We start from the raw sequence: 222,662 nt of genomic DNA on the forward strand, positions 1-222,662 counted from the left end.
GCACTGACTGGGTCGACGGCATGCACGACATATACCCTGTGAAAGGTCCCTTTCCCCCACTCATTCTTGCGCACCATTTGTTCGTACCGCATCGTAAATGGCCTTTCGTGTGGCGCCAGATTTCTCCTCTTTCGTGAGTGAAAACTTTATCTACCATCGATACAGGGGACCTCCTACTCCTCACACCCGTAAAGCAGGACTGACTAGAAGGTGGGAGCCGGGGTCTCCGCGACTAAAGAAAGGCGAAAAGACATTGCTGCTCTCGGGCTTCAGCCGCCACTGCAGGCGGACAGCTTGCTGCTGGTCGACGGGGGCCTCGCTCCGCAGCAGGGCCTCCCAGGCTTCTCTACTACTGACACTTTCGTCCTGAGAAACGAGGGCATTGCCAAACTATATGAGAGTCCTCCTCTCTCTGCAGATTTTGCATTTGCCATCCTGTCTTTCCTCTACTGGTCTGAGGAATAGCCAGACAGGATTTATGTAATTGCCAGCTTGTACGCGTCGCCAGGCGATACCCTCCTTGCTGTGGAGAATTCGACCCAGTGATGGTAACGACCTTCTCTTATAGCTTACGATTTTCAATAATTTCAAGTTCTCACAAAGTTTGATTGCATAGCTCTCATGCGTCTAAAGTTCCTATTTCATCTTTGCGAGCGCAGGCGTTTCTCCGTGCTACGCTTGCTTTTCCACATATAGAGGAGTTTGTTGTCGGCGCGTCCTCCTCCTACAGGATTACAGCGGCTTTCTCGTTGTCGGTTAAATCATGCATGCTTAAACCTGCCGAAATTTTTGGGGGGGTAAGGCCGAAGGTAATTTTGTTACTGGGCGCGAGAATGGGAAAAGGAAGCGGTACTGGAGGTATTGTACATTAGCAACAAGAGCACTGACATGATAACAGGGATAGATGGAAGGTCATTGCTGAATTTCGGAGGAGGAGTAGCATCTCTGAGGAGGAGTAGTAGCTTATGTTCTGTGTGCAAGGTCCAAACGAACCTCGATCATCTGTTCTGAATTATCCGCAGTTAAGAAGCACCATTTAACGTGGTATTGAGCGCACATCCGTATCTCATGGGCCTGCCGTGACCTGCTTTGCCATTCAAGCATACGAGCCTAGAGATCGCGCTTTCCTCATGAAATCCCGACCAGTCTTCGAACCCCCGTCTACAATCCTTGGACCCTGACCATGCCTACCATGATGTGATGCTACTTTGTTGGTCGCCTAGCTGTGGCTTAGTGTTGATATCACGGAACAATACACACTCCTTTTTCATCGCCACAGCTGATAATACAATACAATACAATAATAAGTTTATTTCCAGGTTCAACTGGAGGGTTTCCCGGATAAAAGCTGCCTTCGCAGCTTGACAGTGTCCAGGAAACCCTTACAAGCAGCAGCAGACGAGTGGTGAAGGAAATCTCCAAATCTGTCATATATACAGTAGTCACATTCAAATAACAAAACACACACGGAAATTCACAAAGTGAGCACAAAGGAATCACATAACGAGATTTTGATGTAGACATTGCACAACAAGACAGCCTCAGGGAGAAACTTCCGATAAATGTTGAGCCCAGAAAAGAAAAGGAAAATACTGTTGTCTCAAGAACCCTTTTTTCAATAAAAAGAGCCCCCTGACAACTTGACAAGTAATTCATAGGTTCGCGACTCAGACAACAGAGTATTGACCACATAGCTCCACGTCGAAGCTCACCAGTTACGGTTGCACAACGACTTCGGCGTAAACAAACCAGCCTTTATTAACAGTCGTGCGAAACGGCCACTGGGAAAGTGACCACGCGGAACGAATGAAGAAATGCTCAACCCACGCAATCCTGCATCAACCGCGTGCCGCTACGCCGGTGACGGTTGAGAGGCGAATAGACTATGAGCGGGCAGCTTGGGCGTGTACTGGATGACACGATGCCCCATTGCTTCAGGCGGTCGCGCGTGGGCAGCGCAGTCTAACCGAAACGCCAAAGAGTTGCGTATATGGTATAGTAGAGAAAAGTCGCTATGAGGGCCCATTGAAGGTGACGCATTGGTGAACGCCGGTTTTCCGGTAAAACACGGGCCTCAACAATGATGGCAGGACATTTTGGATACCGCAATGGAACCTCTAATTCTTGCAGAGTTCATCCAACACTCCTATTGCAACCCTATCCTTCGAAACGAGTGCAGATTGGCTGGTTATGTTTAAAGCTTTAGCTAAACTATTGCCGCAGTGTTAATAAACAAGCACGTCGGGGATGTAATTACATGCACTCCTCCTGCGCTGTCAGGTTCTTAGTGTAACGTTTTACTGCAGCTTAAAGGTTTAGTAAGGTGGTGTTGGTCATCGCGTTCATAACCCGGTATATGTGTGTGCAAGCTATCAGAGGAAGAAAAGCGTGTTGGGTGACAACCGATCGGGGAAACAACCTCGGCCAGGGAGCGCTGCGCCGCTCTGTGCGCCAGCTCCCTCCGTGGAGACTCTGGAAAAGCCTCCGCGCAGCGCGGTCGCGTCGTCTGCTCCGCGCTGCATTCGAGCACTTGTTTTACGTGCGCGTGCGCTATTTGCTCTAACCTTGTTGGCGAGGTCTGGCCGCCGTCACTTTCCAAGAAAAGCAAAAACTGCAATGATTAAATCACGGCGTGCTTTCTCGTACAACTTGTGGCAGAAGCGGTGGAATATGACAGGCGGTTGTCGGCTTCTGTGATTCGGCTGTTATGGCAGCCTACCACACAACGTTATATCGAACCACTTTTTTCGAATTCATTCTGATGGCGCCGCAGCGGCTATAGCAAAACCGAGTCAACCTGTACCGCCTGTACCAATATGCGTGTCAATTGTATTCTCATACGCGATCCTGCTTCCCGAGCTCAAAAACTGCCCATTCGCTCGAGAATATAACTGAACTAGGGTTGCACGGAGTAACTATAGAACCAAGGTTTCCGTGGATAAGTGCCCCCTCCTGCAAAGAGTCGTCAGGGATGAGTAACGTAAGAATGGCATGTCTCGGCGTCTAGTCAATGACGGATCGAGGTCGTTAGGAACCCCACATCGTTAAGCCGCGTTCAGACTACGTGCGCATCCGTCGTAAGTATCGTATTTATCGCAGTGCGCATAGTGGCTGGAACTCCCGTTTACGTAGCTTGCGACCGCGCATGTTCACACTGGGCCGTTCGGTAAGATGCGTTCTTTACGACCGGCCAATCAGCGCTCTCAACATGGCGCCGGTTTACAAGCGGCTGATAGCGGAGGTCTGGGCTCTTCAAGGTCAAAATGAGATGTGGAAGAAAAGACTGGACACACAAATAAAATACGAAAAGAACAATGGGTATATTAACAATTAACAACTCGATTATAAATACGCTTCGTTTCACAAACGCACGTTCGCACACAGTTTTCAAACGTCCGCTCACCGTGCTCACGCACCGCTCACTCCTTCGCACATTTCTTCACGCGCCCGTTCTCATTGTCGACGTACCGCGCACTCTTGCTCGGTGTCCCGTGATCGCACTCTCTCGCACCAAACCAGGCGTACGGTCCGCCTGCATCCCTGCTTGCGATTTTACCAGTGCCCCGGAGCGATCTTGGAGACGGGCCGGGGCGGTGACTCAAAGACCGTACTACTGACTCCAAACAATCAGCCGGGGCGCGCAGCAGACACGGAAACGTCCGCGGAACCTCGTCTTCCCTCAGAAAATGCTGTTTTCCTTTTCTCTTTTACGGTGAGCTTCTTTCAAACTTCGACGAGTCCGCACCAGCTCAGTTCTGCGGCCCGACCGCAACGTCGCCCCGCATCGGCCTTTCGCTGCAGGCCAACTGTTTCCTCACTTGTCAACGGAGCCGATGGGCTGCGAGAATGCACGGGGATGAAGCGGGCATCCCCCGCCTCCATAACCTCACTTTTCTAAACTATAGGAAACATTTGCTTGTTGAGAGCTTGTTCGCGCATGAAAAAACGTATTGATAAACCATTTACTACTTTGACTCAGCTCACTGGCAATTTGCAGCATCGTTTTGCACTTCTCTGTGCGATTTCAGCTACTCGTAGTAGAGAGCCGGCCTCTGCCGAACTTTTTTTATGAGAGGCTGATAATTCCACAGCGAAGATTCCGCACTGCACATGATCAAGCTGCGGACAGACACAATCACCGACACAACACCAATAACACCGGCGAGCCGAGACACTGCAGCAGAGTAGGAGCGTTGGATGATGTCGCCTACTAGTGGTTTACGCGCGAAATCTGGGAGGACCGGAAGCCCCGTGACCGGAAAGGGAAAACCGAAACGGCTGTGCGCATTGGTCGCGCGTAACAGACGTATCTGTGCTAGTCGTAAAAGTCGCGGGTCCTCCGACATTTACGCCCACGCTGGCTGCGTATGTTGCGCATTTTACGCTCAATACGACAGCAGTCTGAACAGACACGTTACGTTTTTTGCGCTTACGCTTACGATCCTTACGAACGATACGTGCGTTGCGCACGTAGTCTGAACGCGGCTTTAAATGTAGATAGGCTGCAGCGCCCAGGTGGCGGAATCTCAAGAAAATAAAGACGAGCAGTGCGTACCCAGGGCGCAAGCCAGGCATGCGTTGCACACCTACTCCTAGTGCTCCGCTGTAACCCCGTGAAGATCGACAGTGGTGGCTCCGGACTTAGAAATGGCCGACCCCAGCAACCCTCTGCCTTCCGGTGACCTTCCACCTAATGCTACCTCGCGCCCACGAGCCATTGCGGCCAATCAACTTCGCCTGCCGTCGTTATGACGCAAGAACACTCAGGTGTGATTCGCCAAGGTGGAAGCCATCTTCCATCTTCACTGCGTCACCTCAGAGGCTTCTCGGTGCCAGCACCTCCTTTCGAACCTGTCTTCCGAGGTTGTTGATAATGTCACAGACGTCATCTCTGAGCAAGTGTGGGATACACCATACTATAGCGCATCAAGCAGAGCATTCTGGACCGCACCACGGCATTCGAGAGAGCGCGCCTTCAGCACCTGCTCACCGGCGAAGAATTTGGCGACCACCGCCCATACCAGCAGCTCCTCGGAGAAAGCAGTACGGTCGATTCCAACGGTGCGCTGTTGAAAGCGCTCTTCCTGCAACGCTTGCCGCAGTCCACCCACCTCATCTTGGCTGCTGCAGGGGACGTGTCTCTCGACCGCCTTGCACAGTTAGCTGATCGACTTCACGATGCGATCTCTTTGGTCGCCGCCCTCAATTCTACAACTGAGTCCTCCGCCATCTCCCGATTAGAGGCACGGATTGCGCAGCTCAACGCTTCGGTTGATGCCCTTCGGATGTCCTCCCAAGGCCAGCTCGGCTCCTCCCCCGGTCCTCGCTGCCATTATCTTTCCCCGTGTGGCACCCACTCGGGCGGTTTTCCGACCTCAACTATTGCTGGCATCACTGCACTTACCAGCACCGTGCCTGCCGGCGCACTTCTCCATGCAGTCGGTCAGGAAACGCGATGTGAGATGACTGACGGCGCCATGTGGTCTCGGCTTGTAACCCAGCCGCACTTTTTAGCCTTGGACTGCATTTCCAGCCCGCACTTCCTCGTCGGCACGGGCGCCGATGTTAGCGTACTGCCGGCATCCAAGACTGACCGCACGTACCCGTACGCTATTATCTCTGCAGACTTTCCAGAGGTCACGAAGTCCTGTAACCCCAACCAACCACCGAGACACAGTGCCGCCCATCACATTGTTACGCGTGGTCCACCCGTCGCCGCACGCCCGCGTCGCCTCTTCGGTGAGCGTCTGGCGATTACTAAACGCGAATTCGAGCACACGTTCTAACTGGGCATAATTAGGCCTTCGTTCAGCACTTGGGCCTCACCGCTACATCTGGTGTCCAAGAAGGAACCAGGAGACTGACGACCATGTGGAGACTACCGGGCGCTCAATGCTCACACGGTCCACGACAGCTTTTCGCTTCCATACGTCCAAGGTTTCACTGCCCACTTGGAAGGATGCAAGATCTTCAGCAGAGTGGACCTTGTCAAGCTTACCACCACATCCCCGTTGAGCCTAAAGATATGCGTAAGAAGGCCATCACAACACGTTTAGGCCTGTTTTAGTATGTGCGCAAGCCCTTTGGCCTTCGCAACGCAGCTTAGACATTTAAACAATTTATTGCCGAGGTGACACATGGACTTCCAGCTGTATTCGCCTATATCGATGACATCCTCGTCGTGAGTCCTACACCGAAGATCACGAGCGTCATCTCCCAGAACTCTTCCACAACCTCAACAATCTGGCCTAGTAGTCAACGCCCAGAATTGTATCTTCTGGTCTTCCGAGCTCGAGTTCCTGCGCCACCACATCTCGGCGTTCGGAATACGTCCATTGCCTTCCCCATCAAGGCCGTGAAAGGCTTTCGGGCTACACTGTGCAAGCTGCGGGAGACCTAGTCAATTTCTCATGACGCTTCATCCACACTGCGCGAGGTTGTGCAACCACTGGCTGACCTTCTTCGCCCATCAAAGAGCTCCTTCTCTGCGATTTTCTGGTCGCCGAAGGCTCAATCTGCTTTCACAGCTACCAAGCCAGCCGTCGCAGATTTGGTCCTTCTCATTCACCCGATCGATAGAGGACACGTATCATGGCCAACAAGTATCATGGTGGATGCTTCCAGTGTGACCACGGGCTCTGTTCTTCAGCGACAAATCTACTCCGAGTGACACCCACTGGGTTTCTTCTATCGGAAGCTCCAATCTGCTGAGTCCCGCTAGTGTTTTTGGCAGTGAGTTGTTCGCCATCTACTCCACCATACAACACTTTCGAGATTTCTTAGAGGGCCAGCAATGTTATGTTTTTACGGATCATAAGGACTTGGCATATGTGTTTCGTACGAACTTTTCCAAGTACGCAGCACGAAAACTCACCTGGCCTATATATCAGAGGTTACAACAGATATACGCCACATCAAAGGTCCCGACAACGAGGCAGCTGACGCTCTTTCATGCATTACCTCTGTTGGCGCTTCTCCATCTGCGGTCGACTGAGAACGTCTGGCACAGGCGCAGCTAACGACCCTGAGCTGCAAGCCTGGCGTGATCACCCCCGTTTCCTCCGCCTGCAGCTGGTGCCTCACTCGTTTGTGCCCGGATCGCTCTGTGCGACACGTCAGCGCATCTACCTCGCCCCTTCATTCGGCTGCCTTTCGTCAAGCGGTTTTTCCCTCACTTGACATCTGCCATCCCAGTATCCGAGCCATGCAGCGCCTCTTAACCCAGCGGTACGTCTGGCCGAGCATCAATACTGACGTTCGCCAGTGGGCCCGCTCGTGTCTTGCCTGCCAAAGAGCCGAAGTGATCCGATACACCAAGAGTTCCAACCAGTATTTCCTGCCACCTGGCTGTCGCTTCGACCACGTACACCCCCACTTGGTTGGACCGCTACCTCTCTCTCATGAGTGCCGGTACATTCTCATAATGGTTGACCACTTCACCCGTTGTCCTGAAGCTGTGCCCATTTCGGACATCACTGCGAAAACGGTTGCCAAAGCCTAAATTTGTTTCAACGTAGGTTTCCCGCTTCGGCTGCCCCAGCATTATTACAACAGGTCATGGCCGGCAATTCGCACCTTCTTTCTCTCACCAATTTGCTTGGCACTAAGCAACGCCGTACTACAGCTTAATACCCTTGCACGTGATGTGTGTGCGCTTCCGTGCTGTCACGCCTGGAGGCGACCACCAGCCACGAAGGCTGGGAAGATAGCGAGGCAACCACGCCGATCCAGAAAGGAACAAAAAAGTGCTTTATTCAGAGCACCCCCGGCTGAGCTTCTGCTTAGATGGCGCCACTGGTGAGTCAATAGGCGGCGACGACAATAATATCCTCCTCAGTCACAAGCGCCAGCGGTCCGGTGGTACTACGCCGCGGCCGCTACGGATAAGCACATCATCACCAGAACAGGAAAGTCCTGCTGTTACAGGTGGCGGATAAGGTACCACTGCTACTTGTGTTAGGCGGTAAGGCTCGAGAAGTGTGGGATCTGCTGCCCTCAGCACAAAGGGAACAAGATGTCCCAATTCTGCTACAGAATCGTTGATAACAACGGTTGAAGTCCTTCGCAGTCATTTTCTTGTAAGGGCTCTGAGTGCCACCTCCTCCGTTTACGGTCAGTGTGGACGAAGCTTTTCGTCCGGCTTTGGGACTCGAGTTCTCAGTTGCCTTCCCATAGGTGAGCCGGGATAAAGCCACTCAGAAATTCCCAGGGACGACCAGGGAGGTTTGTAGAAAGGAGTGGTTCCGCTGAATTCACTCGAGTAAGGGCGCCTTTTACAGCTGGTCACGAGAAAGGTAATATCTGCTGTTATACCAGGCCGCCATACAGATTACAAATTGATGGCCTGATGTCCTTCATTCAGGAGCGTCAAGGCTGCTGGCCTCATTGCTGAGGGGATCAGGAGGCGAGTGCCTTTGAGGAGAAGACTATCACAAACAGAAAGTTCATCTTTCACTGATTTATACTTTTACACGCGAAGAGGAACCTGGCTTTGGTCAGTCGTGCTGGCACAAAGAGGCGAGCGTGCTGTATTTTCCGTCACAACTTTCCGTCTCCACTCACACAATACTCCTAACAAAGAGCCGGTGAATTATTTGAATAAATAAATCAACTTTGGGCATTCCTGATATCCTGCATGTTCACAGGAAGCTTATCTGGATCGGAAGCCACGACTTCAGTTGAAAAAAGCTCCACGGTGTCTACTGGATACACTTTGGGAGAGATGCGAGACAATACATTCGCATTAGTCACCAATTTTCCGCGCCCATACATTATCTGAAACTGGTAAGGCATTGTCTTAAGCCTGAGTATTTGCGCATTTGCAACCCCGGAGGAAGCACATCAAGTTTCATTTTGCCAAACAATGACATGAGAGGAAAGTGATCCGTTTTACCTTTAAAAGGCAAGGGCCAAAGCGCGGCGTGTCCGGCGAAAGCGGAGAAAACCTCATGGCCTAATTATGTATCGTCCATAAACAGCTCAATTTCTCTAAAGAAAATGTGGAAACAGGTTCGAAAGTTCACCGGCGATTATACCCCATTTACTTTTCCAATGTTGACGACACCCGGAACACAAACAGCACTCGAAGAACTGGCGAATATTTTGGGCGAACATTTCTCTAAAGTTTCGAGCTCTTCAAACTATACAGACACATTTTAAAAACACAAGGCAATAATAGAGAAACAAAAACTTCCCTTTCGTGCAGGCGGAAATGAAGAATACAACAAGCCAATCACATTACAAGAACTAAATACAGTTTTATCGCGTGGTAAAAAAAGACAGCTCCAGGCCTAGACAACATACATTATGATGCTTGCGCACCTCTCTGAAGCTGCCGTAGAGGCCCTGTTGATATTTTTTAATAAAATTTGGGAAACTGGAATAATACTTGAGGAGTGGAAAAAAGCAGTAATAGTACCGTTTTTGAAGCCCGCAAAGCCCCCTACATGCCCTGGCAGTTACAGACCAATAGCCCTAACAAGCTGTATCGCAAAATCACATATCAGACTAACCTTTGTTCTTGAAACCCGTCAACATCTGGATACACGTCAGTGTGGTTTTAGAAAAGCGTGCTCAACAAGTGATCATTTTGTCCGCTTAGAAAACACAATCCGGGAGGCGTTCATCCACAGGCAACATTGTGTCGGGGTCTTTTTCGACCTGGAGAAGACCTATGATACCACGTGGAAGTTTGGTATCCTCCGTGACCTAGCAGACCTAGGTATATGCGGCAGGCTGCTGAACTGTTTGAGCGCCTTCATAGCTAAACGTACATTCAGAGTCCGTCTAGGCACAACGACATTCATCCAAGAAAATGGCGTACCCAAGGGATGCATCTTAAGTCCAACGCTTTTCATAATAAAAATGAATTCTCTAGCGAAAGTGATCCCCAAATCTATAATGTATTCCGTTTATGTAGATGACCTTCAAATAGCATGCACTTCCTCCAGCGTATCAGCCTGTGACCTCTAGCGCATCAGCCTGTGAACGACAAATACAGATGACCATAAACAAGCTCTCTGCTTGGACAGAAAAAAAATGGTTTTAAGTTCTCCCCGCAAAAAACAGTAGCCGTTCTGTTCTCACTAAAACTATAGGCTCGCAAATTGAACCTATATTGCGCCTGAACCAAACTACGCTCCCTGTTAAACAAGAACACAAATTTTTAGGCATCATTTTTTTATTAAAAGAAACTTACATTTTTACAACATATTGACACATGCCATTCATAGAAGACGAAGATTTGAACGGGCGATTCGGAGAAGACGACGAAGCGAAACGGTGCTCCGCTTTCGTGCTGACCTGAGTGGTTGTTGCTGTTCTTCGGTGCCAGAACGCCTTCTGTGTAACGTTACGTTACAAATCTGGTGGAGGAATTGCCGGGTATTGATCCAGTTCTGCATAATCAACCTGTCACTACGGAGCTTACCCCCGTACATCAACGCCTCGGCCGCCGCTTATGTGGAGAGCCCCCTGAATTCGGACCGCTTCCGGCCGCTACCAGGACGACGCACCATCAGACGGCCGTAGAACCTGCTGCAATGACATCTGAGAGCAGGCTTCCCACCCACATCATGTGTCATCAGCCGCGAACACCCCCTCTTTTCATGGAGACGTGTTCGAGGACGCCGAGGACTGGCTTGAGATCTACGAGCAAGTCGCTCGTTACAATGGGTGGACTGATGAGAGTAAGCTCCGCAACGTGTACTTCGCTCTTGAAGAGTCTGCACGGACATGGTTTGAAAACCATGAGGCTTCCTTCCCATCCTGGGCAGCCTTCTGTCGTGATTTGAAAGCCACTTTTCCTAGCGCCGACCGCCGGGAGCGAGCAGAAGCTGCGCTACACTCGCGCAGTCAGCGCCAGAACGAGAGCGTGCGTATGTTCTTTGAGGACATGACACGCCTTTTCAAGTGTACAGACCCACAAATGCCAGAAGATAAGAAGCTGAGTCACCTGATGCGGGGCGTTAAACAAGAACTTTTCGCGGGACTGGTGCGCAGTCCAACGCGCACTGTGACGAAGTTTCTCAGCGAGGCAGCGACCATGGAGACAACGCTGCAACACCGAGCCCGTCAGTATAACCGTGATGTGAACATCATTGGGTCCGACGCACCCCCTGTGCATGTCGGCAGCGACATGGACGCATTACGCAATCTCATCCGTTCTGTCGTGCGGGAGGAACTGAAAGCGCTCTGGATGCCTTGCAACACAACATCTTTTCCTTCACTGGCTGAAGTCGTCCGGGACGAGGTGCGTATGGCAGCTCAGAAAGTTGCTGACGTTCCCCAGCAGCGCGTTCCCCACCAGACGTTCGACGCGAAGCCCACCTACGCATCCGTCCTACGTAAGGCTCCCCCGCCGGACCATAGTATCAACGCCGCAGCTCCAGCAATGGAGCCGCAGGGTCCTCGCATGGAGGACCTCGCATGGAGCCGCATGGAGCCTCGCTACCCCCCCCCCCCCCCCCGCCAATCTACCAGCGACCCCGTAAAAGTCAAGTATGGCGGCCCCGGGACCGTCGGCCCCTGTGCTATCATTGTGGGGAAGCCAGTCACCTTTACCGGGCGTGCCCGTACCGCCGCGTCAACATGCGAGGTTTCCCCTCGGAGGACCTCTACCCTCGGAATGCCGAACGGCCTACTGAGATTGCAAGCGACCTTGCAGAGCGACAGTATCTCGTCACGTCCGGCTGCCAAGAGCGTCGGTCTACGTCCCCGACGAGCTACCGTTCGACAAGTCCCTACTCTTCCCGACGCCGCTCCTCTCCCAGCCCTAGCCGGGAAAACTAATACCAGTGGCCTTCGGAGGCAGGGTCGCTGATGTCGGGAAATGTGAAGATCCTCCGTCATCGTCAGGCCGACCCGACGAAATTTCGCTTGTGTCAGGTAGCGACAGCATCCGACATACTACCTCCGATTTATGTGTAACGATTGATGGAGTGGATGTCACCGCGTTACTCGACACTGGTGCCGATTATTCAGTAATGAGCCGTGGTCTCTCCCGAGAATTGAAGAAAATTTTGACGCATTGGTCCGGCCCGAAATTTCGCACCGCGGGAAGTCACTTGATTGAACCTGCTGGCAAGTGCACAGCGCGGGTCGGAATCCGTGGTTCTGTGTACGTCGGAGAATTTATCGTGCTTCCTGAGTGTTCGAAAGACTTAATCCTTGGTCTAGACTTCCTGCAGACCAACGGCGCTGTCATTGACCTGAAAGAAGCGCGTGTTTCCTTTTCAACGAAACGAGCCATCGCGCGCATTGAAAACGAAGATCCGGGTTTGAACGTTTTGCGTATAGTCGACGATGACGTGAAGGTTCCGGCACGTTCTAGTGTGTTGGTTCTTGTAAAGCATGACTTATTCCACGATTACGAGAGCATCGCGGATAGGCACCTTCCGCTACTACTCGAGAAGGAATTAGCCGTTGCTCGAGGAATCGTACAACTTCAGAACAGTTGTGCTACTGTCCTCCTGACAAATTTTGCTAAGGAGATGCGGCATCTCGCCAAGGACACAGCTGTTGCCGTCCTTTACGATGTTACTGCCTTGCCTCATTTATGCACCGCCGGAGCGAACCATAAAGAGGCCGCACCTTGTCATTGTCTGCAAACCGTTAAAATTAACCCCGACTTGAGGCCCGATCAGAGGAATCTTCTCTCGGCTCTTCTGATCGATTTCGCAGACTGCTTCGCCACAGACTCTAAGGTTGGTCGTACTCCTGTCGCCAAGCACCGCATCATCGCCGATGAGACCACATTACCGGTATGCCAGCGCCCGTACCGGGTTTCTCCTAAGGAACGTGACGCCATTAAAACGTAAGTGAATGAAATGCTTGCGGACGACGTGATCCAGCCTTCGACGAGCCCATGGGCGTCGCCAGTGGTCCTTGTCAAAAAGAAAGATGGCACTTTGAGATTCTGTGTCGATTACCGAAAGTACGTGACTAAAAAGGGCGTCTATCCGCTGTCCAGGATTGATGATGCCCTCGACCGACTACGCGACGCCAGGTACATTTCCTCATTAGACCTCAAAAGCGGATACTGGCAAATCGAGGTGGATCAGAGAGACCGAGAGAAGACTGCATTTGTGACGCCCGACGGCCTATACGAGTTTAAGGTGCTTCCGTTTGGTTTTTGCACCGGCCACGTTCCAACGTATAATGGACACGGTTTTATCAGGTCTGAAGTGGCAGTCGTGCTTGGTGTACTTAGATTATGTTATTTTCTCGCCTACTTTCGAGCAACACTTGGACCGGTTGCGCATTGTGCTTCAAGCACTCAAAGGCGCGCAACTAACGATCAAGCCTGAGAAATGTCACTTTGCTTTCAAGGAACTACGCTTTCTCGGCCATGTTGTCAGTGCACAGGGCGTTCTCCCGGATCCCGAGAAGACTACCGCAGTGTCAAAGTTTCCACGCCCCACTGACAAAAAAGCACTTCGACGATTTCTAGGTCTTTGTTCGTACTACCGACGCTTCGTCCAAGATTTTTCTAAGATAGCTGAACCACTGACAGCACTAACCAGAGAAGACATACCCTTCCTGTGGGGAGACGATCAAGAACACGCCTTCCAGGAGCTTAGAAGCCGCCTGCACAGACCCCCAATACTCGCCCATTTCGATGAAGACGCCGCAACCGACGTACATACTGATGCCAGCAACGTTGGCCTCGGCGCGGTACTCATTCAGTGGCAAGGCGGAGTAGAACGGGTTATCGCCTACGCGAGCCGAACACTCTCACGATCGGAAACGAACTATTCGACAACGGAGAAGGAGTGCCTTGCAGTAATCTGGGCCATCAGCAAGTTTCGACCATATTTGTATGGATGACCCTCCGTATTGTCAGCGACCATCATTCCTTGTGCTGGCTGGCAAGCGTTAAAGACCCGTCTGGACGCTTAGCTCGTTGGAGCCTCCGTCTTCAAGAGTATGACGTCACTGTTGTCTATAAATCGGGACATAAACACCAAGATGCGGATTGCTTGTCACACGCGCCATTGGACTTCACTGCAGTGGAAAACGTCGACGATTTTACCTTTATTGGGGCCATTACCCAATCCCATATGGCTGACCTTCAACGCAAGGACCCGGAGCTGGCGCCGCTCATCGATTATCTGGAAGGACGCGCTGGTAGAGTACCAATTGGTTTTCGTCGTGGCTTGCAGTCATACGCTTTACGAAGTGGAGTTTTCTACAAGCGCAATTTTGAAAGATCAAATGAGACATTTCTACTCGTAGTACCTACGCACCTACGACCTGACATCTTGAGCGCTTGTCACGACGAACCGTCCGCCGGCCACTTGGGATTTATCGTACGCTTGCGCTCCGGCTGTTATCATTACCGATCGCGGGGCAGCATTTACGGCCCGCCTGACTAAGGCTGTACTGAACCTTACACACACTAGCCATAGACGGGTCACGGCATACCATCCGCAAACTAATGGCTTGGTGGAACGGCTAAACAGAACTCTGGCCGACATGCTGTCCATGTACGTGGATATAGAGCACAAGACCTGGGATCAAATCCTCCCATATACCACGTTCGCATATAATACGGCACTTCAGGAGACGACACGGCTCACACCCTTCGAGCTTGTCTTCGGCCGTCGAGTGACCACTCCACTGGATACAATGCTACCCGTATACACCGACGACGAACATTAGCTTGACCTAGACATCGCTAGTTTTACCCAGCGTGCGGAAGAAGCGCGGCAGCTGGCAAGGCAGCGCATATACCTACAACAGCAACTAGACGCTGACCGTTACAACAAGGGACGGCGCTTCGCTGCCTACGAACCTGGAGACTATGTCTGGATTTGGACGCCCGTTCGTCATCGTGGGCTCCCTGAAAAATTACTGCGCCGGTACTTCGGCCCATACCGTGTCCTCCGCCGCCTCAGCGACGTTACTTACGAAGTTGAATCCGCGACCCAAGATCCCTCAAGCCGCAGACGACGCAAGTTCATTGATGTTGTACACGTCGTCCGGATGAAACCCTACCACGATCGCCCAGCTGACTATTCTTGAGACTGATGGTGCCCCGTTTTGTGTTGTGGTATCCCATACCAACCTAGCATACTATCTGTGAGCTCCTCGCATCAAGCAGCATTTGCAGCATCGAGGCGATGCTGCCAAGTAGGGGGGCAGTGACACATGCCATTCATAGAAGACGAAGATTTGAACGGGCGATTCGGAGAAGACGACGAAGCGAAACGGTGCTCCGCTTTCGTGCTGACCTGACTGGTTGTTGCTGTTCTTCGGTGCCAGAGCGCCTTCTGTGTAACGTTACCTTACAATATAAAAATAAACAACCTAAAAAAGAAAGCTGCCCAAGCACTTAATTAAAAATTCTCTAAAAAGAAAACGCTGGGGTTCTGACCGAGAATGCCTTCTGCAGATTTATCGCTCCCTAGCGTGCTTTAAATTAGACTATGGGTGCATAGTGTATGGCTCAGCAAAGTCATCATACTTAAAACGACTCGATCCTGTTCAAAACCTTGGTCTGCGATTATCCTCTGGAGCGTACAGAACATCCCCTGTACCCAGTCTCTATGTAGAATCAAATGAAACGTCTCTAAAGGATCGCAGAACTGCACTGATGAGCACATATGTCTTAAAAATCCATTCCCTTCCGAAACATCTCTGCTACTCCATTGTCACTAAATGCCCATCTAACACTTTATTCTACAATAAACCACACTTTATCGGGCCCTTGATATTAAGTTTCGAAGATAAATGTAAAGAGTTAGCAGTAATGGACTCTCTTCCTAATCTTGCATCCAGAAATGACCCCCTGCCGCCATGGCACAACCTACCTCTTGTATGCGATTTCTCACTAACACACTTGCGCAAAAAACAAACACCACATGAGCACATACTGCAAGAATTTTTAAATACGATGCCTACAGAGAATTTTATACAGATGACTACAAAACAGAAGCACAGGCAGGAATCGCAGTAGTTCAGGACAAAAATTAAAAAATGGTGTCTGCCACAGTGCGCCTCAATTTTCACGCCAGAGTGTTACGCTGTATCGGTTGCTGTAGAACCAATAATCAAAGAGAAAATCAAAAACAGCGTCATCTACACTGGCTCTTTGAGCCTCCTCACAGCCATAAAAGCCAAAAATGCCCAAGAACCCTTATTAGGAAACATCATTCATAACATAGTTAAAATAACATCTCAGAAACATAACATTCTGTTCTGCTGGATCCCAAGCCATGTTAGGATTGATGGCAAGGGCTGATACATGCGCTGCGGAAGCCCGATGTGGTGAAACAAAACAAGTAAGCTTGCCGCACAAGGATAGTTTGAAGTTAGCGCATAAAAAATTGAGACATAGTTGGCAGGCTGCATGGAAAGAACAGGTAAACAATAAATTACATTCCGTAAAGCCCTTTTTAGCAGAATGGAAGTCCAGTAGCCATCAAGAACGTTTTAAGGAAGTAATTTTATATCGCTTACGCATCGGACACACTCATCTGACTCACAAACCGCTCTGCGAAAGGTGTGATGGTGAACTCACAGTTAACCACATATTAATTAATTGCCTGCTGAGAACAAGGAAATCTAAGAAAAAATATTTTACAGTATTTTACAAAGGACATATCCCATTGCACACCATGCTTTTTATAGGTGAACAAGCACTTATTGATTTTGCCCATATTTTTAACTTCCTTAAAGACGGAAACATTTTAAACTAACTATAGCAATCGCTATACCATTATCACTATCAGTTTTTACCTCGTGTTTGGCGCAGCATAGTCTTGGTCGCTTTTGCACCATAAAACCCAACATAATTAACCACGCTCAGAGCAACATAACCGAGAGGGTGAATCGGAATGTTAAGAGTATGCTGGTCGCGACGACCGAACAGCACAGAGATTGGGACGCACGGCTGTCCGAACTGGCGTGAACAGGTCGGTGAATATGACACCCGCTTACTTGAATTTTTGAAAAGAGATCGCTTTTCCGCTAGAGAATGCCTTACTTGACGCGGCGGATCCCGCGCTCCCTCCGCTTACGCAGTACGCAGCAAAGCTCCGCGAGCGCCTTTGAGGCAGCCCAGCGCATCGTTTATAGATCCTTCCCAGCGTGCGGCTCGTGAAAACCTCGATGTCGCGCACATGGAGAAGGCGGATCAGTAAAACAAAGATCGTCGTCACGTCGTTTTCAACACGGGCGACTTGGTACTAAAAAGAACGCATCCGCTTAGTAACGCAGCGCGTGGTTTCGCCGCGTCGCTAGCGCACAAGTGGGTTGAACCGTTCGACGTTACGGCACGGACTATGACGCTCACCTACCAGCTGCGGTTGTTGACGAGCGGTGAAACCGCCAGTCCGGTGCACGTCGCAGACTTGAAGGCTTATCATCTTCGCAAGGACGATGACTGCGAAGCGGTGGAAGCTCAAGGCGATGCAGCGATCTCCTCGAAAGTAAGGCGTAAAGGTAGCACTCGGTTCTCAACCGACGCTATAACCTAAGACCAAGGTAGTGCACTACTTCGTCTAACATCTTTGCTTCTTTCAGAATGCATTCTGATAAGAATTTGCAGCAGCCAGAAGAACACCGTCGCAAGGGCGGGAAACCGCACCCGGCGCACGGTTCAAGGAGGGGCCACTCAAACGGCCCCGCGGTGGTAGTGGTTTGCGGTCCATCTCCATGGCCAGCGCGGCCATGCTGGCAGTTTTCAAAGAGGCTGGCTTCGGAGCCCGCTGCCCAGGCCTGGAGTACGGGTCTCAGGGAGCCAGGTGTGCCTGGGGCGGAGACGCCTGCAGAAAAAGGGTTCCGGAGAACCCGGCACGGCGCCTCGTGGAAAGGGATCGACATCGATGTGGAGGATCTTGAGGATAACAGCGCGGGACACAGGACGGGAGCACAAGATTAGAGGACGACACAACGAGCGCTGTTGTGTCGTCCTCTAATCTTGTGCTCCCGTCCTGTGTCCCGCGCTGTTATCCTCAAGATGCATAACCAACATGCCCAAGCTACTATTCTAGATGTGGAGGAGCAGCTCCGGGCCGTTCTCGGGCCTATCCACGGCCGATCCCAGCTGCGCTGTGACCCCGAGGAAGGGGCCGCTGCTGGAGAGGGATCAGCCGGAACAGTCTTGCCACGCCTGCTGCTTCTCTGTCGCCTGACGGACCAGTTGAGCGGACATCCCGCCAGAGATAGGCGACAAGCCTGCTTATTGAATGCAGACCCGGGTCGGACATGCCCCGGCTGTTGCCGGACCCCGGGTTGAACGTTGAGGGGGGATGTGGGGCCCTGCACTACGCACGAGGCAGCGCAGCGCGCCAGCCACATTTGAAGGGCGTGCCGCTTCCCGGCACTCCCTGTGCACTGCCCCACTGCCCCTTTTCCTCTCCCAACGACGGGGAAAACGGTCACTGCCCCGCCGGGGTGGTGCAGTGGTAAGACGCCCGACTACTGTGCCGAAGTACCCGGCTTAGAATCCAACCTCGGCGGCTGCGTTTCGATGGAGGCGAAACGAAGAGGCGTCCGTGTGCTGTGCGATGTCAGCGAACGTTAAAGATCCCCAGGTGGTCGAAATTGCTCCGTAGTCCTCCACTACGGCTCCTCTTTCTCTCTTTCCACTTTCACTCCCACCTTCCTCTCTTTCCTTCCGGCATGGTTGAGGTGTCCACAGAAAGCAAGTGAGACAGTTACCGCGCCTTTCCCTTCCTATAAACCATTCCCGCTCGGACCCCATAAAACGAGGCGCGCCCGCGCCTCGCGCCCTCTTCTGGTTTCTGCTGTCCGCTCCCTGGCTGCTCTCTAGGGATGGGTCGCTCCGGAGTGAGCCGGATCTTCGGAGCCGCTCCTTTCAAAGAGCGGGAGGCCATTTGGCTCCTCAAAGTTGGAGCCGGATCAGCCGGAGCCATCGGAGCAGTTGGAGCCAACGGATCTTTCGGAGAGCTGGTTGCTGGTTCTCTCGTTCAGTTAGTTCAGTGAACCTTTCCGTCACAGGCGGGTGCGACTTCCGCGCCATTTATTAGCGATGCGACAGAGCAACCTCCTGCCCTTTCTCGCAAGATTCGCAATAATGCCCTCGCCCTCGGCTGTCCTTTGAGCGGAGTGCACCGTTCTTTTGGAGAGCGAGTGAGGTGGTTTTTTTGCTTTTGTTCTTGGATGGAGATCTGCTAGATGGCTGGTAGGGCGGTTCTTTTGAAAAGCCGGTCTCTCTCGTTCAGTGAGCCTTAATTGTCTGTCGGAGCCGGGTGAGACCTTTAAAAAAGCAAAGCGAAAAAGCAACTGTATTGCCCTCCCTTGTCAGTGTCACAACCAACTCATTACCTTCTGATCTTCCCGCGGGTACCGCGGGCACACTGCGCTGGTGCCCGCACGTTATTTTTGTCTTGTAGTTTTGTCGTTTCGTTCCATGCCAACGAGTGGGGACCGGTACTCATACTCGTTCCACTGTGTAAAATGGTCTGCAGCAATTCCTTTGGCTCTGTATGCGTTTTATAGTGTGACACCCTATGCCAATGAAGGGGGGAGTAAAGCCTTAATTGGCAAAGAATGGCGCCGTTCATTGTCATGCTGCTGTTCGAACGATGTCTCACGACACTCATCGGTCGTGTCGTGCATTGTTCACTGGTGCAATAACACCATTTGAAGACGAAGTCTTTCGTGTCTCAAAGGAGAATCGAACGTGCAGTTTACTCTTTCGATGAAATAGCGCGTAGGACGAGGACGAAGATAGAAGGGGACACAGAGAGCACTGACTACAACTATTATACATCTGGTCGAAAGAGAAGGAAAAGACGTCAGTGGGAGGTAAGAAGAGGGAAATAATGACCATATGCCCGTCGCGCTCGTCGCACAGCCGTTCGCACCAAACACAAAGGAGCATCGCACCGGCATAAACACGACAGTTGCCTTTCTTCCATCCAATGCCTCCTTACTGTCGGCACGCGAACAAGGCGAGGCTCCGCGAAGCCAGCGTGCCGAAGCACAGTGAGAAGAGAGAGAGAGAGAAAATGCGAGCCAGCGTTAAAATGCTAAATGCCACCGCTTGCTGTGTCACGTGAGGGCCGAAATTCATTTTAATTTTTATTCCTGTTAATATTATATATATATATATATATATATATATATATATATATATATATATATATATATATATATATATATATATATATATATATATATAAGATCCAGCTCCTCCTGTGCGCCCCACTCACCTCTACAGATCTAAGTGAGCCAGTGAGCCAGTGATCCGCTCACTAAAGTGAGCCGTCTTGTCCATCTCTACTGTTCTCCCGACGACGACGCTCTGACCCCCCGGATCTGCCTGGATGGACCTGCTTGCCCTCTGTGAGATAAAGATGTTTGTTTCACGGCCCTCTAAGTGTGTGTCTTGTGTCTCCCTCTGGCAGAGGAATCGCCCACAGTTTGTTTCTGAACCCGTTCGAACCGGAATGGAAAGTATCTCCTGAGCCGAAACCGGACCTGAACGGGGTTAACCCGAACCTGAACCAAATCCGAAAAAATTCTGGTTCGACATCCTGCTTTGGGCACTTCATCTCGGGATCCTGGCCTGTTCCGCACTCGAAATGCACGCTTCCGAAGCCTGCCTGACAGTTGAAAAGCCGAACGCGAGATAGATACTAGTGACTGCGATTACACTGCCTGCTGATCTGCCGTGAATCCTCATTGTATGCTGCGTACCTCTCTTACTGCCGCGCACTTCGTAGTGGATCCTTTTACGCGGCAGCCAAGTACCCTTCGTAGCATTCTACACCTTTCATGTCTCACTGGACTATTCCTGCGATGTCATTTTCGAAGTATCAAGGGCCTCGTTACAACAGCCTCTACAGCCTGGCTCTGCTAGGGCCATAGGTGCTCCTTTGGCACGGCATCTATGCACCCTTCGTGGCAAGCTATTCATGTCACCTTTCACGAAACAACTATCGGGGTAGACCTTTTTGAAGTGCCACCAGGCCTCGAACGTTTTGCTCTGCGAAATTTTCTACGGCCGGACTAAGGGCGTGCTATATTTTGCTTCACCCTTCGCTGCGCGCACTTCGCTTGGGTTCCTCCTTTAAGACAACAGGTATATACACCTTTAGTAACAAGCGACACATGCAACCTGACAAGAGACAACGACCTGAGTATCTCGAGGTAAAGGTAGGCATGTTCGACTTGATAACAGGCCTAGAACATTTAGATCTGCAAAAGCCTCTACGGCCTGAATCTGCTAGTTATGCAGGTAGCTTCAGTCTGATTCGCTGCGTGCGCTTAACCTGCGTTCATTTCACGCGGACACATGCAACCTGACAAAAGACAACGACCCGAGTGTCTCGAGATACAGGAAGATCTGCGAAAGCTCTACGGACTGACACTGACAGTGCCGCAGGTCGTCGTCGCTGCGTGCGCTTATACCTTGCTCCTCTCACGCGCAAGCTACCCACCCTCCGTAGCAAGCGATACTGCTACCTGCGACAACCACTTGAGTGTCTTGAAATAAAGGTAGATATGCTCAAGTGTTAAAAGGCATTGAACACGATCTGGAATGCCTTTACAAACTGACTCTGATCGTGCCGACGTTCGCTTTTGTCTCTGCTGTGCACGTTTATCCTGCGCCAATTTCGAGCGGCAGCCACACTCCCCCCGTAGCAAGCGATACGCACGTGTTACCTGACAAGCGACAACGACCTGGGCGTCTTGAGGCAAACGCAGACACATTCGATGTACTGAGGAAGCTTGAACTTAATGATTTACGACTGCCTTTCAGGCGAGACTTTGATGAAGCTGAAAGCACGTGTAACCACAACTGTGCACGACTAACTTCTGCTCCTCTCACGCGGCGCGTGCGGAACCTTGCATGAGCGCTGAGGTGCCGGTTTCTCGCGTTAACGTAACGTCCCAGTTTTCAACTCGGCAGTGAAAGTGACCTGAGCTTTCTCTTGATTGCTGAAACATTTCTGTGTGGCTTTCTCAATGTTCTGCTGCTCTCTTGGAACCTCCACTATTGGTTTTTCTGGTGTGTCACTTGTTCTGGCTAAGCGTTCACAGGTTAAGCTACTGCAGCCTCCGTCTCATCGGCTTCAATTTTGAGCACCTTCTGCTCTTTCTCCTGACCGTGAAAGTCCCCTTCAGTTTGAGGCTCATATATGCCCTCTGCACCCCCGAGCCTTGCTTGCATTGCCCTATCCTGAAGACGCAAGCGGGTGAGGATTCGAACGGTGTCATTTCCAAATCTAAGGGCCTTTTCTCTAACGTGCATATCTGAGTGTTCAAAGAACACTTACGGGTAATGCTTCGGATGGTTTTGTGAGACGGCTGCCTCGGTTACAGTGAACTAGAATATTTTCCAGTGAAGCGAGCGGAGGGGGCAGCGCCTTGCTACGCGCGTCATCGAGTGTGTCTCCTGAAGCGGCGGCGCTGTTGTCGACCACTCTTGAAGGCGGCCGGCGACGACGGGTCAGAGCACGCCCGACGGCGCTTCAGTTGTGCGCTGGCTTTTCGTTCAGTGTGGTTACATTGCTCGAGTGTTTTGATGTGAGTGTATTAACAATGAGTGCAAAGCAGCGGTTCAACCACTGCTATGCCCCAGGGTGCAGCACGGGATACGCAAGAACAAAAAACGCGCGAAAGTTGTCGCTATTCAAGGTGCCTGCTGATCCTGAGCGCAGATCCACGTGGGAGAGCAACCTACATCGAGGCGACAAGCCGCTAACCGCAGACTGCGCGGTATGTGAGCTACGTATTGAGCCACGCTTCATCGTTAGGGATTATGTGCACCGCATAAATGGCGAGGAAGTGCGAATTCCACGCGGGACACCTATGCTTACCGCAGATGCAGTCCCCACAATTTTACCCAATCTGCCAGCTTACTTGAGCAAGCTCCCCACTCCCAAGAGGAATGAGAGAAAAAGGAGTCACACCGCGAAAAAAGGCACGAAGGCAGGTTACAGAGGTGATCGAAGATGAACCTGTCGAACCTGCGGCCAGCAACGAAGTATGCGCGGCCGCAACTGTCCCCGCGGTGAGGAGAATTGAAGTCCCAGGGAAGCGATGGACGCAGCATTAACTTCAAGACGCAGATGGAGTATGTTTTACATTATGTGCTCTCGACTCGCAGTCAGGTGAGGTGACCGTGGAAAAGGCCGTGTTCTTTATTGCAGACAGTGCTGGTGCCTTGCATACAAATACGTTCCTGGTGGGCAAGCAAGTAGCGGGAGCACCAGTGGCAACAATGCAAGATGCTGTAACCACAATGCAAGAAGCGCATGATTTTCATATCTGCAAAGGTGCAGCGTCAAGGGATGAAAACTCCCTGATGACCAGCCTAACAGCAAGCTTGCAAAATCAAATTGAGTACAAATCAAGAACAGCATATAGTACTCGCTGCCAAGGCAAGGCAACCAAAGATGGTGCTTCATGCGACGTCAGTTGCAAGTACTTAAGGAAAGCGCTTTTTAAGCTTCAGTCACGCCTGAAAAGGCGTCAAGGAACGAACAACCAAAATACTGGTTCGCGATGTCGCGGTCCCGTTTCCAAGAAGCTGCAAGCGTGTTCCCGAAAAAACAAACGGCTTTTATCAAAGCTAGACAAGCTCGCAGTGGATCTTCAGGAAATCAAAACTAAGTGCGCTGCAACAGCTGAGGAAATACTCCCTTACAAAAATGGGTTTTGAAACTCCATTGTCGGACTATTGACTGCCTTTTGAATTTATTGAATATCGATAGACTTTCGGCCCCAGTTGAGTTAATCTTCACACGGCCAACAAAATTTTCATTGTGTTCTACCCAATAGACTTTCTGTACTATTGTTTCTATATGCTTTTTGTGGTCAGTTTTCAACATTCACGAAGAAAATAGCGGATACTGTAGTGCTGACCCATGTTTTTAAGTGGTTTTAGGCGTCAATGTTGAGAACATGTAGCGATTTCGTTATGCTTCTTTGATCTCACTTGAAATTAACGATTGGCCAAATTCTGCAACGTAATATAAGAGCAGCGCCCAATTGCGTGCACGTTCATGTTTATTAAAGTGCATATGGGCAGTTTTTAACATTAACAGTGCACACCTAGCTCATGGTTCGCAACAAAGTAGCGAAAATATGGCCCTGAAAACTTTATGATGGCAAAGGCTTCCCTCACTATTAATGCAAACACATCACTGAATGCTACTCAAACCTCGGAATAGATCATATTTTGTATGTCACACAAGGTAACTGTAATGCTAGGACATACGTATATATTTTATATCAAAAATAAGTTCAGTGAGTCATCGCACTAACGAACACGATCCTAGATTTAACCTACTATGTAGGACAGGGCAGAGCTTCGATAAACCAGTTGCAAAGTTCAGTATATGCTTCAGTGTCTGACATTCTGCAGAAGCCTAGATGTTTTTGCCCATAGCTTATTGCCGCAAAATGAGGCGCAGTCTGCATTGGAATCCTCCACCGCTCTGCGTGTCTTTCGAAAGTTGTTTTTTTTTCTTTGCTTTTTTGAAGTGGCCACCAAGCTAAAATTAAGTCACTTTAAGTATTGGGGTGTTCTAATAATCACGGTTTGATCACACGGATACTAGTGAACAAGAATAACAAAAACATTCACTGTATTAAAAAAAAAAGGATAAAGCGCGTTTTCTTCCGGTGACTCTTTTTCAAAGACGCATTTGGCCGCCTGCTTCGGCCGGTCCCCTTCGTACGCACACTCCCCGTGCCCCGCGGACGGGCGCCAGCAAGACGCGAGGGTCGGGGTTGCTTCCTGTCGCTCGGAGGGGGCTCCCCGCGGTGTCTCTGCTCTGCCTTCTCGGCCGTTTCTCCTCACCGACAGACTTTCGAGGTGTGCGGATGTGTCCCTGCTCGCCTCCCGCGATATCGTCGCGCCTCGCTCCGTCGCGCCAGCTTCGCTGCCGCCGAGCACCTTCGCCTGCGCCCGCTACCGTCCGTAGCGGCAGGCGTACGTCCTCGCTCGTCGCGCGCTCCCCAGCGCCGGCGAGTTCCTTCTACTAGGAGGTCTTCCCAGCAGTCGGCCGCGTCAGCGGCCACCCGCTACCTCTCCTAGAGGCCTAGCTCGGCGGGCCGCTTCGGCGGCCGCGGCGCCCTACTCCTCGAAAAAGGATTTCCTCGGGGCCGCCGTCGTTTGCTGCGGCGGCGGCGGCCCCCTCCCTACTTCATGGACAGCAGCCTGCAGAACCGCCCGCGGCTTCCTGCAGCTCCTTGGATCTGGGACGCACCCTGGCTAACTCTCGCTGCACCCTCGTGGCGCGAGAACCCTGTCTCCCCCATCGCCACGGACCACGTGTTGCTGTGGATCCGGCGACCTACCCGCCGCGCTGCTGCTGCTGCAGCAGTTACCGGCGGCCTCCCCAGTTGCCGCCCGACTTCGTCGTCGCGGTGACTCCCTGCTGACATCTTTGTGATGCCGCAGTCCTCGCTGCGCTCGCGCTTACAGCCAAGCCAGCATGCTTGCCACGTGCAAGCCACCCGCCGTCCTCGCAGCACCACTTGTGTGCACCGAGGCGGCTCCACCTCGCCGCCATGGACCACGTGTTCTCGTGAATCCTGGCACCCCCTCCTGCTGCTACCTGGATACTCCGGGACAGCTCCCCGTGGGCTCCCTGCTCGCGGGCCTCGGCGCGCTGTCTACTGACGGTCACCTCAGCGCCACCCGCCGCGCTGCTGCCTTGGCAGCAGTCTATCGCGGTCCCCTCCTGCTGCGGCGGTTGCCCCAATCGCCGTGGCGTCCTGCTGTCACCAGCAGTCCTTCCTGTGCCTCGCAGAGGCGCAGTACCAGGCTTCGTCTGGAACAACCAGAAGCGCTGCTGCACCGGAGGCTGCGCATCGGACCACCGACCTGCCGATGCTCACCGGTCTATTTGCTTGGTGCGGGCCACGACGACAAGGCGATCTCCCCCCCCCCCCCCCCCCCACCCCTCTCAACATCCCACTTCCCCATCCCCCGGACACCAAGAGTGCCGCCGCGACATTAGGCCGGCATAACCCGTGTCCGGTTCCCCCCCACCCCCCGTGAATATCCCAAAGTTCCCAACCAACCACCGAGGCGGCCTTGGCATGGCCGGATTCGCGCCGTGGCCGCGGCTTCCCCTTTTCCCCGAAGTGAAACCGTTTTTCTGGGCCCCGTTTCTGCATGTGTTTTCTTTGCACGGCGACGCGGGTGTGCGTGAGTGCGGCGGTGGGTCAGTTGGCGCTTTCCCGCCACCGTGGTCGTATGTTGCACTGTGAGCGAAGCATCGTGTGGAGGTTCTTTGGTTTGCGATTGTCACGAAGTTGGTTTTGTTCACATCGGAGCGCGAAGTGAAGTGAGACCCGTACGCACTGAACTCTTCGGAGGAGTCCGTTGTTGGGATAGAGTTTCTGCGCGAAGAGAACGTGTTTAAGAAGTTGAACAGTCACAGGCGTTTTAAAGCGAAAAGCGGGGCGGACTGAGCGTCTGCGTTTCGGTGAGTGTTTTGCTTTTCCTTTTCGTGTTGATGCCAGTCTTGTACAGCATGTGCTACAAGATAATGAAGCACGTATGTACATATTTCCGGCAGGCAAGCCAGCCTCGTCGGAAAAAAAAAGGGGGGGGGGTAGGGGAGAAAGAGAGATAAAGAGAACGAGGTTTGTCACTACCGCGGACGCGACATTTTCTTTCTTTTAAATGGTGACCGTTCTTGACGGGTTGTTCGGCACAGTGTTGTACTATTTCGATACGATACCTGCGCCGTAGGGTAATGCTGGTGAGTTCTGGAGGCAGCGGCGATGCTAACTAAGCATTGAAAAAGAGTGCCAACTCATTTTAGACAAGAAATGCAATTTCTTGACTTATGACATGGGGCAGCGTACAGATCGCTTCGCTTTATTTTTTTGGTTAGTATATACCACACCTTAATTATGATTTCCATTGTTTATTTCAGTTTACGCATGCGAGGAGTTCTCGGATGTATCAGCATCTTACACAAAGAACTGCCTAGCGTCATACATTGCGCATGAATTGAAATAAAGCGAATAAACAATCCAGCTCATGGTATGGGTTCAGCAACGATGCAATCCTTATTTCGTTTCTTATTACCGCGCATTTTATTTTTGTTCCTTTTCCACCGCGGAACGACAGAAAATGATGTATGATCAACGGTTAGCCAGGGGCAGACACGAGCTGGTTTGCATTAATGCAAAAGTAATACAGCACATATCCTTGCTGCGATCAGTCAACACATTCTATGTTCTGCTCGACCAATCAACAATCTAGCCAGGTCAGAGTATACGTTATTAGGTGAGCATGTATAATCGGGCTTAAAATAACAAGATCTTTTTTGTTGTTATTTTAAGCCTCACTATACTTATCATTACCAAGCACTGATCTGACAGGATTGTTAATTGGTCGGGCAGAACATAGAATGTGGTGACTTATCGCAGCTAGGAGATGTACTGTACTACTTTTGCATTAATGAAAATCACCTCGTGTCTGCTCCTGGGAAACCGACGGTCGTGTACTATTTTCTATTGTTCAGGAGTGGAAAGGTAGCAGAAAATCAAAAAGCGTCACTTGCAGAGTTTCTGAAGCAGTTGAGCCTGAAATCAACAGAATTTCAGTGGTGCGAATTCGAAAAGCGCTCTTAATAAACACATGGGCCACTATTCCGAAAGAGCTCAACATGTGGTCAACACGGCACCTTCAAAGATGTCGATGATTATCAATAGAGTTTCAACAGCGTATGTTGACAGATGTGATCCGAATTTCTATAGACACCCAACATGCATTTTTGTAAGGGCTTTCTCGGAAAATAAGCTCCTTATCACCAAAGCAGCAGCTGGCTATAAGGCAGTGCTTCGAAGCATCCAAGAGAAAAAGCCCACGAGGCATGAAGTACGATAAGGAGTGGATGCTTGAATGCATATTGCTTAAAATGAGGAGCCCTAAACTGTACCGGTATATGAAGCGGCAGAACATCGTGACACTCCCAAGTGAAACAACGCTGCGTAAATATACTGCCCAGTACAGGAGCGGCTACGGATTTAACGAAAAAATGCTGAATGTGTTGAAAAAGAAGGTTGCCCACCTCGACGTGTTCCACCGACACGGTGGGATAATAATAGATGAAATGAAGCTAGCAGAACACATAACAGTGACAACAGGTGCGAAGATAGAAGGCTTTGCTGACCTTGGCCCATATACGCCCGAAAAAGAAAAAACATTGCCATGCAATCATGGTCTTGTTGTGTGTTTGTGCCACTCGTTGGCAGCTGGACTCAAGTTTTTGGTGTTTTCGGGAGTAACGAGAACGTGAAAGGTGACCTGCCGGCCAAAATTGTAATCGAGTCCACAGCTCTTCCAGAATTGGCTGGCCTCTTAGTGGACTACGTCACATGTGATGCAGCGGCCTGGAACCGGAAAGTGTGGCGCATGTTTAATATTCGAGCTTCCTTGAAATAAGTGGTCTGCAAGAAACCGCATCCTGTTGACAGCAGCCGTTTTTTATATATATTTATTTTTTCAGATTTCCCCCTTGTCAAAAATATTCGAAGCAGGCTTCTTGTCACAACTTTTGACACCCCCGATGGAACGGTATCAATGCAATTTGCTCGAAAAGCTTTCGAACTGGACAGAAATGCTGTAACAATTAAAGCAATGCCTGGCATAACTAGCGTGCACATCAGCCCCAACAACTTCGAAAAAATGCGGGCGAGTTATGCATTCCAATTGTTCGGGCATGGTCCTTTGCGAGCTTTTTTTCTTTACCGCACTCAGCTAGAGCAGAGCTGCGGTAAACTTGGAGCTACAGAAAAGTTTTTCATAAGAATGAAGTCCTTGATTGCTGTGATGATTGGCAGGTATACAGCTGAAGCCCTCAGGCCTGCTTCTGATGGTGTGAAGTTAATAAAGGAAATCCTAGGTTTCCTAGACACCTGGGAGCGCCACGCTGATAAAAAAAAAATTTCTGAGCGAATCTACCGCGGAAGGCCTAAGAGTCACGCTAACAAGTACTCTTGAGCTCCTTCAGTACTTGCACGATCAAGTTGGCTACAGCTACCTGTTGACATCACGACTGAGCCAGGACAAAGTGGAGAACGTCTTTGGATTAGTCAGGCTTTCATCTGGCTGCAACTACCACCGAACACCACAACAGTTTGTTATCACTGTTCACTGCCTTTCTTATTACAACTTGGCACACAGCGCTGCAGGTGGAAATGCAGAGAGCGACATATTAAGTTCTCTTCTTGACGCGGGGGACAAAGAGGAAACTGCAAAGCAGCAACTGATTGAGAAAGTGAAGGTTTGTACCGAAAAAGAGGTACCGTCGGCTTCATGTGGCAGTGCAGCTATGCAACATGACTATAACATCCAAAGAAGTGACTCAAGGTTGATCTATCACATATCTGGGTACGTGACGAAAAAGTGCGTGCTACCGACCAAATGTCCTGCATGTATCGATTGCCTCTTATTGCCAGCAGGGCAAGGGCGCCGCATGCATGCTGCAGAATTTGTTAAGCATATTGACGAAGGAGGCTTACTCTACCCCTCGGTTGAACTGTTCCGTTTCATCACCAGGCTGGAGGACACTTCTACTAATTGCTTTAGTGCGCGCAAAGTTCATTTTGAAAGTGTCATGGACATTTTACACATGATTCATTGTGCTGCTCCTTTAAATGAGGGATGCAATGCACATGCTGAGAGTATTACTCCTCGCATAATCAGCTTCATTTTTTTATCAAAGGACTCAACAAGTCAAACATGCTGTCGAAGCGAAAGGCAGCGCAGCACCTCAAGATAAGCAGATTAAATTAGCTGTATTTGTACACTGCTATTTTTTTTCTATTACGCAAGCTTGCCATAAGGCATATTATAAAAACCCGTGTAAATTATTTTCCGTAAGGAACCTGAGGAGGCTCCTGCTCTTATTGTTGTCGGTGAACCATTTAGAGAAGACCTCTTCCCTTTTTGCGGTTAGTCCCACTTCCTGCAGAATCTTTATCCTTGATGCCCTTGTCCCTGCACAAGTCCACAGCAGGTGGCGAACATCCACTTGTACACTGTTTGCTTCGTGCATTGGAGCTTTCAAGTTGACTTGAGTGAAAATTACAAATACCTGCATTAAAATCGCATGAAGCAGTTTTTCGACAGTGTTTTGCGTCAATCGCTTTTATGGTGTATACCATATCTGTTGACTGAAGTGCATTCTCGTATCAACATGGAATCATTAGTTTTACACGTCTAATATTCTGTGAATATGTGTCTTGGTTGATAAAGAAAACGGTATATATATATATATATATATATATATATATATATCAATTAAGGGAAAATGAGGGTGCTCGTTATTATACATGAAGAAAAGAAGTCGGCGAGGCCAAGGAAAGCGTTGGGAATGGTACTTTATGTATTTTTTTTAATGTTTACTTGGATAATCACAAAAATTAGTAATGTAATCTGTTCAGGGGAAAGATAGTTAAACACAAAGTAGAAGAAAAAACAACGTGCCGATGGTGGGAACCGAACCCACGATCTCCGAATATCGCGTCCGGTGCTCTTTCAACTGAGCTACATCGGCCGCTGTCCCCCCTGCTTCTTGCTTGGGTATTTATGTTGTCTGTATACGAACCTTGAGAGTGTTCACCAGCGCCACCCTCAACCATAGCGGCGGACGTGAAACGTCCTTTCTTACCGCCAGCGTCACGTAGAACGTGATCAAGAGCGAGGGCGAAAGCTGTGCTAGAACCCTCTTACGCTACCTATGGCTTCAAGACTGCCAGAACCGAGACCCCCGTAAGCTACAAGCAGATCAATTAAGGGAAAATGAGGGTGCTCGTTATTATACATGAAGGAAAGAAGCCAACAGTCGGCGAGGCCAAGGAAAGCGTTGGGGCCGGATGGTACTTTATGTATTTTTTTTAATGTTTACTTGGATAATCACAGAAATTAGTAATATAATCTGTTCGGTAATTCCTTCTCCCTCTCCTAACAGTGGCGTAATGTGGGGACTTATTCTCCATTCTCAATTCTACCTTGAAGAAGGACGGTCCACCGTTTGAAACTGTTGGAATAAAATAGATAATCGGGAAAGTTGTGTGACATCCTGTTTGAATTTAACTCTGGCCCATTATATAGTAACAAGCAAACCATGCCTATTTCCACTGCTATGGCTGCCAGCTTCAACACAACTGAACGATTGTCAATTCACTTGCCCAGAAGACCCATCCGCACAGCTATTATTGGTGACGAAATTCTCAAGCACCTATATCAACACTTCGACCCGGACCATCCTGACACACCTGGCTTCATTATCTTTAAAAGAGCAACATTCTCCGATGTTCCAGCCCTTCTGGAGTACCTTCCTACGACCACCCAGAAAGTGATTTTACATGTCGGACAAGCGGACATCGCGGCAGCCGGTGCTTCGGATGCCTTGTCATCTATGAGGGAGCTCGCGAGGAGGATAGGCCGTGAGCGGCCATTGATCAGGCTCTGCATGAGCCTCCCTCTCCCCCGTGCTCAGAACCGCCGACGCCACGGAGCCAACCGGCGGTTCGTCACCTGGTTCAATGGACAATTACACCGTTATGTGTTCCAGGTGCGTCGTCTGTGTCACCGACGACAGCTCGGAAGAGGTGTGGCATACTTGAACCACGCAATCGAGGAGCTGCCACCGTGGAGGGTCCTCGCGGCTTCGAGGGCGTGGCTATCTTGTGCGAACACGTGAAACGCACACTTGGCGCCTCGACCCCGACGACAGGGGGGAACTCCCGTCAACATCCGACGCCAAGGACTTCAGGTGGCTGCAGGACAGTAGTGAATTCAACTGGGATTCGCCCGCTGTCTCAGGAACCCGAAACACTCCCCGTGCCACCCCGCTGCCGATACATGACCATGGAAGGCCTGCAGCGAGGCAGCACGGCACGGCCACCGCAGCGATTGACTCGCTACCGCCACAGGTACGGCCCGCTCCCCAAATACGCATTCACGTTCATTCCTAAAAATCCGCAAGATTACAGAAAAACGCATCCGATACCGCGCTCACGTTAAAACACTAGCGCAGTACTGTGAATCGCAAACAATACCAAAGGGTTTGCGGCTACAGCTATCCCCGGCTATGACAACTCTGAACGACGATGAAGAGGCGGAGTGGAATCGCATTCTACATGACAGCTCACTGCGCCTTATGGACCTAATCATAAGACACAGCCATCGAAAAGCTCTCGAACTTGAACATATGGAAGAATGCTGCCGCCGCGAACAATCATTCACGCAAAATGAACTAATTGAGCTCCGCGAATTTGAAAATCGCAAAACAACAGAAATCAACAAAAAGAAAATAAAAAAACTCAGCCGGGATGGTGTGGTCTCTACGCCTAGCTATCCTCTAACACCGCCTGTGGCCAAGGATAAACCAGCCCCACCTGTGGCTGAAGATAAAGTAGCTCCTCGCCAGCCTTGCGGGTCTGCTGGAAACCAGTCTACCATGGCTACTGATAATGTAGTGAATGTGTCGAGTCTGCCGCTCTCACCTTCGGAACGAACGTTGCTCTCTAGGGGTCTAACATTCTGCCCTGCGACAGGAAAATTCAATGAATATCAGTTATTTCAAGATATAGATAACTTTGCAAGGAGTCTGCGTCTCCGTGAATACTTCAGTAACCACGAAACGAAGCGTGAAATTAACGTACCGGGGATATCTGATAAACCATGGACACCAAGGGAACACAGCGACAAACATTTAGATATGCACATCGCTGCTGTTCAAAAGGATATTCTGGCTGCGTATACAAAATCAAAACCTAATGCAGTCCGTAACAACCCGTCACCCGAAGAGCGCCAAGCCCTCGACGCTTTGAGTCAGCGGTCCGACATCATCATCAAACCTGCGGACAAAGGCGGCGCTATTGTTGTTATGGACAAGGCAGAATATTTAACAGAAGGTTTCCGACAATTGGAAGATAAACGTTTCTACACTAAATTGGATAGCGATCCCACAAGAGATTTTGAAACCAAAATCAAAAATCAATTAGAATCTCTTTTTCAAAAGCAAAAGATATCCCATCAAACCGGTTCCCGGGCGGTTCTACCCCCTCCCAAAAATTCACAAACCCAACCGTCCCGGCCGCCCAATTGTGTCAAGTAGCAGTACACTCACCGAAAATATTTCCGCACTCCTTGACTTCCTCTTTAAGGACATTATATCAACTATCCCTGCCTACATTAAGGACACAAATCATTTCCTCAGGGTCGTGTCCAACCTCTCAATTCCGACGGAAAGCTTTTTAGTCACAATGGACGTAACATCCCTGTACACGAATATCCCCCATTCAGACGGCATACGCGCGGCAGTGGATGCATACCTTAAGACGGACCCCTCGGTGAACCTGGATGAGGAAACCCTCTCCACTATTCTTAGCCTGGTGCTTAATCACAATAACTTCGAATTTGAGGGAAGACACTACCTTCAGGTTAACGATACGGCGATGGGAACTAAGGTGGCACCGGCCTATGCCAATATATTCCAGGCGGCCCTCGAGAAGCAATTCCTGAACACCCAGTCTCTGAAACCTCTCCTCTATAAACGTTTTCTTGACGATATTTTCCTCATTTGGCCCCACGACGAAGCCAGCCTGTTAACATTTATACAAAATTACAATTCTTTTCACCCATCCATATCGTTCACTCACAGCTTTTTTAAACCCTTAACTTCTTGGACGTTACAATACAGAGAAAAGGCAACGTGCTTAAGACTACCTTATAGGCACCGTGCAGAAACCCAGGGGGCAGCACTAGCGGCGAACAGGCAGCACCACGAGCGAGCGCCGGAACAGTTTGATAGGGAGACGCGCGGCCGGCGCGACCGCCTGGCCTGGGCAGGGCGCGCGCTTGAAAAAGGCGGCCTGCGCAGCGAAATGGTAGCAGTTTCAGCCAGCTCAAGTGACGTAGCGAAGCACAAACAATGCGAGAGCCACATGACACAAGACGCAGAGACAGGGACGAGCCCTGGCCGCCCGCTGGGCGTTTATTTCTAGGCTGGAAACACGCGAAACGGAAGACGACAGGAGAAGCGCGCGCAGTTGGAAAAGGCCGAGCAAAAAACTAATGGGGTGGGAGGGAGGGGGGGGGGGGGGGGGGGGCGCAAAAAACACGGTAAAAATGTAGAAAAATATAAAAAACATTTGTGGCGAACGCCCCTCCTCCCAAGTGTGGTACAGCTTCACAAAGGCCAGCTCGAACGCCTCAAGCTGAGGGAAAAAAAAAAAAAAAAAAAAACAAGAAAAGAAAAAAAAAAGCTGCGGGGAATCGAGCGGCCGAGAAGGATGGAACAAGTGTGGGAGAAGAATGGGAATGAATGAAGCTGTAGTCGAAGAAGTGAAAAAAGCCTAAAAAAAAAAAAGCGACAAGCCTGAAAACTCGAGAACGCGATTACCGGGGTCTGAAAACGCCGCAGGCACTTATATTATGCAGACGGATTTTGAAGAGCTTTAGCTGTTTTCTGGTGAGGCGGTTGCCATTTTTCTCGACGATAAAAGAAAGCATGGCAGGTGGCACGCGGTCGCTGATACAGGGACAAAACTATGAAAATGGAAACGCGCTTACAGCACGGCACAACAAGTGATCTACAGTTTCTAATACACATGCATGTCTTCCTCTCTGTCAAATGTCAGACTTGTAGCATGCTTAATTTTCTTTTTCGTTGAAAGAACGTCCTGCCTCATCCCGACTTTAATGCTAGTTTTCTTTCGGTTTTTTTTTTGTTTTTTTTTTAACGATCCTTAATGCTTCTTTAACGGTACTTTCAAGTTCTCTGCCACAAAATTAAGTTTTGACAGGGGAAGGTAACAGGTGGCAGCCAGCCGCTCGACAACTTGTTTGGAGCAGGATGGCATGTAATGAATGCGAGATCTGTTCAGAGCGTCCACGAATAAGTAAAAAAAAATAACATTAATTTCTTTTACTTATTTTTTACTATAGTCTCGATTGAGCAGTATCGCATGAGAAACAGCTTGTCATTCGAGGTTCAACAGCTCAGTAGACATCGAAATGTCATTAACACAACTAAATGAATAAAGCGTATGGAATGGCAGACAGGGGCTTTATGGATCACATCTAGAGAGGAGGGCGAAGCAGACAGCGAAGGATGGCAAGGAAACTAAATAACGTCAGGCTGGTGGACGGATAAAGGAAGCCGCCCAAGAGGAGAAGGAAAGTAGCGGCATAAGCGCGGAAGGAAAGGGTGTGAAAAAAAAAAAAAAAAGAAACTAGCTTAGAGGGAGGAAAAAAATAATGAAAGCAAGCAAGCAAGCAAAAAAAAAGTTGCCAAGGTAAATTCGCGAAATTAATGCGCAAGACACAGTAAATGCGCTATTAAAACGCTCCATTCATGTTGATTACTCTCTGCATTGTACTGGTGATTATGCAAGCTATCGTAGACAGGGAAATATAGACCACAGGACTGCTTAAATAAAAATTATGCAATGAACAAGTGCATCCATGAGCGCGGCCCACTGGGCGCGCACTGCGGTCCCAGTAGCGCTGATGCCTATGAGTTGCCCAATTTCTTTAAATATATATTTTTTTGCGGCTTGAGAAAGGATGCTAATGCAGGTGAAGGTATAGTGTGTCTTCTTTCAGAAAAACTGCTTCGCGGTAAATCTGGACGCGACAATACCCGGGCATGATTGCCAGCTCACTGCTCGTTGGAAGGCAGCGATTCACATTTAGTGTCGCTTCGCTTCGTAAAGCTTATTCGGTGATGCGAAAAATATTTTATAAGGCCAGTGAAAATGTGTGCGACAGCAGCAATCCAAGGACTGCAACCTAGCAATTCATTTGTGACCATAGAATGCCGCGAATCGAAAGAACGAACGGCGAATGCGCCCCACGCACAGCAGATCCGCCGCATCTCCGCAGCACGGCCGGGCGCACGTCTACCTACCAAACTGTTCTTCCCGCCGTGAGGGGCGCGCGCGTTGCACCGCGAGTTACTCCTGCACGGTGCCTATACCGGAAACCTACCGACCGCCAGCAGTACCTACATTTCAAAAGCAGCCACCCACACCACTGTAAAATCAGCATATCCTATTCACAGGCTCATAGATTCCGACGGATTTGCTCTGAGCTAGAGGACTTTGACCACCATGCGGAGCAACTAAAAACAAATCTTCTGCAAAAGGAATACCCCCCCCCCCCCCTTCATTGTTGATGATTCTATTGGGAAAGCTCGAGGCTTAGACAGAAATGAAATAATCAACTTTGAAAAATCACAGCAGAACGACAAGCCAACAAACCTCGTTCTTACACATTCCTCAAACATGCCACGGGTTAATAATATCCTTTCGAAACATTTCAATATAATCCAGCAAAGCAGTCACTTGTCTTCCATTTTCAAACAGCCACCGAGAGCAGTGTATCGGCGCTCTAGAAACCTAAAGGACATGTTAGTTAAATCTAAAACGACCGCCAATACTAACCCTAACCCCGGATGTAAACCGTGCGGAAAACCACGCTGTTTGCAATCATGTGCAGGCGACAAATATTGTAAAAGGCAACTTCTCTGATTTCACCTTTAAGATCAAAGAATAATTGAACTGCGACAGTGCCAATGTGGTACACATGCTAAGCTGCGGTGTGTGCGGCATGGAATACGTAGGACACAAACACCATTCAGGTTTCCTTTCAATAACCACAAGGCACACGTCCACACACTGCCAAATCTCCCTTTTTCTGAGCATCTGTGCCTTCCAAACCACACTTTCGAAAACATTCGGGTCATTCCACTTCAATCAGGCTTCCAAACAAGTCGACAAAGAGAATCGTACTTCATACACAAATTTCAGACTCTAACCCATGGAATTAATGAAACATTGGGCAACTTTGCCTTTCTGAAAAGCCTACATAACTGGCCTTTATCTCCCATTTGCCCGCTCCTAAGAATTTCCTCCTTCTGACGCAAACTATACTGTTCGTTATTTAGCTCCTTGGCCTCCCCCCTCTGGTCGGTTTTCTATCCCGCAACAAAGGTCTTCACTTAGGACACGCTCGCGGGAACGACTTGACGCGAATGCCCGGCTGCGGCATCGGGTTTCAGGTTTCGGGAGAGCGCGTCTGGCCGACGGCTCTGTCGTCGCCGCGGCGGCGCGGCGGCGCGCTGCCCTGGCTCCGATCGCTGCCGCGTCGCGGAGTGGAACAACTCCGTCAAGAACACATAAGGCCTCATTCTCACAGCCGGTTTTTCTCTCCTCCGTCGCCTCCGTCGCCTCGGCGCTCGCCCGAGAAGAGGAGTTAATGGTGCCAGTACTCCCCGAAATCGGGTGGCCGGCGCCGTGGGGTTTTGCTCCAAGGCGCCGCCGGTCCGGCGAGCGGCGGACTCCGCCCCACAAAAGACGGACCAGTGAGCGCGCTCGCTTTTCTCACGTGACTCAACGTCATGGCTTGCGTGTCGCGACCGAGCGAGCGCTGGCTAGGGTCCCTAGAAATATTGCCAGTCTGTCGTCCGCCGGCCGCGGCGGGGGCTGCCGCTGAATGATCGCCGCGGTGGCGCTGCGGTGAACCGGAGTGCGCCACTGCTGACGGAGCAGACGACGCGCGCGCCCGTGCGCTTCGAAATGCATTCGCTGCATGCTCATTGTCAGGTGCCTTGTGCATGCGATGCCGCTCTTTAGTCTTTGATTTCAGTTTAGTCGTAATATTGAATTCGCAGCCGTGTTGTTGGCATATCCACGGATGCGACTTTTTTTTTTTCGTGAGCGAAGTTTTGCGCGCATGCCCCTGAGCCGATGTAGAAACGAAGCTGCTTTTTATACCCTATTATCCTGCTGAAGCTACCGCCGTGCCGTAGTGTAATGAAGACTTCTGAGGATTTTGTGCAAACAATTGCGCTTGCATGGAGAACTATACTAGACGCACATTCTAGGCTCCAAGGACCATGTGTGCGAGCAACAGAGCGCTGTCGGCGGCGTTTTCATTCACGCTAGTTTCATCTTAACTTCTTCGGACGTTTAGCTAAGTTATAACACGTATGTAGAACTAGAAACTTTCGGATGCATGCACAATTAAAGCACGCAAGATGGAAACCCGAGCCCTTCAAATCGCACCGCGCTTCAGGCAACCTGCTGATAGGCATTCTTTGGTACTTAGAAAGCCTAGTAGCCACTCATCAGAATATGCCATCACTTTTGTTGACTTCCGTTTTGCAACCTCTAAAACATATTTTAACAGCCAGCTCTTAGTTGAGACGAAGGGCACTAACACTTCTTTCAAACTCTCTCCTTGAAGGTGTTCATTTTCATTTTTCATTTCACCGAGAGCTTTTACCAGCTTTGCCACCTTGTCCTTCGTACGACAAACTGCTCGAGGCATAGAAGTCTGTTTCTTAATTTTTTTTTTCTTCTTGACAGGGTGTTCTGCGTTAACTTTCGCAAGTATTTGCAGGCTGTATGCATGTTGCATCAGAAATAATGGTACAGTTCGTCGCAAATTAAGCAACGCCCATTGTAGGTGGGAAAGGTCTTGGTAATAGGCTTCAATCCGCTGCCAGGACACAAGCTGAGTTTCGCAATGTCCTGAATAAGATTAATTACCTCTTCTGTTGACTTTACAGCTATCTCATTGACTTTGTTTCCTCATTCATGGCAGCTTCACCACTGCGATGGAACAGAACTCGCCGATGGCAATTGCCTCCGGAGATTCGTCCTCGCTTGAGTGGCACTATGCGAATGTTCATTGTTCAACATCAGAAAGATCGACATTTGTCCCCAGTGGCGGTGGCATGCAGCTTTCTGCATTCCTGGAGCAGGCTCACGTCACACGATCCACCACCGCTGTATTCTTCAACTGGCTCCACTGATGCTTCAGGATCAGTGCACTTTTTTTTTCTCTGCAGGTCTCCCTGCTGACTGTTTTTGCTCGTACAAGTTGCGCTCCTTTCTCTTGAGAGGCAGGGGTTTCAACAAGTATTTTGGAGTGTCAGGAAACAGCGTTGAGATGGCATCCTTCGTGAGTTGTGTAACATCCCGTGAAATCTCAATTACTTTTACCTGTCTTAAAACTTCGCTCAATAAAGCAGGGTTTAAAGTGTCGCTCACAAACGTCGACAGTAGCTTATTCGTGTCACAGTAATGTGAGGGCAACCCCGATCCGGATCATCCGATATTTATATATACCGATATTTATATCAACGTCCAGGATTCCCTGTCTGCAACTCACAAAATAATGAGGAAGATATTCACCACTTGTGGGTTTGTCCGCCATTGAAGCCGACAATATCGGCATCTGACGGCAGTGGGCCTTTCACCGAGCAACCCATCTTCGTACATTGCTTGCACGGAAGGGCCTTATCATCGTTCTCTCTTGAATTTTATTAGAACACAGCCAGTCTATTTTCTTTCATTTATTACGCCTTTTAATTTTCGTTTTGCATATTCCTTTATGCGCTAGCTGAGACAATAAACGATGTTATTGCCTTTGCAGCCGCGCTTGATGTTGCGCTCCCACTCTTGCCTCTTCCCTGCGTCTTTCGATGTCCTGAGAGAGAACATTTCACCTTGCACGAGCGCTACCCGGTCTTGCACCCGGGCAAGAAACACGTGCTATCACGCTTACCCCGTTTTCTGGACATGACGCGATCACATATCCATAAAAAAGGCACACTTGCACACATGCTAGCTAATTTGCGCGCATTCCGGCCCCCGAGCGAAAAAAAGCGCACGTGGTGCACGAGCCTTGTCACGGCACCAGCGGATAAGCGCGCCGCAGATTCGCAGTACGGCACAACCGCCACAGCACCACGTACACAACGCGACCACGCTCCGAATGCGTACAGCGCCCCCTGCGCTTTCATCCGGGAAGCGGCCAACCGGTTCCATAGGGAACCCCGCTCGGACGGCAGACTAGCAAATACTTCTAGGGACTCTACGCTGGCGGAGCGGCCGCGCGGCCATCGCGGGCTCGCATGCAGACGGCGGTGCGCGAGCACAGAGAAAAAAAAAAAAAAAAAGCGGGGGTTGCCCTCCTATTTGGCGCCCCGCGAAGCGCGCGCTGACAAGAAGACAACAGCTGCCGTTTCTTTTTTCTTTTTTTTTTAATGCACCGGGTGTCGCAGCTAAACATGACCTCCTGCAAAACTTAACAATATTTCAGTTGTATGTTTGAATGAGTGTATCAAAAGAAATTTTGCAAGTTCTGGCGACTCATTCCTTTATTGATGACAGAGTTATTATAAATGTTCCTATAGATATCTTCGATTTCGCTGACTGCCATGAATAATAATATAGATGTGCGCATTCATGCTGAGCTTGGATACTGGCTTGATATATATCAGTACCTATTTGTTGTTCCGTAGTACGTGCGGTGTTTGTACTGAGGCTGACATAAAAAGGCGTTCCAACTCTGAACTGCTGCGAGAAGTCGCGACACTAAAAGCGGAATATAAGAGACGGGTAATATTTTTTTTTTATCTGAGATGCTGAGGTAACACTATTTTCAAGTAGCATAATTGGAATTTCACTCCCTTTCATTTTGGAGCTACGCAAACGGTACCTCGTTGCAAATAGTTAACCTGGTAGTTTTTCTCACCAACCGAAGTCAATCCAAACGCAGAACAGGTTCTCGACAAATTGAAATCATGCAAAGCATGCGGCTCACAAGTTAAGCTAAGAGCCATTATATAGACACAGCCAGAACCAAAAACAAGTACGGAGTGGCAAACAAGGTTCGAGGCAGTAAAGAAGAAGTCAAAACGACTGCCACACAGGTGAAGAAGGGAAAGGAAGAGGTAATGGGCGAGGTGAGGAAAGGAGCAGAGGACAAAACTGAACAAAGAAAAGAGAGAGAGAGAGAGAAAATGCAAACAGCGGGTAAATGGCGCGGCAAGAAAACTTCGTCAAGGGGAGGAGGTCTAAGAAAGCAAGTAAAGAAAAAGCATATCAGTGGGGAAAAGAAATGCAAGAAAAGGTCGCAATCTCCCCGCAAGACAGAGAACCCTTAAAAAAAAAAAGCTGTGACGAAGCTGCGTTTCAAGAGGAAGCCACCGCTTTTGAAGCCGCGCATTGCTTGCACTTGCAGGTGATAGCGAAATATTAAGCGCTACCTTAATATCACGAATGGTGATATCGACAGGAACGTTTCATTGCTGGTGAACAATGCTTATATTGATAGCATTCTTGAGTTGCGTGGAGTTGCGTACAGCTATTGAAGCACCAAAGCACAAGAGGCTAACAAAAAATGCCGATTTTATTTAATTTTGCAATATGCAGGACGTCACAGCTAACCTCGACTTCCGACAGATTTGCGTGAAATATTTCAGTCGGCGCCATTCTAACTTGATTTTTTAATACTTGTATCAAAACCATCTTGCCATGTTGTCGCGAACAATTCTTTTATTGATAGAATAGTTCATTAAGTTTTCTGTGATTGTGCTGATTGCGAAGAATAATTTTATTGGAGTGAGCATAACTTTCTGCGGTTTAATACATGCTTGCTATAATTATACTCATTTGTTTTGGCACAGTACGCGTGGTGTTTGTACCGTTACCAAAGCTGAGATAAAAAGATTGTGCTGATTGCGAAGAATAAATTTATTGGAGTGAGCATAACTTTCTGCGATTTAATACATGCTTGCTATAATTATACTCATTTGTTTTGGCACAGTACGCGTGGTGTTTGTACCGTTACCAAAGCTGAGATGAAAACACTTTCTAGCTCCAAACTGCTGCTAGAGCACGTGAGACAGCACGCTTCTTTTTTTTTTTTTTTTTCCCCGTACAGACGCAGAGTACACAACTTCCACCGCTGCAGGGAGGGCAGCCGCCCTTCGTATTTTTTTTTTTTCTTGCAGGAGAAAAAAAAAGCGCTCTGACGGAGAGTCACGTGGGAGCGGCGAAGCACCGCCCGAACAGGTTTGACGGCGTCCGGCGGCCCTTTCTGTTTGAACATCGCGCCGCTCCATCCGTCGTGCGGTGTCCCCCGCCGGTGCCGCCGCGACGGAGAGGAGCTGTGAGAATGAGGCCTAACTCTTATCCCAACGATTTTTTGAACACCTGCACCGCTGGGGAACGGGCCGTCCTGGTTTGCATGCTCGCGTTGTCTGTTTTTCACTTTTTTTTTTTAATGTTATTCTGAACCTTTGCTCAATTTCTGGCTTCCTTCGAGGGAAACTTGTTTTGCTTTTAGTGTCGTCTTCGTGGAAGCACGGCGCGTATGTAACATTCGTCGGCTCTCCGCTTTCTCTTTTTGCCCCTCTCCCCCCCCCCCTTTTTTTTTCTTTCTTTCTTTTTTTTCTTTTTTTTTGTTTCCTTCTCTCTCCATCTTTGTTGCATTACCAGCCAATAATCAACTGGAGCTTTTCGCCCTTTTTATCTATTCAGTAATGTTTGCTTCTTCAAAGACGGAGAGCGAGAATTCCTTCTCCCTCTCCTTCCTAAAAGTGGCGTAATGTGCGAACTTACTCTCCATTCTCCATTCTACCTTGAAGAAGGACGGTCCACCGTCCGAAACTGTTGGAATAAAATAGATAATCGGGAAAGTTGTGTGACATCCTGTTTATATATATATATATATATATATATATATATATATATATATATATATATATATATACATATATATATATGAAGGGGAAATGAGGGTGCTCGTTATAATACATGAAGGAAAGAAGCCAACAGTCGGCGAGGCCAAGGAAAGCATTGGGGATTATGTTTTATGTCTTCTTTTTTAATTATTTACTTGGATAATCACAGAAATGAGTAATGTAATTTGCTTAGGGGAAAGATAATTAAACACAAGTAGAAGAAAAACAACGTGCCGATGGTGGGGACCGAACCCACGACCAACACCGTTCGTGGGTTCGGTCCCCACCATCGGCACGTTGTTTTTTCTATATATATATATAGAAAAAACAACTATATATATATATATATATATATATATATCAACCCAAAAACCCAAATGAACTGAAATCTGTGTTCCTGTAATGTAGTGTCTTGTCATTTTTGCCACCTTTGTATGTTATGAATATTCTTTACTCATACGCAAGCTGTACCTAATTCACTTTTCATGAATACATACTTTTGTGAATGCCTTCTTCAAAATGAACTGTCAACCAAAACCAAAGTTTATGTCGCTGTATATGTGCTCCTTTTTATTACAAAATTGTTCTTTGCAGTTCATTTGCAGCGTTCAATGCTTCCTTGCCTGTTATTAGTACCCAATCTTCCTCTGACTTCGACTCTTGTATTTACTTTTTTTTTTTGAAGGAAATGCTTTCAGTGTACACATCTCTGTTATCAATTTATAAGTGTATAATTTGTTGTGTACAAGCCCTACATTTGTTTTGGAAAGCGAGGGAAATGCTTTCAGTGTACATACCTTTTATCTAAGTAATGTGTGCCGGGTTGTCGGCGTGTACTGTTGCTGCTTTGTAGGGGACGAGGACTTGTCACGCTGCTATCGCAGCTTTTGCCTCGCCTCCCCATCTTTGATGGAAATAAATGGAAATATATATATATATATATATATATATATATATATATATATATATATATATATATATATATATATATATTTTTTTTTTTAATCGCGTATACCCCGTGAGAAATGGTCCCACGAATAACTCTTACTTTGCGATATTTAGTGTCTCGAAATATGTCGGAACTGCGAAAGTTTGTAATACTTAAATAAAAAAAAAAACGTTTACAGTGCGCTCAATAGCCTTTGTCTGTTATTGCTTGCTATGGCGGGATCGACATTGTACACTCAATTCAGTAAACATCCGCGCATGTCAGATATCTTCAAATATTAAAGATAGATAGCAAGCGCGAAACAGAACTACGTTAAGAGCGCGGCTACATAACGAAGCTCGCTTTCCAGTCTCGTGTGCTGGCGTCGCAAGCTGCGAAGGCGAGCCGAGCGTTCAAGAGTGGTCGACCGCAGCGCCGCCACTGCAGGGGACACGGCAGCGTCAGGCTGAGAAGCGCGGTCGCGCCACTGGGAAATATTCTAGTTCACTGTACCTCGGTTTTTGGAGCCCCGCTCTTAACGCTCTCAACGCGGGCATTAGGCAAATCTGCTCTCATGAGTTACCTGCCTTTTGTAGGCGCACTCGCCTGTGAATTTCACAGGTTTGGCACGTCTAATTGGTGGATAACGTCTTTTGCAGTAGCCAATTAAATGGCGAAAGGTACTTGGTTTTCCTTTTCCCGCTCGCTCCCGCCGAGAGGATTGTAATGTCGCCATTAGACCGAGACGAAAAACAAGCTCTTGGCTTTACGGCAACCGGTCACAATGTGACCGCGTTCTTGACAACGGAAACACATAACCGGTTTTCTGTTTTTAAAAGCATTTCCCTTTATCTGCTCTTTGTGCTACCTGAGACACTTTGCTGTACAAGCGAGGTATTACACAACTCATTTCTCACGGAGCTCTCCGTTTCCAGATTTTCGCAAAATCTCGACTGACTTACCTTTCTCAAATGTAGATGGCCGGATGTGTGCTTTCACCGATTCTTTTCGCTGCGGAATATCTTTACTTTTGAGCTGCCGATTACTAGTGGAAATGTTTTCATTGCGCTCTATCTCGGCAATAACCCCAATCGTTCGAGCTGGCTCTCGCTTTCCCAGACAATTCAATACCCAACTCTTCACAAAGCAAAATCAACTATGATTTCCTTAATTTGCTCAGATCCATGACCACTTAGGTACGAAAACTTTCGTAAACAGTTTTGTAGCATAAAAACAGCTTCAGCGCGCCCGTTACACGAAACAACATCAGCTGGTTTTGTTAGCCCCGCCGCGGTGGTACAGTGGTAAGACACCAGACTACCGTGCCGGAGTTCACTGCTTCGATCCCGACCGCCGCCAGCTACATTTCGATAGAGGCGAAACGAAGAGGCGTACGTGTGCTGTGCGATGCCAGGTGGTCGAAATTATCCGTAGCCTTCCACTACGGCTCCTCGTTCTCTTTCCACTTTCATTCCAACCTTCCTCCCTCCCTCTGCGCCGCAGAACAAGTGGGACAGATTACTACGCATTTCCTTTCTTGTGAACCAATTATTACTATTATTATTATTATTTTGTTAAAATCCCTGAGTTATCAAACCTGGCAGACTCTCAAAGAAAGTCACGCGCTCACCATATTGTCGATGCAAGAACCAAGCATGGACGATCCGACAGCTGTCATCCAGTTGATGTGATTGGGATTGGAAGCCTAGGTTTCACCGCAGACTGGCCAGGAGTAGAGAGGTCGAGGGAGGGGAGGCAAAGAAAGACGTTTATGTACGACTACTTCTACATTCTGAAGTATTTATAAGACGACAGAGGAGAGTACATTTTGAGCAGTCCAATGGTTAGGACACACGCGAATATTTAAGGTGCCGCCCATTGCTGGTACTTGAGCCTCGTCGCTCAAGTTCCTGTGGCGAGGGCGAATTTCGATCATTGGTGGCGATGGCAATCTTGTGCTGGCGGTGGATATTCACCCCGGGAAATCCGAGAAGTCCGCCGTCAGCAAAGATCACTTTCCCATGGTACTTCCCGGAATGTCAAGCGCCTGTCTGGTGCAGTTTGGAAGCGGTGTCAATGCTGCCTCCCTTAGCTGTGTGGAGATGCATTTTTCTGCGCATCTCTGCTTCCTCCGACAAAAGGCACGAGTTATTTAATGTCACTGCTGCGTTATGAGTCGCTCCCTTCCGACCCGGCTATGTGGCGACGGCCTCCACTGATTGGGAATGAAGCAACCGCTGCCTCGGCGCCTCAATGACCGTCGCTCGCCGACACAAGCTCAATCCTATCCTGTGGTCAACAATTGGAGCCGCGTGAAACTTCACTGGAACGCCAGTCATAACGTACTACCTGCAAGTGTGCGGAGACCATAGCACACATTCTTAGTGAATGTCCAGCATACAGTGGTGAAAAGCAGTCTATTTCTTGCCCTGACCGTATTGGTCCATGCCCGCTTATGGAGATGAGCATTCAGGGACAGTCTGAAGTGATCGTAGGCGGGGAGGACCTGCTTGAGAACATCGGGCATGCACGATAGGTTTGACTTCGCCGAATATTTTTCTTTTTTGCTTATTGACTTCACTTTTTTATTTCTCCTTTAGAGCCACGGTGTTAGAAGTAGTTTTCTAACACCGTGTTTAGAGCGCAGCTACCGTGGATGGCGACCGTGGAACCAAGATCCGTGGATCCAAGATGGCGACCGTGGAACCGCCACGCATCTTGGAAGTAGTTCGGATTCTGCCACCAGGCTACGCCACTAATCCATGACTGAGGAATTGAGTACCCAGCCACCCAGCCCTCTCGACTTGCGCTGCCTGAAGGCTTTTCTTGTGTTGCTACGCGGACTTTCAAAAGTTTTTGCGGCTCCACATCAGTGTCCAGGCAGAGAAGGGGAGGACTTTTGTCCCCGTCCTGCGCAGCATGGGCTGCCCCATATAACTGCCCTCTACACCCCATCGCACCACTACTTCGAACAATAAGCGCCCCGAAAATGGTACACGAGCCTTCCCTCTCTTGCCTATACTTCGGCTCACAAGATGTTTGCAGCACAGGGAAAGGCAGAGGCACCCCAGCTGGTCCAACCATGCAGGATCACGCGTACAATAGGCAATTGTGCTCCTAAGCGCCTCTCGCCCCCCCCCCCCCCCCCCCCAAATTGGCGGGGGTGACAGTAGGAGCACAATTCTCTATTATAGTGCGCACGGGCGAGAGGCACTTAGGAGCACAATTGAAAGGGCTCCTCTGCCTTTCGCAGTGCTGCAGATATCTTGTGAGACGAAGTATATTTTCTGCTGTACAGCCACGAACCCGATTGCTCCTACCCGCCGAGCGTGAGGGGGTTGGACTGGACTGCAGTAGGCTAGCTTGACTGAACACAAATAAAACAGGGTGTCAACATGATTGCACAGTGCAGTCTTAGCACGAGTGAAAAGAAAAAGCGAATGGCATTATTTCTGCAGACTTCGTCAATGAACCTTAGTTGAAGTTGGCGCCTGTCTTGTGTTCTTTTGATCCTCGTCTTTAGGGCTGTGCAATCGAGTGATTATTAGCGAGCTTTAGAATACGGCGACCCTATCGGTAAGTGGGATAGAGTAATAGCGGAGCGTGCGCACTATAATAGAGAATTGTGCTCCTAGTGTTATCCGCGCTATTACCCTCTCCCCCTAAAGGGCCTGTCACACTAGCGCGACACGACACCGACGCAGACCCGACAACGACACCGACAGTCGGCCAACTCGTCGGCCGACCGTGTCTGCGGCCGACCAAGCTGTCACACTAGGCCGACGACGACACCAACACGACCGAAAACCAAATGTCTTCCCAGTGTGACAGGCTTTGAGGCCGGGGACACCGACAAAACCAGTCTGCCGACTGTCGGTGGCCGAGTCTTCGAGAGATCGGCCGCCGAGCAAAAACTTTCTCGAAACGCAAAACCGACTAGTACACCACGTCGACAGCGAATACCTTTCAGCACTAATATACGTAAAAAAGTAGAGTCAATGCATAATCCCTGACCGAAACGCGAGCGTGAGCCGCCAAAATACTCAAGGCCGCCGAATGCGTGTGGAATATCAACGGCAGCGTTTTCTTTTCGGGGCGAGTGAATTCGGGGCGCATAGATTTGTGGCGCTCGTCGGGACCGTGAGCAATCTTTCCGCTTTTCCGAACTGCACAGAATAGTGCAAAATGAACATAGCACGTGACAAAGAAATGATGAAAAGAAGCGATTATTTTCCTGAAGCCAGCAGAGATGCCGATCCTCCTGCGCACTTCGATCATTGTGTTTAACGTCTAGCCGCTGCGTCGCTACTTCGCAACCCAATTTCAACGCTATTTTACGCATCACGCAATAATTTTTTGTTGCATAATTCAATGTGTTTCAAGAATTGTGTGCGCAAAAAGCGCAGAACTTGCGTTTAAACTTTACAACAGAACCAACAGCAGTCGTGGTCCCGCGGCCGGCCCTGTGAAATCCGCCTAATCTGCCGAAAGTTTTACCTGCTACTGTGGCATGATTCAAACTATCTGCAGTTTACTCTCAGCAAGCTGGACAGTCAGTTAAGCGGTAAACGCTCCTGCTACCTTTGCAACTTTCACACTGCAAGACAGCGTATTAGCTAGAACCATATCCCAACCTCTGAAAGTGCCGGTTACGCCTAACTTTTGTGGTGCAGTGGTTAGCGCAGCTGGCTATCAAACAGGAGGTCGTGAGTTCGATCCCAAGGGTAGCGTTTTTTTTTTTTTTTTTTTAGCTTTGAATATACACTGTCTCTTATTCGCCGTGGACAGCTTTTGTTTTTCAAACACTGACGTCGTTCTGATCCGGCAACCAGAGCCGTAAATTACAGGGCACTATTCACTCTCGGCCCATAATCACGACTGTTGAGGCGCATGTTTTGGTATGGTCGAATATATGAAATGGAATTAAAATTAAGCGTTCCTTAAGTAGTTACGAGAATAAACCATGAAAAATAAAATAGGGAGTAGCTATACAAAAAGGAGAATTTCGCATTGTAAAAAAAAAAATAATAAAAGGATTAAGAAAATGAACGTATAATGACACGAGAAGAGAGTGAGAATGAGTGGGCCTGGTCGGTGGGGAGGTTTCCCACGTTGTCTGGCTAGTGTGACATAGGAGTTGGGCGACCGTCGGCCGACAGCCGTCTTGCGAGCGACGCGCCGCCGACACCGACTGTCGGCCGACTGTTTCCGTCGGCGCAGTGTGACATAGACGCAGACATCAGGAAGACGCGCTGTTGGCAGACCAAATCGGCGTCATGTCGTGCTAGTGTGACAGGCCCTTAAGCGGTAGGGGTACCATATTCTAAACCTCCCTATTGTTGATGCCATAGATATAGTAGGGATCGGAACACTCCTTGACTGGAGTGGAAGCTGCCAGCTCTTGCGGTCAACAAAAATTTGATTTATCAAACGTGATTACAAATATGATAATGTAGCTATAATTAGCTGAACTTCAGTCAACAGTCGCCCTTGTTTATTTTTTGTTCGTACTTGTCCAATCTTGGAAACTAGAGCTGGTAAGTTACAATGTGCAAATAAGTGAATGATTGCCTTTTTTTTTTCCTTTTGAGATGAATCGACATTTCGAAATAGATGTGAAATCCACCAAGAGGCTATGTATCGCGCAGGAGGCCGGCATGTATTCATGTTCTCTTCGTCACTGAGGAGGCGCATTCACACTAAACTATGTGGGAAATGGGGGAAGGGGAGAGGGGGTTGTAAAGGAAGGTTGCCAGAAGAAAGGACCTAACGGGGACAGTTTTGTATAGGCGATTATGGCGACCACTTCCCCACTCCCAATTGGGTGCTCCACAGAGTCCTCATTTTATTTATTCGATCCGCGCGTACGTACGCGCGCGCGCTTGTTTTGTGTGTGTGTGTGTGTGTGTGTGTGTGTGTGTGTGTGTGTGTGTGTGTGTGTGTGTGTGTGTGTGTGTGTGTGTGTGTGTGTGTGTGTGTGTGTGTGTGTGTGTGTGTGTGTGTGTGTGTGTGTGTGCGCGTGCGTGCGTGCGTGCGTGCGTGCGTGCGTGCGTGTGTGTGTGTGTGTGCGTGCGTGCGTGCGTGTGTGTGTGTGTGTGTGTGTGTGTGTGTGTGTGTGTGTGTGTGTGCGTGCGTGCGTGCGTGCGTGCGTGTGCAATTAAAGGAACAGAGTATTTTCAGGCAATTAGAATAAAATTTTAACAATCAATCTCCTAGAAACATTTTTCTCCTGCAGAATTTCACTCGACACTGAAATCTGATGTGAAAAGTAGCATGCTATGGAAGACGCTGACCTGTCCTGCTGCAGCTTCCCGTGATGATGCATGCGCTTTCTGAACCAATATATTGGGTGGACTACTGTTCATTATTAGCTTGGAGCCTGACTTTATTGTACTCAATTCACAGGGCACACACACGTATGCAACAAGTATACTTTAGTGTTGAGCGCGCCTTTCGGCTTCATGTGTTAGTAGTAAATAATTTCGTGATGTGGCACTTACTTGTACATTCACACATTTGCAACATAATAATCAGAGCCCAATTTTTACTCCATGCAAGAGCGCCCATGCTTACCAAATGTTTTCCTGCAAATGCCAAACCATTAGACGCATCGATCAGATCGCGTTCTGTCAGATTTGGCATGTGCTATAATTTGTGAATTTTTCCATACCAATGCAGTACAGCGGTTTTGCTTCATGTGGTCAAACGGAAGCACGTTCTTTTTAACATGATCGGACACCTTTCAGAGCACAGGAAGTCGAGTTGCTTCAAAACAAGGTTCAAATATAAAGTCAACAAATTGGGCGCTGAAGCGGCGGGTGAGTGGACGCCTGGGTGACACGGTATCTATACCTTACTCGAGATAAGGGCACCATTCTTTTGGAAACGCTCTGCCTGCCGACGGGCTTTTAGAGCGTTAGCTCTGTTGCTCACTTGCGCGAGTGGCGCGTTTTTCTAAGAATCGTAAACAGTGCCATCACCATAGCAACATTGCCGTCTTCGTTGTGCCCGGGCAAACTAGACCGAACGCTCCACGTCCCCGGCCACAGCGGCAAAGCGCAGTAGCGGGCGATGCTAGGCAGGTATAGCATTATAGCAAAAATGAACGCCGAACCAGCTTCCCTGCCGAATGCATCAACGGTTTACCGTAGACGCCGTAATGCTTCGAACAATCCGCGGTATATCCCCCTTCACGAAGCGGAATTAGCTAGGAAGGGGACGGGACATCATGCACGTATAAAATAAATAAAACGAGCGCAAATAAAAGCATGAAACGAGAAACCAATTCAGTGTTTTCTCTCATAAAAAAAAAATGTATAGGGCCACTGATCAAGTCAAAGTATTTGAAGAATATATAAACGAATGCTTTTTGTCTGGTTTCTCCATTGTGAACAACGAAGCTGTAGGGCTTCCGAAACGTTAGTACGTTTTCATGAAACTTTGACTTGGTCAGTGACCCTGTATATTTTTTTATGCCACCACCTGATCAGACTGCATTTCGTCGAACTCTTGATTACAGTGGTTTCTCTCATTTGAGCTAAAGCTCGATATTCGGCTCAGATCGAAGCGTTGAGCCTCATCGTTTCATTTTTTTTTTTAATTTTTAGTGAGGGGAATGACGGAAATGCAGTGGCAAAACCCGATTAAACATCACATTTTTGTATTGGAGAAGCTTCACATGGCTGTTTCCGACTTGCCCATTCACCGAAAAAAATCCCCGGCAGCTACTGCGGCACGTTACCTTTACTATCATCACCGGAACACAACATTCGGAAAAAAAAAAAGAAAAAAAAAGAAAGATGGCTGAAACGCTGGTGATTATCTTCGACCGCCCACTATATCATCTTTTCTCCTTTTCTTTGGAGCCTGCACTGCTTGCGCTATATAGGAACTTCAATGGGAAGGTTGAAGAGGCATGCTTGTGCATGTTCAGGTTTTCAAGTTTTACTTGGCAGACTGTCGAAACATTTTATCTGTACCAGTAAAGTGGCAGAGGGTACAAGTATTCGTGCAATTTCTCCTAGGGAGACGCTCTTTGAAATTATATTATATTAATTTATGCAGTGTTATAGTTCCGTGCCCTACTATTCATTTTATCGTAGAAAGGTGAAGATATTTTTTCTTCTTGCCACTGAAAAAAAAAAAAAATCTAAATTCCACACCCACACAATATATGCTAACACCGCGAACATCTGAAGATAGCTTTGTGTCGGAGCTAAGACGATGAATGACCAGCTCCGACAGCGTTCGTGTTCGAACTGCGTTTCTTTTTTTTTTTTCGCTGCTTGCCCTAAGACGCTTAGTGCCAAATTCTTCTTTGTCCAGCGCCGTGCCGTTGTTTGTGATAAAAGCGCGGCGCGAGGGGCGCTCCAAGACTACAAGCAACTACGACCCTACCAACCATTTTTTTTCCTCCCTCGGCTGCGGCGGCAAAGTCAAATTTATTCACACTTTTGTAACTTTTTTTTTTTCCTGTCCTGTCTAAGGTATGGAAAATAAACAAACAGCAATGCAGTTAGGCTGATACCAGTAAATAAACTACACTTTAGCAGCCGATGCATTCTTTATCATGTGTGCAGAGCGAAGCAGAATTTTAGTATTACTTTTACCGTTTCTATCTTTGTTCTGAACTCGTAGAATCTTCATATCATGCAATAAATTTGTGCGGTACGTAACCTCTTATCCTCATTTGATAATTTCCATAGCATCAAGTTTTATTTTTTCTTTGAGGGTTTGCATGATACCGACCCTCTAACGCGCAAGATTTCATTGCCTCACTTTCAGTGTAAGACTGACTCGATAATAAGAATGCAGAGATTTCGCGTTGTCTGGATGTATCTCTAGCTGCTAGGTTGAAATTATGACAGCGCTGTTCTTTGAATTGCTCATTCCGCTTAGTCGTTTCTGAGGAAGGAAAGAGGCCTCCTTTGTTCGTCGGTTTCCCCATGTTAGCGGCTATTCGCTTCTCGTGCGAGGCAGCCCCATAAGCAGAAAGATGCCTGCTTTTGCCAAACTAAAGCATATATCATGTGTGTTACTAAAAAAGCTAGAAACGAGTAACGAAAGCCACTAATTGTACTGGACAAGAAGCACATTTCGTTCGCCGGGGTACAGTGTCGATTGTAGCCGGGGCACACCTCAGCTGCACGCGCGAGAGCCTTAGCTGGCAACGTTTCGGCCCACAAACAGTATGGCACACTTAATTCGAGGCGATAAATAAATCTCAAAGCAAGCAAGTGTACATTTGTCAAGGGAACATTTTCAAGTAGCGCTACTGCGCATGCGCGAAGCACCTGCACCTCAGCTCGACCCGACCACTCGACCCGACTCGCCAGTGTTTACCTATAGTTTACCTCTCTCGCCCGATGGAAAGAAAAGGGCAGAGGGAAAACGTTGTAAATACCCCTCGTCGTAAATACCCGTCGTAAATACCCCTCGATTCAGAGTGTTTGTGGCGCCATCCTCGTAATTTTTCTGAACTGCGACATTTTAGTGCACATGAAATTTCATAGACGGCGCTACCTACTAAATTTACCATGCGTGGCTCTGTTATTCCACTATTATTCGCTTTTTGTACACTTTGTAGTTGATAATTGTTAGCGGTTGAATAAAGGAACGAAAGCCCGAACCTTTAAGTTATATTCGCCAGAAACAAACAAGCCATGGAGCATTTCAATCATGCTTAACATATTTCATGAAGAGCTCACGCGCTTCAAATGAACCAAGTGAACCACGAAAAAATTAGCTGAAATCACCCTGGCAGTGCACATTCCGCGAGAGTCGTAGAACAAAACCGATGCTTATCCTCTGACAGCGAGGTGTAAAGTTTTTTCACGCGAAATTTCAGCACAGATAAAAGCGTATTACTTGAGCAGTTTAGCATTTACTTTTAGCCATTTTACAAAAATCGCTAAGTTTGATCACAAATAACTTTTACACTAAATGAAGCAGACAGATAATATTTTCAGGAAAAAGCGAACTATGTAAAACCTCCAAGTGCGCAAAAAATCTCAGCAGCAGAATGCATATCTGGAAAGTTATTGTATGCATAATTATCTGTTTTATACACTTTTCACAGGTGAGTGGCTAATAAACTATGCGATACACAGTAATAAAAATGCTTAACTTTGTTCATTAACATCTAATCTCAAAACACCTCGAACGGTTTTTTTCTAGGTGCAAAAGATTTTGCACAATTTTGCTTTTCACGAGACAAGTAGAGCTTAAAAGCCGTTTCTTACTTTTCCTTTACAGCTTAAACATCGTTGCAGCTATTTATAAACCAAATGCACCATTAGAAAGGAGAGGAAATAAACTTTACAAATATATTAAAGTCACATTTATAAACTAAACGAGTGAGGCGCAGTGGGCGTATGAATGTCACCAAAAATGTCGTCTCTTCCCCGCTAGAGTGGGACTGCCACCTTAAAAGCCCAATCCTGACTTGAGCGGCGTCGCCATAGATGCAACCAGAGGGCAGCTATAGGGTGGCCTATTGAGCCACCCTATATACAGAGTTGGCATTGGCCAACCTGGTGCGCAAGATTCTGCTTGGCCTCCCGCAACCCGCCATGGTCATTCGGAACACAAATGTCTAGGACAGTCTGGTCAATGGCAGCGTAAGGACATCCTGACAGACGCCTTAAAGTTATCGCGTCCTACACCTAAAAGGCGATGGTTCAGTGTACCCAGGTAGCAGAGCGAAGCGCCACCGACTACCTGCCACGGCCGGCAGTTGGAAATGTGGGGAGTTGGAAATTCCTTCCCCACATTTTGGGGAGAGGGAGTGTGAGAAGCAACGGGTTGCTAACATAGGAATGCGCACCCGGAAGGTGGCGACATGGAAAGAGGAGGCAACTGTACGCCAAGAACGAAGGAATGGCACAACACGAAGGCGAGAATGAAAGGCAGCTGGAGAGAAAGTAGAGTGGTGGCGGAAGAAGGAAAGGCGGAGGCGTAAAGGGGAGGACAGCACGGCTGAGGGCAGATGGGGGTCCCGCTGTTTGCGTTTCCTGATGCGTAATGTGCCGTGGCGAATTATGAGCGCCCAGAAGAGAAAGTGCTCACGCCGCCCACACGCCGCTCGAGACGAGGTGCGGCGATTCCTTCCACTACTGCGACCTCTCGTAACTGATGGATAAACCCCGCCTTTCAAAACCAGACATTGGTCCAGCACCTAAAAAACATCTGCCATATTTCTTATCACAGCCTGCCATTTTAACAATCAAGAACTGGGAAAGGAGTATCAGCTGAAAGTTAACCTTAACCATATGTTGGAAACAAGAGAGTAGTGTTGCTTCTCAAATTCATTACCTCAGCATATGGCCAGGGTTTTTACAGAAAAACTGGCGCTGAATTATTTGGGAGGGATGTGTGCATGTTGACTAGGTGTTTCGGGGAAGCCGGCTACAAATAATGGGTCTTTGAGGGACATAAAAAAAGGCCAATGATATTACCTGTGAGCAAGTTGACTAATTTCTGATAATTTTTCGAACTACTATAGTTTAGGTGCTTGGTTAGAATCAGATTTGTAGATGGTTTTTAGTAATATCAAGAGCAGGTTTTAGAATTTCGAAAACATGACCGCCCTTGGTGCCATGGCTCAAAATATCTCGCACGGAGCGTAAGCTGTTAATATGCAGCACTATAGCATGGCAACACATCAACCTGCGCGGAAGCGTTGACACGCTCGGACCGGCACGCACATGCATACTGAGATTGAGCAACAAAGCACCGACGAAAAAGAACCCCAAGTGGCCCAAATCTCCGGAGCCTTCCACTGCGGCGCCCCTCAAGGTCAAACGCGCAAGTGTGATCGAGAGTAGAGCTCTAGCTCTTAAACCCGCAATCTAAGCGTTGCCCCAGTGCCCCATCACCTCTGTTCCATCTGTGATGCTGTGCTCGTCGTTGCATGTTGCTTCAGCGTACGAGGACCAGAGATGGTCAGTGGAACTTGCACCTATGCTTGACGGCACTGGGCGGATAGCTGAGAGAGCAGGTTTTCGAAACCACGCGCTTTTTTGTTTTCGAAAACAACACTACGACAGCCAAAGCGCGACCTCGGGTGGCTGCAGCTACGTCGTGAAGAAGGGTAGCTACGAGGAGGAGGGGGAGAAGAACGCTTAGTCACCCGCAGCTAATGCTTTCGCTCCACATTCGGTTCAGCAACGTTGAACCCTTGTCATTTTTCTTTGTTTTTTTTTTTTTGCCACGAGATAGCCAAAATTCGTTGAGCCATGTTCTGCGCTGACATGGCTATTGCTAACGGCATTAGCCGCAAATTTCTCTAATTGTAACTATGGACGCCTCAATGTGATAGTTCAAAAGCATATGAGAAATTAGTTCACTTGCGATGTCCACCAGCACCGATATTATATGGTGATGCAGAAGCAGTCTTCATACCTTCATACACACGACCTACCAATGTTGCATCATATCACACACACACGAGATCTTTCTCAAGTATCTCGAGACAAATCTCGTGTGTGTGCGCGTGTGAGAGAGATATATGATGCGACTTTGGTAGACAGTGTTGTTTTAACAAACTTATGACCACATTGCTACAATGGAGTATGCTGCAGAGCATTATGTAACATTGGCGGCACTGACGTAACATTCTGATGACATCTTTAGGCCCGTTCGATTTACCTCGCACTGCGTGAACTGGTTCCTGGCAGTTCAGAAAAATTGCTGCATTCATGTAGCACCTTTTCATCACTGCAGGCATAGCGCGACAAAACTACTTGACCTCGAGAACCGAAGTGAAGCCCGACAAGCTATGCACCTAATTTGCATTTGGTCTAACCATGCCAAATCGCCTGTGATTTTTTTCTACCTATTTCTCTCATGCTGCAACATTATTGGGCTCCTATTCGTGATAATTTCGGCAAACTCAGAACGATGATGAGGCAAAGCAGAGTGCTGATTTAACATTCAACCATGCCTTCGTGCCTTGGTCAGGGGCAGGAAACTTTCATAGAAGCCCATTGTCCCCAATTTAGAATGCTATAGCGTCAATTCATTTTGTAGCGGCTGGAATAAAGCCTGCTTATGCGTTGTAAAAAAAAACTTCCTCCCAAGGATATGCTAAGCGGGCACCACTTCCAGAGGGATTTCGGAGAACACAGGATGTACCCGAGAAATATACTTCATTACAGACTTGACAGAAGGAAATATTCCCCACCCCACATGAAACTAACCAGAGAAGAAGCAGTCACCCTCCGAAAAATCCAAACCAACAGCCACGTCCACGGCACTTTACTACACATGACCTCGCCCACTACCTATAAATATGAATGCGCATTTTGTAACGTACCAAACACCCTACAACATATGGTGTGGGTATGCAAGAGACCACATAGTACCATAACCACCAAGGACTTAACCGAAGAGCAGTGGGAGACTCGGCTGTCAAGCCCCAGCCTGGATGATCAGCGTAGTCTGGTCAACCGGACTAATGGCTCAGGTCCACGGCTTCCTGGACTGAGGAGGCTGCCCACCTAGGGTGATTATTTCACGCCTACTCTGAATATATGTCTGCCTCTCTCTCTCTCAAGCGCAATTCGAACCACCACCGGCAAAGAATACTTCCCCATACCGGCAGTTCAGACAACTCTGCCACCGCCGCATCTTACCCCGTCGCATGCGTGCACAGTGTCATTTCTTATTAAATATCAGTTGCCTTCATTCGCCAGGTGCGCTGAAGTACTTGAAATCGAAACTAGCCGGACCTACCTGTCTTCGTCGTCTTGGTGGTCTTTTGGCCTTTTCTCACCCGCTTCAGCAGCTGTAGCAGCGTTGCACGCGCAAGAAGAGAGTACGAGCTATCGACAAGTCAAAGTCTTCCTCTCGATAGGCATGGACCCCTTTCTGAACATAGAAGGTGGAAGCTTCTGCTCAAGCAGTCAAGCTGGAACGGGGGGCGGACGTCATCTCCCGTGGCCACTGCCGCTACACTCCATAAGTCTTCTGTTGGGCATCAAGAGGACAGGTGGCAGCAAGTCCTCGGATGACGACTCCGAGCTACCGGATCTGCTTAAGAAAGTTCCCACTGCAATATCACCGTGCTTCCCCGTGATCCCACTTGAGCAGGGGCAGGCTAGTAAGCTATAAAGACATTAATGAGCACTAATGGCTAAACAGGGTGGAATACCCACCAGAAGATAGGACACTAAGAGCCAAAAAAGCACCTGGAGGCACTTGCAAACAAGAACTTTTCCGAATCCAGCTATCCTTAGCCAGTGGTACCCGGAACAGTTCTCAGGCAGATATAAACCATGTTCGGATAGGGCAGATCTGGTACATACGATATAGACATGTCAAGAAATTCAAAATACAGATCAAGAGACAAAAACAGAAGGATCTTGGGAGACTACTGTTGAGCTCACACTGCTCACACCCCGAGACTCAGCTAGGTCTAATCCGACTGGCTGAACACACTGCACGGGTCCAAAAACTTCAGGCTAGGCATCAGAACTCCTGACGCCTATCCTGTATCTGTTGGATATTCAAATTTTGCCACATCTTTGAGCTGCGCCTCACTTCTGGTCCTGGGACTGCGCTGTGCGATTTACTCACTTGGAGGCTGTTTTTTACCTCCATCGCATCACATCACGAAGAGTAATATACCTTCTCGCTGGCTCGACCCTCCCTTTCTAAGTGGTCGCCAGACCTGACGACTTTCTGCGTCCAGTTCTCTATGCCAATTCGGCAGCCAAAGGAAGCAGCAAAATGAGGCACCGGCCATGTCGCACGATTGAGGTGATTGCCCGACCAGCCCGATTAAGGACGTGATTGGGAGGCTCCACCACCACAGTGTAAAAGTAGAGAGGTATCTCAAGTATGCTGATGGGAGAAGGGCCCAGAGTCGAAGCAGCGGACCCTTACAGACAGTGCTGGCCTTCGGAGTGGGTGACGAGTGCAGTCGCACAGGGCGCCAGCATGAAGGGAGCGCCGATCTGCACTGAGAGTTCAACCGCTCAGCGCGGCCCGCTCGCGGTCAAAAAATGTTCGGGGGCGTGGCCATGGCAACCTGTCGCCATAGAGAAAGAGATTCTGTCGCTAACTTAGAGGGCGCTGCGAAACGCGCCGACGCTGGCGCGGCGGCGCGGCACTTCGCACGTGGTTTTGCATATTTCAGTGTGCGGCTGCACTTCCGTGCTTTTTAAAACGTGTTCTTTGATTTTGCTTAAACACCGTCTGTTTGCCTACCGTCAGCAGAGTAGCCCACAACGGTGAGTGTTGCGGAAAGTGATGCGCAATGGGAAGAAAGTGCTTCGTGCCGAACTGTAATTCGGGCTACCGACTTCTGCGGAGCGTGTGGCGTTGTTCAAAGCTCCGTCCGACAATGTTCGTTTGGAGAAGTGGCGCCGTGCAATTCCGATTTCAGGGCTCTGATAAGCACAAACAATGCCAAAGCGTCATCAGCCGACATTGTAGATGATGTGAAGCAGAAACTAGATAGCCTTATCTGCATAGACGACTGGGAATGTGATGACATCATCAGGCAAACGAAAGGGACAGCGGAAACTGAAGTTGAAGACTGCATTGTCAGGATTCATAAGCAGAAAAATGAAAAAGATCACCAACCGTCCGACATGCAAATCAGCGTTCAGTTCAGAAACGAGCATTACTCCTGAGGCAGCACTGACAAATGCAAAGGACAGAGGAGGCCTTACGCTTCCAAATATGCACCTTTATAATTTACTGAAACAAACTGAACGTTTGTTTGCAGCATATGCAGACACCCAGACCGTGTACTGGGACACAATTGATGGTGTTCTTGACACCTACACCATTACTTTTCCATGTGATGAGCACAAGGAAGAAACAGTGGCTCAGTTGCTTCACTGTTATGTTAGCTGCGGATGAGGCAGCATTGCAGGCATGTTAACATGACCATGAAGAAGGAGGCTCAAGAAAAAAAGAAAATGGCTAAGCTTTGTTCCTCTTAGCCGCAATTTTTATTGATATGCTCCTATGTGCCAAAGTTCTTGCGACTTTTCTTGGGTACATTAGATAAAAAAAACTGCTGCTATCGCGCAGTGACGCTGTGTATATTTTGGACATTTCACCCAGTGACTGCATTTTTTGTTTGCACTGGGCATATGGTGTGTAATAAAGTTCTGTAAGTTCTCATTTCGTTTCTTTTAATTGTGGGAGTACATCACAGTTTAATCTTGTGAAGTGGTGCTTCCCTTGCATTTTTTCACTCCATTGTTCGTTTTGAAAACGTACTTTAGTGCCGAAAATTGGGCGAGTTGGTGTAGGTTCATAATGAAAAAAAAAAAAAAAAGAGAGAGAGCACCCGCCTCGCATTCGGGAGGTACCGGATTCGATCCCCGGTGCCGCCGGGTATCCACCGGTTTCCAATGGGTACAAGATTTCCCCCGGCCTGGTTGCCGGCTGTTCTGGGGTGAAATGCTTGGAAAAGGGGCCATGAATAAAAAATGTTGGTTCAAGAATAAAAAAGGGCCACATAACGGGCGTTCGCCGCGCAAGGCGTACTTATTGTTGTCCGATGGCGGAACGGATCTCTGTCACAACGGCGCAACTATTTGGGCCTATGACCCCTTTCCCAAGCATTTCACACCTAAGAGCCTAGCACCAGCAAAGCTTGTACCCTTTGAAAACCGGTGGGTACCCGGCGGCAACGGGGATCGAACCTGGTACCTCCTAAATGGGAGGCGGATGCTCTACCGTAAGGCCACCGCCTTTTTTTTTTTCATCAAGAAAGCGTTCTTGGCTGAACGCTGAGCCCTGCACACTTGAGTCCTTCAAAATACATTTAGCCTCCGGTAGAAACGAGCTTATTGAAAATTATGCCCGTTCTATGATAATTTGCATCGGAATAAAAATGCCGTTTAGGTTTTCGTGTTGGGTCCATGTTGTTGGGTCCATCCGACGCGCCCTTTCATCTCTGCGACACATTTCCCGCGTGAGAAAGTTTTTACCTAATACGCAGCCTCTTCACAACTTAAGTCGTAAAAAGCCGCTCTATACTAGTGCGCTGCGCCTTGAATATTGTCCCACTCAACGAAACGATGTTTGAACGGTCTTCATACAGAGTGAAGAAGCAACGATAAGCGTGAAGCAAAAAATTTCCTGTGCAATAATTTTCTACCATTTTGAGCGGAAGGAAGGGAACAAGAGGACCCCCATTTATATTTATTATGCATAAATGTATGATTAAATTGTTGGAAACAAGAATTGAGCGCGGAAGAGAAACTTGAATGGGATTCAAGTGCTGCTCGACCGTGTTCATATCATTAACTGCTTTACAAAGATAATTTCCAACAAAGTTTTAAGACTGGCACACTGCTGATTTTAATTTCAAGCAACGAATTTCCTTAGCGTTTTGAATTCAAACTACGCCAGCAAAGCGAAAATCAAGCTTGGGCACCTGAATCACAAGGCGCCAACACCGCTCAACTGGGCCCGCTGGCATCCGCGCCATCTGTCGGCTTGCAGCCGAACTGCAAGGCGCGCTCCGCCGCGGCCGAACATATCTGGACGCTCCCGCGGGCGCAGTGTCAACACCTCAGTATTCTTGCACCGTGTTCACAACTAAGAGGTATTAGCAGTATGCTCTTTGAAGTGAGGGAATCAACATGTTTGCTTGCAGAGACCGCAATAAGAGGGCCGTGAGGGGACAACGGGCCATCCCAAACCACCATGGGGATGCTTTGGGACATGGGATGGTTCCCGCCTTCTTTTGTGGCACACTGGAATGTTTGCACGGCACTCTCTCGTCATACAGGGGGAAGATAAAGAAACTTACTGTGCTGTCTGTCTGGCGCCAGTCTCAGCTGCGTTTTGTTTCTGTCACTGGGCAAGCTGCCTGAACCTTGCATGGATATATAAACTCGAGTGAAAAAAAGATGCTTGCAAGCAGATGCGTAGCTGGAGGGGGGAGGGGGGGAAGGTGATGGTACTTTAGCTCTCCTACCCGCTCTACCCTGAATCTTTAGTACTGTCCTGCACTGCCAAACAAAACAACCACTTGCACCGGCAATCATTCTGGATTTTGTCCACAACGTCGCTTTCGCGATGGTGTCAGCTTGATTGCTGGTAAAACGAATGGTGTGCAAGCTGCTGTCAGAAATATTTAGCCGCGCTATACACACATGGCGCCAGCCACTCTCTCAATCTAGTTATTTAGCCTCTCCTGGCCAACGCGAAATGCTCAACTGGTAGCCGAGTATAGTCCTCGCTAAGAAAGAAATGAATTGAGAAAAGGTAAGTATAAAGAAAAGATGAGTTTGATAGCCAAATGGGGCGAGGGGCTTGGCAGGACTTCGCACAGGGCACCAAATGAGGCAAGGCCGGCCCTGCTCACACTTTATAACTCTATCCTGCTCTGTGTCCTCAAGCAGTAAGAGATCGAGCGGGAGCTAATTGGACCCCTTTAGGCTCAGTGCTCGAACTTCACAGAGTGCTCGAACTTCAATGGTTTACTGCACATTGCAGGACACTGCGCAATAATTTAAGCTTACCTGAAGACACAACCTTGCGCCTTGAACATGTCCTGGGTCCTTGGTGTGACGGATCGTCTGCTGCACGAGCTACCAAGGTCTTACTAACTTTTCTGAAGGACACAGGGTTGATTAATACCCTTTAAAACTCATCTGTGTGTGATTATGTGCGTGTGAAAGTTAACTTTTCTTATGAACACAGGGTTGATCAATACCCTTTAAAACTCATCTGTGTGTGATTATGTGCGTGTGAAAGTGTGCGACACCAATTCTCTCTTTTTCTCATTTATTTCCCCTTCCCCTCCCACACTCTGTCACCCTCATCCCTCAACCTTCATCAGGAGTAGCATGCTAGGCTTACCACCAGGCAGACATCTCCTGTTACCATTAAAATATCTCTCTCTCTCTTTCACAGAGAGCTGTTCTGTTCTTTGCCCTCTGCCGGAACATATATATATATATATATATATATATATATAGTAACAATACCCTGCATAAAACTTCAAGCTGGACAGACACCCGAAAGCTTTATTAGGGGAGACTAGTTACCAGTCTTGAAAACCTTTTGTTCTTGTAACATACATACCCTTAAACCAATAAATATGAAGAAAGATGCAATTATGAAATGTGATGAGCTGATAGTAGAGTGTACACAGGGGCTGCTGCAACCCCCTGCACATTCCGGCATGGTGGCTGGGATAGGATGAGACTTTGCCATCACGGCTGCATTAAAAAATTGTAGGGAGACTGAATTACACATTATTTTTACAAAATCCATGCAAATGCACCTGCTGTCACCTAAATACAAGGTGATGCCCACAGAATTCAAGCCGACCATGCTACTTAGAGGGGCTCCCACAGTGGCTGCACAGTTCCAAAGATCAAGAATGAGCACAATTCCACTGCAGCCCCACCATGTGTATTTCTGGGTGTATTGCCTATAAAGGCCCCGTATACGTCTGGACAAGGGCATATATTTATGTATCAGTGTGCTAGGTGCTAACATTCTATACCATTTTAATATTACAAAAGCTTACAATTTCATTTTAAACTTCATATAACTGCTTACACGAACATTGCAAACATGCAATAGCAGCGAACAATAAGTGAAGGCAAATTTTTGTTTTAGAAAATAATTTCACATTTCAGCTTTTATTGACCTAAATTACCACCTGAACGTCACCACCTCTATGACTTTAGAACAACGAAAGAGATGTTTCTCCACACATGGGAAAACAAGCCCTTGCCATTCAAGGTACAATGTTTTCAAGCCTGTCACAAGACATGAAGGTTTCAATAACCCAACTAAAATGTACACAACTTTCCTTTATACACCTTGAAGACAATGGTGCAATTTTATGCCTGACCTCTGACACAAAATTTTACCAGTGCCTTCGCAACATAATATACACTGTGCATTTGTAACCACGATGCCTATGCACCCTATACAAAAGAAAAGATATTGAAACTGTGTAATTCTGAAACAGATTAAGAAGCAGAATACAAATCTATTTCAAAATTCGCAAACAAAAACTGCAATTCTCACTAACTCCTGAGCAAACGAGCTTTTAATCTGTACAAAATCCGCATCATTAGTAGTACTTGGAATGTGTGTTCTACAACAGAGGGTATAGGATGGCCACAAAGCCCTACATGCAGGATATGCAGCTGTGCTCGTCGCAAAGCAGACCCCATCCTTATATCATGGTTACAGTGAAACTTTTAACACCAATGGGAAAAGGTAGCTACAACAGCCAAAAAACCGTGCAAACTTGTCCCCATGCAAAGAATAAGGATTAAAACACCCTGCAAGTGCCTTATCACACATCATTCAAGAGATTACAAGCAGTTCTTTTGAAGTATGTGCCAGAGCTGCAAAATCACCACACAGATTGCTTACGCATTTTACCAGGATGTTAGAAAATTAAACACACTCATGCTGCCACTACAACAACTTCAGGCAGTCGAGGAAAACAAACAGCACCTCCCACAATTTCTGTCCTCATGGAGAACATACAGCAGCTTGAATGAAACTTTCAGTGCTCCTACAGACTTGAGAAATGCTGCCACCTTGTACTGCCCCACACCTGCCAGAACAAGTGTACACACCATGCCAACAACCTCACTGTTCCTCACGTCTACTGTACAACACCAATGTGGCAAGAACTTCTCCCAGCAAAGTGACTTGAACCAGCAGTGCTCGGAGGGTACTCACAGAGCTGGTAATTCCCAGATTATTATCACGGTTGGCAGTACAGCTGGCAACTCTATTCCTACCACTGCTGGTCACTTCATTTGGACTCTGGATGCTGATGTTTTGTAACACTCAGCAAGGCCAGCCACGTGCCGACCTTTCGCAGTAAAAAGAGACTATAACCACAAACTGGCTGGGGCAAATCATGTTACATGCCTTCAAGCCACCTTCATTCTCTGGATTAGCTGATGCTGATGGAGAACCCGGCCTAACCCCGACAACACTGACTGTACAACACGAGAAATGCAGTTCTGACAGACAGCAGTTTTTGCTAGCGCCAAGAAGCCAGGATTCATACAGCTTGGGCAGGCCCGCACCACCACATCAGGCAAGTCCAGTGCGTAAGACAATTATGTACACAAGGGCTGGCAGGTCCTAAGAGGAGGCTGTCAGCTGGGACGTGGTTGCAAAGCTTGATGCAGGTCTCCGGTGCTCATAGTTGACTAGCCGCCGGCCCACAAGGTACCTGTATGGCCACATTCACACACTGAGTCTCAGCAAGTAAGCTTTGCCACATGTCACAAGTGGCAACACAGATTATGTTTTAGTATGTTAGTACTGTAAAACCTCATTAAAACATACCCGTTTTAACAGTAGTTTCGTTTTAAAAGTAGTAAAGTCAAGTCCCCGACTCAGCGCCTATTCAATATAATGCATTTCCTATCCGCATAAACCGTACCAGCTTATCGCGGACGTATCAGCATGTACCATTTTCACTTTTCGTTGTTCAATTCACGGCGGTAATACCGCCTCACAAAAGACTGTTTGACTAGCGTTGTGACAAACCTCCATAAATGCGACCATGAATGCGACTGATGCAATAGCAAGCTACATAGCCAATGACAAATCGGAGCCAAGTTTACCAAATGCAGCTGTGATGATGTTGGTAATACAACTAGCGCCATCTTGCGGCGAGCGCACCAATTCAAGCCGTAAACTAACTGTGGCCTCCGAGCGCCGTACCGCCGAAGCCGATCACGAATGCATCCACATACTCCGTCCTCCCCCTAGCGGGCCCTATTTAGGACCAGTCCGAGTGAACACCCCTTCCTTCTCCGTGCCCCTTGCCCGCCTAGGCCTTGGTTCACTTTCTTTCGCACGTGTGACGAGGTGACTTTGAGCAGAGTGCGTCGCGAGTTCTCCATCCGTCTGAGTCATGCCGAAGCTTGGACAGAAACATCGGGTGCTTAGTATAAATGACAAGGTGGAGATTGTCCGTGCCATCAAGAGAGCGGCAAAAAAATCTATGCTGGCACGTGAGAGAGACTTGCCGCTAACTACTATGTGTGGCATTTGGAATGCCAGAGAAAAGCTACTCTGCAGTGCTGCCGTGACTACGAAGAGATGTCGAGTACGAGGATCAACATTTCCAGATGTGGAGGAGGCCCGGTCGAAAAACCTACCAGTTAGTGAACCTCCCCTCGTTGAGAAAGCCCTAGTTTTCGCCTAAGAGCGCAACCATGGCAACTTGGTGTGTAGCAATGGCTGGCTAGCCAGATTCAAAGCAAGGCACGGGATAAGCACGAATACCATAGCTGGAGAAGGCGCCGCGGCTGACACTGAAGGTGCAGAAGATTGGAGGAATGGTCAGCTTGGACAAATTTTGGAAGACTATGTGCCTGGCAACATATTTAACCTCGATGAGTCCGCGCTTTTCTTCAAGCTGCTGCCGAATAGATCGTTTGCATTCAGTGGGGAATCATGCACCAGCGGCAAGCATGCCAAGGACCACATTTCAGTTGCATTCACATGTAATATGTCTGGAAGCGAGAAGTTGCCCCTTCTCGTCATTGGCAAGTCAGCAAAGCCAAGGTGCTTTAAAGGCGCCCCACTGCCATCAAGAGTCCTTTGTAGGAATAACACCAAGGTATGGATGACTGGGAAGCTTTTTGAAGATTATGTGCATGCGCTTCATTGACCGCCGTTTTAAGGCGAAAGGAAGAAATGGTGTTGTTATCCTTGACAACGCATCTGCACACATTGCGGTGGATGGCCTCAAGGCGCTGAAGCTGGTGTTTTTGCTACCAAACACCACAGCGATTGCCCAGCCTTTGGACCAGGGCATCATTAGCGCTGTCAAGCAGCTGTACAGGAAGAACCTACTGCGCAGGATGCTGCTTGCACTGAAATGCAGCAAGGTGTACGCCATTGACCTGCTGGGTGCGATTCACCTGCTGGAAAACTCATGGCAGCAGGTCGAGTCTACTACCGTGCAGAACTGTTTTAGTCACACAGGTTTTCGCAAAGTGTGCGCGGGTGACGCTGATGACGCAAGCGATATCACCAGCGTCCCGGACCAAACGTGCGAGAACCTGCTGACCAAAGTACTTGAGAGGGAAGGTTCTTCAGAAGGCATTACCTTCTCTGAATTCAAGGACGTCGACAACAAAGTGGAAACTTCACCAGACATGTCGGATGAAGCCATCGTTGCCTCAGTGGTGGCGGAAGTGGCTCCAACTGACAGTGATGACGATCACGACACAGAGTGTGGAAGACCCGGGCCCAACAGTGCCAGAAGCTGCACGCGCTGTGAGCGTCATGCGGCTGTTCGCCGAAAAAAGAGGACTGGCTGAAAAGCTGGCTCGCGGCCTGAATGAGTTTGAAGCTGCTGTTGTCGCTGCTAGAGCACCGCGGCATCCAGACTAAGATTACCGACTTTTGCTGTCAAAAATAAAGGCTGCATTTTTTTTTTTTTTCCGCCTACTGCCCGTTTCCGCTTGTTTTTTGGCAGGTAAGTGGGTAATTTTAAGCTACTCCTGTTAAGCCATAGTATCGTTTAGTATGTACTTTTTCCGAGTTCCGGCCAACTCAACAAGGTTTTACTGTAGATGCACTATAGATACAGCATGCACACAGTTTTTAAATGTAGTGTATATATAAAGCCCTTCATTGCATCACAAAAACATTTCTCATAAGATCGGGTTAAACCCGATTTCTACCCAAAATACACCTTTTCACGTGCTTCATTTCAAACTGGCCTGGTTCCCAAGGAACACTTCCTTTCTTCTGGCAGAAAACAGAACAGGCTAACCTCACTTTATCTATGCAAAATCTGGAATGTCAAAGCTGCCTTCAATGTTGCTCAATGAGGAGAGCTATTAAAATAACAATGATTTTTCATCTCCCCATCATGAGTTAACATCTCAGGTTTCCACAAAACTCAGCACAGTCGGCTGTGGTCCAATTAGTGCCAGTCCTTCTAGGACAGCCAGATGAAGGGTCATTTGTTGCAGATGGTGAATGCATGCTCATATTTAGACATACCATAACCAGGTATAACCCTTTTTCGCTTAAGGGGGGACGCGGGCTTCGAAAGTCGAAAAGTCGTGAAAAATTCGGCTTTTCAAAATGTACATATCTCGGCTGTATATGTTATAAACTACCTTTTCTAAAATTATAAACACCTAATTCATCGTGGAACTGCTTTAAATTAAACATACAACTGGGCGCGGCAGCCCCAGAGTCGCGAGCGAACAGCAAAAGTACCCAAACTTCGCGCGCGCGCCATTTCTCTGCCACTGAACCGAGCGCCGCCATCTTGGTCTTGTTTTGTTTGTGAATGCTTGCCCTTTTCCATATTGCCTTCGCTGGCGGCGTCCGCGGCGTAGCAGAAGCATGGCTCGCTTGTGATTGGGGGCCTAGCAGGGATTGTTGACCTTCCCACGTCTCGAATTCGGGCTGTGATTGGACGAAGCGCGCTCCGTGAGAAGGCGGGGGATCGCGCGACTGCTACTGGGTGCTGGCTGGGTGCTGCGCACGCTGACGCTGTGGTCCCTCCGACTCTTGCAGTCTGCCGACTCTTCATCGTCTGCTTTCGCCCGCTGGCACGTGATGTTTTGTGCTCCTCTTTGTTTCCTAGCATTTCTCGTTCTGCCTTTTTTCTCGTCGTTCCTGTAAATATTTTGACTATTAACTCGCTCCTCTTAGCTTCGAAGTTATTGTTTTCGTGTGCATTTGCCTGCCTGGTGTCTGTTCCGCGTGTCTCGATGGCGCGGGACGCGCGCTTGAAAGCAAGCACGCGAAAAGCAGTCGGCAAAAAGAGACGCCCGTAGAATAAGAAGAGTGCCACATCGAGAATTACAGCTTCGGTGTTGCCGCAAGCTGCAGGGCCGTTGGCGGATGCGGCTGGATTGAACTCGTCGACCACAGTTTTGCCGATGGACGCGGCTGGACCGACATCGTCGATGTCAGCTTCGTTGGGGGACGCCGCGGCTGGACTGTGTCGATCGGCGTCAACTTCGGTGTTACCGCAAGTGTCTGCGGTGCCAGTGGATGCGCCTGGACTTAGCCCGTCAAAAATATCGACTTTTGATGCTCTGCGAGTCGCTTCGAATTCCGTGTCGTCGGAAGCGGCCCAGCCGGCTGAGCTAATTTTAACGACGACTTCGGCGTTTCCGCACGTCGCTTCAGCGCCGATGGACGCGGCTAAACCGAGCTCGCGTGCTCAGCATTTGGACACACTGTTTTTTACAGAGGCGGAGTGCGCGGGACGTGAAAAATATGCAGATAACGCCAAGACGTCATTGGCGAAGAAGTCCGCGACTTCCCACAAGTTCGAGCTGATGAACGTCACCACAGTAAGTGTAGACGACAATCGCGGCACTGAGTACATAATTGTTGATATGAGCATACTGAAGAAGCTGTTTGCATCCACAAGCTGCAGCAAGTGTGGGATGGCCAGTGTTCAACTCGCGAAATGCAGCGGAAGAGAGTATGGCTTAGCTGTGAAGTTAGTGCTCACATGTCCGAATTGCGATTTCGCCGAGCGGCACTTTTCGTCGCCACGAGTGCCCGGGAAATCTAGCATCACACCCTTTGAAGTAAATCTGCGGGCGATGAAAGGCATACAAAGTATAGGGAAGGGAGTGACTGCTCTAGTGGATTTTTATGCAACAATGAACCTCTCCCACCGAGGACTTCACCACAAAACTTTCAGGGGGCACATGAACACCATGGTGAAAGCTTGCCAGGCAGTTGCTATTGCTACAGAAGTAGCAAGTGTCAAAGTGATGAAGGACTTATACAAAGACTTCCTGAACCCAACAGGAAATGTAGACGTGATATTTGATGGCACATGGAAAACGCGTGGCCACAATTCAAATATTGCAGTTGGCTGCATTATAGAACTGTACACTGGCCTTGTACTGGACCATGTTGTGCTTTCAAGGTACTGTCGTGGGTGCCAAGGGGCACCTGATCCCATTGATGATGGTTACGGCGACTGGGCTGAGAACCACAAGTGTATGAAGAACATTGACTGCAATGCCGGACGGATGGAGACCGAAGCACATATGATTTTATTCAATAGGCCCTTAGAAAAAAATGGGTTGTGGTACACAACCATACTTTCGGATGGTGATAGCCACACATTTCATGCATTGACCCAGGAAGGCGTGCATGGATATATATCCATCGAAAAGAAGGACTGCCTCAATCATGTCCACAAGCGGATGGGGACGGCTCTTCGCAACTTGGTTGAGAAAAAAAAAGGCACAAGGGCAATCTCTTGGTGGAAAGGGCAACCTTACCCAAGAAAAGATAAAAAAGATCACTAATTACTATGGGTATGCCTTGCGGAGCCATAGCCACGACACCGCAGGCATGAGAAAGGCAGTGCAAGCCACGCTGTTGCACCTGACCTCAACAAATGAAGCCCCAGATCACAGTTGCTGTCCTCAAGGAGTTGATTCATGGTGTGCCTTCAATCGTGCTTTGGAAAACCAGGTGGAGCCTCCACCACACAAAAACCCTCTGCCAGGCCATGCTCGCACAGCGCTTGAGCCAGTTTTTGCCAGGCTGGGCGACGAGGCCCTTTTGAAGCGCTGCAAAGATGGCATGACACAGAATGCCATCGAGTGCCTGCACTCTGTCATCTGAAGCCAATGCTCTAAAAACACGCATGACTCTTTGCTGGCTGTTCAAAGGGCTGTTGCAGAAGCAGTTTCTCGCTTCAATCAAGGGATGGCAGCAACCAGCAGAGCTGTTGCAGCGCAGCTTGGTTATAGTCCTGGCAGGTGCCTCATTCGTAGGAGCCTTGAAAATGATAAACAGAGGCTGTGCAGGTCTGATAAGGGTCACACCGATAGTGAAAAGGTGAAGAAGAAGATGGCCAAGAGGCACAGGCCTGCAAAACCCAAGACTACTGCCCAGGAGCGTCTTGTTTTGTCAAGTGCCAATGCCATATATAGATTTCCACAGCCATTACATGAACAGATTTATGTAAATTTGGTGTCATTGTGTTCAGCAATAACTAGGCTACATGCTAAAGCATTAAATTTTTCCATGTGATTGGAAAACAAAAGTGGCACAGTGAGTAAAACTTTGAATGCAGTTTTCTCAGCTTTGTTTATTTGGTAAAAAGCCTTGCCTTACGGGACTTTTCATAATGTTTGCATGCACGGACTTTATTGAACATGGTATCATTTTTTTAGCAAAATCTCAGTTACATCCTAAAGCTTTCCGTTTTTGATAGTCTGATAGACTAGCAATTAGATCAGATGTAAACTAATTACTCCTACATTGTTTAGCAAAATCTCAGCTACATCCTAAAGCTTTCCGTTTTTGATAGTCTGATAGACTAGCAATTAGATCAGATGTAAACTAATTACTCCTACATTGTTTTTTTCTCCCAACTTTGTTATTCATTCATAACCTATGTAATGACTTTTTAAAAATTTCCTTAGCTTTAGGATGTGCAGTAGGCCCTTGGAAATGACAGCATATTTTTAAAACCAGTTTTTTTAATTAAAAAAATATTGTAATGGCCCGTAAAAAAAGACACTATGTGCAGTACATTATCTTGCCATATCTTCATGTTTAGATGAGGTGTTTCAAATCTAAATATATATTTGGAATCAGCATTCAAAGATATATCACCATGGAAATTTTCAGCAAGATAGGTTAAGAAATAAAAAAAAAGTTTTTAAGACCCTCATCCCCCCTTAAGTACATTTCTAGTACCTCGTGGCCACTAGTTGTGACGTAAAAACTCTGGACAAGCACCGAAAATAAGATTTACAAGTAGGAAGGCAGCACCAACAGCTGTGCTTCAGTATGCAGAAAGTGGAACACAGAAACGAATTAATTCGAATTCTGTTAATTGAAAAAATGAGATAATCCACACTAGGAGCACGGCCCCGGCCGACACAAATGTATGTCAATGATGTCAGAAGCTCATTGATAGCACGTTGGCGGGTTAACACAAGTCAATCAGACAAGGGGTCCCGTCCAGGTACGCCCCATGAAGAAAGTAACTGTTAAATTGAACTTTCCCTGCTTGCATTGCATGGAACAGTGGAGCCCGTGCACCTCAGGAATGCGTGATATGGAAGGCACAATGACTATCTGAAGTCCCCCAATGCTGAAATATGGCTTCGTAAACTTCCCGTACCAACATTTTCTACACCCTACACCTTCAGAACATTCCCACCATAAAGTCATTCCCATCCTTGAGTCTTGAGTTTCATTATGCCTCCAAAATTATCATGGAAGCGCAATGCAAGGAAGTCATGTCATCTCAAAAGAGTACTTACTTGTCATTCTTGATGTGCTCATACAGCCGACAGAACTGGCGCACCTGAAACACCATGAATGCCATGAAAGCACACAGTGCCAAAAGAGAAGGGTAGATACGTCGCAGGACCAGGTTCTGTGTCTCCGCACTGCTTCCTGCACAATAAAAGGCAGCCGTTTTTAAGGGCATGTAAATATCCAAAACTGGAAGTACAGTTAAACCTGGTTACAACGAAATTATAAAATGTCCATCACGGTGCACTAAAAAAGTTCGTTATTGCAGAACTTCATTGTCGCGAAAATTTGATGGGAAACGCATAAAGAATTGCCCAAGCAGTGGCAAATACTTTTAATGCCAAAAATCAGTAATCTTGGCTTGCTTGCATTTCATGGCGAGCAATGCTGTCACACGATGTTCACATTTAGTCAGAAAACTCATTGCGACGTCATCACGGGTAGCAACAAAACTCCTGATGACATCGAAAGCATACATCACCTCTGAGGTGGTTGCAGCAGCAAGCGCATCCTGCAGGTTAGCTTCGCCATCGGAAGAGTCCGCCTATTCCGGGTGGCTTTGATGATCTGCTCATCAATCAGATCTTCGTGAACTTGCACACAAGCGTCAGCGTCGATGTACTCGTCAAATTCGAGGTTAGGCGGCACGTTTCCCATTTTTTCCAGCATTATCCAGGTGGCTGTGATGATCGGAGCCGGTGACGCCTCTTCTTCGTCGTCGTCTGAAACTTCCAACGCTTCCCCAGCAAAATTTACTGGTCAAGCTTGGCAAATTCAGCGTGCCTAAAGCAGTTCGCTATAATTGAACGCCCTAGTTTGCTCCAGGCAGCAGACATCACTTGCAGCGCCATGTACATATTGTCACGTAGTGGTGACGAGGTCGACGACACAAATGAAAGGTCGATGATTGCAATAAAGAAACTCTTTATTTGGGCTGACTTGCGCCCGAAAAAGAACTAAGCAACTCGGCGGCGGCGATAGAAACAAACGTGCTCGTCGATCGTCGAACAAAGAATGCCCGTCACACTCGTCAACGCTCAATTTAACGGCTGCACAGAACAACCTAGATAACGTCGCAAACAGCTACCAGCACGGGCTGGAACATTGTTGAAAGACACACGAGTGGCCGGAATCTTCGAGATACATCTCGGAGCATCTTGCGCTACAACAAAACTGATAAAGGGTGTGACTCGCGACATCAAGCATTAACAAACAAAGATTACGGAACTGATACGCGAGCCAGAATCAGAGTGATAAGCCTGTATGCCGGCGGCTGTTAAAAAACAACAAATACAGTTTTGAAGGTTTCGCGGCATTACTCCCCCCATAAAAAAACATCGCCTCGATGTTCCAAACAAAGAAAGTTAAACATAAACACTGCAAAGTTTAAACACCACAGACTCCTTAACGCGCGTAATATGGCTTCAGTCGTACAACATGTACAATTTCTGGGCGTGCGCGTTGCCGTTGTGATGCTGACGTTCCGTCAGGAATGACTTCATAGTCCAGTGGTCCAACGCGGCGAATGATTTTGTACGGCCAAAAGTATCGACGCAACAACTTTTCACTTAATCCGCGACGGCGAATTGGTGTCTAAACCCACACTTGGTCTCCTGGATTGTACTCTGCGTGGCGTCGTCGCAAGTTGTATCGTCGGCTGCCGGTGCGCTGTTGGTCTTTAATACGCAGCCGTGTGAGTCGTCGGGCTTCCTCTGCACGCTGCAGGTAGGCGGCAACGTCAAGGTTGTCCTCGTTGGTTACGTGCGGCAGCATTGCGTCGAGCGTCGTCGTGGGCTCCCTGCCATACAAGCCTAAACAGGGTCGCTCTGGTCGTCTCCTGGACTGCTGTGTTATACGCGAAGATCACGTACGGCAAGATGGCGTCCCAGGTCTGGTGTTCAGCGTCGACGTACATATCGATCATGTCCGCGATCGTTTTGTTCAGGCGCTCCGTAAGGCCATTGGTCTGGGGATGGTACGAAGTTGTTCGTCGATGGCTTGTGTGACTGTATTCTAGGATGGCTTGCGTCAACTCTGCCGTAAACGCCGTTCCCCTGTCCGTGATGAGCACTTCTGGGGCGCCGTGTCACAAGAGAATTTGTTCGACAAAAAAATTTGGCGACTTCTGCCGCGGTACCATTGGGTAGTGCTTTTGCTTCGGCGTAACAGGTACGGTAGTCAGTGCCCACGATGATCCACTTGTTACCCATAGACGAAGATGGAAAGGGGCCAAGGAGATCCATCCCAATTTGTTGAAAGGGCATGATCGGGGGCGGAATCGGGTTTAGTAGTCCTGCTGGTCTAATCGGCGGCGTCGTGCGTCGTTGGCACTCACGACAAGTCTTTACGTAGTGGGCAACTTCAGCAGGCAGTCGCGGCCAGTAGTACTTCTCCTGGATTCGATGCAACGTGCACGCAAATCCGAGGTGGCCTGCTGTGGGCTCATCATGCAACGCCTGCAGAATTTCCTACCGGAGGTTTTTAGGCACTACAAGAAGCTGCGCGGTCTTGTTGGTTGCGAAGTTCTTCTTCACAAGGAGGCCATTGCTTAACGCGAACGATGATAAATGTCGCCTGAACACACCAGGAGGGGAAGTGGTCTTTCCTTCTAAGTAATCGACTAGCGCTTTCGGCTCAGGATCTGATTGCTGCTGTTCTGCGAAACTGCTGGCGCTTACCGGTCCCAAAAAGGCGTCGTCGTCATCGTCCTTCGGGGGAGCGTTGACGGGAGCGAGTGATAAGCAGTCTGCGTCGGAATGCTTCCAGATCGACTTATAGACTACAGTAAAGTCAAATTCTTGAAGTCGTAGGCTCCATCTGGCAAGGCGGCCGGAGGGATCTTTCAAATTCGCCAGCCAGCAGAGCGCGTGATGGTCGCTTACCCCATTGAATGGTCGGCCGTATAAATATGGACGAAACTTAGAAGTAGCCCAGATGATCGCAAGGCACTCCTTCTCGGTCGTCGAGTAATTGACTTCGGCTTTTGTGAGGGACTTGCTAGCGTAGGCGATTACCTTCTCCAGTCCGGCACTCTTCTGGACGAAAACAGCTCCTAGGCCCACACTGCTCTCGTCGGTGTGAATTTCGGTCTCGGCGTTTTCATCAAAGTGGCCAAGTACAGGAGGGCATTGCAGGCGGCGCTTAAGTTCGTCGAAGGCTTCTCCTTGCGGCGCTTCCCATTTAAAAGGTACGTCAACCTTTGTAAGCTGCGTCAACGGTTCGGCGATCCGCGAAAAGTTTCTGACAAATCGTCGATAATAAGCGCACACCCCAAGGAATCGGCGCACAGCTCTCTTGTCGGCAGGCGGTGGGAATTGTGCGATTGCAGCTGTTTTCTCTGGGTCTAGGCGAATTCCGTCCTTGCTAACGATGTGACCTATGAACCGGAGTTCTTCGTAGGCGAAGTGACATTTCTGTGCTTTTAGCGTTAGCCCCGATGACTTGATGGCTTCCAGCACTGTCTGTAGTCGTTTTAGGTGGTCTTCAAAGTTTGACGAGAAGACAACAACGTCGTCCAAATATACCAAACAAATTTGCCACTTCAAGCCTGCCAGGACTGTGTACATTACTCGTTGAAATGTAGCTGGTGTGGAGCAGAGGGCAAATGGCATCACCTTGAACTCAAAAAGACCGTCCAGTGTGATGAATGCGGTCTTCTCGCGATCTCTTTCATCGACCTCAATTTGCCAATATCCGTTCTTCAGGTCCATCGATGAAAAGTACCTTGCATTGCAGAGTCGGTCGAGAGTGTCGTCGATGCGGAGAAGCGGGTACACATCCTTCTTCGTTATGCTATTCAAGCGGCGGTAATCAACGCAGAAGCAAAGTGTGCCATCTTTCTTCTTCACCAAAATGACTGGTGCCGCCCAGAGGCTGTTTGATGGCTGGATTACATCATCACGCAGCATTTCCTCAACTTGATCGCGAATGGCCCGACGTTCTCGCGGCGATACACGATAAGGGCTTTGGCGCAGAGGTCGGGCGTGTTCATCCATTATTATGCGGTGCTTGGCCAGTGGTGTTTGTTGTAACTTCGATAACGATGAGAAGCACTCCCCGTAGCTTCGAAGCAGAATGAGAATCTGGTCTTTCCTGTTGTGGGTCCGAGTTGATGTCAAATGTGGGCTGACGGAATAGGCCGGTACGTCTTCTAGCGTTTGGTCGTGGAGGGCGAATACATCTTCGAGGTCCGCTAATTCGTCAAGAAAAGCGATCGTCGTGCCCTTGTTGAGATGCTGGTATTCTTCGGTGAAGTTTGTTACCAGAACCTGCGCTTGACCTCTCCGGAATTTCGCGATGCCTCTTGCGATGCCGACACCTCGTTCTAAGAGCAATTGGATATTTCCTTCGACGATGCCTTCAGCGGTTTAGATGTTTGCGCTACCTACGCAGACTGCGATGCTTGATCGAGGCGGGACGGTCAATTCTTCATCAAGGACGTTTAGAGGGATGTGTTACACCGACATCGTCGTAGCAGGAATGGCTTTGTCTGCAGAGAGCTTGATGAGCTTGGATCGCAGGTCGATGATAGCCCTATGTTCATTTAGGAAATCCATGCCTAAAATCACGTCGCGGGAGCACTGCTGCAAGACCACAAAGGTGGTGGGGTAAGTACGCCCATTTACGGTTATTCTTGCAGTACATCGTCCCGATGGAGTAATCAGGTTGCCACCTGCGGTGCGAATCAGCGGGTCATCCCAAGCGGTGGTAACTTTCCTGAGCCGAGAGGCCAACAGTCCACTAATGACTGAATAGTCAGCTCCGGTGTCTACTAGGGCAGTGACTCTGCGACCGTCGATATCAACTTCAAGGTCACTTGTTCGCGTCCTCGCATTGCACGTGGGCCTTTGTGTCCGATCTCGGCTCCGTCATTTCTTCAGGTCATGGCCGGGACATACCGTTGTTACTTCCCTGGGCGGCAGTGTCCGCTTGCACTCTGGTCGTGTTGTCGTCGATGACGTCGTGTGGAGCGGCGGTGAAATGGCTGCGTCGTCGTTAGTGGCGGAGGATGTTCGTCTTTTCGCCGTTGAGCAACCTCACCTCCAAAGGTTGCTGCCTTTAGTTTCCCCTACAGGGGCTTGCACGTAACCGCGGCCCAGCGACGCACATCGGGCACTGTACGGTGATGGAAAGCGTGACATGCCTTGGCGACGAGTGCTTTCCGCTGCGCAGGAAGTCATTGATTTCCTGTGGTTGCTCGCCAGGACAGGGTCGTGGAGCGTCGACAGCGAAACCACGGAGGTAGATCTGCCTGTACGGGCAGTGACGCAGGATGTGCCCTGCCTCACCCCAATGGAAACAGAGCGGTCGGTTGTTAGATGTCCTCCAGGCGTCGCACTTCCTGGGGCTTGAAGATCGTTGGTAGACTTGGCGGGCGGGGGCCAAGGGGCGGCTTTCGGAAGCAGGATGATAGCGACGAGGGCTTGGGAGGTCGCGTTGGGGTGCACGACGACATAATGCAGCTGCATAGTCCATCGCTGCTGATTCATGCACTGGAGCCGTCGGAGTCGTCGCTTTAGGAACGCCCAGCGCCTGCTGAACTTCTTCACGGACGACGTCCGCGAGCGTCGCCACCTGGGGTTGTTGCGATGATGGCAGCATTCGGCGGAGCTCCTCTCGCACGATCTCCCGGATGAGGTCCCGAAGGTTCTCTCCGCTTGCAGATGCGCTGGGGTAGTGGCATGAGTAGTCTGGTTGAAGTGGTCGCTCGTAGTGGCGCATCCGGGTGTCCAACGTCTTCTCGATGGTCGATGCTTCACTTTCAAATTCTTCCGCAGTTTTCGGCGGGTTCCGGACAAGCCCCGCAAAAAGCGACTCTTTAACTCCTCGCATTAGGAATTTCACTCTCTCACCTTCGGTCATGTTAGGGTCGGCGCGGCGAAACAGGCGTTTCATCTCCTCTGCGTAGACCAGGATGAGCTCGTTTGGTAGTTGAATTCTTGATTGGAGGGCCTGAGCTGTTTCTTTTCGGACAGAACTTGTAAAGGCCATCAAGAACTGTGCTTTGAATATCTCCCAATCCTTGAAAGAAGTCTCATGATTTTCAAACCAAATTCGGGCAACTCCTTGAAGAACAAAGTAGACCTGCCTGAGTTTCACAGCGTCGTTCCAGCCGTTGAAATCTGCCACACGGTCGAAAAGGTCCATCCAATCTCCCGCATCTTCATCCGGTCGTCCATGGAAGCAGGGGAGCTCACGGGGTTGGACGAAAACAACCGGTGCTGTAGGCTGGGCCATTGTCAGTGTCGATGCCTTCCGAGATCGAATGTGGTCAGGCAGCAGACAGTGTTCGGGTTGTAGGCCTTGGAGTCGGCGGCTGGCTCGGTGACCTGTAGGCTGGTTTTCCAGGGCGACAGGAATAAGGCTGAGGTCTTCGCTTGAAGGATCAAGGACAGCACCTCCACCAGATGTCACGTAATGGTGACGAGGTCGACGACACAAATGAAAGGTCGATGATTGCACTAAAGAAACTCTTTACAGTCGAACCCGGTTATATCGAACCCGGATATATCGAATTTTGGTTATATCGAACTCACAAAATATCCCCTTAAAAATTCCATGTAAAAGTAAAGGAAAGCCGCGTCATATATCGAACTATATTTCACCGGTCGTTCGATATATCGAAGTCCGCATCACGCACTGGAAAGTGTGCCTTCCCCAAAGACGATCGCATTACCCTTGGCCGTTTGCTGCGCGACGTTTTCAAGCCACGCGCAGAAGGAATGAGAGGAGACAGTTCGGCGACGGCTGGTCTGGGCAGCACCGCGCCCATTCCCCAAAGGCGCGCGCATCTGCAGTTGTCGTTTCCCGCGCGCCAACACATGACGTTTGCAAGCCATGTGTGTGGGTGTGCCCATTCTTTTGCTGAGCTATCTCTCTCCTTCAGCACGCGCAACGCATGCGCCAAGCCAGCACAGCCCGTTTTCAGACAGACGTCCGGACGCTTTCTCCAGCATGTGTTGCGAACCCTCTGCGTGCGGCGGCGGACGTGGCTACAACGCCTGCGGATGTTAAGAAGCGGCAGCTCTTTTTCTTTTTTCTTTTTTTTCGCGAGAGTCATCCTTTCTTATCGTTGTGCTGTACGCGCGGCGTAGCGTAAGATATGGTGGCTGCGGACGTTAAGTAGCGGCAGGTTTTTCTTTTTCTTTTTTTTTTTTGCGGGGATGTTTACTTTATTTTTTTTTATATCGTTTATCCTTGCATGTATGAATCAGCGAAAACACGCGGTCAACTGCTGCGATCATGACGCCCGACCCAAGCGGCCAAGCGCCCAAGCGCGTGATAAATCTAACCAGGCTTGCGCAATCAAGCCATCACGGGCATTCTGCCAAGTTCGCTCCCTGCCACCGCAGGAGCTATCAAAAGATAAACGCGCCCCGACGTTATCGCTGCGCAGCATCCTGGCACGCTGCCAATGAGCTGTGGATGAGACGACCGAAACAGACTGACGCGCCATCGACATGCAAGCGAAAATGCTCGCGATTTCTGCCGCCGCGGCGACACAGGAACCTTGTTTTGAGCTGCCGCGGTGGCTCAAGCAGCGAGAGGGACGCAGTTCCAACAAGTTTGAAAATTTTCGCTCTGTCGCTGCCGCTCGTCGCTCAGTCGCTTGCATGTGAGCGAGCTGGCCTTAACGCTTTTTTTTTTTTTTTCAAATTCTCGGGTGCGAAGTTGATGGTGGGATCATTATGCGAGTGGGCTGATTACGCGACAAATACGGTATCATTTTTTCGCATCGTAAGTGCTGTCACAAGCCGATTTCTGTATATCGAATTATCGATATATACCGTATTTACTCGCATAATGATCGCACTCGCGTAATGATCGCACCCCTGAATTTTGAGGTCAAAATTCCATTTTTTAAATTCCCCGCGTAATGATCGCACCCCGAACATGGAGCCGCCTGGTGGTTGATCTGCACTCATCCCGCAGCGAATGCATTCCGACAAGTTCCCAACCTAGTCTAGTAACGTTGGAGTTCCCATGATTCCATGCTTTGCGGCGTTCGCCATTTTGCAATTCGGCAGCCTCGTAGCGTGCTTTGTGTTTTTGTGCGAGTTTACGCCATTTCACCATGGGGCGGTATGCCAGTTACACCGCCGCGTTCAAGCTCAAGGCTGTCGACTATGCACTGGAGCATGGCAACCGCGCTGCTGGCAGGCATTTCGGCGTGGACGAAATGAGGATACACTATTGGAAGAAGCAGCGCGAGAAGCTGATGGCTACGAACAAGACACGGCGGGCTTTCCGTGGACCCAAAGCGGGCAAGTTCCCTCGTGTTGAGGAGGCGGTCCTAGAATATGTGAGGGACCTGCGCAAGGATGGTTGTGCAGTGTCATTAGAAATGATACAGACGCAGGCGCGCACAACTGCCAGGAAGCTGGGAATCGCCGCAAAGGATTTCCGCGCTAGCTCCGGTTGGACGACTCGCTTTATGCGACGGAATGGACTTTCCCTGAGGCGGCGGACGTAGTTGTGCCAGCGGCTCCCAGCCGCGTATGAAAGCAAAGTGATAGACTTCCATCACTTCGTCACTAGGCTTCGCGAAAAATGCGGTTACCTCATGTCGCAAATTGGAAACGCCGATCAAACTCCACTGACGTTCGACATGCCCCGGAATACAACTGTGAACGAGAAGGGTGCTCGGAGCGTCCTCGTGAAGACGTCTGGCGCAGAAAAACAGCGATGCACAGTGATGCTTGCTATGACGGCCGACGGGCGGAAGCTGCCACCATACGTGATCTTCAAACGGAAGACTATTCCGAAGGGAAACTTTCCCCGTGGCATCCATATACGTGCACAGATGAAAGGGTGGATGACTGCAGACCTGATGGTCGACTGGATCAAGACTGTTTGGGGAAGAAGACCAGGAGCATTTCTGCTTCCCTCGCTTCTGGTTTTGGACAGTTTTAGGGGTCACCTTGTGGACAGCGTGCGTGCCAAGCTGAAAGAGCTGCGCAGAGACATTGCAGTCATTCCTGGTGGCCTGACTTCGCTGCTGCAGCCTCTCGACGTGTCTTTGAACAAACCGTTCAAGGACAACGTTCAACGACTTTATGCTGAGTGGATGGCGATGGGCCAGCATGATTTGACGCCGAGCGGAAGGATTAGAAGGCCATCCGTGGAGATGCTGTGCTCGTGGATCACAGAAGCGTGGAGCAGTATCCCCGACGAGGTAGTGGCTAAGAGTTTTAAGAAGACAGGCATATCTAACGCTTTGGATGGAACGGAAGATGACTTCCTGTGGGATTGTGAAGATGCTCCCAGCGACGACACTGCCATTTCCGATGAGTCGTGCAGCAGTGAAAGCGAGGATGGCGAGGATTCAGACTTTGATTAGAGTACTGACGAAAAAAAATAAATGGGCATTGTGCACTCAATGTGATGCTTAATGTGCGTGTTTATTGCGAAGGTAAGCCTTACTCAGCTTTTATTTTTGGTTGTAATCGAGATATATGTTCTAAGACGTCTGACCTGCAACTTGTTTGCGTTTTCGGTGCTAAAAAATTTTTTGTAGAAAATTTACCCCGCGTAATGATCACACCCCGAAATTTGCGTCAGTATTTTAAAAAAAAAAAGTGCGATCATTATGCGAGTAAATACGGTAGAACTATTTCGCGATCCCCTTCGAGTTTGATATATCCAGGTTCGACTGTATTTGGGCTGACTTGCGCCCGCAAAAGAACTAAGCAACTCGGCGGCGGCGATAGAAACAAACGTGCTCTTCGATCGTCGAACAAAGAATGCCCGTCACACTCGTCAACGCTCAATTTAAAGGCTGCACAGAACAACCTAGATAACGTCGCAAACAGCTACCAGCACGGGCTGGAACATTGTTGAAAGACACACGAGTGGCCGAAATCTTCAAGATAGATCGGTGCATCTTGCGCTACAACGAAACTGATAAAGGGTGTGACTCGCGACATCGAGCATTAACAAACAAAGATTACGGAGCTGATACGCGATCCAGAATCAGAGTGATAAGCCTGTATGCCGGCGGCTGTTAAAAAACAACAAATACAGTTTTGAAGGTTTCGCGGCAATATCCACCCTCGCTTGCCGTCCGGTTTCACAGCTGAAGAGCAGCCGCTCAATTAACCTTGTGTGGTAAGCGCGCTTCAGGCTATGAATCACACCCTGGTCGAGAGGTTGCAATTCGGAGGAAAAAGCCTCAGCTCCATGTTAGCCAGCTTGACTTCGTTAGAGTGATGCGCTGAACAATTGTCCAGAAGCAAACAAACTTTCCGGCCCTGCCGCTTTATGTCACGGTCGAATGCCTCCACCCATTTGGTAAAAATAGTGCGGGCAATCCATGACTTTTTGTTTGAGACGAACTGCACAGGTAGGCTACGGCTTCCCTTGAAACAGCGCGGCTTGGCGTTTTTTCCGATAACTAACCCTTTCACTGTCGGCTGTTTCTGACTGGGACGCACCCCCAGTGTCGGCTTGGTTTCAGAGAACGAGCATATCAGGGAACGAGCATAAAGATTTATGAAGTCGAAAGAGAAAAAGATGGAAAGAGGCTAAAACACTCGTGTGCTGCTGCTGCTAACGGCAAGCTGTCCTCAAGCGAGGGCGCGTGGAGAGAGCGAATGCAGCAATCGAGTCATATGTCAGTCGTAGAGAGGTAACCGCGTGCGGCCCTGAACTTGCCACGCCGTAGCGGAAGCGCGACAAAAAATTAAAATAAAAACCTCCAAACCTGCCGCAGATGGCAGAACAAACTTTGAACCCATAACCGCACGCGAGGCGCCGAAGGATCGCTCGCTCGAGAGAGTAGTGTCACGGAGCGACTACGCCCCCTCCCACGAGCAAAGAACGGGCGGGCGCGCTCACACCATACTCTTCCATATATGTGTCATATCGGCACGGAGCGAGCATATCAGCTTGTAGAAAGATTCAACAGACGGCGGAGCAAGTCCAAGCGCGGTAGCTTTACGGTGAGGCGCGAAGATTTGAACGCAAGATAGAATACGTACGGGTACGTTATTGACACTGCGGGGAGGAAACGCGAATACGTACCGGTACGTTCGTGACAGTGAAAGGGCTAATGACGGACGCTTATCGGAGCCATCTATGTTCGTGCAAAGCAACACTGTGACATGCTTTTTACTGTGTTTGCCGCCGTGACAGCACTGCCCCTTGAAGTTTAGCATCCTGGCCGGCAACATCTCGTAGAACAGCCCGAGGCCTTGTAGACGTCTGCCGGCGCGTAGTCGCTTAAGGGGGGACCCGGGTCTTTGCAGCCGAAAATCAGTCAGAAAATCGGATGTTCAATCTTCTCGTTTTCGCGTTTGTGAGATCTTTCTGCAGCTATCTCCGAAGTTTCGTTGAAAAATATCGCCTAATTTGCGTGTTACAGCGTTCCAAAGACGAGAGTCTGCGCGTTTGGCCCTTTAAACTGAGGTCAAATCGCGCCGAATTTCGATCTCCCGCAGTTCGAGAAATACGCGATCTGCGGGCATAATCTTGGTGTTGTTCGAAAGATCGCGATTCAGGCCATTCCTATATCTCGGTTGGTGACCATGAGCGAGCCCACCGAAGCGGAAAACAAAGGAACAAAATTGCGTGAGACACGCCTGGCTATTGGACTCCGTTGCCGTTCCGTTGCCGGAAATTTTATTCTTTGAGGGCGAATTATATCGATGGTAAATGATGCATTGACATCAGAAGCTAGTCAGAACCCACTTTAATGAGTTACTGTTAGCTTTGATGCTTCAAAAATTTATCAACGCGTTTTTCCTCAATTTCTCAAAATCAAAATACTGAGGACGGTACATGTTTGGAGGTGCGATATCTCTGGTTCTGATATTGCTATAATTCCTTTTGCACCAGAAAAGTAAACTCATGTACAGTGCAAAAATATAAATGAATTTGTGGTATTTCAGGAAAGTTTTAAAAAATTTCATGTTTTCTGGAGTGTCAAGGTGGCTTTTTGGTCTCTGAACTTTGACAATCTGTAACTTTGGTTAAAATGGAACCAGGACATTCAATCTTATTTTTGCATTCTCTGTGTGTTCTAAATTGAATTGATAAATCAGTTTTTATTATAACTCCTGTAGTTTTACTGACAGCTCACCTCCAAACAAAGAACATAAAGTGCTCAATATCTTCAGAACTATATGGCTTACATAAAATTATTGTACATATTTGAAATCAGCACAAAAAGCTGCATAAATGGTGCAATTTTCATCAAAATCTACCAGTAAATAAAAATTGTCTTAGAAGGTTCCCTCCTTAAAATGCCAGCCACATTGCTCGGCTTTCAAGCAGTCGCTCCGTTAAAGTCTGACAGCATCAATTCGCTGCATAGCACTTTTCTGATGATGTTAGGTGGGCCTTGAAACGAATCAGCCTGCCAATGCTGACTTTAAAATCGTCAATGACGAGCAGGCACGCATAGTTCACGCCTTTCTGCTGGACGATGCTTTCGCTTAGGGGGAAGTTCCTGGCTCGTGCTTCAACGAACCATGTATACACTGCTTTGTCCAGTTCTTCATAGAGTGGCTGCGTAACTTTGTGCTTCGAGGATGTACCTGAAGCAAATGCCTTCTTTATATTTCCTTTGTTTCCAAGTATCGTGGATAGCGAACTTGCAGCAATTCCAAAGTTTTCGGTGATGGCTGCTTTCTTCCTTCCGCATTCTGCTTGGGTGATGATTTGCACTTTCTGCTCAAGTGACAGCATTTTGCACTTTTTCGCTTGCGTTGACATCGTGCCTGCCGATGAAAGCTGGTTGTCGTCGTAGACACAGGCAGCAAGTGACGAGATCACAAAACAAGGCTAAAATGGCGGAACTGGTGGAAATACAATCACGTGATTATGTGCTGCCTGTGGCTTTGGATTTGACTTGGAGTTCTGTCTAGCCAGTAAAACGTGTTCTGGTTTCGATTTTGGTCGGGAAAATTTCTTGAAATGGAAAAGCGCCGCAAAAATTATTCATTGTTCAGAAAAATTTAGACTATTAATTTCCAAGGAATACTGACGGAGAATAAAAAATTCTTCGTTGTCGTAGAAATTTCATTTTAGTGGTATTCGTTGTGGCAGGATTCAACTGTATGCAGTTTTCGCGGGCTGAGGGAGCGGTGCGACTGCGGCGGCAGCCTCCATCTCCGCCGCAGCTCGCACAACGTGTCGACAAGGGAGCGGGGAGAGGAAGTGGTGGAGGAGTCAGTTTGGGGAGAGTACGTGCATTCGCGATTTGTGCCGCCACTGAGCAAGGAGGCGCCTGCGTCTTCGGGCACGTTCCTGCTCACTCACCGCTCTACCATCTTTGCCCAAGCAAACCTGTCTCGCGTTGTTGGCGCTCTCCACTGTTCCTTCCACTGACACGCGGGAGATCGCGAGCAACCGTGTGGCAGTAATGAATGCACACTGATCGTAACTGCTCGCCACGCGTCTTTTTTCTTTGTTCTGTTATTTTCTGCTGCTTTTGAGCATTAAGTATGTATAGTGCCACATCCCAAAAGTGAAAGCAGCGAGACTGCTGCGTTTGCCAATATGCACCATCGGCGCTGAAACATGGCGCATATCCACTCTCTACGTTCGTTGCTATCGTGGACATTCCTCTCACGTCAGTTTGTATTTGATCGTCATGAAACTTACCAAATTTCATGTTATTCAGCACTAGCTTAGAGATAGTTGGCACAGCGAGTTCGTTACATCAAGGTCAACCACCATGACATGTTCGTTATATAGTCTTCAAATGCACGCACTTCAACAGGGGCGGCATTGGGGAATTGAAAAACTTCGTAATATCGAGGGAATTCGCTACATGGAGGTTCATTACATATAGGTTTAACTGTAGTTTACAAATAGAATTTACTGTTCATTTAATTCACACGACACTTTTGATGCCTGTACTGTTGAAACTTCCTAACAATAAGAAATTTCGAATTACTTATTCATCTAAAATAGTGGCACAACACTGACATTTCCAAAAGCTGATATATCCGATACCCTGCACTTGTCACCAGTTAACTTGCTCCCAAGAACCAACAGTTAGCATGCAACGTTAGATGACTACAATAAGAGAAGCAGCACGCACAGAAGCTGCCTGGCTTGTAGAAGATGGTGGAAAGGTGAAGTTGCGGCCTGCAAGCACTGCAGCAATTTTTTTGTGATGACTGCTTTGACACGTCTCATTTCTCGTCCGTCTGAAATTAGGTACAGCCTTGCGTGACAAGTGCATGAATGAATGAGCATGCAGAAATTGAAATTCACTCTAAGACATGTCATATCAAATTAAGTTCCCTCGTCACTGCAGACAATGTGAAAACTACGCTCCTCCTTTTGAAAAAAATTTCAGTAATCGAAAAGGTTGGTTGGTTGGTTTGTGGGGTTTAACGTCCCAAAGCAACTCAGGCTATGAGAGACGCCGTAGTGGAGGACTCCGGAAATTTCGACCACCTGGGGTTCTTTAACGTGCACTGACATCGCACAGCACACGAGCGCCTTGCTTTTCGCCTCCATCGAAAAGCTGCCGCCGAGGCCGGGATTCGATCCCGCGTCCTTGGGAACAGTAGTCGAGCGCCGTAACCAAAAGAACAACCAGGAAAGGGAGCTTGTGGAGGCCTATCACATTATAGTTAAATCTCTATGTAACGAGCCTTCATATAGCGAATTCCTCGATATTAAGAAGTTTTTCAATTCCCCAACGCCACCCCCATTGAAGTGCATGTATTTGAAAACTCCATGTAACGAACATGTCGCGGCGGTTGACCTTGATATAACGAACTCGCGGCGCCGACTGTCTCTTAGCTAGTACCGGGTTAGTGGAAATTTGGCAGAACCCCGCAAGCTTTAGGACGATAAAACACGAACTGAAGTGAAAGGAACCCCTACTACAGTAGAACCCCGTTGTTACGTTCCTCATTGCCGCATTTTCCCGGCTGTTACATCGCTTTCATCCGGTCCCGGCATTGCTCCCGTAGGATCCAATGTATTGGGATCCTTGTTGTTACGTTGTAGCTGTGAAAACGTTCCCGCATGATACGTCGCAACTGGCCACCGCGAACCCGCCTGAGGCAATGCGCGCCGACCACCATTTTAACTTTTGAAGAGTCTTGGCTAGGCTTGGCTATGGAACTAACTTCAAGAAGCCGCACGCAAGTTGGAGAGGTCGCCACTAGATGGCCATCTTCCTCGTGAATGTCAGCTGGTGGCGTGCATAGCCATCGCCCGATTCAAAGGGTTCAGCTTCATCCATCCATCCATCTGTCGAACCAGTCCAAGACAAAGCCGGTCGTGAACCAGTCGAACTTACCCTTGTCCTTTGCATCCGACGATCGTGATCTGACGTTCTTTGATGGCGTCGCGCAAGCAGAAGGCGCTTTCCCTCCAGGAAAAGCCGGACGCACTCAACGCTGTCGACAGGCAGCCAACGCGGAAAAGAATCGATATTGCCAAAGACCTTGGTCTGCCACCATCGACGCTTAACGGCATCGTCTCAAAGCGTGCAGAGATTGAAGACAATGCAGCGATTTTTGGCCCGAAAGCTAAGCAGGCTCTTGGGGCCAAGTATGGAAACCTCGACGAGGCTCTTCTGACCTGATTCAAGCAAGCTCGCGCTGCCGGCGTCAACTTTGATGGCAGCATTTTGCGCGAGAAGGCAGTGGACATCGCCGACAGACTGGGCATCACGGACTTAGCGGCGTCGAATGGCTGGATTGACCGCTTCCGGAAAAGGCACGGCATCGCGTACAAGACAGAAAGCAGTGAATCAGCAAGTGTGAACTTGGCCACAGTCGACGATTGGAAGGCCACACTATCTGCTGTACTAATTGAGGGCTATGCGCCTCGTGACATCTACAACACCGATGAAACGGCCTTATTTTTCGGGTGCAGCCGTCGAAGTCCCTAAGCCTGAAAGGAGAAGCGTGTCATGGAGGCAAAAACAGCAAAGAGCGATTGACGGTGCTCCTTTGCTGCAACATGGATGGTTCCGATAAGTTAAAGCCATTGCTAATCGGCAAATATCGAAACCCACGGTGTTTGAAGAACACTCGCCTGCTGCCATGTCACTACAGAAGTAACAGTCGTGCGTGGATGACGTGTTCATTGTTCGAAGAATTTCTTCGCTACTTCGACAACGAGATGGGATCCCAGTGCAGGAGTGTTCTCCTTTTTCTAGACAATTGTGCTCCCCATCCAAGAGACCCGCAGTTTCTTCGGAACGTCAAGCTGGTGTTCTTCCCACCGAACATTACAAGCCATCTGCAGCCGCTGGATGCCGGCGTCATAAAGAACCTGAAGTATTCCTACCGGAAGTGTGTTGTGAAGCGCTGTCTTGCGCGTATTGATTGTGGACAACAGCCTACTACCATTTTGGTGCTTGACGCTATGCACTATGTCGCTTCAGCGTGGGCTGCAGTGGCCGCATCAACTGCACAGCACTGCTTCGCGCAGTGTGGCTTTCGCACGGACGACGAAGGGGAATTTCCTGGCACAGACGCAGGGGAGTCGGAAGCAGCCTCTTGCGATCAAGAGCTCACTGAGGTGATGGATGCGCTGGGTGCCACGGGACTCACATACGACGACTACGTCGCAGTGGATGCTGCCGTCGTGACATCGGAGTGCCACAGTATCGGTGATATTGTCGCGAACTCAGTCACGAGTGAAGCCGCAGATTATGATGACGAGCTCGAGCCACGATTCCGAAGATTTGTCAGATTCAAGCTTTGGAGAAGCGGTCGCGGCTCTGGACCTCCTCCGTAGGTATGTCGCACCTCAAAGCGACGCGGACAGCAATGCCGCTTTCCAGGCTATTGAAAAGCGCCTGGTGTTTTATAGCGAGCGAAAGAAACGGCAGTCCATTATTCTTGATTTTTTTAAGTCCTAACGTTACTTTGCGGAAATAAATTGTTTGAAGTGAAAACTGCACCGTTCTCGTTCCTTTTCGGAGCCTTCCTCACTGTTGCGTTTTCCCGGCTGTTACGTTTTTTTTTTCTTGGACCGGTGAAAAACGTATGAACGGGGTTCTACTGTATAGCAACAAGCGGCCGCAGTTGATACAGCACTTTGCGTTTCAGCAGCGACACCGCATCTCCATGGCAGACACGCAGTCTCCACAGCTTTTGCTGTCGGAACATGGCACTACAATAGTTCATGCTTAAATGCGTCAAAAATAACAGAAAAAAGACGCGGTGCGAGCAGCGCGTGTCCATCGCTGCCGTGCGGCCTGCGCGTCGGTAGCGGCTGGGACCAGCGGAGCACGCTGGCGACGCGAGGGAAGAGTCGGTTTCCTTGGACAACAATGGTGGACGAGCGAGCGTGCGTGCGGCAGCGGCAGCACCAATGCACGCGCTCTCCCCCAGACTAATTCTTCCTCCTCCATCTCCTTTCCCCGCTCCCTCGAAAACGCGTCGCTCGAGCCGCAGAGGGGTGGAGGCTGCGCTGCAGTCGCATCGCGCTATCAGCACGATCGCGAAACATTTCATCGCTTCCATGACTCAATAATTCCGATTTACTGTAAACACTTTCAAGGTGGTTTCCCTAACATCAATTCTTATTCTGGTTTTCGTTCTACATCACCCTTTCTGGGTCTTCAAGCGAAAACGGCATATAATGAAAACCTGGATGTAACGAAAAATAACAGACATTTTACATTTTTGTTGTAACCAGGTCTAACTGTATATGGAAGGCAGTGACAAGTGCAACAGTGCAACAGTGCACAGTCACTTCTTCTCACAAATAAAGGAGTTAAGTTATTAAGCAACAGCGTGTGCATGCAGGTTGTAAGGAACACAAGTTATGTTTTCAGTACCGATGAATGTCAACCCGCTCACAGTACTGTGATGACTTGCCATGTATGTGTCTTCTAATGCATTTGATACGCATGAGTCATTTGATTCCTTGGCTAGCTGTTTCTTTGAGTAAACCACAGTTGTTAGTCCAGCGCTGTCCAGTGTACTTTTTTTTTTGTGCGTTCCTGTGTCTTCTGCTAGCCTGACATGTTAGAGTCGCACCAACTGACCCAGATAGTTGGCTTATGTTAAAGCAATAAACTACTTAAGTTCACGAATAAATTATTGCTGCTCCTCCACCCTATCTGACAATGCATAAAACTATGTAAAAAGCATACACCTGCAGAGGCACAACAGCAGTTTTACAATCCAAAATTCTAAGACAGGTGAATACAGCTGGTACAATCAAGCTGCCTAGCAAAGAGCATGGTTATGAAGAAACTGCTTGGATGCATTCTGCAGTAAAACTGATACCCTGAGATGCTATGTTTCACAATATTTGTGCATTAGCACTCCTGACTTCTCTAAGCGAAGGACTGTTCCCTTCAGAGGAAGCATTACAAACCAAAAGCAGGCACGAGGCTGGTCGCTAGCAGATAGGGCACAGTCAGAGCCAGACCCAGCACTACCACCACAGGCACCACCAGGTCGAGAACAATCAGTCGCAGGTTCAGTTGCCGCACTCCATCCTGGTACATCTGCACAAAGCCCCCATCTTACTTAGTTCACTAAACATGAACTCTTACTAGTAAAAACAAGGGTAATAAAAAATTTTAAGCAAAATTTCAGACATCCATTAAGGGGATGAAGGCACCATCATGAATCCAAACTGACAGTTCACACACGCTTCAGGCTATTCACCCAGCCCACTTATTGCAAGCAGCTACCGTTTTGGCAAGCAACAATTGGCGAGTTTCACCACCTAAAGAAGGTGCCTCGGATGGCTCCTTCTGGGGTTAGCCAGGGTAGCATATCTTAATTTTGGAATTTCGCGATGAACTCATGTTTGTCCATATATGGTGGCAAACTCGTGTAAGCCAAACAGTCTCATTTCTAAAGTGTGAAAAAACTAAATGCGAGACGAGAAATACACAGCTGTTCTTTGTCTCAGGAAACAATGGGCAAATCAGTGCATGCTTTGGCATTGGCAGAAGTGATGCCTGAAGTATATTACATGACAGCATATACAAGTTGTTTGTTCGAAAAGGTATCGCTGGCACCATAACCCAGAATTGAGAAAAATGTGTCGAAAATAATATGCACATGATTTCGTGTCAAAAGTGTGATGCAACTTCTTTGCGCTGAGTTCAGGGTGGTGTCATACCATTTTGCTTTCCATTTAGGAGCCATATTCTAATAAAGTTTGGTACTAGTTCGTGACAGGGATTCGAACCAACAGCATATGTAGTACCTCCAATTGCATGCCGTTCGTTGTAAGTGTAGATGTCCACCGAAAAATGAGACCAATACTGAGCCTTCCCTCCTCCAAAAACACCAAACAAACTCTGTGCCAAACTCCCAATGCCGAAAATTCGCCGAACGAAAAGGCGGTGGTAAAGGCACTATCGCGTCTACTCAAGGTGATGCTTAAACTTTTTTTTCTTTTTTTTTTTTTAAATTGGGGTGCTACGAGTTATTTCCTATTTTTTATTATGTACTTAGAAAAGCAGATTTCTGCACAGAACGAAACCAGTGAGCAAATTGTACTTAGCATGGTATTTGTGCCAGCCTGCTTTTATTGTTATACCCCTGTCAAGAGCGCAAGTTAAGTGCACTTATGGGAAGTGTATTTCGGGGACTTAGAGCGCTTCGAGTCACACTTTGGGATACACGGTGCTAAACGGGAAAACAGAGTGCACTCGCAGTAAAAACAAAAATGGCGACGGACAAACAGCATGTTTTTTAAAGATGCACATTGAAAAGAAATAATATTCTAAAAGATTGTTGTGCATTGAATTTAAATAAAAACAAACAACCTATTTTTTGTCACTCAAGGAAAATTATAACAGTGCACCAAAACAATAAATACGACCTGAATGAAGCTGGCGATGCCGCAGTGCTACATCTATAACCGCATGCCACATCACACACGTGCTGTTAGTTGCATACAGAAATTATTCTCGCTTCTTTATTGTGTTGTCTTGCTTAAAGCTAAAACTGAATTATTTTATTCACTAAAATGAACCTCCGAATCCTTTTTTTCCTGCATAACATTTTGTTTTGTACCAATGAAATCGCTGGCGACACGGCTATGCACTCTGCCAGCAAGTGCGTTCCAGGCAACATACTCCAATCGAAGTGTAGTTTTCTGCAAGAGCACTCCACTTACGGCGTTTAGATTGGTCAAAGCGCACTTATAGCGAGTGACACTCTCCGTAAGTGCACTTAATTTGCGCGCTTAACAGGAGTATTAAATTTGCTGTTACATAAAAATCAAAATGACTCCTAGCATGTCTAATTCATGCCTGTTTTCATGCTTTGTAGGTGTCATCAATGTAAAATTGCCTACTACAACATTGCAGATGCAGCAATTTTAAGGAAACGGAAAGGCTATATGTTAGGTTGCAGCAAAAAAAAAGAAAAGAAAAGTAATCGAGAAAGGAAGCAAGGCAGGAAAGAGGATGAGCTTCCTACATAAGAATACGCTTCCTGCTGCACATTTAGAGATGCCCAGCAGACTATGCCCAATTCACACTTTTTGAAAAATTGTGTCTTGAAAAGGTTTGAAAAGGTTGACCAATTGGTAGGTCACAACAACACACATGACTGAAGGTTTCGATAAAAGTATGCACAGTGAGCTAGTTTGGGAGCACAATGTCAAACAGCTGGGTAAAATTTTAGAATAAATTTATGGAACCTGCTTTTGCAGGCTCCACATGCCCAGGGAGCACGAGGGGAAAGGGGCTGTGAATATCAGTTCCTGTTTGCAATCATTACAGACAAGCCTACTGTACTGAATCACTCACCTCATCAATGACCCGCTTGAGCCACCAGTTGGGGCCCATGAGAGTTACAGCACAGATGATCTTTGTGTGCAGCACTCCAAGTGCCCAGTCCTGGTAGGAAAAACATCCATGCAGCATATTCATCATGTACTGCACACATGCATTTTCACATTTCCCCTAACAATGTGACATCGCAAAGGACCCCAACACCAATGACAAAACCACTGGTTATGCATGCACATTCCAAACCTTCCCAAGCACATATGCCAATGTGATGCAGCTAGTAGCTGACCGTCATTAATGCACACTCAATTCCGGATATATCGAACCCATATACTGTAAAACCTGCATATAATACGAGGTTTTTTTCCCGATTTTATCATGTCAGATTTCCGCCTTATATTATATGCGGATCAGAAAAAATGGCAACCTAAATTCACTGTTCAGGTCTCATTATTAATCAGCGCTATCAGCATCAGGCTTCCAGTGAGTGGAGGTGCTATCTAGCGATGGCGTCGGCCGGTTGTTAAGATGGTTTCGTTTTACCACGCTGACACCGCGATCATCACGACCACGATGCCCGTGACTCGCATGCGGCTAGAAGCAGGCCGAGCACACAGGTGTCTCACGGGCCTCTCTAGCCATGCTGCCATGCCCTATAGTCGAATGAATTGCGGACGCTTGACCAGTACTCCCAAGGAGCGCATTGGTAGCGTTTTCGAGAAATGCGGGATACCGAACGCGTTTAGAGGCACTGAAAGAGATTTTATACAGAAAGCTGTCTCTCGCAAGGGACTCCCGGCAGATGATACACGTATCAGACGACGATCGCGAAAACTCCGAATCTGAGAACACTTCCAAGAGCCCCCACCACGTGCCTGCACGCGGTGCTAACCAGGCTAGACGCGAACAGGAGCGAGCGTTTCTTGTGCACTGCCGTCCCACATCCGAGCTGGAAGCAAACTACTGATTTTAACACAGCTGGTAGACCGATTAGTAGGGCGAATGTGTGAGGTGCTCTGTTCATCACGGTACATGAAATTCTCCAATCACGCGATTTGTGGGACAAGCGTGAAATGTAGCGCATTTCTTCTGCTTCTGCTTACCTTCCTCGCTTGCATTATATGCGGATTAAACTTTTTTCCATTTTTTGCTATTCTGAAATACACCTCGTATTATATGTGGGTCTGTATTATACGTGGGTTTTTACAGTATATCAAATTATTTCTTACACCAACCTTCCAGAATATCCCACGAAAATCCCATATAAAAACATGGCAGTGTTGTTCGTATCTATTGAACTCCCATTCGAAACATAAAGCTACGCGCCATGCCCTAGCAAGAGGTGCTTTTGCATGGAGCCACATCAGCAGCACAGCACCATCTTGAGCCCCTGCTGGCAGCGCTTACACTATAAAACCGTGAGACAAGGTGAACGTCGAGCCTGCTTGAAAGTAAACAGCGGTTCGGCACGCTTGTTTTCAAGCGAAGAAGGCAACACTTGGTGCATTGTCGGTTGCTCTGTAGTAAAACCAGCCTAGCTGTGCTTGCAGGACTCGGCGCACAGAAAAAAAAAAAAAAAAGAACAAGAACAATAAGCACGACAGCACGAAGCGCTAAACCAACAACTTTCTTGTTCTTGGGCTTCATTTTTTGTGCGCAGAGTCCTGCAAGCATGGAAACAAACCAACTAGCCAAACAGCAAGTATTGCTCAGCCTAGCTGACCAAAGGCTTGTGACTGCTCTCATGTGGCCAGCCTGCCTGCTAAAGGCAACGCAGAAATCAATGTACCCTTATCTCAATGGAGTTATCGTGTTTGTAGTGTACCAGTAACAGAATCAAACCTGTTATGATTGGCGGTGGCTTTTCTGAAAGCAATGTACACTGCGTTCCAACGACACTTGTGCCATGAGGCGCAAGCTCGTACACAGCCTAGAAAGATATTTGGTGTGCGCACTCGCACCCATGGAGTGACACGTGAAGGTCCGCCCCCTTTCTTGATGCCTGACTGGAGGCGACACTGGATTCATGCACGTATGCCTCATGGGTCTCCGCACCCACGGAGAGTGGTGAGTTGCGGGCATGCTGGCGGAAGCGCACCGATTGCGTGGGTACACCGTATTCACACATCTGAGTCACAGAGAAGCTCATCTGTTGGCATGTTTTATATATCGAACTACAGTTGAACCTGGATATAACGAAGTTGACAAAAGTTCACAATTTTTCGTTACATGCAGGTTTTGTATAAAGACTCGCACGAATGATGCAGAAACGAAACCGAAAGGCTTCAGATATCAGTGAAGGTGAACTTACCCTTCAGGATTTATTTTACAGTAAAAAACTGCGTAATCTCTGCTTGTTTCCGCACGAGCGAAGGCACAACACGGCTCTCCAATGAAGCTAAATCATGTAATTTTCCTTCGTCATCGTGGGAGCCGACGAAATGGCACAATATGTCGATTGCATTTACCACCTCCTTCGCGGTGGGCATGTCACACGGATCTGGCTCACAGGAACCATCATCACAGACATTGGGATTTCGCACGCTTTCAACAAGTGCCTCATCATTCATTTCTTCCGTAGGTACGGCGGCGTTGTTGGCAAACAAAAAGTCGCTCAGGTCAACGTCGTCGGGTACACCCCCTTTGCTGCGTAGCTCATCCCATGCTTCGGCCACATCGGATGAAGCTGGTCTCTTCTTCCTCGTCGTCAGCACCAGCCTGTGCGTTTTTTGTAATCCCTGCCTTCATAAAGCACTTCTTAATAACTTCTGCCCTGACTTCTTGCAAGGAGGCAGCAAGCATTTCAACTGACTGATAAATATCGATCTTCAGCTCCCGTTCGAGATGGATGTTCAGAAGAAGCTTCTGTGTCAGTCAGCGCTGGTAACAGCATTTAAAACTGTTGATTATTCCTTTATCCAGCGGCTGTATTAGTGAGGTGCAATTAGCCAGGAAGTAGTGCAATTCGATGCGAGACAGCTGCAGGCCTTCAACATGGTGTGCAGTGCAATTGTCCAGAAGTAGGCAAATTTGACGGCCTTGCCGCTTGACATCCTGGTTGAAGTCTTTCAGCCATTCCGAAAATATTGCCCGAGTCACCCACGCTTTAGTGTTCGCCATGTATTTCAAAGGCATACGCTTCGTACCCTTAAAGCACCTGGGACAAGCACTTTTTCCCACAACTAGCGGGACTCGCTTGTCAGTGTCGTTGAGGTTGGTGCACAGTAGAACTGTTAAGCGGAGTTTGCTCTGCTTTCTGCTGCGGCAGTCATCTCCTGCTAGCCTGCGGCCCGGAAGCATCTGACAAAAGAGAGCCGTCTCGTCGGCATTATAGATTTCAGCCGCTTCGAAGCGACTCAGTATTCCAGGAAGCGTGTCAGCCACCCACAAAGCAGCAGCATCGCTGTCTGCAGGGCCAGATTCGCCGCAGATAACTTTCTTGATGACATTGTGTCGGCTCTTGAAACCTTGTAACCACCCATTGCTTGCCTTGAAGTCATCATGGCCCAAGATGCACGAAAAATCCTTTGCCTTTTGTTATATTATCGCTCCACTTATGGGCACATTCCTAGCTCGCGTGTCCAAAAACCACGTGAACACTGCCTCGTCCACATCATCATATATTGACAGTTTCAATCTTTTCTTAGCCTTTGTTCCCAACTCCACTGCACTTCTGATCTTCTCTTCCATACTCAAAACTGTTGACAGGGTGCTCGCTGGGATGTTGAAACGAGCGGCGATGTCCTTCTTCTCGCCCATGGAGACCGCATTTAAAATGGCAAGTTTGTCTTGAAATGACAAAACTTTTCGTTTTCTGGCCGTTGAACTCATCACGATGAACTGCAATTGCAAATTACGAGCGCTGCGACAGAGAACAACAACGAGAGAGTAATGACAAGGATGTTGTTGTTCTCCGTCGCAGCGCACGTAATTTGCAATCATGTACCAACTAGCTCAACTTTCCGTATTACTGCACGATGAACTGACGCCGCAGATACAAGCAGAGCCCCACGAATAAAGGCAGAAAGGCTGGCCTAGCACTTCCAAAACAAATCTGGCGAACCAACACCGCAAATCCGCAGACACATGAGACGTGCACGAGACCCAGAACAACAGAAAAGATGGCGAATGCACAACGTGCGCAAAAATTGCATGTGCTACACGCACGTACAGTACCTACAAAGAAATCAACTGCAGCCACTAATGCCACCTGGTATTGCACCACACTACCAACGCCTGAGGAGGCTGCTGCGTTAGCCACGGAGCGACGCTAGAAGATAGTACTATCATCATCATTGCCGATTTTGCTTGATTTCTGTGATTACAGGCGTTCACGTAGCTGCTGGCTTCTTAGACTTCTAATATTCACTAAATTAAAGCATTTCTTCGGCCAAATTTTCAGTAACAACTACCGAGACTGCCACATAGTGCTATGCGACTCGAGGCAGGCGGTGAGAAATTACGCCAAAGGCAGGATAGCGAAAGAAGCTGTGCGCATACTGCAGGCAACCAAAAACGACGATGGCAGCAGACAAGTGAGAATCAAGTGGTTCCCGGCGCATGCGGGCGAGGCGTCAGACCGCAACGCCAACCACAACGAGACGGCACACGCCGAGGCGCGCGCGCTAACGCACCGCGCCTCGGTCGACTGGCCGCTGTGGTTCAGCACCAAAGACCGAATGACGGACTACAACGAAATAACCAAGGTGTTCCGCCTAGCTCGCAGAACTCTTCCACTCCCTTGCTCGGGGCTCAGTCGAGAGCAAGCCGTTTTATTCAGACAGCTACAGACGGGCTCACTCCCCAGTCCGTTGCTGATGCATAGAATGTATCCCGAGACGCACCCGACAGACAAATGCAGAGTCTGCCGAACGGAGACTGCCGGCTTCGCACACATGCTGTGGAATTGTACCCAGTACCAGGAAGACGCTAAGTCTGGGAGGATCCCGCCGCGACTGGAAGCAGCCGCAGGGAGCGACAATCAAGAGGAGCAACTCTGGGCCGTCCAGCAGGTCATCAAGGCGCTGGCCCGGCAGGGAACCAGCGAGCCGGCCACGGCGAGCGGGGGACCCAGGCCGCGCGGCCGGTGCCCAGAGGACGACGTAGGCCCCGTCCGGAGCGCGCGCACGCGAGCACGCGTTCTACTGCAGGCCCCGAATAAACGTTTTACCAATCCAATCCAATCAGTAACAACTAGAAAAATAATGACTGATCAGCTTCGAGAGTTCGTTACATCAAGGTTGACCGCTGCAAAGCCTTCATTGCGTAGATGCCGAAAATACATTGGCTTCAATGGGTGTGGCATTGGGGAATTTAAAAACTTTGTTAAATTCAGGAATTCGTTACATAGAGGTTCATTATATCCAGGTTCAACTGTATTTCAACACCCTTTTCGAGATCGATATATCCGGGATCGACTGTGTCCTGGTGCTGCATCTGATGGGAGAGTAAGAACAGATGAACTTCTTTTTGGCAGTAAAAATACTGTTATGTAGTATCTGAACACCCATTACCGACGTGGTTTTCATCACAAAGAAATTCCTGCAAAAACAAAGTCTCTCGCAATCCCAGTATATTTTGCACCGCGGCAGGATTAGCTCGTATACAGCCCTGCCAGGCTAAAAGATAAAAGCAAGGAGTAACAATACTCTAAGAGCAGTGCAAGATAAGAAATAAGCAGCGTATTCACGCATAAGAAGCTATACACTCACATGCCAGAGGTAGAAGAGCGGAGTGGCATTGAGGGGTACCCTGAGAGGGATGATGACAACTAGATCGAAGAGCAGCCCCATCAGGAGAGGGATGAGACCGAGCAGCAGGCTCATGGCTACCAGGGACTTCACTGACTGCACATACAACAACAACAAAAAAAAAAAGGGCTATTATGGGAGCCAGCTCATAGTGGCTGCCTGAAAGCTGTCCTTACAAACAGTGCAAGAGCAAGAGAATAAGTGCAACTTGCACAGATGCACATCACGGTTGTAACTGAGGAGCAATTGCTTTCCACAGAACAACAAAAGCAGCAACAAGCTATGCCAAGGGGAAGGAAACACAAATTCACGCTCCCACACATTCATGATGTGCAACAAGTAGAAATGTGCGAAAAGAATCATTCTGACCTACTGCACAATCACATTCTTCTTGGCACCCACCCAACTGAAACTTCGAAAGAGACAACCATTCATGAGCACCACTTACAATGAGCATCCAGGAGTGGAGCTTGCTGAGGATAGTGTTCCAGCCCCGAGGCAGCCAGCTGCACAGCAGGGTGAGGCAACGCAGAGCCAGCCAGCAGGAATAGAGGCCGCAGGCTGCTGTGTAGAACTCATGCACTCGGCCACCAGGCATCAGTACCATCATTACCAGGCGACCCATGCTCACTGCACAATCCCAAAACGAGCGCAATGTAATGACAATAAAAGACGGTAACAACAGCATTTTATTCCACACAGACTCGGACTCATTCCCGTTTCATCCACCCAGTCACAAACTGCAGTCTCACACCTGACTACAAAAGTATTGATTCATTAATGAGCAAGTTCGTGCATAATACCAACATGAAAACACAGTCATGGCTACAGGATCTCCCCACAACTATCAGGAGCCAGAAAGACCGTTCACAGTTCGTGTTGGTTTTCAGACACGAAATTCAAGGATTTTCAAGGTCTTTCAATATCTTTTTGAAGGATCAACAAACAAAGTGTTCTATAAAAGCAATGTTTTCTACACCTTACATGTATAAATTTTACTGCACAAAACATTTTGACAAGGGCGTTAAAAAGAAATTGCTTTTTAGCTCCACCTTTCACAAACGCTCAGCTTCCTTTTTTTGAAGCTCAGTACAAATGCTGAAAAAGCCATTGCACTCTTTTAGCTGTCCTCCTCAAACTGTTGAGGCTTTGCGACTTGCACGTTATGTTATTGGTAGCTTCTACTTTCTCAGTCTGTCTACTAAAGCATTTAATTTGGCAACAGCTACTTAGAACCTTATTTTTTTTTTTTTTCCCTCAAATCTACCATTTCCTAGTCAAGGCCATGTTTTTTGCTTAGCTGCTGCTTCACGCCTTCGGCTTACGTTTCTTTTTAGCTTCCAGAAAAAGCACAGTAAATGCGGTCTTGCAGGAGCCACAGATATCCTCAAATTCCTTTGTGACCTGCAGATTAGCAATGCCACCTGCACATTCCTCAGCACCACACACTCTCCACTGATATATATATATATATAGAAAATATCTTTCCAGGTTTCCCACAGGAACTTTCCATCCAAACTGAATCCACACTCTCCTGCCTATGGCTGAGAATAAGCAATAGTTCAACCATCTGTATGGTTCAGCAGAACTTGTCTTGGGCATCTGCAGACCTACTGAATTGTCATGGTCATGCCGCTGCAGAATCTGCATATTCTGGAAGTACAGCTTCTACGAGTTTACGTCAAGTTATTTGCTGCAATATGCGAGTTTAAAACTCTTTGAAGGCCTTCCATGCTCTTAGCAGGCTAAGAGTGCATCTGCCTTCATTATAGATAGGAAATGCCTCTAAATAAAGATGATTACAGCTCCGCCAACCTGCCAATGCTGCATACGCCTCCTTATGTCTGCAAACTTTGCTGCTGAAAGTGTCACAGAAACTGAATCATTTTTATTTCATTATCAGATGATGGCTTTGGCACTCAAATGGTACCAAAAGTAGACCCTTTACTGCAGGGGGGTGAATACTGAAATTTTCGAAACTGAATCGAATAAAAATATGGGGGGAGGGAAAAATGCCTTTAAACATTGAATCAAATATCAAATATCTGATCAGTGAAGAAAAGGCTGAAAATTAAAAAAAAAAAAGGAAACATTCTATCTCATGCTTGTTTCTGAACACATGGTATTTACAAAAACTAAACCAGAATTGTACAGAAGTGTATATGTATCCCTACTAAAAAAATCCAGAATAAATCTTTACATTTGATTCCATATATACTGGGTTTTTTTCGCAGTAAAGAACAGCATGAACTGGGAAAAGCTGTCATATAACTGCTGAATACAGTAAGCTTTCAGCATTCAAAGGGGCCAGAAAAAATGTCTGACTTAATCAAACCCTCAAATTATCGAATGGGCCTCAACAAACCGTGAAAAACCATTTGCATCACAGTAATTTTATCTGATCAACAACACTCGTACGATGGTTGCCTGCACTTGTGATGAAACCAAAGGGGGGATGACATTTTTTTTTTCTGGTTTCGTGCTGTGCTTTGCTATGCGCATTTTGCACACACTGTCAGGAAGGCCCTCTTTTCCCAAAACGGCCTCATCGCGTTTTGAGGATGCTTCACTGCACAGTCACCTGGCCAAGCGTTGCGGTGAAACGAGCAGTGCGGAGAAGCATGCAGTGCGGTAAAATTTTCGGTGTATCGGGTATTTTCAAATATATTCGAAAATTCCGAATATCAATTGTTTTTAATCCGAATCGAATAACAAACATATCCGATCCGTATTCGTAATTTTGAATATTCGCGCACCCCTACACTGTGGCTTCAGTGCGAAATGGACTAGGCCAAACAACAACCATGGCGCCCAAACAGCAACACAGTCTGGCTAGGGTCACCATTATTACGAACAGCTTGGCAGTTGAGCAGGCTCGCTTAGTTTTTGTCTCTGATGAGCAGATAATTAACTGTTCAATAATATGGCAATTCCATATATTTAAATGCAAACATCAAGTCCACAAGGTCAAACAGCATTAAGGTACCACTGCTGCATACACAAAAGGATCACCAGTTTTCTTCTCTATCGCAATACATGGAGATACTATAAGGTGGGGTCCTAAACAAACAGACGTTTTTGGAAAAACATGGAATCAAATATAGAGGGTATTTATTGGTGGTCATCTGTGGCTTCCCCCTATAGCACATCAGAATTTGAGGATTCTTAAATGATCCCATAAAATTTCCCGCACTCTCGGACATTGAAAACACTTATAATATTATTACGTGAATATGAGGACGAAGTGTTTCCTTCCCTTGCCTTGCGGAAGAGACAAGGAGATGACGACGAAGTGGGACTGTTCTTCCGTGGTGCTGCTCGTTGCTATGCCTGTCACAGCCGTCTTGTAAATATGCTGTAAATAGATTCTTCATGTAACATCTTGGTGGAGGTGTGACCGTTGATCCCGCCGTCAGCCTCCACACGACGGAGCTCTACAGCAGCCACCCGATTTCCTGCCCAACGATGCCTCAAGATACCATCCCCGCCCCACTGGCTGTTTTACTGGTACAGACGCTGCGGACGTGGAAGAATGGATACTCAAGTACGAACGTGTCAGCGAATATAATCGCTCGAACCCCACCCTCATGCCAGCCAATGTTGTTTTTTACCTCGAGGGCCCTGCGCGAACTCTTTGGAAAACCCTCTGGTCAAGAACTTAACACAACGAGAAACCTCAAGACCAGTGTCCAGACACTTACTGAATCATACGTGGCCTACATTCAAGATGTGCTCACTCTTTGCCACAAAGTGGATCCCAACATGTCGGAGTACCAAAAAGTTGATGTCTTGAAGGGCATTGCAGACGATGTATTCAACTTGCTTGTATACAAAGACTGCCACAGGGTTGATATCATCATAAAAGAAAGCCGCCGTCTTGAAAAACGCCAAACGCCGTCGCATCACACCATCATTTGCTCGCCTTCCTAATACTGCTCCAACATTTTCATGTCAAGATTTGCCACCCCGACAACAGCCAGCATCGACCGAAAATGTGACCCGTATTGTTCGCCATGAACTAGAGGCCACCTCTCCCACTACTTGCCGCCACATTGTGTAGACGGCCACCATCCAAACGTTCCCCTAATTCAGGCTGTTGTCCGCCAAGAGCTCGCTACCTTGGGCTTCAACTCCGTTGCTGCCATCAGCCCGCCCACTGACGCCGACGTTCGCGACGTTTATCGCGGTCAACCAGCTTATGACACCGATCGCATTGTTTATCCTAGCCAACCTGCCTATTTCCCACTTCGATATCATCCAGACGAATGGCGCACATCTGATAACTGGCCTATTTGTTTTGCATGCTCCTGCGTCGGCCATATCGCCCGTTATTGCCGAACTCGATGGTTCCAGCCACAAAAGTCCCGCTTTCCACCCTCTTCTATCTACGATGACCGCTCTCGTCCCTTCTCGCCTCGTTACGACCCTTCAAGCACTGCCGTTGACTCTGAGCCTTCCCGTCTCAACCGATTGCCCTCCCCACACTGCCGTCAGTCCCATTTGCCCCAACGCTGTCGTTTTTCATCTTTAGGTCCCTATGGCCACTCCCTGACAAAAAACTAGGTGCTGCAGCATCTAGAAATGATGCTGCAGTAGGGACCACTATCACAAATCCTCGTCTAGCTCTTCGTGCGCGTCGTAATTTGCTCACTGTGCTCATTGATGAAACAGCCATTCAAACCCTGATTGATACCGGTGTACAAGTTTCTGTCATGAGCCCTGAACTACGCTGTCGCTTGCGAAAAGTGCTCATCCCTGCCCCTATACTGGTTGTGCGTGTCACAGATGGCGCAATGTCAAAGGTCGTTGGCTAGTGCTCTGCCCGCGTAAAGATATCTGGCCGCCATACTACCGTCTCGTTCACAGTTCTACAGCATTGTCCTCACGACGTCATTCTTGGGCTCGACTTTCTTTCTGACCATGCAGCCATCATAGACTGTGCTGTGCTACCTTCACCTCCCCTCTCCTTTCGACCCACCTTCTCCTATTGTGCACCGCCTTTATAGCGTCGACTTTGTGCGCCTGCCACCTGAAGCCACAACTTACATCATATTCTGCTCTGTGCCCCCTATTCCCTATGGACACTGTATCGTTACCCCAACCCTTGATGCATCCTTCGTACGAAGCATTACCCTTGCTCATACCTTGTCACTACAACCGCGAACCAAACATGCCTCCGTGTTCTGAACTTTGCATCTCAAATCCAGCCCCTCCCGCAGGCCATCATACTCGCCGCTCTGTGTCCTATAAATGAATGTGATCTCTCTGTCGTGACCACCAGTTTACCGTCCTCCTCTGACTGCTCTTTATCTGAAGTTTCCAGTCTCCAAGACTATGCCAAGATTATCACTACGGATCTTTCTCAACAAGCTCACACACTCTGCCGTCTGCTGGCATCTTTCAGAGACATTTTTGATTTTGATCAGCACCCACTGACTCGAACCGCGCTTGTGCAGCATGGCATACACATCGGCGACGCAGCTCCTATTCATCGCCATCCTTATAGCGTATCCGGTGCTGAACGCCAGATAGTCCAAAAGGAGGCTGGCAAGATGCTAACTCAAGATATCATTGAACCCTCGACAAGCCTGTGGGCGTTCCCAGTCGTTCTGGTTAAAAAGAAAGATGGCAGCTGATGCTTTCTGCGCTGATTATCGCCATCTCAACAGCATCACTAAAAAAGACGTGTGCCCTCTTCCTAGAATCGATGATGCCCTAGATTGTCTCCACGGAGCTAAATACTTTTCCTCCATCGATTTACGGTCCGAGTATTGGCAGATCGCTGTTGATGAGCAAGACCATGAAAAAGCAGCCTTTGTCACACCAGACGGCTTGTACCACTTTAAAGTCATGCCATTTGGTCTCTGCAATGCTCCGGCGACTTTTGAACGAATGATGGACTCCCTTCTTTGCGGATTTGAATGGACAACCTGCCTGTGCTACCTCGACGACGACGTCGTTTTCTCGCCGACCTTTTCTTCGCACCTTGAATGCTTCACCAGTATTTTCAATGTGTTCCGTACAGCCGGCCTCCGGCTCAATTCATCAAAATGCCAGTTTGGTCGATGCTAACTCGCCATTCTTGGACACATGGTCGACGCCTCTGGAGTATGGCCTGATCAGGCTAAAATTCAAGCCGTTGAAGACTTTCCGCATCCCTTGTCTTCTAAAAATGTGTGCAGCTTTGTAGGCCTCTCTTCTTACTTTTGCCACTTTATCAAAAATTTTGCCCGTATCGCTCGTCCCCTCATCGACCTACTTAAGACCAATGCCACTTTAACGTGGGGCCCTGACCAGCAAGGTGCGTGCTCATAATCTTACTGATGTCTCCACCCATCTTAGCTCATTTCGATCCCTCAGCTTCCACTGAAGTTTGAACAGATACCTGCGGATATGGGATCGGTGAAGTGCTGGCCCAATGCCACCTTGGCGAAAACCGCGTCACCGCATATGCTAGCCACCTTCTCTCCAAAGCCGAACGCAATTATTCGATTACTGAGCGCAAGTTCTTGTATGGGCTGTCACTAAATTCTGCCCGTACTTATTCGGCCGTTCTTTCTCAGTTGTAACTGACCATCACGCGCTTTATTGGTTGTCATCCCTGAAAGATCCCTCCGGCCATCTTGGTCGCTGGGCCCTGTGCCTTCAAGAATACTCCAACAACGTGGTGTACAAGTCAGGGCGCCTTCATCAAGATGCCAATTGTTTGTCTCGCTATCCTGCACAGGCCCCTGATATCGGCGACGCAGAGGTGATTCCCTGTGTCTTTGCCCTTTCCAATCTCGCCAACATAGCAGGCGAGCAGTGCAACGACCCCTCTTTAAGAGCCATCATTGAAGGCCAGGCATCTGGAAGAACAGATTCTTCTCTCTTTTTGTTGTACAGGATGGTATCCTCTACCGCCGTAACTTTCATAATGATGGTTCTCCCCTCCTGTTGGTGATTCTCAAAAAGCTCTACTGCTCTATTATTGAAGAGCTCCATGACCAGCCCACAGCAGACCACCTTGGTGTCTCGCACTTATGACCGGGTACGGCGTCGCTTTTTTGGCCTGGACTGTACTGTAGCATCCGGCGCTACATCACAGCCTGTGACATGTGTCAGCGTAGGGAAAAACCATCGAGGCCACCTGCTGGCCTTCTCCAACCTATTGACGTGCCCCTGGAACCATTTTATCATGTTGGGCTCGACCTTCTTGACCCGTTCCTGACATCACGGTCAGATCACATATGGATCGCAGTGGCAACCGATTACAGTCAAACCCGGATATATCGAACTCGAAGGGGATCACCAAATAGTTCGATATATCGATAATTCGATTTACGGAAATCGGCTTGGGACGGCACTTACGATGCGAAAAAACGATACCGTATTTGTCGCGTAATCGACTCACTCGCGTAATGAACCCACCCTCCACTTTTGCACTCTAGAATTTGGAGAAAAAAAAAAAAGTGTTAAGGCCAGCTCGCTCACATGCAAGCGATTAAATCGCTTAATCGCTTAATCGCTTGCATGTGAGCGAGCTGGCCTTAACGCTGAGATCGCCTCAGCGACGAACGCCAGCGATAGAGCAAAAAATTTCCAACTTGTTGGAACTGCGTCCCCCTCTGCTGTTCGAGCCAACACGGCAGCTCAAAACAAGGTTCCTGTGTCTCCGCGGCAGAAATCGCCAGCGTTATCGCTTGCATGTAGCACTCCGTTTCGGTCGTCTCATCCGCAGCTCATTTCTTGGCAGCGTGCTAACGTTGCGGCGTGTTTATCTTTTGATAGCTCCTGCGGCTGCGGGCAGCAAACTTGGCAGACTGCCCGTGATGGCTTGATTGCACAAGCCTGGTTCAATTTATCACGCCGCACTTGGGACGGGCGTACACAAAATCATTGGAAAGCGTGATACAGTAGCTGCAAATATGTTTGAAGCGAAAAATGCTAAAAGCCGGTGTCATGATCGCAGCTGACCGCATGCTTTCGTTGATTCATACATGCAAGAATAAACGACTCCCGCAAAAAAAAAAAAAAATAAATAAATAAATAAATAAATAAAATGCCGCTTCGTAACGCCATATCTTTACGCCGCGCGTACAGCACAACGATAAAAATAGACGACTTTCGCAAAAAAAGAGAGAAAAAAAAAAGGATCTGCCGCTTTTTAACTTCCGCAGGCGCCATAGCCACGTCAGCCGCCGCGTGCAGAGGGTTCGCAACACACGCTGGAGAAAGCGTCCGATGTACTGTCTGAAAATGGGCTGAGCTAGCTTGGTGCATACGTAGCGCGTGCTACTGTGAACGAAAGCCGGGAAAGAGGAAGGAGAGAGATAGCTTGGCAAAAGAATGGGCACACCCTTGCGCTTCGCTCTGTCGCGTTTTTCCTCTCTCGTTCCCACCTGTTCTGATTCATCCACGCACATGGCCTGCAAAAGTCACGTGCTGGCGCGTGGGAAACGATAACCGCAAATGCGCGCGCCTTTAAGGAATGGGCGCGGCGCTGCCCTAGCCGAACTGTCCCCTCTCATTACTTCCGCGCGTGGCTTGAAAACGTCATGTGGTAAACGGCCGAGGGTGATGCAATCATCTTTGGGAAAGTCACACTTTCAAGTGCGTGGTGCGGAGTTCGATATATCGAACGACCGGTGAAATTGAGCTCGATATATGACGCGGCTTTCCTATACTTTTACATGGAATTTTCAAGGGGATATTCCGTGAGTTCGATATAACCAAAATTCGATATAACCGGGTTCGATATATCCAGGTTTGACTGTATGCGACACGCTATGCCATCACATAAACTTTACCCAAGAGCTGCGCTACAAATGTCGCTTTCTTCTACACAGCGTCATTCTGCATCACGGCGCTCCTTCTCAATCACTGACTGTGGTCGCTACTTTTTGTCCCGAGTTATTGAAGACATCCTACGTTCGTGTTCTACAAAGCATAAGCTCGCAACTGCGTACCATCCCCAAACCAACGGTCTAACTGAGCACTTAAACCACACACTAACGAACATGTCTATGTATGTAGTATCACCTGGTCACCACAACTGGGACCTCGCGCTGCCATATGTGACGTTAGCCTACAATTCTTCTAAGCACAACACAACGGGTTATTCACCCTTCTTCCTGCTCTTTGGCAGGAACCCTGCTTTACCTCTGGACACGCTGATCCCGCCTGCTGGCCGCCCCATAACTACCTACGCACGTGAAACCATTGTTCAAGGCGCGCCAAGTGGCCCGTAGTTGGCTCTTCGCCTCTCATACTTCACAGAAGTCTGCTTACGATAGGCGACATCACCACGTATCCTTGGGTCCTTGGTTCTTTTTAGTCTCCTGCATGCCATATTGGGCTCTCGGAGAAACTTTTGTCCCCCTACAGTGGCCCTTATCGTGTGGTGCACCAAGTCACCGATGTGATGTATGAAATTGCCCCTCTTGTGCCCGCGTCCTCCTCCTCTCGGCTTACTACTGACATTGTCCATGTTTCCAGCCTGAAGCCATAGGAACTCATGCCTTCTTTGCCAGTTTAGTGCCGGGACGGCGCTCACATCGCCGGTGGTCATGTTACGCGAAGGCGACAACGATTGGATTGGAAAACATTTATTCGTCAAAATGCAGATGCCGACGGTCCGCTCTAGATGGCCTCCAGTCCATGGCTGGCGGCGACCTTAGTGGCCCACTCGGTGGCCAAGGCTTGAATGCCTGGGTCCGAGCCGACCAGAACGGCCTACCATCGCTCAAGAGAAGGAATTTGTACTAGATCTTCCGGTGGAGGTTCTTCTTTACATTGCCACAGTATATGATCATACGTGGCTGTTTCGCCACAGAACCTGCATGCGGGGTTAAAGTCATCCGGATACATTTTTGCTAATAGGTAAAGGCTAAAAAAGGATCTCGTCTGGAGTCTCCTGTGCCTTATCCAATGTTTTGTCAGGTGGTGGAAATTTGTGCCATTCCAATCTGTAATGACTTGTGATATTGTGAAAAGATGCCAGCCCCTCTTTGGAGTAACCCATGGATACGAAGGACCCACCGACTCGGTTGACGAAACCTCGAGCCATGTTGTGGGCCGCCTCATTTCCCGGATTCCCTGAGTGAGCCGGCACCCATATCACCTCAATTTCTCTGTATGGTTGCCTGGTCAGTTTCAGTATTTTCTGTGCTGCAGTTGAGATTCTGCCCCCCGCAAAGCTACGGACAGCAAATTTAAAATCAGAGAAGATTGTATCCGCATCGGTGCTAGCTATGGCTAGTGCCACAGCTGCCTCTTCCGCGGTTTCCAAAGATTTTGTCACTACCAACCCTGATGCCTGCAGCCGCCCAAGCACGTCCACCACCGCCAGTGCGAACGCTCCTCATGCTGCGTATTCTGCCGCGTTAACATAGAACGCTCCTTCGCTCGTTGCGTATTTTTTATGTAGAGCTATTGTCCTAGCTTTCCTCCTTCCTTTGTGGTAAGAAGGGTGCATATTCTTTGGTAGTGGTTTGATCGTCAGTTGCTCACGAAGGAGTTTGGGTAGCTGTGTTTTCATGTCCTCGGGTGGAAGTTTTACGCCTATACCTAGGTGCTCCAGTATGGCTCTGCCTGCCTTAGTGTGCTTAAGCCGTTCTTTTTGCATTGTGAGGTGAGCCTCCTTGAGCTCCTATAGTGTATTATGTATTCCCAGTCCCATGAGTATTTCTGTCGATGTGTAGTTCGGAAGTGTTTCCTTCCCTTGTCTCGCGGAAGAGGCAAGGAGATGACGACGAAGTGGGACTATTTTTCCGTGGTCGCAGCCGTCTTGTAAATATACTGTAAATAGATTCTTCATGTAACAATATTTAAGGGTTTTCACGGTTTTCAAAAACCCACATGGACCCTGTGTTTACTTGTTGCTGAATCCTTATTTCTGTCCATTCTTTGTGCTGTTCACTCAACAGCACGAGACAAATGAGTCTCACACCTTAGTTTTGTTGTCTATCACTAGAAACATAGTCTGGTTATTAAAGAAGAAACTGCTTCACTGATTTTTCCAGTGCACAGAAAGCAGTTTGCCATGGTACACTAAGTTAAATCCTTCAGCCTCCTTTTGAACCTTTCTATGCTTTTGCACGTCATCAAGTGCATGTTAATAGTAACACCCCTATTAATCTGGAAACTTGGATAGAAGTATGTCTCAATGCAAATGCAGCTCTGTCTATGGTGTCGGAAGCTCATTTATGCAGACCCCCTAGACTAGCACTGCTTAATTCGAACAGTCTCCGAAACTGGCGCAATATCAAGGTATGACCTGCTTGGCAAACGATCACCAAAATATCTGCAGCAATCTTCAATAGTAAAGTGAGCTTTCTTATAAGCTGAAAAGACTGCAGTGTGGATACATACAACAATGAAGGCATTTTTAAGAGATTATTGGTGGAAATATTTAACCCTTCTTCTACAAAACCAGCGGAAAAAACAGGTTGAAAGTGATGTCACTAAGTTTCTATATAACTTTTGAGTTAAATTTCATTATCTGTATGCAGTGACACAGGCATGCAGCATGTGATGTATAAAGGGCTAAGCTTGGCTCAATGATCATTTAGAGAAGTTGTTGCAGTTCCAGCTTGATGTATGCTTTCATAAAGTCAGTAACATATGCACACATTGTTTATCCCAATCTTACAAAATTCGCAATTACAGTGAAAGCTCGTTAATTCGAATTTTCGGATAATTCGAACTACACTACTTGGTACGGCCAAGCTCCATAGAGATCTGTGTATAAAAAAAGCCCGTTAATTCGAACGCGAGTCAGTTCCGCTACGGATAATTCGAACTACGCGCTGCCGTGTCTAGGCGGCTTGGCGCACATCACACAGCAAGAAAAAAAAAAAAAAAGAAAGAAAGTAAAGAAACATCTCCGCGATCGGTAGGCATAATTAGAGGCTGCGCACGTCCACAACGGGGACAGAAGATGTAACCAGGTAAAACTATGGAAGAGTGGGTAAAACTTAAACGGCACCATGACTGGCGTGGCGCCAGGCCGGCAGCGTTGGAGGGAGGGAACAGCGGCCGCGGCAAGGTCAGTGCATGGCCGCGCGGCGGGGGCTGCCTGCTCTCTCCTGCGCAACCTCCGTAGCTCGCAACTAAATACTCGTTAATTCCAACCCTGTTAATTTGGAAATAGGGATGAGTACTGTCGGCGCGGTTGCAGCCAATGCCCACAAAAGGCTATGATTTCAAACGGGCGCTATGGGTTAAACTTTTTTTTTTTTTTTTTTTTTTCCCCGACAGCCATCTATCCTTCCACCCATCAGTCGCCAACGGAAGCACAGCACCCAAGTCAGCCGCGATCATGACGCCGGCTTTTAGCACCGTTCCCGTTGGTTCCGATGATTGGAGTGGCAGTAGAGGCGCCGCCCACCCCAGCATGAGCGAACCTACTCCTTTTCAGTACGTTCGTTTCCAGTACGTTTTCAGTACAAGCGCTGGCACTTTGCCAAGCTCCCTTTCCTCCCCCCTGCCGGAGCTAAAGTCAAAAGATAAACCCGCTTTTATAGCTGCGCAGCATCTTGGCGCACTGCCAAGAAATGTGTTGTGGACCGTGACAGCGCGAAACAGAGGAACGCGCTAACGACTGACGCATTTATTTATTTTTATTTTTTTTCATATTCGTAGGCACGAACGGGGCTGAGTGGGTTCATTATGCGAGAGAGTTCGTTACGCGACTAAATACGGTACATTTACCGTAATACAAATGGTTTTGGTCAGTTTTTTCGAGGCTATTCGATAATTCGAACTTTTTTCCCGGTCCCGTGAAGTTCGAATTAACGAGCTTTTACTGTATTAATGAATTTCATAAACTCTGAATGAAGACATTTAAAGAAAAAAAAATGAGAGGCAACAAATCAAAGACAACCATGAACAAAATAAAGTTACAAAAAGGTGCACCTACCTGGAATGGTAAGCATGGCGAAGCTGAGCGCTGTTAGGCTGAATGCAATGCAACACAGCAGTGCAGCCAAACGGAGTGGAAACCAACGCGGTCGCTGGTATGCCTGGAAGCCAGAAGGGCCAGCCCCTTGAAGGAGAGCCTGGTGTGCTGCCCCAAGCACCACCGGGGCAGGTCCTGCCTCCTCCTCATCTTCTTCTTCTTCTTCTTCTTCTTCTTCTTCTTCTTCCTCCTCCTCCTCTTCATCCTCCTCCTCATCATCATCCTCTTCATCATCCACTTCATCATCTCCTTCAATCAGGGGGCCCACTAGCTGCGACCCATCTTCATCTTCTTGGTCGGGTCCTACAGCAACATCCTACAAAATGTGAGATTCACTTCATAAGTGTCATGGAAGCAGCGGGAAGTGATTTGAAGTAGAAAATACAAAGAATGCATGTGTCTCATAGACCTAGGCAGAAGCAACATTCTATAAAGTCTGGTCCAGTCAAATCAAATCACTGTAATAGCTCTAAAGAATGTAAAACAACTGAGCTAGCAACATTGTGGTTTGCCAAGGCCTTCATAATGTTACTGACACATTTGGCCCAAGGCCAAGACAGCAGACAACCTGCTATCTCGGTAAGTCTGTGTTATGAGCATAGCAGCGTTTGCAGCACTACTGCACTTTTGATCTTGCATCAAAAGTTGTCAGAAAGCTCAGTTTCGTCCCATGTCATGCAACACCAAAGCTATGCATGCCCAAACTCCAGGAGAGTGCATCATCCTTCTCATGGCTTTTTGGAAAGACGGCTGCTTCCACCTGCTGCCACAACTTCAGGCAACCACATGGTAGTGCCAGGTGAAGTCGGTGCATCCATATGAAAATATGCACTTTCATGACGTTTCACAGCAACCGCATTCATCCTATGCAATTTTTCTCTACTAGGTCCAGCACCTTTTAACAACAGATCACAGATGCACCATAAGGTTAGAAAGCATGAAGGCATAAGAACTGCAGTAGAGAAGTGGATGACACAAGCGCTCGTTTGATCCGCTTCTCTACTGTCATCCTTGTGCCTTTCGAGCTTGCTCACCTCATCACAAGCTACCAACAAGCCTAAATTGCTACTCTCCGCATAGCTAGCCCGTGCTCTGCCTTTGGCCTCATCATAGAAATGAAGCAGTGTCAAAGCGACTGACACCTAAAGCACAGCAGAATCATGCCACAAGTTCTAAGTATACTAATGCAAGTGTGGCACCTGGAGCGGCGTTCCATTACTCGGGCTTAACACTTTACTGTCCGCATCTATTCCAATCGATAACCCGTTATCGATGGTTTCACGATTCGAATTTTCCCGCTTTCGAAGCGTTCCTTGACAAGTGGCGGCATCCAGTGGGTAATAGAACAACCCTTTTTTCAATTTTGCTTTCGGTTTTATTTTTTTCGCCGCGTCTCAGCCGTTCTTATAATTTCCAAGTGACGTAACCGGCGCTCTTTGCTTGCAAAATGGCGTTGACGTCGCGTTCATCTGAGTGCTCATCTGTGGATGCTAACAGCAACAGTAATGACTCGGAAGACGGATTCAGCTCTTCAGACTTCAGCACCGACAGCGAAACTGCGTCAAACCGACCAGGAACGTCAATGACCATGCCACGGTAGGCTTCGTTTTTTCTTTCGAAAAATTCTGCTTTTGCTGCGCGCTGATCGGTAAAAATCAGAGTGTTCTTAAGGTCACAACTGTTATCTGCAGGGTATCAATGTTATTCGGGCGGGACTACTTGCTGATGGCAGAGCACAGAGTCCTGTTTTCTCCTAAGAGGCAGCCAGGGGTCGACTTCAGCATTGCGCACCGCAGCACCACACGGTGCTACTCCACCACGAAGATCATCAAGGAGATACGCGTACACACGAACAAATATGCGTGGATGCATATTTTGGAAAAACCTTCCTATGGCGAAAAGGACGGAACTTAGCAAGCTGTCACACCAGAAGAGATAAAAAAAAAAACAGCCGAGCAACTGCTTGGATTTGGTAAGAGACAACCTGGATTCCTCGATGTTCGCCCTCTGTTTCCACCTCATGATCAACCTCAGGGGCTGCAGAACAAGCCCCAAAAAAAGGAGAAGTACAAGAACTGCAAATTGTGCTATGAAGAAAGAAAGATGGAACAAAAAACAAATGTTTTCTGAGAGACATGTGCAGCAAACCTCTGTTTCACGACAAGGAACTGTTTCGCGCGGTGGCACAATAGTCATATGGTGTAACGTTTTCTTTTCTAACTTGAGTTATACTGTACTTAGAAAGCTGAAATTTGCAGCATTGTTACCTCGATCCCTGTTCTAAAAAATCAATATCTCAATTTTTTTTTTGTTTTGTTTTTTTTGTGCGAAAATTTTTTGCTGTTTTTATAATGTGTTTTGTATTTTACCTGTAAATTTTTTTTGTTAATTGTTTTTTCATCACCTATGCAATAAAAATGCTAATTGCGACGAATACCACTGTGAAGAAAATTTTCTCCTCTACAATTTGCTACCATACACTCCTGTACCAAGCAAGTTCTTGCAAAGAAAAAATTTTTTTTTGATACCACTCAAAAACCCCTACTTTTCCCGTGGACAGGAAAGTGTTAATGACTGGCCGTTGTGAGAAATTGCAGGACTGTCCTGCTACCACTCAGGGCCACTTCATGGGCTTTATATTTGTATTTTCTTTGAAAAGTGCTATGCAGCACCTTTTTGAAAGCACCCTCATGAATTCCCCTTAGAGCAAACAGCAGTCATATCAATCATTACTGTGTTTTGCGATTGCCTCTTTTCACTGCCTTGATGATTTATGGCTGCCAGGGGAGCACCTCTGCCAACACAATATGTTTAGCAGTTCTCAGTCTTTCATTAAATTTCCAGCAAATTCACTTGTAGTAGATTAAAAAGCCGAACTATTTTTTTTTTTTTTTTTTTCGCTTAACGTATTGATGTTATGAGCAAAATATTTGCAAAGCAATGAACCTGGGCTCCTATTCTGGAAGATTCACTATGTGGATGGGCCACATTCACTTCTGTCTGCATTAAATGATTGCAGTGCCAAAATGCCAAGGCAACAACCATATGACAACAGTTGACCAGTCTTTCTTATTCAATCATTTGAGCTGAAATGGCATTCACCGACATATCAGTAAATGTACAGTAAAATCTCATTGATTTGGCCTTCAAGACAGCAGAAAAAAAATGTTCAATTAATCAAATGGCCCTAAAAAACTGCCAAAAAAGTATTTGCATCATGATAATTTTACCTAATGAAAGCCTGGGCTATGGCTGTAGACATACGAAATTATTAAAACCAAGCGACAATGACAATTTTTCACGGTTTTGTCAAGTGCTCCGCTTTGCACACACCATAGGAAATGTTGAACTGCTCCAAAATTGTGATAGCCTCTGGCTGTTGCATTTTGAGGATGATTTACCACATGTATTGTGAACAGAGTGTGACCAACACACAAGCAATTCAGTGTACCCAAACAATGAATGAAGAGCTAGAATAAAGCAAGCTAGGGAAATATGTGTAGGTGTTAGAGTGGTGTGACATCATCCCAAAATAAAGCTAGAAGGCCAGTGATGCACTGTGCAATGTCTGACATGCACACGGCCAATGGCAGCGGCAGGATGGCGCGGGAAGGAAAACGAACTATGCTGTTGGGCTATATTTTGATAATGGAGAACTTCTGATCAATGCTGCGCCTGCACTAACGTGCATCCCCGAAGTGCACGGGCACCATTCTTCCATGTAATTCAGTGTTGAGGAGATCCATTCAGATGATCATTCACTTCGCGAGTCGTACCTCAATGTGGACCCCCATCCTAATTAACTGCTCCAAACCTGCAATTGTCCGAATTAACAACTGTCCAAAGCCATCGATATGCATGAGAGCTCGCAGTTTGAATTATCCTAACTTCCAAATTGACAAAGGTCACATTGACGAGATTCCACTGCAGTGCTAAAGTGCCGATAACAAAACTTGTGGCATAAAAACTTAAACTTTATATTAAAGCACATGAAAAAGAGATACTTAGATGCATTTGATTCAAAAAAGGTGGGAGCTTATACGCAACTAATACAATTCAAACTGGTGGCAGCAGCACTTGCTTCTGAAGCAAGAGCAGACATCCAGTTTTAAGCCATGCCCATTTCAACATGTTCACACAGTGGACACTTCAGTAATAAAAGGAATGCTTGTTTTCATTCCCAAGAAGAAAAAAACATTTTATGCAAGATTCACTTTTCATACCTTAAAGAGTTTGATTTAGAGCCAATTTTTACCATATGCATTAGATTTGCAAGCAAAAATCTCATCACTGCAAGTCAAGTTTGTAGAAATCTTAAAAACACACAACCATACTTGTGCAAACCTGTCAGAGGGTCTTCAAGTATTAAACCTCAAACAGACTATCCATTGGAAGGTGCTGTTTTGAACTCTAGGCCGTTGCACTGCTAAATGTTGTTACCTGCTGCTGGTTGTCAGGTGCATCCCCCAGCAAGTAGGAGCGCAGATCAAGCAGACAGGCCACGGCCAGGCACCAGGCACGTACCAGAGCCTTGAGCCACTGTTTCATGTGGCCCTGTTCCAGGAGCGTAGGTAACACTACCTGCAGCAGGATCAGCTCCAACGAAATCTCTTGTGATGGGCTTTCACTGCAGGTAAACAAGCAGCGGATTATAGTAACAGCAATGTTCCGCAGATTTTGAAGTGTTATTGTTAGAAAAAATTTCAGTGACGGTACTCACTGGGACATTACAACGGCAGTGGAATATTTATTACATACATATTACCAAAACATTTCAAGAATACTGCACATACGTATATATACTGCAACATGATTTTGACAGAGGCAAAGTATGACAGCTGAGAAAAATGTTCTGAAGTGCTTCGTAAGCAGACTAGTGAGAGTTAGCAAAGCAGGGTTTAAATATAGCTCACTCTAGTATCTTCTGTGCAAGATCCTTCTTGATCACCTGTTCCATCACAAAAATGGGCTAGTAGAGGGTGATAAGAATTAAAATAAGAAAGCAGCAAAGTCCAAAGAAAAAAACTCGACAAAGCTGGAGAACTGCTTAAAAGGATTTAACTATACGGTGCAGGGTGTTTTAGATTGAGCAATTAGGCTGCAACAAGATTCTCAATAATGCCAAAATGTTTAAACTGTTGAATCAAAATACATACCAGTGGACCAACCGCTAATAAAAGCTTGCCCTTGATTTGAAAGCTTTTGGATTTAAAAGGAACAAGCTATTCAATTAAGTTCATTTTTTCTTTCTGCCCAAACTTGCAATATCACGAGAAAAACAACTGTGAAATAGTATTTAAGCAAATAAAGACTCTCGGCACAGAATTTCTATAGTTTCTCGCAAACTGCATATCAATGATGATTTCCACCAGCAGGACAACAGCAAGAAGAACAATAGTATACCAATTCCATCAGAATATAGAACTTGTAACCAAAAGAGAGCGAAGTTGAGCCTTACACCCCCACCGCATATCGCAGCGCCAAAATAATGTTTGCAAACATGCCCCGTAGCTTGTTTTATTAATTAACCACACTTTATTTATTTCTTGTTGGCATCAATCCAGGTGTTACTGCACTCACAGAAACACGGCGTGATGTGGGGCGAAGTGGTAGGCGATGCTGAAACCGATGAAGTGAACTCCTTTACTGAAGACACAGGACTACAAATATACACGAGACATAGTTGCCAACTGAGCAAACAAAACCAAATGGTGAACAACCCACAATACCTAACACATAACGTAAGATCAAAAGAACCAAAACAAACATGCCAAACTATTTTAAGGTCAAAGGCAATGCCTATCTTTATAACAATTCCATTCAAGCTTCTAGCTGAAGTGAGCTCTAGTAAACCACTGTATATTTTCTGCACAATTGTAGGCTCATTAATCACAGTTCGCTATTGAACCTTGATATTTTGCAATCTTGTATATGTACATGCATAAAGATGTCCTACTACAAGGTTAACCTTTCTGGGTGACGGTTTACCTCTCAGACAACTCATAACATAACATAAACCAGCACTGAAGGAAAGAAGCCAACGGTCGGCGAGGCCGAGGAAAGCGTTGGGGATGGTACTTTTATGTCTTTTTTTAAATGTTTACTTGGATATTCACAGAAATTATTAATGTAATCTGATTAGGGGAAAGATAATTAAACACAAAGTAGAAGAAAAAACGTGCAGATGGTGGGAACCGAACCCACGACCTCCGAATATCGCATCCAGTGCTCTTCCAACTGAGCTACATCGGCCGCTGTCCCCCCTGCTACTTTCTTGGGTATTTATGTTGTCTGTATACGAACCTTGAGAGTGTTCACAAAGGACGTTCTACGTCTGCCGCTATGTTTGAGGGTGGCGCTGGTGAACACTCTCAAGGTTCGTATACAGACAACATAAATACCCAAGAAAGTAGCAGGGGGGACAGCGGCCGATGTAGCTCAGTTGGAAGAGCACCGGACGCGATATTCGGAGGTCGTGGGTTCGGTTCCCACCATCGGCACGTTTTTTCTTCTACTTTGTGTTTAGTTATCTTTCCCCTAATCAGATTACATTAATAATTTCTGTGAATATCCAAGTAAACATTTAAAAAAAGACATAAAAGTACCATCCCCAACGCTTTCCTCGGCCTCGCCGACTGTTGGCTTCTTTCCTTCATGTATTATAACGAGCACCCTCATTTTCCCCTTAATTGATCTGCTTATAAACCAGCACTGCTATACATGCCCTTACACAGCATTTGGCAATAAGCTAACATTTTATCTTAGTAAACCAAATCCCTTGCATACAGCATAGTAGCTAAAACACGCAAGAATTGGTATTTACTAATGATCACTTCACAATAGATTAAAAAAAATACGAAACTTGTCCTGATTCCCCACAAGTTGAAGAGATCCATGTGCTCAACCTTTTGCCAAATTAACATGCCAGAAAAATTGGCCAATGATTATGATGCTTAATCATGCAAAATTTCAAGCTCAGCTCGTGTTTCACAGCAACCGCCGAAGACATGCCTCCGCTCTTCCACTCATGAAATGCAGTGTTGCCAATAGTGTCACGAGTGAGCAGGTGACAGCACAAGCTACTCTGGCGCCGCAAGTTGCAGCCGCGGAGCCCTTCCTCCCGCCATCCCCTTCTCCTTACTATTGCAGCCACTAACCTTGTGGTGCACTTTGAGTTTGCTCTCTTTCATATGTTGCACTCGTTCACTTTGCTGGTTACATTAATGCAGATGATCAATCCACAAACAGTCGCTTAAGAGCTGTACTCTAAAACTCACACCTGGCAATACACTGAACTGATTGCAACCAGCATGCACTGAATGAGTAATCTACCTGTGCATCACTTGCAACATTGTTGCTAACATGTTCCCTTCCCATAATCTGAAAAATAACAAAATGATCTGCTGTTCCCAAATTAGGAAATAAAACATAAGCGTGTAACTTAAACCCCTCTGAAAAACAAGTGCACGAGTAATATGTAAGCTGCTCAAACACGTCCCCCCCCCCCTTCCCTCAATCACCAAAACACGCACTAAGGTGTCTCTTACTAGTACCATATTAATATTAGAACTGCTAAGTCAAGACACTTTTGTTTTATTAGACCATTCCAGAATACACAAGTGCCAGGCTAGTTTTACTGATAAAACAGATAAACAAACTAAAAAGGGTTTAAAGAAAGACACCTATCTATACACACACACAGCCAAAACAATAGAACCAAAATACAGCCTCACCTCGTTGCACAAAACGGACACAAAAATTTCAACAATGCACGCAAGAGTAGCATAAGAAAAATTAAAGAAGAAAAAAAAACTAAGGCGACCTTTGCAAGAGTAGGGAGAGCTTTTTCCTATGTTTTAGCATCATTGTGAAGGCAGCTCCAGAGGCCGCGAAAAAAAAAAAAAAAAGTGCCGACGCCAATTAGGTTTGCATCCACCCACAGCATAGAAACAGCCAAGAGTCATCAAGGTGGCATCCCTGCACTACAGCAGCATCACGCAAAAAATGTTATGACAAAATGTAAGCTATCATGATTTTCATTACCTCCGTAACAGTCAACATGATCGCAGGATGGTCACTGCAAGGCTACAGCTGTTCATGACAATGTTTTCAGTGTGTTACCAACGGGTGCAAACAGGCGCAATAATGTGCCATTTACCCACCAACTCTCCACAGCCACTACTGCTTCTGTGGCGCTGTTGCCAAGTGTGAGAGAAGGCAGGAACTATCACACAAATCCTTGTTGCATCGTCACCAGTCATTTGTGTAGCGTGGCGAAGCCTGCCACCAGCCCTCCAAAGCAGGTAATGCTTAGTGTTGATTGCTTCAAAGTACCAATTTTATGACCAATGGCATTGAGTACACAGGATAATATCTGCATGTGTATGTCAAAAATACTAAGAACAAGTTTGATGTCTGCAATATACAGCACTGCTACGGACGAAAGCTTCTGGGCACAGCCTCTGTAGATTCACATTTGTTTTAGAATTGCACGATTAACTCACACTTGTTTGTTGATAAAGCAACCACATGTGGGTCAGTCATTCGTTGCTCAACAATATAAAGGACTACACAGAAGGAAGAAATCGCTGTCTGATGTACAAAAAACGGCTGGTGTAAGTCCGGTGCGGTAGGTTATGGACACACACTTTTGGAGAACTTAAGGTCAGTATCATTGGCGTTTCACGGTGAATTACTGAACGGGTGAATGACCAAATCAAAAAAAGAAATTCTAGAGGGCACTTTGGATCACTAAAATGCGATGAGGCAAAAGCCATTATAGTGCGGTAGATAGTAGCCCTCCAACTACGGCACCTATATCTCCCTCTCTTCTTTCACTCCCACCTTCCTCCCTTTCTTTACGGCGTGGTATGTGTGTCCGCGGAGAATTGTGACAGATACTGCACCTTTTCTATCCTGTAAACCAATTTCAAACGCCGCTGATGCCTGCTGTACTAACCCTCCCTAGGCATCAAGGTCTGCTTCTGTTTGCTGTGTGGTGCGGCGTTCGAGGAAGGTGGCAAATGAAAGACGCTGCATAGACATCGGGATTGAACGCCCGGTGAGGTCAGCTTCGTATATATGCATGAATCGCCTGGTGACGTCATGACCTGTCATGACTGTACATCGCGCACCCCTTGTCGAACACAACCAGCATTTCATTGAACGCATCAAAGTTCACCGGCATTCTATAATTTGTTTACAGGAAAGGTAAGGCGCAGTATCTGTCACTCGCAAAATCCGGCTATCATCCTCACTGCAGACAATGGAAATTATGAAGTGCGTTTCACAATCCGGGCGTGGCGCAGTTGGTAAAGCACTGGGCTGGAGATCCAAGGGATGGAGATTCAATTCTTGGAGGAGACAAGGTTTATTAATTTATTTTTAACTCTCGCTCTCGAAAGCGTGACACCTCTGCCGACAACCGTCTGCCCGCAACCTTCTGTTGACAATGATGAGGCATTAAAGGCTTTCACCTTAAAACACAGTTTTTTGCATTTAGTACTGTCAGAGTACTCCAATGCTTTAATGATCATGAAACTCCCGCCGAAGTTTGGTTCGTAGACAAAAGCAACCGCGAGGGGCGCTGCCGCCAATCGAGAGGCCACGAGCAGTCGGCAGCGCCGGTGGCGTACGGTGCGGCTACATGCTAAATTCCTTTCATGCTCGTGTCGATATATCCTGCTTTTATAAATTTGCGCAAAATAAGCTAAAGTCATGTATCTACTTATACCTAGTGGCACGGGCAGAGGCACATTATTTTATGTTTTTTTTGAGGGGGTAGCCTCACCATAATATATGTAATCGTAGTCAACTTGGCATTTATATGAAGAAGGCACTGCATGCATATCCATAGCTTGCTCCTTGTCATTTATCTGGCTTCTACGCAGAGATCTGTCTTTATTATAATAGGACACTAAAAAATTGCCGAAGAGTGTGGTGTGCTGATTAGCCTACAACATATAAGTCACCTCAGTGCTGTGAACTGTAAGGCAAGGGCACTGTTAGCAGACAGCACTCACTGGATTCATACTGCACTTGGTTTGCTCGCCCGGCTTGTTCATGTGGTCGACCTACGTGAGTACAGGTTTAACAGTATGTCGCTTCACCTTGCAGCACACTACCACTGGCTGGATCGGGGTTTCACTAAGTGGTTCATAACCAAGCGTCTTAGACTGTAGCCCATGAACACGCAAAAATATCCTATTGGTTGCTTGCTCTGTGCGGCATTCAGGCGCTGATTTTAGTAGGCACAGTACATTCGAACTTTCTTACGATACTTGCACTGCAGATAGCATTTTCACTTAATTTTTTGTTTATTATCCTGCATTTTAGTGGGCACATTTTTACCTCTTTGGCGGCATGATTTCACTATTTGTGAAGTGAAAATGCCGTTATTATCTGTGAGGATACACGTATGTACCACTCTCTTTCCTAACCAGCAAAGAGCGTGGCAGAGTAACGAGACGACGCACGCTCGCCAGGAGAGGGAGGGGGAGAAGGCACTTAGCATCTCCCTCGCTCCTCATACAATGCTGCGACATCACGGCATTGTGCTGGCCACCTGGGAAAGGGTGCATTCCAAACGCGAAGAGGAACTACTTGCTTCTTGTTATCTCGTCCCGAGAAGCAACTGATGACTTCTCGGTATGCAATACCGAGAGGAATAAATCCGGGGTGCTCGCGATGGCAAAGCCACTTTTGCCTCGCCTGCACCCGGAGACCCTCGAAAGTCTACCCTGACCTTCCCAGCCCGGCCATGGACTATGACAACCTGGTGAGCCACCCGAACTCTATTTTATCGAATAGAACATTCTTCTGCAGTGTGTGTTTTGCCTTACGTTAGGGTAAATAAACTGTTACCAAGCGTGCTCAGTCATTGCCTATTACGTCCGGACCTGCCGTGGTCGCCACTCTGCGCTACGAGTTGGGGACACGTGTCACGTACGAGTAACGTATGCATGTAGTTGGCACGGGATCTCGCCTTCCCCGCCAGCTGTGCATAGTGTGAACCCCATACGCCAAATTCTCAGACCCCAATCAAACAACGCCGTTCTGAATTACGTGATTCGGTACACGTTACAACACCGTACTGCGGTGTTCACCATGGTAATGTAAATTGTTTTTTTCTACTTAGCCACCACTGTCATCGGCTGCGTACATACGCAAAATAAAAAGTCGAGTGCCTCGTACAAAATTAACAATGCATTCACATACCCTCACATCGCGGTGACGACTGATCCGAAGTGAGGAAAACAGTGAATAGTTTCCAAGGGAAACACTTTATTGGCCTTACTAGCCCCCACAAAGAAACGCACATGCAGCGGCACCGGTAGTAGCGAAGTGCCTGGCGGTATTTGAACAACTGAATGCCTGCCACTTTCGGTGGTGGTGGAATATGTGCGCTGTTATGCAATTTATTTCCTTCCACTTCCCTCTGCAATGCCTTCGGGCTCTGAGCCTATTTACAAAACTGAACAAACAAACATAAGCTGTAGATCATTCTGCCTCCGATGGGTAAGCATTTAATATGCACCATTGTTCCCAAGACCTTTATTTTGCAAAAGTAAAAAAAATGCAGGAGACATTTCAGAAAAAATGAAATATGCCGCCATTTTGTAGATGGCCGTGGAAGTGGTGTCATCATCGTTAAACACTATGGGGGCCCTTCGAATATCTTCGCAATAGCTGCAGTCTTCAGTTTGGGCAGCTCTTGGAAGATACGCATCTTTCCGATATACTGCAACTTACTGTACCAAATGATGTCCATAGTGCCAAAATATTTCTCAGGAACACGCACGCTTGGGGAATCAAATCAGATGTCAAAACAACTTCTTTTCAGCGGATAGCGCGTTTCCACTTCTGTCGGCATCGAATGAGAAACAAAAAAGTGAGACCTTTCCGTCGTAGGTCCTAGAGTCGTAGAGACAGTCCATTGCACAACAAGCGGACGGAATCATTCACAGAACGCAACGGCTTTACGAAAACAAGCGCATATGGATACTTTGACACTGCGCCAATTAAACCGCTGCAAAAATGAAAAGGCTACAACCACACCCCTCAGTACATCGCTTTCCGCGCATTTAGGTAGCCCAAACACATGCACCACCACCCACAGACATGCACCTCAACTGATGATACCAGCACCGCCCTGCGGCTGCTCCGGGCAGCGTACCAAGCTCTTCCATAGAATGATGGAAAAGTTTCACGACCATAAAACGATATTGAAGAACTCTGGTACCATACAGGTACCCAAGACTGAACAACTATCGTGGCTTGGACAGAAAATGAAACATTTTCATTGTCACAAAAGCTTCAACTCCTAAACAAATTTTTTTTTTTTATCTTTTTGCGCTCAAACTTCAACGACCACATGCTACTTGAAATATGAATACACATAATTAACGGTGTATACAGGTGAGAAGCATGAACAACATGCGACCCCCCTGCGCAACATTTTCTTGGAGCAACCGTGGCCTTGCACTCTGTTTGCATGTAAGAAAAAGATGAAGGGCACCTAATGCATATCGGACAACTTTGACAAAATTTTTTTGTCCGACCTAATTTGAAGCTTACCACCCAGCCATCTGGGTGCATGTTTCCAGTTATCACAATGAAGGCATGGGGCAACAACAAAGTGCAAAAAGGATTACAGCAAAACAGAACTCGAGAAAATCAATACATCACCCCTTCACCCTCCCCCACTTTTCCGTGAGTAACAAGTCACCATACAAATGCACCATACATATATAATAAGACCTGCTATTACAGGCACATTTATGCACAAAACCACCTGCGCCACCCATACTCATATATGCTAAGTTTTACTGATTATTTATTACAAGTACCTGCAGTGCCCATGAAGCATAGCATTATTGTAGGGGGATTAACACATCATCATCATCATCAGCCTGATTATACCCACTGCAGGGCGAAGGCCTCTCCCATATTTCTCTATTTAACCCGGTTCTGTGCTAGCTGCATCCACTTGACCCCTGCGAACTTCTTAATCTCATCTGCCCACCTAACTTTCTGCCGCCCCCTGCTACGCTTTCCTTCCCTTGGAATCCAGTTTGTTACCCTCAGCGACCATCGGTTATCCTTTAATAACACATAACATATTAACACATACTATGTTACAAATCATATATTGGGACCGCATCGGCAAGGAAACACAATATGTAAATGAACTAACCACTTGCTAGGACAATGGTAACATGCTTTACTTTGGTACATTACTAATAATGACAATAATAGAAAATGTTGACCAGGGAAAAGAAAAATGCATCCCATTATCGTGTTAACAGCTGTTTGAAAAACGGGTGCACAAATCACATAATTTGAAAGATTGTTGCAGTCAAGAACAGTATTAGGAAAAAAAGTAGTTAAATACATTAATGTAGCATTGATAACATTTTTTCAGTGTTGTCTTGTGTCTCCAATCATCATCATCATCAGCCTGACTATACCCACTGCAGGGCGAAGGCCTCTCCCATATTTCTCCACTTAACCCGGTTCTGTGCTAGCTGCATCCACTTGACCCCCGCGAACTTCTTAACCTCATCCACCCACCTAACTTTCTGCCGCCCCTGCTATGCTTTCCTTCTCTTGGAATCCAGTTTGTTACCCTAAGCAACCATCGGTTATCCTCTCATCGCAATACATGTCCTGCCCATGCCCATTTCTTCTTAATTTCCACTAGAATGTCGGTAACTTGAGTTATTTCTCTGACCCACACTGCACGCTTCCTCTCTCTTAATGTTACCCCTACCATTTTTCGTTCCATAGCCCTCTGGGTTGTCCTCAACTTAAGTAGAACTCTCTTGGTTAGCCTTCACGTTTCAGCCCCATAGGTGAGTACAGGTAAGATGCAACTGTTGTATACTTTCCTCTTGAGCGATACCGGTAAGCTGCTAGTCATAATCTGCGAGTGCTTGCCAAATGCGCTCCATCCCAATCTTATTCTTCTTGTTATTTCCTTTTCATGGTCCGGATCTGCGGTTACCACCTGTCCTAAGTAGACATAATCGCCTACTACTTCCAGTACTTCGCTACCTAATGTAAACTGCTGTTCCTTCCCGAGGCTGTTGAACATTACCTTAGTCTTCTGCATATTGATTTTCAAGCCTACCTTTCTACTTTTCCTGTCTAGGTCATCAATCATTATTTGCAGTTCATCCCCCGAGTTGCTTAGCAAGGCAATGTCATTAGCAAATCGCAGATTACTGAGGTATTCTCCATCTACCCTTATCCCTAACTACTCCCATTCCAAGTCTCTGAATACCTCCTCTAAGCAAGCTGTGAATAGTACTGGGGAGATTGTGTCTCCTTGCCTAACACCTTTCTTTATGGAAATTTTGTTACTTTCTTTATACAGAACTATGGTTGCTGTGCAGCCACTATATATATCTTCCAGCACTTTCACGTATGGCTCGTCTACCCCCTGATTTCGCAATGCCTGCATCACCGCCGATGTTTCAACTGAGTCAAATGCTTTTTCGTAATCAATGAATGCTATGTATAAAGGCTGATTATATTCCGAGCATTTTTCTATCACCTGATTGATGGTATGGATATGATCGATAGTAGAGTACCATTTCCGAAAACCTGCTTGATCATTTGCTTGATTGCAGTCTAAGGTTGTCCCGATTCTATTAGCGATTACCTTAGTAAATGCCTTATACGTAACAGACAGTAAGCTGATTGGTGTGTAATTTTAGGGTCCTTAGAGTCCCCTTTCTTATGAATGAGGATAATGTTTGCATTCTTCCATGGTTCCGGTACCGTCGATGACACCAGGCACTGCGTATACAGGGTGGCCAGTTTCTCTAGCACGATATCCCCCCCGTCCTTTAGCAAATATGTAGTTATCTGATCCTCTCCAGCTGATTTCCCCCTTTTCATAGTTTCTAATGCTTTCTTGACCTTGTCCTTCGTCACTGGTGGAACGTCTGACTGTTTTTCCCTGCCACCAATCTCGTTACGATCCTGACTACTTTGGCTGCTGTAGAGATCTGTATAGAACTCCTCGGCTACTTTGACTATATTGTCCATGTTCGTGATGACGTTGCCCGCCTTGTCCCTTATCGCATACATCTGGTTTTTGCCTATGCCCAATTTCTTCTTTACCGCTTTAAGGCTTCCCCCGTTCTTTACAGCATGTTCAATTTTCTCCATGTTATACTTCCTTATATCAGCCACCTTGCGCTTATTGATTAGCTTTGATATCTCGGCCAATTTGATCTGGTCTGTTCGATTGGAAGCTTTCATACTCTGGCGTTTCTAAATCAAATCTTTCGTCTCTTTAGACAGCTTACCGGTATCCTCTCTAACTATCCTACCACCTACTTCTACCGCACACTCAGTAACGATATCTCTGAAATTATTGTTCATTGCTTCTAGGGTAATGTCGCCATCCTCGGTTAGAGCTGAATATCTATTCTGTAGCGAGATCCTGAATTCTTCTGCCCTCCCTCTCACCGCTAATTCGTTGATGTGTTTCTTTCTTACTAATCTGTTGCGTTCCTTCTTCAGATTTAGGCTAATTCGGGACCTCACCATCCTGTGGTCACTGCATCGCACTTTCCCTATTACCTCTACATCTTGCACAATGGCAGGGGTTGAACACATTATGAAGTCAATTTCATTTTTAGTCTCCCCGTTAGGACTTTTACATGTCCATTTCCGGTTCTTCCGTTTGCTGAAGAAGGTATTCATGATTCTTAAGTTATTGCGCTCTGCAAACTCAACTAGTAACTCCCCCCCTGTTATTCCTAGAGCCGATGCCATAGTCACCTACTGCCTGGTCTCCTGCCTGCTTTTTCCCTACCTTGGCATTGAAGTCGCCTATTAGTACAGTATACTGCATCTTTATTTTTCGCATTGCCGATTCTACATTGCAATTGCTTTAGATAAGCGGTTTTATTAACACCAGTACAATCATCATAAATATTGTACAAGAATTTCCGCCTGCAGATTTTTCTCTGAGTGCAATATCACAATATGCATTTTTTAAGTAAAACTCCAATGTCTGCCTGTGTGCACCAACAACTTGCACAATGAAGCGATGCTGTGCTTCCGCATGCTGATCCTTCTAAGACTAGTTCATGGCATCAACGTAACGGGACTTCGATTTCATGAAAACTGCTAATAGCGAATAATTTGCAGTATCAGTGTACTATATGGAGGTTTGACTGTACTCCCGGGCAGAGGCACATTACTTTGCACTTTCTTTAAAGCCTCACCGTACTCTATGTACTCCCACAACAAAAACATACTTAAAATTCACACTGCAGTATGAAATTTGTCAACTTATACATCACTGGAACAAAACAGGAAAGGTACATTTCAAAGACAAACATGATACGAACATTCCATACACAAGCATACAAAAAAGGACATAACACAAATGATACATTTTAAATGGGGGTGTGGGAAAATATGTTTTCTGAATAGGAATCGAATATGAATATGGGATAAAATGCCTCCAAATATAAAATATCTGACCAAAGAAAAAAAAAATTTTAAATACCAAACAATGTTCAAAATTTTATTTGTAACTATGTCTAATGTGAATTCTGAACTAAGCTAGAACTGCACAGAAGTGTATGCTCTACTGAAAAATCCAGTATAAATTATATACAGAATTCTGTATACTAGGTTGCTGTACAAGAAGGACCTGCATAAAACTGAGTGGAGCTGCCATATTGCTGCTAAATACAGCAAGATGGCAAAAAAAATGGCCCAACTATCTGAAAGCTCAAATTTTTTAATGGGCCTGAAAAAACTGCAGAAAACTGCTTGCATCACAGTAATTTTATCTGATAACGCCTGTATGATAGATATCTGCATTTGAGATGAAACTGAAGTAAGAATGATGTTTTCTCCCAGTTTCGTTAGGCGCTTTGTTTTGCGCACACCATCGGGAAGGCCACACTTCACAAAAAGGAAGGTCCCCCTCTTCACAAAACGGCCCTGTTATGTTTTGAGGATGCTTCACAGCACACATAATTTGGTCAAGCATTGCACTGAAGCAATGCAGTGCAGTGAAAGTGTGGCGACTTCTGTATGTTTCGGTGTATTTGGCAATTTTCGGACACTACTTAGGAAATTCCAGATATCAGTTTTTCAAATATGAATAGAATAACAAACATTGGATCCGTACTCAAAATTTGAATATTCACACAACACTAATTTTCGGACTACTAGCTGGTTTGGGCACTCCTCTTTTCTTTCAATTATAGGATGTACAGTCAGGGACAAAAGATTGTGGGATGCAGATTTGTGGAAAAAAAATTTGTTCACTGCCTTGCTAGTTTTTCTTGTGATGTTTCTTTCTCTGAATGAGGCGTGCGTGTCCTCTTGTGATTCAGCACATTTCATTCACTATGTCTGCCCAGTCCAAAATAAATATTTTTCCACTAATTTGCATCCCGCAAACTTTCGTCCCTGACTGTACATATCTGCGTGAACTGGCAGTTTACCTATGGATAACTTCTTATGCTAGCATGGCATACCCTTACGTATGGCACAGTGATGACCCTACCTAACTTGCACTTGCTTTCGCCTTCTATGAATTATGTTGGTTACTACTTCTGTGGTTTGCTACCTGTACTGCAGTTTTGACAAACACTTACAAGCAGAGAGCTGCACCCCTAAGATGTCTGTCAATCCTAATCAATACTGCACTTTTACACCCCATATCTATTGATTACCTCAGGTTTTTCCTATTCTATTAGGCCTGCTGTATATTTCAATTATATTTGCTCCCTTCCTACAATCCCAATAAAGAATGACATTGCCCCTACGTGGGGAACAAATAAAAACTTCATATCATGCACGAAGAAAATCGATCAGATGCCTGCTGTATGGCACAGAATATATCATAGCATGGTTATTCATCCTTTCTAAGAATTGTTCAATGTAAAATAATCATAAGCACACATATGACATCCTTTGAAAAAAAAAAAACAGCAAGGAGCATGACCTCTTAATACAGCAACCTTCAGTGGCAATGGCAAGTGAAGGTTACTAATTTCCCAACAGTTTTCAAATATTGGTGCCAAGCCATAAAGGTCCTCAATTTTTTACAACCTTCGTCTTATGCATGCCTTTACATTTCTTTCCCATCTGGCACTACAAAAGGGTAGCCCCTCGCTACTTTCATAGGCACATACATTCAAGTAGACTGTCTCTGGACTTTCATCTTGCCCTTAGAGAGGTAAATCCCGGCAACAGGTATAAACAACACTAGGATGATTACTTTCCTTTTTTCACAGCAGTAGTACAACACAACTCCACTGTTATGTTCCCAGATTCTATATTTTACTAGCTGCAACATCTTTGTGAGTAGGTCCCATCCCAGCTCCCATTGAAAACCATGCAATACAAGCTCAGCTGTTCGCTACAAATGCAGCAACTTTTCCACATACACTGTGAATGTCACTTCGCAATAGTGTTTCTTCACACTGTGCCAGCATTTTGACAACCTACGTTCAGCATGCACAGAACGGCGACAGGGCCGAAGCAGAACTTCATCAGTGCATGGCCACCAAAGTGTTCCGCAGCTTCCGGCCCGTTGAACCCAAGCTAACGCCCAGCACACTTATGGGCGCCGTGAATGTTGTCGAAGCTGTTAATGCAGTCCATTACCTCTGTGGCACAAGCATGAACAATCAAAGGCACAACAACATAACTATGCCATGGTAAATGCCATGTGGGCAGCATTGCACGAGCTGCAGTTGCACAGATTGGCTCCAAAGCGCCTCCGTCAGTCACGTTTCCTCTGTCACCAATAGCTTACAAATGTAACAGGTTCCAACAGACAAGAATTGTGTAGGATTACAATAGCTGCCACGAAAATAGCGCAGAAGCATGTACTTGTGCCCGTGACTAGCCCACTCTGCATGCCTACCCTCTTTGCTACTGCCTCCTTTTCACAAACAGCTGCACGGGCAGACCTACAGCCATCGCAGGGCGTTAAGGGATGATCTGTGAATGTAAATGATTGTGACTACCACGAGGTCTTCCAAATTTCAAAGAAGCATGTTCCACTTACTAGAAGCAGAAGAAAAACAACAGCAGCAAGCAACGACATACTTTGTTTTTTTTCACACACACTTCCTGGCCACTTTGTTTCCCGGCTGTCATATATTTTTCCATGGCCTCATGAACAATGTAACAGGGTGATCCTACTGTACTGTACTAGCCACAAGGCATGCAGTCATCCACACCTGAAGAACAATAATGTGTGCATGTGGCCCTCATGAAATTCTGTGCTCCAATGTAGTATGCAAGCATCAGTGCACACACAAAAACCCGACCAGAACCATTTTATGACATCTTTTATAAGTTACCTTTTCATGTAAAGCACATGCAGCAGGCAACATGCAAGGTCAAATACACACAAGACTGCAGGCTGGGAATATTTACTGGAGACTACACTTTTTTGAATCTCACCAGTACTGCAAAACCTACTGAAAACCTAGGCACAGTCAACACCAAGGCATGTTTCTATGAGTGCAATAAAATCTGGATTGATGCCAACATGTAAAAGAATTAAAGTGTGGGTTACAAATGAAATAGGTAAGAGACATGTAAGGTCTGCACTCTCATGACTTAATGAAAGGTTAGGCACACTGATATGTTCAACCAGAAGAGCATCAGGGCAAATAAGCTATTGGCAATGGCTTGACAATCATTCCTAATCCATGTTTCAAGCAATCCTGAGAAAATTTAGGTGCCACGGGCAGCACATCATTCTGCTAAACTGCAAGTTCTGAACTGCCAATTCCAAGGCTATGAAGCCTTCCAGGCTTCCTTTCAACAGCTATTTAATCCCAAGTACACAGGAAAGAAGAGACGATACTGGGACTAACTCTCAGCTCAGCTTGGTTGAAACCGCGTTAGCTTTGCGCATATAGAAAGCAGGAAAAAAAAAATAATCACCTTATACAAAACAGAATCAAAAGCCATCTGTTTTGCCAACAGTGCCACTGACAGCATGGTAACTCAAACCTCCAGGCTTGTCAATTATAAAAAGATTTGATTAGCTCATGCCAGGTCTGGTCTTTCTGGCCTGTACAAGACAATTTTGTGGTCAAGCTCCGAGACACACCTGCACTGCATTCCTCGCAGTTCAATAAAATGTTGGAAAAGGGCAAATCTTTTATGGCGTCTTTCTCAGCCTTCCACTCCAAGAGAACACAAGATCACACCCACTATGTAAGCCATAGTGGGTGTGATCTTTCACGCGCATTTTATCCTTAAACAAATATACATGTGCAATTCTGGGTTCTTTTACGTCGGATAGACCGTTTATTTTTCTTATCTGTGTGAAAGGTGTAACTTTACTACGTTCTCTGATGGTTTTTGAGGTTTGAACAAATAAATAGAGCTTGTTCGATATTCAATGCCTGCATTGGCCATTCCTACCTCTGTTCTTGTGTTTACTGCACTGTGATGGTACCATATTTACTTAACGTTATGCGAGTTTCTTTAAAAACAGATGCAATAAATCACCTCTATGTTATAAATTAATATTATGCAGGTACAAAAGCCCTGTTAACGCTCATACTGATTAATGCATCACATAGATTGGCCACCAACTTCAAGATAATGATGAAAGCCCCCTTAGTTGCCTATGCATCAAAAATCCAACACAACATGAGCTTAAAAAAAATGAATAAATGAATAAATAAAAATAACAACCAAGTTGGAATTCTGCATAGGTTAACCAACAGAACTTCTAAAACACCAACATTCAACTAATGTGCCTGGTATGGCACATCATATATCGGGGCAGTGGCAAAGCAGTGTGAAACTCTTAACCCTTTCACTGCCAATTTTTTGGGGGACTGCTGAACACTCCTTACTGGTTTTTTTTGCATGCCGGCTGGAATTTTTTTTATAACATGTTAGGTGGAAATTATACACTTGTAATGCACCACAATGCTCTGCAGGACATGTTTATTAAATATATTTATTACGCACGGCGGGTTTCCTATTGTAGCCCATATTCATAGGTGGCAGGATCACTACTTCGCTGTCTTCGCTGCTCAGCTGCTTCACCGCTGTCACTTTAATCTGAGTCAGAATTAATCGGCAGTTTCTCATTTTCTTTGCCCATCAAACCATGGATGCATGTGGCACGCTGCCTTGCCATGGCTGCACTGCTGACAATAAAGCGGCGCAGTGTTGATGACGGTGATGAAGCAGATGGAGACACATCCGCTCCATATGCTGTTTCAAATTCACCCTGCATGTTTTCTGCATTTATGTGGCTTCTCCACAGACAGCGCGACATGTCCACATGATTATTTTTATGCGAGTAGTACGGCAGTGGTAGGGAGTGAAGTATAGAGGCAACACGCGTATACTCGTAAGTGACAAGGAGTGTGCATGTGTGGTCTCCTGAGATGTCTCGGGAGTGGCAGCAGTTAAAGGGTTAACAAACAAGGCTACACTTGCACATCCAGTGCGAATTCAATACTTCACGCAGACGAAAGCACGGTGAAATATGAGAGACTTAAAGGCCTTAGCTTGATTCCATTAGCATTCACAAATACCCTGGACATCAACAGTGAGTCACAACTGAACAGCAAAAGCCTGCTTCGGGTGCATGCAAAGCTTGGCACTGGTACTGCAAGTGAAAATTTACTGCCACTGCTCTTCGCAATTGGCATCTGACGGAGTTTTCAAAAACAACAAATTTGCATAGTGCCACACAATATTTCGACACCTAAGTGCGTAATACAACTACTTACGTAAATGCTGCTAAGAGTGGTCGCCAACTTTCGGAGTGATTACCCACTCCATGGTTGAGTAAATGGGAGCAATTTCATTTTTATGACAAAGCACATGGTCAAAGCAAGGTGAGGCGACCTCACCTTGCTTTTCCATAAAGATGAGACAAAAGAATGCCATTTTTTTTTATGTTCATACAATTTCTACCCAGCTTTCAATATATTACGGTCTCATTCCTGACATTAAATTTGTGTATTGAATTTTGTTTAGCGCATTACATTAGTTTTCCTTTTCTTGCTTCAAGCCGTTGAAGTAATCTCTCGCATTACAATTGCGGTCATGTTGCATTTCCGTAAATACAGTAAATCGTGACCAACCCGTTTGGCTCTATGGGAGAGCCTTCCAGCCGCTATGACTAAAGAGCTCGTAACCTCCCTTCGGCCTATTCTGATACCAGCCTCAGTTTTGAATTTCTGTGGCCAGAAATGGTGCAGAACAGCAATATGTGGCTGCCGATCATAGCAAGTAGCAGAATTAATGCGCGTGAAATGCTGAGATGAAAGCTCATGGTGCAAAGCTTCCCTTTCTCTGTTCAAAGGAAAATGCCACAATGACAGCAATGCACAGTAGTGCCCCATGACATGTGCCTATGACATGGAATGGATGCACAAAAGTACTTTGACTTGAAGCACTTTAGTTCCTTTTTATTTCAGCTAACCGAGCACAACACTGTTCATGCATGAAAAGAGGCTCTCAATCTGAAAAGCACTGTATGGTCCTCTGAAGCACATTTGACGGGTCTCACATTTTCTTTAGGGTAACTTTTTTTGCCTCTTCAGTAGTTGATGCTCTTCAGTAGTGTAATCCAAAAGAAGGTTTTTAACCAGTATGAACTTCCCTCTTAAGAATGCTGCAGTGTCCATGGTCAACAAAGTCAAACCCAGATCTATATCAAATCCAGGTATGCCAAATAACCCGGTTATCATCAACAGCAAACACATCCCCTTGAAGATCCCATGCAAAAGCATATTACTTTCATTTGCGCTCACTGAACTCCTGTTAAGCAGAGCATTCAATACAGAGAACGCTGTGGTGGACCCCTGCAACAAGTGGTGCTTCTCCTAGTGGCCTTCCTGCGATCACTTTCCTCATGCACAGCCTTGTACACTTACTGGCAGCACTAGAGCGGTGCGAGGATACTGCAGAACCTCATGACGAGGGGAACACCTGGGGTGTTGTCGTAGGCAGCCTTTTGGTCTGGTGCACCTATTTCCAATGCAACACCACTGTCCCGTGAAAAGCCGGCATGCAGTGCACTTGCCATGCAGTGAAGCCAACCAAGCTGACTGAAGGCTTGCAGTGGCTCTAACAAGGCCTATTTGGCTTGCTTCTTTGCTGCTGCAGAAACCCACTGCACCTTGGTTTTAAAGACAGGCTGTCATATTCTTAGCATGATGGCAACAGGATTAAGCCTCTCGTGAAAGGTGGCAATTGTAGCTCCAAAACATTATCCATCACGCTAAGATGTGAAGCAAGCAAGGCGTTCCCCACCAAGCAAGGAGGACTGCACTGCCAGTATACATTGGCAGGTGGCACACTGCTGCAGGAATTTCTCCACTAGCATAGCTGCACTGCTTTCATGCTCCCAGAATGCAGACAGGCTTATGTACTGCTATGTCTTATATGACGATATTTGGGGATTCATGCATATTATGATCCGTTCCAGTTCCATATACATGAGGTATGCCAGTAAGGTCAGAATCAGTATGAACATGTATACTGTACAGCAACTCACAAACAAGAAAACACTTACCTGGAAATGAGCACGTGGTATGGAAGAAAGCCTGGCAGGAGGAACTGAATTAGTCTCACGGGCACCCAAACCATTAGCAGCACTGTGGTGCCGAAGATCACCAGTGACACCAGAAAGCGGCGCACATGTTGCAGAATAGGCAGATGGATCATCTGTTTAGCCAAAAGACAACAAATGAGAATAGCAGTTTTAATGTACAGATGTGCCAGAGAAAATTGTTTGGGCAAGAAGGCAAGTATATTAAGCATGGTACCTAATGCATTTCTCAGAAATAACTGTTTCACTGTCAGAAAAAGCTGGCAGGTAGTTTTCTCACAGTGCATGGTCTCTCCACTTTTGCTCACGACTGTACCTGCGTTTTCAGCAACTGCAGCAAATGAAATGCAAACAGCGAAGCACGTGACCAAAGGTCTAGTATAGACAAACGTCAGCCTGCGACGTCAGTGGAGGTGCAGCGGCACTGGCAACAGCAGTGACTTTTGGGGTGTACACCGGGCCGACTGCACTGGATGCGCGGCACATGCTGCAATTTCTAGGATAATTCCAGATATTCCTGGAAGCTGTGGTGCGGGTACAAAAAGAAAATGGTACTTATTTTCACATGTTTCTTACAGTCGGATAAAATGTGAGCGAAGGGCAGTGATGTTGAGTGCAACAAGTGGACCCTTCGAAGATGGATTGCCTTCGCAGCTAACGTGTGTTGCACTTCTGCACTGAAACTTGATCAGATAGTTTGCTATTCTTGATTTTCGCGGTTGCTTTTCGGCCACATGACAAAGAGCACAATAACAAATGCCTGCAGCTTGTGCACATATTGTTGTATATACTATCAATTCACAAAAAGTTTTGATGCAACATTTCATGTGCGCATATGATCTTAATCGAAGGCAGTAAAGACGCGCTGTGACATATCCCATTCACCTGCAGTACTGCTCGTGTATATGTTCGTACAAAAAAGGACACAAAAGCTGCTGTAATGGTAACTGGAGTTACCTTGAGCGGTGATATTGTCGAAACATACAGGCCGGGATTTGTGAAGTAGCGTTTTTGTTTTCACTATCGCGAGTTTCAAATAGTGACTGATCATCACCGGTCCTAGAAAGCGAGTAAACATCGTTAAGATCCTGGGAAAGTCACGCAGTGAGATTTCTCAGATTAAATTTTCTTTTGAAGGTCATTAGGAACCTGACGAACGAATTAAATATCCACTTACAACCTAGCTCTGATCAAGCAGAATATTTAAGTATGGTATGTATGGTATATGAAGTTTAATGTTACAAAGTTGATTCGGCTATGAGCGGTGCAAAATTAGCAGAATAAGATGACGTGCATTTGAATAAAAAAAAAGATCACCACATCGCTTAAATTGCGCTGTAAGCGATCGTGGATCCCATATGCACCTCTCCTATAAAGAGAACAAAATGAAAGCATTCTTAAAAGCCTTCATGTGTATATTAACCTGTAAATTACCTTGAAGCGCCAGGACCATGAAACAGATGTGAAACGTCTCTTTTTGTAGAGTAGATAAAACAAGCTGGTAGAGCATTATAGGCAAAGGTTACAAAGAACTAAAAGACTGAGTTTTTATTCAATTAAATTCTGTCACTTAAGTTGGAGATACAATGAGCTAGAAATACGATTTCTAGCTCCCTGCAGTTGTCGGTAATAATGTTCTTTAAAGTGAAGGTGCTTGGAGCAGCAGAAAGCCCATCAAGAGTCATCATATGAAAAACACATTTCCAGTCATTCATATCGTTGTCCTCCTTTCCTGCGCTAGCAATAGGCCAGGAAGTTGAACAGTGCTAACTATTAGTTTTTCTTATACATTGCACTTTTTCGTTTTCAGTTAACTTGATCAGTCACTATACAGCCAACCCCCGTAGCCGCATGCTGTTCAGGCCACGGAGAAGGAAGCCAATGCAGCTTTCCGCCGGGTAATTCCAGCAGTAATCGGCTACAAAAGTGCTGAACTACTCTCCATGCATAAATCAAACAATTTCTACGCATAAGCGAAGCTTACGCTTCAGAATATTCGCATGCGCAAACTGGTTTTGAAGGCAAAGTCGCTTGGCGCAGTGTAGGCATGCTGCGTTTTTGTCTACACCCCATGTCGCTGCCGATCGCAGCACCACCTTTGTTTACAAACATGACGCTTGTCTATAGGCACCGTGCAGAAACCCAGGGGGCAGCACTCGCGGCGAACAGGCAGCGCCACGAGTGAGCGCCGGAACAGTTTGATAGGGAGACGCGCGGCCGCCTGGGCAGGGCGCGCGCTTGAAAAAGGCGGCCTGCGCAGCGAAATGGTAGCAATTTCAGCCAGCTTGAGCAACGTAGCGAAGCACAAACAATGCGAGAGCCACACGACACAAGACGCAGAGACAGGGACGAGCCCTGGCCGCCTGTTGGGCATTTATTTCTAGGCTAGAAACACGCGAAACGGAAGACGACAGGAGAAGCGCGCGCAGTTGGAAAAGGCCGAGCACGAAACGAAGGGGGTAGGAGGGTGGGGGGCGTAAAAAACACGATAAAAATGTAAAATACAAAAAAAAAACATTTTTGGCGAACGCCCCTCCTCCCAAGTGTGGTACAGCTTCACAAAGGCCAGCTCGAACGCCCCAAGCGGGGGTGGGTGAGAAAAAAAAAAAAAGAAGAAGAAGAAAAGCTGCAGGGAATCGAGTGGCCGAGAAGGACGGAACCAGTATGGGAGAAGAATAGGAATGAATGAAGCTGTAGTCGGAGAAGAGAAAAAAGCCTAAAAAATAAAAAGCGACAAGCCTGAAGACTCGAGAACGCGATTACGGGGGCCTGAAAATGCCGCAGGCACTTATATTAAGCAAACGGATTTTGAAGAGCTTTAGCTGTTTTCTGGTGAGGCGGTTGCCACTTTTCTCAACGATAAAGGAAAGGATGGCAGATAGCACGCTGTCGCTGATACAGCGACACAGCTATGAGAATGAAAACTCCCTTACAGCGCTGCACAAACACTCTACAGTTTCCAATACACATGCATGTCTTCCTCTCTGTCACATGTCAGAATTGTAGCATGCTTAATTTTCTTTTTCGTCGAAAGAACGTCCTGCCTCATCCCGACTTGAATGCTAGTTTTCTTTTGTTTGTTTTTTTAACGATCCTTAATGCCTCTTTAACGGTACTTTCAAGTCCTCTGACACAAAATTAAGTTTTGACAGGGGAAGGTAACAGGTGGCAGTCAGCCGCTCGACAACTTGTTTGGAGCAGGATGGCATGTAATGAATGCCAGATCCGTTCAGTGTGTTCACAAATAAGTAAAAAAAATATACATTCATTTTTTTTACTTATTTACTACTACAATCTCGATTGAGCAGTATCGCATGAGAAACAGCTTATCATTCGAGGTTCAACAGCTCAGTAGACATCAAAATGTCATTAACACAACTAAATGAATAAAGCTTATGGAATGGCATCTAGCTCCTGAGTCCCATCTACAGAGGAGGGCGAAGCGGACAGCGAAGGAAAAGAAAAAAAAAGAACGAGCTGAGAGGGAGGAAAAAAAATAATGAAAGCAAGCAAGCAAGCAAAAAAAAAAAAAAGTTGGCAAGGTACATTCGCGAAACTAAGTGCGCAAGACATAGTAAATGCGCCATTAATACGCTCCATTCCTGTTGATTACTCTCTGCATTGTACTGGTGCTTATGCAAGCTATCGTAGACAGGGAGATATAGACCACAAAACAGCATACATAAAAATTATGCCATGAACTCACGAGCGCGGCCCACTGGGCGCGCACGGTGGTCTGAGTAGCACTGATGCGAGTTGCCCAATTTCTTTAAATATATATATATATATATATATATATATATATATATATATATATATATATATATATATATATATATATTTTTTTTGCAGGTTGAGAAAGGATGCTAATGTAGGTGAAGGTATAGTGTGTCCTCTTTCGAAAAAAATGCTTCGCGGTAAATCTGGACGCGGCAATACCCGGACATGATTGCCAGCTCACTGCTCGTTGGAAGGCAGCGATTCGCACTTAGCGTATCTTCGCGTCGTAAAGCTTATTCGGTGACGCGAAAAATATGTTATCAGGCCAGTGAAAATGTGTGCGGCAGCAGCAATGCAAGGACTGCAACCTAGCAATTCATTTGTAACCATACAATGCCGCGAATCGAAAGAACGAACGGCAAATGCGCCCCACGCACAGCAGATCCGCCGCGTCACCGCTGCACGGCCGGGCGCACGTCTCCCTACCAAACTGTTCTTCCCGCCGCGAGGGGCGCGCGCGTCGCACCGCGAGTTACTCCTGCACGGTGCCTATATGCAGTCTGCCCCTCATGCTCGTCTGGTTTGTGATGGCTTTGCCTCTGTTTTCTTCAGTGCTTGTTTTCTCACTCTGCCACTGGCGCACAACCCGATGCTGGTAACATAATGACGACTGAGGCAAGATCGAAGCACTGCAGGCCAGGCAACTAAGGGCACCCACTTCACCCACACTGCTGCTGGCAGCAAAACCACACTTCGCAAGTTACGATCAGTGGGAAGTGTGAATGTGGCGCTCAAGAGGCAAAGCTAAGAAACAAAAGCAAAAAAAAAAAAGGAGCATAACTATTGCTTGGATGACGACCAGCAGATGGCACAACCTTGACATTCGTCCATGTGTTCCAGTGCTCACATTTTATTTGTTGCTGATAGTACCTCTGGTCAAAGCCTTCAATGTGGATGAAAAAATATATACTGCTTGTAAACAGTGCAGAAAAAAATTATTCGAAATGAATTTGCCCCAACTGAAATTCTTCTTGCAGGATGAACGAAAGAAGATTAGCTTGTTCTGAGCGCTGAATGAGGGAATCTGCTGACTATAATAATTAAAAAAAAAAAAAAAAGATACGGAGAGCATTTAAGACTGCTTACATGCTGAAGGCAAAAGCATGAATTTGCCATCCTGGACTTTATTCATTTTATAATCTTATAAATTGTTTATTTTTAATTAAATTAATGTTCATTTTATTTTTTCACTATTAACATCCCAACTGCTGACTGCATTGCACATTTCACTACGTCCACCTGTATTCAGTTCACATCAACGAGCTTTGATGTCCTGTGGGTAGTGCGCCAGTCATGCAATCCGGTGGGTTCAACCCCCCCGACCTAATGCAAACTAAATTTCCTTTTCTGCTCAATTACTTTCCTTTGGCTACAAAACGCTTCCTGAAAAATTTGGCATCGTTAAGAATATTTCTGGCTTGTTTCTGAACCTGTGGTGTCATGTGGGCCAAGAAGTCCTTTCGAATTTGGTGCCGGTAGCTCATTAGTCTCAAGGCTTTTTGCAATGTTTGTTACTCCCTGCTATATGACTAAGTAGCAGGAGTACACTGCACATGTGAACTGAGTGAGTTCATTACCATTCAATTCTTAATTTGACTTCTCTTCTGCATTACAGTAGAACCCCGCTATAGTAAACTCGGATATGGTAAAAACTCGGATATATTAAAGTGAAACTGAAGTCCCAGTTCATCTTTCATAGACAACTGCACATTTTTTCCCCTTTATAGTAAAGACAGTTTTAGTAAAAATTGATTATAGTAAAGTGCGCCTGGCTGCGGCGACGACTCCCACAATATGACATCACCGCCCGTGCACTACCTAGAATCGCGAGGAAAAGATATTGCTACGAAGAGGACGAAGCGGGCAGTGGCGCGGGACGGAGTGGTCACGCAGGCCCGCTGGCCATTAAATCATATTTCATCGTCATATCATCAAGTCGTTCTGTTTCTGTTGTGTTGCCGTGTTCCATCGCTTGTAATGCTACCACGTAACATTTGGTTGGAGGTGCGGTTCATCCCCATCGTCGCCTTGCACCGTCGAAGCCAACCGTACGCCGGTTCCATCGGCCGAGAGCCCGTGGAGATCGCCGCCCAGCTTTGCCCCAGCCCTTTGTGCTCAGACCCGACCAGCCGCTCTCCCCAGCCCCGTCCCCAGCCCTGACCACAACACATGACGACCAGGAAGAGCCCAAAGCCGACCCGACCGACCTCACGACGAAGCGACCTCACGACCACTCGAGCGAAGACAGCACCCCCGCCCAAGCCGTTCTGCGTGTCCATGAGCCTTGGCCTTTGGCAAACGGTGAAGATTAGACTTGATGCTCCGGTGCAAGCATTCACCCATCTTCACATTAATTTTGGTGTCCAGCGTTTCATGTCCTAATCCTGTGTCTGTGTTCATCTTCACTTCATACAATGGATTTCTAGCAATCGATCGGGACGATCGCTCGGTGGCCCCGGGTAGTGCTACGAAGAGGGCGAAGCGGGCAGTGGCGCGTGGCGGAGCGCTCGCGCCAGGCCCGCTGGCCATTAAATCATATTTCATCGTCATGTTATCACGTCGTTCTGTTTCTGTTGTGTCGCCATGTTCCATCGCTTGTAATGCTACCACGTAACAATATTTTTGTATTTGAAAACAGAAAAATAACGCCCAGTGTCCTTTTAAGTGGCTTTAACACCAGGCTTAACAGCACTTAGAAGAAGCCTACTTTACGGAGGCCTTTGTGTCGTGAGGGAAAGCATGCAGCGCGTAGGGGAAAAAAAGTAAAGCTGTCTACGAACATGGAAAGGAGGCGGCGCAGTCCATTCAGAAATTAAGGGAGAGTAAAAGTGCCACAGTACTGTGCAGCACGAAGCATGAGGCAGGTAATAAAGTGATGATGTGATGTGAAGTTGTGATGTGATGATGTGATGTGATGATGTGATGAGCGGAGGCAAGTAGTGGAGGTGCAGCGTGTGTGGTCTTGCAGCACTTGACTGCCATGCGCATTTATCATTTATTACCTTTTAAAAAACAAAAACAGCAAGAAGTGACACCGTGTTCATGCAAAGCTTTGATTTTCACATGAAATCAAACTCTCTTGTATTCATAGCCACGTTGTTCTCATGCTTATGAGGTACTTCCACTAGACGTAAAAAATTTTTATAATTGAAAAACAAAAAAAAATGGCATGAAGAGATGATAAGAGAGTGTTTTTTTCATTAAGCGACAAGACGTGTTGAGTAAGTGGCCATTTAACTACCAGACAGCATCTTCAGGACCATATATCTCCAACGACTGATATAGTAAAGACCCTGATATAGCAAAGATTTTTGCTGGTCCCAGTCACTTTACTATAAAGGGACTCTACTGTACCTATCTGAGTCTTCATGAAAAAAACTAACAGAAGACTGCATACAATGAAAGACTGCAGACTTTCCTCAATTTCACTATATCCAGGTTTAAATGTGTAAGTTATTTTGTGAGAATAAAGAGAGATCATGCTGGAAAAATAACAATGTCAATGTTGGCCTTTTCCTTTGTACTGGACTACCACTGCATCAATAGCATGGTGAGCAGCCAAAAAAAGAAAAGAAAAAGAAAACAATGCAGAGGTGTACATATTGTGGGGATTGCGTTCTCTGAGCGGCGCGAAATATGCAGCCAGTACAGCTGTCTTGCTAGCTAGCGACCCCCTGTGGGGTCACTGCAAGAGGGAGGGGACGGCAGCCGCACTGCTGACCCCTCCTGAAGGGAGCTCTTCTGAGAAATGTTCCCGTAAAATTGTTCTTCCCGTGCCGGTCTCGCATTCTGATTGGGTCACCTCCTGGTGTTGTAATAAGCTCGCCGTGAGGCCGCGCACGGGAGGCAAACGGGAAAACCACCATGGACTCGGGCAGAAGCAGGAGCACACGTTTTTCCCTCCGAGTTCCCCAGCTTCGACCGGGGCGCCGCGGGTTCAGAACGTGCGCGCATCTTATATGCTCACCCGAGACATAACCCGAAAGGAGTCCGGCGCTCGCCTGTGCGATGCCGACGCTTCTGAGTCAGGAGGGCCTAGTTTAGAATGGCTCTCCATCACCGCTGGCCAGTGCCAATGGTGGTACGTGTTGAGCCATCGACGTGCGACCTGTGTCGTCAAAATGAGCTCTGCGCATCCCTCATCCTCCCTCGTTATGTGTCGCACGTGCTTTGACCCTATGGTTAGCCATGCGGCCTGCGAGCGCCCTTAGCTCCACCGCGGAAGCGTGAGTAGCCTTTGCATCGTGCACAAGGCACCGCGGCTCCGCTCTCAGGTGTTGTGGTTAGGCTATGAGTTTCTAGTGAGGTCTGGGGGATCAGTGCAGTGTTTGTGATACAGCTTTCTGTGTATTAAACATTTGTGCTCATAACTTGCGCTCTTGCTTCCTTCGGAGCGGAAGCACAGGCGCGCAGTGCATGCTGACTGGGCCCTCAGCTTGCTCTGGCCCAAGCCCGCGGTATGTGGGTGAGGTAGCCGCGTACCATCTAACAACAGCACACCTTTGAAAAATAGACCCACAATATAAACACAGCAACAGTAATAAGCATGACAACATGCACTTTGCTAATCACAAAAATACATGAAACTGCTCACTCAGAAATGCACTAATGCTGCTCTGCATTTGAGAAATGATAATATTGATTTTAAAAGCTATAAAGTTACTTCAAGAAAAAAGAAGAAAAAAAAAACAAACACTCTGTTTTTCGACCTTTCCAGGTTAAACCTGCTGTTTGATTCTATGTGTGCATGCAAATTCACCAATAGAAAGAGCAGCACCCTAAGAGCTTGGTGTGAAATGAAGAAACTTCTCTATGGTAATCAAGTTTGCATATGTAGCCAAGACACAATTCCCAGCTACAGCTAGAAGCTAGAAACTAGCAGCTAGTTACAGTTGCAAACGACTTTTGTTAATTTGTACTCGCTTAATTTTGAACATCTGGCTCCTTCGAATTGACCTTTCCAAAAAGTATATCAAAAGGTTCCCATTAATTCAAACCACACATAATTTGAGTAGATTTTCAGTTCCTTTCGGGTCCAAATTATAAACATTTGACAGTAACTGCCACAAATAAAACCATACAATGGGTCTTACCTCCTGTATTGGGTTGAAGTCTGGGTCATTGAGGTTCCGCAGAAACCACAGCAATCCTGGCCGAAGCACTTCACGCAGCAGCAGCACAAACGACGCAAAGTAAAAGACATAAACCATGCCAACCAGCCAGTGCAGAAACATAAACGTCCCAGGAGCCAATTGAAAACTGGATTCCCGATCTGACAAAGTGGCATCCAGCATACTCTGCAAAAAACCAGAATGCACAATTTTACTACAAGCTCCACATACAAATTTACGTCTGCACACGTCATAGGGGTGCAATAGCACAAAATGCTAAAGCAAAGTGGAGAGCTGGACAAGTTGTACATTATTTGTCTCAAAAGAAAAGCACGAACCAGATGACCACAAAGGAAGGCAGATGACCACACAACAGCTAGTGTTGTCTTACTTCCTTTTAGTGGCCGTCTGATTCAAGCTTTCCTTTTGAAATGTAAAATGCTGTCTTAGATTATGATTATAGCAATGCAGCCTTGCAGCAGCTAAGCATTCTCAGTAATTTTACAACTGCCGAGAGCCGACAGGGACATGCGTAACTGTCGCCTTATGAATGGCCAACTCAAACATGGGATGCCGCCATGTGCATTCTGCAGAACATGGGGTGAAAACTTGCCAGACCCCAACAAGGACAAACACTGCACTTATGGCTGCACTAAGGGCTGCACCTAAGAAAAAGAAAGGAAACGCATAAAGAAGGAATCCTTTATGCCAGCCAAGCAAACAGACCCCATCTCCACTGACAGAGCACAATCAAAGATGCATCGCTGCCCCCAAAGGTGTGACGTATGCGTGGTCACCGGCACTGAGGGAGCGATTCATACTGCTTCAAAGTTGGCACTTGTACTGCATGACTGCCTTGTAAGTGAAGAGGATTACATGAGAGATGGAAGAGCTGCGACAGCCTTGGAGGAGATACACTAGCTATCAGCTAAATACGCTAATGACTATGCACATGGGCAATATACCGTATTTACTCGCATAATGATCGCACTCGCGTAATGATCGCACCCCTGAATTTTGAGGTCAAAATTCCATTTTATAAATTCCCCGCGTAATGATAGCACCCCGAACATGGAGCCGCCTGGTGGTTGATCTGCAGTCATCCCGCAGCGAATGCATTCCGACGAGTTCCCAACCTAGTCTAGTAACGTTGGAGTTCCCATGATTCCATGCTTTGCGGCGTTCGCCATTTTGCAATTCGGCAGCGTCGTAACGTGCTTTGTGTTTTTGTGCGAGTTTACACCATTTCACCATGGGGCGGTATGCCAGTTACACCGCCATGTTCAAGCTCAAGGCTGTCGACTATGCACTGGAGCATGGCAACCGCGCTGCTGGTAGGCATTTCGGCGTGGACGAAATGAGGATACGCTATTGGAAGAAGCAGCGCGAGAAGCTGATGGCTACGAACAAGACACGGCGGGCTTTCCGTCGACCCAAAACGGGCAAGTTCCCTCGTGTTGAGGAGGCGGTCCTAGAATACGTGAGGGACCTGCGCAAGGATGGTTGTGCAGTGTCATTAGAAATGATACAGACGCAGGCGCGCACAACTGCCAGGAAGCTGGGAATCGCCGCAAAGGATTTCCGCGCTAGCTCCGGTTGGACGACTCGCTTTATGCGACGGAATGGACTTTCCCTGAGGCGGCGGACGTCGTCGTGCCAGCGGCTCCCATCCGCGTATGAAAGCAAAGTGATAGACTTCCATCACTTCGTCACTAGGCTTCGCGAAAAATGTGGTTACCTCATGTCGCAAATTGGAAACGCCGATCAAACTCCACTGACGTTCGACATGCCCCGGAATACAACTGTGAACGAGAAGGGTGCTCGGAGCGTCCTCGTGAAGACGTCTGGCGCAGAAAAACAGCGATGCACAGTCATGCTTGCTGTGACGGCCGACGGGCTTCCGCTGCCACCATACGTGATCTTCAAACGGAAGACTATTCCGAAGGGAAACTTTCCCCGTGGCATCCATATACGTGCACAGATGAAAGGGTGGATGACTGCAGACCTGATGGTCAACTAGATCAAGACTGTTTGGGGAAGAAGACCAGGAGCATTTCTGCTTCCCTCGCTTCTGGTTTTGGACAGTTTTAGGGGTCACCTTGTGGACAGCGTGCGTGCCAAGCTGAAAGAGCTGCGCACAGACATTGCAGTCATTCCTGGCGGCCTGACTTCGCTGCTGCAGCCTCTCGACGTGTCTTTGAACAAACCGTTCAAGGACAACCTTCGACGACTTTATGCTGAGTGGATGGCGATGGGCCGGCATAATTTGACGCCGAGCGGATAGATTAGAAGGCCATCCGTGGAGATGCTGTGCTCGTGGATCACAGAAGCGTGGAGCAGTATCCCCGACGAGGTAGTGGCTAAGAGTTTTAAGAAGACAGGCATATCTAACGCTTTGGATGGAACGGAAGATGACTTCCTGTGGGATTGTGAAGATGCTCCCAGCGACGACACTGCCGTTTCCGATGAGTCGTGCAGCAGTGAAAGCGAGGATGGCGAGGATTCAGACTTTGATTAGAGTACTGACGAAAAAAAATAAATGGGCATTGTGCACTCCATGTGATGCTTAATGTGCGTGTTTATTGCGAAGGTAAGCCTTACTCAGCTTTTATTTTTGGTTGTAATCGAGATATATGTTCTAAGACGTCTGACCTGCAACTTGTTTGCGTTTTCGGTGCTCAAAAATTTTTTGTAGAAAATTTACCCTGCGCAATGATCGCACCCCGAAATTTGCGTCAGTATTTTAAAAAAAAAAGTGCGATCATTATGCGAGTAAATATGGTAGCACATCAGCGAGAAAGCTTCGAAAGTACGGGGAGTAGGTAGCAACGGAGCTAAGCTACAAACACCAATGAGTACATGCAGGGGTAAAAGGTGCTTAGAAAAATGATACTGGAAGTTTGAACATGGAAGCACAAAGCAGGTTGATGAAGAGGCTTCTTGGTAACATATAGGTAGCTTCGAACGTGAACATGGTTGATACATATTCATAATATTCCCTTGAAACGAACGCACGAGCTATGATTGCATCCTTCAGCACTAAGCACAGACCGCACATAGCAGATTCTGTAATCACCAGTCGCATTTTACCCACAGGGAACAGTAAGCGGCAACGCAACAACCTGCACATCGCTGACATCGCAAGCCAGCATGGATGCGCAGCCCATTGTATTGTACACGCTACAAATAGTGAGCCGAGGCCACATGACCGTAAATAAATCCCATCAGCTGTAAGATCAGCATGAATGCATGTTCCATGTTTTCGCACAGAGATTTCATTCATTTTAGGTAAAAAATATTGGACAATATGAATATTTCCCGTGACCCGATGAAACCATATCAAAATTCTACTGCATATGTACCATTTAGCCGACAAGCAAACAATACAAAGTTCTGACATCAGTTGTAGGGGCCTAAGAGCTGAATGTGACAGTGCAATGCGTGATATACTTGTCGGGTAAAAACATTGCCTCAAAGTGCACAATACTGAAAAATGCATTATATGTATGTATAGTATGCCACAAAGCTCCAAATGGGTTCTATGATTTATACATCTATACATAAATTTTTATTACTAAGTCATCCCTTTGTCCCATGAACATGAAAATTTCAACTGCCCATAATATCAAGTGCCATCCTAAATGTCAAGACCATGAATTCGCCTACCAGACCATGACAAGTTTACAGCTACAAAGGACAAAATGAAAATGAAATAACTGTAACAACTGAATAATCTTGTGCATGTAACAATTTTAGAAGGGCAAAGGGCAGAGACTGTCTTCATCTGTTTGATAGCACTTAACTGCACTATACGGAGTAGTCCTGTGTTTCTTCATACATTTCTGTAAATGAATGCTTTCAAGACGCTATTTGCAAACGTAAGTTGTTAGTCTTGAACTGTAGATTATCAATATCAAATCACAGCTGCAATGTATGTGACCAGTAAAGGAAACACAGACATTATATGAGCTTGTTCTACTGCACAGTGAGCAACACCATATATTTGTTGTGTTATATATTGACTTCTAATGCTGCATATTCAATGTTTAGGTTCGCATCATTATTCCGTCTAGAACGGACGTATATTTCATCTTATATCAACCTATAAGCCTTTAAATTAGGGGTGAGCTCAATTTGAAATTTTTGGTTATGAATTAGACACAAATAAGAAGAAAAAACACCTTCAAATATCCTGCCAATTGTTGAATAGCTGTTCAGAATGGAAAAAAAGTACTTCAGAAAATGATACAGGCAAACGCTGTTACGTAGCCTGAAGCCTTTGCATATGAAGTAAACAAAACCAGCCGGACTAAGCACCACATAAAAAGCGTAATGTGCACAGATATGTATATTACGATTAGACAGCATAAACAATATGCAACCTTAATGTGATCATGCCAAACGCCAAAAATGCGAAAATGTGCCAGTCGACATCCAAAGGCGGACGACAACTGTTTTCCAACAACCGATGAATGTGCAGACAGACAAGTACAGTCGACGTCACCCTTATGTAGAGCGCTCGGGCAGAGCTCATCCCGCAATAAAAACTAATTAAAAATCAGCCCACGATGTGCGGACAAAGTGCTCATGCTCATCTTCTTCACAGGTTTGTGTGGATATACTTCCGTACAAGCATTGCTTGTAAAAGGTAGACACTGCGACGAGGTATCGATTGAAGTGGATTATGAAGACGGCGCTTTCGCGCTGTCTTCATAATCCACTTCAACCATGAACCAACTAGCCCAAAGCAAAGTACTTCTTGAGGTATCGATTTTTATGCAGGGAAGTGCGCCGATCAAGTGCTCTACACAAGGGGGACATAGACTGTGCAGGCTAGTGCATATCGAGCCCTCTGAATGTCACCACACTTGCCATTATGCACACTTTTGGGGTGCATGGACTAAAATGTGTCCTGCAATAAAAGCCATTTTTTCGACTCTCCCATTCGAGAGCCTCATGAAAAATCCTGCAAGAGGGCTTTCCCGTATATCATAGTTGACCAAATGAGATGGCAAATCTCAAGTGAATTGCGAAGGCAACAAGAAAAATGCCATGGGTGTAGGCACTATGTAACATTATGGAAGCCTCAAAAAATGGCAGTGACTGGTGGTCGGCTATCTTTTTCTCATCAGGCCATATGTGGGAAAGCACACTTGCTGAATTATGTACGGGGTGCAAACCTACCCGCCTTAATGTGATCATTCCACAGCATAAATGACAAAGGAGAAGGCAAAGAGAATGCCGTTACACAGTTTTCCGACAATCTGTCGAGATTTTGTGGTCTTGTCGTGATCGAATTTAAGAAAGTCAGCACATGGCATTGGAGCAATACTCGAGAATTTTCTAATACCCGGGAATTCTGAAATATGAATTTCTCGAATCGAATATAAACTGAATATCAAACATATATCAAATGCACTTGATTCATATTTAAAATTTCGAATATTTGCACGCCAAGACATTTTAAACCCTACAAAACTAGTAAGCTAAACTTTTAAAGAAAAAGAAACGTATGCGACGCAAAAAAGTTTCATTTTGAGATACAAGCTGAAAAGGAGCATTTTCAATCAAGACAAACACTGCATACAATAGGTCAAGCAATAGAGTAAAGAAGAATTACTAACCAGAGAGCAGACATCAAGCCACCAGCCACAAACCAAGGGGAAAAGGCCAATTTCGACAACTGAGAGCAGGGCCACCTTGACCACCACGTAGCAGAGGCCCAGCAGGCGCTGAGTCCGGCGCAGCTTCACCAAGGCTGCCAGACCGTGCAGAAACACTAGCACCACACCCAGCAGCACATAGCCACACAGCGTGGTCAGCAGGCCCTCAAACTGGGACACGGCCACCTGCCCAAAGACAATCAACATTATTACCACAATTCTCCTCTGCCCGCACTTCTCTCAAATTGGTGCAACATGAAATTTCAACACTGTCTCCTGCCTCAAGCCAGGGCCAGCATTCAGACTTCAATCCTAGTAAGAACAGATCCCCTGGGAGCACGCACTATTCAGCTGATGCACTGAAAGTAGTAACAGTGTATGGTTGCAATGAAAAACGTACTTTCCACCCTACCCCCGCCGAAAGGCCTAAATATGTCACTGCATACGCATTAATCACATTTAAAACGAAATGCCCAATACTCTCAAACACAAAATACTTAAAGAATAGGTTCCCAGTAGACCGAATGGCAGTGAGCATTTATTAAGTAGCAGGTTTAGCAAACAGAAAAAAAGTCAAATCGGGAGATGCTTCTTCGGCTTTAACATTAGACACGGCCGACGGCAAGGAATCATTTAAAAACATCAATACAACCTTGATCTTCAACACAATGGTGCTTTCCGACTTGAAAGAGTAGAAACACAAAAAGTTCACACCACACAACATGCAAAACACAATGCGTAAAAACTTACAAAGGATAGAAACTGGAATGAAAAAAAAAGAATAAGGTCATTTCCGCTACACACAGCAGTAGCACTGCATTCTTACATCCCTTGTTCTTACAACGTCTAGCTGATAATTGCAGCTGCTGCACCTCTTTAATCTAGTGAATACTGCTTCACTCTTTTAATGCGTGAACCTAACAGGAGGGCATGTCGCGGAGAACGTAGTGTGATGAGTATGCACGAGGTGAAGCCCTAAAGCAATGCTACCTTAGGCCATGCGTAAGGAGAGAATGAAGAAGGCAAATAATGCCAAATAACTTCTGCTGCCTCAGCCAATCAGTGTGCTTCTATGGGTCTAAGTCACAAAACGAGACCAAGTCTGAGCAGGTAACACCAATGCGCTCACATTCATTACTGTGCCAACTGGTTCAATTTCCCACTCTGAGGAGTGAAGTGCTACCTTGAAAATATGCAATGCGATAATTGTAATTCCTATCAGAGCTTCGTTACTGCATGCTTCCAGTTTTTCCAAGGAAGACAAGAAGGCAAGCCCACAACAAATTACTGTGAGCACTTCAATCATGAATATTAATGCTGCATCCATAAAGCAGCTTGCCAGCTCTCAAGGGTCTCGATGAGGAGCATAGAATTGCACTGGGGAGCTTGGAAAGTGCTGTGACAGGATTGGCCTGGTGAGCCAACAGTGCATGACAAACTTTTTAAGAAATAAACACCAGTGATGTCTGACCGTTTTGTTGGCTGTAATATGGTAAGTCCACAAGTACAAATTCAGACAAAACAAACAGTCACCAAAACCATCAGGTTCATTATACGTGAGGTCAACAGCAGTGAAAGAATAGCTCCTAAGCCATAGCTAAGATAACATACGTGCAAAATGAAAGTATCAGGCAACAAAATAGTGACAACTGAAAAGTGGCTGAACGTTGTGTGAAATGTTGAATGTTTTATATTTGTTTTTTAAAAAGGGGGGGGGCAAGAAAGAAGGCACACAATTTTATGAGCATCCTTTGAGAACACGACCAGTACAGTACACCCAGTGCACCTACAGCATCCTCAACTATGACCCAACAAAACAGAACTGCTTTGCATTTTCTGTGCTGCCCAAGATATGCCCTTCCCATGGTGTTGACTTTGCAAAAGAAAGTGGGTAAAAGTAAAAAAGCAATAGTATGAGTAAATAAAAGTTGCTTTTTCCACCAGCATTGAAAGAACAGTTGATGACAGTGCATTAAAAAGGAAGGACTAGACGAAGATTCAGTAAAGATTTTAATACATTTACTTAGTTTTTTGTTCGGTCTTGCGTGCGCCTGCGTGCGCACTCATCAGCTTGCCTCGACGACCCCTGGTCTGCTTTTCCCTTGAGGCTCGGGAGCAGCATCTGCCAGGTAGAACAAGTGATTTCCAAGGTCTGTCCGTCTGTCCCCAGTCGGCGCTAGTCGTCATTAGCGGGCGCCCAAGGAACACAAACTCGCGCTCATACGCCCCTCACTGATGTTGAACTGTCCTCAGATCACAAAATCCTTGAAGTGTGCTGGGATGCGGTGTGTCCGTGTGGAACGTGAATGTGGTCATACTGTTTGGGGCTGCACATCTTGTGTCACTCCACCCGTGTCGAAAACTTTCCCATAACTTTTGATGGCCTCTATGCATTGCGTCCTTCTTCGTGCACCCTGCCTAGAAAGGAAATCTGGCTGCGCACTAACTGGCACTTTTCAATGTCCATTGTCAGGCCACTGATATATATGCGGTGGAAAGCTTCTTCCAGAAGTTCAAGGGCCTACGGGATGGATCTTGCACCTTGCGCAATATCATCTATATAGGTACTCGTTCGTGGCAGGCCATCGAATGTCTTTCTCATAACAGTTTGAATTGTTTGTGGCGATTTACAAAATCCAAATGCCATACAGAGGTATTCATACTTCCCATCTGGTGTGACGAAGACTGTATTATGCATGTCCTCAGGTTTGGCACGGATTTTGAGGACTGCCGACTTGATATCCATGGCCGTGAAGTAATGTGAGCAGCCTCTCATGACTTCATCCACAGCATCTTCTATCAGTGGCATCAGATATGACGGGTTCACCATTTTGACACTGAGTTTGCGGTAGTCATGAACCATTCTCGTAGGTGTTGTTGGGTGGCATGGCTCATATACGACGAGTGTCGGTGCAGCGTATTCCCTCGAGGCTCAGTATGGAAGTGATGCTACAGGAATGCAGTCTCTCAATTCGATCGAGTGTTCTGTGTGCGGACACATTCCCAGCCTGTGCTCCTTCGTAGCAAAAGCTTTGTGGCGAGTTGTCAAGATCTCTTGCGCTTGTCTAAGGTTGTATCAGATGTTACGAGTGCAACTGCTTCTGTGATCTTCTCTTCAAGTTCAGGGTCTAGGCCTGATGAGGAAGGCTCTATCGTGACAAACATGGCAGTATGGCAACGTTCCTGATGTTTGCCTTTGGTTGCAAAGAATTAAAAAGTTACGAAGGACTTTAGCGACTAAAGCAGTGAAAGGCCACAGCCTGAGTGCCGCATTCTGCTATGCAACTGGTGTTAATTATTTAGTCAATTAATTAGGTAATTAACTAATCAGGAATTGCATAGGTAATCAATATGTAGATAATCAATTATAATTAGTTAATTAACAAATTACACAATTTGCCATCAATTGGTAATTGATTGGTTGATTAAATAATAATTGATCATTGATTGACATATGGCCATATAAGACATGAATTCGCACATAGTGTGGTGGTGCTCTGTGATTGGTCGAGACCTCTATGACGTCATTCCACCTCGGCCAATCAGAACGGCGCAAAAGCGGGACACATTTTGTCCACGACAGCATAAGCCATTAAAGGCTTTCACCTTAACAAGTGTTTCTGCCTCACCTGCAGGCTTTGAAGGCTGGTCCTCCACGCCTGTACTACCTTCTACTGGAAGTTTCACGAAGGTCATGTTGTTGGACACATGAAAGACGACATCGACATTGGCCCTTTTCCTCCGACAAGGGTGTCCATCGTAGGTGGAAGGGGCAAAACAAAAACTTCAGGCAGACTGATGCACACTTTGTCGACGCTGATTGACACGCAGGTCTTCCACTCAGGCATAAGCAGTCGATCCACAACAGTGACTTGTTTTGTTCCTGTACAGGCACTTTTCTTGAAGTCGGAAGACAGCACCTTGGGGTCTACGATGGAAATATTTGCTCCTGTGTCAATGCACGTTCTCATTTGAATGTTCCCATCGATGTAAGCAGTGACGATCGGAAGCATGTCCCCATGAGTGCACAGGAAACAATGCATGTTTCTGTCCCATTCTCGTTCAGCCTCCTGTTTCTTTCCTCCTTTGTTCGGAGAGTTGCCTGGCTCTTTGGTAGCGGGCATTCTCATGATATATGTCCCATTCCCAAACAGTAGCACTTGCGTTCTCTCTGTTGGTAGCTGTCCTGTGGCCTCAGGTTTAACTGCTCTCGCCATGGCGGTAGAAGATGACTTGGCTAGCGTCCTAATTCTTGCTGTGGCATTATGAATGACTTTGTTGGCGTCCTGGCACCCTGTATCCACTAAGAAGCTTTCCTTCAGGTGGCACCTGCTGCAGTGCAGTTGTCGGCGACTGTTGAGATTCGCGGCTAGATCGATGAGCTCTAGCATAGAATGACAATTTTGGGCAGCCAGAGGAATCACCCACTTGTCTCTGTGAATGCAGCTCAGTACAAGAAACCTGCGTTCTTCGGGGCTGAGAATGTGCAGCGCCTTTTCCAACACTGCATTTTTGACATGCGTATACTGGACAAGGATTTCGTCTGACCAAAGTGTGCATTCTTTTTGAAATCCAGGAATTCTTGGAGGGTCATTTTGTGTTGGAAGTGTTCAGCAATAGCTTGCTTCCATGTTATTCAATCATGGATGTGGCTACCATAAGACGCCTTCCAATCATGTGCTGCTCCGCGAAGTCGCAAGGTAGCATTGAGCATCGTGTGAGATTCAGTCCAGTTCGCAAGAGATGAGACACGTTCAACTTCTTCCAAGCCACGCTTTCAGGCTCTCTCGCTTGCACCTTCAAAGACGCAGATCGCTGTGGCCATGTCTCCAGAGGAATGTACTTGAAACGGATGCATGTTCTGTTGCATGATTTGAGCAAGCTGCCGCTGCGTTTCGGCTATCATGACGAGAATGTCTTTTGAACTCAGGGGCCATGTCCCGCAGTCGTCTGCATGGGTGGATTCGTGCGTTTTTTGGACAGTGTCGTGGACGCCGCTCATTGTGCTGCCGGGCTCTTCGTACCGTAGCCAAGAGATGCGTACCGCTCGCTCGGCTCATTGATCTTGACCGTGATCGTTGCAGAGGTTCAAGGAGTGCAGTAGCGTCTGTAGCTGCGACCGGATGTCCACGATTTCGTTGCAGAGGTCTTCATCGGGGCTCAGTTCAGCTTTTAAGTCGACTGCGCCATGTTAGAAGTCGTACTATATGCCGGAAGGACTACCCGAAGATTCGGTAAAGATTTGAATATGTTTACTTAGTTCTTTTTCAGGTCTTGTGCGCATCTGCGCGCGAGGTTCATCAGCTTGCTTCGACGATACCTGATCTGCTTCCCCCTTGAGGCCCGAAAGCAGCATCTGCTAAGTAGAACACGTAATCTCCAAGGTCCATCCGTCTGTCCCCAATCGATGCTAATAATCCGTAGCGGGCGTACACCAAGGAACACAAACTTGCGCTTACACTTCTTCCGTCAGCATTTAAAAAACAGCTCATGGCGGTGTATTAAAAAGGATGCTGTCAACAACCATAGTGCTTATCTCAGAGCCTATCTTAGACATAACAAAAAACTCAATGCAGCCCTCATTTTATCAGATAGTTTAACAGCACCTGGGTACATCAGATGTGCTACAGCAGACTTTTATTTTTTGCTGAAAAAAAAAAGTGCACATGGGCCATCTTGTTCAATACATGGTGCTCAACAACTTCTGACCTCTCATCTGTGTGTTTAAAATAATGTTTTAAAATTTGGTTAATTAATCTTGCCTAACTATTGGATATAATGAAAATATCAGAAGCTACTATACATATATAACACTTCATTTTATAAACCTCGGCACACAGTATTAGCTACGACACCAATGTATACTACTTTAAAACTAAAACACTTGCACAACAGAAAATTAAAGATAGCTCCACATGCACACAGATGAATTTACCTACCTACAATGTCATTAGTGACTAAAAGACTAACATAAATGCAACTGAAAACCATGCCTAACCAAGCTATTAGGCTAGACAATAATTTACAGGCTAAGACAACATGTGCAGCCTAGAAACAGCTATGTTCAGTTACACTTCACCCAACTCTGCAAACAACACAGAGTAATAAAAGTGCTGTGCCCCTGGCAACAGCAGTGCACCGCCAACTCTACCTCACAATAAGCAATACTCAGACAATGCAACTACAATTACTTACATTTTCAAGATGATTACATTAGTACTTAAGATTTTCATGATAACGGCATGTTCTATTATTGCTTGATTTTATTCACAAGAGCTAAAAAGCAAGCTTTTTAAGAAGCAGCCAGTGCAAAGAGATGTGCTGAACTAGCAAACATCACACATGGAGCCTAAAGTAAAACATAGGCACAAATACAAATGCATGAGCACAGCACCCTTTCACAACAATTCTTTCCAAAAAAACTTACATAACTCTTCAGCCGGAAACCCATGATGGCAAACTGCCCAATGTGATAGGGACAAAATGCTGCATAGAAAAAATAGCATACAATTAAAATACATTTTGAGACCTGAGTTCAGCAGGCAGTCTAAAAAAATATTTAAACTCAAGTTCAATTCAAGATACAGAGCATTGCCAACATGGAAATAACCTTGATTTTATGCAAACAGGAAGCAGCAAAGTGCATGAATAAGTGAATGAAGGCTCATGCTGAGACCATGAGTTGAGGACAAGGCAGCAGTCTTTGGAGACTGAGAAAGCAGAGCTGTGGAGCTCTGCTTTCTCAGTACGCTCCTTATCAAGGTTTCCGAGAGGACTTTCAGAAACTACACTGGTGTGATGTGCAGTGTTTCCAAAACAGCATTACATGCTTCGTTTTAACATTTTAGTTCGCCACAGCAGCACAAGTGGCAATTTTCACTGTTTCGGCCCCCAAAAAATGCTTTAGAGCAACAGCAGCTGTTCAACAGTTTGATTCATTGGTGCTGTGCATTCTGTCATGTAAACAGATGCCCGAAAGGCCTGCCGACCACGAACTCTCCAAGGGGTGCTTCATTACTTTTAGAACAGCTGTTTACTATGCCATTCTCATTAGAATACAAATGAGGATTACGGAATCTACAGCTGTACCCATGCTGTGGTGACATTCCTTTGGGGACATCTCATGATTTGGCACCTTGTGCATTTGTTCCTTTACAAACTGTGCCCCATGAAGCTTTATTTTCCTCATTCCCTTCGTAACCATTTTCTTTTTTTTCTTCCAACAATCAGCACAACAAGGATGAGTAACTTTCACTTTCAAAACTGACAAGGTGCAGTGAAAACGACGTGGACAACAAAGCAGCACAAACAATTTAGCTTCTATGCTCTACAAAGTGCCACTAATAGAAAAAAGTGCAGGCATTTTTAATAATACATTAAGAACAATTACACTTACAGACCTAAGCAAGTTTTTGATGAAAAAAATACACATGAAGAAAGCAAAACATGTAACTACATGCACACATGTGCAATTTTTTTTAATACAAGAACGCGCAGCGTTTGATGCCATTTTTAAATGGTTTGGAGTACAGCTCCGCACCCATCTCACCGCTGCACAAGTTTGTTCGCCTGATTATGAACTATTTTTCTATAGTGAAATGAAAATAATCAGGCACACTATATCTAGTCTGGTCGAACATTGGTCGAAACGCTGCTGAGGTAACAGTGTCACGACACAAGGAGCCGTGCAAATATACGTAGAGTTGTGCCCAAGAATGAGATCCTTTAGCCACAGAGACAAGTCTAGCCAGAGCGCTCCCATGTGCCCATGGCCATTTCTTCAACGCTGCAGCCAAAGACGGCACTTTGTTCATGCAAGGCTTCGGTATTGACGTGAAGCCACACTCAGTTGTATTCGTAACTATGTTGACCTCACGCTTATGAGGTGCTTCCACGAGATGTAAACAAAATATCTAACTGGAAAAATACTATGAAGAGACGATACGAGAGGGATGGAAGGTATTTTAGAGTGTGTTCTTCATTGAGCAACAAGCCATGCTCAGTAAGTAGCCATTTAATTCGCAGAGAACATTTTTAGGACCATGCCATCACCGACAACTGTTATAGTAAAGACCTTGATATACAGGTCAACCTGATCATAATGAAATTGTAAAATGTCCGCGATTTTTCGTTAAATCCAGGTTTTCATTATATGCAGTTTTCGCGTGAAGACCCAGAAGGACGATGCATAACGAAAGCCAAATTAAGAATTGAATGTAAGTAAAACCACCTGAAAGTGCTTACAGTAAATCAGAATTACTCGAAGTTATAGAAGCAGTGAAATGTTTCGCGATCGCGCTGATACAGCGGCGTGACTGCGGCGTGCGGCACGTCTACAAGGGGGTAAGGAAAGGGGGATAGAGGAGGTGGAGGAGGACGAGGAGGAGGAATCAGTATGGGGGAGAGCACTCGCATTCGCGCCGCCGTCGTCGAGCAAAGAGCTGCTTGCCTCTTCACGCATGTTCCTGCTCGCCCACCACCGTCGACCCAGGAAACCGACTCTGCATCGCGTCGCTGCACGCTCCAGTCTTCCGCTACCGACACGCGAGGGCCCGCGAGGGCCTGTGAGGAACCATGCGGCAGTAATAGAGGCACATTGCTCGCCCCGTGTCATCTTTCTTTGGTCTGTTATTTTTTGCAGATTTTATGCATGAACTATTGTAGTTCCATGTTCCCAATGCGAAAGCAGAGAAGACTGCTGCCTCTGCCACGTAGATGCGGCATCGATGCTGAAACACGCAGCGTTGTATCAACTGCAGTCGCTCGTTGCTATAGTAGATGTTCCTCTCACTTCAGTTCGTGTTTTATCATCCTGAAACTTGCGGGGTTATGCCAAATTCCCAGCAATTCAGCACTAGCTAAAAGACAATTGGCACTGCAAGTTCTTTATATCAAGGTCAACCACAGTGACATGATCGTTACATGGAGTTTTCAAATACACGCAATTCAATGGGGGCGGCATTAGGAAATTGAAAATGTTCGTAATATTGAGGAATTCGCAACATGGAGGTTCGTTACATAGAGACTTAAGGAGGAGGAATAACTTTATTTGGTATCCGGCAGGGTTTAACGTGACCGAGCCTAGGTCTCCCACAAGGGAACGTCGAGATTGTGTCTTCGCCGCCACATGGACCTGTTGGACGGCCCAGAGTTGGTCGTTGAGGCTGGAGCTGCGCAGAGCGGCGGGCCACCTCGATGAGAGGGTTTCGGGATTAACATCTGTCAACTGAGCCTTGCACTTCCAGGGCATGTGCTTAAGTGTTGCTATGTCTTGTAGATTTTGCACATGTTGGTATTATATATTTCGGGGTAAATTCTGTTATACTGCAGCAGGTTTGGGTACGTGTTTGTTTGTAATTGCCTCTAGGCAACTGCCTGAGCTCTGCATAGTTTGCTGCTAGGTGGAGGGAAGATCCAGCAAGTCAGGTAGAAGGCTTTGATTAAATCATTGAAACTCATCAGCCTGTCTCTACCCCGTTCTTCACCATGCGAGACCTCGTTCGATGGAGTGAGTGACCTCGTTGAGGTTGGTGCGATGCAGAGAGACGTCCCCCATGTGTGCAGGGAACCAAAAAACTAGCTCGACCTTGTTGTCCGATGACCATTGCAGTTTTTGATTATTCAGCAGGCTTCCACGGATATTCTCCCTTTAGCGTAATTCTTGACGGCCGTGCACGAGCCGCTGACGACTCCGTAATCAAGATCAGATATGGCAAGTGCGATGGCTAATTCTGTATTAAAGATTTTTGTCAGTCCCAGTGACTTTACTATAAAGGGGTTCTACTGAGGTCGAAATAGGGCCTGCCATATTTTTCTTCAGTGACTGTTCACACACCAATGTTCACGGGATGAAGAGTTCAGCACAGCAATATGGTCCATTCATGAGGCTGCCTTTAACCCTTCAACTGTTTTTGCCGTACAGGTACTGCCGCCGCATTCTGTCTCGCGGCATTTTTAAAGTATGGGTTTAAAAAAATTTGACACTCGGGGTGAATCTTTTTTCGGAATATTCGACAGTCAAAGGGCATATATTGTCAGACATATATTGCTCATATATGGCCCCTAAGAGTGGACGACACAACAGGGCATAGGCAAGTACAGCAAACACCACATTTACGTTCGATCTTGCAGATCCGGCTTATACAGAGCTGTCATCTGCTTCATGACCAAAGGCATGGCTCAAATTTATTCTCTCTCACCATCAGTAGCAAAAGGTAATTTTCCTACTCGATGCCTTCATCACGATATTGACGTGTTGCTACCCCTTAATGGAAATTTGTGCTGTGTCTTTCAAGAGCTGTAGCTTTTAACTTTGTAAGTTATAGTAGCACCATACTGCAGTGCCACTCCCGGTGCTTCAATGTTTCGAACAATTGCTCATTCAGCAGGAATAATCACAATATTAGCAAATATTGGTACTAATGTTACTTTTGTACACAATTGTACACAATAGCCGATCCAGTTCAGAAAACGTAATATTCACATCATCATCATCAGCATCATCATCAGCCTCAGCCCGACTATACCCACTGCAGGGCAAAGGCCTCTTCATCTACCCTTCACCCTAACTGCTCTCATTCCAAGCCTTTGAATACTTCTTCAAAGCAAGCTGTGAATAGTACTGGGAAGATTGTGTCTCCTTGCCCAGGGAAAAACTGGTAAGGTGGGGTGACCTCGTTTTTCACTATTTTAATGAAACCTTTTTCTATAGCTTCTTTACCCTGTGTACTATTTATTCCCACTCAGTGTGGCAGCTGTGTGGCATTTCATTTCAGGTCAAGGGGGGACGCGACCTTTAAAAACCAAAAAATTGCGAAACAGTCAATTTTTGGAAGATTATATATTCCGGTAGTATGTCTTATAAACTACCCTTTCTGTAGTTATCAATGCCCAACTGGCCGTAGAAATACTCGAAATTAATTATATAATAAGCAGCGGCAGCCGCAGAACAGCCAGCAAGCGCCGAAAATTCCCAACATTACGCGCGCGCGACGTTCCTCTCCCACCGAACTGAGCACCGCCATCTTGATCTTGTTTTGTTCATGAATTCTAGCGCTTTCTTCTGCCACCCTTGGCGACAGCGAAGCGGTCGAGGCGTGGCTTGCTTCCGAACTGCGGCTCTCGAGTTTCCCGCGCTCGAATTCAAGGCTGCGATGGGTAAAGCGCCACTCGGCGAGAACACGGAGGATCAAGCGACTGCTATAAGCTGCTGCACCCACTGATGGTCTCCGCCGCTACCTCCCCGCAACCTCCCCGCATCGTCTGCTCGGCTCTTTGCTGTCGTCATTGGCTGTCTTTGTACTTCGTGCACTCTGTTCACCTTTCGCCATTTTTGCGATCGCCAGATTTACTATCTCTCGTCGTGCCCTCTGAATGGTTTCGAGCAACGTGTTAAACGTTGTGTGGTCGCTCACGATGCCTCGAGATGCGACACGCGTTCAGTGCACGAAAGCGAAGGCCGTCCTCATGGCGAGGCGCGCCGACGACTACTGCATCAACGCCTGCAACGTCATAGCATCTGTTACAGTGGAACTTAGAAAACAAGGAAATAAAAAAAAGCCCCTAGTTTGCCCCACGATACCTATCCAGAAAATACCTCCATAAATTTTGCAATGCCAACACATTCCGCTAATTCTACAGGCCTGGACCCATATGTGACCCATATTATATACTTCTGTAACTTGAGAACCAGCGTACACAGCTTTGTAAAACTTGATAAATATTCAAACGTCCATGCTATGAGCCTGCCCTAAGAATTTCATTGAGATATCTTGACAAACAAAAAAGTTAGCGTTCTTTCAACCTTCTAGGGCCGTTTTCTCAGAATCACTTTTTTGCCTAGTGTGGCTGTTTAGGACAGCCGTATCTCGTGAGCCGCTTATCAAATTTTCATGAGGCTTCTTTTATTCCATACCTCAATAAATTTCTGAGGGCAAGACAATTTCCTTTTTTCAAGATATTGTGTATGAAATCAATTACAAGCAATTAAAATTTGGTTAATGCAGGTCTGATTAATAACACTGATTTTGGGACTGTGCTAAAAATTTTCAGCGAAGAAATTTGGAAAATAGAGAATTGTCTTGCCCTGAAGTAACTATCCAGAATGAACCTAAATTTCATAGTGCCAGCACGTTTTGCAAATTCTCCAGGTCTGCCCCAAGGGACCTATGTAAACCATCTTGATATACTCCTCTAACTTGAGAACCAATGAGCCCAGCTCCACGTAACTTAGTAGGTCTTCAAATGTTTGTACTACGAGTCTACCCTGAAAACCTCCATTCAACTATCTCAAGAAATAAAAAAGTTGTTCAAGGGTAGCCTCCCCCCTTAAATTTTGCCATTTCCACGGTCTCTGTTTAGACAACACCTATGAGCAACACCACATGTGCAATGTCATAAACATTGTGCACACACTGGTGTTCACTCCTCACTTGCTCAAAAACTTTTTCAGGATTGCACCAGGCCATTTCAGATTTTTTTTATAACTGAAGTCAAAGTTTTTAAGTCATTCTCTCAGCCACTAAAGGCATGCATGAGTGTTTTTAAAGTCATGTTCATGACAAGTTATGTCAAATGAAACATCTGCCTTGCCTTGCAATTAAGCCAGTTTCAACTAACTGTTTCTGCTTTCTTTATTTAGATAGCTTCACTCCCTGCTCCAGAAAAATGACTTTTTGTACCAGAAAAATGGGACTCCTAGGAAAGGAATATGATCAGCTAAAATGCTCAAAAAGCTCTGCAGCTTTTCAATTCTTGAAAGGCAGCACTTTAGAGAAGTGCTGCCTTTCAAATAGCATTGATAGCATTGAAGCCAATGCTATGTTCATGCACAGCCCTCAGCTAACATTGCCCTAAATAGTTTCAGCTCCCACTATAACTGCAATAATATTTGTTTTTCTTTTTCGTTCTCCTCACCGCTCAACTCTCAAACTTAGCCAATGTTGCCTTATGTTCATGCAACAACAAATTACTATCAGCACATCAATATCACCAAAACAGTAAGATGTCGGGACAAACTTACCAAAGACAAGGATGAAAAGTGTGTTGAGGGAAACAACCCAAAAGACGTGCTCCTGCAAAGAGAAGGAATAACCAGTTCCACTAAAAACCACCACAGAAGGTTTTTTTCTAGGTTCAAAATAATGTAACCAGTTGCATCTTTCCTCATGCACAGTTCTACTGTTTGTGCATGTGAAACTGTTAGAAATGTCCAATTTTGTGGCACTAAAGGCTGGTTTAGTTTTGTTTGCAAGATTTAATGCACCAAAGTGACTCAGGCCATGAGGGACAGCGCAGTGGAAGGCTCTAGAACCTTAAACTACCTGGAGGTAATTTAACATGCAACGACATCGCACAGTGCATGGTAAAAGTGGTTGTCGCAGCCTCGATTGAACTGCATGGTTGATTTAGCAGTCGAGCACCTCAACCACTGAGCTACTGTGGCGTAGTGGCACTAAAGGCATATTTTAAAAACTATTTTCAGAATTCCGATCTCATCTGCTGGGCAAAATCTCATTACCAATAAATAAAATATAGTGCAAAGTACTCAGATGTGCATGCAGACAGTTGATTCTGTTACAAATGCCTCCATATTCATTTATGGACTCCGTAAGATTCCTATCACTGAGATTTTATCATACCGATTTAGCTTTTAAGCTGCATTTGCCGCAAATATCATGATTTTTGCTTCTCATTTCTGCGTTTGTCCATTTTGTTCCAAACAGTTCACAAATGGTATCCTTGCAGGCTCTTACCAAGAATACGAGAGATCCATCCAGTCCAAGCAGCTGCAGACAAGAAAAAAAGAAAATGCTGATTTTAGTCCATGACAGCAACATGCACTAAACACAAAACACTTTGTAAAAATGTTACTGTGCTTGGCAGCTTTCATACTAATGCCCAATACTGATTCCCAATTCACAAGCGAGTGCAAAAAGGTCTCTTCTGCTCTGTTTATCATTAGGTGCCTAGGCACTTTGGGGTACCAAGTTACAAAATTTTAAAGAGGACAAGAGTCTGTAGTTGTGTCAGTTGGTGACTAGACAATGTGATTAGAAAACAGTACATAGAGATGGGATGCAACAGGAGGCAACACAACAAAAGGATGCTAACAAATGAATTACTTTCGCACATGATGAAATTTAATGAAATGGTGAGAATATGTAATGTGAAAGTTGGATACATAAGTGCAAAAAGTTCCCGAAAGTAGTGACACAAGGTAAAGGAAGAACTGAAGCAATGGTCAATGGCACAAAGGCCAGCTAACCTATAGCAAATGTGGGCACGAAGTGACAATGGTGGCTCCACATGCAACAAAAACATTCCTTCCAGAGATCTCAGGTAAAGATGGAAAGCTAGTATGAGGAGGGAAAAAAGATGGTGCTAAAACTCAAGTCCCGCCGGTGGCTGTGTGAAAGAGTTAGAAAGGAACAATATGAACAGCGAGGCTGAGAATGAGACGGCTGGGACAGTAGTGTCGATAGGAGGAGGGGGAGACTTTTTATCTCTTTACAGTTGAACCTTTCAAGTGGCTGGCATCATTTTCACTGTAGGATGCTCTCTGGACACGCAACCATTTACAAACATATCCCCCACATAAGCACTGTGACAGTGCAAGGTTTGACATGGGATGATGCATAACAAGCCTTCAATGTAAAATTCTGCTTAAAAGGATGCCATATAAGCAGAGTGCATAAAATACAGTCGAACCCGGATATACAGTGAAACCTCGTTATAACAAACAGTTAAAAAATCGGAAAATAGTTAGCTCTATCCATAATTCGTAACATAAAATTTCATAGAAAATACATGCAAGAGCAGCAAAATTCAATCAGAGAAGGCACAGGAACTCATAGGGTGCCTACTTGGGTCATGTTCATCTATTTACGCGCAAAGAACTGCGTTATCGCGGCCTGCTTTTTTGTGTTGATCGCGTTCCATATCACGCCCTGTTCCATAGTTTGCAAACACTCAACAAGGGCAAACCCACTGCTCTCAATAGCACTGCAGTGGCGGCGCAGTAAATCCAATGCAGCAAGCGCTTCTTGTGAAGTCGGAATGTTCTCATCGTCTGCAGGGTCAGCCTGAGCTTCGTCTGCGGGATGTTCAGAAACTTCCACAGCGATTTCGGCATCCGTCAGTACAGCAGTGGTCACCGCGATGCCGTCGCCGCCTACAAAGTCCTCTACAGTCATTGTTGCGGGCATGTCACCAACAGAACGCGAAAAATCGTTCCAGGCTCATCGAGCTCGCGGAGCTCTGCTTCTGCTTCGTCGGTATTGTCCCTATCGTCATTTGATGTACAAGCCTCTGCTGGAACAAAACCTGCATGTCGAAAGCAGTTGGCAATCGTTTCGCCTTTCACACTGTCCTATGCCGCTTTAATGCTCCCAGCAAGTCGATCTTCAAGTCCTGCTTCACGAGAAGTGTCAATCAGTCTCCTCTTGTAAACTGCCTTGAAGGCCCCGATTTTATCGTAGGCTTGGTCTTTAATGTCAGTGCTGCTCTTTTTCATGTTCACCGCCATCACAGCACTACGCACACCCGCGCACCGCACCACACTCGACACGACGACCGACGCAGCCTCCGCCGAACGTTACGACGGCCACGGCGCGACGCTGCTGCTAACACTAAAACCAAAAAACGCGAAAAACGCAAAAACCAAAAAGGCAAAAACAACATTCGATCGCGCCGCTGCCGCCGCTGCTGAAGCGGCGCTGTCAGCGATTGCCTGCGCACCAGTTTTGGTGACGATCGGTTTCAAAGGGTATGGCCCTCAGCATCATCATCATCAGATGCGATTTCTCGTAGCCTCCGAGATCACCTCTGCGTGCACAAACAGGCGCGCGGAGGTGATCTCGAAGGCCATAAATTTTTTTGGTTGTCAACTCCCAATGCCGTCGCGGCATCTGTGGTGCTGTCAGGACCTGCGAGGTAGTCCTGAACGTTTGCTGCGCCACACAACACACGTAGTGCAACGAAGCCTGCCTCCTGCGTCGCGAAGTTCGTAATATCCGTTTTATGCCGAACCGCGTTTACTATGGGAAGTTAAAACTACATGTGTTTGACAAAACTATTTCGGAAACTATGAAAAGGGGGAAATCAGCTGGAGAGGATCAGATAATTACAGATTTGCTGAAGGACGGGGGGGATATCGTGCTAGAAAACCTGGCCACCCTGTATACGCAGTGCCTGGTGTCATCGACGGTACCGGAACCATGGAAGAATGCAAACATTATCCTCATTCACAAGAAAGGGGACTCTAAGGACCTTAAAAATTACAGACCAATCAGCTTACCGTCTGTTACGTATAAGGTATTTACTAAGGTAATCGCTAATAGAATCAGGACAACCTTACACTGCAATCAAGCAAAGGATCAAGCAGGGTTTCGGAAACGGTACTCTACTATCGATCATATCCATACCATCAATCAGGTGATAGAAAAATGCTCGGAATATAACCAGCCCTTATACATAGCATTCATTGATTACGAAAAAGCATTTGACTCAGTTGAAACCTCGGCGGTGATGCAGGCATTGCGAAATCAGGGGGTAGACGAGCCATACGTGAAAGTGCTGGAAGATATATATAGCGGCTGCACAGCAACCATAGTTCTGCATAAAGAAAGTAACAAAATTCCCATAAAGAAAGGTGTTAGGCAAGGAGACACAATCTCCCCAGTACTATTCACAGCTTGTTTAGAGGAAGTATTCAGAGACTTGGAATGGGAGCAGTTAGGGATAAGGGTAGATGGAGAATACCTCAGTAATCTGCGATTTGCTGATGACATTGCCTTGCTAAGCAACTCGGGGGATGAACTGCAAATAATGATTGATGACCTAGACAGGAAAAGTAGAAAGGTAGGCTTGAAAATCAATATGCAGAAGACTAAGGTAATGTTCAACAGCCTCGGGAAGGAACAGCAGTTTACATTAGGTAGCGAAATACTGGAAGTAGTAGGCGAATATGTCTACTTAGGACAGGTAGTAACCGCAGATCCGGACCACGAAAAGGAAATAACAAGAAGAATACGATTGGGATGGAGCGCATTTGGCAAGCACTCGCAGATTATGACTAGCAGCTTACCGGTATCGCTCAAGAGGAAAGTATACAACCGTTGCATCTTGCCTGTACTCACCTATGGGGCTGAAACTTGGAGGCTAACCAAGCGAGTTCTACTTAAGTTGAGGACAACCCAGAGGGCTATGGAACGAAAAATGGTAGGGGTAACATTAAGAGATAGAAAGCGTGCAGAGTGGGTCAGAGAAATAACTCAAGTTACCGACATTCTAGTAGAAATTAAGAAGAAGAAATGGACATGGGCAGGACATGTAGTGCGAAGAGAGGATAACCGATGGTCGCTGAGGGCAACAAACTGGATTCCAAGGGAAGGAAAGCGTAGCAGGGGGCGGCAGAAAGTTAGGTGGGCGGATGAGATTAAGAAGTTCGCTGTGGTCAAGTGGATGCAGCTAGCACAGAACCGGGTTAAGTGGAGAAATATGGGAGAGGTCTTCGCCCTGCAGTGGGTATAATCAGGCTGATGATGATGATGATTTCAGAAGAGTTCGATATATTCAATAATTCGTTATATGCATGTTTGTTATATCGAGGTTTGACTGTATCGAACTCGAAGGGGATCGCAAAATAGTTTGATGTATCTATATTTTGATATACAGAAATCGGCTTGAGACGCCGCTTGCGATCGTGAAGAATGACACCGTATTTGTCGTGTAACTGACCCACTTGCATAATGAACCCACCCTCCACTTTTACCGCCGAGAATTTGAAAATAAAAGCGTTAGTCGGTGGTGCGTCCTCCCATTTTGAAAAGGCCGTTGCATCCACAGCTCATTTATTGGCAGTTTACCAAGATGCTGCAAAGCTGTAACGTCACGGTATGCTTATCATTTGACTATACTTTTGATGTTAGCTCCAGCGATGGCAGGAAGTGAACTTGGCAGGGTGCCCGTGATGGCTTGATAATGATTGATTGCACAAGCCTGGTTCGATTTATCACGTCACGCTTGGGGCGGGCGGAGTCCACTGCCACAAAATCACTGGAAAGCGTGATAGCTGCAAATGCCATTTGCTGCAAATGCCATTTGAAGCGAACAATACTAAAAGTCAGAATTATGATCGCGGCTGATCGCGTGCCTTCACTGATTCATAGATGCAAGGACGGACGACTCTCACAAAGGAAAAAAAAAAAATGCGCCACCACTTAACCTCCGCAGCCACCATAGCGTACGCTACACCGCACATTCAGCATGATGACAAGAATGAACGACTCTCGCAAAAAAAATTAGCCACTTCTTAACGTCCGCAACAGTCATAGTGTACGCTATGCCGCACGTTTAGCACGACGACAAGGATGGACGACTCTCATAAAGAAAAAAAAAAAAAAAAAAAAAAAAACAATTTGCCGCTTCTTAGCATCTGCAGCCGCCATAACTTACGCTACACCACACGTTATGCACAACGACAAGTACAGTCGACTCTCGAAAAAAAGATCTGCCACTTCTTAACCTACACAGCCGCCATAGCCTACGTTAAGCCGCACGTTTAGCACGATGACAAGAATAAACGACTCTCGCAAAAAAAAAAAAAATCTGCCGCTTCTTAATGTTTGCAGCCGCCATGGCTTATGCTACAACGCACGTTCAGTCCAACAACACAAGACACGCACTGCACGTCACCCGCCGCGCACAGAGGGTTCACAACAAACACTGGAGAAAGCATTCGACGTTCTGTCGGCTACGGCCGAGCTGGCTTGTAAGACTGGGAAAGAGAGAGGAAGAGAGAGAGAGAGAAGGCTCAGCAGAAGAATGAGCACACCCTTGCGCTTCACTGTATCGTGTTGTTTCCCCTCTCCTGAACACCACGGCTGCATTGGCTGTGTCTGCTCCGTACCAGCCATTGCCAAACTGGTTTCCTCTCGTTCCTTCCCACAAATGGCTTGCAAACGATCACTACAGATGCGCGCACCTTTGGGGAAAGAGCGTGGCGCTGCTCTAGATCAGCCGTCGCCGAACTGTTTGCCATCATTACTTCCACGCGCGACGTGAAAATGTCACGCAGCAAACGGCCAAGGGTGATGTGATGGTCTTTGATGAAGGCGCACCTTCCAGTGCGTGGTGCAGAGTTCAATATATCGAATGACCGGTAAAATTGGAGTTCGATATACAACACAGTTTTCCTATAATTTTACATGTGAGTTTCAAGGGGATATTCCGAAGTTCGATATAATCAAGACTCGAATTATCCGGGTTCGATATATGCGGGTTCGACTGTACTACAAAAGAGAAGACATATCCAAACAAAAAAAAAAGCATATTAGTCAGTACACAATATAAATACATAAAACCAAGCATTTATAGTTTGAAGTGAACTGAAGACGGCCCGAATCTAACCCACATTACCCCATCTGAAGATAGCACTAACCTAGCTTTCTTTCTTTCATCTATGTCTACTATTTGTGTGCTGTCTTATCCTTGCTTGCCATCCTGGTCAGAGTGCTTTGAAGGTAACCAGGAGTAGGGTAGGTGCGTGTCTCTTATCTCGCTCTATACATAGCATAGCTGTCACACGCTCCACGAGCAGGAGGTACACCACACACCTTTCTGCATGCCACAAGCAATGTGCACTGCGCTGACATCTGGCCTTCTCTGTACAGCAATAAAGTGTGCCAGAACGCCCTATCAGCTGAGAGCCCGGACCCAGAGCTTTTAAGCCTAAGTCAACAAGTGGCTCCACTCTGCACATACATGCCTGTGAATGTGGACGGCAGCACACAGCACGCAATGCATGCTTGATGCCAAGCCAGCGCAGGAGCGATGGTGCCCCGTCTTTTCCCCATCTGCTTAAAAGTTCACTCCCGCCCCCACCTAAGATACCCCATTCCCACAAGATAGCTTCCCTGCAATTTTTCACCAAGGTATGCAGAGGCTATATTGTGGGGGCACTTTCGTATGCGGAAGATTTTACTTTTTTTTTTTTCTTTAACAGTGCTGCACAGACACCCAGGGAGTGCTACCGCGTGGGGTCGCCATGGTTCATAGTCACTGCAAAGGTTAATCTTCAAGGACTATAGACACCTCGTTTTTGAGTTCATGTTTTATCATTTGTAATGATGCCTAGAACATTACTGAGCACGAATCACCACGTCACATTTGCCTATGGCTGCTGAATAATTTATAATCAAATTTCATTTCTCACTTGTTTCGGTTTCGATTTCGATTTCAACAGCTGGGTGATGGCTGTGACGTCACAGTCAAGTCTAGGTCAATGAGGCATGAAAATACAGCGATAATTTCTGTGTCATTTGAATTCACTACAATGATAAAGCCAGTCTATCTCAAGGACAGGAAACATTACAAGTGAAGAATGAGCTATTATATCGCTGATTTTTCATGCAGCGCATCAAGACATGAATTGTGACGTCACAGCCATCTCTCAAATAACGAAACCGAAACTGATGAGGAAAGAAAAGTCAGTTATAAATTATTTATCGGTCGTAAGAGAGAACAGTGTGCAGATTGATATACAGGAATGAGTTACACATCATTAACAAGAAAAATGTCACCAAAATTTGGTGTCTATAGTCCTTTAACCGAAAGATACACGAAAACAGTTCATCTTAATGAGATTTTTTCAACACAAAGTTCTATGAGAAACGAAGCAAATGGTCACACACTGCTCATTTAACCAAGAATTTATCAAAACCAAGTTCACTTCAACAGGAGTCTGCCATACACTGTCTTAAAACTACAGTCGAGTCCACTTATAACGATACCGGTTTTAACAATATATCGGTTACAACAATGAAAAGCTGCTGCACAGTCCACTTTTGTATGCTTTCTATGGTAAAATAACCCGCTTATTACAATGCCCCCCTGCTGCATTATCGGTTATAACAATGAAGTCTGGCTCCTGAGTGCTCGTGTCAAAAGGTAGTGGAATGCGAAATCCTTTAAAAAAATAAAAAATTCCAGCTGCTGCACCCTCCCCGCCGCGTGCTCATACAATAAAACCTGTTTTCTGGCCTTCTCTGCATTACCAGCCTCGCGCGCTTCTTTCCAGCCGCCCTTCTACCCCTCCGAACACAAATGGGCTGCGCCCATAGCTCTTCGCCGTGCCACCCTCGAAAAAAAGGACGTCGCAAACACGCCGACAGCTATGCCGACAACACTGATCTGCCCGCTCGCCCATCATTCTGAAGGCAGTTCTGCTGGTTCTGCCAACGAATTTGGTTGTTTGTGCAAGTTGATTGCGTCGAAGTCGTTCCTGGCCACATGGTTTCTTCGTCTCGTTTGAATCGCCACCGAAACGGAAGATGGCTGATCCGCCCGCTGATTATCGGATGACGCTGCCGGTGAAAGGAAAGCGCACGGCTATCGATTTGGAGATGATGTGCAGTATCATGAAGGACTACGAAGAGGGTAAGAAAATGTGTGACTTGGTTAAGAAGTATGCACTATCCCAACCGACGGTGTCGACGATCATCCGCTCCACTGAGAAGTTCGACAAAGAAAAGTCCTCGCTTGACAGTGGGCGCAAACGCATTCGACAGGTGCCTATAAGGAAATCGAGGAGGCCTTCTATGAGTGGTTTCTTGGCGCCTGTGCCTGGAACTTGCCTATCACTGGGCCGATTCCGGCCACAAAGGCGAAGCAGTTTGCCCTGCTAATTAAAGTTGTGTACTTCCAGCCAGGTGGTGGCTTTTAAATAAAAGTTTTGTCTCTCTCTCTTCACCCCCCCCATTACTTCGGGATTTCTCAAGCTGAGAGGTGGCCGTAGCAACCTTCTCATATTTTTTACAAGGACCCTTTCGGGGCCACCAAAACGATGCCTCGGTGGAGCTCGCATGTCATTTGCCGTCCTTGACCCCTCTTTGCAGTTGTTATGCTTTTTCAAGCAAACATTTATAATAATTATCGGTTATGGAATGTTCATGGCACTTGAATATTGTTATAAGTGGACTCGACTTAGTGGATTTCTTGCGCTTATTTTACAACAGCAACTTACCCTTACTGGTGTTATGTTCAAAAGGCTTTAGAAAAAAGAGACCGAAAGATATGCGCTGTCTGAAAGCCTCATGAACATCACTGTGTCAAATGCTACCAGTGCTAACGTTAACCTGGTTTAAGTTATTCATTTAAAATCGTCATTACGATGCTGCATGAATGCTTTTGCAGTGTCCAGTTGCAAGAAGGTCTAGTACAAACGCTGAAGTGTTGCATGTAAGAGTAGTAAGTATATATAGTTACGAACACTGCAAAGTGCTCTGGTTACCAAGGGATCTTCATCAGGCCTGGCAGGAAACCAGTACGCATACAGTTGAAGAGGAAGGCACAACAGCATCTTCAGCAACACAAATCACATTCACACCACTACACGAGTTTTCCATCAGCTAAGCTCACCAGTGTGGTAGTCGACATCAGCACCACAGATCTTCAAAAAGCTAGACTTTTGGGGTGTCAAAATATGATTAAATAATTGTAATAAATGAGAAATTAGATATCAGAATTAGCAAACTGTTTCTCAGCACAACCTACAACTTCTAATTCACAAGAAAAATAAACAAAGGCTAGAGCATGCAAAGCACATCAAACGTGCCCCATCCAAAATCTGTCTTTCACGCAGAATACTAGCAGACAAATTCATGCACGCTCCCACTGGATCGTACTTGCAGTCACAGACAAACAGTGGCCAAACTAAACTGCATCACCATGCCTTCCAGCTTCGCCAGCTGGAATATGAATCATTGCAGCAGAGCGGGGCAGCCTGCCTCATGCTTGTCACTTGCTTCTTATTGGTGGTCTGAGCATGACGGCCCTACTCTTAAGTGCACGAGACTAAAATGGCACCTGGGCTAGACACTGTTATGCATTTTCTGTCTCACTTCTGCTGTGTAACACATACGGTAGCTCCATTATTAAAAAACTGGCACCAAAACAACTGCAAATGTGGGGCAGAAATATGACCATTCCAGCAAAGAAAGTCAGGTCAGAAGCTGGCTGCTTTCTCTTTACATAAAATGGCAACACTGATACGACCAGACTAGGTGAAAAGCTTACGTTTGAGCACAGCAAATAAAAGCCTGAGCACGAGAAAGTGAAGCTTGACTATAAGCCTATAAGCCTAACTTTGCTCTTGCGTGGAGTAACTCATACAAGTAAAAGTGGAATGCATGGCATAAAAATGCCAGTCAACGTCTTTTTCTGTGTTTTCTTTCCACTGCTAGACATATTGCACTACTACAAATATGCTTGATAGGACTTAACATTAATTTTATCACGAAAAACATTAGGAAAAGTACTCACCCTTTCCCATGTAAGCTCCTCAGCTGCTCGGTCCCATTCAATTGGGTTCCAATTGATGTCATCTAAATACAAGGCATAAGAAAAACAGATATAAGAAAATAGATAGTAGACACAATCAATCATCACAACAGAAGTTTGACGGGTTCCTTTTCTACAAGGTCTCAAAACGTGGACTACCAAAGAGAGGCCCTCTACAACAAAGTGTATAACATGCTGCCAAGCGATCAGCATTTGCATCACTTTGAATATCTGACAGATGCAGCAGGAGATATTCTGTGCCAAACAAGTAGCATATTTGTTTGCACTCGTGGTTAGAAAGAGCTGTAGTGACCCTAGCCCTCACCAGCACGGCGTGCACATGCTTTGTTCCCTATGTCTGTGGCGCTGTGACATTAACGCTGGTGCATTTGGAACTTGCAGTGCCGCATGAAACAATTCAGGCCATACAGACAGCAGCACAAATTTCAAATGCACCAGCTTTAATATCACAGAGCCGCAGACATGGGAACGAAGCATGTGTACGTTGTGCTGGCGAGGGTTGGCGCCACTACAGTGCCAAAGAAAGCAACCAACTCAATGTCAGAAGGAGAGACACCAACTGCAACTGCTACTGTTCTGCACATGCCACCCACTGCCATTGCTAAGTTCAGGCTTTATTCATAAAAACAAGGGCTGTAACACCTTGAATATGGTACGCAGCAGAGTTATAGGAAGGATGCAACATCAGGTCCTGTATAGAATAATGCATTAAAGACACACGCTTACGCAAAATGAAACGGGCCCATTAAGTAAAGTTATCGAAACTAGGTGACAGCAAATCAGAAATGCAAATCCTCAGAACAGCACAAAAGTATGCAGATAAACCCATACAAGCACACAGTGTGGTTATATCTGGTCACTTTATGCTGCACAGCACAAGGCAAAAGTCATTCAGAATATATGGCTATAACCTATTCAATGCAATAAGCATTCAATCAGTTTATGACAGCCTTCAGGATTGCACCTTTGAAAAAGAGTCCATAAATTATCACATATAGAAAGTAAGAATCACATCAAAGTGTGGAGAGAACTGATAGCAAAGTGCATTGCAAACATAAAAGACAGTACTATATACACTCGTGTAAGGGCCACAACCATGTATGGGTCACTTCTCCAGACTTGGTGGAGACTTATAAGGATATAAAAAAAAGAAAAAAAGATAAAAAAAAACAAGGAAAGAAAAATGACAAGGAGCAATTGGATACCGTAAGTGTGTAACTTGTGGCACATTCTGTGGCAAGCTATGAGACGGTGGCAGCTGCCTGTGACATAAGGTGCAGCTAAGCCGACAGTGCATCATTCCATTCAGACCAGCACACGCAGGTTTCATCATTACGTTCGAGTGCCATGGTGCTGCTTAACTCATTTTATGATATATAGGCGCTCACATCACAACAGAAGAAAATGTATACAACAGCGGACAGTAGCACAAAACCCAGACTGGGGTGCACCCATGCTCAGCATACTTTTTGTGGAGAAGCAGTTTCCACCAGTGAGCTGGTTGCAAAGCTCAATTGGTGTCGCTAACCCTAATACTATATTTGGCCAAGAAGCTGCCGCGGATAGTGGTTTCAAACTAGAAATTACTTAAAACGAAAGGTGTCACCTTGTTACCTGCTTACGGGTAACACAATGAACTCACATAAAAATAAAGGTACAACCTATTTCTATAACGCCTTCAGCTGCAAAGTGGGCAGAAAAGCAGGCCAGGGGAGAGCTGCCTCGCATCAACGACCCCAGGTTGCACGCGTACCGTTCTGAACTATCTGCTCAAACCACCATTGTGGCTTGTTGAGTGCTGGACTGCATCACTGCATGCACATGCTTAATTCCTGCGTGGAATAACTTGGGGTGATATGATTATTCCAAGTGGTTCCCACCAGTTGTCATACCATGTAGGACTCCAGACATTTACATTTACTGCATAAATTCTGTGAAAGGTTCACTGGGCCTCCTGTAACCTGTTGTTAAAGAAAAAAATTAAGAAGGGAGCCTCATAAAAGGACATATATTGAGGCTGCACTGCAGTCATAAATTGAAAAGCCATGCCATGACACAACCACAAAAAAAAAAAAAATTAAAGCAGTACAAGGGCGGACAGAAGTAAACGAAGCGCTCAGCACAAGAAAAACTGCGGGTCAGCATCACCTAGCCAAGTCACAGGAAAGCATAAATCACCACGTGTATGAGCACGCCCTCCCGCAGCGTGACCTTCCCATTGCTCCGTTCCTTTTCATTTGGCCAGCATCAGTGTAGAGCCAATGATGATAAGAGCGGATGGTCATGCCCTTTGTAGCGAGCAGGCATTTCGGAATGCTCAAACCGCTGCCTGGATACTGCAGATCCGGCTGGGACAGCGCTATCGCTAAGCTGCTTCATCTAAGACAGCTGTAGGCATGTTTCCACCCAAGATAGCCCGCAGGTTTTTTAGTTTTGCCACTGGGACTCATTCGCGTCCTGTTAAAGGCCGAAAGCGCTCGAAATACTCAACCTGTCACCCTAGATCTATTTTTTTCTTCTTTAATATAGTTACCATTTATCTTCACTTTGCTCCTACAAGCCACCCACAAAATTTTATCTGCAACACAACAAGACTCGAACTTCGAGACATGCACCGTCATTTGTTGCGTCAGAAACATTTTGTGCTATAATGTTGGAGAGTCGCACACAAGGATTCGTATTTTGAGACGTGTGCCATCACTCGGTTGTGTCATGAACATTTTCTGCCGTGGTGCTGTTCACCACGTGACCAAGTGACTCAGTAAATTTTGGGCGTGGGCCATGCCTATTTTGGGAGTTGGCCTAATCGGTTTTAGGCATGGGTGCATTCAATTCCCGATTTGAGCAGAACTTTTGGAGGTGGTCGAAGTCCAATTTAAGAGTATTCAACACAGATATTTAACACGTAACCCAATATTGGCTGTGGACCAAATTCCACCCGAGCGCCAATCAGATCATGAATGGCTCTTACCAGCATCCTTCAAAATAGGTCGAATGTCGACGCTTCATACATTCTCAGGTTTCTAAGTGCAGCATTGTTTTAGCAATAAAAACACTGGTAGCAGCGGTCTCCTCTCATTTTAAGCTCAAGGACTGGATGAAGAAGTTTCTAGTGCAGAAGCGAGGGGCACATGGGATGTGGCGTAAGGCGAAATTAAATAATAACTTTATTAAACGGTCCAGAAACCGTGGCCCCACGTCGAGTATTTCTAGCACGTTTTGGTCGCTAGCAAAACACAGCAGAGTCCCAGTGGCAGTGAGAGTTCAAAACACACGGACTATGTTCGGCTGAAGCGCGCCTACTGTAGTCTCAGACAGAGTGGCTTAACGATAGTGCCACACCCACAGGCTCTGCTGCACCTAGGCAGCCGTGCGCGCATTTCAAAATGTCCACTCGCTACATCGGGTGCGATCATCCTATCATATCATCATTAACGCGACACTGATGCCAGTCCAATGCAAGACAAGTGGAGAAATGGGAGGGCTGCTTTGCGTCAGAGTGTGAACACACGCGTGGTGATTTTAGGCATTTGGCAGGCAAGGCGAAGCGGCGCTGACTCGCAGCTGTTCCTTGTGCTGAGCGCTCCATTTACTTCTGTCCGCACCTGCACATCTTGCCCCCATCCAGAGCACAAGTTAATGCACTCACGGGGGCTGTGCCTATACTCCTCGAGTGACACTTCAGTCAAAACGGGAAAGCAGAGTTACTCATAACAACAATGTTGGCAGCAGGCAATGAACACTGGGCCCACAGCTTCAGAAGCTCACCCTGAGCCGCATGGTCGTCCGCTTGAGCAGGGGGCTCTTCTGCATGGTGGGGCATTGGCCCTAGGGGTGGACCTGGTGCCTCTCCAGGCTCAGCTTCTGCCAGAGCCTCAGGTTGCTGTGAGGAAAAAATGCACAATGTACACAGCAGACCCCCCCTGACAACAAAACTTTTAGGCAAACCATAGGGGTAGCTCCTCCCAAATGCAAATACAGTTCCTTGCCTTTCTGTAATCTAATTTAGTCTTTGCAGTCAACTCAACTAAATATGTAAATCAGGAAGGCTGGAGTCAACAGCAAAGCTTTTGCCCCATGGCTTTCCCAATTCTGCCATATAGCAAGAGATCGCCTCTCCAGGAAGAAACCAATTACTACAATAGTACCAATGAAACAAATCCACTGATAAACCCACACAAATATAATTTGGGGATTTACACTTTTAGCCAATGAAGCTGGTACTTACGAATGCATAAAAGGTCAGCGCCAAGTAGCGTGAATTGTCGCACCCAGCATCATTTTTGGTGAGCTAACTTTTTTCTCGTTTTTCTCATGTTACAATGGCAACAATCAGCTGCAGCAGTAGCTATCGGTACTGACGTTGAAAAATGTGTTCGTACAACACCATTTCCTCGTGACATAAAAAGATTTACCCTGCCCGCATTCGGCTTAAAATGAAATATGCTAAATGCACTCTTACTTGAGTGACAAGAAGCAAGACGAGAAGTACAACAGCAGTTTTATTATGAGCCACATGTCAGTAATAACTTTTTTTGCCAACTTACTGAATCAAGAGAGAGAGAGAGCTTAGCCATCAAGTAATTGAGAAAATGCTCATGTTTGGCAAGGAAGTTTGCGATGCTAACGCTAAAACACACAGAATGCACTTTTTTTTTTATAGCCTTGCTTTCCCTGCACAAACCTGGAGCACACCCCTCAGCACTGAGCAAGCGTTAGGTAGATGCTACATAGGTGCGCGATTCTACAACAAAAAAAATCCCACTTATATGCACTTTAGCATCGAGACACCGAGGCCGCTGTCACTACGGAATCCGCAATGGCAATGCAGTGTGCTGGAACTCACTGGAGTCTCCCTGCCTGCTGCAGTTCTACAACTCCGGCGCTTGTAGGCGTTTTCTCACTTCGCAGCACACAATACACACACACAGTACACATGGCGCAAATATGGACAACTCGGCTTTGTCGCATGCTACATGGCTGTCACAATAAGTGGCGGCCATGGCGGCAGTGCTCAGCATGACGAGATGATGCAATGCAACAATGCTGGCATTTGTTTTTTTCGAGTCTCAGTGCTCAGAAAAGGGGACACAGAGATGCTGGGGCTGTCATAACTTCATCACAAGTATAGGCAAGTGGCATGTAGATGCGTACCAATTTTAGAACCAATAGTAAACAGGGCTTTTAGTGCATCCTCAAGTTGTATCTGGCTAGAGACTATCGCATTCAAACATTTACAGGTATCTAGGGGCAAATGACTAAAGTTTTGAGCCCTAATTGCAGCCCATCGTTCAACATCAGCAATTTAAAAAATCCTGAATTTCTATACAGCACTGTTAGACAAGTGATAACATTCATAATCCCTGATGCCTAAACTTCATCAGCTGACAGTTAGAATCTGCTAATCAATTTGGTCACCCTAATATTTATTTTCCGAAATAGAAACACTCTAACATACTACAGCCATACACCAGAGACAGCGAGGAACGCCAACCAAAAAAATAAAAAAAAAAAATAATGGTTTTATATTCTACCCAGTTCCTTCATCAGGTGCGACTACAACTGAGTTGCAACTTGTCTTTTTAATCCCTCGATTAGTCATCTGCCAGGTTCTTGAATGTAGTCCATGAATGTAAAAGCAAGAGGGGAGTCATCTGCCAGGTCCTTGAATGTAGTCCATGAATGTGAAAGCAAGAGGGGAGAGAGATCCTAGATCGGTTGATGTTTAGATTATAGTTGCCATTTCTCTCCGTCTCAGATTATATTCCTTCACAACCAGACAGACCTCTGTCAAATGTCTACTTTTGAAAATATATCCATTAGTTTCATCTCTCATATAACTCAAGAGCAACGCTAATTAAATTAGATTGCGCTGCAATGATTGAAATGTCATCAATAAACCTGACTTTTACGTCTCATCTATCATTATGCATCTAGACAGTCAGAAACTATACCCTTTCCATTTAAAGTCCCTTCATGTACGTTACTGTGGCTACAAAATAATCTCAGCTTCCGGAGCACCAAAACAAGGGCATTCATTTCACCTGTACTTCTACGTGCCATTACATTGCGGAATGACCTTCCCAACATTATCACTAATCACAGCTGACCGTACAACACTCCTGAACAAGCTGGAAGAATAGAACTCATTCTCAAAATGCTCTTTCAAGACGGCGCTCACTCTTCTCTCCTACAGTTTATGCAACCTTAAAAGAGTGCACTCCTTGCACTCTCTTATTCTTTTGGGCTTGTACATAGAGCCTGCATTTGTTTTCCTTTACTGTTGTTCACATAAACCCCCCTACTAAATGTTCTGCCTAGGAGCCTACAAGGCACACTGAATAAATTTATGGCCAGAGGTGACTTGTAAAACTAATTGCTGGGCTAGTTGGTGCATTGCTGATAAAAGGAAAGATCAACAGCACTGACAAATACACACTCACAAATAGGCACACAGGACAGGTGCCGACTCCAACTTCTATTTGTGGGTGTCTATTTGTTAGCACTATAAATCTTTACTTTTATGAGCAAAGGTGACTTGTGAGGCTACATTGAACCCAATATAATTTGCAGTTTAATCTGTCTTCAACACTTTCATTTAGTTCAGGAACCATGCTCATCACGGCTATATAGGAAGAAAAGGACCACTACATGGTGCCACATAGGCAAGAACTTTACCTGTGGGTCCTGTTCCAGCCAGTCTGGACCTTCACCGTGAATGACTTGCTCTCGCAGCCACACTAGGCTGATGAAGGCACACAAGGTGCAGGTAACAATGCAGCAACCATACAAGCTGTCTGACAGCAAGTTCTCCCTGCACATGAATACAAAGAGCACAATGTATTTATTGGACAAGTTTGGTTTGGTTTTGTTTATGGCGTTTAACGTCCCAAAGTGACTCAGGCGATGAGCGACGCTGTAGTATAGGTCTCCGGAAATTTAGACTATTTGGGGTTCTTTAACATGCCCCGACGCTGCACAGCACACGGCGCCTTGCATTTTGCCTTCATCGAAAAGCAGTCACTGCGGACAGAATTCGATCCCGCATCTGTGGGCACGGAAGTCAAGCGCCCTAACCACTACACCACCCCGGCAGGCTACTGCTTAACAAGTAATGGAGCAGTAACGGAGCAGTGGGATCAATTCTAATTCCGGCTAGTCCAGCCACAAAAAGCCTCCAAAATGAATAAGCCCAAATAAGCACAAAATTACTTTTTTCCAGCTTTCATTTTAGTTCCATCACAATTTGTAATACATACTGCAAATGAATCAAGCCCATTTAGCTGCTGTAAAGCACTTATCAGCATTATATGGCACCCTTGTGTTCACTGCTCCATGTTTACATTCAAAGAATGTACAAACTCACGTGGAAAGCATGTCCAAGGGCAGTGTTAAAAGCGAACTCACAGACCCAGTAAAGAGGCACCGATAGATGCGACCTGCAGAAACCAGGAGATGCATGCAAAACCACAACAAAGAATCAATACAATTCTCTGCTGGAATAAAATAGAAGTATTATCGACAGCAGAATGCTTTCAGCACAAATACAAATCAAATCTTAGAGAATAGAAGGTGCACAATGCCAACTCAAAACACCTGAAAGCTTGCTATACAGTGCTCCTGTATATACAGTGCCCGAGTGGCATATGCATTGCAAGCAAGGCAATATCTTGCTAAAGTTGGTGCATTATAGAGCTACAAGCCAGATATACACACTCATTTTTTTCTTAAATAAATGTGTAAAATTTATTGCATATGAACAGTTTCCACTTTGCACACCAATCTGATTATCAGAAAGAACAACAGAGATTGATAAGAGTGCTCCACTTACAGGCTGTGAGGGGCACTATGCCCAGCCAGGCAAAGGCCACCACAGTATAATGCAGCCAGTAGCGGATGGCCGTGCCCAGACTGCTCAACAAGCCGCTCACTATGTCTCGAATTGGCAGCCGCTTTGGCATATCGGGAGAGTAAACTGTTCGGGCACAAAGGAGAAATGCACAACAGTCCTTAGTACCAAAATGGTAGATGCACAAAAAGCACCAGCACAACCACTGTACAAAAGCACACATACAAAACCATACACAAAGTAATCACACAACAGCTGTGCAAGGACTGGACTTGCCATGTACAAAATTTATAATAATAATAATAAAAATACCTGTGACGTGTCAGATGTCAGAATAAAAAGGAATGATATGATGCTTTGGAGACTTTCGATCACACAAGTGCAAGGACTGGACTTGCCATGTACAAAATTAATAATAATACTAATGATAAAAATACCTGTGACGTGTCAGATGTCAGAATAAAAAGGAATGATATGATGCTTTGGAGACTTTCGACCACACAGGCAGTCATAGCATTGCTCCTAGTTTTCCCAAGAAGAGCTCATGGCAAAATGCTCTTCGGAAACGTGAGTGGACCCCCGAAACTGATACCCCTGCCAGGCAGGTATGTTTGGTGTCAAATGGAAAAAGTATCAAGCAATGTTAGTGCTTTTGTAGCCAGTTCTTCCACGGAAGCATTTAGCGATACTGCAGGACACGCTCAACAAGATGCAAACCCACTTCACTCCATCTCGCCTAACACTGGTAAACAAAGAATTAAATGATAGACAAATTAGAAACGAGGGCCCTGCTATGCTCTTAGAAGTGTTACCAAATTTCCCTGCTCTTTAAAGCACACCTAAGGCTCAGGAGAGTGCATTAAAGAAAAAAAAATTATATTTTTCCAGATTCCTCGCATGGGCTCTAGATGTGCTTCACATTTTCTTTACATATTTTATTTCATTAGGTTGATAAGTTGTACTATACGTGTTCAATTGTAAGAAACCTTAGTAAAGCACTTTCGTTAGGAAATGAGAGGGCTCGTTATAACATACGTGTGAAAGAAGCCAGCAGCTATCAAAAGCATTAAAATCATAAAGGAATGTTCCTTTCTTATATATATATATATATTTTTTTCAAGCATTGATCAATAAACAATTAATAATGCGATCACTTCATGACTGAAAGAAAATGAATTGTTGTACAAGAAAAAAACTACCACATGCTGCTAGTGTGATCCTAACCCATAACCTTCAAATTCTGGCTTATGGTGCTCTACCAATTGGCCTAAGGTGGCTCAGTGGTTAGGGTGCTTGACTATTCAGCCTGGAGACCCAGGTTCTATCCAGACTGCAGCAGCTGCTTTTCAATAGAGGCAAAAAGCAAGGCGCTCATGTGCTGTGCAATGTCAGTGTACAATAAAGAACCCCAGGTGGTCAAGATTTCCGGAGCCCTCTACTATAGTGTCCGTCATAGCCTGAACCCCATCGAGTTGTCAAACCCTATAATAGAAACCAAACCAAATTAACTGTGATACGGTGGCAGTTGTCCAATTTTTTACTTTGGTAGAAAGCTGAACAACTGCCGCAAATGCATACGCAGCCGTGCACGCCAGATTCGGAGGTCATGAGTTTGGATCAAATCGACAGCATGTGGTTGTATTTTCTTCTAATTTCTAGCCCATTCTTTTTCACTCATAAAGCGGTTACACTATTCATTTCCCATTAGAAAAAGTATGACATTCCAAAATTTGTGAGTGCTATACTACACATTTTGAACATCTACACCTGATGCCATTGGCATCGATTTCAAATCACACCTTCTCTCACCCTGAGTCACCATAGTGACAGTTCATAACGCTATGTGCACTCGCTAGAAGCCACATCAAACTTGCCCGTCTGAATGAAGCCCGAGTTGTGCTTTGCTCACAGAAATGCACTATTGCAAAACAATACCATGATTAAATCTGCCCCTCTCATATTTTGCATAGGCAAAATTAATATGCTTCTGAATAAATGATAGACTAGCACAAAAAATGAATAATAAAGAAGGTCATACAAGCTGCAAACGAAAGCATGATGCAATGCAGTGATGCCATTGTAATGTTTTTTGTTTATTTGTTTATTTCTCCTTCGGGCAACATACAGGTATTGCCCACGAGGCAAGACAAAAGGAGGTGCTAAACCTCCTGACTGGGTCTTGTCCTCGCCTGGGTACAGCAGCAGGAGCGGTATTGCATTGTACAACAACAAAGGGCTGTCTTTGCCATCGCTTACAAAACAGACGCATCATAAACAGTTCTTGTAAATATATACAGATAATAAAATAATAATACAAACTAAATCATATACAAAAATGGTACAGTAATGCAATACATTAGGGTTGTTCGAACCGATACAGCATTCCTACGACGCAACAACCCCACAGACCATCCACCACAGAACACCGCACAATCTGCACGACACACCACCCCATCCGCACGGCATATCATACGAATTGTATGGCATATCATACAGACCGCACGACATCCTACATGTCACGTGCATATTGCATCATTCCTTAACGTCATAAATACAGCTTACAGAACATTTATATATCAAACCATCAAACCAGCTGGTGGTAGTTACCAGCTGGCTACTTCCAAGAAAAGTGACAGCATTACATATTACCCCCTGCTCAAGCAGCAAATCTCAAGCAAAGCTGCAAACACTTTCCACACAGTACTAAGTGGCACCACACTGCATTTCAGATTATCTGCCAGGATTTTACACCCACCACTGCAAAATTCCAATTTTATTTGCTGCACTCTGCAAGTGAAGAGGACAAATGTTAGGTTGAGGCAGCCATAAACCAGAGAAAAACAATACGCCTTTTTCTATGGCCCCAAGTACACAGGATGGTTACCTATTCCTCACTCACAGCTGCTACATTTCTTTCAAAGAGACCAGTAAAGGTTGCACGCGTTATGTTTGCTGATCCACCCTTACAACTAAGCACAAGCAATGACAGACTACAGCTGACCTGCATTTAACAGCATTTAAGTGAGCACATCAAACTCACAAAACAAACATGTCACAAGCCTGCATAACTTCTCAAGGCTGCCAGTGTACCAAGCTCATTGACTGCCATTTCAGACAAATATACTGCATAACACTGTTTCAATGGCATTCTAAACAGTCTGCCATGTGGTACCATAGAAATTGCCAGTGTCACAAAGTGTATATTATACACAAGAATTGATTCTGTATACCTGAAAATCAAGTTGGTTCACACAATGAACAGACGTTAACAACATTTTCTCACATTCACTTTCAACAAGGTATTATATCTCTATCTGCCACAATACAATTATTCCCAACTAGAGATGTGAAGGCAGAAAAAAAAAGCAAATTTTAGGGGCAAACTTTCTTTTCCTCCTTTTTTTTTATTTTTAGCAGACGAAAAAGTGAAAGAAACAGAAATTTTCCTTACGCAATTTCGAGGTTTTTATGGTGCTTGCTTTCTTGCTTTCAGTTTAGGTTAACTTTCTCGCTTTGAAAGTCACTCTAGCGTGCCTCCACAAACGACTAGACAGTAATTATCATCACCTGTTTTTGGCATTTTTATGGGGTTTAACTCTTTCGTTACCGTGAGAAAATGCCCGTTTTTCATAGGTCTTGGAAGATATTTTTCAGCCAGCACAAATAATACTGCAGCACATGTCGCAGCACACAAAACTGCACATAATCGAATACTCTTTCCAAAAACATAAGCTACAAAGCAAAAAAATTCATTAGGGAACACACAAAAAAAACAACGGAAAATTGCCATTTTTGCGGCAAGTTGATAAAAATAAAATAAGAAGCACAATATCTACAGACACACTATTAAAGGGACAGAACAATGGAATTTAGGTGTCAAATGTTTTTCGCCGCAATGGAAAGATTGATGTCTAAAATGTTCCGATTCCATACAGTTTTGGTAAAAATGCTGTCGAAACTTTATACCGAGAATTTTTCGATCAGTGCATGCGCCCATTTTTATGTAGACCAATGCTGAAAACCATGAGCAGCGACCGCTATGATGACTGGTGGTCGACAAAAAAGACGTACTGAAAACAAATATAAATTTCAGTCGCCAGACCGTAATTACACAATTTTTTGCTTAGAGTAACGTCCTTTTCAGTTTCACACTCAAGGCTGTTACGGCACAATAACGCACACCTCGTCGACGAAAATTTATTGGGCGCTATCATCACTTCATTCACAGAATTCTAAACACTGTAGCGCCATCCAGTGGCAAAACCTGAAAACATGCCTCTTGTGGTGCGAAAGTAGGGTTGGTTTTTATTTAAGGACGCGGTGGAGGGAGCGCAAAATATAATAAATAATGACAAGCACTCCTAGAAGCAAAAAGAACATTGTGCACTTACGAAAATCAGCTATATTTTCCTGACATGTAGTCAAGCGGAGTAATACACTAAGAGTAATAGAGTTTCTCCGCTAGACAGCGCCCCAGTTGTTTTTATGCAATTTTCAATGGCAAATTAAAATTGTAAAGCCTCTTTTCTTTGATATTGAAGTGCTCGAGATGTACTATATGAGGCAAGGTCTTTTCATCTCCACCAGAATCTCATGACATATTTTGACCAGTGTTCAGTCCCTTTAACAAAGACAATTTAGAACATACATTTTGAAGATCAATGACCAAGGAACACTTTCTAAAAAATAAACTATCTGTACCAGTGCTGTTCTTAAGCTTCATAAAGTAAACTATAGGTGGAAACAGCTTCATTTCTTGAGCCATACAGTGAAGCAATTCCTAGTTTTCGTGAGGCTGCAAACCAAAACTGCTGCAAACTGGCTGTAAAGGCTGGATATACATGTTGGACATGCGTTGGACCTTCAGGAATGCATTTTCGTGGAATAAAACCACCCGGACTCAGAGTCAAAGCTCACTAGTGAATAGCTGGCAACATTTTCAGGTTATTATCAGCACTGAACACCGTCAAATAACAAATCTGACAATATGATTCGATACTTGACTTGCTGGAAGTCTTTTGATCACAAAACTTTGATGTTATTGCTGCATTACCACACCCTCTATTGCAACAACACATGCACATTAGTTCTCAAAAAGGTCCATCAAAAATCAGAACGTCGCCTGAGCCGGAAAATTTAAACGAGCTCTACAAATGCAGTGCCTAGACTAACCACTGGGTGGCGCTAGGTGCACGAGAAACGATTCTAACATGTTGAAATTGGCGATTTAAAGCATCAATCATAGGTGATCAATTTGAATAGGCGTGATAACAAGAGAGTTAACACCCCAGAGTGGCTCACAGGCTATTAGATACATCATAGTAGAGGGCTTCGAATAATTTTGATTACATGAGAATCTTTAATGTGCACTGAGATACAACAACACACTGGTGCCTTGCGCCTCGCATCTATCGAAACGAGGCCGCCACGACCGGAATCCACCACGACCGGAATCCACCACGACCGGAATCAAACCCAGGTCCCCCGGCTCGGTAGTCGAGAGCCTAAGGCTGATATATTCACATTATATATGGAAATATATTCACATTGCCAGCTAATGAACTTTAGGGAAAACCAGGTAAAAGCTTCAACTTATATGGTTTTGCAGTTCTGCCATGCATACTTTCAGAGAGAAAAAGAAAGAGTACTTATGGTGCATAAGAGTCAATTAACATGGTATACTGTTACAACTACTGAGAAAGGTTCATCCACAGTTCGTCTGGGAGCACTTTCTGTGAGTGAAACAACTGATGGGAAAAAGCGAGCATCACGCAAGTACTGTAAAGCTGAACATAAACTTTCTAATGCAATGCGTTTGTCAAATTTCAGCTGGAAATTAAGAAAACTTGTGTCAAAGAAAAAATAAGTATAAGCATCAGGATTGTTTATCAGCGCAGTCACTGAGTCAAGAGTCTGTAGTCCGCAAGGGTGAAGAGCAGCACCCTATGCCAAAAATAATCAAGGGAGCTGCATCTCTTCTAGACCACATCACTCCACAGCTGCAAAGCCAAATGGATGCTGCCTTCTCAATAGCTTCTGAAGGCAGCTTCGCTCAGCCCAAGTAGACGCGAGTAAAGCATCGGTCGGAAACCTTGAAAAATGCCCTGTGCCTGACACTTCTGATAGACGGGTGGACTAATATTGATGGTTACACCAAAACCAATATTCTACTGGCAAAGTCAAAACAGGCAAGAATTACACTGTGGTGTATGTTGCAGGCTAAATGCACAATGTAACAGAAATGCTCGGATACGACAAGGTAGTTGCATTAGTAATGAACCACACAAGCAACATACAAGCAGCTTTTGGCACTGCTGCAAATAAAATGTTCTCATCATAAGTATTTCATACGTGACTTACAGACTTACAGAATTAACTGATAAAGCTAAAGTCATTATTGATGTTTGCATTTTTTAGGAAATAAACCGGCACTGTTCTAGCCACATGTTGCATTTTTGTTTCTTCAAATTTCCAATTTCCTGCAAAAAAATGTTTTCAAGCCATTCAAAAGTTCTAGATATTTCGCACCTTTATTCCCAACCTACAAATTCTATGCAGCATATACATATACTGCATACAGTTCTGGGCAATGGCTAAACAATAGAGTCAATGAAAAAACAATCAATGCACCAGTCATTCATGAATTAATCACACAAATGACTCGTGCATTGGTAGAGATAAATATATACTGCGTACCCCCAGTTAAAAACTTACTTGGCATAAAAGAGAAACGATGGTTGCAAAGTTCACAGTATTCTTTCCTGCTGTATTTTAGCCACTGGACCAGACTGCAAGGAACAAGAAAAAATAAACACTTTAAAGGCAACAAAATTGATTTGTCAATGTAAAATGTAAAACAGCTGCTACAGTGCAAACTGAACCTCCTTCAAAGGTGAAGTATTTTGTCTTTATACTTCTCAATACTATGCCAGCACTGGGTTAGCAAATCAGTACACAACAGCTGGCCTGTAAAATCTTTGAAGAACATCAAATAAATTATGGGAGACACTTAAGCTCCGCCTTTAAGGACATGATGGGGATGCGTAGGCTACCATCTCACATATAAAGCCTCACTTTAACAATGCTATATGAATGTGCCTGCGTGGCCTGGGGGTAAGGTGAATGCAGGTGCTTTGGCAGGCTGGTTCCGCTATCACTCTCTCATATGAAAGGAGAGGTCCGAGTTGGCAGCTTCTGCCATACAATGTCAAGGAAACCCTACATCCAATCAGTGCGCAGCCATGTCAGCTGCCAGCTACCACCTTCCAGCACCATGCCTTTGTTTTTTTTTTCGCTCACAACATCGACACCGGATATTCTGGTGAACGATACCTTTAACGCTACCATGTTAAACGTAGCTGGCTGGCAATACTAACAACATTCCAGCATGAAATGAACCCATCACACTGGCACGCTACACATCACTCAGTCAGTCCTCAAAGTAATGCTGGCGGGTCAACTTATCAAAGTGCACGTTCTCAGACAAATAAAGACCTATACACTTGTGCAAATGAAGTGCATATAAGTAAACGAGCTTACTTCCTTAACAAGGCTTAGGAATCCATCAATTCAAACTACCTTTTAGTGCTAATAGGCCTAGCAGAAGAATTACAAAAATGATAAACCCTCAAAAATTGTCAACTGTAACCATGATCTCAGTATAAAGTGATGTGGCAACCGAACACACACTCACCAATCTTGGTGGATGTACTTGATGCTTCCTGTGCAGATGCATGGGTGGAATAGGGGCTTGTCGGGCGCTCCTTCTGAGCGACATACCCGGCAGATATCTGTACACACAGAGCAGAGCAGAAAGCAAAATAAAAACTTAGCACCAATTCTACAACCTCATACTGCCAAATAGGTAAACAATCACAACACAGATCAAATGAAGCATGAACATTTATTAATAAGACAACTTCACTGGAGGAGTATGTGGCCATCATGAAAACGCAAATGAACCGATAGACTGCAGAAAAAAAAAAAAAAACTTTGGTAGCCAAATTTCCTTCCAAACACTGCAACAGCAACAGTACGTCACGAGAATTGTGGTGAAATAAATTACCTAAGTTCGTTTCTCAAACAAATGTGCAGTCAGGCCACAATGAAATGCATGAACAGTGCATGTCAACAAAGCAAAATATTTTACACGTCTACTCTCAGCAACGGAGCAGAACCAGCCCAATTAATTTTTCTACCACACCAAAGTACTGTAGAGACCAGACTTCTTCAGGACACAAGAAAGGCCACATGGCCAAACTGTGTTCCACACCTCTTGCTCACACATCTGCTCTTCCGTTCTTCCTAGGCATCTCTAGGCCCTCACTACTACGATATGCGTGCCATGCATAGATCAGAACCAGCGCCACGTGCTACTTCGATACCTAGCTAGCACCTGCCCTATACACTGTAATGGAAGAAGCAGATTGCATGCTGCTTTTACGGAGCAATGACAGTGCATGTGGAGGGCAAGGGACAGCAAGAAAAAATTTTCATGCACTCACTCACACACCCATCCACTTGCTTATTCACGCACACCATGGCTAGCACATGCATGCACGCACGCACATGACTACATTGTTAATACAGTAAAGACAGAAAAACACATAACTGCACCTCCCGTTCTCCCTCGCAAGTCACCATGAAAGATGGCACGCAATCTGCTTTACCCATCACAGCGGCTAGAGCAGACACTAGCTAGATATTGAAGCGGCATCTGCACCAGTTCCATTTAAATATAGCGCGCACAGGGTAGGAATGAAGGTACGCAGATGTTGGCGAGGCACAAAAGCATGCGAGCGCAGTTAGCTGGTACCGGACAGTTTGACCACGCTTTCCCACATCCCACAAAATTTTGATTGGAACAGTACACTGTCAAAAATCGGCTGTAAAAAACCTGCAACAAAGTAGAAAAGTAATGCAAATGTATCCTTGCATTTCACTTCTGCCTGACTGCACAAGTTCCAAATACACAAGTAAAGCTGCAATAAAGAGACAACTCAGCATACTTCAACCATATACTTCTAAAACGCTGTTTAAAACTGCTAGTGTTAGCAGTTTTAAAGTGTTATCTTGCTTGATCAAGGTTTGACATCCAATGACAATGATGACTTTTGCATGAGGCCAGTCAGTGAAAATGCAGAAGACTAGGCAACCACAGCCCAAAAACACAAGACTGCTTGCGTGGCATAATGGCTGTTATGATGGAGCACTAGGTGCAACTTCCGAAGTGCAAGTCAGAGCAGGTGGAAAGAAATGAATCATATAAAAGTACAAATTTTCCACTGTATTGGTACTCCATTACAGAAGCAATGATGATGCTAGTGCAAGCCATCTCCAACAAGGAAATGTATTAGTCATTTCTCTTTATTTTATCGCAGAAACAATTCTACAGAGGCTTCCTGCTGTTCAAGAAAAAAAGATTTCCTAATAATGTACCTCTTTATGACTGAATTCAATGAGTACTTAGCATCAAAAATGACTACAGTTGTGCCTCGTTAATATGGGCACTTTGGTTCTCTAGCAATACTGTTCATAAAGCAATGCATCCGTAATAATGAATCACGAAAAAAAAAAGAAAAACAAACGCTGTTATTAGCGTCAGCTTTTCTGCATGAGGGTGGTCAGTGAAGTTGAAATCAGACTGTTCTTGGATGTACAAGCCCGTTACTCAGGACAACACTGACTGAAATAATGTGGTGCAGCATGATGCGTCTAGTGATGTAGGTAGCCTTGTGACGTATTATGGATTCTACAACTTCTACAACTGTTCACATATACGATGTCAGCACTCAGTCGGGCAAAAGCGACTGGATTTAGCTTTTTAGTTTATGCAAGGCACAGTTTTCCTCATAACCATTCACGCAATGAGGAAAAGGGTAAGGTGCATCGACTCAGAAACTTTGCATTGTAAATCATTAAACCACAAAAATGGCTACCAATTAAGTCATTTGTACTTTTTGGCTGCGTTCCTCAGCTGGCCTGTACTCAAAGTGCGGAAAATGAAACATATGAGTAATGTAAAAATCTCTCTCTCCTTACTGTTCATATTAACGTGCCGAAAATACATAGACCCCAAAGGGCTCTGTGCATATCCCCCTTTCCCAGTGTTCTAACATCGAGTTTCCATAATAACAAGGCATAAAACCATTGAAAATGTTTGGTCCCCTGAAATACTCTGTAATCTGAGTCGTTCATACTAACACGGGTCATATTAATGAGGCACGACTGTACACCTGCACATGAAAAGTGCAAAGCAAGAAAGGGCAAAATTGTAAACTGTGAGGTTTTATGTTCTGAATCAAAACATCAAATAGCACACAGGCGTTATTGTATCTTGCCTCTACAGAAATATAGCTGCCATGGACAGAACTCGAATCAGCGGTCTTGGGATCAGCAGTCGAACAACAATGAGCCATCGCAGCAGGGCCCAAGAAAATAGGAGTCATGGTTACTCCTGAGACTAGAAGCTGTTTAGGCCAAATGCCTTATAGCAAGCAAGCTACATTGTACAAGAAGGCAATTGAGGGTGCGCAAATATTCAAAAATTTCGAAGAGCAGATGAACTATCCTCCCATTCAATTCGCTTTTCAGTCAGTGGCATTGTTATCGCTGCGCGTGTTGGACCTGACTGTGTTCGCTGTTGCTGTGTTCGCCGCTGATCTTCTCAATGCGAGTACCATCAAATAAACCCCCATCTTACATTTGGTGGAGATGCTGGGTAGGATCCCAGTACCTCTCGAAGTACTAGAAGAAATAGAAGTTTTGGTCGAGGGCATTTCTATCATGGCTCTTATAAACACCGGTGCCGCGATTTCAGTAATGGACGCTAATCTGTTGCCTGTTAAAGAAGGTGAAGATGCCAGTTTCAGGACTCTCTCTGCGCACGGCCACTGCTGAACACATTACGCCGTTAGCAGCATGCACCACTCGAGTCATGATCCAGGACTCATTGTATACTATCAAGTTTGTCGTGCTGCCCTCTTACTCACATGCGCTCATCTTAGGCTGGAATTTTCTGTCGCGTCACGCTGCTATCATCGATTGTGCTCACGCTGAAGTGGGGTTGTCGACTTTGCCCGATGCCTCGCCAGACGCTGCTCCGTCGAATTCCTGTGCTAAAGGTCTCGTCGCCAAAGATATCGACCTTCCTCACTGCTCTTCTGTGCTTGTTCGTGTCGCTTGTGACTCTGTTAGCGATGACACTGTTCTCTTCACCCCAGCCCATACTTTACTGCACTGCAAGTGTGCTCGCTATTACAGCTGGCCTTTCCATGTTATGGTGAATGCCTCGAATGCACCACGGTGAATGCCTCGGCAGTATCCAGCCAATCGCATCTCTTCTGATCTCTGAGGAGCCTGACGATGCGCCGCACCCTACCGTGACTGCACTCAGCTCCCCTTCACCTGCGCCCGCTCCCCACTCTACATACTTGCTCCTCCCTTCCATCGATGTCAATCTTCCTCCAGCGCAGCGCACACAGCTTTTGAACCTACCACACCATTTTCGCTCCTCCTCCGACTCTCATCAAAGTTCTTTGGGTCAAACTTCTACAGTCACTCATCGCATGACGGCGCCCCTATCGTGTGTCTGCAACCAAACACCAGACTATTGAAGAGCAAGTCGACCTAATGCTCCAGAATGGCGTGATTCAGCCCTCAAGCAGCCCTTGGGTGCCACTTGTCCTCCTAAAAAAGAAAGATGGCTCTATCCGCTTCTGTGCCGATCATCGCCAACATTACGTGCAAGGACGTCTACCCTCTCCCGCGCATCCACGACGCTCTCGATTGTTTGCAAGGCGCCGAGCTCTTTTCTTCCCTAGATTCATGTTCTGGGCACTGGCAGGTTCCCCTGGAAGCAGCTGATCGCCCCAAAACCGCCTAACTCCCAACGGCTTGTACAAATTTAGTTATGCCATGTGGCCTTTGTAATGCTCCTGCGACTTTTGAGCAGATGATGGACACCATTTTGCGTGGCCTCAAGTGGAAGACACACCTATGCTACCTCGACGACATCGTCATCTTTTCTCCTGACTTTGACACACACCTCTACGGTCTGAAGCACGTTCTGACCTGCCTCTCTGATGTCGGAATGCAGCTGAATTTTAAAAAATGTCGTTTTGCCGCCCGCCAGCTCACTATTCTCGGCCACGTTGTCTCCAAAGAAAGTGTATCTCCAGATCCTGACAAACTTCGTTGTAGCAGCCTTTCCCAAACCTAAAGACCTCCTTGCAGTTCGCTTCCAGCGAACGGCGGCCGGGATCAAACCCGCGTCGCCATGACCAGCAGTCCCTAACGCGTGAGCCACCGCGGCGGGGCGAGTGATTGAATAAAACAGTTATATACCAATATAAAAGCTATAGAAACAATGAAGTAATAACCACGCAGCGAAAATTTGTTTTTCTAGATATTGTCCAGAACTGTCTCATTTACTCTGTGGAATTGAAATTACTTGATCAATTGCAGGACCAGTTATTAGGAGCTGAATGCGATTCACGAAAATTAAAGAGCGAAAATATTTCGTTTGCAGCAGAAGGGTTGATGTTTCTTTGTATACATGTGAATGCACATTCTATTCAGGTGGAAGCTACGTATAAAATGTTCTGAGTATGCAATTGCATGACAATCGGCATCAAAATTAACATATCGCCATATACCGAAAAGCGCGCCTAAGACGCTAACGAACCCACGTATCTTTTATTAAGTTCATAGGCACCAACTAGATTACATCTGCAAGCTCTTCAGAAATTAAAGCAAACAGCGCATCGAATGGTTGCATGTGCCTTACAATCTGGGCCTTAATGAAATGGGTATAATAAAAATTAAATACTTGCCTCAAACCCCACGTCGCACGCGATGTGGTCGCTGACCTACGACACACTTAGCCTTCATGATGACAGCTTATCTTCTATAATCTGCTCAACAGAATGCACATGGCTGACTAACAGCTCTCCCTTTTTGACATTTGTGCTGTGAAAATAGCCTTAGACCACATCGAAGCATGTGCATTGTTGCACACTCGCTTCAAACACCACTTCGTCCAAGCGCGAGTTTGAAAAGTAGAAGCAGAAGCGTGCGCGCGCAAGACAGTTTTCTTTCAGCACGGAAATGCAAGCGTGCGCAAAGCGAGTATACAGCGGTCAGGGCACGCGTGCACGCAAGCAGCTTTCAACAACGCGAGCGACAAAGAACGCGAGCGCGCGCAAAGCGAGTTGCTCCCGCGTGCAGAAGCTGCAAAGGAACGGAAGTCTACAGGCAAGCTATTCACCCTGCCCGACCGATTACATGGCATTGGCCGGAGAGGGCGCTGTTCACTGGCGCCCGCAGCGCCACCCTGCGATGCTTTGGTCCCCTATAAGGCATGTTCTACTTGGACATTTTCAAAAAAAATACACAATACAATGCAATGTAGCATGCCCCAATCAAGGCAAGATGGAAGAGATCCAGCTTCGTGAAGTGGCGCTCATAAAGTTGGGTTTGCACCGAGGGCTTTGAAGAGAGGGGGGGGAATTGATGATGTTGCTGACCATTGCAAGCCTCTGCCTCCCCCCCTCTCCTTCCTGCAACTGCGAGGGGAAGGGTAAACAGCCTGGCCCCCACTACTTTTTGTAACATGCACACCACCCCATGAGGGATGGAATTCTCCCTCGTGTTAATCCTGCCTAATGCTCTTACACAGCCTCCAAAACTGCACAATGTAGGGGTACTCAGGCACATTCAGCACACTATGCCTTGGTGCCTGATGTCGACACCACGGCTCATACATAGCTCCTGTTCCTTTTATTGACTATGGTGTGGTGCTAGCTTTTCTTTGTTGCCATTTGTAAAAGGTAATTTTCCTATGCGTATGACATGGCAGTCATAAAGTTAACACACGAGACATTGTGTTGCATAGCCCCTAGTGAAGTTCAGTACTGGGTATGTATTTTGACAGCTGTACCTATAACTCCACAAGCTATAATGTCGTACAGCTACCCCACTGAAAACCCTGATAAGTGCAGGTAACTGCAAAACTGTTTGGTTCGCATTTGACTAAGTTACTTAAATCTCTCATCTGTATTCTATTCAGTGTTATCCTACATTATTTATATTCAATTCAATCTGGTAGCAAAGCAACACTATGCATATTTGATTTGGTTAAAACAAAGTACTATTCACACACCTCTAAAGTACACAGAATGAAATTTTTGTTACTCCAGCCATTCATTTTTACAAAGACTGTGCAAAGGTGCTGAAAAATTTTTAAATTTTCACACAGAAAGTAACTAGCCTCACCTGTAGCAGTTGCCCTCTATTAGGCATTTTGATTAACTGGAAGTTCCCACAACATCAAACTGATTGCAGTGTAAAGAAGTAGTTCCAATTAAGCGGACAGATCGCCGAGAAAGAAGTGCTTTTGCGGGCTAGCTGTCTACAAGCTGAGCCACCACCGCTCCGGTCTTGCTCGTTACCAGTGGCCACTACCAGTGCCTCGATCCCCTCTTAGCACTTGGTGGAGGTCGCGGGATTTCTCTTCCATTTCCTCGCCCTGGAGCTCCGCAGCCGCCGAATTCCGACCTCAATGACTGACTCAAGCACCAACACCACCGGCCCCGCTCCCTCGGCCTCTTCTATTCCATGCTCCGGGGTGCTTCGACAGCGGGACCCGTCAGTCTTCAGCGGTGCCGACGATCAGGACGTGGAGGACTGGCTTTCATCGTATGAGCGTGTAAGCACCCAAAATAAGTGGGATGACATCTTGAAACTTGACATTATTTTCTACCTTACACAAGTAGCAAAGTTGTGGTTAGCCAATCACGAGGCTGACATTCCAACTTGGGCCTCGTTCAAATCTCGCTTTGTGGATGTTTTTGGTCACCCTGCGGTCCGCAAGCTTCGCTCCGAACACCGTTTGCGCGAGCGGGTGCAGCCCACAGGAGAAACCTTCCCCAGCTACATCGAAGACGTTTTAGATTTGCACCATCGTGTAAACGCATTATGACTGAAGCCGAGAAGATTCGCACATCATGATAGGCATCCACGAAGGCGTATTCAACATTCTCATGGCAAAAGAGCCGCATACTGTAAGCAATGTCATGATGTGTCAAAGCTACGACGACCTTCGTCAGCACGCATCGTCCCTTGGCAACCTGAAGCCACAATCGCGGCTATGTCTGACGCCCCTGTCAGCTCCACACAAATTCAAGAAATCACAGACTTCGTACGGGAAGAGGCTGCACGGCAATTATCGATAATTCCAAATGTTCCACATTCCAGAACACACCTGGCTCCGACCATACGCCAGCTTATCTCAGGAACAAGTTGCTGACGCACTTCCGCCCCCTTGACAACCAAGTCTTCATGCCGCTCCGCTGACAGCTCAGCTCATTCATGCCGATGCTGTTCCGACGCCCGGACCCACTCCACTCTCTTATACTGAGGTTGCGGCAAGACCACCACCTCTTACACCTTTTCCATCGTACGGTTCGCCTCAGCGGGCGTTTTTCACTCAGGGCCATGCGCCACCTATTCTACGCCCTTGGCGCACATCTCACAACCGGCCCATTTGCTTTTCATGTGGTCTCCCTGGCCATGTTGCACGCCCGTGCCGCTGTCGCCCAGCCCCGTACGCTTTCTATCAAAGCCCGGTCACCTACGCTCAGCTGCCGTCCCCATCCCGTGCGCCACCTCAGCCCTCGTCCCACTTTGACTACTTCTCACACGACCACCGCTCATCCTCTCTACGCCGTCGCTCGCAGTCACTGATGCGTCGTCGCTCTACCTCGCCAATGCCAGAAAACCACTAGACGCAGTTCCGTAGGCAAGAACTGCGCTTTTGTAGACCAGTGAAAGTCCTGCTTTGCCACCGAACAATTTAATCGAACTTACCATTGAAAATGTTTGTACTCCTGCACTTGTAGATACTGGTGCTGTTGTGTCGGTTATTGACGTTAGACTGTGCCGCTTGTTATGAAAAGTTGTTATGCCATATTCTGGGGTTTTTTTGCGCACCGCCACTGCTCAGCACATCGAACCGCTTGGTACCTGCACAGCTCGAGTCACCATTCAGGACATTCTCTACGTCATCAGTTTTATCGTTCTCTGTGGCTGCTCTCATGACATTATTTTAGGACGGGACTTCTTGTGTCGCAGTCGCGCCGTAATTCATTGCGCTCGTGCCGAAGTAGAGCTTTCTCTGCGGTTCACCGCACCGACCGCCGCTAACGTTCTTGGGGAAGCCAAATGCCACACTGCGGATGCTACTGATATCCCGCCTTCATCTGCTGCAGTTGTGCCCATAAACTGTGCCTCTTTTCAAGACTGTACAGTGCCCTTTACCCCATCTTCCCTTTTCGTCTCGCGACGCTGCCTTTCCCTGCACTGTGCCGTCCTTAGTGTACAAAGCGCCCGCACCGAACTAGCCATTAGTAACGATTCGTTCTATCCCCTCACGTTGCAACGTGGCAAGTGTGTTGGGCATGCCGAGCCTGTTCGATCAAAAAATCTTGTGACCGGCCCACCGGTTCTCTCCACCTGTGCCGACACAATCTCCGACAGCGTCAGTGCCCTTAGCCCATCTCGTTCCTCGTCTCCTTCATCGCCTCTGACTGCCTTCGACAAAGCCATCGACAGTGCTCTCGCTCCAGATCAACGCGCAAAGCTCCTCGACTTGCTGAACCGATTCCGAGCTTCCTTTGACATCGAGCAGCCATCCTTGGGTCGTACATCAACTGTTTCCCACCACATCTATACTGGTATGCACACCCCATTACACCAACGTCCTTATCGTGTATCAGCCTCAGAGCGCCGCATTATTGATGAGCAAGTCGGCGAGAGGCTCAGTAGAGGTGTCATTCAGCCTTCCAGTAGCCCTTGGGCGTCCCTAGTCATTTTAGTCAAGAAGAAAAATGGGTCTATTCGGTTCTATGTGGACTACCACCGCCTTAATGCGATAACGCAGAAGGACGTCTATCCACTACCACACATAGACAACACGCTGGACACTTTGCATGGAGCGGAATTTTTCTCTTCAATCGATTTACGTTCTGGCTACTGGCAAGTTCCAATGGCAGAGGACGATCACCCCAAGACAGCTTTTGTCACTCCCGATGGGCTCTATGAGTTCAACGTCATGCCATTTGGCCTGTTAACGCGCCCACCACCTTTGAACGCATGATGGACAATATTCTCCATGGTTTGAAGTGGCACACGTCTCTGCTACTTGGATGATATCGTATTTTCATCTGACTTCACGACCCACCTAACTCGCCTTGAAACTGTCTTGCAATGTCTTAGCGACGCCGGTCTGCAGCTCAATCTGAAAAAGTGCCATTTCGCCACTCACCAACTTACTATTTTAGGGCATTCAGTGTCCAAGGATGGCATCCTTCCTGATCCGTCTAAACTCCGCGCTGTCGCTGAGTTCCCGAAGCAAACATCTATCAAGCAATTACGCAGCTTTATAGGCTCATGCTCCTATTTAGGCGTTCGTTCAGAACTTTGCGACCATCATTGTCCCTCTGACGCAACTTCTCAGTGTCAGAGATCTTTCTGCCTGGTCGCCGGCTTGCAATACTGCTTTTACGAAATTGCGCATGATACTTACCTCACCCCCCGTATTGCGCCATTTTGACCCGGCTGCTCCAACCAAAGTGCACACCGATGTCAGCGACGCCGGCCTCAGCGCTGTGCTTACCCAACGAAAACCCGGTGTTGATGAATATGTTGTGGCGTACGCAAGTCGAACTTTGAACAAGGCCGAGACCAACTACTCGGTGACCGAAAAGGAATGCTTGGCCATTGTTCGGGCACTTCAGAAATTTCGGCCATACTTGTATGGGCGCCCATTCGATGTTATTACAGACCACCAAGCTTTGTGTTAGTTGTATGATATCCGAGTTACCCATCGTAAGGGCGCAAGCACTCCGACACAGATGCTTTATCTCGCTTGCCGGTGCCGCCTGACGCTCCGTTGTCCCCTGCCTCCAGCATTGCCTTGTCTTTCCTGTCCATCAACGACATGCCATCAGAACAGCGCAAGGATCCGTGGCTAACATCACTAATCGATCTTCTTGAACTCGTCCCTTTCACCAGCTCCTCGCGCTCTTCGTCGTCAAGCAAAGCATTTCACCCTTCGTGACCGTCTCCTCTATCGACGCAATTATATGCCAGATGGCTGTAAGTGGCTGCTCGTCGTACCTCGCCACCTCCGTAGTGATATATGCGCATCTTAACATAATGATCTGCAGTGTGGTTATTTGGGTGTAGTTAAGACTTCTGAACGGTTGCGACAGTGCTTTTACTGGCGCGGTATGTACACCTTCGTCAGTAAGTAAGTGCGTTCATGCATCGATTGCCAGCGTCGCAAGCCTGCTCCTCTCCATCAGCCGGCTCCACTACAGCATCTTCCGTGCCCATACCGACCATTCGATCGTGTTGGCATCATTTGTATGGACCTCTGCCATATACACCTGCAGGGAACCGTTGGATCATCGTGGCTGTCGATCACCTTACTCGCTATGCGGAGACAGCAGCACTTCAGGATGCCACCGGACCCAATATTGCGTCCTTTCTTCTTCATCATTTCATTCTGAGGCACAGGGCCCCTCGTGAACTTCTAAGCGACTGAGGCAAGTCTTTCCTCTCCGAGATTGTCGAAGCGCTCCTACAAAAATGTCAGACCATCCACCGGACAGCCAGCGCATACCACCCTCAAACCAACAGCCTCACAGAGCGCTTCAACTGCACACTGGGTGACATGATGTCCAAGTACATTGCCTCCGACCACTCCGATTGGGACAAGATTCTTCCATTTATAACCTATGCCTACAACACCGCCGTTCAAGTAACTACCGGGTTCTCGGCATTTTTTCTGCCGTACGGGCATGAACCTTCGTCTCCACTCAGCACCATCCTCCCCTACCGTCCTGATATCTCAGAGTATACATCACTTTCAGCAGCTGCCAGGCACGCTGAAGAATGTCGTAAGCTAGCTCGCTCGCTTACTTCGGACGAGCAAGCCCAGAAGAAAGCGCACAGCGACAGCAGCCACTCTGCGCACCAATTCTCTCCCGGTGCTCACATATGGCTCTGGGTCCCATCGACACCACCAGGTCTGACCAGCAAGTTTTCTGCCAAGTACCATGGACCCTATCTAGTGCTCCAACAGACTTCTCCCGTCAATTATCTAGTTGAACCTCTAGCCGCTTCCACCGACCTTCCCTGCCGTGGGCGTGAGATTGCTCACGTCGACCGTTTAAAGCCTTATTACGATCCCGCTTTCCTTTCGTCTCCTTGAGTCGCCAGGATGGCTCCTCTTTTCTGCGGGGGCCAGATAGTAAAGAAGAAGTTCCAATTAAGCGGACAGATCGCCGAGAAAGAGGAAGTGCTTTTGCAGACTAGCTGTCTACAAGGTGAGCCACCACCGCTCCGGTCTTGCTCGCTACCAGTGCCCACTACCAGTGCCTGGATCCCCTCTTAACAGCAGAATAAACATTTTCCAAAGCTAGCAGAGCTAATATCAGTTTCACAAAATAGCAATATAGCTAAATACAATAAAATGCAAATAACAATGATGTGTAACGTGACACAAAATCCAAGTAGCAATGATGTGTAACGTGACACACACAATCCTCCAAGTACAGGGTCAATCACGCTCAACAGGAACATGGCTCTGCATGGCGTCACTGCGTCGAAACTGGCAGCCAACTAATGCAGAGTGGCAGACGACACAAAGCACCATCTCGAGGTACCTCTTCTCCTGCGCCACTGCACGTTGATTCGTGACTGGGTTAAATGCAAGGGCACTCAGCAGATGCCTGGCCACATGGAGTCGTGTTCCCGCTAAGTGTGATTAACTTTGCACCTAACTACATTAGTAGTACATATAGAGCTGTTGGCCCTTCAAAGAAACAAATATTCCAAATTTGTATATAAATGCCTAAAGTCCAGAGGTACCCATCTGCTAAGATGTAAAAATAGCAAAGAAATATTGAAGGTAAAATGAAAGGCAAAAAATATTATGCAAGTAATGAACAGATCTATGATTTCACTTTGCAAAAGCCACATAGAATGAAGGGGAAACACTCCCTGAAGTCATAACTGACCATATTATACAAAGGACAAGAGGAAGGCAAATAAGATATTTGTTCTTCCAGCCCCAAATCATGAAAGACAAATAGCACTGCTTTGCCTTGCATGATTTGCAGCTCCATTCATCACAGCCCAATTACCACACGTTACTAGCTCATAAACGAAGTGAGTGACATCAGGAGCCAAATGAGAAGACTCATAAAGAGGAACGGGTAAATATGTACTCCAAATATTTAAATATGTTGCTTCTCACATGCTCCCAAAATAAATGCTTGACAAAGCATCTTTTATTCCTTATTACTTGTTCTCAAAGAAGCTGCAGATGTGCTTATTAACTGCATCTCAAAGTACACCTAGATCGCAAATCTAGATGGTGTGTGCGAGACAGTATGAACACTTCAGCACATTAAAAGTGATGTATGAATGAGTACTACATAAACATTGGTCCTTAAACCAGCTTGACATATAAACTCACGTTAGATAGGCTGCAAACAAGATGGACTAAGCACATAAAGAAACAATGTGCACCTTTGCAACTGATAAGTGGCAATGCTTACAGCCTGCTACAAACATAAAAATGATGCTTGCTTGTGGTTTATGACCACTCAAGCCCATATGAGGTGGCAGTGTAACAAATAAAACGATCAGAGCGTCGCGTAATTTGGCATTGGTGCAGTATACAGTGGGCTAGGCCGCCTGCCAGACATTCAATGCAGCATACACTCATCTTGTGATGCGCAGCTGACGAACATCACAAGGAATGTGAGGTCATCATGTACGATATGGAGGTTATACATTACTTTGTCGTTCGCACGTGTTCAGGAGTCAATTGAACAGGTGTGAAAGCCAGTGGTTTACGCTCGTGGTTTCTGCACTGCCGAATGGTAGGACGTTTCACTACTACCGAGCCACGCTCCCACAAATATCACCCCTGGGACCAAACTAAGGAAAATTTTCGAAAGCTTGTAGCCTTTTATTTCATTCTTCTTTGCATGAAAGGAAAGAGTACCTTGGTAAACATTTAATCATGTAGCTCGAATGTCAAGGCACCAGTGCGATGCGCCAAACACACGCAAGCACGTAATAACGTAATACTACGCGTATGTACGCGCGCGCACACAAAAACGTGACGTGTTATTAATAAACGTTCTTACACCGATAGGTAACAGCTGTGTTTATGAAATACGTTTCCAAAGGCCATACCAAAACACTGCTTAAAAGTAACCTCATGCTTGCGAGCTAATGCGACTTCAAGACTACGAAGCATGCTGAGCGGGACTAAACGAACTGTTGACAATACATTACAAAATAATGTTATTTTTTGAAGTGTTAGCAACTGATATGTCACAACCATGCGCTACTGGTAAGGATCGCTTTCATGCTTTTTTTTTTTTTTTCTTGACATTTACTCAGATATTCCCAGTGCAGTTCGTATACTGCGAATGCGGAAAAACTCGTCGCAGCTGGTCCACAGGGTATGTCTAAAAAAATCAGCAGCTGCGTTTCGCTGGTGTGACTAACTTCAGCGAATGTGTACGAAATCAGCAATAGGACCATATGCTCGCATTTCATGTATTCATGAAGCTATGATAAACACAATGGGATGCAGAGTATTCCCGTGACGAGCGCTTAGTAAAATGAATGCCTACCCTAATAGCTACTTAAAAATCATTTCTCGGGACAGCATCCAGAAAGTTTGCCGCAAACTGACAGCTCCAAATCTTATACATAAGCAGTGGCCTTCGTTCGATCTGTAACAGTTCAAGTTGTAAGCGGCAAATGCTACACTGAAACACAGCAATTACGTTTAATAACATTAGTGACGCCGCTTTAGAAATGCAGTCCAAATGCCCCGATTTAAGCCTATCGTGAAAGACGTTAAAAGGTCATAACTCAACAAGTTTACAATTTTCCTTAAAAATAAAACATCCGTATACCCTCAAATGAAACTGCAGCAGTATTCGTGGAAGGAACCCCACAAATCTGCACCAAAACGCTATGTTTCTTCAGCGCTCACCTTGAAGCTGGGAATCGTCCATGTTGGTATATGACGTCAGGTCCGGAAATAAATAACTAAAACCATATCCGGTCAGCCGGACCAGCTCGGCTTTTTATGGCTGGAATAGTTTATGAACGGACCGAGAAGTTATCGCAGTTATCGTTCAATTTTTCTTTATTATTAATTATTGCTAGCCTCCTAATATTGTTTTGAATATTGTTCTTTGTATTGTTTTTAAAGCCGAGCGTGGCTTTTAATAAAAAAAAAAGAAAACTTTTGTTTTACAACTTTGACTGCTTCGACGCTTCGCCGCCATGGCCGACGCAGCCGACGCTGCCGATGGCCGATGCCCATTGGCCCTTGGAGATGCGGCGGCGCTGGCGACAGCAGTGACTTTCGTGGTGTAGGCAAAAGCATGGGCCGTCTGCATTGGATGCGCGACGCTTGCTGCGTTTTCGAGCATTATTCCCGATATTCCTGCAATGTGTGGTGCGGTTGATTGCGCCACAAGGCACAAAAAAGAAAGTGGTACCTGTTTCCACTTGTTTGTTGCGGTCGGATGAAGATGAGAGCGAATGACAGAGGCATTGAGCGCGACAATTGTAGACCCTTCGGCGACGGATTGCCTTGTCAGCTAACGTGCGCTGCAGTTCTGCTCTGAAACGTGATCAGTTCGTTTGCAACTCTTAATTGCCGTGATTGTTTTTCGGCCACATGACGAATAGCGCAATAACAAACGCCTGCAGCTCGTTCACGTTTTGGTGTATATATATACTACCAGGCCATAAGAAGTTTAGACGTGATATCCCGTGCGCGTATATATATATGATCTTAATTGAACGCAGCTAGGAAACCGCGCTGTGAGTTCCATTCATCTGCGGTACTACCCGTGCACATTTTCGTACAGAAAAGGACACAAAAGCTGCTGCGAAGGCAACTGCAGTTACCTTAATTTAGCGGTCACTCCAGCGCGATCATTGCCGAAACAGGCCAAGAGAATAGCAATTAGTAGCTTTTCTCTGTTTTCGCTTTCCGGAATTTCAACGAGTGACGCACTCTTCAACGGTCCTAGAAATCGAGTGAACATCGTTAGGAACTGGACAAAGTCAAGCAGCGCTATTTCTCAGAGTATTAAATTTTATTTTTGAAGGTCATTAAGATTATAATGAATTCAAATTAACCATACAACCAGTTCTGATTGAGTTAGATAGTTAATTGTGGTATATACGGTACATTACGTTTAATGTACCAAAGTGGAATTGGCTAGGGGTGAAAAATAAGCACAATAATATGAAGCGCATTTTAATAAAGTTTTTCCCAATATATTAAAAATGCTCAGCATATCTCGCAAATTGCACATGCAAGTGATCGCGGACATCGTAGAGAAAATTTACAATTGCGCTCACAGCAAAAAAAAAAAAAAAAATGCAAGAAAATGCAGCATTATTACGAGCTTTTTATTTATATAGTAACCTGTGAATGACCCTGACTACGTCTGCGCGATTCAACAGACGTGGAACGTCTTTTTATCGCGCAGGATAAAACAAGTTGGCAGCGCGCCCACTACGCGAATGTTACGAAGATATATACAAGGTATATATATATATATATACATGATATATATAGAAGATTGAGTTCTTATTCAGTGAAATTCTACGACTTAAGTTGCTGGTACAGCGACCTACAAATATGATTTCTAGTTCAGTATAGTTGCAGGTAATATTATTATTTAGAGTGAAGGTGCTTGGAGCAGCAGAAAAAGTACCCATCAAAATAGTCGTCACATGAAAAACGCACTTCCAATCATTCATATTATCGTCCTTGTATGCGCTAATAATAGGCCCGGAGTTCACTATATATTAGTTTTTCTTTTACATTGTGATGCCTCGTTTTCATTTAATTTAATCAGTCACTACAGCACTACAGTCCCACGTTGCTACAGTCGCCCACCGTAGCCGCGCGCTGTTGAGGCCACGGAGAAAGAAGCCAATGCAGCGCTGTTCGCCAGGTAATTCCAGCAGTAATCGGCTAGTAAAGTGCTGAACTGCTCTCCAGGCATAGACCAAACTATTTCTACGTATCGCTTTAGAATATTCGCACGCGCGAACTGGTTTCGAAGGCAGCGTCGCTTGGCGCTGTGTAGGCACGCTGCGTTTTTGCCTACACCCCTGTCGCTGCCGATCGCAGCGCCACCTTTGTTGACAAACATGACGCTTGCCTATACTTGTAGGCTTGTAGCACCACGGCCGGTCTCGAGGGAGAGCGCGTTTCTCTCTTCCTCGAGGCCGGCCGTGGTAGCAGTGGTAGCACTCGCGCGCACACGTGCTGCACATACTCATGTATTAGACACGACCGGGCCACAACAGAAGCGACATTTGACAATACTTCGGCGTACTTTCAGCGAAATGTCGTCTATGAAAGGTATGGAAGCACGTTCCCAACAGCAGAAAGATGATGAAGCGGCAAAAGCTGGCGAAGCGTTCTCCAAGATTTTCTACGAAACCCTTGATAAACGCCGGCATCTTCTGGGCAACCTATTCCTTGACACCGCAAACCTCGTGTGGAATGGGAATGCGTACTGCAGCAAGGACTCCATCAGCAAGTTCTACGCATCGCTCCCGGCGTGTGAGACAGAATTAGTGTGTGCCGATGCGCAAGCCTTTCGTGACGAATTTGTCAATGGCCAGACAACGATGCATGTTGTAACAGCTGGCCAGATCAAGTTTTCGGGCAAACGTTGGATGCCATACACCGAATCCTTTGTGCTTACGGCTCAAGACAATGTGTGGAAGATCGTCATGGACACCTTTCGTTTTCAAGAGCCTGCGCCGGTTTGACTGGGCGGACTGAATGCATTGTCCGTCGATTATGCATAATAGTGCATGACTTTACCGGGACCGTCATCTTCTCTATGTGCGCTGCTTCATGATGTTGCCTTTGCACAGTTTTACCTCGGTCTTCACTCTGTTGTTGCTGGTTGCCTGCCGATTTCAAGGAGACAATAACTGTGATGCAAAAGATGTGCATGCCATTGGTTACTTCTGCTCTATCTTGTCCAACAGTTATCATATTTCACTTCATCTTTCACTTCGTACGCGAAAGTGAAATAAAACGATTCCTACAGCAGAAAAGAAGTTCGCATGTTATGTTTGGATCTCGACACATAGCGCGATTCGCAAGAAAATCACTAAAGGAGTGAAAGACTGGCATAGATGATGTTCTCTGCCCAGCGAAGATCACAGGATTTAAGCAACAAGTTATGTCGAATTCCTTGGTAATGTGGACACATGGGTCCAACAGAACAGTGTGTGAACATTAAGATCTAAATAACATAATTACATCAAAGATAAGCAGAGGTCACCTCTATTTGCACAAGTGCAGGTGTACATATTTTGTTTCTATGGCACTGAGTTTATTGTTAAGCGACAAAACCGTGTATGCTATTGTGAAGGCTGTCCAGTTCATTGCAGGTAGAAAACGTGCTCTATTTTTTTCGTGTCTTGGTTAGGTTGTCATACAGTAAAATTTTGTTGCTTGACTCGAGAAAGCTGAAAAGCAGAGAAGGGTGAAGTGCGGTTTGTGTGGTAAAAGCAATTTGGCATCGTGTGTTTTTCTCTTGTCCTCATTATCAAGAAGTGATTTCTGCTTGCAGAAGCTAGGTAGTTGTGCTCAGCACCATTACAAACTATGTTGTTGCAGTTTGCCTCCCAAATTTGCAGCCTTGTGTTTGCTGCTTGCAGAAGATGCCCTAGCCAATAGTGTCATCCCATCCTCATGGTGTATTGGATAATCTCTAGTGAAATCACAGGTGAATGGCAGGTGCTTCAATGAATTCGGATTAATGACAACTTCACAAAAGTTAAATGGCTTCCTTTGAGGGGCATTTGCTGTGCCATCTTCGGTTGTATCTGACTAGAAGATACCAAGGATTGCAGAAATAATTTAAAAGCAACTCAACATGCAAGATGAGTGGCTAAAGGTGGGAGTTCCTCCTTTTGTAGCTGTCAGTAATGATGAGGAAAAGCTGTAAAGCATACCGCTTTAAAACTGTGCAGAACATGAAATTTTCCCATGGTAACTGACGAGCGCAAACAATAGACAATCCACTAAGAAGAGACAAAGACAGATGCCACACTAACAACTACTTTACTCTTGGCAACAATGCATATATATAGATCTCGGGCCACCTTTGTGCAAGAAAACAAGAAAATGACATATCATCTGGTCAAAGTTAATGTCGTGAGCATAGGAACTTATATTTGGCCTTGTGCAGAGAAATGGAAACGTTACTAATGCAGACTTCAGCTTTTTTTCTTTATATGAAAGGCTTCAAGTGCCAACTGCATGTGTTCATTTTTGTTTCTGCCAAGAATCAATGTCTTATCAAATCGCCGTGCACATTTGCAAGCACAAATATGAGACACGAGATGAACACCTTTGTCATCTTTGATTTTGGTACCTCAATCTCAAGAGAATAGTAAAATAGTTGTTAGTGTAGCGCCTGTTTTCATGGATCATCGACTGTTTGTGCTCATCAGTTACCTTAGGAAAATAATAATATATGCTCTGTTTCACTCATGAAGTGAGGGAAATCAAGAACCAACTAGACCTAACTGAAATTTTACTGAAAATGAAAGCTGCTGGAGATTCTGATGCATGAAAAAAACTAGCTGCACTTAGCAGCAATGCTGCAGCTCTTGCATTACTAAGAGACATTGGGAGTTAGCACAACACCGAAAGCTAGGCGGCAAAACTTAGCTCCTCTGCCCAGAACTACCATCCTGAAACTCCATGCGTACTGACTGTTACACCACAATGCATTTCCACATCCTTTCATTGAATGTTCAACCAACGCTTAAAATGCATGCCGAGTGCCTGCTGCAGCATCATCTAACCAACATGACAGTGCTGCCTTTTCATGATTGTGCTCATGCACAGTTACCTCAAAACTATACTATGTGGCTGATGAGAAGCTGTCCAGTCCCTACCTTAACTCACTGTTGCTAAAAACAAGTTCAAGCATTTGCCAAAGGTGTAGAGGGTTTGTGTCCTAGCTTCAATTACATAACTTTCCGCAGAAATACTTGCACTCTGCGGGTGTTGCTTTCGTGTGAGGCACCATTTGCACAGTATTTTTCAAATGGCCTTCTGTTTGTTTGCAGTTGAGTTGTGTTGGTTTCAAACACCATAAGGTAAGTAATCATGAATAAAGTTTAATTCACAAATAGTCAAATCTGGCAGAGCTTAGTTCTTGTTCACTTGAATATGTTTGCAGTGATCCCACTTATTACAAAAATAATGCCACAACCATTACTTAAGGCTGGGTGTAGAATGGCTCAAGTTACAACTTCATGACAAAATTAGTAACATCATCAAACTAAATTGAAAACTGCTTTTCTGCTATAATTCCTAACCCTCATGGTTATGCTAATGACATTATTCTGCACGAGTATGTTACACAAACTGTGGCCAAGTGGCAAACAGTAGCACAATGCTCTTGAAGAAAATATTTATTACAAGAAAAATTCACAGATCAGTGAGATTCATGTGACATATATGTGAGAGCGTTACTTTTCTACAGCACACTACATGATTATATCGTCTATGTAATGCAACGACTGAGACGTACATTAATGCTCGTTTCTGATTCATTTATTGTATAGTGACAATTTCCTTTTCGCTGGCTTACACCATATGGGGTGTCTTGTAGGTGCCAGCAATTCTTTCAGGTGAAGCTTTCGAGTTCAATGGGATAATCATAGCCTTGTGGCAGGAGAAGTCGGCAATCCCATGTCACCATAAATTTTTGAGCCATATGGAGGCTTCAAACAAAGGATTATGTGTATTTGATTCCCATCTTGCCCTCCCATATGAAAAGAGCTGAGTTGGCTGTTTCTTTCAACTCCACCATGCCATCTGGTCTCATGAAGTCGCACAACCTGCCAACCATTCACACATCCAGGGACTTCCATGAGTGAAAGAGAAATGAGCACCGGCCCACCACTGCACCTAAAACTCATCAGTGCCCAGTCATGTCATCTGCCAGCTACTAACTACCAGCGAAGCTACAAGGCTTCAAACAAGAGGTGCAAGAGTCTGGGTAATTGTCAACTGCCAGAGGCATGCTATAGGCAACCTGCAGTGGCCAGGCGGCGCTAGTGGAGCGCAGCGTTCAGCGCCGCCAACGGCGGCGCCGAGTAATCTGAGTAGGCTGGCGCGGTCGGGTTGCGTTCGCGTTGTACGGCTAGAAGCATCTCGGCTCTCATTTTCTGCAGTTTTAAGGCAATCGAATGTCTTGAGAGCTACTTCCGAAAACCAATACTGACGAAAGGACACCGCCTGTTCGAGAATGCTCATGTTTAAAACGTGAACGGTGTCGACGTCACCGCGAAGTGCGCGCCGCTCGCGACGGAACACCCGCGCGCACAGCTTTGAATGTCGCGTGAGTAGACGGAATTTTTTTTAACGAAATTTATTCTCTCAGGGCATTAGTCGGATATGTGATGATGAATTAAGAAATAATTGAATGAATGAAAAATGTTGTAAACGTAGCTTTTCATTCACCTATTGCGTTCACACCTCATACCCAAACATTGAAAGTGCAGAGAGAACCTGAGAAGAGATTGATCGCCGTTTCTTCTTTTTTTGTTCTTGCTGTTTGATTACAGCAGCATAATAATTTACTCGCGGTTTTGCTTTAAAGTTTAATACCATGACGAACACTTTTGTTCGTGGTGCACCTTTCGACAGTGCCGCGGAAGTTACAGGAGGCATGGTGCGGTACCCGCTACGGATGTCGTGGCGATTGCAAGCACTGTGCGGTTGTAGCGTGCGTCATCAACGAAAACTGTGCGTGCCGGGGGCGGGGAGTAGGGGGCCTCCTACACCGCTGGAAAAATAAAGCCCTTAACAACAACAATAACTGGCATGCATTTTGTATCTCCGTACCTCAAACTTGGGGAAAGCCGGCGGGAAATGCTGGCACGGAGGTCGTTAAGAGTTAGAATTTTTTACTGTTGTTAATGATGAAATATTCTATCGTCTGAGACAAGAGACTCTTGAGTAGCTTGAGCAGTCGGTGAAAGAAATATTTGGCGCGGAACAATAGAACGAAGTTCCATTCTCAGCGTACACAGTATCACGGGCCTCTACACTCCGCCACTTCAACTTTTTCAGCACCTTAAGAACTAATTTACAGATAAATATGCTTATTGAACTCTGTAATTGGAAGTTTTGAAGATATTTTGGCTTTGTGGTTCCGAATAGACTCCGCATTAGAAATCCGGTTCACAGATCCACGATTTTTTTTTTTTTTTTTTTCGCCTCCGTTGAAATGAGGCTGGAATACGATGCTGCGGCTGCACGGCTTTGTTGATTTTCTGGACGTATGCCACTCGATCTTGCACAGCATATACCAGTACACGCCAAATTTTACAGCGCGTATTGAGTAGTGTGCCCCAACCAGCGTGCGACTCTCCGAGTCAGAAGTTTATACCGTTTCCTCCGCTCACGGGCAATCGTCTTATTTTATCTTCTTGGCGTCTGTACGCCAATGGCCCCATAACAAAACAAATTTCAGTTACATTACTCTCTCGCAGCCAATATCTCCTTCTCTCATCATTCTCCCCAGGTTCTCCCAGCAAGCGGTACGCATAGGTCTCCTTCGTGATTGTGGTAGTCTTTCTCGCCGCCCTTGAGCTTATTTTTATTCTTGTTCACATCCGTAGTAGTTGAAGCATCGCACGAGACCACTGAAGTCACTAAATGAGTAAATCACACTCACTGGGATAAGAAAACGCGAACGCAGAAGGAACACAGCGGCCGCAACATATACGGCGTCAGCTTCTGCGCCGACTCAGTATTAGCTCCCGTTGGCCGCCAGGTGGCGCCACATGTCTCAGCAAACTCTGAGATCACCCGGTGGCGGGGGAGTCGCAAGAGGCGGCTACACGATGCTACAGCGAGGTAGCAAAACAGTTCGCGGGAGGGCTAGCGACAAGCCCGGAATCGCGCGAGAAAGGTTAAACGCCGCTACGACAGGAGAACCAACGAGAGCGAACCGGGCGGCAGTTAGCGCAAGCTGGAGATGAAAGGCTGGATCGTAGGAGAGTTCTGGTGGTGGGGGACTCAAATGTAGCAAGGTTTGAGGAAGCTGTCCTAGCAACAGTGAAGGGTGACAGGCGTTTGAAGGTGGAGGCCCAATCGGGGAAAGGTATGGTTGAAGCGATGACCAAAGCCCAGGAGGTGGTAGGGAACAACAGGGATGTAGAAACCCTGGTCATCAACCATGCTGGACTCAATGATGTCTTGAAGGGGACAAGCCGGAATCTCGGGAGGCAGTTAGAAGTAGGTATAAATAACATAAAGGAGGCCTCTGAGAGAGTACACGTGACTGTATGCACAATCCCGGAAGTAGAAGGGCAGTCCAGCAGAACAGAGGGGAGAGTAGTCGAAGCCAACCGGGTCATTAGGAGCCTAAGCCGACGACTTGGGTACACCACAATGGAGGTTAACAGGGATGTGTACGAGGCCGGCCTCCACCCGTTTGCACGAGAAGGCATCCACTACAGCCGGGCCACCGGTAGGAGGGTAGGAGGCAGGATAGGCCGCCAGGCAACAGCTTTTTTAGGAGGGCCCAGGGCCCTGAAGCCACCAGTTTAAACAAAGGCGACCAAGAGGACGAACATAGACTAGGGAAACATAGAAGCCATATGAGAAGCAACAGGCATAAGCGCAAGAGCCAAATTAATTCAGACATAGGGTATATTAACATGCAAGGAGGCAGGAATAGGCTAAAATGGGAGGAAATAGACGAGCAGCTTAGGCAGGAGAAGTTAATGGTTTATGGATTTGTGGAGACGCATCTTCGGGACATGGAGCAACCACCCTGTAACCCTGATTATGCATGGGAATACTGCAACAGAACAGAGGGCAGCAGAAAGGGAGGGGGAATTGGGGCATTCATCCATAAAAGTACAAATTGGCAAAGAGTCAAACAGGAATGTAAGGAACATTTATGGCTAAAAGGAAAAGTGGCAGGGGAGCAAACACTCCATGGCTTTGTATACCTGTGGACAGGAGCAACTGCCAAAGAGGAAAACAAAAAAATGGTAAAATGTATAGCAGGTGACATTAATGAGCTAGGAAAAGGATGCGAAATAATTATAGTAGGGGACATGAATGCTCATATAGAAGATATAGATGGATACACAGACTCGACAGGTACCATGCTGCTGGATATGTGTGAAAGACACGACTTAGTTGTCTGTAACAGTACTGAGAAGTGTGACGGGGTCATAACGTGGGAGGTAGGGAGTCTGCATTCGACAATAGATTATGCGATAATGTCACACAGGATGTACGATAGGCTAAGGGTCATGAACATAGATGAACATGGTGCCAGGAGTCTAGGCAGTGATCATAAACGTATCAAGATGAGTTTTGGAATAAAAACTAATTCAGGAATGAAACATGATGACCAGCCAGATGGGATCTTTTACTCGGAGCAGCAAATAGAAACAGCAAGCACCCAAATTGAAGCAGTAATCTCTAAGGATAAGAAAGCAGAGTGGACATACACAAAGTTAATGGGACTGTTTGGGCTAGAGTTGGCTAAGGTGCGAGTCAGGAAAAAAAGGACAAGACGAAAACCAAAGAGCTGGTGGGATGGGGAGGTGAAGAAGGCCATAGAGAAACGCCAGGAAGCCTCCAGGGAACACAGATATTCTAAGCATAGGGGAGACCCAGAAGCAGACGTTGAGAGAAAATGGGATAAATACATAAAATGTAGAAGGGAGGCATCCTACTTAATCAATGAGAAAATTAGAAGACAAGGTTCCCAGTGGCTGTCAGAAGTAAACAAAAGGGATAAAAATGCAGCTAAGAAATTCTGGCAACACTTGAATTCCCTGAGTAATAAGACTAGCCTAGAGCAGAGGTCTATTGTTACAGATCAAGGTATTCGGCTAGAAGGGGAAAAGGCAATAGAGCATATACGACTAACGATGTCAGAAAAGTTTAAAGAACAAAGAAATGTAGTAGGTGCCTTAGTAGAGGACGATAGACCGGTTAGTGCAATTGTTCCAATTGGACAAAGAGAGTGGGAAAGGGCTGAGAAGAGAGTACCAAGTAGCACATCAGCAGGCCCAGATGGTATTCCTGTTAGGTTATTAAAGATGTTGGGCCCAAAGTCTAAGGAAACATTAAGAGAGGTGGTGAGCAAAATGTTAATGGATGGCAAAGTTCCTGATGAATGGAGACTAAGTAGAATGAGCATGATATATAAGGGAAAGGGGGACAAAGCTGACATAGGCAACTACCGTCCCATAACAGTAACATCAGTGGTCTACAGGGTGGTGATGCAGATTATAAAGGACAGACTGCAGGCATGGGTAGAGAGCAAGGGGGTGCTGGGAGAGCTGCAGAATGGCTTCCGGAAACAAAGGAGGTTAGAGGACAATCTGTTCTCTTTGACACAGTGTATCGAGGCAGCAGAAAAGGAACACAGACCCCTATGGCTAGCTTTTCTAGATATCAAAGGAGCCTATGACAGTGTACTTCAAGAAGCCTTATGGAGTATTCTGGATGTGTTAGGTGTGGAAAGTGGAGTAACTAATCTTTTAAAAGATATTTATAAGGATAACCAAGTGCTAATAAAATGGGAAAAAAAGGTGTCGAAGCCTGTAGAGGTAAAGAAGGGGCTTAGACAAGGATGTCCCCTGTCACCTTTGTTGTTCATGCTGTACCTGCAAGGATTAGAGGCTAAACTAGAGGGGAGTGGACTCGGCTTCAACTTTTCTTTATTCAAGCAAGGAGAATTTATCCCACAGTCATTACCAGGACTAATGTATGCAGATGATATAGTACTGATGGCTGACAACAGGGTAGATTTGCAGGAGTTGATGGATATCTGCGGTACAGAGGGAGATAAGTTAGGTCTGCAGTTTAGCAAGGAAAAATCGGCAGTCATGATTTTTAATGATAATGAGGCCGGCGAACATAGGATACAGGAGGACATGCTGGAAGTAGTGGATAAGTACAAGTATCTTAGGGTGTGGATAAATACTGGAGCTGAATACCTAACGGAGCATGAAAAATATGTGGCAGCTAAGGGAAGTAGAAACGCAGCCGTCATGAAAAACAGGGCGCTTTGGAATTACAATAGGTATGAAGTGGTGCGAGGGATTTGGAAAGGGGTGATGGTTCCTAGTCTGACTTTTGCCAACGCAGTCCTGTGTATGAGATCAGAGGTCCGAGCACGGTTGGAAATTAAACAGCGCGGGGTGGGTAGGCTTGCTTTGGGAGCTCATGGGAATACGCCAAACCAAGGTGTGCAGGGTGACCTGGGATGGTCTTCTTTTGAGAGCAGGGAAGCTGGCAGCAAGATAGCGTTTGAGCAACGATTGAGAAAAATGGGAGAAAAGCGGTGGGCTAGAAAAGTTTTCAGCTACCTCTACATGAGGAATGTTGACACAAGATGGAGAAGGCGGACAAGAAAATTGGCAAGCAAATATTTGGACAGCAGTAGGGGGACCAGCCAGGAATCATCAATTAAGAAAAAGGTTAAGGAAACAGAGAGGGGTCTGTGGAAAACAGGGATGGAGACTAAATCAGCATTAGAAATGTACCGAACGTTCAAGCAGGAAATAGCCAAAGAAAACATTTACGATAATTCTAGGGGCAGCCCATTGTTGTTCGAGGCTAGGACAGGAGTATTGCGGACTAAGACGTACCGAGTCAAGTACCAAGAGATAGACACGCTGTGCAGGGTGTGTGGGGAGGATGAGGAAACACCTGAACACTTAATAATTTCCTGTAAAGGGCTCCGCCCTATAGTTCAAGGCAATGGGCCAGATTTAGCCAAAGCATTGGGGTTTAAGGATAATGAAGGAAAAATAGACTTTAAAAGGGTAGAAATAACCAAACGAAGGTTAGCTGATTGGTGGCTGAAAGGAAGGCAAGAATAGGTCCACACTATATATTACTATTCACGGCTAGGCGGCCTGTGGCGCCGCCGCCCGATTCAAAGGGTTCAGCCTTATCCATCCATCCAACTCCATTGCAGGTTGCCTATAATCTTTCGAGGCTACGAGGCCTTGCGCACTGATGCCGCTGAACAGTTTTTACTGACATGGGATTTCTAATGTCCTCACAGTGAAAGCATGCCACAGGCATGTTCATCATTTTTCAGGGCTGCAAAGCTTCATATGGCCGCCGCCGCCAATGGGCAATCTTCTTTTACAGGAGGGGGGGGGGGGGGGGGGTATTAACGCTTTTGCGTTAAAAACGAAAACTGCTAGTTGAACTGCTTATGAATGCTTAAAGCCAAATGTACATGTGTGTATTAAAATATAGATACAGTATAGTCCACTGTTAAAGGGAAGATTCTGCCGTGTGACTGCAGCGCTCCGCACAGTGCCCCCTTCGATAGCCAGCGAGAATTGGCAACACCATGGCAGATGCACAATGAGCCCAAAAAGGTAGAGTCAGCTTTGTGTCGTCTGCTACAGCCCCATTTCAGCGCTTGCCTTGTAGAGGTGAAATATGTAGAATGCGAAAGCTGAACTAAAATTATAAACTGCATTCTACTCGCTGATATCTATAAAATGAGCATTTTTCAAAATATATTTTTTTCATTACCGATTCTTCTGATGCAATTTTTTCACGTTACAGAGGAGATGGAGCTAGATACACCTACATCTCTTCCACTTTTTGCTCTAAACCTATGGCATTTTCCTGTTGCTGCAGTGGAGTGATCATAATGGAAAAGAATAAGCAACCCTTTGTGTTTTATGTTGTGTTTATCTGTGTTTTATCGCGTCACGGTCACACTCGGTCAGTACTTCTTTTAATGTGTTGGCATTATTGCCTCATGCTTTGTATGTGCGACCAGAATGTCTGACAAAAAAATATCCTTCATATCTCTCAGTCACTTAGAGATCGATAATAATAAAATCAATCAATGATACTTAATCATAGCGAAGAGGGGTTTATTGGGTTGTTTGGAGGACTGGAGACGGCAACCGGTGACGCAAAGCGATCGCGTATTGCGAAGCACAAGAAGCCTTCATCATTTGTGTTGGTGAAGTGTCATCTTCTTCTTTACAATAAGATTTAATTAGTCATAGTCAGTCATAGAAGTCTATATGGCCATAATTATGACTGACTAACCATTACAATGAGCATGACTGTGACTGATTATCCATGAATGAATATACGATAACTATGACTATCTTTGGTTATATATGACTATGATAAATCATGCTGATTATGTCTAATGATGACTGACCAAATGTGACTGCAATATGACTATGACTGATGATGGCTGACCATTACTATGACTACGAATAACTATGAATATGAATGAGTAACCACAAATTTGTACTGATGACAGCCTATGACGATTTGGTTATAGTCGTAGTCACAGTAATGGTTGGTCAAAGTTATAGTCATTCATGGAAGTCATAGATGGTCAGTCATGATTTGTCATAAGTCAGTCATGCGTGATTAGGCAGTCATTAGTCATAGTCATGGCAATAAACTAATTATGACTGACTATGAATAACCATTGTCATATATATATATAGCTGCAGTCAGTCATCAGTAGTCATAATTACATTTAGTCATATTCATAGAAAAATTACGACTAACCATGACAATAATTAGCAAAATCCTTATTATTGTGATTGATTTCATTATTGATCTCTGGGTGACTGATAGGTATGAAGGATGTTCTCTGGTCAGATATTCTAGTCCCACTTTCTGATCACACGAAGCATGAGGAAATAAATGCCATTGCATTAAAGAAGTACTGACCCACTGTCACCGTGAAGCAATAAGCAATAAACCGAGAGAAAGCCCGAGGGGTGCCTTAGTCTATCCCATTATAATCACCTCACTAGAGCAATGGGAGAATGCCATAGGTTTATAGCAGAAAGTGGACGAGCAGTAGATGTCTCCTTCATCACCTCTGCAATGCGGAAAAATTGCATCAGAAGACTCAATAATAATATATATTTTGAAAAATACTGCCTTCTACGTATCAGCGAGTAAAATGCAGTTTATGATTTTAGTTCAGTTTTCGCATTCTAGATATTGCACCTTCATAAGGTAAGTGGCGGAAGGGCACCGTAGCAGACGATGCAAAGCTGACTCCCCCTTTCGCGCTCATAGTGCATGTGCTTGGTGTTTTCAATTCCCTCCGGGTATCTAAGGAGGCATGTCACAGAGTGCTGCAGCCACGTGGTGGGATGTTCCCTTTAACAGTGAACCATACTGTACAGGTGCTATCGAAAGTAAAGGGAAGGTAATATTGCCAAAACATTTTATCTCCTTCATTCCATGCATCCTTGAATACACATATGCAGCCTAACTCTGTGCGAATTACCAAGTGAAACAATAAATCTCGATTACTGCACTTGGGATTTGAAGCAGTTAAATGTTTGCAACACAGTCACCTTCCATTTACTTTTGACAGCACCTGTATGCACACAGAGACCTTTTTCTTTTAGTTGATGCCAGATACAGCAAACTAGAGGATCACGTGATATATCAAACATGGCTACAACATGGCAACAGATAAATTTATCTGCAACTTCAGTAAAATGTTGCCCGACTAATTGGTGTAACTAGAAAGGGTGCAAATTCGTAGTTAGAACATTTCGTGGAAGAGCACCGCTACATATTAGAAAATATGTAGAAATTAGTAGAAGTGAGAATATGGTGCACACACACTAGCGGCGTGCTTCCTGCAGGGATGAGCAGCTCGCTGAGCGCTGCAGGCTTAGCTTGCATTGCATAGAAGCCAAAGCCGATGGTGTCCAACACGAAAGGACTAATTGTGTTACAGTACACTGCAAACAGAATTTCTCATTAAGGTACAGTTGGTTTCTGCAACCCCACCAGCAGCAAACTAGTAGAGCTTAAAGGTCTCTCTCTGTCCAAGGAGGGTCCCTAGTGATTTGAGCATAGATGGAGAGAGAAGTGAAGAAAGTTCCTGACTGATTGTTTTGCACATCTTTTATACAAAAGGAGAAATAAATTTTTAAGGTGATCTTCTACTCATGACGCAGACCAATGTGCTCGATAGTATCTGACGTAAATAGCTTAATGAAATGAAGCATTGGCACTTCTGAGATGCATAATATTATTCCCAAAACCACTATTTTGTAGCACTCTTTACATCAAGGGCAAACATAGGATTTTTGAACAGTCTCTGTGGGCTGGTGCAGCATAGGTGAATAAATGTCAACAAAACCTGTACAAAAACCTTATTTGTTTTAAATGCATTTTATGCAAAAAGCACGAGCTACAGCCACACATTAAACAAAAAGTCAACAAGGCAGGAGGAAATATTGCTCTGCATGCAATCTAATAAAAATGAACATTACAAGAATGACACGGTTGGTCTGCTTGACAGGCAATAAATCATCATCATCAGCCAGACTATGCCCGCTGCAGGGTGAAGGCATCCCTCATAAGCCTCCACTTAACTCAGTCCTGTGCTAGCTGCATCCACTTGACCCCTGCAAACATCGTAACCTCATCCGCCCGCCTAACTTTCTGTTGCCCCCTGCTACGCTTTCCTTCCCTTGGAGTTCAATTGGTTACCATAAGAGAACATCGGTTTTCCTCTCTATGCACTACATGTCCTGCCCATGCCCATTTCTTCTTCTTGATATCTACTAGAATGTCGTTAACTCGAGTTATTTCTCTGACCCAGTCTGCGCGCTTCCTATCTCAGGCAACAAGTATAGCCTCCCAATTCTTTATCAATCCCCAAAAAGCATCGGCAATTCATTCAGTCTGCGCTTTAATATGGTGTGAACCTAAGAAATCGGACAGAGTCGGTGTCTGCGGAGTAAACACCGGTCTGAACATTGTCTGATCATAAAAATTTAGGTACACGCCGTGCTCTGTCTGCACACAACAGTTCTTGTAAGTCTCACCTGCTCATGCCATAACAAGGTGCTGGAAATTGTTGATGCTCATTCAATATTTTTAAACAATTTGGAAGTTTTGCACGCCAACTTTCAATGGAAAATAAGTGGGGCAACAGCAGGTAAGGATCCTGAACCAAAATATAGAACAATCTAAGTAGGTTTGAAAGACTAACTGCAAGTAACTCAATCAGGGCAAAACAAAATGTAAAGCGATTCTTGGCAAAACAAAGTTTAAAACAACCTTCAACTATAACTTTTAAAACATTTAAAACCAAAAGTTTTGACCGTCATTCAGATCGGCTAACCGCAGAAAAAACAAATGAAGCAAAAATAGTATAAGCTTGCATTCGCAACAGTTTCACAATGAGTCCAGAAGCAAGGCAGTAGATTTTTGACAAACTTGGATCGCACTGAAGTCATTGTTGTTCATTCAGAGGGTGGACATAATGCACCACTGAACAAAACACACACCAATACACAGGGGCAGCAAGCTCTGGTGACGGCAAGTAGTCGGGAAACGTAACGTTAGGAGAGAAAAGCAAGATTCATGGACATGCAGCTGAACCATGAAGCCAACAAAAAACAATACCAAAATTTACTTGGTTTGCATAGGAGATTTGAGTAAAGATAGCATGTAAGATTAGATAAAAGTCACTATGAAAGCTTCCAGAAATTTTTCTTCAGACCGGATCTCTGGTTTTCGGGCTGGGAATAGGGTCTGTAGTGAAGAATGCGTTCCTGACAAAAGCCACGACAATACCAATCCAGATCAAAACGTTGCAGCAGTTAGTAAGCCATCTACTTTATGAATAAGAGTGTCGACAGCCTCGTTACCAACAGTGATGGCCTCGCAAGCATCATGATAGCATCCATAACACTAAACCCTCATCCATAGTAAGCTGTTGACACTGGAAGGCAGTTGACAAATTTCACAAGGCCTCGAACTTTGCAAGGAACATTTATTCCTCCATTTTAAACGTACTATACTAAGCCATGCTGGGCATTTTTCTCATATATACAAAACCTCCGAGCTTAGCAAGCTGTTTTGCCCTTGCCCTAACGAACGTCCAGTTCAGCAGGCCAGATCGAAGGACCCAACATCCAAATATCCTGAATCAGTTCCTTGTAAGCTCCCACATGCCGGTCAACATAGTTGTAGCAGGTACTTTTAAAAGACTGTGTGGTCGGAAGTGGGGTCAAGTTGTGAGCCAAGCTCTGAAATGACTGCACTGCACTAATCTCCCATTCATATTTGCGACCAGGGCGGAGCTATGTGCCTTTGAAGCTCTTCATTTTTGCCAGTTTTCTGACTTGCACCAACATCTTTCCAGTTCAGAGCTTTAATTCAAAGTCTAAAAAATTGTAAGTTGCCCAGCCACCATGTTGTGCTCCTGCCTATGAAAGCTCAAAGAAAGCTCACAGATAGTTCAGCAAACCTATCATAAAACAGCACCATGTTCTGGAAGAGCTCCACTGAAGACAGCCATTCAGTCATTCCCCTATACTGCACACTCTCTAACACTTCGTGCGGGGTCCTCAGAACACTTGGAAGTGCAAAGAAGTGGCAGTATAATGCAGAGAACATCATCATCACAGTGTTCACAGACCTGAAATTTAAGGCCACCCTCCTGGTATTCACAACCCTTCCTATGAAAGGAAGAAATGCACTCAAACCCTTGGTGCAATTCTCCAACTTCCTGTAGGTTTTATAACTGCCATATAAGCAATACAGTATGTACAAGAAGGTTTTGAAGCGGTTTACCCCTTCAATGTCGAGAACTGCATCTCAAACAGCTAACATCCGTGTGCCAAGGAGTGATATGTTATGAGGTTAGGAAACTTATCCTCCAACAGCCTTGCCACGCCTGAACGCTTCCCAAGCATATCCGATGTCCTGCTCCAAGCATAATGAGCTTGCTCTTTAGCACGTCCATGCTCAAGCCACGAGAATGGAGGCATGGCAGCAGGGTGTCCCTTACCCAGCGGCCGTTCAATCTATTACATTCACAAGGCCCAGAAATAGTTATTGGCTGAGTGTTACTGAGGTCATAGCGCACATATAAAATCAGTGTTGAATGCTTGCCGATTGTGCTTTTGTCAATCGGGACAGAGAGCTTTCTGCTTCCTTCTATTGATGCTTTACTTGGGTTCTTCCTCATTTTGTTTCCACTGTGGTGACGATGTTCCCACAAGAGACATTCATTTGCAAGGCCCTGCCTAGGCCTCCACCATTCGCAGTCTATGATTCAATTTTATTGCTGAAATTACTAACAGGAGTGCAATCAGCTAACAAATGTAAGGAAATGAGAGGAAAGGGAACCAAGAGCTACCAATGCCAGCAAATGCACAGGGGCTTTTTTTAATGCTAGTCAATGTGAAATATTAATGTAATCACAGAGATAATTATTTAGAATGTGGAAGAAAAAACAACCCCAAGCCACCAGTGGAATCCAAACTCACAACGCTTGAATTTCACATTCAGTGTTTTTACCGACTAAGCTATAGAGATGACCAAAGATAAGGCAAAGGATAAGATGCATGAAAGATAAATAACTCTGAAAGTAGATTGACTAGCTCAGTGGCTAGCCCTGGACTTGCTCGTGTTCTGAAAGCATGAGTTCCTCCTTTGTATTCCAGCGTGTGCATAGTTCTGCTGACTTACATTTCAATCTCAGCTTTCCAAAAATATGGAAATGCTTCCAATGAAAAATCACGGTGAAACAGATCAGATTTTCCGACAACCGTTGACACAGATAAAAATGGCTGCCTGTTTCGAATTCATGCTGCCTCTACACCTCGACATGGGGGCCTCAGATTCTTTGTCGATATTAGGGGGAGATTAGAAAGCCCTTATTAATGGGAGGTTAGAAACTGCAAATTAAGCTAGGCCAGTTTGTCGGCTAGGTTGGCTGCACCTCATTAGCTTCTCTGCATGACACTGGTGTTGCACAATACATGAGTAAGACGAACCAAGAGCTACCAACAAACTGTGTTCATCTTTTTGATTGGATTTTACAGTGTTTTCTCATGGCTAGCTTTACCAGAAGATGCCCGTAGCCACGCCTCATGCGCGAAAAGTGACCTCAGGGCAGCTAGGTTAGGATTAATGATGCATATAGGAGCGCCATACCATGCTCCTCTGAGGTAAACCGTTGAATCCTCACAGCTCTAATTTTGTACAGAAATGGCGTTTAGCCAACAGTATAGTTTCGCACCAAATTTGCTTAGGGTACTTGCCGGATCCCATCAGAATAATTAAAATATTCAGTGTCTTTGATATTCACAAAGCAAAACACAAATATTCACAAATACTCAAATATTTACAAAGCAAAACAAGCTGCTGCCCCAGCGGTGGAAATGGCACCCTTCCTTCGCTGAATCTTTATGGGCTGTGGTGCCATTACTAGAAACAAAGCGAGATGGCACTAGTTTGTATATCTCAATAAATCTTTCTTAGCTTGGAACACGAGAAGGCACATGCCATTGCTGGGACAGCGGCTAGTTTTGCTTCACTATCACTGCAGACACTGTGAATATTCAAATTATTCCAATCGAATCAAGAAAGTATCCCAAACAAATTTGGGTATAAAACAATACTGCTCACCAAATGTCATTCCTGTGCAATATTTCAGCTCTTAGGATTCAACTCTACAACGCTTCTGCATGTGTTGTTGCTCCTGACGAAGCTACCCCAGTGAGCGTCAGGCGAGTACTGTTCATGTGGCGCAAATCAGAAAAGTTATAACATAGGCGATCTAAAGTGTCAATGCTTATATTCCTCCTGACAAAGGTAGTCGATTTTACAAGCTCGCTTACTCGAAATTGGGCAAAGAGCTTTGTACGAGAGTGGCCTAAGACCCATTCTTCTGTATGGGCAGTGCTTTATACAGGGACTTCCATATTTTAGTTCCCGACTTCAAAACAATCCTCCATGTTTTATGGTCTACATTCTTTGAAACTAATTTAACACTGGTACTTGCCTGGATTTTCTGCAGTTAATAAAAAACTGGCGTTGCCGACCAGTACAGTTTTCAATAAAGTGGGCTGAGCAGATGAAAGGAGCTGCACCGCCTGCCAGTCAAAGAAGAGACCGACAGCATTACTGAACAGTGTGGCTCGGCGGGCAAGCGAGTTATGTGGTTACTTGAAGATACCCTTTGGTCTTCATATTAAAATTTGATTCAACAGAAAGAGCCATCACTTCTCTAACAAAAGAAAATTGCAAAAA

General features: G+C 46.2%; 3 protein-coding genes across 3 annotated transcripts; 2 read left to right on the forward strand and 1 right to left on the reverse strand.

The window, feature by feature from the left end:
* Positions 1 to 63,021: 63,021 nt before the first annotated feature.
* Positions 63,022 to 202,587, reverse strand: LOC146203254 (E3 ubiquitin-protein ligase MARCHF6). The gene is made up of 22 exons (XM_084588618.1): positions 202,512 to 202,587; positions 188,118 to 188,214; positions 187,139 to 187,212; positions 180,407 to 180,550; positions 179,942 to 180,014; positions 179,254 to 179,389; positions 176,344 to 176,458; positions 172,537 to 172,598; positions 162,969 to 163,001; positions 162,236 to 162,287; positions 155,642 to 155,700; positions 149,176 to 149,400; positions 143,534 to 143,737; positions 134,625 to 134,776; positions 115,508 to 115,694; positions 111,029 to 111,383; positions 98,576 to 98,757; positions 98,089 to 98,223; positions 92,396 to 92,485; positions 89,995 to 90,127; positions 71,691 to 71,826; positions 63,022 to 64,624 (listed from the first exon to the last, which is right to left on the reverse strand). Exons 1-22 carry the CDS (start codon positions 202,531 to 202,533, stop codon positions 64,534 to 64,536), a joined length of 2,757 nt encoding a protein of 918 aa, XP_084444744.1. The 5' UTR covers positions 202,534 to 202,587; the 3' UTR covers positions 63,022 to 64,533.
* A 2,126-nt stretch (positions 202,588 to 204,713) lies between these two features.
* On the forward strand, positions 204,714 to 205,624 carry Nxt1 (NTF2-related export protein 1). The gene has a single exon (XM_084588619.1). The coding sequence runs from the start codon at positions 204,899 to 204,901 to the stop codon at positions 205,328 to 205,330; it is 432 nt and encodes a 143-aa protein (XP_084444745.1). The 5' UTR covers positions 204,714 to 204,898; the 3' UTR covers positions 205,331 to 205,624.
* A 4,894-nt stretch (positions 205,625 to 210,518) lies between these two features.
* LOC146203256 (uncharacterized) lies at positions 210,519 to 211,198 on the forward strand (the record flags this gene model as incomplete). The annotated part of the gene is made up of 1 exon (XM_084602985.1): positions 210,519 to 211,198. A coding segment is annotated over one exon (636 nt), but the record flags the coding sequence as incomplete, so codon positions are not given.
* Between the last annotated feature and the right edge of the window lie 11,464 nt (positions 211,199 to 222,662).

The sequence above is a fragment of the Amblyomma maculatum genome, chromosome 1, assembly GCF_055883805.1.
Source record: "Amblyomma maculatum isolate TAMU_Amacu chromosome 1, ASM5588380v1, whole genome shotgun sequence".
In the NCBI taxonomy this organism is placed as follows: domain Eukaryota; kingdom Metazoa; phylum Arthropoda; class Arachnida; order Ixodida; family Ixodidae; genus Amblyomma; species Amblyomma maculatum.

Bases quoted from the DNA above. Each gene is read 5' to 3' on its own strand.
- LOC146203254 (XM_084588618.1), bottom strand. From the start codon at position 202,533: ATGGACGATTCCCAGCTTCAAG. The intron at 155,701-162,235 runs GTAAGTTTGTCC...TTTTCTATGCAG, and splicing joins ACTTTTCATCCTTGTCTTTG to CATTTTGTCCCTATCACATT. The intron at 115,695-134,624 runs GTAAGTGTTTTC...GTTTACCTGCAG, and splicing joins TACCACGTGCTCATTTCCAG to TGAAAGCCCATCACAAGAGA.
- Nxt1 (XM_084588619.1), top strand. From the start codon at position 204,899: ATGTCGTCTATGAAAGGTATGGAAGCACGTTCCCAACAGCAGAAAGAT.